At 46.9% G+C, this 239,501-nt stretch overlaps 3 protein-coding genes and 1 non-coding gene across 8 annotated transcripts; 2 read left to right on the top strand and 2 right to left on the bottom strand.

Moving 5' to 3' along the window:
• Positions 1 to 15,074: 15,074 nt before the first annotated feature.
• Positions 15,075 to 54,810, bottom strand: ING1 (inhibitor of growth family member 1). Of its 2 annotated transcripts, none has more exons than XM_075336666.1 (2): positions 54,305 to 54,810; positions 15,075 to 16,691 (listed from the first exon to the last, which is right to left on the bottom strand). In XM_075336666.1, exons 1-2 carry the CDS (start codon positions 54,438 to 54,440, stop codon positions 15,988 to 15,990), a joined length of 840 nt encoding a protein of 279 aa, XP_075192781.1. In that variant the 5' UTR covers positions 54,441 to 54,810; the 3' UTR covers positions 15,075 to 15,987. The 2 variants fall into 2 exon arrangements, with proteins under 2 accessions (XP_075192781.1, XP_075192782.1); XM_075336667.1 differs by lacking the exon at positions 54,305 to 54,810 and adding an exon at positions 53,392 to 53,426.
• Positions 54,811 to 78,027: 23,217 nt separating this feature from the next.
• On the top strand, positions 78,028 to 180,982 carry CARS2 (cysteinyl-tRNA synthetase 2, mitochondrial). The gene is made up of 15 exons (XM_075334337.1): positions 78,028 to 78,354; positions 83,806 to 83,856; positions 96,008 to 96,125; positions 120,818 to 120,889; positions 130,318 to 130,423; positions 137,567 to 137,650; positions 140,270 to 140,399; positions 143,559 to 143,692; positions 148,646 to 148,713; positions 155,688 to 155,754; positions 155,857 to 155,995; positions 156,117 to 156,240; positions 158,111 to 158,209; positions 180,379 to 180,624; positions 180,751 to 180,982. The coding sequence occupies exons 1-15, from the start codon at positions 78,161 to 78,163 to the stop codon at positions 180,808 to 180,810; spliced, it is 1,692 nt and encodes a 563-aa protein (XP_075190452.1). The 5' UTR covers positions 78,028 to 78,160; the 3' UTR covers positions 180,811 to 180,982.
• On the top strand, positions 121,198 to 121,325 carry LOC142292841 (small nucleolar RNA SNORA17). Its single transcript, XR_012750859.1, has one exon. It is a non-coding gene; the product is annotated as a small nucleolar RNA SNORA17 (small nucleolar RNA).
• A 10,568-nt stretch (positions 180,983 to 191,550) lies between the features above and the next one.
• Positions 191,551 to 238,048, bottom strand: NAXD (NAD(P)HX dehydratase). Of its 4 annotated transcripts, XM_075336668.1 has the most exons (11): positions 218,603 to 219,403; positions 213,291 to 213,659; positions 207,826 to 207,976; positions 199,890 to 199,935; positions 198,084 to 198,172; positions 197,892 to 198,000; positions 197,768 to 197,818; positions 197,589 to 197,693; positions 196,306 to 196,426; positions 194,377 to 194,497; positions 191,551 to 192,285 (listed from the first exon to the last, which is right to left on the bottom strand). In XM_075336668.1, the coding sequence occupies exons 1-11, from the start codon at positions 219,171 to 219,173 to the stop codon at positions 192,135 to 192,137; spliced, it is 1,884 nt and encodes a 627-aa protein (XP_075192783.1). In that variant the 5' UTR covers positions 219,174 to 219,403; the 3' UTR covers positions 191,551 to 192,134. The 4 variants fall into 4 exon arrangements, with proteins under 4 accessions (XP_075192783.1, XP_075192786.1, XP_075192785.1 ...); XM_075336671.1 differs by lacking the exons at positions 213,291 to 213,659; positions 218,603 to 219,403 and adding an exon at positions 237,968 to 238,048; XM_075336670.1 differs by lacking the exons at positions 213,291 to 213,659; positions 218,603 to 219,403 and adding an exon at positions 237,973 to 238,047.
• Positions 238,049 to 239,501: the final 1,453 nt, after the last annotated feature.

The raw sequence follows: 239,501 nt of genomic DNA on the forward strand, positions 1-239,501 counted from the left end.
TAAAAGCGCAATAGGTTGATACCTGGTAAACAGAGTTGAGGGGACTGAGATATGTACCTACCTGGGAAAGTTGTATGAGACACAATCACTAGTAGGCATAAAGGCTGCTGTAAATTCACGGGTATAGAAACACCACACTGGGATATGATGACGTAGAAAGTAGTTCCTCTGCGCTGCCTTGTAGCCAAAGCGATGAGTAGGATAAAAATAACATTCTACATGTTTCGAAGCAATCTGGCCTCTTCCTCAGGAGCAATCATAATGTACAACAAGCAATGACAGCTGTATAGATCTGCAGTTAAAAAAAACTAGTCGATACACACGCCAAACACATCACATGAGATGTCAAGATTTAAATAAAAGATACATAGTAAAACTGAGGTAAAAATAATAAACAATATTAGTAGAGGTATACGGATATAGTGTATAGTGATTTGGAATGATACAAAAAACATGTTTGATGAATGTATTGCTTATCTGTTTGCAGGCGATAAATAAAAATGATCAAAATCACTACATACACTATATAGTGGGACGGAAGTGGCAGCTGAAGCTTAGCAATGCCACCAGCAACTGGAGCCTTTGGTGATTCCCCAGAAAAGGCAGCCAGTCCTGAGGGATGATGACCAAATACGGTGGCTTGCATGAGACATAAAGGTGGCCAGATCCTTCACCATTGATAGCCTGCAGCAACTGGTTGTGACGCTCCCTTTGTGAACGCACTTTTTCATACAGGACTTCCACATAAGACTTAGAATCATTTTACTCAGTGTCTCTGGGTCCTGATTTGTCAATGGGGTCCATGTCCTGATTATACTTTAACGGCTAGTGGGAGTGGGTGTGGACCCACTGCACCTTGGGTTGGGATTACCCTGGAGGGGCATAACTAAGTGACTACTGGGTGTTCACTAGTACCTCTGATGTGAGGATAGGCTTTGACGCTCGTAGTCACCAGGTACCACTCCATGACAGTCCCTGGGACTGCAGCAGCTGACCAGAGGGTTAGAGACACAGGTGCAAGGTACAGGGTGATGATTACAAAGACTTGGTCACACAATCCGAGGCCAGGGCAGGCAACACAGGTTCAGAAAACTTAATTGCTGAATGACTTTTTTTCTATACAAGAAAATGCCATGGCAGATGACATGACCAGTGATACCATAAATTCACCCTTGAATATTACCTGCTTAACCCAGCAGGAAGTACGCCGCCGCCTCGAAATCACAAAGGTTGACAAATCTCCGGGCCCGGATGGCATACACCCCAGAGTACTACAGGAATTGAGTTCTGTGATAGATAGACCATTATTTTTAATCTTCTCAGATTCCTTAATAACAGGGTCGGTACCGCAGGACTGGCGCATAGCAAATGTGGTGCCAATATTCAAAAAGGGGACAAAAACTGAGCCGGGAAATTATAAGCCGGTAAGTTTAACCTCTACGGTTGGTAAAATCCTTGAGGGTTTCTTGAGAGATGCTATACTGGAGTATCTCAAGAAAAATACCCTTATGACAGAGTATCAACATGGGTTTATGAGGGATCGATCCTGTCAAACTAATTTGATCAGCTTCTATGAAGAGGTAAGTTCAAGCCTGGACCAGGGAAATGCAGTGGATGTTGTGTATATGGACTTTTCAAAAGCTTTTGATACGGTGCCACACAAAAGGTTGGTACATAAAATGTGGATAGGGGAAAATATGTGTAACTGGGTTAAAAACTGGCTCAGTGATAGGAAACAAAGGGTGGTTATTAATGGTACGTACTCGGACTGGGGCTCAGTTCATAGTGGGGTACCACAGGGGTCAGTATTGGGCCCGCTTCTTTTCAACATATTTATAAATGACCTTATTGGGGGTTTGCGGAGTAGAATTTCAATATTTGCAGATGATACTAAACTCTGCAGGGTAATCAATACAGAGGAGGATAATTTTATATTACAGGGAGATTTATGTAAATTGGAGGATTGGGCTGAGAAGTGGCAATTGAAGTTTAATGTAGATAAATGTAAGGTCATGCACTTGGGTAGAGGAAATAACATTTATGATTATGTACTTAATTGTAGAACACTGGGTAAAACAGACACAGAAAAAGACTTGGGTGTGTGGGTGGATGGTAAACTTCACTTTAGTGGACAGTGTCAGGCAACTGCTGCCAGGGCTAATAAAATAATGGGATGTATTAAAAGAGGTATAAGTGTTCATCAAAAAAATATAGTTCTACCTCTGTACAAGTCACTAGTGCGACCGCACTTAGAATACTGTGTACAATTCTGGTCACCGATATATAAGAAGGACATAGCTGAACTGGAGAGGGTGCAGAGAAGATCGACCAAGATTATTGGAGGAATGGGTGGGCTGCAATACCAAGACAGGTTATTAAACTTGGGGTTATTTAGTTTGGAAAAACGAAGGCTTAGGGGGGATCTAATCACAATGTATAAATATGGTCCGCTGTGAGGTTCAGGCAGCGACTGAGCCGCGATCAGCTGTGATGACACTCAGGTTAGTCGCGGCCATAGCTGGAGTCCGCAACCTGAGACCGTAAATCACCCAAGTGACTGAAGTGAGCCGCGCAATCAGCGGTGAAGTCACTTAGGTTAGTTGCGGCCACAGCTGGAGTCCTCCACCTGAGACTGCAAATCACCCAAGTGACTGAAGTGAGCCGTAGAATCAGCGGAGACGTCACTCAGGTTAGTTGCGGTCACTGCTGGAGTCCTCCACCTGAGACTGCAAATCTCCCAAGTGACTGAAGTGAGCCGCTTGATCAGCGGTAACGTCACTCAGGCTAGTCATGGCCACAACTGGAGTCCTCCACCTGAGACTGCAAATCACCGCTGGAGTGATGTCACCGCTGATCGTGCAGCTCACTTCAGTTGCTGCCTGGAGCTCACAGCGGGCAATCATGTTTTATGGCGCTCACTGTGAGCTTCAGGCCTCCGACACACATCCGTTAAAAACGTGCGTGTTTTGTCCATTTCCGTATATACTGGAGACCCTGACAAACGTGCACCAATGTTAATCTGTGTTTGTGGTCAAACTTGCGTTTTTCATCATGTCCGCGTGTCCGTGATCCATATTTGTTTCCGTTTTGCACGGCAGCATGTCCGTTTCCTGCACGGAACACGCACACACGGACACTATGAAAGTCAATAATTTGGTGCGCACAAGTACGTGACACGGATGCATCTCTGTATGCTCTGTGTACGTTTTGTGCTTTTTTGTAGTGATGTCGGCTATTCTTTCTTTTTCTGTCTATATCGGTACCGGCCGCCGCATGCGGTTTTTGCCACTGCGCATGCTCAGTAGCATGCCGCAAGCGGCAAAAACCGGACCGGCCGCATGTAAAAAACTTATGCAAAGGATGCGGTGTTTATACCGCATCCGTTGCATAGGCTTCACAGCCGAATTGAGCCGCACGGCTCAAACCGGATGTGTGAAAGTAGCCTTAGTCGGTTACGACAACGAACTGCAGTCAGGTGGAGACCCCGATGAGGATGACTAGAATGCAGAGGAGCTTCTCTGAGACGGTTTCTGACAGTTTGTGCAGAAATTTGTTTGTTATGCAAACCTACTGTTGCAGCAACTGTCCAAGTGGCTGATCTTAGATAATCTTGGAGGTGAAGATGCTATATGTTGAGGTCCTGGGCTGGTGTGGTTACACACGGTTTGCGATTGTGAGGCCCTTTGGATGTACTGCCAAATTCTCTGAAATGCCTTTGGAGACTACCATGCTTGGGTACTCGGTACTCATAACGAGCAGTTTCATGTTTGAATAGGCGTGACTCGAGTACCTGAGTATAATGGAAGTCAAAGGGAAAATTTCTCAAAAAAATGCTTGAGTTCTTCATTGCCTTCCATTATACTCAGTACACAAATTAACACCATCCGAGCATCAAACTGCTCATTACGAGTACAGAGAATCCAAGCATGGTAGTGCTTGCTCATCACTAGTAATCAGACATTAGGACGCAGCGTGCATGTGTACACCAGTGGCCATTTTGTTGACGTAAAAGGGGAAATCCATACTGCATATGATGGATAGTGTTCTAGAGAAAAAGCAAGCATTTGGATAAAGAGTGACATCTAGTGGACTTAAAGCTAAAGTGCATGGGAACAATGGGTGATAAACTGCAACGCGCGAAGTGAATAACCACATACAAAACAAAAAGTCTGTAAGGCATTGGAATGACATATAGTGTAAACATAACAATATCACGTGAAAGGAGCCTCCTCTATCAAAGTGTCTTCATTATTATGCACAAAGCAACTCCGACAGATTAGCTGTGAAGCTCTTCGACATGGATAGTAAAAGCTTGAAATGCAGACAGCAAATAAAGATATAAATCTGTTTGGATAAAAACTTCACCAATTTGTATAGCTTAAAAGATTTCAGGTACATTAAAAATATTGTATCAAGACAAAAAACGATGATCTTTAAGCTGTCCTTAAAGAAGCCATCCAATGAAGATTTTTCTTCTCCGGGATCTATCGCTGTCCTGTTTCTCTTTTCAGTGACGTGACTCCACAGATTTGTGTTGAATTTGGATAAACTACTTATATTAGTTGTGTTGACCTATTGAAATTGTTCTTGTTTAAATGGTTTATTGCAAACAGTAGTTGTGTAAATTTTATTGCTAATAGACTTAAATTACAATTGACTCATTTTACTTGTACCTGTAATTACCCCTTTTGGATGGCACATTGGCCCAGATTCATAATTTCTAGGGATGATCGAATACCTGAAATATTTGGCTTCGCGATATTTTCCAAATAGGTCGCCGCTATTCGATTATTTGCGAATATTCGATGTGCAATGTAAGTCTATGGGAAACCCGAATAACAACTATTCGGAACTATTCGGGCTTCTCATAGACTTACATTGTGCATCGAATATTCGCATAGCGGCGAGTTATTCGTTGGATATTCGCGAAGCCAAATATTTGAGGTATTCTATCATCCCTAATAATTTCCTCTGCGCTTGTTATTTTGTCTAGCTTTGTGCATCTTGCGCTTTTTTTTTTTGCATCCAACTCATCCTATTTGTGCCTTTTTAAAGTCTAATCTATATGTACTCACCTATTTTTTTCCCCCACACTTCGTGGGCGGAATTTAGCCATTCCAGATGTTTTACTGAACTCATCAATTGCGAAATTTAAACAGTTGCAAAACTTGATGCAACCCCATTCTAGTCTTCCCCAGGTGTATTTTTGAGTACACCAGTAATTTGTTGCAATTTTTACAAAATATGCGACTTTTGGCACCAGAGTTGCAAAAATAGTTTGACAGAAAAAAAGACCATTGTTGATTTTGTGCCAAGTTTATTAATCATGTGTGTTATTTTGAAGAATTTGGTGCCAAAACACAAGTGATACCACAAAACAAAAAAGGAAGAGATGAATGAGCGCCTATGTGATTTGTGTACAGTTGGGAAAATTGGTGAACGTGAGGAGAATGCTGAAAAGCAGTAAGGTCAAAGAAGTCTGTGGGTCGCATTCTGCAGAGACTAGTTGTGGATGGAAGAGATGGTCATTGTGGTCTGAGCTATATGGACAAGCAAACGGAAAATTACTGACTAGGGTCACAGGCAGGGTTGTAACAACTGTACCCATGCGAGAAGGGGGCCCGCCCACATGGCGTCTATTTCAGCTGGATGTGCGTCTAGGCCCGGCAGCTGACATCAGCTAATCAGCCAAAAGCGGTGTATGGCAATGACATCATGCATTGCCAGTGGTTGGGACGCTGAAGTCGGCTACCGGCTTCTGATTGCAGGTCAGTATGGCATATGCCACAAGTCATGGGAGCAGGGAAAGTTGAGAATATATTTTTTTTTTAAAAGTGTTGAAAAAATAAACAGCAAAACAGGGGACATTATAGTAGGAAGGGGCTCAGGATAGAGGGCATTTCCTACAGGCTGCAGCCCTGGATAGGGACATTATTATAGGAAGGTGTCCAGGAAGGAGGACATTATTACAGGATGGTACCAGGAAGAGGACATTATTCTAGGAAGGATTCCCAGGATCGGGGATGCAGCCCAGGATGGGACATTATTATAAGATGAGGCCCAGGATGGGGGATTTCCTGCAGTATGCAGCCAGAATGGGGATATTATTAAAGTAAGTTGCCCAGGATGGAGACATTATTACAGGAAAGAGCCCAAGTTAAGAGACATATGGTAATTACAGGAAGGAACCCAGGATGGAAGATATGATTACAGGAAAGGGCCCATGATAGGGGACACATACAGGAAAGGTCCAAGACCAGATGACTTGTTTAGATGGGGGGGGCGCAAAGAGATTTGTCTTCCTAGGATCTAGAACGATGCAAGGGCCCATACATCTGACCAACATGCAGGTGGTTGCCCAGGTCCAAATCGAACTCTAGGTACACCACCGATCAGAGAGAATATCACGCATGAATTAATGGATTTACCTATAAATTATACATATACACTGATGAGCAAAAGGGTAACAATATTTTGAACTTTTGACTTTCAGGCTCCATATATCACCATCCACTATAGCTTTGAACATGAGACTACCTACATTTTATAGATAATCATCTTGGGTATTTCATACATCAATTTGTCTTGCAACTCTTTAGCATTAGTTATGGAGATTCTGGTCATCTCAATGCATTGTTACTGTTTTGCTGCTAAAAATCAATTTTTTTTCATTAGTATTTTGTAAATGGACGTTTGGCTTTCAACGCTGCCTAAACCCTCCTGGACATGAGTTTCAAGTATATCTCCACTGAAATCTGATCTTAGGTCTCTTCTACATATTCCCAATGTTAGTGCATATTTGTCGAATCACTTGGGTATTGTATACAGCTTTTTCTTCAACTCCACACACAAGTGTTTGAGTGGGTTGTGGTCTGGGGACTGTGGGGGGGCCAATTTAGCATCTCTACCTCATTGTCATTGAACCAATCTCGACGTATGCTTCTGGTCATTGTCCTGCTGGAACACTATGCCATCCTTTTCATAACCATAGTACTTGAGTGTACAAAGTAACTAGTCTTATAGAATACGCACATATAGCTTAGCATTGAGACTACCAATCAATACTAATGAAGTATCCAATCCTTTAGCTGTGAAACAACCCCATTCCATTAGGCTTCCTCCACCAAACTTGACAGTTCCTTCAATGTCACAGTTAGCCCCTTTTTCCTTGTTTGCTTCCAGATCAATTTCTACCCCTAAGAACCTAGTCTATTGACTTTCATCTCATCCGTTTCCAATCTACAGTGTGGGCCATAAGTATGGATACACCCTGATAAAAAAAAAGAGTAAAGTTGAATTGAAAATGGAGACTTTGCAATGGCCGCCATGGGTGTCACCTGGCCTCAAATATTTTGCCCCTCCCATGTACTAATATGCCACAAGGTGATATCAGCAACTACTTACATTTTATCAGGGTGTATCCATACTTATGGCCCACCCTGTACTGTCCTCTCTTACTCATACTCTTTTGCAAATTCGAGCCATCATTCTTGTGACTATATTGAAGTCAAGGCTTCTTCACCTTTTTCCAGGCCACCATTCAAGACTTGTGTGACATGCATCACACGGTGCTGGCATGGACATTTGAGATCTCACTATTACAAACCATATGACCCAACTCCACTGCCATGTTTGTCATAGCAGAATTGATAGAGCTTATGATGCGCTGACTTGTTGACTCTGATATTTGGCTTGGACGTCCACCTCTTGCCTTTCATATAGTTGGACGGTCTCCATTTCATATTCTTTTAACTGTCATGGCACTCACATGAAGCAGTTTGCAAATTTTCTTTGCTGATAGTGGTCTATCGATGACCTGGATGATGCGGTTTCTCTTTTCTTGGGAAATCTTCATCACTACTCCTCGATCGAACCGGTGACCTTTCGCTGGGAAATCAATCTAATAACACACTGAGGTATTAAGGAAGGTGAGAATAGGTAGTAATTTGTAGTATACAGGAAGAAAAAGATTTCTCCCACCAGTAGGAGAAAAACAGTAGCAATGCTGTGACATAATTATCTGCATTACTAATCATATGCTAAATAGTTGGAAATTAAATTTGTGTGTGAGATAGGTAAGATGATTTGTCTTTAAAATGAAGGTAGTCTCACATTCAAAGCTGAAGTGAATGGTGAGATATGGAGTTTAAAAGTCAAAAGCTGTAAACATTGTTACCATATTGCACATCTGTGTATGGTATGTAGAGCGCAGATGTATAAATAGTATCTAGCACTGTTTCGGGGTAATATAAACTTTAGTAAGGTGCCTTTTGTTTATTATCAGTATGGTTGTAATCGTAGCAGTCATGATTTTAAACTGGTTTTATTTTTCAGCAAGGAAGTAAATAAAATAAAATAAAACTGTTGTACAATATAAGGCTACCAGCCTAAAAATATAAAATAAAAGCGCTGTATACAATAAGGGGGAACGAACAATACAGCTAGGTCTATTTGGCCGAAGGTTATATACTATAAAGGGGGAAAGGGAAAGGAAACAGAACAGTTTTTCATTATCATCAAATTAGAATAAAAAGTAATTTGTACCCTATTTGGGCTTATCTGTCTGATTGTAGTCCAAGAATCTAATTTTATTTATTGATCTTTCATTAGTTGACCATAACTTCCAATTATACTTGTCCCAATTGAAAATTTTCCTGTGATGTATGTATTCTAGTTCATGGTGTCTATCCAATGTAGCAATTAGTGTATATGTTACCGGCAATGTGTAAAAACTGGCTTTCTATAGAATACCTAGGCAATGTATACAATGCCGGAAATGGGTCGACAAAGTATGAAATACATCAGATGTTCATACATTTCCTAGTCATTCTATAGAATACCTAAATGACAAACAGGCGGAGTGTAGAATACTACAGGGGTGGTCCGTCCAAAAGTAGGTGGACAGAGCAGGCAGCCGCAGATCTGTGAAACTGGCTCAGTTGCATTTAGCATTAAAATGCCATTCTAGCCTCCCGTGCTGCAACAAAGTCAGGAATGACACTTCTGATTCCGTTTTTTTTTCCCAGCAAAGATATCCTGTTGTTCACTTTGCATTTCTTCTTTCATGTTTTTGACTATTTGTTACTAAAGACTAAGAGTCAGGAAAGACACTTCTGTTTCTTTGTGTTTTTCTCAGTAAATATATCCTGTTGTTCATTTAGGATTTCTTCTTTCATTAGTTTTTTGACTGTTTGTTACAAAAAACTTTTCCAATCTGGGCATTATATCAGACTTTGCCCTGAGCAGTTCCTGTCATTCTTTATAATACCTAGACATCTTATGCAATGCCTAGGGAAAGTATAGAACGCAGATATTTCATACCTTGCTTGAAAACGACAGGGACTGTGTATACATTGCCTAGGTATTCTATAGAATGCCGGGTTTTCATACATTGCCTGTAATATAGATATGTCGTGATTTGATATTAAAAAGAAGCAAAAAACCAACTCACCTGTTTTAAGTGTTCAGGATCAAAAACTATTATGAATCCAACCCAAGAAGAAGAAAAAAAAAACCAAAACGATACAGCACTATAGAAGGCTCATTTTATTAATCCAGTTAAAAACTGAATCATGGAGAGTGACAGACAAGAGCTAGTTTAGTTTACGCATTGAGGTGTTTACCTCTTAATCACAGGTTAAGATTAAGAGGTGAACACCTCAAAAAGCGTAAACCAGAAATGATTCAGTTTTTAATGGATTAATAAAATGAGCCTTCTATAGTGCCGGATCGTTTCTTCCATGATTTGATCTTAGTGGTCTTTTATATTGTGGTATTATACAGTGTGTCCACCACCCATATCCTATCCACCGCCATTAACTTGAGAACGGCAGCAGCTATAGGCATAGAAGTGGTGTCTAGGTATAGTAAAGTAGCCATGCGCTACTCAATGAAACCACCTATAGCGCCATCTGGTGAAAAACAACGGAGTTCGCATTTTTATCTCAAAAACAGAACGAGATAAAGAAAAAAAATGAATTAAAAAATTGTAGGGCATCATCAATTCAATACGAATCGACACCTTGAATACAGAAATGCTATGATTAGAACATGTAAAACTCACAAGGCTGCGGACATGAAGCGATACCTCATGGAGACCTTCCTACAAGTCATTGGGTATGGTGGCTGCGTGGAGTGGCCTCCACACTCACCTGACCTGACCCCATTGGACTTCTTTCTGTGAGGTCACATCAAACAGCAGGTGTACGAGACCCCCTCCACCAACATTGCAGGACCTATGACGACGTATCACAGATGCTTGTGCAAACGTGTCACCTACCATATTGCACAACGTGCAGCAAGATATAGTATGCTGTGCAGAGTCCAAATGTGCATTGCAGCTGACGGTGGCCACTTTGAGCATCAAATTAAAACAAGCGCCAGATACGTGACCAGCATTCATTGTTTTTTGTTTTTTTGGAAGGGGGGGGGGGTCATGGGTTTCATATCATAGCATTTCTGTATGCAAGGTGTCGATTTGTATTGAATTGATGATGCCCTACAATTTTTAAATTCACTTTTTTTCTCTCTCTCGTTCCATTTTTGAGATAAAAATGCTAACTCCGTTTTCCACCAGGTGGCGCTATAGGTGGTTTCATTGCGTAGCGCATGGCTACTTTACTATACCTAGACCCCATTTCTATTCCTATAGCTGCCGCCGTTTTCAAGTTAATGGCGGTAGAAAGGATATGGGTGGACACACTGTATATACGGTGTGAGGAAAAGAGTAATAATGTTCTGAACTTTTGACTTTAAGGCTCCTTAGCTCGCCATCCACTACATTTTTGAGCATAAGACTACTTTCATTTTAGACACAATAATCTTGGACATCTCTTACATAAATTTGACTTGCAACTATTTAGCATATGACTTGTTCAGGTTCTTATGTTACTGCATTATCATCGTTTTGTTCCTGGTGTTTGAAAAATGTATTTCTTCCTGTATACTACAAATTACAAGCTGTTCTCACATTCCCTAATAGCCCAGTGTTTTATTAGGTTGATTCCCAAGTTAAAGGTCACTGGTTTTAATTGAGGAGAAAGTATTAAGATTTCCCAAGAAAAAAAGAGAAACCGCATCATCCAGCTCATCGATAGAGGTCTCACTACATCATGTGAGTGCCATGACATATGGAAGAATAAGAAATGAAATCCATCCATTCATTCAAGAGCCAACAGGTAGATGCCCAGGCGAAATATTGAGTGTCAAAAAGTTGGCTCATCACAAGGCCTATCAGATCTGGTGCAACAAAAGTGACAGTGAAGGTGGCTCTTATGGTTTGTAATAGTGAGATCACAGACATCCACAGAAGCACTGAGAGGTGGACATTACACAAGTCTGGAATGGTGGCCCAAAAAAAAAAAAAAAAAAAAAGGGTGAAGAAGCCTTGACTTCAATGTCATCATAAGAAGTGTCGGCTCGAGTTTCCAAAGGAGTACGAAATGCAGACAGTATAAGACTGGAAATTGGTGATTTGGAGAAATGAGACAAAATTCAATAGACAAGGTTCTGATGGGTGTAAAAGGGTCTGGAAGAAACAAGGGAAAAGTGGCTAAAGGATCAAGAAATTGAAGAAGTAACTGTCAAGTTCGGTGGAGGATGCCTGATGATACGGGTTTGTTTCTCAGGCAAATCGCATTTTATACTTGACCAGGAACGATGGTGTTCTCAATGCTGAGATATATGCGAGTATTTTACAAGACAAGTTACTACATACACTCAAGTACTATGGGTATGAAAAGGATGACATTGTTCCAGCAGGAAAATGATCCAAAGCCTTCGTCGATATTGGCGAAGAAATAGTTCAATGTCAATGAATTAGCTGGATTGCCCCTACAGTCCCCAGACCTCAACCCAATAGAACACTTGTGGGTAGAGTTGAAGAAAAAGCTGTATACAATACCCAAATGAGTTGACTAGTACAAACCCAGAAAGGTTCAGGCAGTGTTGAAAGACAAAAATGTGGTATTACAAAATACTACAAATTTAAATTTAGACTTTTAGAAGCTAAAGAGTAGCAATGAAGTAACATGACAAGAATCTACATAACTAATCATATGCTAGATGAAAGTCAAATTTATATATGAAGGTAGTCTCACGCTCAAAGATGTAGTGGATGGTGAGATATGGAGATCTTGAAGTTCAAAACATTGTTACCCTTTTGCTTGTCAATATATGTGCAGTGGTGTTGTTACCGTTTCTATTTCTGCTCATGATTACATCCTCTTTCAAAAAAGCTATGGTGGCTGAGATAGAAGTGGAGTGCTAGCACTGCACTCGCATCTCCATAAAGCATGTATCACCATGGATCCAGTACGTTGACAGAAAGCGGAGATGCAAAGACCTGTAGTAGGAGCAGTGCTTCCCTCTTATGAGGTCAAGTTTCAGGAGGGGTGACAGACGCTACAGGGAAGTGCTTTCTTATATAGCACCATTCATTTCCATAGCATTACTGTTTTCTTTGGGGCTCACAATTCCCCATCATTAAGTCTTTGGAGTTTGTGTTCCTGAGCACTTGGGGCTTCCGGGATACTAAGAAAAGGAGCCCTTGGGAAACAAACCTGTGTCTGCACCCTTACACCTTGACAATCCATAGAGTTTGTATGTTTTTGTGTGATTTCACTTGTGTTTTCTCCTACGCTCCAAAAACAATTAATTTTAAATTCAGTTTTAGCAACTATATGGACAGGGACTGTAATATTCCACTTGGGAATATGTTGAAGTTAGATATAATTTAACTTTGTATCACACTTCAATATAAAAGGGTTATTCCCATCATCATGGATGTATACTGTCAAATCATGCTTGTAAAAACACGCATTTTAGAAATTTACCGTCGTGAAATTTGCTTTCATTCTTGAAAAATTACCACTTTTGTTTACAGCTCGCTGTCTAGGATACTGACCACAGCTGCTATCCACTTTGTAAACAGCGCACTCCAGCAATTCTGACCAGTTTTAACCCCTTAAAGCCACCGGGCATTTTGCGTTTTTCCGATTTGTTTTTTTCCTTTCTTCTGAGAGCCTTAACTTTTTATTTTTCCGTCAATCTTGCCATATGAGAGGGCTTGTTTTTTGCAGGACGAGTTGTAGTTTTAAATGAAACCATACGTTTTACCATATAGTGTACTGGAAAACAGCAACAAAAATTTCAAGTGTGGAAAAACTGCAAAAAAATGTGAGCGCACAATAGTTTTTAGGATATTTTATTCACCATGTTCACTATATGGTAAAACTGATGTATCGCTGTGATGCCTGAGGTTGGTGTGAGTTTGTAGACCCCAAACATGAATAGGTTTACTTGTATCTAAGGGGTTAAAAAAATTTCACAAGTTTGTCCAAAAAAAGTGGCGCACGTTTTGCGCCATTTTCCAAAGCACTTAGCGTTCTTTTTTGGGATCTATGGCTCAGTGATTGCTTTTTTTTTTTTTTTGAGATGACATTTTTGATGGTACCATTTTTGCACAGATGCTATGTTTTGATCGCCTGTTATTGCATTTTGCGCAAAATTTGCAGTGACCAAAAAAAAAACCAAATTTTGGCGTTTGGAATTTTTTTGCAGCTACGTCATTTACCCATCAGATTAATTGATTTTATATTTTGATAGATCGGGCATTTCTGAACGCGACAATACCAAATATGTGTATATTATTTTAACCCTTTAATTTTCAATGGGGCGAAAGGGGGTTGATTTCAACTTAGATTTTTTAAAACTTTTTTTTTATTTTACTTGGTCCCTTAGGGGACTATATGGATCAGCAATCTGATCGCTCTTCAATATCTCGAGATCACAGCTACAGTGCTGAGATCTGCAGATATGGTGCTTTACTTTCAATGCCGGCACTATTCCAGCATTGAGAGCAAGTGACTCATGTTACCTACAGGTGTCATCACATGGCAACCACGTGACTTCCAATGGGGGCGGGGTAAGTCATCATAGCTTGTAGACTGTGAGCCCTCGCGGGCAGGGACCTCCGTCCTCCTGTACCTGTCTGTGCCTTGTATTGTTTATGATTATTGTACTAGTCCCCATTTTGCATACCCCTTTCACATGTAAAGCGTCATGGAATATGTGGCGCTATAATAAATAATAATAATGGCTGTGCGCATATATATCTTGCTGCCAGATTTTGGCAGTAAGATGTAAGGGGTTAATAGTCGCGGGTAGAAGCGATTCCACTCACGACTAGCAGGCACACATGTCAGCTGTTGAAATCAGCTGATGTGTGCGTGGATCGCCACAGCAGGCCGCGGGGATTAACCTCACGCGATCCATGACGTACCCAGTACGTCATGGGTCGCTAAGGGATTAAAGCAATGTTAAAGAATTTGTAAGAACTGTGAATGTTCTGATGTCTGGCAGCGGTGGTCGGTCTCCGATGCAACAGAGCGGTAAACAAAAGTGTTCACATTTTCAACTACTTTTGAGATATTAAGCTGTAAAGGGCAAACTTGCTTGCATTAATAGCACTCTGTCCATACCCATTTATGAAGATGGGAATAACTCTTAAGCTATGTGCGCACGTTGCGTACTAGCCCTGCAGAAATTTCTGCAGCGATCTGAAGAGCACATGTGCGCTTTAGATCGCTGCAGAAATGTCCGTAGTGAGCGCCGATTCCATGCGCTCTGCCTGCAGCTCCTGCCATAGACAGAGCAGGAGCTGCCGGCAAAGCGCAGGAAAGAAGTGACATGTAACTTCTTTTTGCGCAGCGCTTCGGCAGTAGCCGAAGCGCTGCGCTCTGAGACGCCACGTGCGCACGGCCCCTGCACAATCTCCATAGACTGTGCAGGGGACGCAGGACGCATGCAGTTACGCTGCGCTGCAAAGCGCAGCGTAACTGCATGAATTTACGCAACGTGCGCACATAGCCTTAATGTCCTCTATGAGAACACTCGGATATAGAAGATACAATAATTAGCTTCCAGAGCTCAACCCATGTATTTTCATAACTCAGTTTCTTTAGTTACTATATTACATGTCTCACACAATGGGATGTGCGATGCTGCCTTCTTTGGATTGATTTTCATTTTATTTCCATGTTCTTCTTGCATAAAAAAAGAAAGTCACAAAAATAAACTTTCCATAGACCTGTGTTTATTTTAAGGATCACAGCTGTACAATCTTCATACATACAGAAGGAAATGCACATTGGCTATACAACGGCATTCAGCTGCATTTCCAATTATAATACATCAAATGCAATGCCACTTAAAATGTACATTTATACAAATTAGGATTGCTTCACTAATACCTTTGACTGTATAAAGCTTGATCTGTGAGAATCATTAATAAACCACTGTTTGGTTGAATAAAAAAAAAAGTTAATTAAAATGGCCTCTTCTGGATTCCAGGCCAGAATTCAGTATAAAATATTTGTCATGTAAAATGTTTGTTTTTTTTTCTTTTTAATTTGCATCTCTAAAAATAAGCAAGTTGTCTTAAATTCAGGCTGTTGGAATAATAATGCAGTCATAGAACATGGGTCACTTTTACACTTCTGCCAACACAAGGGGCATACGGCAATAAGTTACAAAGCAGTGGCTTCAGACAAAAGTCAAGATTTATAGGGATAAACGCTATTACAAAATAATTGAGCATAACTATATGCCATAAAGTAGTGGTGAAAACGTAAAGGAAAACGAGACAATTGGCTGTGAGAAAACTAGTGGATGGACACAGTGCTTTTAAGGGTTTTAGAAGTGTATTAGACATCCACCATAACTGATATGCACTCAGAGTCCCACCTCCTTCAGAAAGGGCCCGACACGAACAGAAGACATGCATGGCATGAACAATAAACCAGCTCACTAGGTTTTTGGACATAAAACATGGGCATGAAGTGCTGTTATTGCTGTCACTATAGCAGAAATATCCCTAAACTTGGGTACAAGAAAAACAAAAAAAGAATGCCATCCTCATCACCTTTACAAGGTGTGTCTGGGCAATAAATACAATGCTTTATTCTTCCCTTGGGAATTGCAAGTCAACTACCTGTTGTATGCCCTCTCTTTTTTCGATTTCTCAAGTGCTTTCCCCATGGTTTTTTCATTTTCTCCTCTACATTCAGGACAGTACCATTTTCCTTTGGGTTTGTGGTTAAGTCCAACACAAGAAAAGTGAAACCATTCTATTGGGCATTCTTCATTATCACAACCAATCATTTCACCATATGAAACTTGGTTACACAGGCAATAGGTCGGCTCATTGGGGTCAATCGGAAGATCGGCAGGAGATGCTTCTCTTTCAGCTTTAGCTTTTGATCTCTTTTTCTTCTTTGATGTTTTTGGCTTCTTTTCTTTGGGTGTTCCTGATGTAAGGTCATCATGGTCATGATTAATGGTAGCATTTTCCCGATTTTCATTGTTCCTCTGCCTCCTTGATCTTTTATTGCTGGTTTTATCAGTCTGTGAGAGTGCCTCATTTTTAGACTTCTCTTGAGTGTTCTTGCTGCTGTTGCTTGTACTGTCATTTAGATCCTGGCATGTTTCAAACAGTTCCACATGACTGTCCACTTGTCTTGTCCTGTTTTCCACAAGTTCTACCATCTGGCTAACTATTTGAATTTTGTCATCACCCAATTCTTGGCTCCGAATAAGTGCTCTCTGAATAAACTGCAGAAGGCGTCTCTTCTGTATTGCATCAGATTCGCGTCTGAATTTTTCATAGTAGTCGTCCAGCTCTTTCAGGATCTCTACAATGACAAAAGTAAAAAGTTAAAAGAAAGTCAATTGTTTGAGATGCCCCACTCCCCTGTATTATTTTGAAAGCCACTGCAAAAGGGAAGCTCTTGACTAGAAGGACCCAGAATGACCATCAACATGTAACGTTTAATAATAAGAAACCACTTTCCCTGGCAGTTCCACTTAAAAGTAAATCACTTTTGGCCAGACTCTCGAACTCAAGATCCTACATTGAAATATGCCTCGTAGCCATTTATTGTGCTTGATAATGTGTGTCAAAATTGCAAGAGCTGTCCTGGCCTTCATTTTCTAACAGATCACTCCTGATTTGTGTTGCATGTTTTCTCTAGGTGTAGTAACCTCCTTTATATGGTGCACAGAGTGCCCATGAGCAGTATTTAAAGGGTTGGCTGGGATTCAGAGTTATTTCTCCATACAGTCCCTGACAGAAGTTCTGTCGCTTATCCATGTTATGTAAATTAAAGCTTATAACCTGACTTTAAATTTATCCATTGGTTTTATAAATTATTTTTTTGAAAGCTGAAACCCTCCCAAATTTGGTTTAGGTTATGAAAATAAAAGTTGCTGCAAAGCTGAAATATTGATCATTTTTTGAACACAGAAAGGTCAGATTTTGGCAATACAAAAGGTTTTGACGCCCACAAAAAGTAATGTGAAATTCAAACAAAACTTTTAATACAAAACATATGTTGCATAACATTGGTGGAGTGAAGTTGTGGTGCTATTAGAGCCATATTTAATATTTTGTGTGACTTCCATGAGCTTGAAGGACTGCATCCATGCGGTTTAACAATGATTCATATAATTTATTGATTAAGTCTTCAGGAATAGCAAAGAATGCAGTCTTACATGCCTCCAAGAGTTCATCTAGATTCTTTGGTTTTGTCTTCCAAGCTTTCTCTTTCATCCTACCCCAAACATGCTCAATGATGTTCATGTCTGGTGACTGGGCTGGCCAGTCCTTGAGCACCTTGATCTTCTTTGCCAGGAGGAACTTTGTTGTAGAGTTGGATGTATGTGATGGAACACCATCCTGTTGCATAATTTAACCCCTTTTATGATTGAGAATGTAAGAGGTAGCTAATACTTCTTGATATTTTAGGCTATTGATATTGCCTTCCACCTTGCAAATGTTTCGCACACCCCCCATACTGAATGTAACCCCAGACCATGATCTTTTCACCACTAAACTGTGTTTTCTGGATCCATACGGGCTCCAGTAGATCTCCTGCAGTATTTGCAGTGGCTGTGGTGTAATTCAACTGAAGATTCATCAAAGAAATCCACCTTTTGCCACTTTCCAGCGTCCATCTGTTTAGCAGGCTGTGGGACTTGGCTAATGCCACACGTTTTTTTAATTGCCTTTTGTTTAGTGCTGGCTTCTGGGCATTGATTCGATCATGGAGGCAATTTCGAGACAGAATCCTACAAACTGTTCTAGTTGACACAGGGACTTGAGGTGACCAGGCCTTTTGGAGCTCTGCTGCAGTGGAAGAGGGGCTGGCGTTGGATTTTTTTTTCTAACCAACAAACGTTCCTCCTGAGCAGTTGTCTTGCGGGGTCTGCCGGACCTGGGCTTGTCAAAAACATCTCCACTCTTCTTTTTAATTCTTTATACTTGACGCTGAGACACATTAAAAAGGTGCCAGCCACCTCTGCAGTGGATCTGGTCTTTAGCCTCTTGGTAATCAAGGCTTTGATCGCAGGGTGGATTTTTGGCATGTTGTCAGAGGTCAAATTGTAGTTCAAGTGAAGGTCTGGGGTGCTGGGTTTCTTTTTTATACACACCCACTAATTAACCGATCCTTTAGTGAGCACAGTTGAGGATGTAAACTAGGATTGGGTGCATTATATGACAAGGCAACAAAACTCTTGTCTTGCCAAATCTGACCTTTGTGTTCATTAAATGATCAATATTTCAGCTTTGCAGCAACTTTATTTTCATAACCTAAACCAAATTTGCGATGGTTTCAGCTTTCAAAAGTGTAATTTATGAAACCAATGGATGAATTTAAAGTCAGGTTATAAGCTTTTATTTACATAACATGGATAAGCGACAGAATGTCTGTCAGGGATTGTAGACTAAGCTTGGTCATTTCTACATCTCCAAAATTATGGGTAAAAACATTTTTTTAAAAAAAAAAAAAAACAAAAAAACACAACAACAGGGAAAAAGAACCCTTTAAAAAGGCATGGTCTCATGTTATTTCTTTAGAAGTAAACCACTCCACTGCCTCCTGGTAGCAAGGCAGTGAGCTTTTGTAAATGAACAGTTTGGTACTGTGACTTGGTCGCTCTAATGGTCTGCTGTGCAGCTAGCAGGGGCAGTTTTGCCTACGTAGCATGGTAGAAGCACAGGGATACTGATGCTGGTTGGATACTGCCAGCTTAAAGTGGCACATGCAGGCTCTAAAGCAGAGGTTCCCAACCTGTGGCTCAGGAGCCATATGTTGCTTGCAGGCAGGAGATGTGTGGCTCACGGCTGTCTGCTATCTTGATGCATTAGCCCCAGGTCTAAAACATGTGAAAAGCAGATGTCCTGAGGATTACTTTTTCTTTTTTGAGTAGACCCACACAAAGTAGATCTAGACACACATATACTGGCTTAAAGCATAACCATTGTTTTAACGCCTTCACTCCCAGCATCCCTCTGAACAGCACAAATGCTGATGATCTGTGAATCCCGGCACTCTGCCGGGATTCACAGGAACTTCATCATGACAGTGACAGGGGTCATCAGCTGACCCCCAGCTGTCATGACAACCCATCGGCACCCTGTGATTGTGTCACAAGGCCGCTGATGACTGGGAATGGTGAGCTTCCCGTCGGCTATCTGATCCACCCCGCCTGTTAGTTGCACATGTTGGGTGATCAGATCAGCCGACATGTGGAGGGAAAAATGTGGGCTTGCTGCTTGAGCCCGCATTAAAAGGGACAGACATTGTCTTGGATGTACAGGTACGTCCAAGGTCGTGAAGGAATAAACACGGGAAAGAGCACAATATTGTAGTTCAGATTTTGCTGCAATGGTTTGCGGGTGCCATGTCACTTTGGCAGAGACCCTGAGGTGCCAGAACAGCCAAAATCACCCACTAGTGACCCCACTTTACAAACTGCACCCCGTAATGAATTCATCCATGGGTGCAGTGAGCATATTGATACCACAGGTATATCACAACATTTTATTCTATTGGGCGATGAACAAAAAAAAAAAAATACACATTTACCACTAATGTTGTTTTAGTCCCAGATTTGTAAATTTCACAAGGATAATAGGTTAAAAAAAAAAAAAAAAGGAACCATAATCTGTTACACAATTTCTTCTGAACGTGGCAATATCCCACATGTGACCGTACGGTACTGTTTTGCGACACCCCAAGGGATCAGGCGGGATGGAGCCCCATTTGATTTTTCGAGTACAGGATTTTCCTAGAATACCTTGTGGAGTATATTTGCAGAGCCCCTAAATGCCATAAAAGCTGAAATCTTCTGAAGGGACTACATTTTGAAAATGACGCCCACCCGGTAATTCATCTACAAGTATAGTGACGATGCAGTCTTTGGAAAACAGTTATGGCGTCAAATGCAGTGAATGTTGCAGAATTAAATTCCAAATAAGCCCTTGTCATGTCCGTACATTGTGACAAGTTCATGCGTCTGGAAACCTGCACCCTGTACATTAAGAGGGTCTCCACACTACAACAATGCCAAACATGTGGACATTAACTGTGGTTTATGCACATTGTGGGGCTCTGAAGGGTGGTGAGCATTTGGAAGTGAAGATTTTGCTGGATTTCTTTTTGGGAGAGAGCCATAGTGCTTTTCTAGAGCCTTTGTGGTACCAATCATGTGGAAGCCCTTTATATTTCCGTTAACAGAACATTTTGGATTAGTTCACATTTATCCTTTAATGTAAGTGCTCAGCATTAAGCAAAGTTTCCATCTACATCTCCAAAATACACGATTCAGCTTAAACCAATGATAGAGCCATTCATTATAATGGAGCAGCAGAGTTTTTCCAGACTCAGTTTGGCCTTTGTTCAGCAATGTCCATCATTTCAAAAGGTGAAGAAAACTGTTGTTGACTGTACTTTTGTGCATGCCTAAAAAGATCATCACCGGACCGCCGGCCAGACAGGACTTCAAAGTGACTCCCTCTGCCTCACTAAAGGTAATTTTCTATTTGGGATTTTGTCAAAAATCACATTTTTCAGAGATTTACAGATAATCCTGGTGTAAGCGCTCAGCGTAGAGGGCAGGATAAATATGAGCAGCGCCATACTATAATCTTTAGGAGAAAGAATGAACAATCAACTGTTGAATAATTGGCTTTATTTATTACTATTTTTTACGCTGTTCACCTTGTGGTATAAGTGAAAAGGTGCCTTTATTCCTCAGGTCTCTATTACAGTGATACCAGATTTTAAGAGGTTTTTTCATGTTTGGCTACCGTCAGGTTGAAAATGCTTTGGGGTTCTTTTTTTTTTTTTTTGCATCACTGTATTTTGAAGGCTATAGTTTGTTTTTTTACTTTTTCTGCAAAAAGTCATATGAGGACTCGTTTTTTGCGAGATGAGTGTTTATTGGTACCATTGCTGGCCACATATTTTGTTAATTGCTTTCTATTCTTTTTGTAAGGCAGGATCAAGAAGAAACAGCTATTCAGGATTTAAGTTTTTATACTGTTCACTGTGCCGTAACAGTAATAAGACAGCTTTATTTACAATGATACCACGTTTAGATTTTTTTTTATGTTCTGCAGTTTTTACACAGTAAAAACCATTTTCTAGAAAAAAAAATAATAGTTTTTACATTGCTGTATTCTGAGAGGTATACATTTATTTTCTTGGTAACTGAGCGGTATTGTGGCTTGTGTTTATTGCAGGCCAAGATGACTTTCAATTATACCACTGTATTTACAGGTGCCTATTTAATCATGTTTTATTCAACTTTATGATGAAAAGAGAGACTTTGGTTATACAACTTTTATTTTATTTATTTATTTTTTTAATTAACGGTGCTCACCAGTGAAGGGAGTAAAGTAGTTAGTTAAAGTAGTGTGACAGTTTTAAAGATCAGGCTGTTCCGCACACAATACCAAATATGCGTTTCGTTTACGTAAAACATTTATTGGTATAATTTCTCTCTTAATTTCCAAAATTAAAAATTTATATATATATATATAAAATATACATTTATATATATATATATATATAATATACATATATATATTATATACATTATATACACACACACACACTGTAGTATCCGGGCGTTGCCCAGGATAGTAACTGTCTCACTCCCAGTCTCTGTCTGTGTCTCTTTTCCCGGTCGGTCCCTTTCCCCATCTATCTTTGTCTGTCTCTCAGTCTCTTTCCTTGTCTGTCTCTTTCCCTGTCTGCCTGGCTTTTTTTTCCTGTCTCTGTGTGTTTGTTTGTCTCTGTCTCCTTCCCTGTGTACCTCTTTTTCTGTCTGTGCCTGTCTGTCCGCCTCTCAGTCTGTGTGTCTGTTTGTCTCTCCACCAACATCATATTACCTCACACATAAGCTTCTTATACTATGAATGTCCTTTGTTACAATAGCAACCAATCATAGCTCCTATTAATAGCCTGTAGCTCGCAGCTCCATTCACTTTAATGGAGGCATGTTTGTTGGAGAGTAACTAAAGCGTGGGGTTAAATTTTCTTGTCAGAACAGTATGACGTTCATTGAGTCACATGGGGTATCTGTGCAAAATTTTGTGATTGTAAATGAGACGGTGCGGATTCCTTTAGCGGACACACACACACACACACACACACACACACACACACACAGCTTTATATATTAGAGAATATATATTTATATTATTTTTCCACTTTTTTTTCTTAGTCCCTATATGGGGCATTACTTTCTATTGTCCTGATCGCTGATATAAATGTATTCAATTAACTAGTGTTATTACACTGTGCGCAGAATTATTAGGCAAATGACTTTTGCTCACATTATAATTTTTATACATGTTGTCCTACTCCAAGCTGTATAGGCTTGAAAGCCAACTACCAATTAAGTAAATCAGGTGATGTGCATCTCTGTAATGAGGAGGGGTGTGGTGTAATGACATCAACACCCTATATAAGGTGTGCTTAATTATTAGGAAACTTCCTTTCCTTTGGCAAAATGGGTCAAAAGAGAGTTGACGGGCTCTTGAAAGTCCAAAATTGTGAGATGTCTTGCAGAGGGATGCAGCAGTCTTGAAATTGCAAAACTTTTGAGGAGTGATCACCGAACAATCAAGCGTTTCATGGCAAATAGCCAACAGGGTTGCAAGAAGCATGTTGGGCAAAAAAAAGCGCAAAATACCGGCCCATGAATTGAGGAAAACCAAGCGTGGAGCTGCCAAGATGCCATTTGCCACCAGTTTAGCCATATTTCAGAGGTGCAACGTTACTGGAGTATCAAAAAGCACGAGGTGTACCATACTCAGGGACATGGCCAAGGTAAGGAAGGCTGAAAAATGACCAACTTTGAACAAGAAACATAAGATAAAATGTCAAGACTGTGTGAAGAAATATCTTAAGACTGATTTTTCAAAGGTTTTATGGAGTGATGAAATAAGAGTGACTCTTGATGGATGGGCCAGAGGCTGATTGGTAAAGGGCAGAGAGCTCCACTCCGACTCAGACGCCAGCAAGGTGGAAGTGAGGTACTGGTATGAGCTAGTATCATCAAAGATGAAATTGTGGGACCTTTTCGGGTTGAGGATGGAGTGAAGCTCACTCCAAGACCTACTGCCAGGTTCTGGAAGACAACTTCTTCAAGCAGTGGTACAGGAAGAAGTCGGTATCGTTCAAGAAAAACATGATTTTCATGCAGGACCATGCTCCATCACATGCATCCAACTACTCCACAGCGTGCCTGACCAGTAAAGGTTTAAAAGATGAAAAATAATGACATGGCCCCCTTGTTCACCTGATCTGAACCCCATAGAGAACCTGTGGTCCCTCATAAAATGGGAGATCTACAGGGAGGGAAAACAGTACACCTCTCGGTACAGTGTCTGGGAGGCTGTGGTGGCTGCTGCACGCAATGTTGATCGTAAACAGATCAAGCAACTGACAGAATCTATGGATAGTAGGCAGTTGAGTGTCATCATAAAGAAAGGTGGCTATATTGGTCACTAATTTTTGGGGGTTTTGTTTTTGCATGTCAGAAATGTTTATTTCTAAATTTTGTGCAGTTATATTGGTTTACCTGTTGAAAATAAACAAGTGAGATGTGAATATATTTGGTTTTTATTAAGTTGCCTAATAATTCTGCACAATAATATTTACCTGCACAAACAGATATCCTCCTAAGATAGCCAAATCTAAAAAAAAAAAAAAAAACCCACTCCAACTTCCAAAAATATTAAGCTTTGATATTTATGAGTCTTTTAGGTTGATTGAAAACAAAGTTGTTGATCAATAATAAAAAAAAAATCCTCTAAATACAACTTGCCTAATAATTATGCACCCAGTTCTGCACTGACAGAAGCCTCTGAGATCATGCGCCTGGCTGATTCCAGAGGACTTCTGTAGCTGGGTGAACCAGAGGACATCATCAGACCTTGGGTCATCATGGCAATGATTGAGCCCAAGCAATGTTGTCGTGAGGGCACAGATTGGACGGGATAGGGAGCACACTCCCTCTCCCAGCCCCCTAAATGCTGGTGATTTGAAATCAATTGTGGCATTTAGAGGGTTAAACAACCAAGGAACTATGTGGGGATTGTCCCTGGTTGTAAGAGCCAGAGTTCAGGTGTGAAGTAAGGAGAGCGTCCTGCAGCAAACGCACAGGCACAGCTCCTGTGCCCGCAAGATCGACACGACATGTGCCAGTTGCGAAGGGGTACATTTTTATTTCAATAAATAATACTTATTTTCATGTGCACTATTGATTTATGAAATAAAACGGTTATGTTTTAAGAAATAAATTAAGTATGGTAAATTGTAGATCAGATGATACTGCCAGTTAAAGGGCTGCTTGAAGCAGGATGCAGCAGGATGGTGGGATTGCCCGATACGAGAATACTAAACGGGGGTAAGGTGGGAACCCCAGGATGTAAGTATACGGTTCGGTGTGATTTGTCAGCTTTGGCTGTTATTATGCCAGTAATGAGGCCTTTGGGTGTGGGAAGGGAGGGTGCGGAATCCACGTGTCATTACTGGGGAGGGGGGGGGGGGGGGCGCCGGCTCTGGATATGGCTTGCGATGGCTTGTGACCGCTTTGAGAGCTGAATATTTCTCTCAATGTAAGAAAAGTTGGGGACCCCTTCTCTATAGAGGTGGCTTGCAGTAGAAGCTCTTTACCTCGGTAATCGGCCACTCAGCGTGCCGGGTGGCCAGTAGCCTAAGCTGGACATTTTCTCGTTAAAGTTCATTCCATTTTTGAGAGCGGATAAGATTTTTATTGGAAAACGTTGACTTTTTGCATGTACTTTGGGGTTTTAACCATGTCAGGCTATGTGCGCACGTTGCGTATTTCATGCAGTTACGCTGCGATCTGCACCGCAGAATAACTGCATGCGTCCTGCGTCCCCAGCACAATCTATGAAGATTGTGCATAATCCATGCCCATGTTCCGTATTAGAACGCAGCGTTTCGGCCGCTGCCAAATCGCTGCGTTCTAAAAAGCAACATGTCACTTCTTTTGTGCGTAATGTCGGTCTCTCTCTCTGTCTATCGGTCTCTGTGTCTCCCTGTCGGTTTATCCCTCTCCCCCCTCTCTCATGCTCACCGATCACTGACCGATCACGGGCGCGGCGCTGCACATCTGTCAGACTGCTCCGGCGGCTTCTCCTGCTTTTGAAAATGCCGGCCGCCCATTATTCAATCTCGTATTCCCTGCGTCCCCCGCCCACCGGCGCCTATGATTGGTTGGAGTCAGACACGCCCCCATGCTGAGTGAGAGCTGTCTCACTGCAACCAATCACAGCCGCGGGTGGGCGGATCTATGTAGTGCAGTAAAATAAATTAAAAAAAAAAAAAAAAACTGCTTGCGGTCCCCCCCAATTTTGATACCAGCCAGGGTAAAGCCACACGGCTGAAGGCTGGTATTCTCAGGATGGGGAGCCCCACGTTATGGGGAGCCCCCCAGCCTAACAATATCAGCCAACAGCCGCCCAGAATTGCCGCATACATTAGATGCGACAGTTCTGGGACTGTACCCGGCTCTTCCCGATTTGCCCTGGTGCGTTGGCAATCTGGGTAATAAAGGAGTTAATAGCAGCCCATAGCTGCCACTAAGTCCTAGCTTAATCATTTCAGGCATCTGAGACACCCCCAATGATTAACCTGTAAGTGAAAGTAAATAAATACATACACCCGAAAAATCCTTTATTTGAAATAAAAGACAAAAAACACCCTCTTTCATTTTATTAAAATCCCCAAAACACCCCTCCAGGTCCGGCGTAATCCACGAGGTCCCGCTACGCATCCAGATCTGCTACATGAAGCAGACAGGAGCAGCTGTACAACACCGCCGCTCCTGTCCGCTCCACGCAGAAACTGAAGTGAGCCGCACTGTCAGCGGAGATGTCTCTCAGGTTACCCGCGGCCACAGGTCTCGGGTGGAGGACTCGAGCTGGCTGCGGGTAACCTGAGTGACGGCACCGGTTATCGCGCGGCTCACTTCAGTCACTCAGATTTGCGGTCATAGGTGAGTCCTTCACCTGTGACCGCAAATCATGCCGCGGCACACGCACAGAGCCGCGCAATCACAATGATGTCGGGTGAAGTTTATTCTGATCGCGCGGCTGTCTCCCGCAGCCAGCCATGTGGTGTTTTTGACATTCCGGTCCCAGTTGGCTCTGCTGCAAGTCTATGGGGATGCAGCAGAGCCGAGTGAGACCGCACTGTCAAAAATGTGCGCTCTGGATGCTTTTCCCATGGCAGAGCAAGCATCCAGAACGCATGAATTCTGCAGGAATGGGCGCACATTGCGTTCTGCCGAATGCGTCTCAGAACGCAGCTTTTCGGCTGCGTTCTGAGACGCACATGCAGTGACTATTTATGCTGCGTAATAGAACGAAACGTGCGCACATAGCCTTAGACTCCAGTTACGGAGTGCACTTGTGTAGGTCGGTTCATTTATAGTAATTTAATAAAAGTGAACTTTTATATATCCTTCCTCGGCAATCTACTATTTTTTTCAGTGATATTACTGAAAAATCTGCAGTTTTAGCTGCAGTGGGTTAGCATGTAGATCTGATCCGTTCAATGGGGCTAATCCTTGTGTGGCTACGTGCCATAGTATTAAAAAAAAAAAAAAAATCTGCAGATTCTGCATAGAAACTGGACAAAAAAAAAGTGACATTTGCATTCCTTCAAGGGGTTTACAAGCCGAGAACCTTATGAATTGCAATGCATCTCAGTTCACAATAAATGCAAGTTTGCAGACCAATTTTCAGAATATGAATATATTATATATATTTTTTTTATAAAAAAGCAGGAGTACATTTATGTTTTTGACTAGAAATGTAAGCAGCTGTATTGGTATTTGACTAACACTTCATAGGTACGATAATGGCACTAAATGGATTATGAGCCGCAGAGATTGTCGTCCTGCAGCCAATACATAGAGCATCAGACATCTGATCATCTGATTACAGACCTGCCGACAATGCCAGAGGACGTGAAAAACAAAAGCCACTTGTCCGGGGAGCGTACATTTAAGCCTTGAGAAGTTAAAGCTACTTATAACCAAGCAAGCGATAATGCAGATAAATGTAAGAAATTGCTTATTGATGTAACCCCTTTTCAGATTCACAGGAGGTCACATTATGGCCATGGTCACGGGTTTGTTGTGAATTTTCCAAGCAATACAAGTGAAAGGGATCTAGAAAATCCCACCCACACATTGCTGAGAAAATCTGTATGGAATTTAGGCCATGTTCAAATCCACTATCCATCTCAATTTCATTATTTATCCCCATTGGCAATAATGTTTGAAAAGCTAAGTATGGCAGTAAGTTTTAGAAAGCATTTTCTAGTGAGCTGACATTCCCCTTTAACCACTTAACAACAGCAGCTACACCGGTATTAATGGAGATCATTAAGGGGCCTTAAGCCTGCTTTACACGTTGCAATTAGTTGTACAATCGCATTTGCGATGTGACACGCCCAGGTTGCATACGGGATCTTATGAGATCGCACGTACGTCGTTCATTTGCTGTCACACGTGCGTTAGTAGTCTATGTTAAATTGATCAATTTTGTGTGCGATCCTTTAGATCATGTGTTCTGTGACGTATGCATTGGGCACCCTTTTTTTTTATTTATTGACTTGCCAAGCGTGTGTAATGTGTAGGGATGCGTTTTAACTATGTCATCTGCCATTCAGCTCTGCTACATGGCCGCTGACAGCAGACACAGACAGCCATGTAGCAGAGCTGAATGGCAGATGACAGCAGACACAGACAGAGCCGCACTGTCAGAATGAACTCGGGTGAACTTCATCCGACTTCATGGTCATGCTGCGGCTCTGTCTGTGTCGCGTCCTGATTAGCGGTCACCTGTGAAGGACTCACCGGTGACCGCTAAACTCCTGAGTAACTGAATTGAGCAGCCCTCTCTCATATACTCACCGATCCCCGGCGCGGCGCTGCACGGCGTTCACACTGCTCCGGCGGCTTTTACTATTTTGAAAAAGCCGGCCGCCCATTAAACAATCTCGTATTGCCTGCTTTCCCCGCCCACCGGCGCCTATGATTGGTTACAGTGAGACACGCCCGCATGCTGAGTGACAGGTGTCACACTGCACCCAATCACAGCAGCCGGTGGGCGTGTCTATACTGTGTAGTGAAATAATTAAAAAAAAAAACGGCGTGCGGTCCCCCCAATTTTAAAACCAGCCAGATAAAGCCATACGGCTGAAGGCTGGTATTCTCAGGATGGGGAGCCCCACGTTATGGGGAGCCCCCCAGCCTAACAATATCAGCCAACAGCCGCCCAGAATTGCCGCATACATTAGATGCGACAGTTCTGGGACTTTACCCGGCTCTTCCCGATTTGCCCTGGTGCGTTGGCAAATCAGGGTAATAAGGAGTTATTGGCAGCCCATAGCTGCCAATAAGTCCTAGATTAATCATGTCAGGCGTCTATGAGACACCTTCCATGATTAATCTGTAAATTACAGTAAATAACACACACACCCGAAAAAATCCTTTATTAGAAATAAAAAACACAAACATATACCCTGGTTAACCACTTTAATCAGCCCAAAAAAGCCCTCCATGTCCGGCGTAATCCAGGATGCTCCAGCGTCGCTTCCAGCGCTGCTGCATGGAGGTGACCGGAGCTGCAGAATACACCGCCGCTCCTGTCACTTCCACACAGCAACTGAAGACAGCCGCGCGATTGGCTGAGCTGTCACTGAGGTTACCCGCTGTCACTGGATCCAGCGGTGGCCGCGGGTAACCTCAGTGACAGCTCAGCTGATCGCGCTACTCACCGCCGCTCCTCTCACCTCCACGCAGCAACTGAGGTGAGTAGCGCGATCAGCTGAGCTGTCACTGAGGTTACTCGCGGCCACCGCTGGATCCAGTGACAGCGGGTAACCTCAGTGACAGCTCAGCTGATCGCGCAGCTGTCTGCACTTGCTGCGTGGAGGTGACAGGAGCGGCGGTGTATTCTGCAGCTCCGGTCACCTCCATGCAGCAGCGCTGGAAGCGACGCTGGAGCATCCTGGATTACGCCGGACATGGAGGGCTTTTTGGGGCTGATTAAAGTGGTTAACCAGGGTATATGTTTGTGTTTTTTATTTCTAATAAAGGATTTTTTCGGGTGTGTGTGTTTATTTACTGTAATTTACAGATTAATCATGGAAGGTGTCTCATAGACGCCTGACATGATTAATCTAGGACTTATTGGCAGCTATGGGCTGCCAATAACTCCTTATTACCCCGATTTGCCAACGCACCAGGGCAAATCGGGAAGAGCCGGGTAAAGTCCCAGAACTGTCGCATCTAATGTATGCGGCAATTCTGGGCGGCTGTTGGCTGATATTGTTAGGCTGGGGGGCTCCCCATAACGTGGAGCTCCCCATCCTGAGAATACCAGCCTTCAGCCGTATGGCTTTATCTGGCTGGTTTTAAAATTGGGGGGGGACCGCACGCCTTTTTTTTAATTAATTATTTATTTCACTACACAGTATAGACACGCCCACCGGCTGCTGTGATTGGGTGCAGTGTGACACCTGTCACTCAGCGTGGGGGCGTGTCTCACTGTAACCAATCATAGGCGCCGGTGGGCGGGGATAGCAGGGAATACGAGATTGTTTAATGGGCGCCGGCTTTTTCAAAATAGTAAAAGCCGCAGGAGCAGTGTGAACGCCGTGCAGCACCGGGGATCGGTGAGTATATGAGAGAGGGGGATAGACTGACATGGACAGAGAGTGAGGGACAGAGATAGTGACCGACTGACAGAGATTAGTGAATGACAGACATTGTGAGGCGCTTCAGAACGCAGCTTTTCAGCTGCGCTCTGAAGCGGACCTTTTTTAAGCTGCGGTGCAGAGCGCACACCTGCGCACATAGCATCAGACACCAAAATCGTATGAGGGATGTCACACGTTACAATTGACTAGGTTCGTGCAACAAAATGCTCAATTCTAGACAAAGATACAATGTGTTTGCGATCAACGGTTTTGCGTTCAATCCTGATCGCACGTAGCTGTCACACGCAGATACCTCACAAACGATGCCGGATGTGCGTCACTTACAACTTGACCCCAACGACGGATTGTGAGATATATTGAAGCGTGTGTAGCGGGCTTTAATCTTAAGGCCACTTCACACATAAAGAGATCGCTAACGACATCGTTGCTACGTCACAGTTTCTGTGACGAAACAAGGACTTCACTAGCGATCTCGTTATGTTTGACACATACCAACGATCTTCCCCCTGCTGTGAGATCGTTGGTCGTTGCTGAATGTCCTGGGCCATTTTTTGCTCGGAGTCCTGCTAGGCAGGATGGATCTGTATGTTTGACACCTACCAACGATCTCGTTAACGACCTAGATGAGATCTTAAAAGTGTGACACGTAGGTGTGTAGTTGTGTCATCTTTTCCGCGCCCCCTCTGCACCGATTGGTTGGCGCTGAGAACAGTAAGCAAACACTCGGGAAGGGAGGAGGGATGAATCCGGGTGCAGATGCAGCTTTGATCCGAAAAGCAAGCAAGCAACCAGGAACAAAGTACGAACTTATCCTGGTGGAGTCGCAGGTTCTATCCTCAAAGCAAGGCTCAAAAAGGGACAAAGGATGAAGCAATACAAAGTTGCCTTCTAGGCCGGCCACCTAATCAGAAAGCAGTATTGGCCACCAAATCGGAGTGGAGGGGTGTGGAAAAGGCGACGCATATGCACGCCTATGTGGCTTACAGGGTCAAACACTACGCCCCTATTCGAGGTCGGAATCGTTACATAGCTGCTGTGTGACAGGGTCCCAATGACCAACGAGATCATTATACAGGTCGCTGCATCGTTACGAAAGTCGTTGGGAAATGACTGTGTGACATCTCACCAACGATTTAACATCGATCCGGAAACTGTCGTAGTAACGATCTCGTTATGTGTGACTGGACCTTTAAACACCATAAAAAGCAGTGCAGAAGATTAAGTAAATAGCGCCCCTTGACGGGTAAAAATGCCACAGGAGTCGACTACTCATGACAGCTGACAACCTGTGGAAATGGTCTTGTTTGGTTTTCGAACCGAACAGGGTCAATTAACCCCTTAGACACCACTGTCAATCACAACAGCAACATCTAAATGGCTAAAAACAGACCAAGGTCTCCTTTAATTCTACTGGAATTATAGGTGGGGGGTTCCACATTAATGTTTGGGCAAACTATGGGTGGGGGGAATCTGCACTTCTAAATCTAAATAGCCCTCTTCCCTTCTGAGGCCCAGTGTGCCTACACAGTGTGAAAATAAAAAAAAAAAAAAAATAAAAATGACACTTTCGCAACCAAAATGTTAGGAAATTCTGTGAAGCATCTGTGGGGTCAAAAAGCTTAATACAACCCCGAGTGAAGTCTTTTTTTTCGGGGGGGGGGGGGGGAGGGGGGTCTAGTTTCTGTTGTGGGAGTTGATAGTTCTGCTATTTTGGCACCTCAGGGGCTTCTGCAAATGCAACATGGTGTCGGCAATCTATTCCAGGGAAGTTTATGATCCAAACACTCCAGCGGCCATCTTAGCCAATCAAAATAGCAATCTCCATGGAAGGGGCATGTGAAGTGTATGGTCACTTCAGTCACAGGGAGGAGGGTCACTAAAAGTACTCAAACTGTCTGTTATGCTCTCGTTACTTGTCATTTAAATTATGATGCAGTGGACCATCCACATGACCGCTAAAGGCCATCAACGGCCTCAGTGCTTCCACTACTGACAACTGGAGAGGCCAGTAAATGGCTGCAGTGCTCATGTGGCTTCAGATGGTGTTATCATTGCAGGACAGGTAAAGATGCTTGGATGGTGTGGTGTATATATATTATATTATATTATATAATACATATATACAAGTGTAAAATTTCTATTAGGTTACTTTTTCAACCACCAAAAAATATATAAAATTTAAAGTGAATGTGTTATGAGAAAATAAACTATTGCTTAAAATCAAGTCTGTGTTAAATGCATTTTTTGGGGCATTTTTTTTTCCTGTGCCACAACCTGGCCACTGAGGGTTGTTTAGACTATTTCTTGATGTTTCCGGAAATACACGAGTAAATTAGCCACAATTAACAGACGATGATGCTATCTTTTATATTAAGGCTGCTTTCACACATCTGATTTTTGCAATGCGGCTCCTTGCGGCCCGTACGTTTGACGGATGCGGCTTGATACTGAGCATGCGCAGTGCAAAAAACCCGCATCCGGCGTCCATAGGCTTGCATTGTAAATTGCGCCGATGCGTTTTTTCACCGCACAAAAACCGTGCCAGGCAACGTTCCATCCGGCGGCCGCATGGGCTAAACATGCCGCATCCGGCAAAAAACGGACGCAACGCAAGGCCATGCGGCACAATACGGCGCTAATGCAAGTCTATGCGGAAAAAACGCATCCGGCGGCAAAAAAAAACAAAAAACCCACGGTTGCGTTTTTTCTGCAAAGCGCCGTATTGTGCCCGCTCAGCAAAAACTGGATGTGTGAAAGCAGCCTAAAGCATATACCAGGTGAGGGCAATTAATTTTCACAAGGAGTCACATGAGACAGTGACCGTTGTGGAGGGCCAAACCAATAAGCTGAATTTAATTCTGCTTAATATTAATATTTGCATGAACTCTCCCACAATTCCCCTAAATACAGTATGAGCCCCCACATAGCTTTCTTATACACAGTATGAACCCCAGACAAATCACTTTATACATTTTGAGCCCCCAAATAGTCTCATTATGCACAGTATGACTGCCACATAGCCCCCATTAAACAATATGAGCCCCCACAGTCGTCCTATATACAGTAAGAGCTCCTACATAGCCTCCTATATACACTATGAGCACACACATAACCCTTCTAAGTACAGCCACATAACGCACATAGAAAAAAAGCAAAGAAAAAACACCACATACTTTCGTCCCTCCCACTCCCTCAGTGTTGCACTCTGCTCCGGTCTCCAATACACCGACGCAGCAGACAATATGATAAGATGTCATTGCTTCTGCCATGTCAGTCGCACACGGTGATTGATGGAAGATGGAGCTGACTGCTCCATCCTCCACCAATGTATACACCACTATCTGCGTTTTCAGGATGAGTGCAGCAGATGGTACGATGAAGCCCGCGGGCCACATGTTTCAGCCCTTTAACAATTTGTCTGTGGACCGACTGGACCAGCCATAGGGCTGGATGTGCCCCACAGGCAGCACTGTGCCCTTCCTTGGCATATACAAAGGTCATTGCGAAAGGAGGGAAGCAGGGTACTGTTACCCATTTTAAATTGGTGGATCCCGTTTTATCAGCTGTGTATAGAGGCTCCTGCCCTGACACTAATGATAAGGAGCCCCTGAAAACTGTTCCTGAAAGGATGGCAAGGATGACCCTAAAGTCCTAGTTGCCAGTGTGAGAGAAATTTTAGATTAGATTTTATTATTTAGCTACTACTAAAATCCACAGCACTTAACAGACATCATTTATCACTGTCCTCATTGCAGCTCACAATATCTTTGTCATGTGGGGAAAAAAAAAAAAAATCTAAGTATCTGGAGAAACCCACACAAACACAGGGAGAACATATACAAACTCCTTGAAGATGTTGTCTTTGGTGGGATTTGAACCCAGTGCTACAAAATTGCAGTGCTAACCACTGAGCTATCCTATGTTATAAAATCCATACACAAAAAATGACAACAAATTTTAAAAATTCACGCAACACAAAACTTAAAAAATTTCCACAAAATGTCTTAGTCATTAACCCTGTATATGTAGTATAGCCGTGTTCCCCAGTTTCCAGCACTTCCCCGGCCTTGTCTGCCTCACTTGATGGAAATTTCGGCTCAGTGGATCACACCGGAGTTTATAATACTATGGAGCCCCAGAACAAGGCTCCTTGGGCCTCATGCACACGTTGCGTTTTTTTAGGTGCAGTTTTGGTCTATGAGATTTCATTTTTGCTGTGCCCATGCAGTTTTTTTTTGGCTGCATGTTTGTGGTGACTACAAAAATGCAGCATGTCCATGCGTTGTGTTTTTGAGCCCTACTAGGCATAGATTTCACTTAAAAAATGCATTGGCCATAAATGCATTAAGAAATGCGTTTGAGCCCCAGGCTTCGTTTGTGACCACACGATGAAATTCTGTGGTCACCAAAGATCCAGCGTGCGGACAGCCTTAGGTTTACATAGTAAAAGCGACTTCCAACTCACATAGACCCCAGCATTATTCAGCAAGGAGGAATTTCAGTAACGCGAGAAGAGGATTGGAGCGACGCTGGAAACTGGAGAAGACGGCGATTGGAAAGTATATTACGGCACTTACATTTGCACAGTTCTAGGGAACACAGTGCAAGATTAGGTGGGGCTGCTTATTTAAAAATGTCATTTTCTGACGACACATTCCCTTTAAAATGGGGGTTTCTGAGCAGAGTATAAAATTAGGAAGAACTAACATGGGAATTCTTGGAATGGGTCATGTAAGGCTGGGGGAATGGTAGACAAAGCGTTCATCATCAGCCCACGGGCTGGTCACGTGACAAGGCATCCTCATAGTAGACACCAGATTCAACGTCTTGCCCAATTTTATCTTTGGCCCAGAAACCCCCTTAGGGCACATTCCCACAAACTGTTACCTATATTTTGACACTACGTAATTTCGCTGCATGCAAAACGCTGCGTTTTCAGTACAAGAAAAGTGGATGGGATTACTAGAAATCTCCTGCCCACTGGGCTTCTTTGTTAGTTACTCAACCTGATCTGTGATGCGTTTTTCATATCCACAACATGCCAAATTCTTTTGCAGAAACGCTCAGCTTGCTGTGTGAATTTTCATCATAGACTTTCACTACATATGAAGAATCCACAGGGAAGAGACACACACAGGCGTATTTTGGTGGGTTTATGAAGTTTCAAAAACAAAACCGCTTTAACCCCTTCTCAATCTTGAGCATCCAAGGTCATGTCTCTGCCTTCGATGCAGGCTCACACGCTGAGCCCGCATGGTTCCCTGCATGTAGGCTGACCTGATCATCCGACATGTGCCTCTAACAGCCGCAGGTAGATTGGTTTCTTTTAACAGCGGTGGGTGGATCTCCAATCACCAGGATTTTCGTATATAACCTAAAGCCAGTGCTATACTGGCACTATCAGGCTGATTCTATACATACCTGTAGTGGTCAGCTCGGATGTTTAGGTTTTCAAAGCCATGAAAGTGAAGTTTAATAAATGGTCTGCTTCTTGAGTGAAATCTGCAACGGAGCAGATGATATATGGGTGGGTATTCATATGGATTCCCGCTCCCCTGCCTATTGTTCCTCCCTCTCTGTTCTCTATGCTTAATTTTACTATTCACTAAATTACTTCACAAAGATGGCGTCGGCGCCTGTGCATAGCCCTCTTCTCCGGCACCATCTTTGTGAAGATCGGGTTACCCCTACTATTCTATTTTTGCGGCTGAGAGGGCGGCGCATGCACCCTTGCTGCTTCTGCTCTCGTTGTGACCGCGGTCACAACAAGAGCCGAAGATGCGAGGGTGCATGTGTCCGTCTCAGCCACAAGAATAGAATAGTAGGGGTAACACTGTCTTCACAAAGATGGTGCCGGAGAAGAGGGCTATGCGCAGGCGCCAACTCCAATGCCATCTTAGTGAATAGAAGGATTTTTGTGTACTCACCGTAAAATCTCTTTCTCTGAGTCTTCATTGGGGGACACAGGACCATGGGTTATGCTGCTGTCACTAGGAGGCTGACACTAAGTAAACAGAAAAAGTTAGCTCCTCCCCAGCAGTATAACCCCTGAGCCGGAGGCGGGCTCAATCAGTTTAGTGCACAAGCAGTAGGAGGAGAACCAAACAATCCTGAATAAAACAAGGTAAGAAACTATGACGATCATTCGTGTGACCAGTGACCTGGGAAAACAGGCACTGGGGCAACAGGCATGTCCTATATAACAAAAAACACAAGCAGGGTGGGTGCTGTGTCCCCCAATGAAGACTCAGAGAAAGAGATTTTACGGTGAGTACACAAAAATCCTTCTTTCTCTATCGTTTCATTGGGGGACACAGGACCATGGGACGTCCAAAAGCAGTCCCTGGGTGGGAAGAAAAACCATCACCGGAGTGGGCTTGACCCAGACATACAAGCGCCTAATGTTGCAACAGGTGTGCCAATGCCACCCGCAAACCCTACCCCAAGACTGGCCTCTGCCAAGCTCGGGTGTGAACCTGGTAGAAAATAGTCAAGGTATGCCAGCTAGAGCGGGTGGCGGACCAGGGGACCTTGTCGATCTACGACTGGAGTCCAATCTTTCAAGGGTGCCCCCTTGCCCGGTAGACCGCGGCGGAAGTCCGTCCTTCATGCGATAGTCTACACCTATGGAGGAAAGGATCCATGTGAAATTCTGGCCCTTGGCGCCGGCACACGCTTCTTGGGCAAGGGTGAAAGAATGTATTGACGATCGGCGTAACCGAAAGATGGTGTCCTGCAGACACGAAAAACTGAGGGCTCGCACTAGCCCTGGAACGAACTATGCCCCTTTGTGGCTGAGAGAGGAGCCTAGAGCCGAAAGACCGAAACCCAAAGTCCTCTGCTGGAAGGAACAGCGAGGTGTCTTGGACAGAAACGAAAGGTTCTGGCTGGAGCCCCCCCTTGTCCCGTTGGCGGAGCCGGAAAATGGGGAAAAAACGACGAGAGGGCTGACCGCCCTGATGCCGTCTGTAACAACCCGATGGCCATGAGGAGCCCACCTATCAAAACAGGTGGTAGCAGGGAAAAAAGGGGAACCTTGAGCGAACCCATCACTGGATTCAGGTCCCACATTTCTAGTGAACGATGAAATAAAATCTTCAAGGAAACTTGATTCCCGGCCCTCTTCAATATCTGCCATCATCTTGCCCACCGTCCTGACGAGCCAGCATCCGGGATCCCCTGATGAGGCTATGTAACTTGGGACTTCTGAGCCCTGGTAGAATAGAGGGGCCCCGACACGGAAGAATTTTGCGGTCTGGAAGGGGCCACGGGGCATTTGCGAGGAGATGAGTAAAATATGTGAAACTATGCTCGCCTGGGTCACTCCCGATCTATCGCTTGCCTTGGTCCATCTTGAGAACCCTTGAGATCATAGGAAGCCGCGGGCAGATGCACGAGAGCCTGAACAGGCTACACGACCGGACTAGGGCGTCGACATCTAGTCCGGAGCAGGCGCATACTCTAAGCACCCTTGACTGAGACTTGGATCGGAAGGCCAAAAATGGTCCACGACCAGAGGTCTTCCTTCGCCAGCGATCTGGCTGGTGATTTCCGCGTTGGAGCCCTTTACCTACGGGAGGTCCATCCTACCGCGGACATCGGCCGTCCAAACGTCCCCGCTAGGGATGTGCTGCCGAGATTAGCGAGTGAAGGGACCCGTCCCAGAGCAAGATCTTCTTGGCCTCTTCCCTTGCCATGACACTCACTGCATCTTCCTGGTGGATGATGTAATCACCGCTGTGGCATGGTCCGACTGGAACCTGGCTGGGTCACCGCGAACTAGAGAAGAAATTGTAACTGGGCTAACCAGCTGCCTCTGAAGTCCGGAATGTTGAAGGAGAGACGACGCTCTAGGAGTGTCCCTCGGGACCCTGCCGAGGAATGGTGGGATAGCATACCCTAGCACGGGAGGCTGGTGACGGTTGATAATAAGCTCCAGGGGAGGAAAGGAAGCTTTCCAGGGATGGTTGCGAAGACTGGTCCGCTAGGAGGGAATTGACGGGTCACCCGCGAAGACGGAACCTTCCTGTCTCCGTTCCTCAGCGTGCTCCATTGGAGAGTCCGGGATGAAATCTGGTATGTGCACCGTCGCTACCACCGCCACAGGCTGTGAAGGAGCCAAAAAACCGAAGGGAAGAAACGGGCACGGGAGGCAAAAAGCACGTGGGGCTCTGTGTCAGGAGACCGCAGCCATGCCAGGCGGAGATGGCTGTTGTAGGGATAAAGGCTTTCAGACGGGTTTGCGTGAGGGAACGAAACCTGGTGCATCAGGGCCGATGCCGGGAAGGGGATATACCCTTCTCTTACGTAGCCTAGGGGGGAGAGTAGCCTACCCTGACGTAGCCTAGGGATAAACTAGACTCGACCTATCTCCGAAAGGGCGTTCCCGAAAGTCGGAAAAAAAGTCAGGGACTTCCTAGATGTCGAATCTGCGTTCCTGATCCCGAGACAGAGGTCTCGATGGTGGGAACACTGATGCTAGAGGTTCAGGCCGGGTAGTGGGCAGACATCAGCTTTGTGAAAAGAGGGTACTCACTCAAGAGGAGACCCAGCCCTGGGTCGGCATAGGTGAGACGTGGACCGCTGCGTATGGTGTCCGGGAAATCCCTGCGGAGCGGCACGATAGTGACGAGAAGCCCGGAGGAACCCAGGCGGGTCGCATAAAGGGTAGCGTGCCGCTTCCTTTCTGAGCCCCCTTCGAGAAGGGGCAAGACAAATAAACGGACTTACCACTGGGAAAAATCACGTCCGGGGATTATCCATGATCACGTAGTCACCGTGCCAACTGGCTGTCCACTGAAAACAACCGTAGTGGCCCCCACCTTGCTTCCTGCAAAGAGGCATGCCCCCTTTCTCCAGAGCCCTTTGGGGGGATGAAATGACAATAACACGACTTACCACTGGTAAACGCCGTGTCTGGTTGCCGTCTGTGATCATTAGCGACTCCAGTATAGTGTGCCCCTTCTCTTCCGAAATCGCCTTGGAGAAGGGAAAAAAGACAATGACAAGACTTACTGCTGGTCAACTCCGTGTCCGGTAGCTGTCTGTGAGCCCGTGGTAACTCAGCGAGCTCTGGATGCCGTCTGATCACATCAGGGACTGCTTCAAATGTCTTAAGGGAGACCTGCATGCACGGAGAGAAGAGGGCTGTCCGCAGCCTTACGGCTTGACTCACCATTTTTAGCAGGCTATTCGTCATGCGCCAAGACATCTAGGTCCTGCTCGGAATCCAGCAGAGGTGGAAGCCTGGGCCAGCACCCGAGATGTCGGAAGACTGCCAGAGGAAGGTCAGTCTGGACCTGGGGGATACGTGGAAACTGGGGAGCCACAAGGACGAGACCTGGTCCACTTCCAGCCTAGAAGAAAAAAGACCCTGGTACGGGACTCCCCTCCCCGAGGGGATTGCGCCAGTCCTATGGATGTTATGACCGAGCATCGGCCGTAGACGCTGCGCATGCGCACGAACCCGAGTGACGTAGCGAGGGGAGTTGTGGCCTGAGACAGGGCGAAACAAGCCGGCAGGGGTCAAAGCAATCTGACATCTTCTTGAAACTAACTCACAAAAGGGGGGACCGAGTCTTGGGCTTACCAGCCCAAAATCACTAAAAAGTCGAGCTGGAAAAAACGCCATGTACTAAAAACGTGAAAGAAAAAAACAAGTGCCCGCATAAGCAATGTAGGAGTCAATGTATGCAAGATCATGCACGTATCTATAATAAAAATCGATCCAATATAAAAAATATACACTACCAAAAAAGTGTGTTCTGTTTTCCCATAATTTTTTTTTTTTTTTTTTTTTTTTAAATAAAATGAACACTGAGGGAGCGGGAAAAAAATATCCCACACCCCCCTGATGATGCCTGGGGCAGCGCAGGAGGCGGGACCTGGGACGCCGAGGACCAGGCCGAAGCCGGGGGCTAAATTTTTACGCTGCCTCGCGGCCGAGGCAGCGCCGGCGTCCCCGGCCGCGAGGCGGCGGCGTCGCGGCCTAGGACGCCGAGAACCCGGCCGAAGCCGGGGGCTAAATTATGACGCCGCCTCGCGGCCGAGGCAGCGCCGGCGGCCCCGGCCGCGAGGCGGCGGCGTCGCGGCCTAGGACGCAGAGGACCAGGCCGAAGCCGGGGACTAAATTTTGACGCTGCCTCGCGGCCGAGGCAGCGCCGGCGGCCCCGGCCGCGAGGCGGCGGCGTCGCGGCCTAGGACGCCGAGGACCCGGCCGAAGCCGGGGGCTAAATTATGACGCCGCCTCGCGGCCGAGGCAGCGCCGGCGGCCCCGGCCGCGAGGCGGCGGCGTCGCGGCCTAGGACGCCGAGGACCCGGCCGACGCCGGGGGCTAAAGTATGACGCTGCCGCGCGGGCAGAGGCAGCGCCGGCGGATCCGGCAGCAAAGCGGCGGCGGCGCAGCCTGGGACGCCCAGTACCAAGCAGAAGCCGGGGAGCGGGGGTGCCCGGCGACTAGGCCCAGACCGGGGCCTAACATTTGTACAGCCGCCCGAGGGGGAGAAGGTAGGAGATGGTGTCCTACCTGATCCTCGGCGCGCTCCAGAGTGCAGGCTGAGACTCTGCACATACTCCTGTGTGCTCCGCTCGCAGAAGGGATGGCTGCGGGCACCAGGGAAAACGGCTGAAGAAGGCAGGGAGGTGGACCTGGTGGGGGATAGAAACCCCTAAAAACGTAGCAGCGCTGCGGGCCCCATCCAGATCGAGACGCGCTGTGGTCCAGTCCCTATTTGCCTAGCCCCTTGCGCCCTTTGGGGTGATACCGCAGAGCGGATAGGGGTGCCCAGGAAGATTCTGCCCCGCACGAACACACCAGGGATTGGTACCGCGGGAATGGACGGGGGCGAGGGCCCGAAGACTCAAACCTCTGCGACCCTAGGGAGTGGTACCCACCGGGCTGCGAGAGCTGAGGAAGATAAGTACGATACCTGCAGAAACAGAAAAGTACCACAGATGAGAGCGACGAGCGTCGCCGAGAAAAAATGAAAAAAATACGCAAAAAATCAAGTGGCTGAAGGGGCCCAGTCGGCCCACATCAGCCTCCTACGACACTAAGCAAAAAACTGATTGAGCCCGCCTCCGGCTCAGGGGTTATACTGCTGGGGAGGAGCTAACTTTTTCTGTTTACTTAGTGTCAGCCTCCTAGTGACAGCAGCATAACCCATGGTCCTGTGTCCCCCAATGAAACGATAGAGAAAGTAAAATTAGGATAGAGCCAGAGAAGGAGGAACAGGTAGGGGGGCGGAAATCCATACAAATACCCACCCATATATTATCTGCTCCGTTGCAGATGCCACTCAAGCAGCTGCCGATTTTTTAAACTTCACTTTCTTGAATTTGAAAACCTAAACATTGGAGCTGACCCCTAATGGTATATAGAGAATCAGCCTGATAGAAGCTAAAGCCAGTACTATACTGGCACTATATGAAAATCCTGATTGGTTCCCTTTAATTGGTTAAATCCTGTTAATCTCTGACAGTGGGATTTACTACGCGCCGGCGAGGAGTGCGCAATTGCCGCTCCCATCAGTGCCTCTGTGACTTTATCGAGGGAAGCCAATGAGTTCTGATGACAGCCGGGGGTCAGCTGATGACCGCTGTTACGGCGTAGTTCCTGTGAATGCCGACACTTATAGGAAATCAGCATTAATCCTGTACAGAGGGTGCTGAACCACCGCCGAGCTCAGAAATGTCCAATATGTCAAAATCTAAAATAAATTAAACTAGGCAGATCGGTAAACGGTGTAACAAAAACAAAACAAAAAAAAACAAAATAGAATTAAGTTTTTTGGATGCTGCAACATTACAATAAAAAGTGATCAAAACATCGCATCTACCCAAGAATGGTATTTGTAAAAACTTCTGCTCAAGTAAGAGAACTAAAATAATCAGTTAGGCTATGTTCACACAGGATTAGCAACCAAAATTCCAAAAACACCATTATGTATAATCCAAAATGGCGCACAACTAAATGAGCCAAAAGGATATAGGCATGAACGCCATCATTATTAGCAATAACAGGAGGATGAAGAGTGTGAACATGCTAATATTTTTTAAGATTAAGATTGATTTCAATATGTCAAAATATAAAATGCAAATGAGACAAGAGGACAGTGAATATGTAGAGTTCTAAATTACAACATGACATGGGTATTTAAGGGTAAAAAGGTGAACCAAAATACATGTACAGAGCAAATTCATGTGCAAAATCCCAATATAGCAGCAAGAATTGATTGAAAAAATTCAGGACAATGCTAATTCCATATTGTCATAATATAGATGTCGTCATTGGCCTGTGGCCAGCCTCCTACCGTAAGGCAAGGAAAGTTTAAAGCTGCACAGTGGGTTAATAAGTGATCCACCCCCTCACAAAAAGAAACCCCAACATACGTTTCGCTTTCTTTTGGGCTATGTGCGCACAGTGCGTTTTTCGCGGCGTTTTTGGCCTCAAAACTGCATGACTTTGCTTCCCCAGCAAAGTCTATGAGTTTTCATTTTTGCTGTCCGCACACAAAACTGTTTTTTAAGCTGCGTTTGAGCTTGAAAAAAAAAAAATGGACATGTCAATTCTTTCGTGCGTTTTTCTGTTTTCCGCCTATGCAATGCATTGGAAAAACGCAGCAAAACGCAGAGATCAAAAACGCAGCAAAACGCAGCCAAAAAAACGCACCAAATCGTGGTAAAAACGCATGCTTTTTTTATGCGTCTTTTCGACGCAGGTGCGTTTTTAGCGGCCAAAAATGCACAAAAACGCAGCGTCAAAAAAACACAGCGTGCGCACATAGCCTTACTGTGATGCCATGTGGAATGACCAGCTTCCTTGGGTGGGGGGGGGGGGGGGGGGGGGTTAACACAGGGCATCTTTTACTGCATTTTTTGAGGTCACAGATGCACCTAAATGAATGTACTTCCTTCTTCCAAAGTCTATGAGATTTCTATTTTGCTGTCCACACTGAGCATCTTTTGTTGGCTGAATCTTGGCTGCATTTTTGAAGATGCAGCATGTCAATTCTTTTTCCTTTTTTTTCAGTGTTTTTGAGCCCTTCTAGTCAATCGATTTGACTTAAAAAAAAAAAAAAAACGTGGTAAAAACGCGTCAAAAATGCATTGCGTTTTTTGGGACAAAAACGCTGCATCTTTGTGGTGTAAAAAAAAAAAAAAAAGTAAAGAGCTGCTGCATGTGAACATACCCCAGATCCCGAAAAATAAAGAAAACATTATGAGTCTCGGAAAATGACGACATTTTTTATTTTTTTTTTTTTTTTTAAACACAAAATATCTCGTTTTTGATTTTTTACCAAACAAAAATAAAAATCAACAACATACATATCTACAAGCTCATATGGACCTGGAAATTCATGATTCCAGGACAGACAGACAGACAGACAGCTTTGCAAAAGTATTCGGCCCCTTTGAATTGTATAACCTTTTCCCACATTTTAGGCTTCAAACAAAAGATAAAAAATTTAAATTTTCTGGTGAAGAATCAACAATTGGGACACAATTATTAAGTTGAACAAAATGTATTGCTTATTCTAAACTTGTATAAAATAAGAATTATTCTTACCGTTAATTCGGTTTCTAGGACCTTCCACGACAGCATAGGAGGTTGTCTCTCCACGCCCTAATTGGGACAGGAAGCACAAGAGAGGTTAAAAGGACCCTCCCACCTCCCATAGCCAGTGTCTTACAAAGAACCCATAGCATATGAGAAGTACAAACACATCCAGGAATATCGAGGATAAGGGAGGGAATTACGTGCTGTCGTGGAAGGTCCTAGAAACTGAATTAACGGTAAGAATAATTCTTATTTCTCTAGTCCCTTCCACGACAGCATAGGAGGAATACCAACGAATTGATACCTAGGGGGAGGGGGGGGGGGGGGACCACAGCCTGCAGGACCTTCCTGCCAAAAACCAAATCCCTGTTGGAATCCAGATCCAAACGATAATGCTTCGTCAAAGTATGGAGGGAAGACCATGTAGCCGCCTTGCAGATCTGCTCAGGAGAAGCCCCTGCCCGTTCAGCCCAGGAGACAGAGGTAGCCCTGGTGGAGTGCGCCGTAAATCCGGTAGGTGGAGACAGATGCTGAGCGAGGTAGGCGTCTCTAATGGCACGCACAATCCAGTTGGCGACGGTACTCTTAGCCACCTTCCTGCCCTTATTTCGACCAAAGGGCTGGATAAACAGGTTATGATCAAGACGCCAAGGTGCAGTAACATCCAGGTAGTGCAACACTGTCCGACGAACGTCCAAAGAATGGAACACTTCCTCCCCCGGAGTCCTAGGATGCTGACAGAAGGAAGGCAGGACGATGGACTGAGAACGGTGAAAATCCGAAACCACTTTGGGAAGGAAGGAAGGGTCCAGCTGAAAGACAATGCTGTCATCTCTGACAGTCAGGTAAGGCTCCCGAATAGACAATGCTTGAAGTTCCCCGACTCTACGAGCAGACGTAATAGCCACGAGAAAGGCAGTCTTGTGAGAAAGAGAACGGATGTTACAGGAGGACAGCGGCTCAAAGGGCGACTGAGATAGTCCGGTAAGGACCACATTGAGATCCCAGCAAGGTGTCAGGACCCTCTGTCGTGGACAGAGCCTACTAGCGGACACAAAGAAACGGCGGATCCAGTGATGATCTGCCAGAGCCGTGTCAAAGACTGCACTGAGTGCCGAGACCTGTACCTTCAGGGTGCTGGGCCGAAGGCCTAGGTCCAATCCACTCTGGAGGAAGTCTAGAATCTGCGCAACGTTAGGCCGGAGCAGGTCAGGAGGCCGAGAACCACACCAGGAGGAAAATCTCATCCAGATTTTATTGTAAATACTATTAGTCACCGGTTTACAGTTCTTCTGTAGAGTAGCCACGACCTTGTCAGAAAGTCCCTGGGCCTTCAGTGCCCGGGCCTCAGAAGCCAGGCAGCCAATTTGAGTTTCTGGGGGTCCGGATGGAAAGAAAAAAAAAAAAAAAAATCGGACCCCGAGACAGTAAACTGGGGTCTGAACCCAGGAGGACCGGTCCGTCGAACCCGAGAGTCAGGATCAGGCTGTACCAACTCCGCCGAGGCCACAGAGGAGCTACCAGGATAGTTGCGGCTCCGTCGTCTCTGATCTTCGTGCGAGAAGAGGAATTGGGGGGGGGAAGGCGTAGGCGAGGCAAAAGGACCAATTGTGGCAGAAAGCGTCCACCCCCAACGCATTGTCCCGAGGGTTCAGGGAGAAAAAAAAAAAAAATGTTGCGACCTTGCGATTTCCTGCCGAAGCAAAGTGGTCCAGCTCTGGAGTACCCCACCTTGCCACCAGAGAGCAGAACACCGCTTGATCCAGACTCCATTCCCCTGGGTGAACATCCCGACGACTCAGGAAATCTGCCTGAAGGTTTAGGGAACCCTTTAGATGGACTGCAGAAAGGGATAGCAGGGACCGTTCTGCCCAGTGGAAGATCCGGGAGGACACAGACTTCAGGGCGCCCGATCGTGTACTGCCCTGATGGCGGAGATGTGCCACTGTGGTGACAATGTCTGAGTACACCAGGACGTGAGTGTCCCGGACGAGATCCTGAGTCGCAAGGAGGGCTTCCCTGACTGCCCTGAGCTCCCGGTAGTTGGAGGATTGGAAGCTGACATAAGGACTCCAGACCCCCTGAAATGGGGAGTTTGCCACCATAGCACCCCATCCCCGCAGGCTGGCATCGGTTGTTAATGTAACCAGGGGCGTCTGAGTCCAGGCAACCCCCACCTTCAGGTTGTTGGGACGCAGCCACCAGAGAAGGGATGAGGAGACTGTCCCCGAGAGGCGAAACCGTCTGTTCAGGGAGGACGGGAGTCTGTCCCAATGCGCCAGGATATGATCCTGTAGACACCGAGAGTGGGCCTGAGCCCACCTGACTGAGGGAATGCAGGACGTCATAGAACCTAGAGCCGACATAACCGCTCGAAGGGTCGGGCGAGCCTGACGGCGAAGCTTTGAGATTTTGGCTAGCAGGGCCAACCTGTGGCTCCCCGGGAGAAAGGATGCCTGTCTGTCGGAGTCCAGCAGCACTCCGAGAAACTGCAGAGTGGAGGAGGGGTGCAACTGTGATTTCTTGAGATTGGGGATCCATCCCAAGGAACGAAGAGTGCCTAAAGACTTCTCCACATGGCTCCGGAGGGTCTAAGCGGAGGGAGCCACGAGAAGAAAGTCGTCCAAATATGGAACCAGACAGATACCCTGCAATCGTATGAAGGCGACCACCTCTGCCATGATCTTTGAAAAGATCCTTGGAGCCGAGGAGATCCCGAAGGGAAGTACATTGAATTGGAAATGAAGCACTTCCTCCCCGTGCAGAACCGCAAACTTGAGGTATTGCCTGTGACACGGATGGATGGGCACATGGAAGTAGGCGTCCTTCAGGACTATTGAGGTGGTGCAGACCTATCAGTGGGATAGCCGATTTCACAGACTCCATCTTGAAACGCCGGTACCTGACCTGCCGGATGAGACGCCTTAGATTGATGATAATCCGGACGTCGCCAGACGGCTTTTTGACAAGGAAGAGACGGGAGTAGTGGCCTATCCCTCCTACCTGACTCGGGACTGGGGAAACGACCCCCGAGTGCATTATCTCCTGAATCTTCGCGTACAGTAGGGCCTGGGAACCCTGCGACGCCAGAGCCGTGACTCGGAGGCCCGGAAGAGGGGGGGGGGGGATGAATTCTATTAAGAGACCCTCAGACGATCTTCAGGACCCATTGGCAGGAGGTGATGGACCGCCACTGGGGAAGAAACGCCGAGAGTCGTCCCCCCACCCGAGCCGAGTCACGGTTTGTCGTGCTGAGGACGTTGTTGATGGGGAGGGATGAGGATGTTTCTCCCTCTACCCTTAGGATAGCTCCACCGGCCCGACTTCCCTTTCCCTTTGGGCTGGGAGGCCTGAGGCATCGAGGGACGTAAGGACCGCTTCCTGGGGGGGGGGTCTAGGATCTGGTAAGGCCTTACGATCATTCGCCTTGTCCAGAATATCATCCAGGGCAGGCCCAAACACCAAATCCCCTTTAAACGGAAGGGAGCAAAGTCTCATTTTGGAGGTGGAGTCTCCACTCCAGGCCTTAAGCCAGAGGGCACGTCTGGCAGAGTTAGATAAGACCGAGTCCTGGCAGCCAGGCGGACTGATTCCACCGAGGTATCCGCCAAAAAACTGGTAGCCTTCCTAAGTAAGGGAAGGGATTCCACTAACTCATCCCGAGGGGTACCCTGGGAAATATGAGCCTCCAACTGGTCTAGCCACCTAAGTAGGGACCGGGAGACACAAGTGGAGGCAATGTTGGCCTGAATGGTAGAAGACGATGCCTCCCAGGATCACTTCATGAGGCCTTCGACCTTCCTATCCATCTGATCTCTAAGCTGGGAAGTATCTTCAAAGGGGAGCGCCGTTTGTTTAGCTACCCTGGCCACCTGTACATCCACTTTGGGGACCTCCCAATGCAACCCAGAAGTCTCCAGAGGAAATCGGCGCCTGGGGACACCCCGGAAACGCTTCTCAGGAAATTCCCATTCCTGAGAGACAATATCCAGAATATTGGCATGAACCGGAAACCCTAATTGTTTGACAGTTTTCAGGCCAGCAAACATTTCATCCTGGACCGAGGGAACAACCTGCACCTCCTCTAACCCCATAGTGCTCCTAACCGCCCCAATAAGATCCCCCAAATCTTCTGAGGGAAAAAGGAAGGACTGGTCAGACCTCCCGGAGGAAGAACCTTCGTCGGGACCCTCCGAGGCGGAATCAGCATCCTCATGATCAGACGGGGCCGACTGGAGTTTCCTTTTCTTTGGAGGAGAAGGGCCAGGAGCAGGGAGGGAGGCTAGTGAGGCCTGAATCTCCTGCTTCATCATGGACCGTAGCTAGTCTACCAGGGACGGTTGTTCAGCCCTAATAATCTGGTCCGTACACTGTTGGCAAAGCTTCTTATCCCAGACTGCAGGAAGCTTTTTTACACAGACTGGACACTTTTTAAATCTTTTCAGTCCGTTCATAGCGGTCAGGCTTATCAGACTTCTCAGACCTCTCTGACTTGTCACATTTGTCAGATTTCTTAGTGGCCTTGTCCTCCTGGAAAACACAGACCAGAAGAAGCCATAAACATCAGCCAGAGACCATTCATGAGGGACCACCCCCCTCCGTACTTACTGTGGCCGGGGGAACACTGGGCTCTGCAGATGCAGGGGAAGACATATCAGGGAGCACAGTAGAAATCCTTACCATGAGTCTGAAGTCTTCAGAGCAGCCTTTATGCAGAAGGGCCTGCACGTTCCCCGCCTCCCACATAGGTCCTTGACAGGCCGTGGAAGCGTCGGCGTGTCCTCCACGCTGCCTCCGCGACCGGAAGTGCCCAAACCGGAAGGTCGCGAGAACGGAAGTCCCGCCCGCGGCAGCACTTCTGGGTCGCCCAGCAGCGTGCATGCAGGAAGCGGCCGGCGGCTCAGGGAGGACGCCGGCCGGGGAGCTACACAGCCTGCATCACCCCAGAGGAGTTCCAGAAGGCTGGAGCAGCGGTCCCACACAGCGTGAGGGAACAGTAGGGGAGGAGCGGCGAAGGCCCGACCGATACTGCCCGGCTAAGGTAGGGAAAAAAAGAAAGGGAAAAAAATAAATAAATAAAATAAATATACTGTAGTTCGCCAGCCACCACAGCATAGGAGAAAAAATAAAACCACTCCATGCCCCATGGGGACAGGAAAGACACTGGCTATGGGAGGGTCCTTTTAACCTCTTGTGCTTCCTGTCCCAATTAGGGCGTGGAGAGACAACCTCCTATGCTGTCGTGGAAGGGACTAGAGAAAAATAAATAACTGGAAAGTGAGGCGTGCAATATTATTCAGCCCCTTTAAGTTAATTCTTTGTAGCGCCACCTTTTGCTGCGATTACAGCTGCAAGTTGCTTGGGGTATGCCTCTATCAGTTTTTGCACATTGAGACTGAAATTCTTGCCCATTCTTCCTTTGAAAACAGCTCGAGCTGAGTGAGGTTGGATGGAGAGTGTTTGTGAACAGCAGTTTTCAGCTCTTTCTACAGATTCTCGATTGGATTCAGGTCTGGACTGTGACTTGGCCATTCTAACACCTGGACATTTATTTGTGAACCATTCCATTGTAGATTTTGCTTTATGTTTGGGATCATTGTCTTGTTGAAAGAAATCTCCGTCCCAGTCTCAGGTCTTTTGCAGATTCCAACAGGTTTTCTTCAAGAATGGTCCTGTATTTGGCTCCATCCATCTTCCCATCAATTTTAACCATCTTTCCTGTCCTTGCTGAAGAAAAGCAGGTCCAAACCATGATGCTGCCACCACCATGTTTGACAGTGGGGATGGTGTGTCCAGGGTGATGAGCTGTGTTGCTTTTACGCCAAGCATATCGTTTGGCATTGTGCCCAAAAAGTTTGATTTTGGTTTCATCTGACCAGAGCACCTATTTCCACGTTTGGTGTGTCTCTCAGGTGGCTTGTGGCAAACTAAACAACACTTTTTATGGATATCTTTGAGAAATGGCTTTTTGTCACTCTTCCATAAAGGCCAGATTTGTGCAGTATACGACTGATTGTTGGCATATGTCCTAGGGACAGACTCTCCCACCTCAGCTGTAGATCTCTGCAGTTCATCCAGAGTGATCATGGGCCTCTTGGCTGCATCTCTGATCAGTCTTCTCCTTGTTTGAGATAAGATTTGAGGGACGGCGGGGTCTTGGTAGATTTGCAGTGGTATGATACTCCTTCCATTTCAATATAATCGCTTGCACAGTGCTTCTTGGGATATTTAAAGTTGTGGAAATCTTTTTGTAACCAAATTCGGCTTTAAACTTCTCCACAACAGTATCATGGACCTGCCTGTTATGTTCCTTGGTCTTCATGATGCTAGCTGCGCTTGAAACACAACACTGAGACTATCACAGAGCTGGTGCATTTATACAGAGACTTGATTACACACAGGTGGCTTATATTTATCAGCATCAGTCATTTAGGACAACATTGGATCATTCAGAGATCCTCAATGAACTTCTGGAGTGAGTTTGCTGCACTGAAAGTAAAAGGGACGAAAAATATTGCACGCCCCACTTGTCAGTTTATTCATTTTTACAAAAGTTTAAAATAAGCAATACATTTCTTTCAATTTCACAATTGTGTCCCACCTGTTGATTCTTCACAATAACATTAAAATTTTTATCTTTACGTTTGAAGCCTGAAATGTGGAAAAGGTTGAAATATTCAGGGGGGCCGAATACTTTCACAAGGTACTAATATGTGTGTGTAAATATATATATAATATATATATATATATATATATATATATATATATATATATATATATATATATATATATATATATATATATATATATATATATATATATATATATATATATATACACACACACACACACATACATACACACACACACACACACACACACACACAGTACAGACCAAAAGTTTGGACACACCTCATCTCCAGAACAACTGTTAACAGGAGACTTTGCGCAGCAAGCCTTCATGGTGAAATAGCTGCTAGGAAACCACTGCTAAGGACAGGCAACAAGCAGAAGAGACTTGATTGGGCTAAAGAAAACAAGGAATGGACATTAGACCAGTGGAAATCTGTGCTTTGGTCTTATGAGTCCAAATTTGCGATCTTTGGATCCAACCACCGTATCTTTGTAGAAAAGGTGAACGGATGGACTCTACATGCCTGGTTCCCACCGTGAAGCATGGAGGAGGAGGTGTGATTGTGCTTTGCTGGTGACACTGTTGGGGATTTATTCAAAATTGAAGGCATACTGAACCAGCATGGCTTCCACAGCATCTTGCAGCGGTGTGCTATTCCATCCAGTTTGCGTTTAGTTGGACCATCATTTATTTTTCAACAGGACAATGACCCCAAACACACCTCCAGGCTGTGTAAGGGCTATTTGACAAAGAAGGAGTGTGATGGGGTGCTACGTCATATGACCTGGCCTCCACAGTCACCAGACCTGAACCCAATCGAGATGGTTTGGGGTGAGCTGAACCAGAGTGAAGGCAAAAGGGCCAACAAGTGCTAAGCATCTCTGGGAACTCCTTCAAGACTGTTGAAAAAAACATTTCCGGTGACTACCTCTTGAAGCTCATCAAGAGAATGCCAAGAGTGTGCAAAGCAGTAATCAAAGCAAAAAGTGGCTACTTTGAAGAACCTAGAATATAACACATACTATCAGTTGTTTCACACTTTAAGTATTTCATTCCACATGTTTTAAAGCCTTCAATGTAAATCTACAATTTTCAGAGTCCTGAAAATAAAGAAAACTCTTTGAATGAGAGGGTGTGTCCAAACTTTTGGTCTGTACTGATATATATAAAATTAAAAAAAAAAAAAAAAACCAAAACAAACAGTGGAACCTTGGTGAACGAGAACAATCCGTTCTGGGAGTGTACTTGTTAACCAAGTTACTTGTTCAGCAAAGCAAGATTTCCCATAGGAAATCATTGCAATGCAGACAATTCATTCCACAACTTGTTAAATGTCCCATCCTGGTCCCCTATTGTACCATTCCAGACACGTACAAACACACATATTATGCTCACCTTACCTTGCGTTCCATCGCCGGCCTCATGGATCTTGCAGTTCGCCGGTACAGTATGTGCATCGGGTAACCATTGCGACGAGGGATGAACTTCCGCTGCCAGAGTGCTGACGTCAAAGGCAGGAGCTGCTTGCCTTTAACTGGCCAGCATCCTACCTTTGAGTAACGGCTGAAAGCGGAAGTTCCTCCCTTGTCGTGATGGTTAGGCTGCTTTCACACATCCGTTTTTTTTTGCTGAGCGGCACAACACGGTGCTTTGCAGAAAAAATGCAACAGGTTTTTTTTTGCCGCCGGTTGCGTTTTTTCTGCATAGACTTGCATTAGCGCCGTATTGTGCCGCATGGCCTTGTGTTGCATCCGTTTTTTGCCGGATGCGGCATATTTAGCCCATGCAATGGCCGGATGGAACGTTGCCTGGCACGGATTTTTGTGCGGCGAAAAAAATGCATCGCGCTGGATCCGGCGTGGTTTACATTGCAAGCCTATGGACGCCGGATGTGTTTTTTTGCACTGCGCATGCTCAGTATCAAGCCGCATCCATCAAAAAACGGACGTGCTGCATGGGAAAACTTTTGCAACGGATCAGTTTTTTTTCGCTGCATCCGTAGGTTTTTGAGCCGGATTGAGCCGCACTGCAAAAAACGGATGTGTGAAAGCAGCCTTACCCGATACACATCCTGTATTGGCGGACGACAAGAGCCATGAGGCCGGCGATGGAATGGAAGGTAAGGAGAGCAGTGTGTGTGTGTGTGTGTGTGTGTGTGTGTGTGTGTGTGTGTGTGTGTGTGTACGTACTGCAAGAGCAGGTTAGAGCACGGTGGATGTACGGAACTGGAAGTGTTGGGTGTGTGGTGAGTATTTTGCTCGTACGGCAAAGCTTGCTCGTAAACAGAGTTACAAATTTACAGCTTGTTAAATGGAATACTCTTTAACTGGGTCACTCATTAAGCGAGGTTCCACCGATAGAGATATATATATATATATATATATATATATATATATATATATATATATATATATATATACACACACACACACACACACACACACACATATACTGTACACGCACTTTTTTTTTTGCAATTTCACTGCATTTGGATCTTTTCCCCCAATTTTCCACTACAATATGTGGCAGAATGAATGATGTCATTCAAAAGTACTACTCGTGTCGCAAAAAGCAAGTCTTCATCAGTCTATATTGATGGATAAATAAAAGTTATGGCTCTTGAAAGAAGAGGAGCAAAATAAATAAATAAGACATGGAAAAAAAAAAACAAAAAAAAAAACGCTGGATGGTGAATGGGTTAAAAGGATGACACCAAAATAAAAAAAAAAAAACAAACTGCAGCCCCGAAAATGCAATAGAAAAAAACCGCACAAACTGGTGCAGAAATTCTTTGGCGTAAAAACCACAAGTGATGGTGGAAGGTTGCCTTTATGTGCAGCCACATAGGACGGAGATCTGGAACAAGCCCCAGCCTCTCTGGAAGGAGCACACAGGTCTTGTCGGTGGTCACCCAGTAACAGCTGGAGCAGCGCCTGCCACTCACTGCCTGCACGGGCTGCCTCCGGCGACAGCAGCACGGCTTCTACCTCCGTACAGACAGCAAGCGGACTCCTGCACATAACAATAGCCATTGTGGCAGGAAACCCCTCATCATGCCCACAGAAAACATGGCCGCCACATACGTCTATACTTTCCTGGATTTTCTGCCCATATCTGTACTGTAGGAAAGCAGGATTTAGTGACCGCCCCTTTAAAAAGCATCAGCCAATGAGAACAGCTGGGTGGGCAGAAACATCCAAATGAATGTAAAAGCACTACTAAATTGCGAAAACGAAGGCGGGGCATCCAGAACAAGGCGGGGCAAGTTGTTAACAAATGAAAAAGCAGCCAGCACCCGGGACGTTCTAAAGTAGAAAGAAACAACCAATGAGCACAAAGAGGCGGTGCCAATAGGGTGACGTAGCCAAGTCCCCACTATAAAAGGAGCCGTGTGAGCTGTAGTCAGGTTAAAGCGCGGCTGGCGTCAGTAGAACAAACGTTGGTTATTTGTTTCCGAAGCAGTAAACACATAGCTATGTCCTCTACACAGAGTGTTACTGCAAGACACACACAGTCACACCGGCAGCGCAGACACATTGCCCCCGCCAGCGGACGTGCCTGCATCCCTGCCGTGCATTGTACCACAAGTTACCGTGGGGAGCCTGTGTACAGACCCAGCCCGAGGGACGGGAAACACAAGGCAGGGCGGCGGGAGACACCCCGAATGTGACGCAGCTCCACACCGGGGCTGTCCCTGGGGAGCGGGTGACCCGGTGTACGGGGAGGAGGGGGCTGCGGGCGGCGCAGTGCGGGTCCGGGCACCGTCCGCGCAGCGCCGGGAGGAGGCAGCCGTCTGCGGAGCACAATGAGAAGCCCTCCCACCACTTCCACCGTCTGAGCCGCTCACCCGCACGCCGCAGTTCAGGTGACTTTAGCAGCTGATGGGCTTTTGTTCCGCCCTCCGTGGCCAGCACAATGCAGGCTGTATGTGGGGAGCAGGCACCGGCGCCAGACACAACAGCAGCAAAAGTTGCCCGCACTCCCGGCACAGCTTACCCTGGTATTTGGCGTCTATCTCTCGCATCAAGGAGACGTTTCTCTGCAGGTCGAACGGCAGCGACTCGATGGAGTCCAGGTAGTCCTCCACGTAGGTCACCATGTGAGCCTGCTCGCCGGTGCTCGGGTTCAGCATCGTGTGCCCCTCCGGGCTCCTGCCAGCTCCAGCCTCGGCAGAGGAAGGCAGCCTCCAACTAGTGCTGAGCGCAGAGCTGGGGGCAGCAGGACACAAAAACAAAGGAGAAGCCCTCCAAGAGCGGCTGGCCGGGCAGGAGAGCCTCGGGGCCGGGCATCCAGCCGCCAGCACGGGCTGTCCGAGCGGAAAACTCCAGCGGGCTCAGCAGCTGATTGAATGGCTGTCTATCTGGACAACTCGGGAACAAGACAGTGGAGGAGGCTGTGGGGTGTGTGTGTGTAAGGGGGCGGGCAGCGGGGCGGCGCCGGAGAATGCAGCAGGCAGGAAGATGAAGTGTTATGGCGAGAAGCAGCAGAGTGCAGCGGGCGGAGAGGACCGGGGAAGTGGCAGGAGGCGCCGCCCGCAGCCGTGACACGCCGCCTCCGCTCACTACAGAGGCAGCACTTACGTTACAAACACTTGGAAACATTCCTGCCTCCTGAGCATGCGCACTGCCAGCTCGGAGCTGCCGCCGGTTCCCCAGCCCCTGGTTTATTTACAGCGCTCAGTGCCAGGCTCCTCCCACCAGAGGCAGCAGCGCTGTACCCGAGCAGACACTCTGTGCATACACATAAAGTTACGCCGGCAGTGAGCGCTCCTCGTGCACTTCTGCGCATGAACGCGGACATGACATATTGACAGCACGGCTCTTGTCACTAAAACACTATAAATCCCAGAAGCCACCTGTCACTGAGCGGCGGCCAATAGCAGCTGCCTCTTGCCACATGAAGGCGGGGCATGATGCGCGCCGCCCCACAAATCCTTCATCCTAGTAGTCACTAAGTAACGCGCAACGCGCGCCCGCAAGAGGCGGAGTCAAGGCGGAAAGCGGAAGTGGCTATAGTAAGGTGGGCAGGGAGTTGGTGAGCTGGGAGGGGATTGGCAGCTCTAAGTGTCACCATGACAACAACGCCAACAGCCCGACCCTCGGCCCGCCCACCTACTGCTGGAGAGATAAATAAATGCAGCCTGCAACTGCATCAGCCGCCGCCGCTAATGATGGCGGCGCAGACCCCGCTGTATGGCTGAGGCACACAAAAGGAGAGGAGCCGCAGCGCCAGCCAGCACAAGGCTCGGCAGCCTCCAGCAGGCAGTCCACACACAGCGGTTATTCCAGGGGCTGTGTGTGAAGGGGGAAAGCGCTGCCTGCCATTGTGTACCCAGGGCAGATAAGGGCACAGCAAGTGCTACAGGACTGCAATTCCTACAGGGAAGCTCACCAGGTTCTGCTACCATGTCTGAGCTCTACAGAGTGCAGCTGTCTTTTTTATTTTTGTTATGTTTCATGCTCCGTACACATGAGAAAGTGCCATCCGTCTTTTTCTTGTGTAATTTGAGCGTGGCATAATGTATGGGCAGAGAGCCTGATTCCAGCCACTTGTCACTTACTAAAGTTTTATCAGCAGATTGTCACTGCCAGGGGCTGCATTGTACATGGGGGTCTTTGGGGCTGCATTGTACATGGGGGCCTATGGGGCTGCATTGTACATGGGGGCCTATGGGGCTGCATTGTACATGGAGGCCTATGGGGCTGCATTGTACATGGAGTAACAGAGAAAAAGCCAGCAACGCGTTTCAGACCGTTCTTGTCGTTTATCGGAGCTGTATGACTTCTAGAGTCCGGAGTCCTTTATATGTGATCCATTGATGATAACAGGTGGAGACGGAATCCAATTCCAAAATTTGAACCTCCCATGGATTCACAATTAAACAAATAACTGTACCGCCCAAATATAGGCACAACATATGATCATCAGAAAACATACAATACACATTGTTGTATACAGACATTTATAATCAATTAACATTTCTTTGTCGCTCCATTGGGAGACCCAGACAATTGGGTGTATAGCTTCTGCCTCCGGAGGCCACACAAAGTATTACACTTAAAAGTGTAAAGCCCCTCCCCTTCTGCCTATACACCCCCCGTGCATCACGGGCTCCTCAGTTTTTATGCTTTGTGCGAAGGAGGCTGACATCCACGCATAGCTCCACATCTTAGTCAGCAGCAGCTGCTGACTATGTCGGATGGAAGAAAAGAGGGCCCATATAGGGCCCCCAGCATGCTCCCTTCTCACCCCACTCTGGTCGGCGGTGCTGTTAAGATTGAGGTACCCATTGCGGGTACATAGGCAGGAGCCACATGCTGTTTTCCTTCCCCATCCCTTAATGGGCTCTGGGTGAAGTGGGATCCTAATCGGTCTCCAGGCACAGAGGCCGTGCTCCCTCCGCAGCCCCTGGGGAATCTGCTGGACAGGAGCCGAGTATCGTCAGGGACAAGGCCCTGCTACTGTGAGGTACTCTGTGTCCCCGTAGGGACCGCGCATGGAGCGCTGGTGCCATATACACTGCAGCACTGCTGGGTGTGTTAGTGCGCCGGGGACTACCGCGCAGGCCGCGCTGTGAGGTACTCTGTGTCCCCGTGGGGACCGCGCATGGAGCGCTGGTACCATATACACTGCAGCACTGCTGGGTGTGTTAGTGCGCCGGGGACTACCCCTCCTCCCCACAGAACGCCGGCAGCCATTCCTGTCAGCTCTTCTGACGCTGGAGAGGAGAGAAAGCTCTGGGAGGCCCAGGCAGGGAAGCTGGTGATCACACAACCGCTTTGAGCGGTCGGTAAGCAGCACCTGAGGTGCTGGCCCCACTGAGTGCCGGAGTGTACATATATATATATATGCTTATATGCTATACATCTACACTGTACGGTCGCACTGTTGATTTTTGGCTATATACCCTCCTGGATTGTACTCAGAGGAGACAACAGCATGTCGTCCGCAAATAGCAAGGGTGCCAAAGCACAGGCTTACTTTGCAACCTGTACCTCATGTGCGGCTATACTACCGGCAGGTTCCACTGACCCTCATTGTGTGCAATGCTCGGCCCCTGTGGCACTTACTCAGCTGGAGCCTCTGCTACTGGTGGCCCAGGTGGAACCACCTGCTACCACTGTCCAGGTGACAGGGACGGAGTTTGCAGTATTTGCTGACAAACTGTCTGAGACTATGGATAAATGGTCTGCTAGGATACTAGAAGCCTTACAGTCCAGACCGGTAACTCAGGCCCCGGGCACTGTTCAATCATTGACCCCAGGCCCCCCTCATTTGGAGCTGCAGAGTGCTCCTGGGGTGAACCATGGGTCCCAGGGTGAGGTCTCTGACATGGACCGCAGTCCCAGGCCGCCTAAGCGGGCTCGCTGGGAAATTCCCTCGACTTCATCACATTGTTCAGGGTCTCAGCAAGAGGACTCTCTGGATGATGATGCGGAGGTAGCAGATCAGGATTCAGACCCTGAGACCGTGCTCAACCTGGATACACCTGATGGTGACGCCATAGTGAATGACCTTATAGCAACCATCAATCAGGTGTTGGATATTTCTCCACCAGCTCCTACAATAGAGGAGTCAGCTTCTCAGCAGGAGAAATTCCGTTTCAGGTCTCCCAAGCGTCCATTGAGTATGTTTCTGGATCACTCTGACTTCAGAGAGGCAGTCCAGAAACACCGAGCTTGTCCAGATAAGCGTTTTTCCAAGCGCCTTAAGGATACACGTTATCCCTTCCCCCCTGACGTTGTCAAGGGCTGGGCTCAGTGTCCTAAGGTGGATCCTCCTGTCTCCAGACTGGCGGCTAGATCCATAGTTGCAGTGGAAGATGGGGCTTCACTCAAAGATGCCACTGACAGACAGATGGAACTATGGTTGAAATCCATCTATGAAGCTATCGGCGCGTCTTTTGCTCCAGCATTCGCAGCCGTATGGGCACTCCAAGCTATCTCAGCTTGTCATGCGCAGATTAATGCAGTCACACGTACATCTGCTCCGCAAGTGGTGTCCTTAACCTCTCAGGCGTCGGCGTTTGCGTCCTACGCCATTAATGCTGTCCTGGACTCTACGAGCCGTACGGCGGTAGCATCCGCCAATTCGGTGGCAGTCCGCAGGGCCATGTGGTTAGGTGAATGGAAGGCAGACTCCGCTTCCAAAAAGTTCTTAACCGGTTTGCCATTTTCTGGCGACCGCCTGTTTGGTGAACGATTGGACGAAATCATTAAACAATCCAAGGGAAAGGACTCATCCTTACCCCAGTCCAAACCAAACAGACCTCAACCACGGAAGGTACAATCAAGGTTTCGGTCCTTTCGGCCCGCCGGAAGGTCTCAGTTCTCCATGTCCAAAAGGCCTCAAAAGGATCAGAGGAACTCCGATTCATGGCGGTCTAAGTCACGTCCTAAAAAGACCGCCGGAGGAACCGCTCCCAAGGCGGCCTCCTCATGACTTTCGGCCTCCTCACACCGCATCCTCGGTCGGTGGCAGGCTTTCCCGCTTTTGCGACACCTGGCTGCCACAGGTAAAAGACCGATGGGTGAGAGACATTCTATCCCACGGTTACAGGATAGAGTTCAGCTCTCGTCCTCCGACTCAATTTTTCAGGACATCTCCGCCCCCCGAGAGAGCCGATGCTCTTCTTCAGGCAGTGTGCACTCTGAAGGCGGAAGGAGTGGTGATCCCTGTTCCTCTTCAGCAACAGGGTCACGGTTTTTACTCCAACTTGTTTGTGGTAACGAAAAAGGACGGATCCTTCCGTCCTGTTCTGGACCTAAAACTGCTCAACAAACACGTAAAAACCAGGCGATTCCGGATGGAATCGCTCCGCTCCGTCATCGCCTCAATGTCCCAAGGAGACTTCCTGGCATCAATCGACATCAAAGATGCTTATCTCCACGTACCGATTGCACCAGAGCATCAGCGCTTCCTGCGTTTCGCCATAAGGGACGAACACCTTCAGTTCGTGGCACTGCCTTTCGGCCTGGCGACAGCACCACGGGTCTTCACCAAGGTCATGGCAGCAGTGGTAGCAATCCTACACTCTCAGGGACACTCGGTGATCCCTTACTTAGACGATCTGCTGGTCAAGGCACCCTCTCAAGTGGCATGCCAACGCAGCCTGGACGTTGCTCTGGAGACTCTCCAGAGTTTCGGGTGGATCATCAATTTTCCAAAGTCAAATCTGACACCGGCCCAATCACTGACATATCTTGGCATGGAGTTTCATACTCTCTCAGCGATAGTGAAGCTTCCGCTGGACAAACAGCGTTCACTACAGACAGGGGTGCAATCTCTCCTTCAAGGCCAGTCACACCCCCTGAGGCGCCTCATGCACTTCCTAGGGAAGATGGTAGCAGCAATGGAGGCAGTTCCTTTTGCGCAGTTTCATCTGCGTCCACTTCAATGGGACATTCTCCGCAAGTGGGACAGGAAGTCGACGTCCCTCGACAGGAACGTCTCCCTTTCACGGGCAGCCAAGGCTTCCCTTCAGTGGTGGCATCTCCCCACTTCTCTGTCGAAGGGGAAATCCTTCCTTCCCCCATCATGGGCTGTGGTCACGACGGACGCGAGCCTGTCAGGGTGGGGGGCGGTCTTTCTCCACCACAGGGCTCAGGGAACCTGGACTCCGACAGAGTCCTCCCTTCAGATCAATGTTCTGGAGATAAGGGCAGTGTATCTTGCCCTGAAGGCGTTCCAGCCGTGGCTGGAAGGCAAGCAGATCCGAATTCAGTCGGACAACTCCACAGCGGTGGCATACATCAACCACCAAGGGGGAACACGCAGTCGGCAAGCCTTCCAGGAAGTCAGGCGGATTCTGCAGTGGGTGGAAGCCACGGCCTCCACCATATCCGCAGTTCACATCCCGGGCGTAGAAAACTGGGAAGCAGACTTTCTCAGTCGCCAGGGCATGGACGCAGGGGAATGGTCCCTTCACCCGGACGTGTTTCAGGAGATCTGTTGCCACTGGGGGATGCCGGACGTCGACCTAATGGCGTCCCGGCACAACAACAAGGTCCCAACATTCATGGCACGGTCTCAAGATCACAGAGCTCTGGCGGCAGACGCCTTAGTTCAGGATTGGTCGCAGTTTCAACTCCCTTATGTGTTTCCCCCTCTGGCACTGTTGCCCAGAGTGTTACGCAAGATCAGGTCCGACTGCCGCCGCGCCATCCTCGTCGCGCCAGACTGGCCGAGGAGGTCATGGTACCCGGATCTGTGGAATCTCACGGTGGGCCAACCGTGGGCACTACCAGACCGACCAGACTTGCTGTCTCAAGGGCCGTTTTTCCATCTGAATTCTGCGGCCCTCAACCTGACTGTGTGGCCATTGAGTCCTGGATCCTAGCGTCTTCAGGGTTATCTCAAGAGGTCATTGCCACTATGAGACAGGCTAGGAAACCAACGTCCGCCAAGATCTACCACAGGACGTGGAGGATATTCCTATCTTGGTGCTCTGATCAGGGTTTTTCTCCCTGGCCATTTGCCTTGCCCACTTTTCTTTCCTTCCTTCAATCTGGATTGGAAAAAGGGTTGTCGCTCGGCTCTCTTAAGGGACAAGTCTCAGCGCTCTCTGTGTTTTTTCAGAAGCGCCTAGCCAGACTTCCACAGGTACGCACGTTCCTGCAGGGGGTTTGTCACATAGTCCCTCCTTACAAGCGGCCGTTAGAACCCTGGGATCTGAACAGGGTGCTGATGGCTCTTCAGAAGCCACCTTTCGAGCCAATGAGGGATATTTCTCTCTCACGCCTTTCGCAGAAAGTGGTCTTCCTAGTAGCAGTCACATCACTTTGGAGAGTGTCAGAGCTAGCGGCGCTGTCATGCAAATCCCCTTTCCTGGTGTTTCACCAGGACAAGGTGGTTCTGCGCCCGGTACCGGAATTTCTCCCTAAGGTGGTATCACCCTTTCATCTCAATCAGGATATCTCCTTACCCTCTTTTTGTCCTCATCCAGTTCATCAGTGTGAAAAGGATTTGCACTCGTTAGATCTGGTGAGAGCACTCAGACTCTACATTTCTCGTACGGCGCCCCTGCGCCGCTCGGATGCACTCTTTGTCCTTGTCGCTGGCCAGCGTAAAGGGTCACAAGCTTCCAAATCAACCCTGGCTCGGTGGATCAAGGAACCAATTCTTGAAGCTTACCGATCTTCTGGGCTTCCGGTTCCCTCAGGGCTGAAAGCCCATTCTACCAGAGCCGTGGGTGCGTCCTGGGCTTTGTGGCACCAGGCTACGGCTCAGCAGGTGTGTCAGGCGGCTACCTGGTCGAGCCTGCACACTTTCACGAAACACTATCAGGTGCATACCTATGCTTCGGCGGATGCCAGCCTAGGTAGGCAAGTCCTTCAGGCGGCGGTTGCCCACCTGTAGGAAAGGGCCGTTTACGGCTCTATTACGAGGTATTATTTTACCCACCCAGGGACTGCTTTTGGACGTCCCAATTGTCTGGGTCTCCCAATGGAGCGACAAAGAAGAAGGGAATTTTGTTTACTTACCGTAAATTCCTTTTCTTCTAGCTCCAATTGGGAGACCCAGCACCCGCCCCTGTTCCCTTCGGGCTGTTGTTCTTTGTGTACACATGTTGTTCATGTTGAATGGTTTCAGTTCTCCGAAATTCCTTCGGATTGAATTTACTTTAAACCAATTTATAACTTTTCCTCCTTCTTGCTTTTGCACCAAAACTGAGGAGCCCGTGATGCACGGGGGGTGTATAGGCAGAAGGGGAGGGGCTTTACACTTTTAAGTGTAATACTTTGTGTGGCCTCCAAAGGCAGAAGCTATACACCCAATTGTCTGGGTCTCCCAATTGGAGCTAGAAGAAAAGGAATTTACGGTAAGTAAACAAAATTCCCTTCATTACACCAACAATATGTATATAAAAATATTCCAAATTCAATTACAGAATATTAAAATAATGAAACCAATAACTTACATAAATATTAGAACAAAGATACAATTCACGCAGGAAACATATCAAAGAATCAAAAGATATTCATGTAAACTTATCACCCCAGTTCCGTGTCACCTAGGAGGCAAAATAACAGAACATTAATCTCAGGTCTATGTCGCAGAGAAAAAAATAAATTTTGACACATTGCTGGTTTTTATGATCATTTGCCCGCCTTGAGGTTTTTTATATTACCTTTGTAAGTTTGCCTTTTTGGATTTTATTGATTTTTGTAATAAAGCCTTGGAAATTTTACTGAGCACATGGAGCTGGATCCTTTCTGCTTTTTATATTGTACATGGAGGAGTATGGGGCTGCATAATACAACATGAAGGACACCTTATACATTGACTATATACATGGAGGAGTATGGGGCTGCATAATACAACATGAAGGACACCTTATACATTGACTATATACATGGAAAAAAAGGAGCCAGCACGATCTGAAATTGGCATGCATCATATAAAAAGTGAAAATTCACAGATTTATTCCAACTGTACTATAATAAAAAAAATGAGATTTTTAGCAAATAATTGATCAATTTTTTGAGCCACCCCTGCCAACGTCACGGCAAATCTCAATAGGGGGGTCCTACTCTATATTCTGTATTTCATGTGCCATGCGGCCTCCTAGATAAAGTTAAAAGCAGAACCATAATGGAGCACACATACCTGTAACCTGTATATATAACCGCTTCTATGTTGCAAAAAAGGCAATTGTGGATAGAGACCAGCCCAGGTCCCAGCATGTGGAGCAAGCTCTACACATACCAGGACTATATCACAACTGATCCTCCCAGTGCCAAACAGCAACCATTGATAAAGGCGGACCAGATCCAAGAATGGTGCTTAATTAGCATTGCCTGTGGAAAGGGGTGAGGTAACTGAATCTGAACAGCTACCAACAGGAGGAATACATTGCAAACCAAAATCAGGCGTGCATGGTATAGTGATGGTCAGTCACCAGAAATTGTAGCATAACTACGGTCAAAACAGAGAAAAAAAGGAGCCAGCACGATCTGAAATTGGCATGCATCATATAAAAAGTGAAAATTCACAGATTTATTCCAACTGTACTATAATAAAAAAAATGAGATTTTTAGCAAATAATTGATCAATTTTTTGAGCCACCCCTGCCAACGTCACTTACTAAAGTTTTAGCAGCAGATTGTCACTGCCAGGGGCTGCATTGTACATGGGGGTCTTTGGGGCTGCATTGTACATGGGGGCCTATGGGGCTGCATTGTACATGGGGGCCTATGGGGCTGCATTGTACATGGAGGCCTATGGGGCTGCATTGTACATGGAGTAACAGAGAAAAAGCCAGCAACGCGTTTCAGACCGTTCTTGTCGTTTATCGGAGCTGTATGACTTCTAGAGTCCGGAGTCCTTTATATGTGATCCATTGATGATAACAGGTGGAGACGGAATCCAATTCCAAAATTTGAACCTCCCATGGATTCACAATTAAACAAATAACTGTACCGCCCAAATATAGGCACAACATATGATCATCAGAAAACATACAATACACATTGTTGTATACAGACATTTATAATCAATTAACATATTACACCAACAATATGTATATAAAAATATTCCAAATTCAATTACAGAATATTAAAATAATGAAACCAATAACTTACATAAATATTAGAACAAAGATACAATTCACGCAGGAAACATATCAAAGAATCAAAAGATATTCATGTAAACTTATCACCCCAGTTCCGTGTCACCTAGGAGGCAAAATAACAGAACATTAATCTCAGGTCTATGTCGCAGAGAAAAAAATAAATTTTGACACATTGCTGGTTTTTATGATCATTTGCCCGCCTTGAGGTTTTTTATATTACCTTTGTAAGTTTGCCTTTTTGGATTTTATTGATTTTTGTAATAAAGCCTTGGAAATTTTACTGAGCACATGGAGCTGGATCCTTTCTGCTTTTTATATTGTACATGGAGGAGTTTGGGGCTGCATAATACAACATGAAGGACACCTTATACATTGACTATATACATGGAGGAGTATGGGGCTGCATAATACAAAATTAAGTTCTATGGGGGCTGCATTGTAATATATAGAGGACTATGGGGGCTACCTTATACATGGACTATGGGGTAAATTATAATACATGGAGGACTATGGGAAATGCATTATAATACATGGAGGACTATGGGGGTGCATTCTAATATATAAACGGTTATGTGGGGCCATTTATACTATATGGAAGGGTATGTGGGGGCCATTGTATGTGGAGAACTATGTACAAGGGGGGAAAAAGATACAAGAATGGGATGGGAAAGTATTGTGCTGAGGAAAAAAAAGGCTCTTTCCCTCAGCACTCAGTTGTCCCATGCTCTGATATGGGAAGGCTGGGTGCTGAGGGAAAGATGTATAGCAGCGCATGGGGAAGCTGGGTGCTGAGGGCAAGATGGATATCAGAACATAGGAAAGCTGGGTGCTGATAGAGGGATTTCAGATCATACGGAAACGGGTGCTAAGGGAAAGAAAGAAAAATTCTTCAGCTCACCTGTTGCCCGGACTGCTGGACCTTGTGGGTGCCTAGGATCCATCGGTGAGTCCCAACCAGTTAGTGGATGAAGGAAATAGGAAAAATGATCCGGCACTGATTCTCCTTTTAAGATAAAATCTCCAAAGTCTTTATTAGAAATATTAAAAACATCGTGAAGGCCGAGTATGAATCTTTACATGGAAACTTTACGCGTTTCGGACTACACCATAAAAAGAACTAGAGTCCTGAATCATGTTATGATTATACTTATGATTAAGGACTCTAGTTGTTTTTATGGTGTAGTCCGAAACGCGTAAAGTTTCCATGTAAAGATTCATATTCGGCCTTCACGATGTTTTTAATATTTCTAATAAAGACTTTGGAGATTTTATCTTAAAAGGAGAATCAGTGCCAGATCATTTTTCCTATTTTCTTCATCCGCTAAGGGAAAGAGCCAAGTGTCATTATCTGGTACCCTGAGTGTCGGACGTGGAGGGGGGGCAAATCCAAACTTTGCATTGGGGACCAACAAACTCTAGTCACGCCACTGAGTCTCACCGTAGGCTAGTATGCCGTCTGTTTCCGCACCCTGTCCTTCTAACTGGGCTGTAATAATGAAGCACTGATGGCTGCATTCTGCGAAGGATTGAACGGAAGGATAAAGGATGAGCAAGCTGGTCGAGATGTGCGTTCCACTCTGGACGACCTGGTATCGCTAGCCATCCGCATCGACATCAGGTTTCAAGAACGATCCAGAGAGGCAAATGGAGAAAGGAGGTTGTTGCGCCTGGCTCCTTCATTCCATATGCCCATCATGCCACAACCTGCAGTCTCCAAGACTTTTCCTGGCCCCATGAAGGTGGATCAGGTGCATCCGGCTAAGCTTCATCAAAAGGTCTGTCACACCAGAGAAGTGTAATTATACTGCAAAAGTCCTACTTGCCTGATTTGTTTGTGTTTCAGAAAGCCAGGACATTTCCAAGCCTAGGATCTGTAGGTGAGCAATACCCTAGGTGAGAGAAAGTTTTCTTCAGTTATCCATATCCGTGTCCGTATCACGTGGTGGCAACACCCTGTTCGAGTTGGCCGTTCTGGACTCAGGTTCCACCAGGAACGTCGTACAATTATCTGTAGTGGATCAGTACCAGATTCCCATCCATCAACTTCATGTTCCGATATTGATGTCATCTGTGGATGGAAAGCCTTTATCCAAGGCTATACAGTTCATCACTGAGCAAGTTGAGCTACTTGTGAGAATGCTGTACAAGGAAAAGTTCATGTTCCACGTGCTACCAGGGATGTCACATCCTCTGCTTTTGGGTCTGCCATAGCATCAAATGCACGAGCCTGTCTTGGACTGGAGATGTGCTCAGGTGGGGTTAGTAATAATATAGTTTATTTACAGTTGAAACCAGAAATTACATACACTATCTAAAAAAGACACATCTGCATGTTTTTCTCACTATCTGATGTGAAATCAGAATAAACCTTTCCCATTTTAGGTCAATTAGGAACCAAAATTATTTATAGTTGCCAAATGCCTGAATGAGAGAGTGAAGGAATGTTTTATGGCATTTTAATTACGTTCTGCAAAGACAAAAGTTTACATACACTAAGAGTTCTATGCCTGTAAACTAGATGGGACAGCCCATATGATTATGTCTTTGGAAGCTAAATAGAATTGCCGAGACTTCCTAAACTGAAGGTCTGAACTGGTGCAGACTGAACATAGCATACATTATCCTAGATAAATGTTGCACTCAAGTAAAGGGGAGGGAAAAATAACTGAAGGATGTAAATAGTGGATATTGAAATGAAATATGCATTGCTGCCTAGAAAACTTTGCAAAATAACTTTTTTTTCAAACTTTTTTTCAAATAAAATTAGCCAAATTTACTTGAGCCCAGTTACCACGGCAAGGTATAACTCTCAACTGGGTCCTAATCTAAATTGCTGCCTCTTTTCGTGAAGAACCTGCAAAAGATAAATGAATACCTCAGGTGGTTTAATTATTTTTTTTGCAGGTTCTATTCTAGCCCATATAAGAGGTTAGAATTCACAGCAGCAATGCATATCCTCATTTCAATATTTACTATTTACATCCTTAAGTTGTTTGTTTCCCTCCTCTTTACTTGAGTACAACTGTTATTTTGGATAATGTCTTTGGAAGTTTCTGATAGGTTTATTGAAAACATCTGAGTTAATTAGAGACACACATGATCTCAGGAAGAGAATTGTGCACTTGCACAATTATGCAAGTGCAAACAAAATGGAAATGTCCAGCCATCATACCGTTCAGGAAGGAGTCAGATTCTGTATACCAGAGATGAACGTGCTTTGGTCAGACATGTGCATGTCAACCCAAGAACAAAAGGAAAAGACCTTGTGAAGATGCTTGCGGAAGCTGGTAAGATTGTTTCATTATCCACAGTGAAATGATTACTGTATCAACATTGGCTGAAAGGCTACTCTGCCAGGAAGAAGCCATTACTCCAAAAGAAACATAAAAAAAGCAAGATTAATGTTTGCAAATTCACACAGCAACAAAGACCTTAATTTTTGGAGACCTATCCTGTGGTCTGACTAAACTAAAATTTAACTATTGGGCCATAATGGCCTTCGTTATGTTTGGAGGAAAAAGGCAGATGCGTTGAAGCCTAAGAACACCATCCCAACTGTGAAACGGAGGGGTGGTAGCATCATGTCGTGGGGTTGTTTTTCTGCAGGAGGGACTGGTGCACTTCACAAAATAGATGGCATCATGAGGAAAGACGATTATGTGGCAAAACTGTAGCAACATCTCAAGATATCAGACATGAAATTAAAGCTTGGGCGGAAATGGGTCTTCCAAATGGACAATGATACGAAGCATATAGTCAAACTGGTTACAAGGTGGCTTATGGGATAACAAAGTCAATGTTATGGAGTGGCCCATCACAAAGCCCTGATCTCAATCCAATTGAAAATATACGAGCAAAGCTGAAAAGACAGATGCAAGCAAGGCCACTTACAAAGATGGCTCAGTTACACAAGTTCTGTCAGGAGAAACAGGTCCAAATTCCTACCAACTATTGTAAGAAGATTGTGGAAGCATATCTAAAACATTTGACCCAAGTCATACAGTTTAAGGGCAATGGTACCAAATACTAATGAAATGTATGTAAACTTTTGACTTTGCAGAAAGTAATAAAAATGAATTAAAACATTCCCTCATTATTCTGGCATTTGGCAAATATAAATAATTTGGTAATCCTTGTTCTCCTAAACCAGGAAAGGTTTATTCTAATTTCATGTCAGATAGTGAGAAAAACATGCATATGTGTCTTTTTAGATAGTGTATGTAAACGCTGGTTTCAACTGTATATATCAGCAACATATTCTGCAGCACTTTACAATTAAGCGGGGGCATGTACAGACAAAGACAAAAGTACCACATAGTTCAGTTACAGGTAGAGTGAGGGTCCTGGTTGCAAGTTTACAGTGTCTACGGTGAAATAGAGGAGCACAATAGGTGGAACATGCTTGCTGTGTCTGGTCCGGCCATCATTATGATAAATAATGGATTTCATATAAAGTTGAATGATGCAGTCATCAGACTGTAACCTTTAAATACACTTACATACTATTGGTTGGATGGAGGATGTTGGGACAGAAATAGGAGAGCTATTAGTACATTTAGAAAGCAGGAACAGGGGAGGGAGAGTTAAGACAGTGAGTTGAGAAGATTAGCTTCTTTAAAAAGATGTGTTTTTAATGCATATAGCAAAGTGAGTAGGACAGGGCACTACTCAATACGTGGAAGTACATCTTGCCTCAGCCATCAATCACATTTAGCGTTTTACCGCTGTGTGCAGCGAACTATTGGCAACAGGAACACAGACAGTGAAAATAAATTACTCACAGCTACGAGGTGCTCTTTCAAAAAAGGAGCAGCATAATCCAAGTTATTTTGCGGTAGAAAAAATGAAAAGCACTCATTGATAGTTGCTGTGCAATAGACGGGTGTTTATTCACATGTACAGATTAACATACTGTGGCAAGTGGGGAGGGGGTTTCGCACTCTATAGTAGTGCTACTAACAGACCCGTCGTAGCACTACTATAGAGTGCGAAACGGCCGTCGTCTAACGTGCTGCTCCGTCCTACCCCCTCCCCGCTTGCCACAGCATGTTAATCTGCACATGTGAATAAACACCCGTTTATTGCACAGCAACTATCGGTGAGTGCTTTTCATTTTGTTCTACCACAAAATAATGTGTTTTTAATGTGCACTAGAAAACTTAGGGTCTAGATATTAATTGCATCATTTGGGGTAGTGCATTCCAGAAAACTGGCGCAGCATGAGAAAAGTTTTGGAGACAGAGGTGTGAGGTTCAGATAATGGAAGATGTTAGTCTAAGATCACTTGCGGAATGGAGGGGGCAGGTAGGATGATAGGCAGAGATAAGGGATGAGATACAGGGTGGAGCAGAACTGTGGAGAACTTTGTGGGTGAGAGATATATTTGTATTGTATTCTGTAGCTGATGGGCAGCCAGTATAATGATTGGCAAAAGGTGGAGGCATTGGTGAAGTGGCTGGAGAGAAATACGACCCTAGCTGACGGATTGGAGAAGAAAAAGTTTGGTTAGAGGGAGACCAAGTAAAGTGTTGCAGTAGTGTAAACAAGAATGAAAAAGAGCGACAGTAAGGCTATGTGCGCACGCTGCATCTTTTGTCGCGTTTTTGTGCGTTTTTTGGGTGCAGTTTTGGTCTCAAAACTGCATGAATTTCCTTCCCCAGCTAAGTCTATGAGATTTCATTTTTGCTGTCCGCACATTGCAGTTTTTTTTGGCTGCGTTTTTGTGGTGACCACAAAGATGCAGCATGTCATTCTTTTGGCGTTTTTCACTGCGTTTGTCACCCATTGAATTCAATGAGGTGTGGAAAACTGCAATGAAAAACACAAGTTGTTATTTTACATGTGTTTTATATGCGACTAGATTCCGGGTCCGCGGGGATTATACGCTGGTATTTGGCCAGATACTGCTCCCCATATAAAGTCTATGGGGACCAGAATCGGGCGCAAAGGGGTATGAGCATGCGCTTCATACTCACTGATCACCAGTCGGCTGTCACACTGCTGCCATGGCAGCTTTATCATCTTCCAGAGCCGGCCGCTCATTAGGCTCATAACATATTCACTCCTTCCCTGCTCACCAGTGGCTGTGATTGGTTGCAGGCAGACCCGCCCCAACGCTGAGTGACAGCTGTCTGACTACAGCCAATCACAGATGCAGGTGGGCGGGTCTATATTGTACAGTAAATTAAATAAATAATTAAAAAAAAACGACTTGCAGTCCCCCCCAATTTTGATAACCAGCCAAGATAAAGTCTCATAGCTGGGGGCTGGTATTCTTTGGCTGGGGAGACCCATGTTATTGGGAGCCCCACCAGCCTACAAATATCAGCCAGCAGCCATCCATTAGATGCGATAGTCCCAAAACTTTTCCCGGCTCATCCTGATTGCCCTGGTGAGGTGGCAATTGGGGTAATAAGGAGTTAATGGCAGCAGCCCATAGTTGCCACTAAGTCCCAGCTTAGTGATGGCAGATGTCTATGAGACACCCCCCTCATCACTAAGCTGTAAGTGAAAGTAAATAAACACAATAAACCAACAAATCCTTTATTTGAAATAAAACACAAAAAACACGAACAGGATCAATAGAGAAGAGGGATTATTCTTGCTTAGGGTAGCCCCGCCTACTGACTCAAGAGAGTCCCAGTCTCACAAAACAAGCATGGATAACGTGTTATGCTCCTTCATAGATAGGAAAGTGTCAGTCTTTGATGATAGCAAAGTATGTAGGATATTAAAAACTGACCTTGATAGTACAATATTACAAAACAATCTGAATAAGATGTCAGAATGGGCAGATACTTGTCAAATGAGATTTAATGTTCATAAATGTAAAGTAATGCACCTAGGACGAAGTAATCCTATAACTGCGTATACATTAAATAGAAGTAAACGCGGGACTACAGAACAGGAGAAGGACTTGGGTATTCTGAATTCAAATAAGCTGAGCAGTACTCAATATCAAGCAGCAGCTGCTAAAGCAAACAAGATTTTAGGGTGTATAAAAAGAGAGATTAGATTCCGTGATCCCAATGTATTATTACCCCTCTATAAATCACTTGTAAGGCCACATCTAGAATATTGGATCCAGTTTTGGGCTCCACATTTTAAAAAGGACATTCAGAAGTTAGAGTCAGTTCAAAGGCGGCTAACTAGATACTACAAGGAATGGAAGGCCTCTCATATGATGAGAGGTTGAAAAAGTTGGATTTGTTTAGCTTAGAAAAAAGATGTCTCAGAGGAGATCTCATTTATATGTATAAATACATGTGTGGTCAATATAAAGGACTGGCACATGACTTATTTCTTCCAAAGACAATACTAAGGACCAGGGGGCACTCACTGCGAGTGGAAGAAAAGCGATTCCGAAAGCTAAATAGGAAAGGGTTCTTTACAGTTAGAGCAGTCAGATTGTGGAATGCCCTACCACAAGAGGTAGTAATGGCAGATACTATAACAGCTTTTAAAAAAAAGGCTGGATGATTTCCCCAGTACACACAACATTGTTGGTTATAAATGATTTAGTGACAAAATGTAGAATTGGTGGACGAAGGTTGAACTAGGTGGACCTAGGTCTTTTTTCAACCTATGTAACTATGCAGCAGAAACACAGACCCTTGGCAGGACGATATTCTCGTCATTGCTCGGACATCCAGCAGGAACTGGGAAATCAGTGACCTCAGGAAGGATGGAGCCAGGTGCATAGGTTTACGTTAACGTGTCACCTCCATGGAACGTACCTGGAACCTGCGATTGACCCAAGTAGCCAAGGAAATTAGATCAGCCAGCGTAGCAGGAATGTCACAGCCTGCCAATTCATCCTTAACCTCCTGGACAGACCTTCCCAAAAGGCTGGCAAAAGAGCTTGATTATTCCATCCCAGTTCTGAGGAGAAGGTGCGAAATTAAACCGCATACTGGCCCAAAGTCTTAACACCTAGACACAGCTGCAAAAGAGAGGACGTAGCTGAAATGATACTTCCTGGCTCATCAAAAACTTTCCGTAAAGCCTCAAAGAAGTCCAGGACGTTAGAGGTAACTGGGTTTCTTCTCTCCCACAGGGGGTTGACACAGGCGAGGGCCTCTCCACCTAGGTGCGACATCAAAAATGCCACTTTGGCCCAGTCTGAAGAAATCTGGTAGACCAATAGTTCAAATTGCAGAGTGCACTGGTTGATGAAACCTTGTCACTTTTTTGGGTCGCTGTTGAAACGTGGTGGAGCAGACAGACAAAGCCAGGATTCTGTTGTTGTTGTAGCTATAGGTAGGGCAACATGAGACAACCATACCCAAGTCGTTCATTCGGTTGTTCACGGTCCGCAGATGAGACAGAATCTGATCCTGCAGGGCTAGCATGTAAGACATCTCCTGCTACAGTGATGGAAGTGTTTTGGAGTCAGTGGAGTCAATGGCCTGAACAAACTAACACTCGCAGGGAGGGTGAGCGGGAGTGGACTCACTGGACCACAGGAGGAACCCTGGTTTAACTAAGCACCTATCAGGTATTTGCCTGAGCCTCTGATGGTGTGGATGAGCTTGGCTGCTGGTAGACACTAGTTGTCACTGCTAGGGCAGTGTCCGGGGCTGTTGCAGTTGACAGCCAGGAGTAGGGATGCAGCGACAGGCTCTGGTACGGAGAGATACAGTCTTTGGTACAGACAGGTGCAGCCAGGATGGCTGATGTAGACAGTCATATTTTTTTAACTTTTACTTTTTTTTTTTTACTGTATTTAGAGCTCTTCTTTGGGGACTTGAACTGCAGGAGCTATAGACAGCAATACCACAATATTGCTGTACTGTATAGCAAAAAACTGATCTGGAAAAGCAGTGTTAGAGAAGCCATGTAGTAACTACCAGGGCTAGAAAACCAGTGTAGAATTAGCCCAGGTCAGAGAAGCCGTGTAGTAATTGCCCAGGCTTAAGACCCGCAACACACATCCGTTTTTTTTGTACGTGTGCGGTACGTATTTGCACGTACCGGAGACACGTACACACGGAGACCCATGTTATTCAATAGTAGATGGCACACACACGTAAAATCACACGGAACGTGTGTCCGTGTGATAAGTACGTGTGTGCGCTTTTCTGCACGGACGACATGTCTGTTTTTGGCCGGCAGCACGCAGGCACGGACCCGCTAAAGTCTATGGGTCCATGCCTGCACGGACGCGCACACGGAGTATGTCTGTGTTTAGCACATTACGTGCGTGTGCGTTTTTACACTAGCGATCTTATTTTTATTTTTTTTTAAATTAAATTCAGTATACTTACCTTTTTTTCTGCTGTTCTCAGTCGTACTTACATTGGCGCTCAGTTTTTTTCTTCCCCCGGCTCATACCGCTCCCCGATCACCAGCGCGGCGAGGAACAGCTGTGCAGAGAATACGTGGCAACAATTACTTTGAATATGCCGGCCGCTCATTAATCAATCTCGTATTCCCTGCTTTCCCCACCCACAGACTCCTGTGATTGGTTGCAGTCAGACACCCCCCCCACGCTGAGTGACAGGTGTCTCACTGCACCCAATCACAGCAGCCGGTGGGCGTGTCTATACTGTGCAGTAAAATAAATAAATAAATAATTAAAAAAAAACGGCGTGCGGTCCCCCCCAATTTTAATACCAGCCAGATGAAGCCATACGGCTGAAAGCTGGTATTCTCAGGATGGGGAGCCCCACGTTATGGGGAGCCCCCCAGCCTAACAATATCAGTCAGCAGCCGCCCAGAATTGCCGCATACATTATATGCGACAGTTCTGGGAGTGTACCCGGCTCTTCCCGATTTGCCCTGGTGCATTGGCATTCGGGGTAATAAGGAGTTTTTGGCAGCCCATAGCTGCCAATAAGTCCTAGATTAATCATGTCAGGCATCTCCCCGAGATATGATAGGGAATTCCCTAATGAAGGGAATAGCGCGATCAGCTGTATTCAGCGTTGGCCGCGGGTAATCTCAGTGACAGCTCCGCTGATCGCGCTATTCCCTTCATTAGCTGCGTGGAGCTGACAGGAGCAGCGGTGTCTGCTGCAGCTCCAGTCACCTTCATGCAGCAGAGCTGGAAGCGACGCTGGACCATCCTGGAGTACGCCGGACATGGAGGGCTTTTTCGGACCTATAAAATTGGTGAACAAGGCAATATGTTAGTGTTTTTTTTTCTAATAAAGGATTGTTCGTGTGTGTGTGTTTATTTACTGTAATTTACAGATTAATCATGGAAGGTATCTCGGGGAGACGCCTGACATGATTAATCTAGGATTTAGTGGCAGCTATGGGCTGCCAAAAACTCCTTATTACCCCGAATGCCAATGCACCAGGGCAAATCGGGAAGAGCCGGGTACAGTCCCAGAACTGTCGCATATAATGTATGCGGCAATTCTGGGCGGCTGCTGACTGATATTGTTAGGCTGGGGGGCTCCCCATAACGTGGGGCTCCCCATCCTGAGAATACCAGCCTTCAGCCGTATGGCTTTTTCTGGCTGGTATTAAAATTGCGGGGGACCGCACGCCGTTTTTTTCAATTATTTATTTATTTTACTGCACAGTATAGACACGCCCACCGGCTGCTGTGATTGGGTGCAGTGAGACACCTGTCACTCAGCGTGGGGGGCGTGTCTGACTGCAACCAATCACAGGCGTCTGTGGGTGGGGAAAGCAGGGAATAAGAGATTGATTAATGAGCGGCTGGCATATTCAAAGTACTTGTTGCCGCGTATTCTCTGCACAGCTGTTCCTCGCCGCGCTGGTGATCGGGGAGCGGTAAGTATGAGATAGGGCTGCTCACTTTAGTCACTCGGGGGATTAGCGGTCACTGGTGAATCCTTCACAGGTGACCGCTAATCAGTACGCGGCACACAGACAGAGCCGCGGCATGACAATGAAGTCGGGTGAAGTTCACCCGAGTTCATTCTCATCGCGCAACTCTGTCTGCTGTCAGCCAACATGTATCAACGACATTGTGCAACACACAAACGGACATTCCACACGGACATTCCACGTACACATACACGGGCATTTTACACACAAACACGGACATTTTACACGTACACACGGCTCGCATACGCCATCACACGGATGCCATACGTACCGGAGAAACGCCCCAAAAAAACGGAACACGGACCCGAAAAACGGACCGTGTCACACGGACGTTTTTTATGCGGAAGTGTGTTTTAGGCCTAAGAAACAGTACAGTACTAGCCCAGGCTAATAAAACTACATAAATGATTATGTAGATATGGCTCAGGCTAGAGAGGCTGTATAGTAATGGCCCAGGCTATGTGCACACGGACAAAAGATGGTGTGGATTTTTCTGCAGCAAAATCCGCAGTATCTCCCAGAAAATCGCACCAAATCTTTGGTGCGCAATTTGGTGCAGATTTGTTGCGATTTTTGACCTCCCATTCACTTGCATGGACAAAATCCGCAGGTAAATCCGCAGGAATAACTGACATGCTGCAGATTTTTCCGCAGGGAAATCCACACTATATCCGCAGTGGAAAAAAACGCAGCATGGGCACAAGACTTCAAAAATGCCATGAAAACGGCTGGGGACTCATTGTACTGCGGATTTTGAAGAAATCCGCGAAAAAATTGCGGCAAATTCCGTGATAAATCCGGAGCGTGGGCACAGGGCCTTATTCGCTCAGACTTAAGCACCTGTGTCGTAATAGCTTGGGCTAGTGAAGTCGTGTAGTAATGGCCCGAGCTGGAGAAGCTGTATAGTGTTGTGCCAGGTATTAGAGGCCATGCAGTAATGGCCCAGGCTGCAAAAGTCGTGTAGTAATGGCGTGGGCTAGAAAAGCCGTATAGTAATGACCAGGGCTATTGAAGCCGGGTAGTAATGGTACATGCTATAAAAGCCATGTAGTAATGGCCTGGGGTATAGAAGACATGTGGTAATGGCCCAGGCTATAGAAGCCATGTATTACTGGCCTGGGCTATAGAACCTTTATGTTAATAACCCTGGCTACAGAAGCCGAGTAGTAATGGTCCAGGCTACAGAAGCCGTGTAGGAATGGCCTGGGCTGTAGTAGCCAGGTAGCAATGGCCCGGGCTGTAGTAGCCGGGTAGCAATGGCCCGGGCCATAGTAGCCGTGTAGCAATGGCCCGGGCTGCAGAAGCCGTGTAGCAATGGCCCGGGCTGCAGAAACCGTGTACCAATGGCCCGGGCTGCAGAAGCCGTGTACCAATGGCCTGGCCTGTAGTAGCTGTGTAGTAATAGCCTGGGCTGCAGAAGCCGTGTACCAATGGCCTGGCCTGTAGTAGCTGTGTAGTAATGGCCCGGGCTGCAGAAGCCGTGTAGCAATGGCCCGGGCTGCAGAAACCGTGTACCAATGGCTCGGGCTGCAGAAGCCATGTACCAATGGCCTGGCCTGTAGTAGCTGTGTAGTAATGGCCTGGGCTGCAGAAGCCGTGTACCAATGGCCTGGCCTGTAGTAGCTGTGTAGTAATGGCCCGGGCTGCAGAAGCCGTGTACCAATGGCCTGGCCTGTAGTAGCTGTGTAGTAATGGCCCGGGCTGCAGAAGCCGTGTAGCAATGGCCTGGCCTGTAGTAGCTGTGTAGTAATGGCCCGGGCTGCAGAAGCCGTGTAGTAATGGCCCGGGCTGCAGAAGCCGTGTAGTAATGGCCCGGGCTGCAGAAGCCGTGTAGTAATGGCCCGGGCTGCAGAAGCCGTGTAGTAATGGCCCGGGCTGCAGAAGCCGTGTAGTAATGGCCCGGGCTGCAAAAGCCGTGTAATAATGGCAGGGGCTATAGAAACCTTGTAGTAATAGCCATGTAGTAATGGCCCGGGCTGTAGTAGCCATGTAGCAATAGCCCGGGCTGTAGTAGCCGTGTAGTAATGGCCCAGGCTGTAGTAGCCGTGTAGTAATGGCCCGGGCTATAGAGGCCGTGTAGTAATGGCCCGGGCTGTAGTAGCCGTGTAGTAATGACCCGGGCTATAGAAGCCGTGTAGTAATGGCCCGGGCTGTAGTAGCCGTGTATTAATGGCCCGGGCTGTAGAAGCCGTGTAGTAATGGCCCGGGCTGTAGAAGCCGTGTAGTAAGGGCCCGGGCTGTAGAAGCCGTGTAGTAACGGCCCGGGCTGTAGAAGCCGTGTAGTAATGGCCCGGGCTGTGGAAGCCGTGTAGTAATGGCCCGGGCTGTAGAAGCCGTGTAGTAATGGCCCGGGCTGTAGAAGCCGTGTAGTAATGGCCCGGGCTGTAGTAGCCATGTAGTAACGGCCCGGGCTATAGAAGCCATGTAGTAATGGCCCGGGCTATAGAAGCCGTGTAGTAACGGCCCGGGCTGTAGAAGCCGTGTAGTAAGGGCCCGGGCTGTAGAAGCCGTGTAGTAACTGCCCGGGCTGTAGAAGCCGTGTAGTAACGGCCCGGGCTGTAGAAGCCGTGTAGTAATGGCCCGGGCTGTAGAAGCCGTGTAGTAATGGCCCGGGCTGTAGTAGCCGTGTAGCAATGGCCCGGGCTGTAGAAGCCGTGTAGTAATGGCCCGGGCTGTATTAGCCATGTAGTAATGGCCCGGGCTGTAGAAGCCGTGTAGTAATGGCCCGGGCTGTAGTAGCCGTGTAGCAATGGCCCGGGCTGTAGAAGCCGTGTAGTAATGGCCCGGGCTGTATTAGCCATGTAGTAATGGCCCGGGCTGTAGAAGCCGTGTAGTAATGGCCCGGGCTGTAGTAGCCGTGTAGCAATGGCCCGGGCTGTAGAAGCCGTGTAGTAATGGCCCGGGCTGTAGTAGCCGTGTAGTAATGGCCCGGGCTGTAGTAGCCGTGTAGTAATGGCCCGGGCTGTAGAAGCCGTGTAGTAATGGCCCGGGCTGTAGTAGCCGTGTAGAAATGGCCCGGGCTGTAGTAGCCGTGTAGTAATGGCCCGGGCTGTATTAGCCATGTAGTAATGGCCCGGGCTGTAGAAGCCGTGTAGTAATGGCCCGGGCTGTAGTAGCCGTGTAGCAATGGCCCGGGCTGTATTAGCCATGTAGTAATGGCCCGGGCTGTAGTAGCCGTGTAGTAATGGCCCGGGCTGTAGTAGCCGTGTATTATTGACCTGGTCTACCACTATACCCTCCTGTCACAGACAGCTATACTACGCTTTACAATAGAGCTCTGGTTTCATTCCTGCTCTACGGAAAATACAGGGTAAGAGGTGGGAGGGGCAGAGGAAGAGGCTTGGTTTCATGGAGGGAGGCCGGCTTCTGTCAGTGAGTGCATGTGGAGTCACAGACGGTGCTCCTATTAGCGCAGTGTACGGCTGACAACACGGACTCTGCTGCTCCGGGGCCAGTCACCGGGTGACAGCGGGAGAATGCAGAGTGTTGCGCGCCTCTGCTGCAGGCGGCTCCCTGGACTGAACGGCAACATGCGGGCCGGAGGCCTGTGCGCCCGTGCTGCTGGGCACTGCGCGCCCCCTAGTGGATATGACACGGGACTACAAGTATACAACAGCCTGACCAAAAGGAAGGAAGCGCTCACCCTGCACCGGCCGGCGCTGGCTACATGGTCAGACTCTGCCTGTATTGTATGGCGAATGTTGTGTGGGCTGCAGGGCTGTGTGCACACCAGATACTGCTGTCTGTGTGTAATGCTGCGAGGATGCTTCTCACCCACACAGAAAATCTCTTTATTTGTATGTAAATAAAATGTCTTCCTTTTATAGTGCAAAGTCCTGCAGCTTCCTGCTGTGGTGCTTCTATTATTCTAAGGCTCTGTTTGCTGTGGGTGAATGGAAACTTTTAGACTCAGAGGCTGAATAGCTGTCCTGCTGCCTATGCAGAGCTCTCAGTATAAGAGCGAACACCGAGACGTGGAAATTGTCCATCCCGTGGTATAGGTGACATTATTACATAATGTGGGTAATGTGACGGGCATTAGTCCCTCCGCAGGCTGCTATCTCTCAGGTTGTGCCCTCTGGAGGATTCTTCCCAGTACACACATGCTTTGTAGAGGGCAATAGTGTATTGCAGTGGCATCTCGGGCTACTTTCACACATCAGTTTTTTGCCGTCAGACACAATCCGGTGCCAATACAAGGCTATGATGAAAAAACGGATTCGACAGCAACAGACGCCAGATCCGTTTTTTCTGCAAATAGCCGGATTGTGCCTGACTGCAAAACCGGATGTGTGAGAGAGGCCTTACCGGGTGGTGCCCACCATACTGGGAGCAAGCATGGAGCAGTCCCGGGAGCAGAATAATAATAATAAAGTTTAAATAAAGCCTATATTCCTACAGAGAATAATGAGCATTTACAGAAAAGTCCATGTGTAAGGTAATGGCAAGGATCCGCATTAGAAATACAGGCTTTATCAAGTGCATTCCTAATAAAACCCCTGAAAAAGTGCTAAAAAAAATCCCGAAAGTATGGCCATATTTTATTCAGACCGACTTACAGTGTCCGTGTTCCCTCTATGGTCACCTCTTATAACCGCTTCAGGCTTTCAAGGCCATGACGAGGAAAAAAGAAGTGACCGGCCCATTCTTCTGGCGGCCTCCAAGCAGGTTATATGTGGAGGTTAGAATAGCATTATCCTTCAGTATCAATACCGGTCTATTCAATGCAGTTGCGTCAGGGAGGCAGAGACCGGAGAGGGCCCCTGTGCCAGAGCAGTATGTGGGCCCTTTATGTTCCGATAGTTCATAATGTACACATTGCTGTTTCCATGACAGAAGCTGCTTTGGAGGCAGAAGTGGCCCCATTACTACTTAGGCCCACAATGGTACAGACGCATGAAAATGTTTGGGCACCCTTGGTCAAAATTACTGTTATTGTGAACAGTTAAGCAAGTTGAAGATGAATTGCTCTCTAAAAGGCATAACATTAAAGATGACACATTTCCTTTGTATTTTAGAAACCAAATCCCCCCCCCCATCTTTTACAGTAACAAAAAAGGAAAATGGGCCAATGAAAAGGTTTTGGCACCCTACATGGTTAGTACCTAGCAGCAACCACTTTTGGCAAGTATTAAAAATTGTAAACATTTTTTGTAGACAGCTAAGAGTCTCTCAGTTCTTGTAGAGGGATTTTCATCCATTCTTGGAAAAGTCTTCCAGTTCGGTGAGATTCCTGGGTCATCTTGCATGCTCTGCTCTTCTGAGGTCTAGCCACAGATTTTCAATGATGGTCAGATCAGGGGACTGTGAGGGCCATTGTAAAACCTTCAGCTTGTGCCTTTTGAGGAAGTCTATTGTGGATTTTGATGTGTGTTTAGGATCATTATCCATTTGTAGAAGTCATCCTCTTTTCAAGTGCAGCTTTTTTTTTACAGTTGGTGTTCTGTTTGCATCAAGAATTTGTTGAAATTTCATTGAATCCATTCTTCCATCTACTCGTGAAATGTTCTTTGTACCATTGGCTGCAACACAACCACAAAGCATGATTTATTCACCTCCATGCTTAATGGTTGGCGATATGTTCTTTTCCTGAAATTCAGTTCCATTTTTTCACTATACATGCATTTGATTATGGTCAGTTCTATTTTACCTCATCGGTCCAAAGGATTTGCTTCCAAAAAGTATCAGGCTAGGTTTGGATGTTCTTTTGCATACTTCTGATGCTCATTTAAGGTTGAGGATGCAGGAAAGGTTTTCTTCTGATGACTTTTCCATGAAGGCCTTATTTGTGCAGGTGTCTCTGAACAATGTACCACAACTCCAGTGTCTGCTAAATCTTCCAGAAGGTTGTTTTGCAGTCAAGCAGGGTGTTGATTTGCCTCTCTAGCAATCTTACGAGCAGCTCTCACAGAAATTTTGCTTGGTCTTCCAGACCTTATCTTGACCTCTACTATTCCTGTTGATTGCCGTTTCTTAATTACCTTTCACAGTGAAGATAGGGCAACTTTGAAAACGCTTTCTTCTCCTACTTTTTGGGCCTCCACCATTTTCATTTTCAGAGTGCTAGCCAGCTGCTTAGAAGAAATCATGACTGCTGTGTTTTGGCACAACGTTAGAGGAGGCTGGGTTTTGTAAAGCTGTGAAATTTGCATCACCTGCCCTTTCCTAATGAGGATAGTGCACAAGCAATAACTCTACAGGCTAATTAAAGGGAACCTGTCATCAGTTTTTTTTCCCTATTAGGCCAGAGTCACACTTGTGAGAGACTCGTGCAAGTCTTGCATCACATCACCCGACATGGCCTGCAGCTCACCGGACAGGAGCGTTTCAGCTGCAAAGAAATACATGCAGCTGACCCGCTCCAGTCAGGAGAGTGTGTGGCCACGCCGGGTGATGCGATATGAGACTCGCATGAGTCTCTCGCAAGTGTGACTCCAGCCTTAAATCAAAAATATCCCCTTCTGCAGCTCCTGGGCTGCATTCTAGGAAGGTTCACCTTGTTGCTGGCCCCCCTTGCAGACCCCTAAAAGAACTTTATAAAATCTTACCGTTTCCTATGCAAATGAGTTTGGTTGGCCAAATGGGCGTGCTCTAATTCATCTCCTGTTTCCCCCTCCTGCCACTGTTCGCGTCCCCAGGCATGATTTAAATGGATGACGCTGCCCCCGTCTTCGTCAACGCTGCTGGAGTGTCACGCAGGCGCATTTTGCTGTGCCCCTATTGCGGGACTAAGCATAAACATGTAGTTGCGCAGGTGCGAGATTATGGGCGCCGCTGTGTATAACCTCACCAGCGTCATCCTCATACCCGCCCATAATCTCACGCCTGCACAACTACATCACAAGCGATCACGCGAGGGAATCTTTATGCTCAGCCCCGCGATAGGGGCACAGCGAAATGCGCCTAAACGAGACTCCAGCAGCGGGCACGAAGATGGAGGCGGTGTCATCCATGTAAATCATGCCTGGGGACCCAAACAACGGCAGGAGGGGAGACAGGAGACGAATTAGAGCCCGCCCATCTGGCCAACCAAACTCATTTGCATAGGAAACGGTAAAATTTTATAAAGTTCTTTTAGGGGTCTGCAAAGGGGGGCCAGCAACAAGGTGCATCTTCATAGAATGCTGCCCAGGGGCTGCAGAAGGGGATATTTTTGGTTTAATAGGGAAAAAACTGGTGACAGGTTCCCTTTAAGGTTTAAAACCTTGGTCAAAGTTATCTGAGCTCACAATTCTCCAAGGATACCCAAACTTTTGCATTGGCCTATTTTTCTTTTTCTAATTTTTTAAAATATAAACTTTTTTTGCCTAAAATACAAAGGAAATGTGTTATTGTTAACTTTATGCTTTTTAGAGATCATTTTATCTTCAGCTTGCTTAGCCGTTCACAATAACAGTAATTTAGACCAGGGGTGAAAAAAGTTTTACATGCACTGTATGTCCACCTCTATGTTTTGTTGCAAATCTTACACAATTAAATTGCTAAATAGCCAACTGGAAGGAGAAAAAAAAAAAGGAAAGATAATGGAAAACGCACAAAAGCCACAAATTCATACTGTGATGGCTCTAATCACCCATAATGATGCAAAAAAACACAATACAGAACCCTTTTAATACTTTATTCCAAAATGTTTTAACATATTGTTTTGTATAATTTTTGTTTTACCCTAATAAACTATAAGGCTGCTTTCACACATCTGGTTTTTCCTGTGCGGCACAAATCCGGCGCTTTGCAGAAAAAACGCAACCGTTTTTTTTTTGCCGCTGGTTGCGTTTTTTTTTGCATAGACTTACATTAGTGCCGTATTGTGCCGCATGGGCTTGCGTTCCGTCCGTTTTTTGCCGCATGCGGCAGATTTAGCTGATGTGGCGGCTGGATGGAACGTTGCCTGGCACGTTTTTTTGTCCGGCAAAAAAAAACGCATCGCGCCGCATCCGGCCGGTGCAGCGCGATTTGCAATGCATGCCTATGGACGCCGCATGCGTTTTTTTTCCACTGCGCATGCTCAGTAGCCTGCCGCAAGCGGCAAAAAACGGACTGGCCGCATATTAAAAACTTAAAGGGAACCTGTCATCAGAAATTTAGCTATAAACCTAAAAGTTCCCCCTTCTGCAGCTCTTGGGCTGCATTCTAGCAAGGTTCCTCTAGTTTTTCTGGCCCCTTTTATACCAAAATAAACACTTTATAAAGTTGTACCTTTTCATATGTAAATTTCGTAAATCATCCATGGGGGCGGGCTGCCTGGTGTCCGTTACTGTCTTCCTGCTGATTTACGCCGCCCCTGAACGCTGAATTTCAAATATCAGGACGCCGCCCCTGGGCGCCCGGGGTCCCGCGCATGCGCTGTGCGACTGTAGCAGGACTGTGCACTGCGTGCACATGTGACCGCTGGTGACGTTTTGCGCAGGCATGAGGTTATGGGCGGTGCTGTGAGTGTCATCAGCAAGTGCCGCCCATAACCTCGTGACCGCACTTTCCCCTCTTCCTCCAGAGTTCTGCGCAAGCGCTAATGGACAGTAATGGACACCAGGCAGCCCTCCCCCATGGATGATTTACGAAATTTACATACGAAAAGGTACAACTTTATAAAGTGTTTATTTTGGTATAAAAGGGGCCAGAAAAACTAGAGGAACCTTGCTAGAATGCAGCCCAGGAGCTGCAGAAGGGGGAACTTTTAGGTTTATAGCTAAATTTCTGATGACAGGTTCCCTTTAAGCAAAGGATGCGGTTTTGTCACCGCATCCGTTGCATAGGTTTTAGAGCCAGATTGGCCGGCTCTGCTAAAACCGGATGTGTGAAAGTAGCCTAACCTACCATAAAGATAACTTGTGTCACACTAGCGAAGAGGACGAGCTCCCAGCCTCTGGGTGTAGATGAGTCTCACGTCACTGACGGTAAGCAGACATCATAAATGGTGAGAAATTCAAATTATTTAAGAAAGCTGCAAAGGAGATGTACATGAAGAAAACAAAAAAAAATAACATTTAGGATGAAGAACAGTAATGTTTCAATGACATAAATTGCAGTTTATTGATTTTCTTATTTTTTTTGTACATTTGACGTCCTAAATCAAAAGCCTTCAGTATACGGTGACTTACGTTATCTCTTCTGCATATTCTAGGTATAGCTGTGGGCCAACGGTCTATGATCACGCACATCTTGGACACGCATGGTAAGTCTCCATGTGTTGTTTACCATTGTGGGCAGCAAAATAAGTTTATCTGCCAATATATTTATTTGTCCAAAGATTTTCTGGAAACTGTACCGACTTATGTGAAACTGGTAATTAGTGTTCCCGTAAGTGAAGTTGGCATTTCTTACAATTTAATATTGTATGTATTGCTTTTATGATGATTATTTTTTTGTTCTTGGGTTACAGAATATTAATTGGTAAATGTTTTCATATACTTAATTGATTACTTGGGATGACTATTGTTACTGAGTGTTTTACAGTAAATAGGTTTTAGATATGTTGTCCACTACTTGGACAGCCCCTTTCCATACCCCATGTTTGACTGCTTAAAAAAAAACAACTTGTACCCTCCTCCCGTTCTGGCGCTGTTCCAGCGGTATTGGCACTCGCGGGCCTGGAGTTGAGTTTGTTACATCACGCGAGCTTTGCACCCAGTCACTGCCGGCTTCACTGTCCCCACCTTCAGACCATAAAGTAATCAAGAGGAAGTGAGAGCTGCGGCTGCCTATCGCTTCCTGTCAATTACTTATCTGTCCGAAGGCGAGGAGAGAGAAGCAGTCGGTAATTGGGCACTGGACTCGCGTGACGTAATCTCATATGAGCCCCAGGAACACTGTCCCTATACAAGCAAAAACACTAGTTTCTGTAGTAAAATATCCTGACAAAACTGCTTTAAATATGTTCAAACAGAGCCAGATTTATCCGTCGCGTTTTCTTTGTCACTTTTCTTTTTTGTCTTGTGGTATTTGTTTCAGTTCTTAGCTCCAAATTCTTCAAACTACCATATTTTTCGGACTATAAGATACACTGGACCATAAGACGCACCCTGGTTTTAGAGGAGGAAAATAAAATTTTAAGCAAAAAATGTGGTCATGACACACTGTTATGGTGCAAGAATCTGCTGCTGACACTGTTATGGGGGTAATGTCCCCAAATTCTCTACTAAGGTACCCCATCGTGGTAATGATCCTCCTGCCTTGTATATGATCTCCATCCTTGTATATATGTCCCTCATCCTGGTATGTGCCCACATCCTCATAAATACTCCCATCTTGGTATGTGCTCCCATCCTGGTACATGGCCTTATCCTAGTATATGGCCCGCATACTATGGCACACATAAAAACAAACATTTATACTCACCTTTCCTCACTCAGCGCAGGATTGCTCGTCTTCTTGTCTGTACCAGCAGCAGCGCCGCTGACCTGTGTGGAGCCGTGCGCACAGTGATGAAGTCATCGCTGTGCGCACCGCTCTCTACACACATCAGCTGGCTGGCAGACAGGAGGACATCGTGAAGCTGCAGGGATCGTTATTCACTGTCCCCCGCGTTGATGATGATGATGATGATACGCGGGGGGCAGTGAATATAGCCACACATGTTCACTCCAGGCTGTAGGAGCCAGGGATGATCACGCGGGTCGGCTGTTTAGTATGCGCGCATCCCCCCACCCATCATCCTGCCCACCTGTCAGTGCCGGCTTCAGGGCTGAGAAATGATGGGCGTCGGAGGCATGCATATGAAATGAGGCTAATGAGCGGGCCCACATGGTCACGGTAGGTGCTGCTACAGCCTGCTCCTGCCTCTGATGACCCGCTCCACCACCACCGCACCCCCCTTCCCTGCAGCCATCGGACTATAAGGCGCACCCCCCTTCCCTGTAGCCATCGGACTATAAGGCGCACCCCATACTTTCCCCAAACATTTTTGGGGGAAAAAAGTGCATCTTATAGTCCGAAAAATACGGTAGTTCACTCTGGTTAATGTGTTGTGTGTAAACTAAAAACATGCCTTTCCTCATTTTTTGCACCTATTGAGAGCAAAAAGTCACAGGATCTGTTAAAATATTGCAACACACAACAGCACATTTGCACAAATATTGTGCAGATAATTGCAAATAATGACTCGACTGCGAAAAACTTAGATTGCAAAAACCAAGCCCACTGTGGCAAATAGAAAAGAACAGTTCGAAAATAGACTTCAAAATAGGCGCAACGTAAAGGGGTATTCCCATCTCCAAGATCCTATCCTAATATGTAGTAGGTGTAATAATAAGAATATTAGCAAATACCTCCAATTAGAAATGTAGTATAGTTCTCCTGATATAGCCATGTCTCTCACCTCATGTGCAGGGCATTGCAGCTCAGGTGTCCATAGCTACATCCACTCATATAGTGACCGTTAGTTAGTTGCTCGTGGTTGTAACCATGGATACCCAAGCTACTGCAATGCCCTGCACATGAGGTAACAGACATGGCCATATCAGGAGAACTATACTACAGTTCTTAGTGGAGGTATTTGATATTATTATTACACCTATTAGATATCGGGATAGGATGTTGGAGATGGGAATACCCTTTTTAAAATAATAATTTGACTCAATACAATAAAACTGCCCTGAAATAGGAAAATTTGGACAAAAAATTGGTGCAATTGCAATAATGAATCGGGTCCTTATGATTTATTCTTAGAAGCTGAAAACCTGTCTTGTGAGTCTACTACTCGTCCATAGCTCTGTAAGGGGGTATATTCCCACTGGACAATGCAACAGGTTTGTGGCCCTCACTTTACAAATTGAAAAACAACAGTGTGTAAGAGTTGAACACACAGAGAATAACCATGGCCCCGAATCAGCAGATTACAGATTTACAGTATGTCAGGTTACATTGTGGAGGTTACACGCTCTTTATACATTGTATGTCAGATTTACCAGCCACTAAGGGGTACTTTGCACGCTGCGACATCGCTAGCCGATTGTAGCGATGCCGAGCGCGATAGTCCCCGCCACCGTCGCAGATGCGATATGTTGTGATAGCTGCCGTAGCGAACATTAGCGCTACGGCAGCTTCACACACACTTACCTGCCCTGCGACGTCGCTCTGGCCGGCGACCCGCCTCCTTCCTAAGGGGGCGGGTCATGCGGCGTCACAGTGACGTCACACGGCAGGCGGCCAATAGAAGCGGAGGGGCGGAGATGAGCGGGACGTAAACATCCCACCCACCTACTTCCTTCCGCATAGCCAGTGGAGGCAGGTAAGGAGATATTCCTCGCTCCTGCGGCTTCACACACAGCGATGTGTGCTGCCGCAGGAACGAGGAACAACATTGTACCTGTCGCTGTAGCGAAATTATGGAAATGACCGACACTACACAGATCACCGATTTACGACGCTTTTGCGATCGTTTATTGGTGCATCTAGGCTTTACACGTTGCGACGTTGTTACTGGCGCTGGATGGGCGTCACTTTCGATTTGACCCCGATGATATTGCAGTAGCGATGTCGCAACGTGCAAAGCCCTCCTTAGTTTCAGGCAATCTCCGTTTCCTAATCAAAAACCAAGAAACATATCACGTACGATAAGTAGGCACTCCACAATTCCAGGATCAAATATTCAGTGATTCATAGACAATGGAAAAACAAATGCATCTTGTTCCATAGGTATTCAATGGTTCTGCTGTGTGATACTAATAAGACATCAAGAAAAATAGTCACAGAACAATATACCTGGAGAAACCGGCTTCACACACATTAGCAAAAGTAAAAAATAAGTATGCTTAAAAAAGTCTGATTATGAATTACCAGTTTAACCCCTTCACGACCGCGGGCAGTAAAATTACGTCCTATTTTAACATGACTAAGGCTAAGTTCACATTTCCGTTGATTTGTATCAGTCACATGCGTCGCTTGACGCATGTGACTGATGCGCTGTTCAACGCTGTACAACGGATGACAAAGAACAGAATTCTTTGTCGGATTCCGTTGTGTGCGGGGGGCGGAGTTCTGGGGCAGAGCCGAGCGGGGGGCGGGGCCAGGCGCTGAGGATGTCAGTGGAAGTGCTGCGGTCTGCATGGCTGGGGACAGGTGAGTGTATCTGTGAGTGAGTGAGTGTGTGTATGTGCATGTATGTATGTATGTGTGTGCACATGCAAAGTGCGGGAGGGGGCGGAGCCGAGCGGGGGGCGGGGCCAGGCGCTGAGGATGTCAGTAGAAGTGCTGCGGTCTGCATGGCTGGGGACAGGTGAGTGTATGTGTGAGTGAGTGAGTGAGTGTGTGTATGTGCATGTATGTATGTATGTGTGTGCACATGCAAAGTGCGGGAGGGGGCGGAGCCGAGCGGGGGGCGGGGCCAGGCGCTGAGGATGTCAGTGGAAGTGCTGCGGTCTGCATGGCTGGGGACAGGTGAGTGTATCTGTGAGTGAGTGAGTGTGTGTATGTGCATGTATGTATGTATGTGTGTATGTATGTGTGTGCACATGCAAAGTGCGGGAGGGGGCGGAGCCGAGCGGGGGGCGGGGCCAGGCGCTGAGGATGTCAGTAGAAGGGCTGCGGTCTGCATGGCTGGGGACAGGTGAGTGTATGTGTGAGTGAGTGTGTGTATGTGCATGTATGTATGTATGTATGTATGTGTGTGTGTGCACATGCAAAGTGCGGGAGGGGGCGGAGCCGAGCAGGGGGCGGGGCCAGACGAGGGTGTCAGTGCTTGTCTGCATGGCTGGGGACAGGTGTGTGTGTGTGTGTGTGTACATACATGTGCGGAGTGCGGGAGGGGGCGGGGCCGAGCGGGGAGGTGTCGGCCTCCCTGCACATGTAACCAGCCTAAATATCGGGTAACAGCAAAGCACCCGATGTTTACCTTGGTTACCCGATATTTACCTTGGTTACGGGCCTACACCGCTTAGCGCTGGCTCCTTGCACCGTAACCAGGGTAAATATCGGGTAACCAACCAAAGCTGGTGACGTGTGCAGGGAGCCAGAGAGCATGCGCAGCGAAATCCGACGGATCTCGCTGCTCAAAAAACGTTACATGCTGCGTTCCTCCCGCCCGGCGGTCAGTCGTTCCACGACTGATCAGTCGGGCGGAGGGTGCAACGCAGCATCATCAGTCACAATCCGCTGCTCATACAAGTCTATGGGAGCAGCGGAATCCGCTAAACGGATTCCGCTGTTTACAAGAGCAGCGGATTGTGACTGATAGATTTTAGCGGAAATGTGAACTTAGCCTTAACGACCAGGGACGTAATTTTACTGCCTAAACTTCATTTGATTGCCGTGGCCATAGCAACGGCTTTCAAATGATGTCCCCTGCTGTTTCTTACAGCAGGGGACCTTTGCTTGACCCCAGGGGGGGTGGTATCGCCACCCCCCATAGGCGATCGATGTGATTGGCTGTTCAAATCGGAACCGCCAGTTACATTGATCACGCTGTTTTCGGCAAAAAAAAATGCCAAAAATAGTGTGATCTTGTAAAATCCAGCTAGGACCGGGGCTGCAGCAGCTCCGATCATTGGCTGGAAGCAAGCAGACACCGTGGCCCCCCCTGCAGCACTGATTGGAGCAATCGTGCTATGACGCGCAATCGCTCCAATCAGTGTGCAGTGGGGCGGTCTGATCTGCCGGTGGCCGCCCTCCCCAGGCCTGTGCTGGTCTGGGGACCCTCCCCCAACATGTCTGCAGCGTGCAGCACTGGCTGGTACTAGTGGTACCACGCCACCGCTGCTGCTGCCGCTGCTGTCACGTCGCAGGAGTGGTGAGTATTGTGCTCACCTTGCAGCCCCTGCGCGCTTCCGTAATGGCCCCTGCTCGTGCCCCCTGCGATCTGCCCCCCCCCCCCGACATTCCGATCTGCCCCCCCGACATCCCGATCTGCCCCCCGCCATCTCTATTCTGCAGCTCCTCCGGTATCCCTCCTCCCCTGCTCTCTTGCAGCCCCTGCGCGCTCTTGTGATTTGCTCCTGCGCGCTCCCGTAATGGCCCCTGGCTGTGCCCCCTGCGATCTGCCCCCCGCCATCCCGATCTGCCCCCCCGCCATCCCGATCTGCCCTCCGATATCCCGATCTGCCCCCCCCCCGACATCCCGATCTGCCCCCCCCCCGACATCCCGATCTGCCCCCAAACATCCCGATCTGCCCCCCCCCGACATCCCGATCTGCCCCCAAACATCCCGGTCTGCCCCCAAACATCCCGGTCTGCCCCCAAACATCCCGGTCTGCCCCCAGACATCCCGGTCTGCCCCCAGACATCCCGGTCTGCCCCCAGACATCCCGATCTGCCCCCCCCGGACATCCCGATCTGCCCCCCCCGGACATCCCGATCTGCCCCCCCCGGACATCCCGATCTGCCCCCCCCGGACATCCCGATCTGCCCCCCCCGGACATCCCGATCTGCCCCCCCCGGACATCCCGATCTGCCCCCCCCGGACATCCCGATCTGCCCCCCCCGGACATCCCGATCTGCCCCCCCCGGACATCCCGATCTGCCCCCCCCGGACATCCCGGTCTGCCCCCCCCGGACATCCCGGTCTGCCCCCCCCGGACATCCCGGTCTGCCCCCCCCGGACATCCCGGTCTGCCCCCCCCGGACATCCCGGTCTGCCCCCAGACATCCCGATCTGCCCCCCCCGGACATCCCGGTCTGCCCCCCCCGGACATCCCGATCTGCCCCCCCCGGACATCCCGGTCTGCCCCCAGACATCCCGATCTGCCCCCCCCGGACATCCCGGTCTGCCCCCGGACATCCCGATCTGCCCCCCCCGGACATCCCGATCTGCCCCCCCCGGACATCCCGGTCTGCCCCCCGACATCCCGGTCTGCCCCCCGACATCCCGGTCTGCCCCCCGACATCCCGGTCTGCCCCCCGACATCCCGGTCTGCCCCCCGACATCCCGGTCTGCCCCCCGACATCCCGGTCTGCCCCCCGACATCCCGGTCTGCCCCCCGACATCCCGGTCTGCCCCCCGACACCCCGGTCTGCCCCCCGACACCCCGGTCTGCCCCCCGACATCCCGGTCTGCCGGCCTCCCCCGTGATCTCCCCCTCTGCTCTCCCCCGTCCCCCTCTGCTGTCCCCCCGACGTCCTCTTACCTGTCTTCACCGGCCGATCACATCTGCCTCCATCGCTGGGTCCTTCTTCCTGGGTCTTCTGCTGAGCTGTCCAACTTCCTGCCTGCTGGCTACTGCTGTAAAGCTGTTCCTTGCCTTCTGTTCCTCCTGCTAAACCTCTGGGTACTGTGAGTATAACTTTTTTTTTTTTTCTTTTTTTTTCCTCTATCCCCTTTCCATTTTTACACCTCATGCGTCCGTGCGTCCCGCCGAGCGCTGATCAGGGATGCAGATAACGTATCTGTATCCGTGGTCAGTTTTCGGCGGGACTTTTTTTCCTGTGTTCCCGACGCTTTTTGTATCGCATCTGTCCGTGCGTCCCGCCGAGCGCTGATCAGGGATGCACATAACGGATCGGCATCCCTGCTCAATTTTTGGCGTGACAAAAAGCATCGGGGATACGGAAAAAAAAGTCACGCCAAAAATTGAGCAGTGATGCTGATCCGTTATGTGCATCCCTGATCAGTGCTCGGCGGGACGCACCGACAGATGCGATACTTTTTTTTCCGTATCCCCGACGCTTTTTGTATCGCATCTGTCGGTGCGTCCCGCCGAGCACTGATCAGGGATGCACATAACGGATCAGCATCACTGCTCAATTTTTGGCGTGACTTTTTTTTCCGTATCCCCGATGCTTTTTGTCACGCCAAAAATTGAGCAGGGATGCCGATCCGTTATGTGCATCCCTGATCAGTGCTCGGCGGGACGCACCGACAGATGCGATACAAAAAGCGTCGGGGATACGGAAAAAAAAGTATCGCATCTGTCCGTGCGTCCCGCTGAGCGCGGATCAACATCCCTGCTCAATTTTTGGCGTGACTTTTTTTTTTTTTCCGTATCCCCAGCGCTTTTTGTATCTCATCCGACCGTGCCTCCTGCAGCGGCCGATCAGTGCACCGCGTCTGTGCGTTTGAAAAGTCAAATGGCGTTCCTTGTCTTCTGAGCCCCGCCATGCGCCCAAACAATTGATTCCCACCACATGTGAGGTATCTGCGTACTCGGGAAAAATTGCACAATACGTTTTATGGTGCATTTTTTCCTGATACCGTTGTAAAAAGAGGAAAAAAAAAAAAACTACCTTGTTGTTGCAAAAATTTAAAAAAAAAAATTTAAAAAAAAATAAATAATTTTCACGGTTCAACGTTATCAACTTTCAGTGGAGCCCCTGGGGGTACAAGGGGCTCACTAAACTTCTAGATAAATTCCTTGAGGGGTCTAGTTCCAAAATGGGGTAATTTGTGGGGGAGCTCCACTGTTTAGGCACCATGGGGGGGGGTCTAAAAACATGACATGGCGTCCGCTAATGATTCCAATCAATTTTGCTGTCAAATGGTGCCCTTCTCTTCTGAGCCCCGCCAATGCGCCCAACAATTACTTTCCACCACATATGAGGTATCTGCGTACTCAGGAGTAAATGGACAATACGTTTTATGGTGCATTTTTTCCTGATACCCTTGTGAAAAAAAAAGCTACCTAGTTGAAGCAACAGTTTTGTGGTAAAAAAATTTTTTTTTCTTTTCACGGCTCAACGTTATAAACTTCTGTGAAGCCGCCAGGTGTTCAAAATGCTCATCAAACATCTAGAAAAATTATTTGAGGGCTCTAGTTTCCAAAATGGGGTCACTTGTGGGGGAGCTCCATTGTTTAGGCACCTCAGGGGGTCTTCAAACCTGACATGGCGTCCGCTAATGAGTGCAGCTAATTTTGCATTCAAATGGCGCTCCTTGCCTTCCGAGCACTGCCGTGTGTCCAAACATTTGATTTCCACCACATATGAGGTATCTGCGTACTCAGGAGAAAATGGACAATACATTTTATGTTGCATTTTTTCCCGATACCCTTGTGAAAAAAAAAGCTACCTAGTTGAAGCAACAGTTTTGTGGTAAAAAAAAAAATTTTTCTTTTCACGGCTCAACGTTATAAACTTCTGTGAAGCCCCCAGGTGTTCAAAGTGCTCATCAAACATCTAGAAAAAATATTCGAGGGCTCTAGTTTCCAAAATGGGGTCACTTGTGGGGGAGCTCCATTGTTTAGGCACCTCAGGGGGTCTTCAAACCCGACATGGTGTCCGCTAATGAGTGCAGCTAATTTTGTGTTCAAAAATTCAAATGGCGCTCCTTGCCTTTCGACCTCTGCCGTGCACCCAAACAATTGATTTTTACCCCATATGGGGTATCAGCGTACTCAGGAGAAAATGCGCAATAAATTGTAGGGTGCACTTTCTCTTTTCTCCCTTGTAAAAATGAAAATTTTATGGCTAAAGTAACATTTTTGTATTTAAAAAGTAAAATTTTCATTTTTTCCTTCCACATTGCTTTGGTTCCTGTGACGCACCTAAAGGGTTAATAAACTTCTTCGATGTGGTTTTGAGCAGTGTGAGGGGTGCAGTTTTTAGAATGGGGTCACTTTTGGGTATTTTCTGTCACCTCGGCCTCTCAAAGTCACTTCAAATGTGATGTGGTCCCTAAAAAAAATATTTTGTAAATTTTGTTGGAAAAATTAGAAATTGCTGATGAACTTTGACCCCTTCTAACTTCCTAACGAAAAAAAAATTTCTTTCGAAAATTGCGCTGATGTAAAGTTGACAAGTGGGAAATGTTATTTAGTAACTATTTTGTGTGACATATCTCTCAGATTTATGGGCATAAATTTTCAAAGTTTGAAAATTGCGAAATTTTCCAAATTTTCGCACAATTTCCTAAATTTTCACAAATAAACGCAAAAAGTATCGGCCTAAATTTACCACTGACATGAAGTACAATATGTCACGAAAAAACAGTGTCAGAATCTCCAGGATCCGTTGAAGCGTTCCTGAGTTATAACCTGTCAAAGTGACACTGGTCAGAATTGCAAAAAATGGCCCGGTCATTAGGGTGTTTTAGTGGCCGGGGGTGAAGGGGTTAATTAGAATGGGATGTATTCAGCTTGGATATAGGGTATCCAAAAATGTGCAAGGAAAATATATTAATGGCATAAAGAACAAAAGTTAAGGAATAAATGGGGTGAGCAAAAACAATACAATGATTCCTTCAGTCCAGGAAGCAGCTGCCTTCCCTCGCTCTCATGTATCGGCACATGTTCATTCCTACACAGCTCCCCATGTCTACAGCTCATGAGGAGTCTCCTCTGTCCTGGCAAAAACAGATGCTGAGGGGAGTGTGATTCCCCCTTTGTATATTCTGTTCTGGGTGGTTTCTCGCTACATTGATACGCAGCCTGTATATATCCCGCCCCTTCCTTCACAATCTGTACTCTAATACCTTTCAGCTTGTATGATCTGCCCTCCCTGAAGACTTATGTGCTTTCCTTCCACTCCACACACCCCTTCTATTTACCGTATTTTTCACTTTATAAGACGCAATTTTGTTCCCCCAAATTTTGGGGGAAAGTAGGGGGTGCGTCTTATAATCCGAATATACGGGGTATATATATATATATATATGTACATACATACATGTACATACATACATGTACATATAAGTACATATAATATACACGCTACAGAGTCCAGGGGAGGTGGGGGCAGTTCTGGAGCTCTGCTGGGGGGCTTGTGAAAGCTGGGAGCGGCAGCGTTTGATCTCCTGCACCCGCTCATATAATATGCACAGCCGCTGTCCACCACCATGGTGCTGAAAGCGCACCGCGGCGATGGGCTGGGGCAGCAGTGCATATTATATCTGCCTGCGCCCTCCTTTGATCGCACATGCCCCCTTTGTGTTAGATATGGCCCCCATGCTGCTGCCCATAGTAAAATAATAAACTCTTTACTCACCTCCTCCAGCGTGTCTGCCCGGTCTCCCTCCTGCTGCTGTGATCATGCACGCAGAGATGTCACTCTGCCGTGCCGATCACATGACCGGCCGAGAACCAGGAAATGCAGGAGGCCGGAGCTCAACCCCAAGGAGGGGGACACGAGACAGGACAGTGCTGGAGAAGGTAAGGAAAGACTTTATTTTACTAAAAGCATTAGCCTGGGACGATATCTAACAGAGGGTGCTGTGTGCCAGCAATAGTGGGCTGTGTGCCAGCAATAGTGGGCCATGTGCAGCCACAGGGGGCCGTGTGCAGCCACAGGGGGCCGTGTGCAGCCACAGGGGGCCGTGTGCATCCACAGGGGGCCGTGTGCATCCACAGGGGGCCGTGTGCATCCACAGGGGGCCGTGTGCATCCACAGGGGGCCGTGTGCATCCACAGGGGGCCGTGTGCATCCACAGGGGGCCGTGTGCATCCACAGGGGGCCGTGTGCAGCCATAGGGGCCGTGTGCCAGCCATAGAGGATGTGTGCCAGCCATAGGGGACGTGTGCCAGCACAAAGGGGCTATATTCAATATAAGGTGGCCATATCCAGATTAAGAGGGCTAATTTTAGGATGGGGGGCTATGAGGGACATATACCCTATATGATTTGTTAGACGGACACTGGCATTATAAGACGGACCCCATTTATTAAAAAATTCTCTATTCCTTCACCAAATTTGGGGGTGCGTCTTATAATCAGGTGCGTCTTATAAAGCGAAAAATACGGTATATTTGTTTTCTTTTGGTATCTCTAACATTGGAAGTAGCTGCTCAGTTAGCTATGTAAGAGAGACTAAAACAATGAACTTTTCAATGAAGACTATATATATTGCTTCATTTTGCTTTTAGGAAGAAAATGCTTTAAAAAATCAATATAAATGTGTCCAAAGGCTTTAAGACTGGGAAAGACATTCAATTTGTGACACTGGCCTTCATTGACCAATAGCTATTGTACACAGTGCCACTGTCTAGTAACTAATTGTAGGGTACTTTTCTGTTAACCTTCGTGAAAGGTTAAATTTAGGGCTAATATAACATTGGGAACAAAAATATTTTCTAATTTTTAGGAGGAAAAAGGTGCAGTACCAGTCACAGCCATTACATAATGTACGGCACTGTACCACCGATATGTCACCACGCCTTCAATCAGCTGATCCATGGGGCTGCCAGGAGTTGAAACCCTATTGATCTGATATTGATGACCTGTCCTAAGAACAAGTTATCAATTTTGAAGTCTGAGAAAACCCCCTTAATAAACCATAATATGGAATAAGATCTAAAGGGGACCCCTTGGTGTTGTAAATGTGTGGAAACAGGAACTTTGCTGTAGGAATTAAACCTCTGTTTTTTATCATAGTAGAAAAAAGCTAAAGATAGTGAGGGTTTTTTTTAGCTTTTGTTTTTGAAAACTATAGTGTTTTCTTTAGTAAAAACTGGCAAATTTCTCTTCCAGTTCCTATGTTCGATTTGACATCATTCGTAGAATTCTGATTCAGTATTTTGGAATTGACGTTGTGATGGTGATGGTTATAACCGATATTGATGACAAGATAATCAAGAGAGCCAATGAGGTAAATGTTATAACAAATGCATTTTTTTTGCTTGTTTATGTGCAATTTTCTATCATGGCTTAAAGGGATTGTCCACTACCTGGACAACAACTTCTAAATTACTATGTTTTCCTCTTGTGAAATAACAACACCTTTCCAGTGGTGTCAGCACTGGCTCTCCTAGGGATTGTGTGACATTGGCTGCAGGGATCACTTGACAATCAGTGCTGCCTTCCATCTTCCTTCATTCCTTCGGAGAAATTGCATATATCTGGAGAACGCAATGGCTGCTGCTCTCACTTTCTCCGGATGCATGTGATACGTCTGAAGGCGAGAAGAGAAATACAGCCCCTGATTGGTTGTAGGGATCACATGACATAACAATGTCACACAATCCCCGGGAGAGTTAATGTCGACACCACTGGAACGGCGCTAGCACTGGAGGCGAGTATAAATGTTATTACTCTATAAGGGCAAACGTAGGGATTCAGAAGGGGTAGTCCTAGAAATCGGGAACAATTCTCTCTTTTATGACCATTGTTTATTGATGGATAGGGGTGCATGTACAACACAAATGACAGCAATCTAGGGCATAAAATAACTAATTTATGTTTGTATGACAGTGGTGTATATATTATTATTTAACTGTTCAGCATCAGATCTATAAACACTCTGTCATTTTACCATCCTTCATCTTCATTCCTTCAATCCTGCTGACATCTGGGTACTGCAGTCTGTGACACTTATTTTTTATTTCATGTGTTTTCTGCAGTGTAAATTGGACATTGCAAGGCTTTTTAGTTTTTTTATTATTATTATTATTATTATTATTATTATTATGATATTATAATATATATGAGATTGCTTGTTGCAAAAAAAAAAAAGTGGTGTGAAAAAGGATATTACAGGGTACTGTTTTTCTATGCTTTTAAAAATAGTATCCAAACATTTATCATGGAAGTCAATGACAACAGGATCTGAAGTGCATGCTGGTGCTGTAAAAATGCTTCTTGTGAAAAACAGTCCTGGTTTCTTTTTTTCCAGTGAACTGTAGACATTTTTGGTCGGTATGTCATTTTTTACAATGCTTGCTGAATTAGTTTTTCTTACACATGAAGAAAAAATATTTATTAGCTTCCCTTACCCATTAAACAATAAAATACAGACAACTCGCAAATGATATCCAGTGCTTTTTTGGGGCTATTGCCTTGCATTGTCTATTTTGATCCACAACACACATCACAGTTGGACGTGTCATTTTTTTTTTTTGTAGTCTGTTGTCCACAAAAAAAATAAAAATACACATAAAAAAAGCACATTGATTGTAATAGAACTGTGAACTATCCGTAAAAATAAAGGATAGCACCCATGCCAAGAAATCTGATTTGTGAAAGAGCCTTAAAAAGGAACCACTTAAGGCTGCTTTACACACAACGATATCGTTAGCGATGTGACACGCCCAGATCGTTGTTACGATTTGCCGAGCTCGTTCATAGGTTGTTTTGTAGCGGTCACACGTACACATCGTTCAGCGATATATTGTTTGACCAAGGTGGTCGTGTGGATGTTGTTCGTCACTGGCAGGGTGTCAAACGTAGCAATATGTCTACTGCGTTCCAAACAACGAACAATATTTTGAAACTGAACAACGTGTCAATGATCAACGATTTTCACCCTATTTGCGATTGTTCGGAGTCGCATGTAGGTGTCATACGCAACGATGTCGCTAATGATGACGGAAGTGCGTTACGAAAACCGTAACACCGACAACATATTGTCAGATAAATCATAATGTGTAAAGCGGCCTTTAGTGACTACAATGAAAACCTTGACAAAAGCCTAAAGCCTGCTTTACACGTTGCAATTTCGCATACGATAGCGTATGCGATTTGCAACGTCCCCATCGTATGTGCAGCATGTTCAATTTGTTGAACGTGCCGCACATACGAGTAACCCCCGTCACACGTACTTACCCGTCCATACGACCTCGATGTGGGCGGCGAACATCCACTTCCTGGAGTGGGAGGGACGTTCGGTGTCACATTGACGTCACGCGGCAGCCGGCCAATAGAAGCGGAGGGGCGGAGATGAGCGGGACGTAAACATCTTGCCCACCTCCTTCCTTCCGCATTGTGGGCCGGGAGCCGCAGGACGCAGGTAAGATCTGTTCATTGTTCCCGGGGTAAACTGGAGAGGCAAAAGAGCGGAGCGCACCACTACAATAAAAAATGAATGAATCAAGAGGAGGTGCACCCTGGTGCAGGGAGGGAGACAAGTGCAAAAAAGAGGACAGATCCTGCACACAAAATCAGGGGCACACTGGGTGGATACAATGAACAAAGAACACCTTTATTGGGTACATGACAATGACATGTTAAAAACATTAAAAACAAACATGAAGACAAGAAACATCCATTTGGCGGAGCCAAGCCCAAAAATATCACACCAAAGTACCAATATGTGTATGAGGAAAAAATCAAACAGCATGAATAGTATAAAATACACTAAATTGTGCAGTATCAAATATCATATATCATGAGAATCCTCTGGTGATATCATTGCATAACCAACCTGCGTGAATAAAGTGCATAAAGCCTGTATTATGAAGCCAGCAAGGAGCCAAGTATATTGGTGGCTATAAATGGTTGATGTACATGCGGTCACAGCGGAGACAGATGCCCTGGAAAACCAGTAAGTAAACGTAATATCACAATAGTGAAATGGCACCAAAGCATATGTACAACAAGATGGTGAATAAACAATCACTGTGGCGCAAAAGTATATATAAGCCCAAAATAAGAGGGCATAAACAATCAGCCAAGGGATGCAAACCTATATGAGCCGGAGATGGAACACAGAAAGCTCCAAGGGCTGCATGATGGTGCGGTCAATACCAAAATATGGCATGAGAAGCAGGGCAGATAGATGGTGGCAGGAGGGTCACCAGAGGGAGATGAGAGAAGTCAAATACACATGGCCTGAGGTGGGGCAAGGCAAGAGTAACCGCTCAAAGTGGACGGCCCGACGCGTATCGCCGCAAGGGCGGCTTCATCAGGGAAAGTAAAACAGATACCCAACGGAGGAGTATATATATACATAAATAAACTAGGTAAACACACGCACCTGTGTAGCAGCAAAGCAGGGTGCAATCAGCGCTGTGCAATCATCATATGGGCGTGTGCGCCATACAGAGCAATATGGGGGCATGATGATCAGCCGGCCGGGAGTGAGGCCACAATGCTGGCGCGATAATGTAGTATACGCGCCTGCGCAGTACATGGGGACGGAGCGGCAAGAGGATCAAAAGAGAACTGCTGAGCACAGAGCAGGAGGAGCGCGCATGAGCAGAGTGTGTAAACAAAGCGCACATGGTGGAGTCAGCGCGGTGCAGAGGTACAAAACCACCGCGTCAGATCGCCCACCATTAGCAATGATAGAACACGGGTTCACAAAGATTAACCCTGATTGTAAGGGCAACTCCCACCTGAGGGCAGAACAATAGAGAGATACAACAAGAAAAGGAAGAAATAATAAATAAATGTGTAGTGACTTAATAATGAAAAAACAGTGTGGGCCCACACAAACAGACAATGTTAATATGAAAAGATGCATACAAAGATCGATGTATATAATTGATATGACCCCATATATGCAGCAATTGCATGGGGAAAATAAAGCAATATAGACAGTTATTAATGAACATTTTAAACCTAAGCCATTTTTTATTATTATTGCATAGCAAGGCAGATGTACCAGTCAAAGAAGATGGCCAGACATAAAATAAATCATGACACATGCGATGGTGCATAAGTATGCTGAAAACTTATGTGCAAGATGATACAAATGAGCTGCAGATAATGCAGGCAAACACGCGCGTGCCCATATACCCATGCACACATGTGCGTGCCCGGCATTGCGCAAAAGTAACAGCAGGGTAGCCACAATTGGGACACAAAACCCATTATAACAATAGTAATATATTTATAGCTGTACAGAAAGAACATATAAAGATGGTCACAGTTGGGACAAACTGCCCATAGTGACGATGATATATTTGATACTGCACAGAAATATCAAATGGGTCGCCACAGTTGCGGTATAGTACCCATAGAAATAATGGCAATACACTGAGTACTGCGCCGAAATATCATAAAGATAAGTGTGTCATAACAGCTAAGGACAATTGCAGGTAAACAACCAGATGGCATGATAACAAAAGAACGGAATACAGGATGTACAAGAAGAGGCCAGCCCATGGGATGCCGTATTAATGATGTTTTCCAAACTCGTGGACATGGGTTGGATGAACCAGGTCCAGTGTTCCACTTAAGCAGAAATCCAAGGGTAAGCAAAACCTGTAGATCCACAGAAAAATTTGAGCAGGAATGTGCCTAAGGAAGAGAAAAGGGAAACAAAGGAATAATTTAGAGAATTTAGATAAAAAGAACGTGGCATGGAGATGACATGTTATGGTAAAGTTCAGAAACAAGGACGGTAGATCAACCAAGAAAACCGGTGAAGAGGAGTTCCTCATTCAACCCAAATGGGGTCATGGAATTCAATCTGAAGATCCATCGTGATTCGTTTTGGAGGAGCCATCTAGTACAGGTGCCCCCTCTGGCATTGGTGCTGCATTTTTGTAGCCCATACACACGGATACCACGTGGGCTACCCCGATGTTGTTGCAAGAAGTGTGCGGCCAATAGAAGCGGAGGGGCAGAGATGAGCGGGACGTAAACATCCCGCCCACCTCCTTCCTTCCGCATTGTGGGCCGGGAGCCGCAGGACGCAGGTAAGATCTGTTCATTGTTCCCGGGGTGTCACACACTGCGATGTGTGCTGCCCCGGGTACGATGAACAATCTGACGTGCAATTCTAGAGACAGGTACGATGTGTATGCGATGAACGTTTTAACGTTCAATCGCACGTACCTGTCACACACTGCAATGTAACTTACGATGCCGGATGTGCGTCACTTACGACGTGACCCCGCCGACACATTGTAAGATACATTGCAGCGTGTAAAGCGGGCTTTACAAGTCGAAACGTTGTGTTGCTTTTTATTATGGCTAAAGTTATGTTTTAATTTGGACGCTGTCTGCTGTGAGTGCATTTTATTGATAATAAGTGGGTTCCTTGGTGTTTTGGACCCTGTGTCCTCCTGGATAGTGCTGCTAGCTGCCTGTTTTTCTATGATAGAATAGAAACCTCTGTCTGGCATCTATGATCTATGAAGAGTAGTTTCATAGTAAAATGTAAAACCTCTGAGTAAGAAATTGGAAGGTGTGGAGATAAAAAAATTTCAAAAAGGAAAATATATTTATATTATTTAAAGTTTAAATAAAAGAAAAATGGGTAATTAGGACATTTTTAATGATTTCAGTACTACTTTTTCTGTTCCGAAGATGTTGCAAAATTGACCGAGTTACATCTCAAAATATCACTTTCGTTCTGTATGTTCACAACTTTTATGTAATCGTGTCCTGCAGCCAGTTCATTGATACACAGTGTGAGACAGTAGAATTACAAAGAAAAAAACTCATTTCTATTTTCTTCTTGCTGTACTGTTAAGTTTCATTTACTGACAAGCCAGTTTCAGGGCTAAATCAATGATGCGGATTTTCTCCAAGAGGCTTCCATTGAAGCTACAGAAGTCTCCTGTTCCAGTGATCCTGTTGCGTAGCTGCCAGATATCAATGAGCAGCATTTAGTAAAGGTCTCCAGAGTGAGCTGCCCCATCTGACTCCGTGCCATTATTTAGGGCTTGTTCACCAGCAGCTAGCTGCTGGTGACATTTCTATTTCCCCTCAGGCTGCTGCGACCAGTTATCTACACATTAAGGAGAAAGGGGAGAACATGGCCAAGGACAGCAGTGCAACTTTTGTGCTTAATCAGAATATAAAAGGCAACTCTTTTGATCTTATATATTAATCACTATTACATAACTATTCCATTTCAATTTAAGGCATAAATCTTCTGCGTGTCATTTTAGCATTTTTTCTTTTTTTTTTCTTTTTATTGATAAATATTTTTTTAACTGCATCTGGTGACCACATTGGTAGGTGGATGTGTGTGTGTGTGTGTGTGTGTGTGTGTGTGTGTGTGTATACATTGCGCATAATTATTAGACAATTTGTATTTTTTATGATTAGTTACAGTTCAAAGAAGTGGACTGTTTTCCTTCACTGTAAATATCCCATTTAAGAAGGGCTCACAAGTTCTCAATAGGGTTTAGGTTAGATGAGAAAGAGGGCCATGTCATCATTCTTTCATATTTAAAGGGGTATTCCTATCTCCAAGTTCCTATCCCATTATGTAGCAGGTGTAAGGTCCTGAACGCAGCGGGAGACCGCAGCTGCTTGTACCCACGATCAGGGTTCAGTGTACTGTGGTCCTCGCTTGTTTTCTCCCTACGGAGGATGCATGCGAATCCGCAGCAAACAATTGACATGCTGCGGTCTGGAAAGACGCAACACAGATCAGTGTTTGCTGCAGAAAAAACAAGCACAGTTGGCACGGGATTTCTAAAAAATCCCATCCACTATACTTGTACTGTACAATGCAGCATTATGGACGCAGCTGAAGCATGCTACATCCACAACGCTGCAAACACTGATCGTGGGTACGCACCCTAAGAGTAACAATATTATCAAATGCCTCCAATTAGAAATGTAGTATAGTTCTCCTAATTCACTATCTTGTTTACCTCCTGCTCAGAGCATTGCAGGAGCTGTAATAGCAACTGACTATATGCGTGGGCGTACCCATGGATGGCTAAAGTCCTTCAATGCTCTGAACATGAGGTAGTGGGTTTGGGAGTTGATTTTAAGTCCATCTTCAACTCCAAAAAGGCCCGACTAGATAGTCTTTAATAATACCAGCTCATAGCAGTACCTCACCTCCACCTTGATAGCGTCTGAGTCGAAGTGGAGGTCTGTGCTCAATACTGCTACTGTCATGAACCCATCCATCTGGTTTGTCAAGAGTCATTCTCATCTTATCAGTCCATAAAACCTTTGAAAAATCTATCTTCAGATATTTCTTGGCTCAGTCTTAACGTTTCATCTTATGTGTCTTGTTAAGTGATAGTCGGGTTTCAACTTTTCCCTACCTCGGCTGAACACCTTGTAATTCTGGGCTCTGTAGGGAGGTGACCGCTCTGGAATATGACAGCACTGGAGGAACTGGAGGATAATGGGCTCGTGGTTGATTCACGTTTGATTCCTCTCAAATTTTTGGCAGTTAATGTGCGTCTTTTTTTCTTAACACATTTTTTGCGACTGCTATTTGCAACAAAACTTTTGATGGTATTGATGATCACACACCATCTTAGCAATTTCAAGAGTGCTGCATCCATCTGTAAGACTTTTAACAATTTTTAGTTTTCAGAGTCAGTTAAATCTTTTTTTCTTTTTTTTGTCCCATTTTGCCTGAGGAAAACAAGCTGCCTAATAATTCTGCACACTTTAATAAAGGATGTTGTTGATATCCTTAGGCCACACCGTCCCTCATTACACAAATACACATCACCTGACATACTTTATCCAATAAGCTTTCCAGTTTATACAGCCTAAAACAATGATGTGGTCAAAGTACTCACTAGCCTAAAAAATATGCACACAGTGTACAGTCTTTATGAAGTGGACACCAGCGATGCTATGGACCAGTCTTCCAAAGTACTACAATGTGTGCTTTACTGAAACAGCTGTATTAGGTTTTGGTTAGAGAACTGTGGAGACCAGGTGACCTGGCACAGCACAATCTGGAGTTCACCCCTTTACGACCTTGGATGTACCTATACATGCAAGGCCGCATCTGTCCCTTTAATGCGGGCTTGCCACTCGGGCCCGCATTGTTCCCCTCACATGTCTGCTGATCTAATCGATCAGCAGACATGCAGCTAACAGGTGTGGATGGATCGGAGTTCCACCTGCGCCTATTTACTAATTAGGTCACACTGTCCACCTCTGACAGGGCAACTAACATGCTCCGGCTGGGATCACGCCTTTCCCTGCAGCCATCAGTGGCCCCATGATGTGATCATGGGGCGCTGATGGTTTGTCATGACAGCAGAAGTAAGCTGATGACCCCTGTCACTTTCATGACATGTTTCCTTTGAATGCTGGCAGAGCACTGGCATTCACAGGAGAACAGCATTATTGCTGCTCAGAGTGCAGGCTTCAAGTCCCCTAAGAAGACTAGCAAAATGAATCAAAAAGTTGTGGGATTTTTTTTTTTTTTTAAAGTTTGAAAAATAAAACCCCTGAAAGTTCAAATCACCCCACTTTTGCCCTATTGAAAATAAAACAATAATAATAAAAAAGTACACATTTGGTATGGTTTCATTCATAAATGTTAAATCTATCAAAATATAAAACAATTAATCTGATTAGTAGAGGGTATAGCAAGAAAAAAATCAAAGCGCCAGAATTAAGTTTTTTTGCTCGCCACAACATTGCATTAAAATTTAATAACATGTGATCAAAACATCACATCTACCCAAAAATGGTATAATTAAAAACATCAGCTCAAATGCAAAAAAACATTTATTTTTTTTTACAAATTTCTGAATTTTTTTCATCACGGAGATAAAGGTAAAACTCCGTTTATGATCTACTAACTCGTACTGACCAGGGAAATCATATTACACGGTAAATAAAAAACTTAAAAAACAATCATACAAATGCCCTTTTTTTTGCAATTTCACCAATTTTTCTCCTGTTTTCCAATACAACTTGTGGCAAAAGGAATGGTGTCATTGAAAAGTACAACTCGTCTGGCAAAAAACAAGCCCTCATGTGGCTATATTGATGGAAAAATAAAAAAAGATATTTCTCTTGAAAGAAGAGGAAGAAAAAATGAAAACGAGAAATGGAAAATTGCCGGGTGGCGAAGGGGTTAATATCCAAGATACCCAATCCGTCCCCCCCACTCTCCAACAAATAATGTCAGGAAGAGGAGGATTCCACAGGTGGAATTCAAATGCCCCATTTTTTTATGGGGAAGTTGGAAGAGAAAGCTCTTGGACAAATAAGTCTAAATAACAGCTGTCTAAGGTGTATGGCCGCCATGTGGACAGATTTTGTTTTGTTCCTAGGAAGTTTCTGTCTCTATTTGTCTCATTTAGTAGTGATTTTCTTGCAGTAGTTGTTCCCTAGAGTCCAGATTTACGTAATCTCCTTCAAATTACTAAAGTGTAGATTTTGTCTGGACCCAGAACTAATTGAAATGAATTTTAGGAGCTCTTATCACATAATTTTGAGGCTGGTGAGTTTTGAGGCTGTGAAGGAAACTCTTGGTCTTCCATTCCTGTGGTAATCGGTGTTAGAATCCACCTATTCATAGAACTTAAAGGGTTATTCCCATTTTCATGATGCTATCCCAGTAGTAGGGTTAATAATATTAATATTTGCAGATACCTCCAATTAAAAAAGTGATATAGTTCTTCTGGTATAGCCATGTCTATTACTTCATGTGCAGGGCATTGCAGCTTAGGTATACATGGTTACGTCCACTGAAATAGTGACAGTTAGTTGCTCGTGACTATACAGTAGATAGCTAAGCTGCAGTGCCCTGCACATGAGGTAAGAGACATGGCTATATCAGTACAACTACTCTAGATTTCTAATTGGAGGTATTTGCTAATATTAATATTATTACACCTATTACATATTGGGATAGGATCTTGGAGATGGGAATATCCAATAGTAGTTGAAGAAAATGTTAAGTTATCTGTATTGACTTACTTGCATCTCTTCAGTACTATCCTATGTCTTGTGTATAAATATGTGACTTTTCAGATTTTGTGTTATACTGAGCCTGATGAAGAGACCTGAGTACAGTAGTCTTGAAAGCTTGCTATTATTACCATCTTTTCAGTTAGCCATTAAAGGGAACCTGTCAGGTCCAATATGCACCCAGTACCACGAGCAGTTCTGGGAGTATATTGCTAATCCCTGCCTAACCGTCCCTGTATACACTAGTATAGATAAAGGGATCTTTAGAAAAAGTATTTCTAAAGATCTTTTATCTTATCCTAATGAGCGCGGGGACTAGTCCCAAGGGCGTTATATCTGCCGACAAGTTTGCCCTCTTAGCATGTTAGCATGCCCACAGGGGTGTACTAACATGCTATTCATATATATCAGGATGAGGGACATGTATACCAGAATGGGCATAGGAGGTGCAACATATTTCCCAGGATGGGGATCATACTGTATATAACAAGATTGGCCCAGGATGAGGGCAATATATGCCAGGGTGGGGAACACATATGCCTGGAAGGGGCCCAGGATGGGGGACATTAGTGCAGAATTAGACTATGTGCGCACTTTGCATATTGTCATGCTGAAAATTCTGCAGCGATTTGGCAGCGCATGTGCGATTCAAAACGCAGCCGATATGGATGTACTGTATTGTGACTGCCGAATTGATGCAGATTTCATGCGCTCTGCATGCTTTTTCTTCCATAGACAGAGTGGGAGCAGCATCCAAAGCGCACAAAATAAGTGACATGTTGCTTTTTTGAATGCAGCGATTCGGCCACAAATTTCAGCATGAAAATCGCTGCGCTCTAAAACGCAACGTGCGCATGGAATTTGCACAATTTACATAGACATTGCTGGGGACGCAGAACGCATGCGTTTATGCTACAGTGCAAAGCGCTGCGTAAACTCATGGAAATAGCAAGGTATGAACATACCCTTAAGGGACATTACCCCCATAACAGTGTTATCAGCAGAACCACCCCCTTACCCATAACAGTGCGTCGTGGCCAAATTTGTTTTTCCTATTTTCCTCTTCTAAAACCTAGGTTCGTTTCATGGTCTGGTGTGTCTTCTATTCCGAAAAATACAGTATATGTTAAAATTTGTTTAAAAAGCTTTTTCTTATTTTAGTCACTCAACCCATAAGTTAAATCAGATTTCCCAACATATTTTTATGTATGGCCAGCTCCGAGATTCACAAAAGCTATGCTATTGCTTAGGTCTTTCTAAAGAGAACATGCCTTTTTGTCCACTTATGGCTTTTTAGAGTAAAGATGACTACTGAAGTCTTGAAAGGATACAAAGACTCCCAGAAAGTATAAGAATAGCTGTGAAGACATTGTGGCACGTTTTATTCACAGCTTGCAGCTAAAAAAACATGTTTGCATGAAAGTGTACAAAGGCTTTACCAGTCGTCCAATCGTGATTCTCAGCAGTAATAGCGCTGTTGCTAAGATGAAACCAAAACGTCTCCATTTTATAAATACTTATCCTTTCATCTTTTAAAGTTCTTGAACTAGGTAGTTATGGAAAACTCTCAGATGAACAGACTCAACAGACCTACATACCAATTTATCTTAGGTACTTTGACAACAAGGTTTGAGGTTAGGAAAAGAGATGGTAAATTTAAAGAGGAGAACACAATAAAAAAGAAGCACATTATATATCAATAGTATAATGCTTCACAAAGATGGGATAAAGATAGCCATGATGAAGCACACCTAATCCTTGATTCCACACATCACTCAAAATGAATGCTTTATTCAACATCTTATAGTTTAAACACTGTTAAAGTATCAAAGATAACAACAAGGTGGATGTTCATAAATAGGTGAGCAAACAGGTAGGTACCCAGGCACTAAGGTGAACATTTATCATTCCGCCTAATCCAATTTTTTTTGGTGTGGAAAAATCTAAAATTATGACAATTGTGATATTTGCAAAAAAAAATTTTACCGACACTTTCAGGATATTTCTTAAAAATGGATGTGACTTGGTGAAAAAGCATGGAGTGGGAAACCCTAAACCCTTACCATAACCTATGCCAGAAATTAAAGTCAAATATATTGTCATGGCTGCCATTGGTTAGGTTTTATAGTCCATGGACGGCAAGAGATTTATTTTAAGATGTGACACTGCCTAATAAATTGATTACACCTCATTCCAACAAGCTCTTCTTTAGGCCTCCTTCACACATTCGAGTATCTAGTGCATCTGTGGCGCCCCTACGGCTTCAGGCGCCACAGGATACCGCACCTCACCCGACCACACATATGGGATTTTTATACTTGCGGTCATTTGCTAGTTATATTCTCATCAAACAGCCATGTCCGTAATCTGTGGCCACTGGACGAGAGCTCTGTGATCCGCTACCTACCTGCCAGCATCCCTGAAGCACCTTCTGATAAGTAGGCCTAGCACAACGTCATGGGTACGTCACGCCGCTACAATGTCCTCATGTTGAGCCTATAATTCAGAAGATACGCCAGTGATTTCAGGAAGCAGTTTGCAATGCTCACCTCTGGTGACCACAGACTACTGATGTGGCATCTGGACTGCAGTTCTGCGAATCATTTTGTTCATTTCTAAAAGGAACATTTATTGTAGGTTACAATTTTTTAACTATGGCACTGAAGAGACAGATTTTGGTTTATTGGAAGATCATATGTAGATTTTTACTTGTAAGAGTAATAAATCTAGTTATAAATCTATCAATATTATCCCCACCATAGACATTTATGGCACAGCAATACAGAGTGGCTCTGGCGTCCTGGTGAAAATAGTAGAGGTGGCCCTCTCTATTCAAGTCTTTAGGAGTTACAGTAACAATGCTGCTACCTTTTTGTGTCACATGGAGGTTTTTTACTAACTATGCCGACTGTCATGGTGGCGTTGGAATCTGTTCAGACTACTGATTCTGACACTCAGCCTGATAATTTCTCCGACTTCTCTAATCAGTACAGGCTGAATGTGATGTCAACCAACAGATTGGTATTTCATAGACAAGCAAGCAAGAGTTAATCTTCTGGTCTGCTTGAGAGTCATCTTTGATCACATGTTATGGGGGAACCAAGCACATGCTCCCCTCCTATATATGCTTATATATGCTAGCTGGACACTTCCATTAATGCCAGGTATAATTTATCTTAGCTGGTCTGGTGAGGTATTTGCAGTGTTTAGAGTATTGGATTTCCCCTGTCTAAAACTGTGTTTCCATTTTTCCTGCCACTTCCTTCCTGGTAGGAAGGGGAATAAGATCAGTTCTCGTTAGAAGCTTAGCAAGGCACTGGAATCGGGCATCTCCAACTTTTGGGGTAACCTTGATGTTAGGGTGAGCCCAGGGACCCCCTAGCGTGAGGGACAGCATAGGAGCTCCTGCCCCTCACTTTCCTACAGCCTCATTGTGACATTTTGTAGGACCATCGTTTCCCCAATAAGGGATGCCAGGGATAAAACCCTGATAACATTTTTGGCATATCCTGTCTACTCCAAGGTTGAGGAATTAAATTTCTGGTTCTCCTTTGAATAAAAAAAAATCACCTTGAGACAGCCTTAAGGGTGCTTTACACACTGCGACATCGCTAACGATATATCGTCGGGGTCACGTAGTTAGTGACGCACATCCGGCGCCGTTAGCGACATTGCAGCGTGTGACACCAAGGAGCAACGATCAACTATCGGAAAAACGTCAAAAATCGTTGATCGTTGACACGTCGCTCCTTTTCATAATATCGTTGGTGGTGCATGCCGCTGGTTGTTCGTCGTTCCTGTGGCGTCACACATCGCTATGTGTGATGCCGCAGGAACGACGAACAACTCCTTACCTGCATCCACCGGCAATGAGGAATGCTCCTCCTCTGCTATTGGGCGGCCGCTTAGTGACGTCGCTATGACGCCGAACGCACCTCCCCCTTGAAGGAGGGATTGTTCGGCGGTCACAGTGACGTCGCTGAAAAGGTATGTGCGTGTGACGCTGCCGTAGCGATAATGTTCGCTACGGCAGCGATAAACAAATGTCGCACGAACGACGGGGGCAGGTGCTATCACGCATGACATCGCTAGCTATCGCTAGTGATGTCGCATCGTGTAAAACACCCTCTAGTGTCATCATAATTCATTTTTACCAATCTCCTGTAGCTCACGTTTTGATGCTTACCCGGCCACTACTGATCTCCTATTCACTTGTCCCATCTTGTAAAAACTGAAAATGCTGAAAAATGCCTGATCAGCCAATCTTTGGCTGAAATGAGTCCCTGCTGTGGCCATTGATTGACTGAGAAGGCATTTTTGGCTATTTCTATTCTGATAATTCGGATAATTAAACACAACAGAATAAGGCCTGTTTCACACATCAGTAATTCTGGTACGTTTGTGCTTTTTTTTTTTTCTACGTACCAGAATCACGACCTACGCAGACCCATTATATCACTGACATACGCAGACCCATTATAATGAATGGGTCTGCTCACACGTCAGTGATTTTTCACTGCACGTGTCTCCGTGCGGCGTACCCGCGTGTCCGTGATTGCCGCACGGAGACATGTCCATTTTTTTCTGGCATCACTGATGACCCACGGACCACGCAGGGGTGTGGTCCGTGAAACCCGTGCCAGAAAAAAACGTGCTTTTAAAATAAAAATCATTTTTACTCACCCGGCTCCAGCAATGTCCTCTGCAGCCCGTGCAGCTTGCTGCTTCTGAGCCGGCTCATTACTGTCGCGCATATTCATGATGCACGACACAGCCGACCCGGAAGCAGCTCCTGCGGGGGTCAGCGCCGGCCGGATGCTGCACTGCGGGAGCGATCAGCACCATGGAGAGCGGGAGCGCGCACAGGTGAGTTAATCTCTAAGTGCAATCACGGGCCACGGAGAACGGAGCCCGGATTGCACTTAGACAACCCACGTGTGCCGTGATTCACGGGACACGGAGGGACATGTGCGTGTTTTACATGCTAGGGAAAAACGTCACTGTTTTTCACTGACGTGTGAAACGGGCCTAAATGTTCAAAAAAACAGCAGAAAAAAACTGCATCATTTACACTACATGTGAACACGGACTAAATGTCCAAGCAAAGTGGATGAGACGTCATGAAATCTCCGCCCCTTTTGCGTCTAAAGACGCTGCTGAACTGTGCGGATTTGGTGGTTTTTTTTTCTTTATAAGCTTCAGGATTCACATCTGCACCAAACATGTATCAAGTAAGGGGACAATGCATAAAAAATACCGCAGACACGCAAGAATCAGAGAAGAATTTTATTGCACTCGTGGTGCGGACACTTGCAGATAAAACACAGCATTTATGCTAGGCGTGAACACTGCCTCAGTGATACGTTTTTATTAAATTTTTTATGGGTTTTAATAAAGAAAAATAATAAATTGCGCCATTTTTTTCTGCCATTTACCAATACCCATAAATAATCTGATCGCTGTCTTGTTCGGGTCGTTACGATTACAGGGATACCAAATATGTCCATGTTATTTGCTGATTTGTGATGTTTATTATTTTATAAAAAAAGTGTAATAAAATTACATTCTATTTTTTTATTATGTTTAGTAATTTTATTAGAAGAAAAAAAACCCTCTTTCTTTGTCGCTCCATTGGGAGACCCAGACAATTGGGTGTATAGCTTCTGCCTCTGGAGGCCACACAAAGTAATTACACTTTAAAAAGTGTAACCCCTCCCCTCTGCTATACACCCTCCCGTGCATCACGGGCCCCTCAGTTTTTTGCTTTGTGTTGAAGGAGGCACACATTCACGCAAGCTCCACGTTTTTAGTCAGCGGCAGCTGCTGACTTTATCGGATGGAAGAAAAGAGGGCCCCTATGGGGCCCCCGGCATGCTCCCTTCTCACCCCACTCAGGTCGGCGGTGTTGTTAAGGTTGAGGTACCCATTGCGGGTACACAGGCTGGAGCCACATGCCGCTTTCCTTCCCCATCCCTTAGGGGCTCTGGGGAAGTGGGATCCTATCCGGTCATCCAGACTACTGGGACCGGTCTCCCTCCGCACCCCCTGGGGGAATCTGCCGGACAGGAGACGGAGTATCGTCAGGGACATGGCCCTGCATCCACAGGTACTCTGTGTCCCCGTTGGGATGGCGCATAAAGCACCTTGGGCCCAGACGCTGCAGCGACTGCGGCGTGGGTATGGGTCCGGGACTACCGCGCCGACCGTGCACTGCCGGCCGGCCGCGGTTTTAACTTTAGTCCCCGGCTTTTGCGGCCTAGTACAGTATTCTCCCGCCCCCAGGCCTGCCAGTCAGGGAAAAGGGCGGGACGGTCGGTATGACGCCGACAGTGAGGGCTGGAGTACACTGAGCTGTCCTCCGCCCCCCTCACTACTCACGCTGGGGCACAAGATTCCCGCACTTTTGTGACTACGCCCACGCCTCCCTCCTCCTCTGAGAACGCCGTCAGCCATTTTTTCAGCACATTCTGCGGTGGAGAACTTCTGGCTGCAGCTGAGGGAGACCCGGGGCAGGGAATCTGGTGGCCACACAGAGCGGTTGGTAAGCCACACCGGTCTGCCGGTGCTGGACCCCCCAGAGTGCCGAACTGTATATATATATCTTTTGTGTATACAGGTTCGGCTGTACTGTTAACTTGAGGCTATTTATATATCCCTCAGTGATCACGATGATCCCTTACTTATCTCTTGGAGGACAACAACATGTCGTCCGCAAAGAGCAAGGGTACCAAGGCACAGGCTTATTTTGCAACCTGTACCTCATGTGCGGCAATGCTACCTGCAGGTTCCACCTACCCTCATTGTGTGCAATGCTCGGCCCCTGTGACACTCACTCAGCTGGAGCCTCAGGCACTGGTGGGACCCCCGGCTCAGGTAGAGACACCGGTTCCCACTGTCCAGGTGACAGGGACAGAGTTTGCAGTTTTGGCTGACAAACTGTCTGAGTCGCTTTCACAGTCCATGGCTCAGTCTATGGACAAATGGTCTGCTAAGATACTAGAAGCCTTGCAGTCCAGACCAACAACACAGATGCAGGGCACTGTGCGTTCTTCGTCCCCAGGTCCCCATCAGTTGGCGCAGCAATCTGCTCCTGAGGTGACACATAGGTCCCACGGTGAGGACTCCGACTCGGACCGCAGTCCCAGACCGGTGAAGCGGGCTCGCTGGGGACCTTCCTCCACTTCATCACGCTGCTCAGGGTCTCAGCATGAGGACTCTCTAGAGGATGAAGAGGAAGGCGCAGCTCAGGGCTCAGACCCTGACGGTGCTCTCAATCTAGATACACCTGAAGGGGACGCCATAGTAAATGACCTTATAGCGTCCATCAACCAGGTGCTAGAAATTTGTCCTCCAACTCCAACTGTAGAGGAGGCGGCTTCACAGCAGGAGAAACACCAGTTTCGGTTTCCCAAACGTACACGGAGTGCCTTTGTCGATCACTCTAATTTCAGGGATGCTGTACAGAAGCACAGAGCATACCCGGACAAGCGCTTTACTAAGCGCCTTAATGACACACGTTATCCCTTCCCCCCGGAAGTAGTGAAGGGTTGGGCTCAGTGTCCAAAAGTGGATCCTCCAGTCTCTAGGCTGGCGGCCAGATCTGTGGTTTCAGTGGCAGATGGCTCATCGCTCAAGGATGCCACTGACAGGCAGATAGAGCTCATGATGAAATCCATCTATGAAGCCATAGGAGCATTTTTTGCTCCGGCATTCGCGGCAGTGTGGGCGCTCCAAGCTATCTCAGCTTGTCTGTCTGAGATTACTGCGGTCACACGCACCGCTACTCCGCAGGTTGTGTCTCTGACTTCTCAGGCGTCGGCTTTTTCGTCCTACGCCATGAACGCCGTCCTGGACTCGGTGAGCCGTTCAGCGGTAGCATCCGCCAATTCGGTGGCAGTCCGCAGAGCCATGTGGCTACGTGAATGGAAGGCAGACTCTGCCTCCAAGAACTTCTTAACCGGTTTGCCATTTTCTGGCGACCGTTTGTTTGGCGAGCAATTGGACGAAATTATTAAACAATCCAAGGGAAAGGACTCGTCCTTACCCCAGTCTAAACAAAACAAACCTCAACAGCGAAAGTTTCAATCGAGGTTTCAGTCCTTTCGGCCTTCGGCCAAGTCACATTCCTCCACGTCAAACAGGTCGGAGAAGAGCCAGAGGAACCCTTCTGCATGGCGGTCTAAGTCACGGCCTAAAAAGACCGCCGGAGGCACCGCCACCAAGGCGGCCTCTTCATGACTCTCGGCCTCCCCAAACCGCATCCTCGGTCGGTGGCAGGCCCTCCCGCTTTTGCGACGCCTGGTGGCCATATGTCCAAGACCGATGGGTGAGAGACATTCTGTCTCACGGTTACAGGATAGAGTTCAGCTCTCGTCCTCCAACTCGTTTCTTCACAACATCTCCGCCCCCAGAGCGAGCCGCTGCACTTTTTCAGGCGGTGAATGCTCTGAAGGCAGAAGGAGTGGTGATTCCCGTTCCCCCTCAGGAACATGGTCACGGCTTCTACTCCAACTTGTTCGTGGTGCCAAAAAAGGACGGTTCTTTCCATCCCGTTCTAGACCTCAAACTGCTCAACAAGCATGTCAGCACCAGAAGGTTTCGGATGGAATCTCTCCGCTCGGTCATCGCCTCAATGTCACAAGGAGACTTCCTAGCATCAATAGACATCAAGGATGCTTATCTCCATGTGCCGATCGCACCCGAACATCAACGCTTCTTGCGTTTCGCCATTGGGGACGAACACCTTCAGTTCGTGGCACTGCCTTTCGGCTTGGCGACAGCCCCACGGGTCTTCACCAAGATCATGGCAACAGTGGTGGCGGTCCTACACTCTCAGGGCCACTCGGTGATCCCTTACTTAGACGATCTCCTAGTCAAGGCACCCTCCTGGGTGGCTTGCCAGCACAGCCTGACCATTGCCCTGGAGACTCTCCAGAGGTTCGGGTGGATCATCAATTTCCCAAAGTCAAAATTGACACCGACCCAATCCCTGACTTACCTCGGGATGGAGTTTCATACTCTGTCAGCGATAGTGAAGCTTCCGCTGGACAAACAGCGTTCACTACAGACAGGGGTCCAATCTCTTCTTCGGGGTCAGTCACACTCTTTGAGGCGCCTTATGCACTTCCTAGGGAAGATGGTGGCAGCAATGGAAGCAGTTCCCTTTGCGCAGTTTCATCTGCGTCCCCTTCAGTGGGACATTCTCCGCAAATGGGACAAGAGGTCGACGTCACTAGACAGGAACGTTTCCCTGTCAAGAGCAGCCAAAACCTCCCTTCAGTGGTGGCTTCTTCCCACGTCTTTGTCGAAGGGAAAATCCTTCCTGCCCCCATCCTGGGCTGTGGTCACGACAGACGCGAGCCTGTCAGGGTGGGGAGCGGTCTTCCTCCACCACAGGGCTCAGGGAACCTGGACTCCGACGGAGTCCGCCCTGCAGATCAATGTTCTGGAGATAAGGGCAGTGTATCTAGCCCTACAGGCGTTCCAGCGGTGGCTGGAGGGCAGACAGATCCGAATACAATCAGACAACGCCACGGCGGTCGCATACATCAACCACCAAGGCGGCACACGCAGTCGTCAAGCATTCCAAGAAGTTCGGAGGATTCTGCTGTGGGCAGAAGCCACAGCCTCCACCATCTCCGCAGTTCACATCCCGGGCGTAGAAAACTGGGAAGCACACTTTCTCAGTCGCCAGGGCATGGACGCAGGGGAATGGTCTCTTCACCCGGACGTGTTTCAAGAGATCTGTTGCCGCTGGGGAACGCCGGACGTCGATCTAATGGCGTCTCGGCACAACAACAAAGTCCCGGAATTCACGGCACGGTCTCAGGATCACAGGGCGCTGGCGGCAGATGCGTTAGTTCAGGACTGGTCGCAGTTTCGACTACCCTATGTATTTCCCCCTCTGGCACTTCTGCCCAGAGTGTTACGCAAGATCAGGTCCGACTGCAGGCGCGCCATCCTCGTCGCTCCAGACTGGCCGAGGAGGTCGTGGTACCCGGATCTGTGGCATCTCACGGTGGGGCAACCGTGGGCACTCCCAGACCGACCAGACTTGCTGTCTCAAGGGCCATTTTTCCATCTGAATTCTGCGGCCCTCAACCTGACTGTGTGGCCATTGAGTCTTGGCTCCTAGCGTCATCAGGGTTATCTCAAGATGTCATTGCCACCATGAGACAGGCCAGGAAAGCAACGTCCGCCAAGATCTACCACAGGACTTGGAAGATCTTCTTAGCCTGGTGCTCAGATAGGGGTTTTGCTCCCTGGCCGTTGCATTGCCCACTTTTCTTTCCTTTCTTCAATCAGGATTGGACAAGGGTTTGTCTCTTGCCTCTCTCAAGGGACAAGTGTCGGCGCTTTCAGTGTTTTTCAAAAGCATCTAGCCAGACTCTCGCAGGTCCGCACGTTCCTGCAGGGAGTTTGCCACATAGTCCCACCTTACAAGCGTCCGCTAGAACCCTGGGATCTTAACAAGGTGCTGACGGCTCTCCAGAAGCCACCTTTCGAGCCGATGCGGGAGATCTCTCTATCTCGCCTTTCACAGAAAGTGGCCTTCCTAGTGGCAGTCACTTCACTTAGGAGAGTGTCTGAGTTAGCAGCGCTGTCATGCAAAGTCCCCTTCCTGGTCTTTCACCAGGATAAGGTGGTCCTGCGTCCGGTCCCGGAATTTCTCCCCAAGGTGGTATCCCCTTTTCATCTCAATCAGGATATCTCCTTGCCTTCTTTTTGCCCTCATCCAGTTCACCAATGTGAAAAGGATTTGCACTTGTTAGACCTCGTGAGAGCACTCAGAATCTACATTTCTCGCACGGCGCCCCTGCGCCGTTCGGATGCGCTCTTTGTCCTTGTCGCTGGCCAGCGTAAGGGGTCTCAGGCTTCCAAGTCAACCTTGGCTAGGTGGATCAAGGAACCGATTCTTGAAGCCTACCGTTCATCGGGGCTTCAGATTCCTTCAGGGCTTAAAGCCCATTCTACCAGGGCCGTAGGCGCGTCCTGGGCTTTGCGGCACCAGGCTACGGCTCAGCAGGTGTGTCAGGCGGCTACCTGGTCGAGTCTGCACACCTTCACAAAACACTATCAGGTGCATGCCTATGCTTCGGCAGAGGCTAGCCTAGGTAGGCGAGTCCTTCAGGCGGCAATTGCCCACCTGTAAGAGGGGGCCGGTTCCGGCTCTTTTTATCGAGGTATTCTGTTACCCACCCAGGGATTGCTTTTGGACATCCCAATTGTCTGGGTCTCCCAATGGAGCGACAAAGAAGAAGGGAATTTTGTTTACTTACCGTAAATTCCTTTTCTTCTAGCTCCTATTGGGAGACCCAGCACCCGCCCCTGTTCCCTTCGGGCTGTTGTTCTTTTGTGTACACATGTTGTTCATGTTCAATTGTTCTTTTGGTTAATGGTTCAGTTCTCCGAACATCCTTCGGATTGAGTTTACCTTAGACCAATTTATAAGTTCCTCCTTCCTGCTTTGGCACCAAAACTGAGGGGCCCGTGATGCACGGGAGGGTGTATAGCAGAGGGGAGGGGTTACACTTTTTAAAGTGTAATTACTTTGTGTGGCCTCCAGAGGCAGAAGCTATACACCCAATTGTCTGGGTCTCCCAATAGGAGCTAGAAGAAAAGGAATTTACGGTAAGTAAACAAAATTCCCTTCTTTCCTCTCCCTCTAGAATACAGGACATAGAGATGCTGCTCTGTATAATGGAGCTCTATGCCCTGTGTAATCTGCTGTGTAATCAATTCCTAGTGCAGTCATGGCGAACCTTTTACAGGCAGAGTGCCCAAACTGTAGCCCTAAACCCAATTTTTTTTTTCCGAAGTGCCAACCAATCCTATTATGTAAATAATTGATTTTAATCTTACCTTTGCCGTCTTCTCTTCAGCAGGGGGCATCACGCTCATGCATGCTTACCACACATTGAAGCTAAGCCCCTGCCCTTTCCAGACACAGCAGTTGGATTGATCTTTCTGGAAAAAAATTGCAGCATATTAGACAGATTTTAGCCTGGAATGCAATCAGATTTCACCCTGTAATCCACATCTACATTTCAAAGTCTGAACATCTTGAAATCCCATAAAGACGTACGAGTTGCTCCCCTCCCCTTTCATTGTGTAGTTCTGTCCCCTTCCTCGGCCACTTCCTGGTAAACATGTCCCCCATCCTGATATAGATTTCCTACATTCTGGTATATTTGTCCCCATCTTGGCCCCATCCTGGTAAATGTCCTCCATCCTGCCATGCATGTTTCCCCCATACTGCCATGCATGTTTCCCCCATCCTGACATGCATGTTTCCTCCATCCTGCCATGCATGTTTCCTCCATCCTGCCATGCATGTTTCCTCCATCCTGCCATGCATGTTTCCTCCATCCTGCCATGCATGTTTCCTCCATCCTGCCATGCATGTTTCCTCCATCCTGCCATGCATGTTTTCTCCATCCTGGCATGCATGTTTTCCCATCCTGGCATGCATGTTTCCTCCATCCTGCCATGCATGTTTCCTCCATCCTGCCATGCATGTTTCCTCCATCCTGCCATGCATGTTTCCTCCATCCTGGCATGCATGTTTCCTCCATCCTGGCATGCATGTTTCCTCCATCCTGGCATGCATGTTTCCCCCCCATCCTGGCATGCATGTCATCCCCCCCATGCTGGCATGCATGTCCCCCTCCCATGCTGGCATGCATGTCCCCCTCCCATGCTGGCAAGCATATCCCCCCCCCCATGCTGGCATGCGTGTTCTCCCCCCCCCCCATGCTGGCATGTGTGTTCTCCCACCCCATGCTGGCATGTGCGTTCCCCCACCCCCACCCCACGCTGCCATGTGCGTTCCCCCACCCCCACCCCACGCTGCCATGTGCGTTCCCCCTCTCCCACCCCACGCTGCCATGTGCGTTCCCCCTCTCCCACCCCACGCTGCCATGTGCGTTCCCCCTCTCCCACCCCCCGCTGCCATGTGCGTTCCCCCTCTCCCACCCCCCGCTGCCATGTGCGTTCCCCCACCCCCCGCTGCCATGTGCGTTCCCCCTCTCCCACCCCCCGCTGCCATGTGCGTTCCCCCTCTCCCACCCCATGCTGGCGCTGCCGCACACGAGTTATAAAAAGAAAAAAGAAAAAAAGCAACACACAACTTACCTGCACACGCTCCCCTGCTGCGCGCTGCTGGGTTCTCAGTTCCCACGCGGCCAGCAGACAATGCCGGCGCCGCTCCTTCGTCTCCTAGGCAACACACCTGCAGCCTGGGAGAGGAGGAGTGTCAGAGCGGAGGAGAAATGTCTCCTCCGCTCCAACACAGATTTGATCTGCCGGCGCGACTGCACTAGCAGACCAAAGCTGCAGCATCGGGCGACAGCACGCGTGCCACCAGAATGGGCTCAGCGTGCCCCTGGTGGCACGCGTGCCATAGGTTCGCCATCACTGTCCTAGTGGCTCATCAGCTAGAGCAGCTAGGAAAGCTAGGAGGCTGCTGGACACATGTTTGAAAGTTGCTGGTTCAAATCCAAGTTGGTGAACATACAAAATTCAATTTTTATTTTTTTTTTTCCTCATTTCTTTATAGTAGTTTTATGGTTTTATGGGTACAAATGAATTTAACTCTTTCCTTCACCTACAAAGAGATGCATTGTCTGTCTGTCTATGTATGTAAATATCTATCTATCCATGTATCTATCAATCTATCTATCTATTATCTATCCCTCTGTCTATTATATATCTATCATGTATCTATCCACATGTCCGCCTATGTATCTATCATGTATGTATCCATTATCTGTCGTGTGTGTATGTGTGTATATATATATATATATATAATCTATATAATATTATATAGCTATATATATATTATATATATATATATATATATATATATATCTCCCTCTATCATCCATCCATCCTTCTATCATCCATCCCTCTACTCTCTATCTTCCATCCCTCTATCATCCATCTTTGCAGCTGAATAATCTGCTTCTGGTTGCTCTGCTGCAATATAGAGGTCAAGATTACCAAATTTTCCTATGGTTTTCAATATGTGCAGTGGCTCAGTGGTAGAGCTGCTGCCTTTGGAACAATGAGCTCTCACAGTTCACTGGTTCGAGACCCAGCTGCCCCAATAATCCTGAGCCGATGATCATTTAATTTAATTTATTCACTGCACTGAGGGGAGGAGTTGGGACATCAGCTGTGAGCCGCGGGACTGCGGGACACACCTCTAAAATTAGGGCAGTCCCGCAGAATCCGGGACGGTTGTGAGGTGTGTGTGCGTGCAGTGAGGACCCGGAAGGCGGAGCATCTGCAACTGCGGCTGCACAACCGACAATGCCGCAGTGCATCACGGAATAGGGGATCAGACAGAACTGGTGATTATATATAATGTGTGTGTGTGTGTGTATATATATATATATATATATATATATATATATATACACACACACGTATATGTATGTATATGGGTTTTTTTTTAAAAAAAAAATTTAAGCCTATCTGAGCTGTTGGTGACATTTTCTATTCGATGGACAGCCACTTTAAGCACAGAATATGTTTCATAAGGGAATTTTAACAAAGCAGATTAATTTCATGAATTCTGCAACCAAAAAACCATACTGTAAATCTAGATGGGGATGTTCCTCCAGAATGCCTTCAGATGACAGGGGTATCTGCAGAAACATCTCACATCAGATCTGCTATCTGTGTAGTAAAGGTACACGTATGACTAATGTCTATGGGGACATCTCACCTGATTTTTTGTTTCCAGAGATGATTAATTGCCACCAGACGTGTGTGTGTGTGTGTGTGTGCGTGTGTGTGCATGGGTTTATAAAGTGGATTCAGTTTGGACAAAGACGTTCCTCTACTTTTTAGTCATTTCTTCCCTTTATGATGGCTTTGTGTGATTCTGAGTTATTAGTTTAGTCAGATATCTTTTACTTTGGCCATGTATAAAATGTACAAATTTATTCCTGTCTGTTGTTTTGCCAACAGCTCAACCTATCTCCAGTTTCCCTGGCTCGTACATATGAACAAGAGTTTAAACAGGATATGATGGCTATGAAGGTAAGGATGATTGAGTGGACGCGAGGAACACTAAACACAGTAAACATAAAAAAATATCCTATCACGTTTACACTTAAAGGGTTGGTTCCCCCCTATTTTTTATTGTCTAGTTCGATATTATATTGAGAAACAATGTTTCTCTCAAATACCTTGTGTTGGCAATAGTGCCTGTGAGAGGCGCTATTGCAGACCGCTGTTCCCGCTCCAGTGACGTCACTATCAAGTGCCGCACACGTTACATCCGTGCAGCTGGCTGCATTCTTCCAGACTCACTGAGCTGTGGGCGGTGTTTCACCGCCCATCTGCTCCCTGCTCCCCCCTCCCTCACAGCGCAGAGTGTCGCGTCTCTTGCTTGCAGCGTTCTGCTGTGAGGGAGGGGGGAGCAGGGAGCAGATGGGCTGTGACAGCGGTGAAACACCGCCCACAGCTCAGTGAGTCTGGAAGAATGCAGCCAGCTGCACGGATGTGACGTGTGCGGCACTTGACAGTGACGTCACTGGAGCGGTAACAGCAGTCTGCAATAGCGCCTCTCACAGACACTATTGCCAACACAAGGTATTTGAGAGAAACATTGTCTAGTTCGATATTATATTGAGAAACAATAAAAAATATGGGTGAACCACCCTTTTAATCTTTTTTTTTTTTATTCTATTTTCGCTTGTGCAGCATAAAAATGGAATTACAAGGGGCTGCTGATAAGTCTTTGGCTTTGTGATCTTTTTTTGTTTCTATGGTAACGAATATTACAATGAAACTCTTATGTATCTCATATATGTTTTTAAAATTTTGCGTTTATTGCTTATGGCAATAGTGTTCTACGCACGCGGTAAAACAAAATGGTGGAGTCTTATGCAATATTCACAGCAACTGAGAGCAGAAGAGTGATAAAATTCTTGTTTCTGCAAGGAAAGTCTGCAAAGGATATTCATGATGATATGTCGCAGACATTGGTGGGGGATCAATGCCCCTCATATTCCACAGTTAAGAACTGGGTTGCCAAATGTAAAACTGGCCACTTCAGCTACAATGATGAGGAACGTCCTGGACGACCGAGAGTGGTAGTCGTTCCAGAGATTGTCGATTCTATGCTCAACCTCATACTGGAGAATCAACGAATTTCAGCTAAAGCAATAGCAGACATCATGGGGATTTCCCGTGAACGTATTTGTGTCATTATCCATGAATATTTGGACATGAGGAAGCTATCTGCAAAGTGGGTCCCCAAATGTTTGACAACAGATCAGAGAAGAATGTGAGTGAAAACTTCCCGGTCCATTTGTCAGTATTTCCGGACTGATAAGAACTTCCTGGATCGACTGGTCACTATGGATGAAACTTGGATTTATTTGTATGACCCTGAAAACAAGGAGCAGTCAAAAGAGTGGAGGCACAGTGGTTCTCCTCGTGCAAAAATCAGCCACTAAGGTGATGGCGTCTGTGTTTTGGGATAAGGAGTGTGTGCAGCAAGTGGACTACCTTCAAAAGGGTTCCACCATCAATGCAAAGTATTACATTGAACTTTTGGACCAATTGAAGGCAGCTCTGAAGGCCAAAAGGCGCGGCAAGCTGTCCAAAGGAATCTTGTTCCTGCAAGACAATGCCTCCACTCACACTGCACAAGCGACTATGGCAAAACTGTCAGAGCTGAGCTTCCTTCTGGTTGACCACCCACCTTATTCACCAGATTAGACACACATATTCCATGTGCATGAAAAGGAAGACATAGCCAGTTGGATCATGTGATAGATCAGCACCTAGCTACAGAGCTACTCAGATAGCATATTGAACAGAGAAAAAAAGAGTAGAAATGCTTCAAAAATTATTTTTATTGATCATAAATATAATAAATAGGATCTGCAGGGACCAAGACAAATATATGGCACAGAGCGGGGACCAGATGTAAAAAGGGGTGGGCAAGGGGACCTGCCAGATATACTTTACAAGAAATACATGAAAATCAAATCTGTTGCTGGGACACAGTTATATATGACAAAGGGTAATGGTAATTGATATAGTAGTTTTGGCTATATATCTCCAAACATAACACCACATAGGCTGATAACCATGCCTCAGGCAGAAAGAGGCCAGCAGTGATAGTACAACTAGTAAAGGGATATCACTTCAAGGGAACAAATGTGTAAAGCTGGGGACAACCAATCAAGATCCTACATAGAGTGGATATCCCTCTGCTTTAATAAAAAATACATTGTTCACATTGAAGTTTCAAAGGACAACTGCTGATATATCATGCACGGGAGCAAGGACGCGTCTCCATAGCTCCCGGACATGCGCAGACGCCAACCAGAGACAGCCGGGGAGAACTTTTCATTTTTCCTCCCCTATTCTTGTCTTTTCTGCACAGCTTTGATCCTTGCTGATACCCCTATTCCCTGGTCTAATTTGGAAAATCAATGTTAAACTCTTACTATGAAACTACAACAAGGAAACTGGATCCAAATCTGATTGCTATAATGGATTTGAGCTATACTGTTCTTATGAGTACAGTTATTACATGACTATGTATATTATTTCTCTGTATCATATGTATGCCAGCACTTACATTGTCCTAGCATCTGATCTGCATTTCCTGGACTGTGCGTTCACTGATGTGCCCGCGCTCGTGCCGCGCCGCCGGCCCTGTTCTCCCCGGCTGTCTCTGGTCGGCGTCTGTGTATGTTCGGGAGCTATGGAGACGTGTCCCTGCTCCCGCGCATGCGCCAAGGCCAGCTAGTGGTAGTTTCCGGGTTTGAGAGGCGCTGCACGCGCATGCGCCGTTACTGATCAGTGACAGGACACAGTTGTACGATGCTATTTAAACCAGCCCTGCTGTGCACTTACTCCCTGATGAAGCAAGACATCACTTAATTGTGAAACATACGTCGGAGTCTCGTACTGGGGGTAACGCTCCTTGCCACCAACGGACCTGCCTGTACTTTACTGGACACTTTCCTCTCACTGCTTTGGTATGTGATCGATTTATGATATGTCAGCAGTCCGAGGTTGCCAATGGCAGAGATGTGAGTGGCGGTTTGTTACAGTGAAGATCCAGTTCTTTGGCTACAATGCTTTCCTGCTCTTGGTGCCTGTTTTTCATACTTACAATTCCATTGAACAGATGATTTCATACAGATTTCTACATATATTTTGTGCCAAAAGCAACTTGAAATCTACCCACAAACCATTTTAATAGAAGTTGTTATTTAGTGCATATTTTTTACAGGCCAGATTTTAAATAATTGAAAATACAACTGTGATATGTCACTTAAGCGGGCTTTACACGCTACGATTTCGCTACAGCGCTCTCTTTGGGGTCACGGATTTTGTTACGCACATCCGGCTGCTGTAGCGATGTCGTAGCGTGTGACTCCTAGGTGCGATTTTGGATCGTTGCAAAAAATCGCTCCTCGTTGACATGGGGGTCCGCTGCCAGTTATCGCTGCTGTCGCTGGGGTGAAGTTGATCCTCGTCCCTGCGGCAGCACACATCGCTACGTGTGACGCCGCAGGAACGAGGATCATCTCCTTATCTGCCTCCGGCCACAATGCGGAAGGAAGGAGATGGGCGAGATGTTACGTCCCGCTCATCTCCGCCCCTCCGCTTACATTGGGCGGCCGCTTAGGAACGTCACTGTGACGCCAAATGGACCGCCCCCTTAGAAAGACGTCACAGAGACGTCGAAGGACAGGTAAGTATGTGTGACGGGGGTGCGCGATTTTGTGCGCGACAGGCAGCGATATGCCCGTTGCGCACAAACGATGGGGGCGGGTGTCGTGCTAGCGATATCGGGCCGGATATCACAGCATGTAAAGCCACCCTTACTGAAACCATTTGTAGATTAGTCATGTTGAATTGATCCACACAATATCACATGCAAATATGCAAAAGAAATCTGAGCATCACACTGGATGCCACAATAGACCTCATCATAAACGAAAATAATGCTACACAAAAAAATTAATGCAAAGTTCACCAGACACATGGCATTTATGACCGGATCATGTCCATGGCTTCTGAAGAACAGAAGTATTGCACAGTTTGAACTGTAATCACAGTTGTAGCCTCTGTAGCCAAGGCATATTATCTATGTCTCTGGTTACATACTGTAGCTTTCTGACCATGAACTATGGTAGAGAGTAAAATAATTATAACTTATAACATTGATGATCTCAGCATTAGGGATGCGACTCCCATCTCATATATTCTACTCACGAAAAGCTAGGAATATTTGGATTTCTGGTGAAATTTATGTAAAATGTTCTCTCTACAGTGATATTTTATCATGAAAAGAAGGGCATTTAGGTGGATGCATGTGTGGCGCCCCTGAGGCTTCAGTCGCCACAGAGGTATTACACCTCAGACAGAGGTGTGGTATTCCATCCGGGGTACGGAGGAGGTTACCCACTGGTATGCACACAAAACACACACAAAACCTCAGCTAGCAGCTCTCCACTGGGTCAGGGTTAGGGCTTGATTCCATTAATGCTATGTATAGCCACCACTGGTAATGGTTCCTCCTTCCCCCTCAACCGACAGGGCCTGAGGGTGGAGTCTAGTTAGTTGGCTACCCTGAGTGTCAGTTAAAGAGTTGCAAGGAGAAGTGGAGGAGTGAAGACCTGTGGCCTGGAGCTGTTGCAGCTTGGCCCGTGCACAAGACAGAAGGAGTCCTAGAGGCCACGGGAAGAGCGCTATACTCCCGTGGACTTGTTCCACATACAGCAATGGAGTGAAAGGACTTGGCTGCAGATTAGTGACTGGTCCCTAGGCTAGAGGGGAAGAACCAACATGCTCCACTAGTAAAACCAGAGGCTGAGGACCATTTAGTGCCAAAGCCAACTCCGCAATCGAATCCGCTGGAAGGTGACCACATAGGGCCACGGGATAGCACTTCAAGCCACCCTGACAGGGCCCGCGGATACCGGCTCAGGGCACTGTGTGCGTAGGCGCAGGACAGGCGGGAGAGAAGTCAGCGCAGGAAGATGACCAGGGAAGGAACACTAGAAGGGTGCAACTTTCTTGACCTTTGAACTACCCAGGATTGTCTGGAGCCCATCACAGTGAAACCCCAGCACTCCAAAGGCGGTCACTGACATTGTGTTGCTTTGGAACGTGCTACAGTGAGTAAAAACCTTGAGACTGCATCCCTGTGTCGCTCCATTATTCTCCTGCGCCTCCGGCCTGCACCCCCGCCATCACCTACTACTACCCCCATCCACCCTGGGGCCCAGCTCTGCTTGTGAAAAGCTGCACCACCTCAACTGCATCACCATCTGCCCCAGAGGTCCCCATCCCGCAGCGGCGGCACCTAACTTGCCACCTACCACAGGTGGCATCACAAATAAACTGTCATCATTCCCTTCATATTTAAACGACACCGCCGGGGTCACGGAGCCGGGCCTCGCCATTGCAGCGTCCCAGAAACAGAACCACGGCCCGGTAACCAGTCACTCCAGGCTCCGCTGCGGGCATATCACATGCAATTGTGAATTCTTCTACTCAAACAATTTATTGAACAAAAGCCAAGAGTGGTGGGTATACCCACCAAAATGCCATTGTCTCAATAACTTATGTGGCCTTGAGCATCAATTACAGCTTGACAAGTCGAGGTATTGCCTGCTGAGGAATAGCATCCCACTCTTCTTGAAGGGCTGCCTTCAGGTCATTGAGATTCTAAGGTACAGAGTTACGAGCCTCTACACAGTGACTCAGCTGATCTCATAGGTTTTCTATGGGATTTAGGTCTGGTGAAAGTGCAGCCCGCTGTATTGGAGGTACCCCAGGTTCCAGCAGCCATTCCTTAATGATGCAACCTTGATGAGCTGGAGCATTGTAGTCCGTGAAGATGAAATTAGGCCTGTGTTGTTCATGCAGAGGCATAATGACTAAATTGTTATTCATGTAGTAGGGGCTTATCACCTAGCGTTCCCAAAGTATAGGGCAGTTTTGTATTGACTAGGCACCCCTGGCCACACTGAAACCACCACCATCAAAGGCTCATCTGACAGCAGTCGCTGATGCATAGTGCTCTCCATTATTTCTGGTTAGTGTGAATCGACTTTCATCAATTAACATCCCGCTGGTCTCTCATCCAGCAAGACGATGATACTTGGCCTGGTGGTGTGGTCAAATACCATTGCAGGTCGTCTAGCACGCAGACCATACTGATGTAAATGGTCTTACGTGGTCTAACGTGACACTTGGGTGCCGTAAATTTGCCTGGAGTTGTGTGGCATTCATCATCTGATTCCGAAGGGCATTGATCAAAATGAAGAGGTCAACAGATGTGACCAAATGACATCCACTTCTATGCCTTTCTATGACTCTTTCAGTCTCTCTGTATCTCTCTTGCAACCTGCTGATGAAACTCTGTTACACGCTAAACTCAGTGGCCACTTTCGTCTGAGAACATCCTGTTGAAGCCTTGCAATAGCGAGATACTATGTATGAATCAATTGTTAGGTGTCGCCTTGGTCTTATGATGTCAAAATGTGAACAGCATGATGAGGAGGACTGTTTAAATACCAATTTTAATTGAACACTGGAATTTATTGGGCGATTCATTGATCAAACACCTGTTGTGAATTTTGCCATTAAGCTCCTTGGTAGAGAACAGAAAATTGTGCAGCAGCAAACTTTGTGAAAGCCGAAAATTGTGTCAGTCTCAAAACATTTGGCCATGAGTACACAGGGCGATGTACTGCTGATAGCAATGATTTTTGCACCAGTATAAATGTTCTTCTTCCCCAAAAAACTACCATTTTGCTGATTCGTTGAGTGGTTGTTGACCGTTTTACGCAGGTTTAAAATTGGGAATGAGCTCTTTTATAAACTTATATATCGACTGGACTACAATATTTTACTTTTTTGTGTGTTGAATGAAATAGGATGTTTCTTATGGCAATTTGCCCTCTGATTCCAACTCTGCTTTCAGAATTTTTCTATCAGGCAGGGATTTTGAGTACCATGTGTTTACATTTTTTTACATTTTTTATTTGTAACAGAAATTACTTAAAGGAAACCTGTCAGGTGCAATATGCACCCAGAACCAGTGGCAGTTCTGGATACATAATGTTAATTCCTGCCTAACCGTCCATGTATCTAGTAGCATAGATAAAGGGATCTTTAGAAAAAGTATTTCTGTAGATCTTTTATCTTAAGCTAATGAGCTCGGGGACTAGTCCCAAGGGCATTATATTAGGGGCAAGCACGTCTATTTTTAATACCCAACACTCGTCTGTGAGCATTTTTGAACTCTATTTCCCTTTATAACTAACTTCAAGTAGCTCAGTGTCATGATGAAACCGCTCCCCGTACTCGTCACTGACTTCTCCAAGGTTATCAGGGAAGTAATCTAAATGGGTTCCAGGAAATGTATATTGAGATCCTTATTGCGCCCCAATTCTTTGTAGTGTTGTAATAACTCAGTCACAAGGTCTCTATAGTTTGGAGCTTTTTATGGTTGCCAAGGAAGTTCATCACTACATTTTTCAACAAGTCCCATGCCGATGCCTATCTTGCTTAGTTTTGGGTCAAAATCAGTGTCTTTTATAATTTCCCTTATTTGTAGCCCCACAAAAATCCTTCCGTGATTTTGGTCTCGCTGCTTTGTGGGATTTTGTTTCTGTGGTATGCAAAACGCTCACCATCATGAGCCATCACCTTGACAAAGTTCTTCATCACTCTTAAGTTTATGTAGAGTGGCAGAAGGAAAACATTTTCTAGTGCTACCAGAGGCTAATGCAGAATATTCTTTCTTCCAGGAGTCACTGTTTCTAGGTGGCCACTGTTTTTTTTTTTTGTCAATTTTTTTGCGTTTTTTGCGGTCTCATTTGCATAGAAAATAACAAAACTATGTATAGCCAAGCTGCAACCCAAGCACAAAGGCTATTACCTTCAGATCACCTCAGATATTACACTCATGGTTTTCGTAACCGATATTTGACAACAGCAGGTGCATATTTTCACGTTTATTTTAGAGTTGCTGCATAAGCAAGAGGAACAGATGAATTTCCTTAGCCATTATGCATACGTACAGCTTTTAAACTGCTTTTTGAAGAGTCCATAAAAAGTCTCCATTCTTGAGGTGTGTGCTCTTGGATAATTAGATTGAACAAAAAGTTTTCATCGTTGTACTAAACGGAAACTAGGTCCCCTTCCATTAAAAATAAGTGTTCAAGCTTTTGCGGTCTATGGCATAAAGAAATATTTTGGTCCCCTGCTCCAGCAAGTGCCAGCCTTTGAGCCTTGAAGCCAAAAGCTCTTCCTGACTTTTTGATAGGTTCAGATAAATCATTTAGAGCAACCTGGTTTAGTTTGTGAGGCTAACTCGACTCAAGGCCTAGAAAATCAGGATCTTCTCAATCACCTGCTTCTTCAACCAAATCAGAGTCTGAATCTTCTTCTGAACCTAAGGTTCAAGAAGTTGGTGGAGTTGGGGACTGGCAGCTCTGAGCTATGTGAGCCCGGCCTAACTGCTGAAGAAATGTTTGGATATTTCACTAAATTTCTTGTTTTACTGATTATTCCAGCAATCTTTGTCATACAGAAATAACAATCTGTAGAATGGTTTCTTGGCTCCTTCCATACCATTGGAACAACAAATGCCTTGTGCCATGGTTTACTATTGAGCTAACTTTTCAGAAGTGTAACACAAGATGAGCAACAACTATGGGGCCCAAAGTTTATCTTGATCTCTAATTTTGCACTGAAAATGCAGGAAATAACTTTTTTCACCCACGCCACAAATATAGCAAAGGTTGTTGGGGTGGTTTACATAACTGCATGACATGTTTAACAGAAAGTTCTGTGGCACAAGAACAGCAGAAATAAAATTAAATTATTATAATAACATTAAGGTAAAAGAAAATTTAGCAATAAAAATACAACTGATATTCACAACGAACAGTGTGATTATCAAGCTTTTTAGTATGTAACCTGTGAAACCCCAAGGCGCAAAAATCCCCAAGCTTAGTCAACCTTTGAAAAACCACAGAGCTCTGTTTGTTACCAAAGTATGAAAACAAATAGACTTTATAAGAACAGTGCAAAGTTACAACAATCCCAGCACCTAAAAAGCAAAAGTAATTTATGAAGGGGCAATGAAAGCTAAATTTATTGGAAAAACTAAATTATGGAAAATTGGAGCCTGGTAGCAAAATTCTGATTGCAGATTTGGAATCCGCACACAAAAATGCTTTAAAAACAACCAACAGTATTGCTTTATCAAAATCTTTGTTGAGCAATGATCTACTCGTCTACATGTACCAGTAGATGGGGACGGAAAGGCCAAGGCAATAGTCTTTTTTTATCTTTTATTTTCATGGCAGCATTCTTGGATATCCTCTATATATGTGTTACAATTGTACAGTTACTGATATTTGTAGAAATATTCTCTTTTTTTCATTTAGACCTATGTTCTTGTGTTTCTCTAGGTTCTCCCTCCCACAATATATATGAGAGTAACTGAACACATTCCAAGGATCATATCTTTCATAGAGCAGATAATTTCTAATGGACATGCTTACTCTACCTCACAAGGTAAGATTTACACCTGACAAAATCATCAGCAGTAAAATAGAAAAGTGGATTATTTTCAAAGCATCAAATAGTATTGTCATCTGGTGACTGTTTCCCAAAATGTTTTAGGGTTTTATCTACAATCGGTGAAATAAGTATTGATCACATCACCAATTTTCTAAGTAAATATATTTCTAAAGGTGTTATTGACATGAATTTCCAACCAGATGTTTGTAAGAACCCAATTGATTCACAAACCAGTGAGCTGTCTCAAGACCTTCACAACCATCTTGTTGCAAAGCATACTGATAGCATTGGTTATAGACAAATTTCTAAGCTACTGACAGTTCCAGTGAGCACTATTGGGGCCATAATCTGAAAAGCATATCATTTCACCATAAACCAGCCACAACAAGGTGCTCCCATCAATATTTCAGACAGAGGAGTGAAAAGTATCATCCGAAGTTGTCCAAAAGCCAAGGACCACCTATGGAAAGCTACAGAAAAACCTGGAATCAGCAAGTGTAATTGTTTCAAAGAAAACAATAAATACACTCAACCTCCATGTCACTATGCACGCTTATTATGCAAGATTTCATTGTTGAATAAAAAGGATGTTGAAACGCGTTTAAAGTTTGCTCAACGTTTCAATAAGCCTGTGAAATACGGGAGAATATAGTCTGGTCAGATGAGACCAAAATTGAACTCTTTTGATGCCATAATGCACACCATATTTGGAGGCCAAAAGGTATGGGATATCACCCCAAAACACAATACTAACAGTGAAGTTTTGAGGTGGAAACCTTATGATGTGGGGCTGTTTTTCAAGTGCTGGCAAACTTCATTTAACAGAAGTAAAGCTGAATAGACAAATGTACTGAGATTTCTTGATTAAAATTTTCTGCCATCTACCAGGATGATGAAGATGAAAACGAGCGTGGACATTTCAACAAAACAATGATACCAAACACACAGCCAAAGAAACTCTCAATTGATTTCAGAGAAAGAAAATAAAACTGCTAGAAAGGCCCAGCCAATAACCTGACCAGAATTCAATAGAAAATCCATGGAAGGAACTAAAGTCCAGCGTTCACAGAAGAAGCTCATGGAAAATTGAGGTTCTGAGAAGGTTTATATGTTAGAATGGGCCAAAATCACAGCTGTACAATATAGGCAGCTAGTTTCTCCATACAGGAGGCATCTTGAAGCTGTCATCACCAATAAAGGTTTTTGTATTGTACATTGTATGCCATTTTGCTTCATTAATAGGATTTTGTGCATAAGATACAACTATAATACATTGATATTTGGTGGCATTTGGCCGTCGTTGCAATTTACCTTTGGTAAGATAAGAAGAAATAAAAAACCAAACACCTAAAAGGTATTTTCTAGCTATCGTTACCCCCTAACCACTTTTGTATTTATAGTTATTATACAACTAGCTGTAGTACCCGGTGTTGCTACCTGACTGTCTCTCAGTTTCTCATTCTTATTATACAATTCTATACATTTCTTCCCTATCTAGCTAATACTTAAAAGTTTTTATTACTGCACTTATGTTTCATTTGACAGGTGTGACGTGATGTCCCAAGAGGCTGGAGCTGCAGTCATGCACCACAACGTCTAGCACCGCCCTCAAACGAAGCGTCATCAGCGCTGGTGTCACTTACTGCTTCTAATACTGCCCTTACACAAGCCGTCATAAGGGGGCGGTGCTAGAAGTAGTGAGGGACACAAGCACCACCCCCTGATGATGCTGTGTTTGAGGGCGGTGCTAGAGGCATTAAGTGACACCAACGCTGATGATTCTTCATTTGACGGCAGTACCAGAGGTTGTGGGGCAATGCTAGTGTCATTCACTGTATCTAGCCCTGCCTCCAGCCGACATCTGTTACACAAGCAATGGAAGTGGCCGCTGAGGGAGGACTAACATGCCGACATTCCACTAACCCCGGCTACAGTGTCCATTACTCATCATCCAGGATCCATGACATCCTCAGGAAGTGGCAATACAAGAAACTAGTACGTATATGCAGCGCCGCCCCCTGGTGATGTCCTGTTCCAGGAGGGGTGTTGGACACTGTTTGGAGTGACTGCAGCTCCAGCCTCCTGTAACGTCACAATTGAGACTCCTCTCAAACGAAACATAACAGGAGTTGTAGTAAAAAAAATGAAACTTTTAGTGATTAAATAGGGTAGAAGTGTAGGGAATTGTATAATAAATATAATCACATAAGTGGTTAGGGGGTAAAGATAGATAGCTAGAAAGTACATTTTAGATGTCGGACCACCTCTTTAAAAGGAATGTGTCAGTAGGATCAACCCTCCTAAGTTGTCTATATGGGCATGTAGGTCATAGGAAGCTGAAAAAAATGATACCTTAATAACTGGGATCCAATGTCTTATTGCAGGGAAATCGATGTTTTGGTTAGTAAGTAAATAAGATGTTAAGAACTATGGCAGGACACCGATCTGCATGAGAATCTGCCTCCAGAACATATTTTAAATGAAAAGGAGGCTTTACCAGCATGAGACATGTATATCAGAAGAGCAGACTGTCAGTCATTAAAGCTTTCACAATGGTAATGCCCCCTTTTGATTAAAAAATAAGCTCTGAAGGCAGATTCTCAGAGAGTTCAGTGCCTGACTCATAGGCGGGCTTTGCACGTTGCAACATCGCTAGTAGATGCTGCGATGTCGCACGCGATAGTCCCCGCCCCCGTCGCAGGTACGATATCTTATGATAGCTGGCGTAGCGAAAATTACCACTATGCCAGCTTCACATGCACTCACCTGCCCTGCGACCGTCGCTCTGGCCGGCGACCCTCCTCCTTCCTAAGGGGGCGGGTCGTGCGGCATCATAGCGACGTCACACGGCAGGCGGCAAATAGCGGCGGAGGGGCGGAGATGAGCAGGATGTAAACATCCCGCCCACCTCCTTCCTTCCATAGAGCCTCCGGCGGCAGGTATGGTGAAGTTCCTCGCTCCTGCGGCGTAACACACAGCGATGTGTGCTGCCGCAGGAACGAGGAACAGCATCGTACCATCACTGCAGCAAAATTATGGAAAAGTCTGAGCTTGCAACGATGATACGATAACGACGCTTTTGCGCTAGTTTATCGTATCATCTAGAATTTACACACAACGATGTCGAAAGTGACGCCGGATGTGCGTCACTTTCGATTTGACCCCACCGACATCGCACGTGCGATGGTGCAACGTGCAAAGCCGCCCATAGAGCTTAGCAGCTCATTTACATATAAACAAAATGTGGATTTCTCTAGAGTAAGACATCAGATCGCAGATATCAAGGTTTAATTTTCATTTCCTATCACCTGCATTGCCCATACATCTTAGTAGGGTTGAGCCTACTGACCAATTCCCTATAAGCCCAAACATCCTTTTCTCAAAATGATAGCTGTCCCATGTGTATTGGCCTAAGGCGGGCTTTGCACGTTGCGACATCGCAAGCCGATGCTGCGATGTCGCACGCGATAGTCCCCGTCCCCGTCGCAGGTACGATATCTTGTGATAGCTGGCGTAGCGAAAATTATCGCTATGCCAGCTTCACATGCACTCACCTGCCCTGCGACCGTCGCTCTGGCCAGCGACCCGCCTCCTTCCTAAGGGAGCGGGTCGTGCGGCGTCATAGCGACGTCACACGGCAGGCGGCCAATAGCGGAGGAGGGGTGGAGATGAGCAGGATGTAAACATCCCACCCACCTCCTTCCTTCCGTAGAGCCGCCGGCGGCAGGTAAGGTGATGTGCCTCGCTCCTGCGGCGTAACACACAGCGATGTGTGCTGCCGCAGAAACGAGGAACAGCATCGTACCTGTCGCGGCCGCGTAATTATGGAAAAGTCGGAACCTGCACCGATGGTACGATAATGACTCTTTTGCGCTCGTTAATCGTATCATCTAGAATTTACACACAACGATGTCGAAAGTGACGCCGGATGCGCGTCACTTTCGATTTGACCCCACCGACATCGCACCTGCGATGTTGCAACGTGCAAAGCCGCCCTAAGACTTCCATTTTGCCCCTAATTAATGTGTATACACCTTTGGTTGCTTAATAGTTGGGACAGCAACTGAGTGAGAGACAAGTGAGTCAAGCCTTTTTTTGCTTTCCGACATTGCTTAATATGACCACAGGCAGCCCAAATCGTGTATTGAAAATACTAGCAAATATATTTATTACATTTCCTTTCCTTAATTGTATATCAGGTTTTAGCATAATTAAATGAAGTATTTAATTACTTGTCATTAATAGCGGTTTTAACACCATCTGCATGTGAGATGTTGTTTTTTATTTCCCAGCAGCCTGCTTGTCACTCCGTTGACAAGACAGGAAAGTAGACAGATGTAGTCTGTATATGGAAGTAAAATATACCCTTACTTTAATCTAGAATAGACATTTTACTACTGTAGCTATATTACCAGTTCTTCCTTTGACATACCTTCATACACACTAAAAGGGGTTGTCCAAACTTGGGCCAAAATTCTGCAGTCACTTTATGTGACTGCAGACTGCTAAATTGTGACAGCATGCGCTGCGCATGCTATCACAATTCTCCGGTATTCTTAGTGCAAGTGGACGGCCATGTCTACACCTCCTGGGAAAAAAAACACATCAAAACCGCATGAGGTATGATGTGGTAGTGATGCAATTTTTTTGCCAGGATGTGTAGAGTGGGTACAGGAATATGATGTAAAAATTTCAGCACGAAATCTGCATTTCTTGGCAAAAAAATATGGTTTTCTGCCAGGAGATGCAGGTCTGTGAACCTGAGTATACTGAGGTCAGGTTATCTGCGGTCACAGGTGGAGGACCGTGGGAATCTCCTGCTGTGACAGCAAATAACCTGAGTGACATCACCGTTGATCACGCGGCTCATTCATTCTCTGCCTGAACCTCACAGTGTTCACTCATGTACTATGATTGTGCACTGTGACTTCACATATGTAGCAGAGCTAGAATCGTCGTGGGCCTTGTGTGGATTTCATCAGACCTGCTAGCGTGTTTTAGGGGTTAATAAATTGGTGAAAGAAGGTGTTTTTTGTATTTTATTTGAAATAAAGGATTATTTCAGTGTTGGTGTTTACTTTCTTTCACTTACAGATTAGTAATGATGGGGGGGTCTCATAGATACCTGCCATTACTAATCTAGAGGTTGGTGGCTGCTGTAGGCTTCCATTAACCTATTATATTACAACAATTGCCAGTGCTCCAGGGCAATCGGGAAGAGCGCCGGGCTTGTTGCATCTAATGGATTTTCAATCCTGGGTGGCTGCAGGCTGCTGTTTTTAGGCTGGGTAGTGGCCCCAATAAGCATGGGTCTCCCCAGTCTGAGAATACCAGCCCCCAGCTGTCTGGGCTATAGAAAAAAAAGCGCCCCATGCGGGTCCTCTTATTTTGATACATAGCCAGGATAAGCGCATGGCTGGGGCCTGCAGCCTGTAACCATTGGCTTTATCTGTGCTGGGTATTACAATACGGGGGCCCTTCGCAAAGTACGCCAGGCCGGCCGGTGGACTGGGACAGCAGTGCATATGGATGAACAATAATTAGAGGCCCAGGAAGTGTAGGAGAGGCCGTGGGAGCAGTTTAAAGCTGTGGTGGATCCTTGGTGAGTATGAAGCGCTTGATTCATTCTTATTTTCTTTATTTTTCCTTTATTTCTTTTTTTTACTTTTCCCAGTGCTGGATCCGGATCAACAACCGGAATCCCGGGCCCAAGGCTGGCACCCGGGTACCCTTGAAACCACGTGGATCCGGACTTTTATAGTCTGGGTCTGCCCATCCATATCTATGTCGCTTAATTCATGGGCGGGGCATTGCAGCTTAAGGATCCATGGTTACGACCAGGAGCAACGAACTGTCACTATATGAGTGGATGTAACCATGCATACCTAAGTTGCAATGCCCTGCACTAAAGGTAAACAACAGCTAATCAGAACTAAACTACATTTCTAATTGGAGTTAATTGCTAGTATTAGTATTATTACACTTAATACATATTGAAATAGGATCTTGGCGAATGGAATATTCCTTTAAAGGGACTCTGTCAGCACAGGATGACTGTTCAAATCAAGTACAGGTGCTTGGTGCATCATGACCAATCATTTAAATATACCTTCCCACCTGCTTGTTTTCCTACTATCTCCGCCCTTCTCTGGCTCTATAAAGTCAGAGCTGTCAATCCAAAAAGAGTTGGGGTGGAGATTTGAGGAAAAACAAGCAGATGAAAGGTGTTTTTAAATTATCACCGCCATGATGTGTATTTGGTTTGAACAGTCACTCTGTGCTGACAGAATTTGTTTAATAACTTCTACATTAAAGAGAGCCTATCAGCATGATTTTGCATATTAAAGTAAATTCATAACCAAAATGGCGCTGTTATACAGATTAAATAGATGCCTTTAGTGAAGAAATCCACATGATGGTTGTCCTCTAATCAGCAGTTGAAGTTTTGGTGTAATAAGCTTTAGGTGCATAAGGGTAAGACATGGAGGTAGGGTGTTCCGCACCTGCTCTGGCCCCTATGCCTCCCTCTGGTGTCTGTCCTCACCATGGGCACTGCTTGCACAGATTGATGTCCCGATGGTCTTCAATAAAATAGTCCTGATGGTGTCATTGAGATAAGATCTCAATTTGCACATGAAGACTGCTGGGAGGTCAATCTGTGCAAGCGCTGGCTGCAGCAAGGACTGTGCTGGCACAAACTTTCAAACACGAGGTGGATACAGATACCAGAGATTGGCGAAGAGGCCAAGGCAGAGGCTGAAGTCCCTTATACACAGTCCCACCCCTAGGCATCTAAAGCTTATTACACGAAAGTTCATGCTGATTAAGGAACAACCACTGTGCAGATTTCTTCACTAAAGGTATTTATTTTATTTGTATAACAGCACCATTATAACCATGCCTTAACATTAACATGCTAAGGGTAGCATACTGTGGGCCACCATTTCCAGCAATGGCTGTTTTCCCTGTTGGTGCTACTGGTCTACATGTCATGTGAGATACTGTTCTCTTTCTTCTTACACTGACAATGTGTTTAGGGTAAGATCATTCCAGGGAAACCTTCAGCTATAAGGCTTTGCACTGGTCTATGTTGGTGATTTATTCAGTATTTAAACATTTTTTCTCTTCTTTTTTAAGGAAATGTGTATTTCGATGTCCAGTCAATTGGCGAAAGATATGGAAAGTTCACTGGTTCTTTTTCAGATGCACCCTCAGAGCCAGGTATAAACTCATCATAGATGACAAATCTGCTACCAATACATACAATAAGATCATGTACATATGCTGCCATAGAAGGAGCATTTTAGTGCTCGCCCATCTGAAACAATAATCCCTCAGTCTACTTTATTAATTATTATAATAATAATAATGTGCCAGTGACAACTTACAAAATTAACTTGTACCTCCTTGTAATAATAAAAACACCCCTCTATGTGTTGTAACGAAGATAATGCCTCTTGGGCTTACTCTATAATGATCTCAACTGTGCCTCCTTATAATGACTCCCACTTCCTCTTTATTGTAATAATATCACTGAGCAGACAGTTACATAGGACTTTTGTCATGAGGCCCTATAATTTTATTATGGCACATAAGTGCTGTCACAGAAGGACATACCTCCCAACTGTGAAGATCGGGAGAAGGACCTGAGACACTTGGAGTTATTTTGTCCCTTTTTCACACTACACCTAAAACGTAAATGTATTTTATTGGGAGTTTATGTGATATACCAAGACTAAGTATTTGTGAAGTGTAAAGGAAATAATGCATAGTTTTCTAAATATTTTAAAAGTATAAATCTGAAAATTTGTGATGTGTATATGAAATCAGCCCTCCTTGGTCAATACTTTGTAGGACCACATTTCATTGCAATTACGGCTACAAGTCTTTTGGGGTATGTCTCTATCAGCTTTGCACATCTAAAGGATAAAATCTTTGCCCCTTCTTCTTTGTAAAATAGCTCTAGCTCAATGAGATTGGATGATGTGAACAGCAATTTTCAGTCTTGTCACACATTCTGTTTGGACTGTGACTGGGCCATTCACACACATGAATATGATTTAATCTGAACCATTTTATTGTAGCTCTGGCAGTATATTTAGGGTTGTCCTGCTGGAAGGTGAACCTATGGCCAAGTCTCATGTCTTTTTTTAGCCTCTAACAGATTTTCCTCCAGGATTTCCCAAAATTTAGCTCCATCCCTATTCCCATAAACTCTGACCAACTTCCTTGTCTCTGCTGAAGAAAAACATCCCCACAGAATGATGTTGCCTCCACCATGTTTGAAAGTGGGGATGGTGTTTTCAGGGTAATGTGCAGTGTTTGTTTTCTGCCACACAAAGCGTTTTGCATTTAGCCCAAAAAGTTCTACTTTGGTCTCATCAGACTAGAATACCTTCTCTTCATGCCATGTAGGGGACACAACTAGCATTTAAGAGCAATCCACAATGCCTCACTGTCACCTACTGACACTCATTATTGTACTATTTTTGATGCTGCTGTTTTTGTCTTTTTTGGTATGTCATATTATAAAAGCTATTTTGTTCTTGATACTTGCAGGTATTTGTTTTTAACAAAACTTTATTGATACAGTCATTTGTGGATTACATGTGTATTTAGAGCGTTTTTGCAGCAGATTTTCCTCATCTAATGCAATTAAACTGGGGAAAATTTGCACACAAAATTCAGAGTACCTGCAAGAAAAATAAACATGTTGCGGATTGTAGTCATGCACCGCAGGTGAATTTATGCAAATTTTATGGTCAAAATGTAAAACACAGCGTTTTTGCTGAAGCCAAATTACGCATTGGCAAAAACTCACCAAAATTTTGTCATGGGAGCTTAACCTTAAAGGCAAACTGTCAGGTCCCTTATGCCCTCCAACTCACCAGAATTTGTATATTTATTGCTACATACTCTGTCTAACCAGTCCTTTATTTTTTTTTACGCCTAAACATTTTTTTTTTTTATATAAAGTATTTATAAACTCCGGTTTTCATATGTTAATTAGACTTTTGACTAGTTGGGGCGTTTGTTTCTCAAAACTAGTCTGCCCTCTCTCCTCATGTTATCACGCCCCTGATGGCTTTTTCTCTTCCAGACATGCGCAGTGCGCTTCTCTGAAGTCGGGGCATGTACACCCCGGTTCAGGCGCAGTGATGTTAGTGCAGAAAGCTGTGCGCATGTGCAAGATTTGTAGGGAGCTGGCGATGATGTTCGCTCTTGCAATTCATGTTATCACGCCCACATGGCTGAATGGGTCAATTTAACCTGAGGAAACAAACGTCACATCGACTAGTCAATAGATTAACTAGCATATGAAAATCGGAGTTTATAAAGATTTTTTTTTAAACGTGTTTAGGTTGTAAAGGCCTGGTTAGTTGGGATATTTAGCAATAAATATACAAATGCTGGTGGGCTGGAAGGCATGGGGGACCTGTCAGACTTCCTTTAACACTTCTATTTTTGAAAGCATTCTTACTGTGTAATATTTTTTCCACAGCTGCTTAACACTTTTGCACAGCATTGTACATCATTATAATTTTTGTTCTTTAAAATATCTATTTCTGCTTTCTTATTCCATTGGGCAGCTTCCTGCAAAACATGCATATATCATGCATGATAATGTTAATTCTTTTTACATGTGAACTTATGGGTGATTCATGGCACTGTATACGTACAACTGATGACTAGTAAAGTAGTGGATCCAGATTTAGCTTCATTGTAATAATTTGCAATAGGGTTCCTAAGGTTTTCATTGAAGGTCCTATGGGACCACTATGATGATGAATAAACAGTATTTTGTTGATTTTGATTCTTGCTGTTTTTTTTGTATTACAGTGGTAAGTGACAAGAGATCCCCCAGAGATTTCGCATTATGGAAGACGTCTAAACCTGAGGAGCCACATTGGGTCTCTCCATGGGGCAATGGACGGCCTGGCTGGCATATTGAGTGCTCCACTATTGCAAGGTGTTTAATTTATATATATAATATATATATATATCTATATATATATATATATAATTGCCTTATTCTGTCTGTCTGTCTGTCTGTCTGTCTTGCTCCAAAATTGTGTCCTTATGGTGACAAGCGTCTGATTGGCCGCTGCCTCGGCCTGGCCCCGCCCCCCACGGATTGGTAGCTCGCCTCGGCCTGGCCCCGCCCCCCCACACGGATTGGCCGCTCGCCCCGGCCCTGCGCACGCATCGCCAGATATAACCTTGCGCTGCTGGGATCGTGACGGAGCCGGTGAACGCTGGTAACCATTATACACATCGGGTAACTAAGGTCCCTTAGTTACTCGATGTGTATCATAGTTACCAGTGTACACCGGCTCCCCAGCGGCCTTGCCCCGCCCCCGCCACGGATTGGTCGCTTGCCTCGGCCTGGCCCCGCCCTCCGCATGGATTGGCCGCTTGCCCTGGCCCTCCGCACGCATCGCCAGACATAACCTTGCGCTGCTGGGATCGTGACGGAGCCGGTGAACGCTGGTAACCATTATACACATCAGGTAACTAAGGTCCCTTAGTTACCCGATGTGTATCATAGTTACCAGCATACACCGGCTCCGTCACGATCCCAGCAGCGCCAGACATAACCTTGCGATGCTGGGATCATGACGGAGCCGGTGAACGCTGGTAACCATTATACACATCGGGTAACTAAGGTCCCTTAGTTACCCGATGTGTATCATAGTTACCAGTGTATACCAGCTCCATCACGATCCCAGCAGCGCCACACATACCCTTGCGATGCTGGGATCGTGACGGAGCCGGTGAACGCTGGTAACCATTATACACATCGGGTAACTAAGGTCCCTTAGTTACCCGATGTGTATCATAGTTACCAGCGTACACCGGCTCCCGGTACACATGTGCAGGGAGCCGGCATTATACTCCTCTCCCCCCAGGACTACTCCTCCTATTATAGTCCTCCTATTATACTCCTCTCTGAGTATAATAGGAGAACTATTATAGCATGGGGGATGGAGCACGATGGGGAGTGCGCAGCATGGGGGATGGAGCACGATGGGGTGCGCAGCATGGGGGATGTAGCACGATGGGGGGTGCACAGCATGGGGGATGTAGCACGATGGGGGGTGCGCAGCATGGGGGATGGAGCACGATGGGGGGTGCACAGCATGGGAGATGGAGCACGATGGGGAGTGCGCAGCATGGGGGATGGAGCACGATGGGGAGTGTGCAGCATGCGGGATGGAGCACGATGGGGGGTGCGCAGCATGGGGGATGGAGCACGATGGGGAGTGCGCAGCATGGGGGATGGAGCACGATGGGGAGTGCGCAGCATGGGGGATGGAGCAGGATGGGGGTGCGCAGCATGGGGGATGTAGCACGATGGGGGTGCGCAGCATGGGGGATGTAGCACGATGGGGTGCGCAGCATGGGGGATGTAGCACGATGGGGGGTGCGGAGGATGGAGCACGATGGGGGGTGCACAGCATGGGGGATGGAGCACGATGGGGAGTGCGCAGCATGGGGGATGGAGCACGATGGGGAGTGTGCAGCATGGGGGATGGAGCACGATGAGGAGTGTGCAGCATGGGGGATGGAGCACGATGGGGGGTGCGCAGCATGGGGGATCGAGCATGATGGGGGGTGCGCAGCATGGGGGATGGAGCACGATGGGGGGGTGCGCAGCATGGGGGATGGAGCACGATGGGGGGTGCGCAGCATGGGGGATGGAGCACGATGGGGGGTGCGCAGCATGGGGGATGGAGCACGATGGGGGGTGCGCAGCATGGGGGATGGAGCACGATGGGGGGTGCGCAGCATGGGGGATGGAGCACGATGGGGGGTGCGCAGCATGGGGGATGTAGCACGATGGGGGGTGCGGAGCATGGGGGATGTAGCACGATGGGGAGTGCGCAGCATGGGGGATGTAGCATGATGGGGAGTGCGCAGCATGGGGGATGGAGCACGATGGGGAGTGTGCAGCAGCATGGAGGATGGAGCACGATGGGGAGTGCGCAGCATGGGGGATGGAGCATGATGGGGGGTGCGCAGCATGGGGGATGGAGCACGATGGGGGGTGCACAGCATTGGGGATGGAGCACGATGGGAAGTGCGCAGCATGGGGGATGGAGCACGATGGGGAGTGCGTAGCATGGGGGATGGAGCACGATGGGGGTGCGCAGCATGGGGGATGTAGCACGATGGGGAGTGCGCAGAATGGGGGATGTAGCACGATGGGGAGTGCGCAGCATGGGGGATGTAGCATGATGGGGAGTGTGCAGCATGGGGGATGGAGCACGATGGGGGGTGCGCAGCATGGGGGATGGAGCACGATGGGGGGTACGCAGCATGGGGTATGGAGCACGATGGGGGTGCGCAGCATGGGAGATGGAGCACGATGGGGGGTGAGCAGCATAGGGGATGGAGCACGATAGGGGGTGCGCAGCATGGGGGATGGAGCACGATGGGGAGTGCGCAGCATGGGGGATGGAGCACGATGGGGGGTGCACAGCATGGGGGATGGAGCACGATGGGGGGTGCACACCTCCCCCCACTGCAGAACACCACACACACACTGGGAACCACAAATACCGCCCTACACAGACACCCAACACACAAACAGCGTGGCACACACAAATATACGCACATGCCGCACAACACACACATTGCACAAAACATACCTCCCACCAAAACACACACCCCACACCCACACAAACCGCGCAAAACACACACACAGCGCTCCACAAACAACGCAACACACAAACAACACCGCTCTCACCCCCCGCCACAGCCAGACAACACCCAGAACATGTACAGCGCCCTACACAAACACTTGGTAACTACACACAACAACATCTATATATATAACAAAAATCATACATTAACTACACAATACGTAAATTCTAGAATACCCGATGCGTAGAATCGGGCCACCTTCTAATATATATATATATATATATATATATATATATATATATATATATATATATATATATATATATATATATATATATATATATATATATATATATATATATATATATATGCCACTATTCAGGCAGATATCCTTCTTTTTAATGCAAAAATAAAAGCATAAGTGTCATTTAATAAATGATTATGTGCCTGTAACGTCATTGTGTGACTTTTTCTTCTATAGTACGGTGTTTGGAGAACAGCTGGACATTCATACTGGTGGGATTGATCTGGCATTTCCTCATCATGAAAATGAAATTGCTCAATGCGAGGCCTATCATCAGTGTGATAAGTGGGGGAATTATTTTCTACATTCTGGTAGGTCTGGTTGATGCATGTACATATGTGACTGGAGCCTTAGTTATATTGGAATTAGGGAATTATTGTACTGCCTTCAGATCCATTTGTAAATTGGCTCTGATTCTAAAGCAAAGTGTCTTTTATATTATGTTACTTTCATAATATGCTAAAAACCAGTACAACAACTATGATATTGGGGGATATAGGAAGCAAAGCACACCTTGATAATTACCTCTACATATTAAGGTGTAGATACCTGGTATATACATAAAATGTTGCTTATGATGATGCTTGAGTTCCTCATTGACTTCCATTATTCACTGTACTTGAGTCGAGCCCATCTGAGCACTCAGCTGCTCGTTCTGAGTGCTGAGCACCCGAGCATGGTCGTGCTTGCTCATCACTATAACCAACCTTCTTCACACTTGCATTCTATACTTTTCGAGTATAGTTGATGACAAGACTAATTGAAAAAAAAAAAAAAGGATGTAGTAGAGTTACCAGTGCATATAGAAATTCTGGGCTTTATGTCTAAATACTGATAAAGAATACAAAGCAGTTGCCCATAGCATCCAGTCAAGACTGTCTTTTCCCTCTTTTGTTGACGTGATTGCGAAGGATGACTAAATGAAATTAGGTGATGAACACTGGCCGCCTCTAACTCCTGCCCAGACTTTGTTCTGCACCAGCACAGGAGTCCAAGATGTCCCCATCTTTGGTCACATGAAGCATGCAATTGACTGGAGCATTCAGTGATCAGGGGCACATCCAAATATAATGCCGCATCAGTCAGTGCCCTGCTGTTATTGGCTGAATCTGCAGGCCACTGACCGTACACCCTGCCAGCCCTGCTACCAGCTAGTGTATTACCAAGATTTTGAGACCAAATATTGGAGTTGCTACGCATTTTTTTTTCATTGTTTTTTACAGTAAAGCAATAGAAAACCGCTAGAGGGAGACAGTTTATTTTTTGTCAGCTGTTAGAATTGAAACACTATTGTTTATTCTCTTTAGTTAATAGGGTAGGTCAGGATACTAAATTTTTCTGAAGCACCAAAGATGTTTTAGTATTACTGAAACGTGGACTAGGTTTGAATCTATATCTCAAGAATTCCAGGCCTGGGCCCGGCACTCGGTACATTTGAACCCATGCAGGTCCGGACTTTTACAGTCTGGGTTCTTCCATCACTACTTCCAGGCCCTAAAAATAGCCTGAATAACCGATTGAGATAACATTGCGGCCCTCAAAATTGTGGTTTCAACAGCCACAACGGCAGACTGAGCGGTTGTAAATTTGAATGGAAGAACAGACCCTGGGACAAAAGGTCCTGGAGGTACAGAAGAGCCCATGAGACGTCTGCCAGGAGATTGACCACCTCCAAATACCAGGATCTCCAGAGCCAGTCTGGAACAATGAGAATAACTAGAACATAGAATACCCTTTACTCTGATCTTCTTGAGAAGTGTGGGTAGAAGCAGTAGATGTGGAAACAGGTAAGGCAGAAAAAAGCCACCAGAGTTCACTTAAAACTGATTAAAAAAACTGTTAGACTGCTTAATACCAGCCTTAGGCTTTAGACGCCAAAAGCCTACCATATCCACACTGCTGGAGTCAGTTCCCCCTGTGCGCCATGAGACGGAAGACGCTGAGGTGCTTCTGTGCCCCCTCACCACTTAAAAGGTGCTGCACCATAAAGAGAAAGAGGGGGAGCCAGAGGGCGGGAACCCAGCATGCTGAGACACTACCGCTGATGGGCTGAAAAAAAAAACGGCCTCAATGATTGGCCAAATGGATCACGGCCACTTGGCTGAAAACGTCCTGCCCAGTGATTGACTGAAACAGCCATCCACCCGATAGGCCGAGAGCTCCAAACAGCCACACATGAGTACAGACTGTCTGTAAGACCCTCAGAAACCGCATCTGGCCCTATACACCCAGACACAGAGGGAAAAAGGCCCACAGAAGAACAGGTAACTACCATCCTAAGGAAAGGAATAGAAGGGGGGAAATAGAAGGGAAAGGAGGACTCCTGACTGGGTCATAGTTACCTGAAAGCAACCCTTCAAAAAAGTGCAGCCTAAATAGGGGTTAAATATGAATTTATTAGCAAAAATAGCAATTATTAAAACAAAAGTGTGTAAAATGGGAGGAAACACTAGAGGGCGACATAGTCCAGCAGGAGGATAGAGTGGTGCAAGTAAAACAGCCAAAACTGTATTTGAAATGGCTAAGTAGACAGGACACAGGAAAAACATTGATCTAAAGTAGGTAGGATAGTGCAAATACTAAGCTTATGCAGCAGAGGTAAGTATATACAGTGGTAATACATGAAGCGGCAAAGTGCATAGATAAAGGAATCAAAGTGCATTCTTACCCATATGCCATCTCCTGCTGGAGTGGCGCCAGCCCCGACGTGTACCTGACGAAGGCCTGCACTGAAACGTGTGTCGGGATTGACTCATGCCAGATCTAATTTCTGGTGATTACAGTGCAGCGGTAAGAAGTGGTATTTTTCACTACAAACATCTTTCTGAATCCATCCCAGGTACTGAGGAATTATGTGCTACTACCTAGAATTGATGCTGGCACTATATAGTGAACAAAAAAACATTGTGCAGTCGCACTATTTTTGCAATTTTATCGCATTTGGAATTTGTTTTCCCGTTTTTCCAGTACACTATGTGGCAGAATGAATGTTGTCACTCAAAAGTACAACTCATCCCACAAAAAAACCTAAGCCCTCGTATGTCGATATTAACAAAAAAATACAAATGTTCTGGCTCTTGGAAGAAGGGGGGGGGGGGGGAAGGAAAATCGCCCGGGGGTGAAGCGGTTAATAGTCAAAGTCCTTTCCTCTTAAATATTCCACACACTGACTTGTTACAACACCGGCATCCTAGTACGGTACCCTGTGTAAATTTAGTGATCTATTTAATACGACCCATTTTGACTATGCTCATTATGTTCATATGTCCTGTAATCATACGTTAGAATGGATCCACCAGCAATCTGATGACAAAAAAGTTATGCAAACAACTTTTTTGTCCGTTTTTAAAAAAGAAATTTTCGCTGGATTCCATTTTTTTTAACATGGAAGTCTATGGAAAACGGGTCCGTTAACAGATTGCTATGTATCTTCCATTTGAAACTGATCCAGTAAGAAAAAAAATGGATGCTTTACAAATGCAAGAAAAACGGATGGCAAAATAACAATCAGCTAATGGTTCCATTTGCCATAGACTCCCATGTTAAAAGACCGAATTCTGCAAAAATCTATTTTTTCAAAACAATCTAAAAACTTGTATTTGCACAACTTTTTTACCAACGGATTGCTGCTGGATCCGTTCTAACGGATGATTACTGGACATGTGAACTCAGCCTTTCCCAAATGTTTGTACAGACAGACTGTAGATGCTTCGTTGTTCACGCTTGCTGAATGAAAAAAAAATTGAGTTAAGTGATTGCTGGAGACACAATCATGAAAAGAAAAATCATGACGACAGTATCCTTCTTAAGCCGGGGCCACACGGGGACTAATGCAATCCTCGCATGACACTCAGCTCACGCTGACAGCACAGCAGGAGCCGAGTGCCATGCGAGTGTCACTGCAACTGAGGTCCGATGATGCGATCGGACCTCAGCTGCGGGGGGTGGGCCGCCACTGAGGAGGAGAGGGAGGGATTTATCTCCCTCTCTCCTCCATGGCTGGCTATTGCCATTCTCGCCTTCACTCGCAGTACACCGATGTACCGCGAGTGCAGTGCGATCTTTCTCTCGCCCCATAGACTTGAATGGGTACGAGAGAAAGAGTCTCGCATTACAATCACAGCATGCTGCGATTGTTTTCTCGGTCCGATTGGGGCTGAGAAAATAATCGCTCATGGGTGCTGACACACAGGCTAATATTGGTCCGAGTGGAATGCGATGTTTCATCGCATTCCACTTGCTCCGATTTTCATGCCGTGTATCTTAGGCTTTATGGTTCATCTTCGTTATGGATGGAAAAGCGCACAGAATAACAGCAATGATGCAGCGCGTTACAATAGATTGGAGGCTTGTTTATTTAAAAAAAAAAACCACCTATTGTGTTCTTCTGTACACTATCTGGGCATAATGAAGATGGTTCTCTCCTTGGAGCAGTTACATCTTCTCTGCTTCTGCTGTTGATAAAGTGTCTGAGGCACATGAAGGTATGAATAGTCTAATTTACATCCAGGAAAAAAGGACGATTTTCAGTAGTGTCATCCGTAAGTCCGCTTTCTACATAAATACGACATCCCTTTTTATTCTTTAGCAGTGAATACATTTATGAAACCAAATAAAGTTTGCGATGTTACCAATTGCAGTGTATCTATAAAAATCAGATACTGTGTGGATGCTCCGTATGGGATCCAATTTTTCTTTTTTGCGCACCCATAGACTTGATATAAAAGAGACTGGTGCATGCTGTATTTTTTTTCCCACAGACACTCTTTTCATGTGCTCTGAACAGCGCTATTGAATAACATTAGTCAGTATGCTAGACATATGTGCTATCTGGTATCAACTCAGAGAGCACATACTTATAATACGCTCATCTGAAGAAGCCCCTAGTTGTTACTTCCAGGATCTCAATCAAGGCGACATCTGTTTTTTCCTATGTGTCGCCTCCGTTTTCACCAGTGGGGGTGCAGTTATATAAATTGATCTCCAGCGTAGGAGTGACAGACATCTGGTTACACATACGTAATGGAACTGTAAACTTCTTTACACTTTTATGTCTGTGATTTGTCAGTCATTTTGCTTACTGACACAGGACAGTCATTGTGATTGCTTTTAATGGTTTGGATCTAAATGATGATCACTTCTTGTAAATGGACCTTAAGTGATCCATCCCTCCCAGTCAGCACAACTTAGTGATCTCATTAAATAAAGCCACTTTATTCCCAAAGACTAAAACAAGACACTAACATAATGACTTTTCATCCTAGGGCATTTACATCTGAAAGGAAAAGAAGATAAAATGTCAAAGTCTTTGAAAAACTACATAACAGTGAAGGTAAATTATGTTGGCGTTTTGTCTTGGGAAAATATATGTAGACAGATGTTATTCTTGGTTATACACTGAATGCTAATGGAAGTGCTTTTAGAAAATGTGGGTAATTGAGGTTTTATTAAAAGCAGTTTATTGCTATTTTATTAAACTAGTTAAATGTCCATAGATTTAGTTTGTAAATAAATTGATATTTGACAATACAGAACACAGTAACTATTTGTCATATAGGCCTATATTTAGGAGATTCATCTAGACTCAGTAGACTCAAGGGAGTCACAGATTATAGGTAATGTGTCCTGATTAGTGATGGATGAACTCAAAATATAAAGTTCGGGGTCCATACTGGATACGTAGTGTCCGTACACGGACCCCAAACACTGGCCCCTTACGGAAGTCCGTGTTACTGTTCGGATTCGGCCGCCCAGATAGAGGGCTAGGCAGCTGCAAAAGGGAGCAAAACTGGGATTAAGGCCCTGTGCGCACACTGCGTTTTTACCTGCGGTTTTACCCTCGGTTTTGCTGCAGAAATTTCTTGAGAAATGTTTGTAACCTTTCTGCAGACATTTCCCAGCAAAACCTATGGGAAAAAAAATAGCTGTGCGCACACTGCGTTTTTTTCTCAAGAAAATTCTTTCTGCAGAATTTCTTGAGAAAATGTGCATGTCACTTCTTTTCCGCGGGTACCTGCGGTATTTCTCTCCATTCACTGTAATGTAATCGCGAAATACAGTGGGTATACCGCAGGTAGCAAATGATGTGCGGTATACCCTCGGTATAGCCGTGGTTTACCTGCGGTAATGTTCATCACTGCCTGCGTTTTACAGGGAAGTGATGTCATTATGACAGGAAGAGGAAGCAGAGCAGAGTAAACACCCAGATCACACTCCCAGGACGCTGCACGGAAGCACTTCCGTGTGACCTCTGTCGGGTGCCCGTGCCGTCTGTATCCCGCTCCAGCCCTGCGGCTGCCCGCACTGCGGTATCAGCAGCTTCTCACACTGCAGTGCTGACAGCCGCAGGGATGACGAGCGCTGCCATCAGGAGGTTAGATGAGATCATTACCTGCGGTGACAATCTCCTGTTCTCCTAACGTCCACGCTGTCACTGTCTTCTATGCCCGTCTTGCGGGCGGCCTGAGACTGTGACTAGCGCTGATGTCACGGGCTCTCGCGATACTGCTGAGAACGCGGCGGGCATAGAAGTCAGTGACAGCGCTGACGTCAGGAGAGCAGGAGATCGTTACTGCAGGTAATGATCTCATCTAACCTCCTGATGGCAGCGCTAGTCATCCCCTGCAGTGACCTGGGCTGACCTATTGCTGTTAGCTCAGGTCACTGCACTGCTCTCCCAGCCAATGGGGAACATTTTGTTCTTCATTGACTGGGACAGTGACTATGGTATGGATCGTCGTGGGACCCCCTTATTGGATTACGCCGGACCTGGAATTGATTGTTCTTTTCAATAAATTGGTGAAAGAGGGAGTGTTTTTTCAAATAAAACTTTTTTTGTTGTCTATTTTTTATTTTTTACTGACTGGGTTGGTGATGTCGGGTATCTGATAGACGCTTGACATCACTAACCCCAGGGCTTGATGCCAGATGACATTACACATCTGACATCAACCCATTATATTACCCCGTTTGCCACCGTACCAGGGCAACGGGATGAGTTGGGGCAAAGCACCAGGATTGGCACGTCTAATGGATGCGCCACTTCTGGGGTGGCTGTGGCCTTCTATTTTTAGGCTGGGGAGTGTCCAATAACAGTGGACCTCCCTAGTCTGAGAATACCAGACCACAGCTGTCCGCTTTACCTTGGCTGGTGATCCAATTTGGGGGGGACCCCACGTTTTTTTGTTTTAAATTATTTATTTAATGTAAAATAACAGCGTGGGGTGCCCTCTGTTTTGGATTACCAGCCAAAGTAAAGCTGCCAGCTGTGATCTGCAGGCTGCAGCCGTCTGCTTCACCCTAGCTGGCTACAAAAGATAGGGGGGACCCCACGTCGTTTTTTTTTTAAATTTATTTTTTGGCTAAATACAAGGCTAAGCACCCTTTAGTGCCACATGAAAGTCACTAAAGGGTGCCAGCTTAGAATATGCAGGGAGGTGCGACATTATATAGGTCTTTCTCATCTATTATCTATCTATTCATCTATCCATCTTTCCCTCTATCCATTATCTGTCTGTCTATCTATATTATTTATTGCAGTTAAAGCATAAAAAACCGCAGGGACCAACCTGCGGAAAAAACGCAGCAAAACCGCGGCAAAAATGCATGCGTTTTTCCCGCGGTTTTGGTGCGGTTTTTTACCGCAGGTGCGGTAATCTTCAACTCCCAGAAGTTTCTCAAGAAATTTTCTTGAGAAAAATCACTTTTCTAGTGCGCACATAGCCTAAAGCAGGACAATTGTACATACCAAGTTTCCATGTTGCTGTCACACTGTGTCCGGGTCCGCTCATTAAACCTTATAAATATTCACTTCTTCCACCGTCCACCCTCTGTGACAGCATCTGTGATTGTTTGCCCTCACGCTAGCTGTCTGGGTACCTAAAGTGGAGTGTAAAAATAAATTGGAAAAAATTACGTGGTTTCCCATATTTTGATGCCCAGCGCACATAAAGCAGACAGCTGAAGGCTGAAGCCCCCAGCTGTGTGCTTTATCTTGGCTGTGTATCACAATACGAGGAACCCAATATGTTCGTTTTAAATTTTTTAAATAAATAATGTAAAAAAACTCAGTGATGTCCCCCCATATTGATAACCGTCTCTCACGGCTGCGGCTCCGTTAGTGTGTTCCGCAGCCACAGTTATCGGTCACGTTTCCTAATGTGACCGCGCACTGCAACCTCAGGATGTAGCAGAGCCTGGATCGTCGTAGAACATTATTGTGTGGCCCTGCAGGGGTATTTTGGGGGTTAATAAAATGGAGAAAGAGGGTGGGGTTTTTTTTTATTGTTTTTGTAACAAATGGAGACCACACAGAATTTTTCAAATTTTTTTACACTCCACTTCTGGGACCCAGACAGCTAGTATGAGGGCAACCAATCATAGACACAGGCACAGAGTGTTGGGGTGCAGTCTGACTGCAACCAATCACAGACACTGTCACAGAGGGTGGGCAGGAAAACAGTGAATATTCATGAGATTTACTAAGCCCTCAATCAGGGTTCTGGGCGCTGCGGACTTTCATTGTTTTCCCCACAGACAAAACTCACGTCACTGCAAGCATAAGTTGTCATGCTGTGGCTCAGGAAACCGCGCCGCATGTTGGTTTACGCTGCAGAAAAAAGAAGCACAGTGGGCATGGTAATTCTATAAATCCCATCCACTGTGCCTCTACTGTACAATGTAGCATTTTGGACTCAGAGAAATTACGCTGCTTCCAAAACACTGCTAATCCTGATCTTGGGAACTCTGCCTAATACTGAATTAAGATGAGACATTGTAGATTTTGTTCACATGTACTTTCTGTAATTTTATAGTTTTGCTCCATCACATGAGTAGAATACCAAGGTTAACAAAAGTGTCTGATCTGTAACATACCTGACACCAGCAGATCACATTGACTATATCGGGGTTGGGTTTCATAGTAGTGTCTGCACGTCACCCGAAAAAATTAAAGCAGCATGCTGCACATTTTGTTGATTGCTCTTGCCTGGATCTAAGACGGTGGCTTTGAACAGAAATACAGATGTGAACATAGCCTTAAAAACACAAAAGAAGGGAATAAAATTATACCACAAGCCTTCAATGCAAACCCTTAAAACGGGAATCTGCCAGAAAAAGACATTATGTGTAGGGATGAGCGAACCTGAACAGTAAAGTTCAGGGTTCGTACCAGACATTTGGTGTGCAGGGATCGAACTCAAACATGGATTTTTATTTAAAAAGTCCAAATTTGGACTTCTGGTGCTGTCCATATGCTTGTAAAGTTTGTTGAAAGGCTACTGAGTAGCCAATCACCAAGATTTTTGTCATGGGGAAGATGCCTGTATGGCTGCTGTAAACAATAAATAAATTAAGAAGAAAAAAAAAATGAAGTGTGGTCCCACCTATGTTTGATAAGCAGCTCAAGTAAAGCAGACAGCTGGGGGCTGCAGCCCTTAGCTGCCTAGTTTACCTTGGCTGGTTATCAAACATAGAGGGGACCCAATGCAGTTTTTTAAACTTATTTATTTCAATAATTTTAAAAAAACGCTTGGGGGTTCCCCCTATTTTTGATCAGCAAAGGTAAAGCAGACAGCTGTGGGCTGGGATGATCAGGCTGGGAAGGGTCATGGTTATTTGGCCTTTTCCAGCCTAAAAATAGCAGCTCGCAGCCGACCCGTTAAATGCGCCAATTCTGGTGTTTTGCCTGCCTCTTCCCAATTGCCCTGGTGTGGTGGCAATTGAGGTAATACTTTTGGGGTTCATGTCAGCTGTGAATTAACAGCTGACATCAAACCCAGGGGTTTGTAATTGATAGGTGTCAGACACCTTCATTACTAACTCGACAAATGTGTTAAAACACACACACAGGAAAAAAATAGTTTATTTAAATTAACACTCTCCCTAGTTCACCAGATTATTAATTTTAAAAAATCCTCGAAGTTCCAACATAATCCAGTTGGTGATTAAACACTGACGTAATCCAATAGTGTAATATCCCATGAAGCCCATCTATTCCTATGGAGAATGTTCTTAGAAAGAAACTCCATAGGTCACTCGAGGTCAGCGGCAGGCACAGAATTTCTCATGCTCCCGGGTCTAACACTGATTCTCTGCCACTGCTGCCCGTGTCTGTTATTGTCTGCAACACTGACATCACATTGACAGCGCTGCAGCCAATAAGTGAGGGAAGCAGCTCTGTCCATGTTGGTGGCAAGAGCCACTGATTGGCTGCAGCACTGTCGACGTGATGTCACCACTACAGACAATAACAGACACCAGGAGCAGAGGTGAAGACTCACCGCTGGACCCTGAGAGGGTAAGTAAAGTACATTTTGAATTTGAAAAACAAACTGCAGCTGGGTAGAGAGTATTCAGAGACTGGAAAACCCTTTTACTGTACCTGAGGTTTCTTCCACATGTACGTGTGACGTCTGTTTTCTTTTTTTTTTAAATCAGATCTTTTTTATTAAACACTGGTACAAGGGTACAAAACAGAGAAATGATCATTGCATAACATAAATGTACATTATCATAGTAGGTTGAACGTCATCGTATTATGCAGAGCCATACAATTACTCCTCATACATATTTATGATAGTATTTTGATTTTCCATAAACTAACCAATTGAACTACTTAACTTCTTTAAAATAACAAAAAGTCATTAAGGATAAAAGTTGTTTTTCCTACTATGTTTGTCCTTCTCAACACTCATTCTCCGACCATGTCACTCCACAACATTTTCCGCTCAATCACATCTAACCCTCCCTCTCTTTTCGGTACAGTGACGTCTGTTTTCACATGTGCTGGAGATACAGACACATAGTATAAAGATGAGAACAGGAGTTTTTTAAGGTGCACATATAACAAAAATTTTATTTAGACAAGGTGAGGACACATGAACATCCACATGAGCGTTAAAAACATATTAAAAACATCATATGATAGATTACTCCCATGTTACAATCTCATCATGGGTTCAAGGCATAAGACTCCAAAGCATGATGGTGCAGCACTGTCAAAAAATTCATATATTAATAAATCAGCATTAATTTCTTTCAAAAACATGCAACAGACGCCTATAAAGGCAAAAACCTGAGCATAGAGTACATTGCTCAGGTAGTTATACCATCTATACCATCAGGCAGTAACTGTGCCCCAGAGTAGCCATCAGCCAAATGTAATAGAGGGGGAGAATCCGTCATAAAACAGCCCCAAAATCACCTACGTACGTTTCGATATTACAAAGTCTTTTTGACAGTGCTGCACCATCATGCTTTGGAGTCTTATGCCTTGAACCCATGATGAGATTGTAACATGGGAGTAATCTATCATATGATGTTTTTAATATGTTTTTAACGCTCATATGGATGTTCATGTGTCCTCACCTTGTCTAAATAAAATTTTTGTTATATGTGCACCTTAAAAAACTCCTGTTCTCATCTTTATACTATGCAATTGAGTTTGTGCTAAGTGTGTGGGTTCCAGTAGATTCTGGACCCACCTTTTCATTTCATGTCCTATGGCACTTTGGATTTCTCTAAAGATACAGACACATGTAGACCCATTAAAATCAATGGGTCTGTGCACACATCTGTGTTTTGACATGGACTGTGTGTACGTGTGGAGCACACGAGTGTCTGTGTGCGCCACACAGTGACATATTTGTTTTTCTCTGGCAGCACGGATGTCAAACAGACCGCACACTTTTGTGATCCGTGCAACATCAGTGTGACGTACCGGAGAAAACGTGTGACATAAAAATAGAGAGTTTTTATACTTGCCTGTCTCCAGTGCTGCTGTCTTTGACTCTGCTGTTGCTTCCGGGCCCTCTCATTATGCTCATTGTATATTCACTGCACTCACCACGGACCTTGAAGTAACAGTAGCGCCAGAGACAGGTAAGTATACAAGTTCATGCTGTCCTTGTGCTATCTGGATGTCACACAGATAGCACAGGAACAGCACAATAAGAATACACACATGGACACGCGCACACACATACGCACCTTCACCACGGGCCATTAAACACGTGTGTGTTTTATGCAGACGTGTGAAAGAGGCCTTACATTGTGCAGTCTTGCAGTGGGGCCAGTTCCAATGCCTCTCAATCACAGGAATATGTTGCCCTTTGAAGCAGACAGCATAGCACGCTTTCACCCTAGGGGGATGGTACTGGATTAGAAGTACGAGGATGCAGTCGTGTGTTGGTTGCAGCTCAGATCACAGTCCACCTGTGCCCACCTATGCTGCAGTTTCTGGAAGATGATGGCTGATTTCTAATTCTTTAGCTCCCATTGACCTCGCACTCGTATTCTTCTTTCTAGGAATTTCTACAGTCTTTCTCGTCTGATGAGTTTCGGATGTTTTGTTTGCGCACTAAATACAGATCAGGTATTGTAATGATGTACAATAACATACACCGCAGGGTAAGACAGACGATCAGATTGTCTCCTGCCTGCTTCTGCTCTGACCTATTTTAATCTCGGTTCCTAGCTGTTGAATACAGTTCGGATTCCATGAGTGAAGCCACGAACACCCTTAGAATAATCTCTTCTTTTCTGAACGATGCCAATGCCTATATGAAAGGTCAGCTCGTGTGTGCGCCTATACAGGAGGATATACTATGGCAGAGGTAATTCATTGTCAATTCTCTACCATCTGTCAGCCTTCCTAAGTGTGCACTGTACTGTGATACTACAATACCAGCCTTCACTTGCTTTTCTCACAAATGTTTTTCTTTCCTTGTCAAACAGCCTAAATGAAACAAAAGTCAATGTGAAAGCAGCGTTTGCAGATGACTTTGACACCCTACGAGCTGTCAATGCCGTTATGGACCTTATTCACCACGGCAACCAACAGCTTAAGGCCGTTTCCAAGGTAACCCATCAGGATGTAATCTAAAGATGGCAGCTGTCCACGCCAGCAGTCTCAGGGGTGCCCTATGGGTTGCATTACTTCTAAAGCCCTGTAAGCTGGGAGCTCAGGCTTGGGCTGGATATCTTCTTTTATCATCATAGATTTCAGCGTTTCTGTAGATCGCTTTTTTTTATTCACACAACATTCTCCTAGCTTAACTGAAAGAGTCACACTGTATTATCAGCAATCAGTACGTGTCTTTTGATTGTTGATTTTTAAAGGGAGCGTATCATCCCCAAACTGCAAATTCACATACTTAAACATTTATATATGGGACTTGGCCCCTTTAAAAATCATACCAATAGTATTCATCTTGCTGTTTTATTTGCAGATTGACTCACTTTAATCCATATGGAAATCAGAGCACTTTCTTGCACCTTTGGCTTGGGTAGTGCGTCTGGGCACCGTTACACCCTCCGGTGTGCATATCCAGCACTGTCCCTGATTGACAGCTCTAGTTTTCTCACAACGAACGCTCCCTGAACACAAGTCTCTGTTCTTACCCATGTACATTGACACAGCAGGAGCCCAGCAGTGTGCTCACAGTGTCAGGGTAAGCGTGTACTCGGTTTGCATGCACACATGCTCTGATCGCTATCTCCTGCTAGTCTTTAGTATAGCAAACGAGTGGCTTCACAGAGGAGCTGAAAATCAGAGCGTGCCCGGACTCACACGGAGTATGAGCCCACCATGACACTGTGAGCGTGTCACTGGATTCCTCTGGTGCCAGTGCACACATGCAGGGACAGAGATTTGAGTTTAGGGACTGTTTGCTGTGAGAAAGCCAGTATCAAGGCTCAAGATCAGCGACCGTACTGGTAAGCAAATTTGTGCATGGAGGCATTGGCCATGCCACCTTGATTTGCGTAAGAATTCAAAGTGATTTTTATCTGAAGCTACAGCATTAAATTGTACAATGTGTCCACCCATATCTTGTCCACCGCCATTAACGTGAGATAAAAATGCTAATTCCGTTGTTTTCCACCAGGTGGCGCAATAGGTGGTTTCATTGCGTAGCGCATGGCTACTTTACTATACCTAGACACTACTTCTATGCCTATAGCTGCCGCCGTTCTCAAGTTAATGGCGGTGGATACACTGTATAGTACTGGTATGATGTTTATAGGGATAAGTCCCTTATATACAGCTCTGGCAAAAATTAAGAAACCACTTTCAAATTTTCAGTTTTTCAGATTTTTCTCTTTATAGGTATATTTTTTAGTAAAATGTAAATTGTTCTTTTATTCTATAAACTACTGACAACGTCTCCGAATTTCCAAGCAATACATTATGTATTTATTTTATGAAAATGAGAAAGTGTCAAAATAACAAAAAAATGCATTGCTTTCAGACCTCTAATACTGTAATGCAAAGAAAATAAGTTCATTTTAGAAACAACAATACTAATAATATTTTAACTCCGGAAGAGTTCAGAAATCAATATATTGTGGAATAATCATGATTTTTAATCACAGCTTTCATGCGTCTTGGCATGCTTTCCACCAGTCTTCACATTGCTGTTGGGTGACCTTATGCCACTTGTGGTGCACAAATATAAGCAGTTCTTCTTTGTTTGATGGCTTGTGACTATTCATCTTCCTCTTGATTACATTCCAGAGGTTTTCAATGGGGTTCAGGTCGTCAGATTGGGCTGGCCATGACAGGGTTTTGATGTGGTGGTCCTTCATCCACACATTAATTGACCTAGCTGTGTGGCATGGCGCATTGTCCTGCTGGAAAAACCAGTCCTCACAGTTGGGGAACATTGCCTGAGCAGAAGGAATCAACCGTTTTTCCAAAACAAAACACTAACCATTTTTATTTGTTGCAGGGGACACCCGAGGCTCGTAGCCCTGTGGTGTACGGTGCCATTATTTCATACTTGGAGCAGTTTTTTGATCTTTTGGGAATTTCTCAGCAGGAGAACCAGGTACCATATTTTCTTTGATATGTAATCTTTCCCCCACTCCTCAGATGAAAATACCGTATTTTTCGCTTTATAAGAGGCAACTGATTATAAGACGCACCCCCAAATTTGGTGAAGGAATAGAGAATTTTTTAATAAATGGGGTGCGTCTTATAATGCCAGTGTCCGTCTAACAAATCATATAGGGTATATGTCCCTCATAGCCCCCCCATCCTAAAATTAGCCCGCTTAATCTGGATATGGCCACCTTATGTTGAATATAGCCCCCTTGTGCTGGCACACATCCCCCAGTGATGCCACATGTCCCCTATGGCTGGCATACGTCCTCTATGGCTGGCACACGGCCCCTATGACTAGTACACGGCCCCCTGTGGCTGGCGCACAGCCCCCAGTGATGCCACATGTCCCCTATGGCTGGCACACGTCCCCTATGGCTGGTACACGGCCCCCAGTTATGCCACACGTCCCCTATGGCTGGCACACGTCCCCTATGGCTGGCACACGTCCCCTATGGCTGGCACACGTCCCCTATGGCTGGCACATGTCTCCTATGGCTGGCACACGTCCCCTATGGCTGGCACACGGCCCCCAGTGATGCCACATGTCCCCTATGGCTGGCACACGGCCCCTGTGGCTGACACACGGCCCCTGTGGCTGACACACGGACCCTGTGGCTGACACACGGACCCCAGTGATGCCACACGTCCCCTATGGCTGGCACACGTCCCCTATGGCTGGCACACGTCCCCTATGGCTGGCACACGTCCCCTATGGCTGGCACACGGCCCCCAGTGATGCCACATGTCCCCTATGACTGGCACACGGCCCCCTGTGGCTGGCACACGGCCCCTATTGCTGTCACACGGCCCCTATGGCTATAATCAAAAAGGGAAAAAAGTGCACCACAATAGCTAATAATGATGGAAGGGGTGCTGATAATGCAATGGAGCAAGTCAATTAAGGGGGAGAAAGAAGGATTTTTGTGTACTCACCGTAAAATCTCTTTCTCTGAGTCTTCATTGGGGGACACAGGACCATGGGTTATGCTGCTGTCACTAGGAGGCTGACACTAAGTAGACAGAAAAAGTTAGCTCCTCCCCAGCAGTATACACCCCGAGCCGGAGGCGGGCTCAATTCAGTTTAATGCACAAGCAGTAGGAGGAGAACCAAAACAAAGACCCATAGATAAGTCACAGTAAAAATTATAACCGAGTCGCCGTGCGACAAGTGGCCTGGAAATATGGACCACTGAGGCGATAGGCAGGCAATATGTAACACAAGACAAAACAGGGTGGGTGCTGTGTCCCCCAATGAAGACTCAGAGAAAGAGATTTTACGGTGAGTACACAAAAATCCTTCTTTCTCTATCGTTTCATTGGGGGACACAGGACCATGGGACGTCCAAAAGCAGTCCCTGGGTGGGAAAAGAGCAAGCACCGGAGACAGGTAGGAAACCTCTTCCCCCTGTCGGGCTTGACCCAGACCTGCCAGTACCTATCTTGTTACAGGTGTGCTACCGCTGCCCGTAAAAACCTACACAAAGACCGGCCTCTGCCAATACCTGGGTGTGATCATGGTAGGACCTAGTACAGGTATGCAGACTAGACCAGGAGGCGACCTCGCGGACCTGGCCGGTCGACGTCCAAAGTCTAATCGACTAAGATGCTCCCGTTGCACGGGTATAGTGCACCTTCACTGCCCGCGGCGGGGATCCGTTCTTCCTGCGGTAGGCCTCAACGCTAGCGGAATTGGAACCATGTGGCAATCTTGGCCTTGGGCGCCGGCATGAACTGACTGTCTGTGTCACCGAAAGGTGCGGTCCTGAGGACATAACAAAAAACTGAGAGCTCGTACCAGGGCCAGAGTAAACAAGGCCCCTTTCAGGCTGAGAGAAGGACTAGGACAGAATGACCGAAACCCAATCTCCTATCTAGGTGGAATGGCGAGACAGCCCCAGACCGAAGGCGGGGTCTGGTCAGAGCACCCCCCCCCTGTGCAGGTGGAGGCCCAGAAAAAGGAGGAGAAAACGACCAGAGAGGACTGCCCGTCCTGATGCCCTTCGTAAAAAACGTGATGGCAATGAGGAACCCACCTTCCAAAACAGGTGAGAACCGAAGGAAACTAGGAAAGAAAAAACAGGATACCCTGAAGTGAACCCCTCGCCAGATCTAGGTCCCACGTCTCTAGTGGATGACGATACAGTAGAGTCAGATGGGTGACTTCTTGGGTGAAAGTCCTGATTTGGCAGACGAGAAGCGAGAGGCTTCTGAAACCGAATTGATAGAGCAGACACCTGGCCCTTAAAGGGACGCGCGAGAGACCCGCATCCAGATCTGACTGCAAAAATGCCAGCAATGACGGAAGGGAGAAGGAGCAAAGAGAAGAGCAGATGCGCTCCTTACACCACCGGAGGAACTCTCCCCGTGTGGAAACAGATTCTCGATGAAAACTGGCTGTCCGGCCTTAAACATTGTGTGTATCGCTCCTGTCGAAAAGCCTGTCTGAGCCAGTAGCCGGGATCCACTAGTAAGGTCGTCAAATTAAGGACCTTTGAGTCTTGGTGGAAGAGAGGGCCCCTACACGGAAGATCTGGAGGGTCTGGAAGGTGCCACGGGGCAACTGTGAGGAGCTGAGTGAGTTGTGTGAACTATGCTCGCCCGGGCCACTCTGGCGCCACCTTCTGCCTTGATTCTTTGGAGAAACCTTGAAATCCTGGGAAGCAGAGGGAAGATGCACGGGAGCCTGGGCCAAGTGGAGGTAGCACCACTCGATGAACCGTGGACCTGATAGTTGAATCAGGAGGCCATTGGGTCCCCGACCGGAGTTTTCCTTCGCCGAAAATCTGGCTGGGGACTTCTCTGTTGAGGAACCGTCTGCCTGACGCGGGGCCATCCCTGCCGAGAAAAGAGAGCCGTTCCATTGTCCACGCTAGGGATGTGCACTGCCGAGATTAGAGCGCGAAGAGATCCGGCCCAGTGCAAGGTCCTCTTGACTTCACCCATTGCCATGATACTCCTTGTGTCTTCCTGGTGGATGATGCACACCACCACTGCGGCATGGTCAGACTGGAATCTGACTGGACAACCCAGTACACGGTGCTGAAAACGTAGCCGGGCTAGCCGTATGGCTGAATTCCGGAATGTTGATAGGGAGACAATACTCAGGGGTGTCCAACAGCTTTGTGCTGCAGGAATGGAGAGGCACACCCCAGTCTTGGAGATCGGTGACGATGGACACTATCCTCCAGAGAAGAAGAAGAGAAGGGACTCTCCCCAGGGAGGTTGCGAAGAATGGTCCACTTAGGAAGGGAATGGCGGTCATTCGATATAGACGGAACCAGCGGTCCATAGCAAGGAGAGATTTGACCCCCTTCTTCGTCAGGGCCCGCTGAAAGGGCCGAGGATGCAACTGGGTACAGTGTACTGCCTATATCCCCGCCGGCAACTGACCGGGGACTCGCATACCAAGACCGATGGAAAAACGGGTGCGGATGGCAGAGAGTACGGAGGCCTCGGTGCAGGGAAGAGAACCACTCTTGTGCGAGGAGTACCTGACCTCGGACGGTATTGAATACCGTGTCTAAAGGGATGATCCGCCGGGGCGGGATCTGAGAAGACCTTTCCTGAAAGATCAGCTACTCTAGAAGCGAAAAGGCGACGATGGCTATCTACACACCCAGACGCCAGCCCTTGAGGGAAGAACTCTTGACCACCAGGTTGTCCCAGGGCGGAGTGACTATAATAGCTCTGGAGTGTAGAATGGCATGGCAGCCACTATGATCCCTGTAACGACCCTTAAGCAAGGAAGAGGTCCCTTGCCTCGCAAGGTGGATGAGCTATTGGTGGTATAGAGGCGCCTTGAAAGGTTGAGGCGCGACAGGACTGGAACCGAGCGGTGGAGCGACGCACCTGCATGCATCTGGGCTGATGTTGGGTAGGGGAAGAATCTCTTCCCTCAGGTGGCCTAGGGGACCAACTGGACTAGCCCATTCCCGAAGGGACGCTCCCCTAAGAGCGGAAGGGAGACCAGCCATAGAGGTCGCATCCGCATTCCAGATCTTGAGTTAGAGTGCTAAACGGGTGGTCACACTGCTGCTAGAGGCTTAGACCGTGCCGCTGGCAGACGCCAGGGCTGTGTTGAGAAGATACTCACCGAAGATGTCAACCAGTTCTGAAACGGCAGAGATGGAACGTAGACCGCTGCGTAGGGTGTCCGTGGAGTCCCTGAGAGACGTCACGTTAGGGATGATAAGCCAGGTGGAACCCTGGCGGGGTCGATCACAGGGGAGCATGCCCCTTCTCTCCGGAGCCCTTTGGGGAAGGGATAATGACAATAACAAGACTTACCGCTGGTAAACGTCGTGTCTGGGTGTTGTCTGCCATGACGCAGTAACCCGGCGAACTACTGGATGTCCACTGAATACATCATGGGTCCACCAGAAAAGTCTTAAAGGAGACCTGTGTGCTCAGAGAGGAGAAGAGGACTCACCGTGCTCTTATGGTCTGACTCACCGTTTCTACCAGGCTAATCGTCATGCGCCGAACCTCGGGCGCCTGCTCGGAATCCAGCAGAGGTGTTACGCCTGGGTCATCACCAGAGGGGTCGGAAGGCTTCCGGTGGAGCGGAAGTTTGGACCTGGGAATCAAGGAAAAACCAGGCGGGGCGCCGAAGAGACCAGGCGGGTCCGCTTCGAGCCGTGGATAAGGTCCCTGGCACGGGTCTCACCTCCCCCTGTGTGTGCACGGAGAGAAAAGGGCTGTCCGTACCTTTATGGCTTGACTCACCATTTCTACTAGGCTATTCGTCATGCGCCGAACATCAGGCGCCTGCTTGGAATCCAGCAGAGGCGGTACGCCTGGGCCATCACCCGTCTGGACCTGGGGATGAAGGTGAAAACTCCCCGAGGGGATTGCGCCAGTCCTGTGGAGGTATGACAGAGCGTCGGCCAGGGACGCAGCGTATGCGCACCGACCCGAGGACGTCAGCGAGGGAATTTATGGCTTGAGACAGGGGCGCTAACCAGCCGGCCGGGGGGGATACCGGGACCTGCAGTGTCAGGGGCTGCGGTGGCTGTAATCACTAAATCTGACATGATTTGGGTTAATTCAAAAGTTGAGGGTATAGCAATCTTGACCGTTACCGGTCCGGAAAAATTAACTTTTTTTTTTTTTTTTTTTTTTTAAGCTCTGAGGATCCTATGCATTAACTCTATTGAGATAATATTCTGGGAATATATGTGGACAGTAAAAACCACCGTTCCCTTCTATATGTATGTATCTGTCATGCCAACTAGTTGCCCGATAGCACCTGTACAATTCAATATATATATATATATATATATATATATATATATATATATATATATATATATATATATATATATATATATATATATATATATATATATATATATATATATATATATATATATATATATATATATATATATATATATATACAATAATAAACTCAACCTCTGATAAAAACCCAATCCCTGTATGATTGTGGCTCTTTTGAGGCTTGTTTTTACTGTTATAAACGGTTGCTGCAGCCTCAGCAATCCGCACACCGGGAGTCCTATTTCTTTTCTATTTTTTTTTTTTTTTGAGAAGATGGACGCTGAAGGAGTCTGGAGAGCGGGAAAAACACAGCCACCGCCCCCCCTGTGATGCCTGGGGCAGAGCGGAGGGCGGAGACGGACGGACGGCGACCAATAGCGCTGCAGTGAAGGGCGGGCCTGGGACACTGGAGACAAGGCCGGAGCCAGGGCCTAAATTTTGGGGCTGCCAGCGCGCAGGGAGGTAGAGACAGGCGGCCGTACCTGCAAGCAGTGGTGGCGCAGCAGCGATGACCGGAGCGCCGAGAGTGAGCTCTGCCTTTGTGCCAGCGCGCGCCGCCGACTGCTGAGACGTGGCTGGGGCGCAGAGCGTGTAGGCCGAGACCGGGGCCTCAATTTTGTAGCCGCCTGGAGAAGAAGGTAGGAGAAGGTCGGTCCTACCTGACCTCGGCGGCGCTGGCCCAGAGATGGATGCGGTGCAGGCAGGGCTCCCTGCCCCTGCCTGTGTGCAGTGCCCCCGTCCTGGAAGACTGGTGGCTCCGGGGGAGCAGCGTGCTGAGGCAGGGAAGTGGACATCATGATGGGGGTAAGGAGCCCCCCTGCAGGAGAAGGCAGCGATGCGGGCCCCATCGGATTTCAGACGTGCTGCTGAGGTCCCATCCCTGCTGTATGCCCCTGTACGCCCTTTAGGGTGATACCGCAGGGCGAATCAGGGGTGCCCATGACAACTTGCCCACACGCGCAACCCCGGGAGTGGTACCACGGGGATGGACGGGGGAGAGGGTACGAAATCTCAAGGCCCTGCGACCCTGGGGAGTGGTACCCACAGGGCTGCGGAGGATGAGTGAAGAAGAAAATACCTGCAGAAACGAGAAGACAGGTATGAGAGCGATGAGCGGCGCCGAAAAAAGGGAAAAAAGCGCAAAAAGCAAATGGCTGAGGGGGGCCGAGAACGGCCCACATCAGCCTCCTACGACACTAAGCTAAAACTGAATTGAGCCCGCCTCCGGCTCGGGGTGTATACTGCTGGGGAGGAGCTAACTTTTTCTGTCTACTTAGTGTCAGCCTCCTAGTGACAGCAGCATAACCCATGGTCCTGTGTCCCCCAATGAAACGATAGAGAAAAAGACATTGCATATGGACGCACAGCCCGTAATAGAAAAATGAAAAAACCTTTATTAAGCACACTAATACAATCTAAAAACAATTAAAACATAAACAAGAGACATGATCTTGTGCCCACATGCAATACAATAATTACAAGAAAACAGGTAAGAGAGATGCCGTGCCATAAAGAAGGAATAAATGCGGAGAATAATAAAACACCTGCAAAAACAGTGTTAATAAATAGGAGATTTGTCATACATATATAAGGACAACAATTCCCCTAAAGAAGGTTATATGCAAGGTATAATACAATTGCAACCACTGTCTTGGAAGTGGGAGCTAATGCACTCCAAGTAACCACAATACGGGCCCAATTATAACCATAACAACAACAGGGAATGCAAAAATTGCAAGTTCCACAAGGTTCAAAGCTGTACAGACAATAGTACCTTGTTCCTAAAAGGGGAAATATACTCCCAAGGCGCCAAAAACTCAGCTCAGAGCAATGAAATAGGCGATGACCGCCCTGTAGGGTAGCAGGGTGGGCAAAAGTAAGGAGGAAAAAACAGCTGAGTCCAGTGGAACATGCAACCGCACTGTGGCAGGCAAGAACGGTGGGTACACAGACCACCCCACGGCCCCTGTGGCTGGCATATGGCCCCCTGTGGCTGGCACATCGCCCCCTGTAGCTGGCACATCGCCCCCTGTGGCTGGGACATGGCCTCCTGTGGCTGGCACACGGCCCACTGTGGCTGGCACACATCACCCTGTGTTAGATATCGCCACCGTGCTGCTGCTTTTAGTAAAATAAACTCTTTCCTTACCTTCTCCAGCACTGTCTTCCCTCGTGTCTCCCTCCGTGGGGTTGAGCTCCTCCTGTCTCCTGCACTTCCTACTTCCTGGTTCTCGGTGCGGTCATGTGATCGGCACAGCAGAGAGATATCTCTGCGTGCATGATCACAGCGGCCGCAGGGAGACCGGGGAGACACGCAAGAGGAGGTAAGTAAAGAGTTTTTTATTTTACTATGGGCCGCAGCATGAGGGCCATAGCGAACACAGGGGTGCATGTGCGATCAAAGGGAGCACAGACAGATATAATATGCGCCGCTCCCCCAGCCCGTCACCGCGGTGCGGTTTCAGCACCATGGTGATGGACAACGGCTGTGCATATTATATGAGCGGGAGCAGGAGATCTCCCGCTGTAGCCTTCCCCAGCTCACCAGCCTCTACCAGCCTTCCTCAGCCTCCAGCACGTCTCCAGAGCGGCCCCCACCTCCCCTGGACCCTGCAGTATATAATCCGTATATTCGGATTATAAGACGCACCCCCTACTTTCCCCCAAAATTTGGGGGAACAAAAGTGCGTCTTATAAAGCGAAAAATACGGTAAGTTAGCACCTATCCATGGCTTATGTGATTATTGATTGGTATGGGTCCCGTACCAATTGGCAGAACGTTGTATTTGTATCCCTTAGGCTATGTGCACATGTTGCGTTTCTTTGTCGCTCCATTGGGAGACCCAGACAATTGGGTGTATAGCTTCTGCCTCCGGAGGCCACACAAAGTATTACACTTTAAAAAGTGTAACCCCTCCCCTCTGCCTATACACCCTCCCGTGCATCACGGGCCCATCAGTTTTTTGCTTTGTGTTGAAGGAGGCACACATTCACGCAAGCTCCACATTTTAGTCAGCAGCAGCTGCTGACTTTATCGGATGGAAGAAAAGAGGGCCCTAATAGGGCTCCCGGCATGCTCCCTTCTCACCCCACTATTGTCGGCGGTGCTGTTAAGGTTGAGGTACCCATTGCGGGTACAGAGGCTGGAGCCACATGCCGTTTTCCTTCCCCATCCCTTAGAGGCTCTGGGAGAAGTGGGATCCTAACCGGTCACCATGCACTGAGACCGGGCTCCCTCCGCAGACCCTGGGGGAATCTGACGGACAGGAGACCGGGTATCATCAGGGACAGGCCCTGCTTCTCAGAGGTACTCTGTGTCCCCTTGGGGACGGCGCATAGAGCACCTGTGTTACAGACGCTGCAGCGGCTGCTGTGTTTATTGTGTCGCCGGGACTACCGCGCCGACCGCGCCTGTTTGCCGGCCGCGTTACTAAATTTAGTCCCCGGCTTCTGCGGCCTAGTACCATATACTCCCGCCCCCGGGCCTGCCAGTCAGGGGTAAGGGCGGGACGCTAGACTGGACGTCAGCGGTGAGGGCTGGAGCATACTTAGGTATCCTCCTCCCCCCTCACTGAGCACTGTGGGGCACCAGATTCCCGCACTTTGAGTCACGCCCAAGGCTCCCTCCTCCTCTGAGAACGCCGGCAGCCATTGTTATAATCACTTCTGCCGGTGCAGAACTTCAGAACGAGCGCCACAGCTCTGGGAGGCCCAGGCAGGGAATCTGGTGGACACACAACCGCTTTGGGCGGTCGGTAAGCCGCACCGGTTACCAGGTGCTGGCCCCCCCCCGGGTGGCGAAGTGTATATATATATCTATATATTGTATACATTTGCTCTGTTCGGCCGCATTATTTGTTTTTGGCTATATACCCTCACTGATTGCTCTTAGAGGAGACAACAGCATGTCGTCCGCAAAAAGCAAGGGTGCCAAGGCACAGGCTTATTTTGCAACCTGTACCTTTTGTGCGGCTATGTTACCTGCAGGTTCCACCTACCCTCATTGTGTGCAATGCTCGGCCCCTGTGGCACTCACTCAGCCGGCGCCTCAGGCACTGGTGGGACCCTCGGCTCAGGTAGAACCACCGGCTCCCACTGTCCAGGTGGCAGGGACAGAGTTTGCAGTGTTGGCTGAGAAACTTTCTGAGTCACTTTCACAATCCATGGCTCAGTCTATGGATAGATGGTCTGCTAAGATACTAGAAGCCTTGCAGTCCAGACCGGTAACACAGGCCCCGGGCACTGTTGAATCATTGCCCCCAGGCCCCCCTCGGTCGGCGCAGCAAAGTGCTAGGTCCCACGGTGAGGACTCTGACACGGACCGCAGTCCCAGACCGGCTAAGCGGGCTCGCTGGGAACTTCCATCGACTTCATCACACTGCTCAGGGTCTCAGCATGAGGACTCTCTGGAGGATGAAGCGGAGGTCGCAGATCAGGGCTCTGATCCTGACGTTGCCCTCAATCTTGAGACACCTGAAGGAGACGCAATAGTAAATGACCTTATAGCGTCCATTAACCAGGTGCTAGAACTTTCTTCTCCAACTCCACCGATAGAGGAGTCCGCTTCACAGCAGGAGAAACACCAGTTTAGGTTTCCCAAACGTACACGGAGTGCGTTTTTCGATCACTCCAATTTCAGAGATGCGGTCCAGAAGCACCGAGCATTTCCGGACTAGCGCTTTACTAAGCGCCTTAATGACACACGTTACCCCTTCCCCCCTGACGTAGTTAAGGGTTGGGCTCAGTGTCCCAAGGTGGATCCTCCAGTCTCTAGACTGGCGGCTAGATCCATAGTAGCAGTGGCAGATGGTTCATCGCTCAAGGATGCCACTGACAGGCAAATAGAGCTCCTGATGAAATCCATCTATGAAGCCATAGGCGCGTCGTTTGCTCCGGCATTCGCAGCCGTGTGGGCACTCCAAGCTATCTCAGCTTGTCTGTCTGAGATTAATGCAGTCACACGTGCCTCTACTCCGCAGGTTGTGTCCTTGACTTCTCAGGCGTCGGCGTTTTCGTCCTACGCCATGAACGCCGTCCTGGACTCTGCGAGCCGGACAGCGGTAGCATCCGCCAATTCGGTGGCAGTCCGCAGGGCCATGTGGCTACGCGAATGGAAGGCAGACTCTGCTTCCAAGAAGTTCTTAACCGGTTTGCCATTTTCTGGCGACCGTTTGTTTGGCGAGCAATTGGATGAAATTATTAAACAATCCAAGGGAAAGGACTCGTCCTTACCCCAGTCCAAACCAAACAGACCTCAGCAACGAAAGATACAACAGAGGTTTCGGTCCTTTCGGCCCTCAGACAGGTCCCATTTCTCCACGTCCAACAGGCCACAGAAGGGCCAGAGGAACTCTGATTCATGGCGGTCTAAGTCACGTCCTAAAAAGACCGCCAGAGGAACCGCCCCCAAGGCGGCCTCCTCATGACTTTCGGCCTCCCCAAACCGCATCCTCGGTCGGTGGCAGGCTCTCCCGCTTTTGCGACGCCTGGTGGCCACATGTCCAAGACCGATGGGTGAGAGACATTCTGTCTCACGGTTACAGGATAGAGCTCAGCTCTCGTCCTCCGACTCGTTTCTTCAGAACATCTCCGCCCCCCGAGCGAGCCAATGCACTTTTTCAGGTGGTGGACACTCTGAAGGCAGAAGGAGTGGTGATCCCCGTTCCCCTTCAAGAATGTGGCCGCGGTTTTTACTCAAACTTGTTCGTGGTGCCAAAAAAGGACGGATCATTCCGTCCCGTTCTGGACCTCAAACTGCTCAACAGACACGTGAAAACCAGACGGTTCCGGATGGAATCTCTCCGCTCCGTCATCGCCTCGATGTCCCAAGGAGATTTCCTAGCATCAATCGACATCAGGGATGCTTATCTCCACGTGCCGATTGCACCAGAGCATCAGCGCTTCCTGCGTTTCGCCATCGGAGACGAACACCTTCAGTTCGTGGCACTGCCTTTCGGCCTGGCGACAGCCCCACGGGTCTTCACCAAGGTCATGGCAACAGTGGTGGCGGTCCTACACTCTCAGGGACACTCGGTGATCCCTTACTTAGACGATCTTCTTGTCAAGTCACCCTCCCGGGTGGCATGCCAACACAGCCTGAACACTGCTCTGGAGACTCTCCAGAGGTTCGGGTGGATCATCAATTTCCCAAAGTCAAAATTGACACCTACCCAATCGCTAACTTACCTCGGGATGGAGTTTCATACTCTCTCAGCGATAGTGAAGCTACCGCTGGACAAGCAGCGTTCACTACAGACAGGGGTGCAATCTCTCCTTCGAGCCCAGTCACACCCCCTGAGACGCCTCATGCACTTCCTAGGGAAGATGGTGGCAGCAATGGAGGCAGTTCCCTTTGCGCAGTTTCATCTGCGTCCACTTCAATGGGACATTCTCCGCAAATGGGACAGGAGGTCGACGTCCCTCGACAGGAACGTCCCCCTTTCTCGGGCAGCCAAAACTTCTCTTCAGTGGTGGCTTCTTCCCACTTCTTTGTCGAAGGGAAAATCCTTCCTGCCCCCATCCTGGGCTGTGGTCACGACGGACGCGAGTCTGTCAGGGTGGGGAGCGGTCTTCCTCCACCACAAGGCTCAGGGAACCTGGACTCCGACAGAGTCCTCCCTTCAGATCAATGTTCTGGAGATAAGGGCAGTGTATCTAGCCCTAAAGGCGTTCCAGCTGTGGCTGGAGGGCAGGCAGATCCGAATTCAGTCGGACAACGCCACAGCGGTTGCGTACATCAACCACCAAGGCGGCACACGCAGTCGTCAAGCCTTCCAAGAAGTTCGGCGGATTCTGCTGTGGGCGGAAGCCACAGCCTCAACCATCTCCTCAGTTCATATCCCGGGCGTGGAAAACTGGGAAGCAGACTTTCTCAGTCGCCAGGGCATGGACGCAGGGGAATGGTCTCTTCACCCGGACGTGTTTCAAGAGATCTGTTGCCGCTGGAGAACGCCAGACGTCGACCTAATGGCGTCTCGGCACAACAACAAAGTCCCGGCATTCATGGCACGGTCTCAAGATCACAGAGCTCTGGCGGCAGACGCATTAGTTCAGGATTGGTCGCAGTTTCGACTGCCTTATGTATTTCCTCCTCTGGCACTGCTGCCCAGAGTGTTGCGCAAGATCAGGTCCGACTGCCGCCGCGCCATCCTAATCGCCCCAGACTGGCCGAGGAGGTCGTGGTACCCGGATCTGTGGTATCTCACGGTGGGTCAACCGTGGGCACTACCAGACCGACCAGACTTGCTGTCTCAAGGGCCATTTTTCCATCTGAATTCTGCGGCCCTCAACCTGACTGTGTGGCCATTGAGTCCTGGCTCCTAGCGTCCTCAGGGCTATCTCAAGAGGTCATTGCCACTATGAGACAGGCCAGGAAACCAACGTCCGCCAAGATCTACCACAGGACGTGGAGGATCTTCTTATCCTGGTGCTCTGATCAGGGTTTTACTCCCTGGCCGTTTGCCTTGCCCACTTTTCTGTCTTTCCTTCAATCCGGAATGGACAAGGGTTTGTCTCTTGGCTCTCTCAAGGGACAAGTATCGGCGCTTTCTGTGTTTTTTCAAAAGCGTCTAGCCAGGCTTCCGCAGGTCCGCACGTTCCTGCAGGGGGTTTGCCACATAGTCCCACCTTACAAGCGGCCGCTAGAACCCTGGGATCTTAACAGGGTGCTAACGGCTCTTCAGAAACCACCTTTCGAGCCGATGCGGGATGTCTCTCTATCACGCCTCTCGCAGAAGGTGGTCTTCCTAGTGGCAATTACATCACTTCGGAGAGTGTCTGAGCTAGCAGCGCTGTCATGCAAAGCCCCCTTCCTGGTGTTTCACCAGGATAAGGTGGTTCTGCATCCGGTCCCGGAATTTCTCCCTAAGGTGGTATCCCCTTTTCATCTCAATCAGGATATCTCCTTACCTTCCTTTTGCCCTCATCCAGTTCACCAATGTGAAAAGGATTTGCACTTGTTAGATCTCGTGAGAGCACTCAGGCTCTACATTTCTCGCACGGCGCCCCTGCGCCGTTCTGATGCGCTCTTTGTCCTTGTCGCTGGCCAGCGTAAGGGGTCGCAGGCTTCCAAGTCAACCTTGGCTCGGTGGATCAAGGAACCGATTCTTGAAGCCTACCGTTCGTCTGGGCTTCCGATTTCCTTCAGGGCTGAAAGCCCATTCTACCAGAGCCGTAGGTGCGTCCTGGGCATTGCGGCACCAGGCTACGGCTCAGCAGGTGTGTCAGGCGGCTACCTGGTCGAGTCTGCACACTTTCACGAAACACTATCAGGTGCATGCCTATGCTTCGGCAGATGCCAGCCTAGGTAGGCGAGTCCTTCAGGCGGCGGTTGCCCACCTGTAAGAGGGGGCCGTTTTACGGCTCTTTTTATCGAGGTATTCTTTTACCCACCCAGGGACTGCTTTTGGACGTCCCAATTGTCTGGGTCTCCCAATGGAGCGACAAAGAAGAAGGGAATTTTGTTTACTTACCGTAAATTCCTTTTCTTCTAGCTCCTATTGGGAGACCCAGCACCCGCCCCTGTTCCCTTCGGGCTGTTGTTCTTTTGTGTACACATGTTGTTCATGTTGAATTGTTCTTTGGTTCATGGTTTCAGTTCTCCGAACATCCTTCGGATTGAGTTTACCTTAGACCAATTTATAAGTTTCCTCCTTCCTGCTTTGGCACCAAAACTGATGGGCCCGTGATGCACGGGAGGGTGTATAGGCAGAGGGGAGGGGTTACACTTTTTAAAGTGTAATACTTTGTGTGGCCTCCGGAGGCAGAAGCTATACACCCAATTGTCTGGGTCTCCCAATAGGAGCTAGAAGAAAAGGAATTTACGGTAAGTAAACAAAATTCCCTTCTTTTGTAGTGTTTTTTGAGTTAAATATGCAGCGTTTTACATTACCAGTAAAGAGAATGAGAAATCATGCTCATTTTGATTATTTTTCCTTTTAGATTTGCAGCAGAGTTTATCCATACTAATGAGTGGGGGAAAATACACAGCAAAACGTGCATATTTTATACAGTGTTTTTTTTCTGCCAACACATCATGATTTTAGCAGAATAGGGCACTTTTATCCCTGTTAGAATGGAAACACAATGCAAAAGCCCCAACTGACACTCCATTAATTCTTTATGGAGCCCCCAGAAAAAGCAGAGCACAGAGCTTGGGAGCCCCATAAGGAATGTGTTAAGAAAGAAGGGAATTTTGTTACTTACCGTAAATTCCTTTTCTTCTAGCTCTTATTGGGAGACCCAGACGATTGGGTGTATAGCACTGCCTCCGGAGGCCACACAAAGCAATTACACTAAAAAGTGTAAGGCCCCTCCCCTTCTGGCTATACACCCCCAGTGGGATCACTGGCTCACCAGTTTTAGTGCAAAAGCAAGAAGGAGGAAAGCCAATAACTGGTTTAAACAAATTCACTCCGAGTAACATCGGAGAACTGAAAACCGTTCAACATGAACAACATGTGTACCCGCAAACAAACCAAAAATCCCGAAGGACAACAGGGCGGGTGCTGGGTCTCCCAATAAGAGCTAGAAGAAAAGGAATTTACGGTAAGTAACAAAATTCCCTTCTTCTTCGGCGCTCTATTGGGAGACCCAGACGATTGGGACGTCCAAAAGCTGTCCCTGGGTGGGTAAAGAAATACCTCATGTTAGAGCTGCAAAGACAGCCCTCCCCTACGGGGAGGCAACTGCCGCCTGCAGGACTCTTCTACCTAGGCTGGCGTCCGCCGAAGCATAGGTATGCACCTGATAATGTTTGGTGAAAGTGTGCAGACTCGACCAGGTAGCTGCCTGGCACACCTGTTGAGCCGTAGCCTGGTGTCGCAATGCCCAGGACGCACCCACGGCTCTGGTAGAATGGGCCTTCAGCCCTGATGGAACCGGAAGCCCCGCAGAACGGTAGGCTTCAAGAATTGGTTCTTTGATCCATCGAGCCAGGGTGGCCTTAGAAGCCTGCGACCCTTTGCGCTTACCAGCGACAAGGACAAAGAGTGCATCCGAACGGCGCAGGGGCGCTGTGCGGGAAATGTAGATTCTGAGTGCTCTCACCAGATCTAACAAATGTAAATCCTTCTCATACCGATGAACTGCATGAGGACAAAACGAAGGCAAAGAGATATCCTGATTAAGATGAAAAGAGGATACCACCTTCGGGAGAAACTCCTGAATGGGGCGCAGCACTACCTTGTCCTGGTGGAAGACCAGGAAGGGAGCCTTGGAAGACAGCGCTGCTAGCTCAGACACTCTCCGAAGAGATGTGATCGCTACCAGAAAAGCCACTTTCTGTGATAGTCTAGAAAGTGAAACCTCCTTCAGAGGCTCGAAGGGCGGCTTCTGGAGGGCAACTAGTACCCTGTTCAGATCCCATGGATCTAACGGCCGCTTGTACGGGGGAACTATATGGCAAACCCCCTGTAGGAACGTGCGCACCTTAGAAAGTCGTGCTAGACGCTTCTGAAAAAAGACGGATAGCGCCGAGACTTGCCCTTTAAGGGAGCCGAGCGACAAACCTTTTTCTAACCCAGATTGGAGGAAAGAAAGAAGGGTAGGTAATGCAAATGGCCAGGGAGACACTCTCTGAGCAGAGCACCAGGATAAGAATATCCTCCACGTTCTGTGGTAGATCTTAGCAGACGTGGGCTTCCTAGCCTGTCTCATGGTGGCAACGACCCCTTGGGATAAGCCTGAAGACGCTAGGATCCAGGACTCAATGGCCACACAGTCAGGTTGAGGGCCGCAGAATTCCGATGGAAAAACGGCCCTTGGGACAGTAAGTCTGGTCGGTCTGGTAGTGCCCACGGTTGGCCGACCGTGAGATGCCACAGATCCGGATACCACGCCCTCCTCGGCCAGTCTGGAGCGACGAGTATGACGCGGCTGCAGTCGGATCTGATCTTGCGTAGCACTCTGGGCAAGAGTGCCAGAGGTGGAAACACATAAGGGAGCCGGAACTGCGACCAATCTTGCACTAGGGCGTCTGCTGCTAGAGCTCTTTGATCGCGAGACCGTGCCATGAAGGTTGGGACCTTGTTGTTGTGCCGGGACGCCATTAGGTCGACGTCCGGCCTTCCCCATCGGCGACAGATTTCCTGAAACACGTCCGGGTGAAGGGACCATTCCCCTGCGTTCAAGCCCTGGCGACTGAGGAAGTCTGCTTCCCAGTTTTCTACGCCGGGGATGTGAACTGCGGATATGGTGGAGGCCGTGGCTTCCACCCACATCATAATGCGCCGGACTTCCTGGAAGGCTTGCCGACTGCGAGTCCCTCCTTGGTGATTGATGTATGCCACCGCTGTGGAGTTGTCCGATTGAATTCGGATCTGCTTCCCTTCCAGCCACTGCTGGAAGGCCAGTAGGGCAAGAAACACTGCTCTGATTTCCAGAACATTGATCTGAAGGCTGGACTCCTGCTGAGTCCACGTACCCTGAGCCCTGTGGTGGAGAAACACTGCTCCCCACCCTGACAGACTCGCGTCTGTCGTGACCACCGCCCAGGACGGTGGTAGGAAGGATCTTCCCTGTGATAATGAGGTGGAAAGGAGCCACCACTGCAGAGAGTCCTTGGCCGTCTGGGAAAGGGAGACTTTCCTGTCCAGGGATGTCGACTTCCCGTCCCATTGGCGGAGAATGTCCCATTGAAGTGGACGCAGATGAAACTGCGCAAACGGAACCGCCTCTATTGCCGCCACCATCTTCCCGAGGAAGTGCATGAGGCGTCTTAAGGAGTGCGACTGACTTTGAAGGAGAGCCTGCACCCCTGTCTGTAGTGACCGCTGCTTGCTCAGCGGAAGCTTCACTATCGCTGAGAGAGTATGAAACTCCATGCCAAGATACGTTAGTGATTGGGTCGGTGACAGATTTGACTTTGGGGGGAGGTTCTGAAGAACCGAAGTGGAGGCCGAGAACTGAACTCGATTCTGTACCCGCGAGACAAAATGTCTGTTACCCACCGGTCTTTGACCTGTGACAGCCAAATGTCGCAAAAGCGGGAGAGCCTGCCACCGACCGAGGATGCGGAGGGAGGAGGCCGAAAGTCATGAGGTATCCGCCTTGGAAGCGGTTCCTCCATTTGCTTTCCTGGGGCGTGAGTGAGCCCGCCAGGAATCTGAGCTCCCTTGTCCTTTCTGAGTCCCTTTGGACGAGGAGAATTGGGGCTTGCCCGAGCCTCGAAAGGACCGAAACCTCGACTGCCACTTTTTCTGTTGAGGTTTACTTGCTCTGGGCTGTGGCAAGGAAGAGTCCTTACCCTTGGACTGTTTTATGATTTCAGCCAATGGCTCACCAAACAGTCTGTCTCTAGATAATGGCAAGCTGGTTAAGCATTTTTTGGAACCAGCATCTGCTTTCCAGTCCTTTAACCATAAGGCTCTGCGCAAAACCACAGAATTGGCGGCCGCCATAGAGGTACGGCTCGTAGATTCTAGAACAGCATTGATAGCATAGGTCGCAAACGCAGACATTTGCGAAGTTAGGGACGCCACCTGTGGCACTGCTGGATGCATGATAGCATCCACCTGTGCTAAACCAGCTGAAATAGCTTGTAGTGCCCACACGGCCGCGAATGCTGGAGCAAACGACGCGCCGATAGCTTCATAGACAGATTTCAACCAAAGGTCCATCTGTCTGTCGTTGGCATCTTTAAGTGAAGCGCCATCCTCTACTGCGACTATGGATCTAGCCGCAAGCTTGGAAATTGGAGGATCCACCTTTGGGCACTGGGTCCAGCGTTTGGCCACTTCAGAGGGAAAAGGATAACGGGTATCCTTAGAACGTTTAGAGAAACGCTTGTCTGGATGAGCGTCGTGCTTCTGGATTGATTCTCTGAAGTCAGAGTGGTCCAAAAAAGCACTTAATTTACGCTTGGGATACAGGAAATGGAACTTCTCCTGCTGTGCAGCTGCCTCCTCTGCTGAAGGAGCTGGGGGAGAAATATCCAACAGTCTATTAATCGCCGATATAAGGTCATTAACCATGGCGTCACCATCAGGGGCATCCAGATTGAGAGGGGCCTCAGGATTAGAATCCTGATCACCGTCCTCAGTCTCATCACAGAGAGACTCTTCTCGCTGAGACCCTGAGCAGTGTGATGACGTCGAGGGTCTTTCCCAGCGAGCTCGCTTAGGCTGCCTGGGACTGTCATCTGAGTCAGAGACTTCAGCTTGTGATGCTTGAGACCCCCTTGAAGTACGGATTAGTTCCAACTGAGGGGGACCAGAGAGCATAGCCACAGCAGTGTCCATGGTCTGAGGAACTGGCCTGGCCTGCAAGGTCTCCAGGATTTTTGTCATAGCCTCAGACATTTTATCAGCAAACACTGCAAAGTCTGTCCCCGTCACCGGGGCAGGGTTCACAGGCGTCTCTGCCTGGGCTACCACCACAATAGGCTCTGGCTGACGAAGTGCCACTGGGACTGAACATTGCACACAATGTGAATCATTGGAGCCTGCCGGTAGATCAGCCCCACATGCAGTACAAACAGTGCACACAGCCCGTGCCTTGGCAGCCTTGCGTTTTGCGGATGACATGTTGCTGCCTCCTCAGAGCAGTACAGGGTGTCCAGCCAAGAAGCGACCTTACAGTGCAACTATATATATATATGGTACCAAGAAAAAAGTACACTAATATATCACTGAGGCACTAGTGGGGCCAGCACTACTGTGCAGCTTACCGCCCGCTTAGGAGCGGTGTGTGGTCGCCAGAAATCCCTCTAGTCTGGGTCTCCCAGAGCCTGCTGCCTTTCCCCAGCCAGAACGCATGTGTAATGGCTGCCGGCGTCCTTGTGGAGAGGGGGGGCGGGCCCTGGGCGTACACCGACGAAGAGCGGGAAGTCTGCTTCCCCCTGTGCCTAGTGAGAGGGCTGGAGCATGTAAATAAAGCTCCAGCCCTCGGCGCTGCCATTGAGCAGCGTCTCTCCCCTACCCTGATTGACAGGGTGGGGGCGGGAACGAAGCGGCGCTAGGCCGCAGAAGCCGGGGGCTAAAGTTAGAAGCGCCGCCGCCGTAAAAGCGCGGTCGGCGCAGAGCCCCCGGCGCACCACAAGTCGCAGCTGCGCCGCCGCTCCAGGAGCGGTCGGCGCAGTAGTTCCCAACACACAACGTCACTCAGCAAAGCTGCAGTGACCTAACCCCCAGCGTACAGCGCCACTGTCCCCGGCGCACTACAACGCTCAGCAAGCCCTGAGAGTGTCCGTGCCTGCCGGGGACACAGAGTACCTGAAAGTTGCAGGGCCTTGTCCCTGAACGGCACTCCCGCTCCCAATCCAGCAGGTTCTATGGGTCTGTGGATGGAGCCCGGCCCCAGGGCTTGGGGGCCGGCAAGATCCCACTTCCACAGAGCCCTCCAGGGGATGTGGAAGGAAAACAGCATGTGGGCTCCAGCCTCTGTACCAGCAATAGGTACCTCAACCTTACAAGCACCACCGCGGGTGAGAAGGGAGCATGCTGGGGGCCCTATATGGGCCCTCTTTTCTTCCATCCGATAGAGCCAGCAGCTACTGCTGACTACAAACAGTGGAGCTATGCGTGGATGTCTGACCTCCTTCGCACAAAGCAGAAAACTGGTGAGCCAGTGATCCCACTGGGGGTGTATAGCCAGAAGGGGAGGGGCCTTACACTTTTTAGTGTAATTGCTTTGTGTGGCCTCCGGAGGCAGTGCTATACACCCAATCGTCTGGGTCTCCCAATAGAGCGCCGAAGAAACATTGTTTAAAGAAAGTGATTGCTTCCAGCACAGTATGTATCATATGAGTTCATGTTGTCTCAACGTCGAGTTTCTATGCAGTTCTTAAAAGTGCACTGGAGTAAAAAGTGAGAAATTTATTAGGACTTATTGGCCACTTAATATATTTGTTGAATCTTTGCATTTCCATGCACAAAAAAAGCAAGTCAATAGATTTATTCATTAATTTATACCAATTTCTGGTGTAAATTATATTAAATTTGTCAGAGATAAAGACCTGGCCTCCTACAAGTATGGCAGTCTTTTTTTTTTTTTGTTCTGTAAGGCTGCTTACACACTACGATTTTTTTAACTGTAGGTAAAATACCGCAAACCGCATTTGACAGGATCCTGTGTTATCAAACTGCAACGCATGCAACCGCAATTGTTATTTTTACCAGATCCTGGATGCAGTGGACACAGAATTTATTGGGCAGCACTGGAATCAGCTGATCGGGAATCAGCTGAACTCCTGAGCTCACAGCCCGCACACACTGTGATGTATGCAGGTTAACAGCAGTCACTGCCCGCTGCTGATCATGTGTGACCGTGTGCGGGCTGTGTGGTCAGGAGTTCAGCTGAGTTCAGATCAGCTGACTCCAGTGCCGGCTGATTACTTGTTCTGTGTCTCCTTGCATACATCGCAGGGTGTGCGGGCTGTGAGGTCAGCTAGTTCGGCCGGCACTGGAGTCAGCTAATCTGAACTCAGCTGAACTCCTGACCTCATAGCCAGCAGAACAAGTAATCGGATCAGCTGACTCCAGTGTCGGCCGATTACTTGTTTTGTGTCCCCCCATCCATCGCAGTGTGTGCTGTGTGGTCAGGATATCAGCTGACTCCAGTGGCGGCTGAACTCAGCTGACCTCACAGCCCGCACACGCTGCGATGGATGCAGCGGGACACAGAACAAGTAATCGTCCGACACTGGAGTCAGCTGGTCTGATTACTTGTTCTGCTGGCTGTGTGGTCAGGAGTAGGGATGAGTGAGCAGTAAAATATTTGGCAAAGCCCATGTCGATTTTTTTTTTTTTAAATTAATTAAAAAGTAAACAAAAACAAAACCCCCAAACATATAACCCTAACCCTAGTGTTAGGGGTAAAAAAAAATGAGTGGGCTCCCGCTGCATTTTCTATTGCTAAGGGTAACCCAAGTAGCTACTAGCTGCTACCCCACTGCTTGGTGTTATCTTCACTGGCAATGTAAAATCCAAAGAAGCCCTTTTTTAAAGTTTTTTTTGCCCAAAAACTAAAAAAAAATGACGTGGGCTTCGCCATATTTTTGTATGCTAGCCAGGTACAGCAGGCAGCTAAGGGCTGCCCCCAACCCCCAGCTGCCTATTTGTACCCAGCTGGGAACCAAAAATATAAGGAGTCCCCTTTTTATTTATTATTTCATGAATTTCATGAAATAATTAAAAAACAAACAAAAAAAAATGACGTGGGCTTCGCCCAATTTTTGTGTCCAGCCAGGTACAACTAGGCAGCCGGGGATAGGAATTCACAGCGCAGGGTGGCCCAAGCTTTCTGGGCCCCCCCCCCGCTGCGAATTTTAGTCCGCAGCCGCCCCAGAAAATGGCGCTTAGGGAGATATAGATAGATATTTCTGTACTGACTATGCCAGGCTGCTTTCTGGGCATGCTCAGTACAGACAACAGGATCATGTGTCTATCAAGATACGGCGACTTCCGGTGCAGACTGCAGAAGGATCCGGCGCCCATTGAAGGACATTGCAGGTATCGCTACAATCTAACGGATCCATTGACATGTAGTATTTTGCCCGAGGACAAAAACTCTGCAAGGAGCGTTTTTGAGAAAAGATAAAATACCGCAAAGCAACGGATCTAGTGTGTTCCGCACGCAACCGCATGTTGCCACGATTCTATTGCAAATGCATTGAAATGACAACGCATGTGTAATGGATCCAGCTTTGCGGCAAAAAATCCATTTGTGCCGCAGTTAAAAAACCGTAGTGTGAAAGGAGCCTAAGTAGCACAAATACAAAAAAAGTCATATGCGACATTTGCAACTTTTTTCCACCAGAAAACTGGCACAAGTTGCTTCTTCATGGGTGCATTAAATAGTAACGTGGTTTCTTTTGTCTTGCTCTTCTTTAAATAGGTTGGGTTAGAAGGGAAAAATACTGCACTTCTATTAAACGTGGTTGATGAGATTGTAGACTTCAGAAGCAAAGTTCGTAATTATGCTTTAGCAACTGACGAGACCGTGCAAGATTCACAGGATTCTAAAGAAGAAAGGGGACAGCAGAAGGAGAGGAGGAAGCAGATGATTAAAGACCGGGCGGCTCTGATGAGGGCCTGTGATGGAGCACGCCTGAATTTAGCCGGCCTTGGTATTAACATTAAGGTAAATTGCTATCACAGCTCATTTCCGTTGCCTCACTTTTATTAAGAGCTAATAAATCAATAAATTTTCACCAAACTCAATGCCACCTGGAGATGTCCAGTCATTGGATTATTTAATATTTTTCAGGACAGAGGGACGGTTTCTACATGGGAGCTGCAGAAGAAAACGGAAAACCTGGAAGAGTGAGACTAAGCCATACATGCTGCCATTTATTCCACATTAAATTAATATGTATTTTTTTTAACAATATGTGTTATATTTTCTTGTATTTTGTAAGTGTAGACCATAAATAACTTATTTCTTTTATAAATGAGTATAACTCTGGCATGGTATAGTGTATAGGCCTGTGTGTGTATATACAGTACAGACCAAAAGTTTGGACACACCTTCTCATTCAGTGTTTTCTTTAATTTCATGACTGAAAATTGTAGATTCACATTGAAGGCATCAAAATTATGAATTGACACATGTGGAATGAAATACTTAACAAAAAAGTGTGAAACAACTGAAAATATGTCTTATATTCTAGGTTCTTCAAAGTAGCCACCTTTTGCTTTGATTACTGCTTTGCACACTCTTGGCATTCTCTTAATGAGCTTCAAGAGGTAATCACCGGAAATGGTCTTCCAACAGTCTTGAAGGAGTTCCCAGAGATGCTTAGCACTTGTTGTCCCTTTTGCTTTCACTCTGTGGTCCAGCTCACCCCAAACCATCTTGATTGGGTTCAGGTCTGGTGACTGTGGAGACCAGGTCATCTGGCGTAGCACCCTATCACTTTCCTTCTTAATCAGATACACCTCCAGGCTATGTAAGGGCTGTTTGGGGTCATTGTCCTGTTGAAAAATAAATGATGGTCCAACTAAACGCAAACCGGATGGAATAGCATGCCGCTGCAAGATGCTGTGGTAGCCATGCTGGTTCAGTATGCCTTCAATTTTGAATAAATCCCCAACAGTGTCACCAGCAAAGCACAATCACACCATCACACCTCCTTTTTCAGGCTTCACGGTGGGAACCAGGCATGTAGAGTCCATCCGTTCACCTTTTCTGCGCCGCACAAAGACACGGTGGTTGGATCCAAAGATCTCAAATTTGGACTCATCAGACCAAAGCACAGATCTCCACTGGTCTAATGTCCATTCCTTGTGTTCTTTAGCCCAAACAAGTCTCTTCTGCTTGTTGCCTGTCCTTAGCAGTCGTTTCCTAGCAGCTATTTTACCATGAAGGCCTGCTGCACAAAGTCTCCTCTTAATAGTTGTTCTAGAGATGTGTCTGCTGCTAAAACTCTGTGTGGTATTGACCTGGCCTCTAATCTGAGCTGCTTGTTAACCTGCAATTTCTGAGACTGGTGACTTGGATAAACCTATCCTCCGCAGCAGAGGTAACTCTTGGTCTTCCTTTCCTGGGGCTGTGAGCCAGTTTCAAAGTTTTCCCAATTTTTCGAACTGACTGACCTTCAATTCGTAAAGTAATGATGACCACTCGTTTTTCTTTACTTAGAACTTGTATTATGGCAAGTAAAAAGCAGCTAACAGTCTATTCAGTAGGACTATCAGCTGTGTATCCACCAGACTTCTGCACAACACAACTGATGGTCCCAACCCCATTTATAAGGCAAGAAATCCCACTTATTAAACCTGACAGGGCACACCTGTGAAGTGAAAACCATTTTCGGTGACTACCTCTTGAAGCTCATCAAGAGAATGCCAAGAGTGTGCAAAGCAGTAATCAAAGCAAAAGGTGGCTACTTTAAAGAACCTAGAATATAAGGCATATTTTGAGTTGTTTCACACTTTTTTGTTAAGTATTTAATTCCACATGTGTTAATTCATAGTTTTGATGCCTTCAATGTGAATCTGTATATATTTATTTAGTTTTATCTGACAACTATATTGAAATTAGTGCTAAAGAAAAGCAGTTTTCCATATGAATTCAGGAAAGTTTGCAAAATAAGTTGCAGTTTGCTTTGCATGAACATTTATTCGACCTTTCATTTCGAAAGTTATAAATTGCTCCAATCGTTAAAGGAACGTTGTCATGAAGACCAGCACCACCGGGATTTCATGCACTAAACTTGCTTTGTGTCAACCTGTCATTAGGATATGCATCCTATGTGATCGTGCCAGGTAAAACACATGTCTCTGCAATGAAAAGATGTTCTATATTTACCTGTATCCAGCGATGTTGTATCCGGCTCTGCTGCCTCTCGCTCCTAACCCCTGCTCCTTATTTTCATTGATTATTCACTGCCCGAGGATTTGGAAGCCGGAGCATCGCGGGGACAGCGCCGGACAGCACAGCCGAGGACAGCACCGGTGACAGGTGAGTATACAGCAGTTTGTGAAGTGACATCCAGGGGGTCATCGGAGTTACCAATGAACTCTCATGAACCCCTGGAAGTTACTATCGTGACACTCGCTGTAGCGCAGTTGTCGCAGGGGTGTCATCAGGAGGTAATCAGAGTTCATTGGGAAATCCGATGACCTGGACATCCCTGCACACAATGCTGGCAGGATACTCACCTGTCACTAGCGATGCGGTCTCTGCAATGCTTCTGCTCCCAGCTGCTCACTGCAGTGAATAATCAATGAAAATAATGAGCAGGGGTCAGGAGCGGGAGGCAGCAGAGCCAGCATCGCTGGATACAGGTAAATATAGAAAATCTTTTTATTTAAAAACCCGTGTTTTCTCCGGTCCGTGTCACACAGATCACATCAGTGTCTGGTCCGTGTGACACCCGTGCTCCCGGAGGAAAAAAATGGACACGTCTCCGTGTGAAATAGCGGGGCCACACGATCCGTGTGAGTACACAATAGGGTAACATGGGGTACGTCTGACATCAGTGTTAAAAACAGATGTCACACGTACCTAAAACACGGACGTCTGACACCAGCCTATGGGTATAATTCCACTTGTGCATAGCTTCCAATGCGAGAGCATCTGAAGCGATATGCTAATGACCCTCTGCTGCGAGCATCATGTGACTGTGATCTGATCTTGTGATAGGGTCACAGCTGTGGAGAAGGGGGAAGTACCTTCTCCCTCTCCTCCCCGGCCTATATCTGCGTATATCGCACTGCAGTTTTGGTTTTTGGGGTTTTTTTTGTAACCAGATTTTGACCAGTTTGGTCCAAGTATCATCAGTTTTTCTCATGTGTGGAAACAAACAGGAAAAGAACAGAGATTTTTTTTTTTTAATCTCAATCTGTGAACATCCGACCATACTCAGATGAAATGGGAGTGTTCATTTTTTTTTTCCACGGACCCATAAACTTTCAATGCCAATTTTGATCCAAAACTCGGATCAATATCGGACGTGTCTGTTAATTTGCACAGAATGATGGGTTCATGAAAAATTACATGTACATGTGAACAGTCCCAGTCCCTATTACAGGTAAGAGTGCTATCTGTGAAACACTGACATCACCTATATGATTAAAACGGATTTCTGAATGAGTCCTAAGGCTATGTGCGCACGTGTGCGTATTACATGCAGTTACGCTGCGATCTGCAGCGCAGCGTAACTGCACAGTCTATGGAGATTGTGCAGGAGCCGTGCGCACGTGGCGTATTAGAACGCAGCGATTCGGCTGCTGCCCGAATCGCTGCGTTCTAAGTGACATGTCACTTCTTCCGTGCGGTTTGCATGCTGTCTATAAGGAGAGGCAGCATGCAGAGCGCACGTTCTCTGCCGGCACCATGCGCTCTGAAGCGCACCTTTAGGTGCGCTGCAGAGTGCACACGTGCGTACATAGCCTTAGTTTCCTCTGGTGATAATGGCTGTTGTTGGGTGGTTCATCAGCGGGAATCTTGTCTTATGGAAGTGCTTCTCAAATTGTGAGGCGCGCACTAGTTATTGATGAAGGCAGCTTGGAAGGTGATTTTCACTGAGGTGATATCTGCACATTCCTGTTTCTGATGGCAGCAAACTCATGTTAGGCCTCTTTTACATGTCCGTCCTACCCACACTGTTAATGTATATGCACAAACTGCAGTTTTGTGTCTTCAGCGTAAAACGCACCTCTGGACGAAAAAAAACAAATGGATTTTTGCCACGTTTTTTCACTATGTTAAAAGGAAAAACGCAAAAAAAGGGACATGCTGCTTCTTTTTTCCTGCACCCAAAACTGCAGTCAAAAAAGAAGCAACATGCGCACAGCCTTTCTGAATTTTTATAGAATTTGCTGGGAGAAGAGACATGCAGTTTACGGGAACAAACTGCACCAAAAACTGCACCGTGTGCGCACATGGCCTTATGGTCATACATGTGAGACTGGTACTGGTGAAAAAAACAAAACACATGATAGTGAAATGAATGTTTTTTGTTTTTTTTTATCTGTAAAAGATGTGCATAGACAGAAAGCTAGATAGAATAGCTCAGTAGATAGAGACCTGAAGTCTAGTGAGGCGAGAGCAAAAAGAAAGGGTTACATCATCTAAGGCAACTATTAACTTTATAATCTTATCATTCAAGGATTAGGCTAGGGTCAATTTTTTTTTTTTACTTTGCATTCTAAGGGGTACTTCACACACAGCGAGATCGCTACTGAGTCACGGTTTTTGTGACGCAGCAGTGACCTCATTAGCGATCTCGCTGTGTGTGACACTGAGCAGCGATCTGGCCCCTGCTGTGAGATCGCTGCTCGTTACACACAGCGCTGGTTCGTTTTTTTATTGTTGCTCTCCCGCTGATAAGCACACATCGCAGTGTGTGACAGCGAGAGCGCAACAATCCTGAAAGTGCAGGGATCAGGAGCCGGCGTCTGACAGCCTGCGGTAAGCTGTAACCAAGGTAAACATCGGGTAACCAAGGTGTAAAATATTATTTTACATGAATGATCAACCAGAACAAGAATGTCAAGTGATGATAGTCTACCAGTCCAAGATTTATAATAATAATTTTATTTATACTGTGCCAACATATTTTGCAGCACCTGAAATGATAAAAAAAACAACAACCTGCTAATTTTAGCCTTTGGATGCAATAACATCCAAAGACTACCCAGTTTTGAATGTTTTGGGGTTTTTTTTGGTGTGGTATAAATGGTATTTGTCTTTCTCTGGAAATATAAAAATGACTGTGACACAGACCAAAATCCTGGGAAAAAGGTAAGACTTTTCAATAATAAATTGTGAATTTGCATCTTTTGCCTCAAACTCAGAAAATCCCTGTATGAATCAAAATTGACAAACATAGCCAAGCGTTAATCATAACTTTTTAAAATAGTCGTGATCCTGAAGTGTCTTCAAGACCGTTGGGAGAAAGATCCTGCAGACCAAACCCTCTGTGGGGAGAGACTGGTGGGCCCCTGGAAGGTGCCAATTCTATTAGTGCAGATTAAGATCTAATGCAGATTAAGTGAAATATTTGATCACAGCTCTGAATAAGCATCCTATAGCCTTTTCCCCCCCCCCCCTTCAGCTGTCTGACGCAACTGTAGGAGCTTTTCAACAAACTATAGATACATATCTTGGAATGTGAAGAATGCCACAAGAAACCCACAGCTAAGGCTACTTTCACACTACGTTTTTTTAACATGCGTCCTGAACGTTTTCTTTGCAGCAAAAGCGGATCCAGTGCAAATAAGATTTAATTTCAATGAATTTGCAGTGGACGCGCATTGACATGCGTTTGCATGCAGTATAGTGAGGATCCAGCGAGTTGCAGTATTTTAACATTTTTCAAAAACGCTACTTGTAGCGTTTTTGAGCTGCGTCCAAATACTGTTTATCACTGGATCCTGACTATGCCGCACGCAAATGCTTGTAAACGCTGGCATGCTGATAGACAGGACCCTGTTGGGCACAAACCAGCCTGGTATGATCAGAGTCCCTCTCACCCCGTCACTCATACTCACCGATCACGGGCGCGGCGCTGCACAGCTGTCACACTGCTCTGGTGGCTTCTCTTTTAAAAATGCCGGCTGCTAATTATTCCATCTCGTATTCCTTTCTTCCCCCACCCACCGGCGCCTATGATTGGTTGCAGTGAGACAGCGGTCACTCAGCGTGGGGGCGTGTCTGACTGCAACCAATCACAGCTGCCGGTGGGTGGGTCTATATCGTGCAGTACAATAAATAATAGAGAAAAACAAAAGACGTGCAGTCCCCCCCCAATTTTGATTCAAACCAAAGTAAAGCCACACGGCTGAAGGCTGGTATTCTCAGGATGGGGAGCCACACAGCCTAAATATCAGCCAGCAGCCGCCCGGAATTGCCGCATCCATTAGATGCGACAGTGCAACTGACACTAGAGCAAGTTCCACACGTGAGAGCGATGCACAAATCTCGCATCTCATCATCCGGCACAGCCGCACACTCCTGTGGAAGAGGGCAACCATGCCGGATGATGTGATGTGAGACTCGTGCATCGCTCTCATGTGTGGCACTGGGCTGACCCTTACCATATTCAGTAAAAAATACTGTAGTTGACGATTACTACTACTAAGTTTATTTGTACTTCTTACTTAGTTTACATAAAAAAAAAAAAAATCAGGACGCACGCATGGATGTGCTGCAAAAAAGGGTGGGGGGGACTAGGTGGGATGGAAAAAAGCTGGATGGAGGATGGGAGAGGGCAGGCAGCAGATCAGGGTGAGAGGTGGTGGAGGGGGCAGCAGATTGGGGAGGGGGGCAGCAGCTGATGAGGGAGAGCGGGCAGCAGATTGGGGAGGGTGAGCTGGAGAGAGCGGGCAGCAGATCGGGGAGGGTGAGCTGGAGAGAGCAGGCAGCAGATCGGGGAGGGTGACCTGGAGAGAGCGACCTGGAGAGAGCGGGCAGCAGATCGCGCAGGGTGGCAGCAGCTCACGGAGGGGGGCAGCGGCTGATGGGGGAGAGTGGTGGCAGATGGAGGGGGCTGCAGCACAGAGGAGATCGGGGGCAGGGCAGCCGATTGGGGGGGGCAGGGGCTTAACAGGGAACTTGCAGTGATCGCTCTCCTCAGCTGCCTTCCATGGATGGAGGGATTGGCTGACGAACGCCACTCAGCCTATCACAGCCTCCGTAGATCCGGGAGGGAGACACCACCCCTCTTGAGGTCAGGCAGAGGTTCCCTCCTCCCCGAATCTAAGCTTTGTGTGAACCGATCGCACTCACCGGGGCTCCAGGGCCGCGATTTCGCCATGACGTACTGGATATGTAATGGCTCGTTAAGCACCATGTCACACCCAGTACGTCATGGGTCTTTAAGGGGTTAATACCCCGTTTACACAGACAGACTGCGCTTCGGCTACACTCTGAACCACTAATAGATAATCCAGTGCACACAGGCTGCCATTATTTTCAGTCCTGTTTACTCAGGACGATGTGCTGCGGAGAATGGCGATCATTTCACCCTGTGAATGAAGTCAGTTTAGGCTGCATGATTGTGACATGAGTATCCCTAGGAACACTTGCTCGTAATAATCTTGCAATGTAAATGCACCTTAGGGCTGCCTGAGAAACCACAAGACCCATACTCTGTTATTCGAGCAGTAGTCATGCATTCTTCGGACTACCGCTTTAGGCTATGTGCGCACTAGAAATGTGAAGTTTCTCAAGAAAATTTCTTGAGAAACTTCTGCCAGTGAAAGATTTCCGGACCTGCGGAAAAAATCCGCACCAAATCCGCATGCGTTTTTGCCGCGAATTTGCCGCGGATTTACCGCGGATTTACCGCAGGTTTGTCCCTGCAATAAATAATAAAGATAATCGATAGACAGATAATGGATAGAGGGAAAGATGGATAGATGAATAGATAGATAGATAGAGGGATAGATAGATGAATAGATAGATAGATAGAGGGATAGATAGATAGATGAATAGATAGATAGAGGGATAGATAGATAGATGAATAGATAGAGGGATAGATAGATAGATAGAGGGATAGATAGATAGATGAATAGATAGATAGAGGGATAGATAGATAGATAGAGGGATAGATAGATAGATAGATGGATGGATAGATAGAGGGATGGATGGATAGATAGAGGGATAGATGGATAGATAGAGGGATAGATAGATAGATAGATAGAGGGATAGATAGATAGAGGGATAGATAGATAGATAGATAGAGGGATAGATAGATAGAGGGATAGATAGATGAATAGATAGATAGATAGATAGATGAATAGATAGATAGAGGGATAGATAGATAGATAGATAGATAGAGGGATAGATAGATGGATAGATAGAGGGATAGATGGATAGATAGAGGGATAGATGGATAGATAGAGGGATAGATGGATAGATAGAGGGATAGATAGAGGGATAGATAGAGGGATAGATAGAGGGATAGATAGAGGGATAGATAGAGGGATAGATAGAGGGATAGATAGAGGGATAGATAGATAGAGGGATAGATAGAGGGATAGATAGAGGGATAGATAGAGGGATAGATAGAGGGATAGATAGAGGGATAGATAGAGGGATAGATAGAGGGATAGATAGAGGGATAGATAGAGGGATAGATAGAGGGATAGATAGAGGGATAGATAGATAGAGGGATAGATAGAGGGATAGATAGAGGGATAGATAGAGGGATAGATAGAGGGATAGATGGATAGATAGATAGAGGGATGGATAGATAGATAGAGGGATAGATGGATAGATAGAGGGATAGATGGATAGATAGATAGAGGGATAGATAGATGATAGATAGATGAGAAAAACCTATATAATGTTCCACCTCCCTGCATTTTCTAAGCTGGCACCCTTTAGTGACTTTCATGTGGCACTTAGGCTGCTTTCACACCTCCGCTTTCTGGAATGCGGCACAATCCGGCACTTTGCATGAAAATCGCAACCGTTTTTTTTTTGCTGCCGGTTGCGATTTTCCTGCATAGACTTTAATTAGTGCCGCATTGTGCCGCATGGCCTTGCGTTCCGTCCGTTTTTTGCCGCATGCGGCAGATGTAGCCGATGCGGCGGCCGGATGGAACGTTGCCTGGCACGTTTTTTCGTGCGGCAAAAAAAAACCGCATTCGGCCGATGCGGCACATTTTTCAATACATGCCTATGGCAGCCGGATGCGGCGCAATGCGGCAATAACCGCATCCGGCCGCCGCATGCGGTTTTTGCCACTGCGCATGCTCAGTAGCATGCCACAAGCGGCAAAAACCGGACTGGCCGCAAAGGAAAAACCTATGCAAAGGATGCGGTGTTTTCACCGCATCCGTTGCATAGCTTGCACAGCCGGATTGAGCCGCAGAGCTCAAGCCGGATGTGTGAAAGTAGCCTAAAGGGTGCTTAGCCTTGTATTTAGCCATAAAATAAATAAATAATTAAAAAAAAATGACGTGAGGTCCCCCCATTTTTTGTAGCCAGCTAGGGTAAAGCAGACGGCTGCAGCCTGCAGACCACCGCTGGCAGCTTCACCTTGGCTGATAATCCAAAACAGTGGGCACCCCACGCTGTTATTTTAAATTATATAAATAATTTAAAACAAAAAACGTGGGGTCCCCCCCATATTGGATCACCAGCCAAGGTAAAGCGGACAGCTGGGGTCTGATATTCTCAGACTAGGGAGGTCCACTGTTATTGGACACTCCCCAGCCTAAAAATAGCAGGCCGCAGCCGCCCCAGAAGTGGCGCATCCATTAGACGTGCCAATCCTGGCGCTTTGCCCCAGCTCATCCCGCGCCCTGGTGCGTTGGCAAACGGGGTAATATATGGGGTTGATGCCAGATGTGTAATGTCACCTGGCATCAAGCCCTGGGGTTGGTGAGGTCAGGCGTCTATCAGATACCCGACATCACCAACCCAGTCAGTAATAATTAAAAAATAGACAACAAAAAAAGTTTTATTTGAAAAAACACTCCCCAAAACATTCCCTCTTTAACCAATTTATTGAAAAGAGCACAATCAATTCCACGTCCGGCGTAATCCAATAAGGGGGGGGGGGGGGGGGGCACGGCGATCCATACCATAGTCACTGTCCCAGTCAATGAAGAACAGAATGTTCCCCATTGGCTGGGAGAGCAATGCAGTGACCTGAGCTAACATCAATAGGTCAGCTCAGGTCACTGCAGGGGATGACGACCGCTGCCATCAGGAGCATAGATGAGATCATTACCTTCTGTGATCATCTCCTGTACTGCTGACGTCAGCGCTGTCACTGACTTATCGCGAGAGCCCGTGACGTCACCGCTAGTGACAGTCTCGGGCCGCTCGCGAGACAGGCATAGACAGCAGTGACCGCGCTGACGTCAGGAGGCAGGAGATCGTCACAGCAGGTAATGATCTCACCTCCTGACAGCAGCGATCGTCATCCCCGCGGCTCCCAGCACTGCAGGATGTCCGTGTCTGCCTGCGCTGCCGCGTGACAGGCTGCTGACACTGCGGGCAGACACTGACACTGCAGGGCAGGCAGCCGCGAGGCCGGAGCAGGACACACACTGCACAGACACCTGGAGGTCGCACGGAAGTGCTTCTGTGCGGCGTCCAGGGAGTGTGACGTGTGTTTCCTCTGCTCCTCTTCCTGGCATAATGACATCGCTTCCTGCAAAACCGCAGGCAGCGATGAGCATTCCCGCAGGTAATTCGCGGCTATTCCGGTGGTATACCGCACATCATTGCTACCTGCGGAATACCCCCGGAATACCCCCGGTACCTGCGGAAATTAATGGACATGCACATTTTCTCAAGAAAGTTTCTCGAGAAAATTTTCTCAAGAAATTTTCTTGAGAAAAATCCGCACAGTGCGCACAACTATTTTTTTTTCTCATTGAATTTCATGGGAAATGTCTGCACAAAGATTGCAGACATTTCTCAAGAAATTTCCGGGGCAAATCCGCGGGTAAATCCGCGGGAAAAACGGTCTAGTGCGCACATAGCCTTATACAGATGACTCGAGAACCCTGTTCCTGATTTATCGCCAGTCCTCTTTACTGTGTAATAGCTGGTACTGCCTGTGGTATGCCACCAATAGATTCTATTTTTCCCCAAAAATGTAGTCCAAAATGACAGAATATTTATTTTACTTTCATTTGAAACAATTGTGACCTAGACCTGTAGGCCTCGCACATGAGTAAAAATCACCAAATGTAAGACAAGAGCTTTTCACTGGATAAATTATTTACTTTCCTGTGAACATTTTCTATAATTGCATACAAACTATGTATATTAAGAACAATGCATTAGAAGCTCTGACAACATTACAAAGTGGAGACAAATGAAACCTATTGCAGGCACTTCTCACCATGGGCAAGCGGGAGTCACTGGCTAGTGGTCATCTACAGTGCCTTTCCTTTCTATTAAGCCCATTGTCAGATCCCCAATATCGTAACTGATCTCCGTAGTGTTCAGCGGTGATGGGAAGAAAATCCAGTAGTCTTTATTGTGGACGTGCACATCAGCTTCTGCCTGCAATTCAGTGCTCTCTTTTTGGTAAGGGGTTAAACAAAAAGCTGGAGTCTTCAATAGGAGTCTATATCACTCCCTCCACACAGGAAAATACAGTGTTGCATGTTTTCCAGACTGCATAGGAACAAGTGGCTTTTGTGCATAAAGCAGTCACTTGTTCACAAGCTGGATCAAGTTTCAAAGAGCTTGTTAAAAGCTGTCCCAACTTCCGAGATCATGTCAGTCGTGGTCATAGAGCGGCCATATTTCTGAAATGCTTGATGATTGCACTGCCTTGTGAGAGAACAGGCTCCAAACGCTGCCACCACAAAAGGATTCTGACTGCAACAGAATAACAAAGGATTAAAATAGGTCTGGTCGACATACAGGTCTGGAAAGACATAAATGGCTAGATTTGTTTGCTAGCTCATCTGCAAGCAGCATAATGTAGAGACAGAGACCCTGATTCCAGTGATGTGTCACTTCAGTAGCTGTTTGCTGTCATTTTGATAAAATGATTGTTTTCTTTGCTGCAGATCTAACTGTTCTTGAGCTTTATAACTCTGCGCACAACAATGATTGGCAGCTTTCTATGTACACATCACATGGACAAAAAGCTGCCAATCAGTGGTGGAGGAGGGGTTATACAGAGCTCATGAATATGTTGGACTACCTGGCAGCACACTAAATAGTCCTCTAATGATAAAAATCACTGCTTAATCAGCAGTAGATTATCAAAACTAAGCAGCCCAGTAAGTGATATCGCTATAATCAGGGTCTCTGTCTCTACATTATGCTGCTCTTAGATTAGGTGGCAAAACACCTGGTGACATATTCCCTTTAACCCCTTCCCAACCAAGGATATACTAGTATGTCCTTGGGCATCTCTGTCCCGCTATCACGGCGAGCCCATGGTAATCCCTACACATGGGAGGCTAACAGGTGAGAGTGGATCTCCGATCCACCAGGGCCTTTTATTCCCTTAGATCATGCTGTCAAACTCGGACAGTGCAATATATTGCGCTTCTGGCACGGATCGCGCCATTCCCCACCACCATCATCATGCACTGTCATGGCAACACCATGATGACCCCTGTCGCTGTTATGACTTGCTTCCTGTGAATGCCGATGGCACTCACAGAACAGCATTTCTGCTGATCAGAGCGATGCTGTAGCTGCACTCTGATCAGCACAAGCGATCACACTGTGCAATGATAAAGTCCCCTGGGGGACAAGTAAAAAAAAATTTCATTCAAAATCACCCACCTTTTGTTCTATTAAAAATAAAACAAATTTGGCATCACCGGGTTCTGAAATGCAAAACTATCAAAATATAAAATTTATTAATCTAGTAGGTAAAGGGTGCAGCGATGAAAAAAAATCCAAAACGACAAAATTGTTTTATATAGTCGCCACAACACGGCACTTAAACAGCACATCTACACAAAAATGGTATGATTAAAAAAAGTCAGCTCAAGACACAAAATAAGCCATCACACTGCCCCAGATCCCAAAACATGAGAACAATACGGGTCTCGGAAAATTAACTATTTTTTCAACAAACTTCTGAATTTTCTTCACTACTTATGCATAATTTTAGTTTTAATCTGTTTAGTACCTACAAACTCTTACTGATCTGGGGAATCATATAGCCAGGTCAGTTTTTCAAAATAGTGAACACTGTAAATTTTAAAACCCAAAAAAACAGTTGTGCAATTGCACGCACTTTTTTTAGCACATAAAATCCTAATAAAATGCATTTACGTTTGTGGGAGTAACGTGGAAACGTTCACAGGTATACCGTATTTTTCGGATTATAAGAGGCACTTTATGAGGGGTACGTCTTAAAATCCAAATATAGCTTACGGGGGGGGTGGGGGAGAGGGGTCACTGGAGGCAGGACAATATTGTGCTCCTGTGTGCCGGCACGGCTCCCTGTGCGGCCGCTCGGTGCTGCCCAGAAAGGCTCTGTAACCCCCAACTCCACCACTGCTGCTGCCCACCACCGGATTATAAAACTGACACCAGATTTTTACTTTTTTAGCTCTAACTTTGGGGTGCGTCTTATGAAACGATAAATACGGTAAATACTTTCTCAAGGCACTGTATATCTTACGCGTATGGAAATTATGCTGTGGCCAGTTGCAGAAACCAAGGTGACTAAAGTATATGCCGCACTGTGAAATGTACATGCACCCCTTTACACTAGGAAATAATACATATGGTGGAGCCATTATCCATAACTCACAAAGTAGCTAGTACCAATCATACTGTAAACTTTCATTAAGTTGGTAATTGATGGATTCCAGCTTAAGAATGATTACTAAAACTTGAAAATGAAGGAGAAACCTAAATCAGTGCAAATATGGTAAAGCAACTTATTTGCCAGTAAATGATCAAATTTTGTAAGCAGGAAAATTACACATAACATACCCATTTATTTTTTCTGGTCCAGCAAGAAATGCCCAGTGTACCAAGACGCCAAGAGAACCGGCTAAAAGATCACCCTGTCCTCCGCAACGTCGGCTGCTTCCTTCATGATTGCACACTAAAACTTCAAACGCAAAGGAAGTGAATCAAAATATGTCGTTCCTGAGCACAGATATAGGATTTTTTTCATTTTCATGTGTGATCCATGTTTTTTTTCTACAGCTACAGTGTAATGCATACGCTATGTGGAAGGTTAGTTTTTCAGCCTGTGTGATTGTGCTTCATTGCGACCCTTGTTGCTGTGCCTGTAGGATGTTGTAGCCTGGAGCCATGGGGCATTGCCTAGCAGCAGGGGTGCTGGGGGTCGTCAGGTCACTCCCCCTGTTGGTGCACTATTTGCCTCAGCAGTGGTCAGTGGACGGCATCTCACCGATTAGGCTGGTGACCCATTGAGCGGTTCAGTGGCGTGTTAAAGAGCATCAGCCAGTTTGATCAGAATATTAAACTAAGAGCCTTATTTTCAGTTTTGTACATTTTGTCTAGCGGCATTAGATCAATGTGTGATTTTTGGTCTCTCTACAGCAACAGTGTTGGTGTATATAGTAAAAAATTAAACTCCCCTATGGAGCCCAGCATTTGGTTGCACATCATAGGAGAAATATCATGACATGCACAGGGACCATACAGTCCAGTAATCACAAGGAGCGGATAGTTTGCTATGACAGCCGGGGGAGCTATACTACCAACCCATTGGCTCACAGTGTTCACGTTGTGGTTGATGAATGTCAGTGACTGATAGTAGCATGTAAGAGGTTTATAGCAGTGATGGGCAATATCTGCACTATAGCCGGTATCTATCCTGTGTTGAGCCGGCTCCAAGAAGTAACAATACACCATAAAGTGTTAAGGAGTCTGCTTATGTTTCCATTGTTAGGCATTCCTACATCTATACCTTTTCCGTATTCTTAAAGGGAATCTGTCAGCAGGTTTTGCTACTTCATCTGACAGCAACATAATGCAGGGAAGAAGATTCTACATGTAACAGTGTATCAAATAGATTACTAGGTGCAACCGTTCTGTCACAATGACACAATTGAGTTTTAAGCATGTAGCTGAGCCCAGGAAGCTGTCCCGCATACACCAGGCTTTCACTAGAGATTGTGCATTAACTGTGAGATGTCAATCATAGCAGGGGAGGCGTGTCGAACCGCTCTGCAGGTCAATTTTAGTCCTGTAACGTTAACCACAGAGTAATAAAGCCATTAGATTACATAAACAATAGCTCACTCACAGATGAGAAGCACAGTTGCTTTTTGTTTCTTAACTCTCACAGCATGCTGTCTTCTGCTTACATAACATAAACCTGCTAACAGATTCCCTTTAATAACCACAATGCCAGTAAAGGAATTTTAGTATATTCTACACGAAAATTAAAGCTACATGTGCACGCTGCAGTTTTTCTCACTTTTTTTGGTGCAGTTTTGACGTCAGAAGTTCTCACTTCTTACTTCCCTGCAAAGTCTGAGAATTCAGATTTGCTGTGCGCACATTGTAGTTTTTTTTTTGTCTGCAATTTGTCACAAGCTTCTGACAAAAAACTGCAGCATGTTCTACCTTCTTGTGTTTTTAGCTTGCTTCTACTGAAAAAACGCATCAAAACCGCATTTTCAAAAAGCATCAAAAATGCACCATCCTTACAAGAGGGTTTTTTTTTTTTTACATTTCTCTGAAAAGGTGCAGTTTTGTTGTGACAGCAAAACTGCAGTATGCACATGTAGCCTTAGAATGGCTAGCTGGGAAAGTAAGACATATGCCACGGTTCTCTTTATCCATCACTAGCACTGATGCACGTGTCTAAGTGAATATTCCGTATGTTCCGACCATCCTCCCTTGTAGATTCTGGACATGCATTTTACCAATATGTGCACTAACCTTTATCACCGTCTGAGATTAGATCCCACTCTCCTTTCTGAACAATGGTTATGTTGCCCATTGCTTGGCTGAGCCTTAGTACACTTCCATGCTGATCACTACTATCCACCGGCTCCGTGAGCTGCAAACATAAAAAAGTTCCTCAGTGTTTCTGATTCTCATCCACTCTTTGTAGCAATTCAGTTAAAAGACACAAAATGTCAGTTCTTGCAGAACCGTTCACAAAACATCCGGATGTAGTAAGGGCTAAAACATTTTACGCCCTGTGCACACACTGCAGGTTTTTTGCTGTAGAATTGGTGGAGTTTTTGTTCATGAGCTTCATTCAGTCCCTCTCCAGCAAAGTCTGAGAAATCCATAATATGTATAATCTAACTGCAATAAAGATATTAAGGAAATGTTCAATCTGCACTGGATCTACATAATTTAAAAAGCTGAAGTCCTTAGTTATCTTAGCGGAGGCTCTAACAGGATAGAGGGGGAGGTGGTGAGCCATCATCCATAACATTGGACTGGAGGTGTCCTATGGTATCTGGCCCCAAGACGTTAGAGGTTGGCCTATGCCCTATGCTGCCATCAGTTACAGACACACAGGGCACCTGACAAATCCACTCCAAGGACTAGCCCATAGACTTTTCTTACAAGTAGCACCACTTGCATGTCTCTCACTCCTCACAACCAGGGGATGAATCCTACAAAACAAGTAAAATGTCTAATTCCTCTGTAAACATTTTGGTTCTACTCACATTCGGAGTGTGCTAAAAGGTTTTCTGTATTTTTTTTCCCTGAACAGATCACCAGATTAGTGCAGAATCTGCAGTGTATTCTGGAGCCAATTACCCAACATTTAAGGCCCAGTCACACAATGACTTACCAGCGATCCCGAAAACGATGCGACCTGATAGGGATCGCAGGTAAATCGCTGGGAGGTCGCAGGTGAGATGTCACACAGTCAGATCTTACCAACGATGCAGGAACAATACAGGTCGCAGTAGCGACCTGTATAACGATCTCAGCAGTCACTGTGACCCTGTCACACAGTGTCAAACACAGCGATGTGTCCTGCCCAGCAGGACATCGCCTTTGAAGAAAATGACCTGGACCATTCTGCAACGACTAGAGATCTCACAGCAGGGGCCTGATCACTGGTAGGTGTCACACATAAGATCGCTAACGGGATCGCTACTGCGTCACAGAAACCGTGACTCAGCTGCAATCTCGTTATGTGTGACGGTACCTTTACAGTTATAAAAAACCAGCAAGGTCACTCTGAATATATTTACCACCGCTTCATACAGACGACTGAACTCCATGAAGTTTGGGGTGAGGATGGCCCTCTGATAGCCTTGTATAACAGAAGGTTGCTGGGCAATAAGCCAAAGTCCATCCTGAAAGGCAGGAAACACCTATCTAGTGCCAAGTGATATACAGAAATGACGAAGAATAAAAGCCGCATACTCACTGCATCTATGACCAGAGGAATGCCTTTTGCCTTGGCTTTTTCAATAATACCCTGGGAATGAAACCTGGGCATTAATACTTCAGAAGAATTATACATGGAGCTTTATTTCTCTGTGTGATCTTACCTTTGCGGTGTCCAGTATAGAATCACTTCTTCCCAATCCTGGTCCTATCACTACAGTGTGAAGTCTCGGAAGCCATTTTTCTATCTCATGCAACGCATTGGGGTGATCACTGTGTGAATATCATATACACACAATAATATGTGCTGTGAACATGAGGAGGAGTCATTAGTAACCATACTGGTGAATACTTACAGAACCGGATGTACAATCAGCTCCGGACTGTACGACTTTATCACAGTCGCTGCATCTTTGGTACAAAATACCTGGGACAAATCTGCACCCTGAGAAGTAATACAGGAGAGCACACAATGTAATGCGCAATATAAGAGAAACCCAGGTTATGTAACATCAGCCATTATTATGTTATATATGTTATCCCATCACATAATGGCTTATCAGCTCCAAAGAGAATAAAATGTGTAGTTATAAGCTTTATATCTATAATAATAATAATAATAATTTTATTCATTTATATAGCGCCATTAATTCCATAGCACTTTACATACATTGGCAAGTTGCCATTCATATTACCGTATTTTTCGGACCATAAGACGCACTTTTTTTCCCCCAAGTGTTGGGGGTGCGTCTTATGGTCTGACTGTGGCTGCGGGGAATGAGGTGCTGCGGTGGAGCGGGTCATCAGGGGCACGAGCAGGCTGTAGCAGCCTGCTGTGACCACGTAGGCCCGCTCATTACATATGCACGCCCATCCTCCCGCCCATCTCTCAGCGCAGAAGCCGGCGCTGACAGGTGGGCGGGAGGACGAGCGGGGACGCGCGCATAGTAAAGAGCCGGTCCACATGATCACCCCTGGCAATTACAGCCTGGAGTGATCATGTGCGGCTGTATTCACTGCCCCCCGCATGTCATCATCAGCGCGGGGTGCAGTGAATCAGTACACTCACCCATCCCAGTGTGTGGAGCCGTCCCCCTGCAGCACGCGATGTCTTCCTGTCTGTGCCGGTCAGCTGATCTGTGCTGGTCAGCTGATCGGCACAGACAGGAAGACATCGCGTGCTGCAGGGGTACGGCTCCACACACACACAGGTCAGTGGTGCAGAGAGGAAGATGATCGGTGCTGCAGGGAGTGAGGAAAAGGTGAGTATAAACATTTATTTTTTCTCTGTGCTATAGGATACAGGCCATATACCAGGATGGTATATGAGCACGATGGGGGCATATAGCAGGATGGGAGTATATGAGCAGGATGGATGGGGAGTATATGAACAGGATGGGAGTATATGAGCAGGATGGATGGGGGGTATATGAACAGGATGGGAGTATATGAGCAGGATGGGGGTATATGAGCAGGATGGATGGGGGATATATGAACAGGATGGGGGTATATGAACAGGATGGGAGTATATGAACAGGATCATATACAAGGCAGGAGGATCATTGCCAGGATGGGGTACCTTAGTAGAGAATTTGGGGACATTACCCCCCCATAACAGTGTCAGCAGCAGATCCTCGCCCCATAAGTGTGTCATGACCACATTTTTTTGCTTAAAGTTTTATTTTCCTATTTTCCTCCTCTAAAACCAGGGTGTGTCTTATAGTCCGGTGCGTCTTATAGTCCGAAAAATACGGTATATAGAGTCATAGGGCCAAGAAGACCAGTATGGAAGACTGAACTTGTGGCACAGGGTCATCATTAAATCAATATACTGCATCTATACAGGGAAATGTATCATTCCTGGTGTAAGGGACAAGTGGAGCAACCAGATTCCAGCAATATAATGCAAATATTGAACTTAATTGATTTGTATAAGCAATTTCTCTTATTTTCTTTTATACTGGGTTTGACAAATCTCTTCCATAAATTCAATCGATGTTCGAAACATGGTCGATAACCTTTTAAGACCACCATCGGTGTCAGGGTAAGCAATTTAAGTGACCAGTTTGGAATCATTTTCTCCCATGGGTATGGACGGTGTAGGACACCGCCTTGTCACACCAAGTGACGTGATATTCCATGTGTAAAAATAATTTACTTACCACTTTAAGTGCTGAAATTGCTGCAAAGTACGGAGCACCAGTATATCTGTAAAGAGACAAAGCATTTAATATAGCGGAATTATAAATGTGTGCATGATACTGAGACATTCGGCAGAGGAAACTAGTTCCTTACCTGCCTCTGCGCCAAATACATGCATGAAACCTATTCTGATTAAAGGTTATATGACACCAGGTTTTTGCCACCTAATCGGAGAGCAGCATAGTGTAGGGGCAGAGACCCGGATTCCAGCGATGTGTCACTTACTGGGCTGCTTAATGTAGTTTTGATAAAAATCAGTTTAATCAGCAGTGATCATCATTACAGGACTACTTGGCCTGCTGACAGGTAGACCAGCATATTCATGAGCTCTGTATAACCGCGAGATCTGCAGCAGAGAAAACACTGATTTTATCAAACAGCTCAGTAAATGACATTGCTGGAATCAGGGGCCCTGTCTCTATATTATGCTGCTCTCAGATGAGGGAGGAAAAACCTGGTGACAAGGGCTTTTTTTTTTTTTTAAGCAAAAAAAAAAAAAAAAATAGCAACTACGAGTTGGTATTTTTTTTTTTCTTCAGCCTGTGGCCCTTATTCAGCCAAACAGTTATCAAGATGTAATCACATGGCAATTACAGCAGTTTATTAAAATACTAGGTTAAAAAAAAAATAAAGGCACATGCAAACGACAATCATTATGAAATGGATATTCATAGAAATGATTTGTCCCAACTAGAGAAGAGCGGACCTGTGGAAGTTGGGTTCGGCAGGTGCAGTAGGACTTTCGATAGTTTGGTTTGGGAGCTGGACTTGATCTGAACCTCAATTGAAGTCACTGACTGGGCAGTTGGGGTCTCCGCTCACATGCAGCTGGCCATAGGCAGATCACTTTCGGGGGGAGGATGGGTTTTTATGGTGCACACAACATCTGATCACGCTGTTGTTACCCCCAGTGTGAGCCGGTGAAACACTGCAAGTGGCTCACACTGGGCTGCGCACCGAGTGTACCAGAGCACAGCGATGCTCACACGAGTGGTGTTCATACGTAAAGCACCCAAACTCTGGGATTTTGGGGTTTTTTTGTAACGTGTGTTTGGTATGAACACTAAACCTCAGGTTTGCTCATCTCTATTCTCGACTATTGGCCCATCTAAACAATGTGGCAAATGCCTAAGCAAAACATTTGTTCAAATGCCACCAAGATTTTTAAAGGATTACTCCAACTAAAAACAAGTAATCCCCTATCCACGGGAGATAAATTGCTGATTGCTGGGGATCCGTCAGCTGGGACCTTCAGGGATCCCGAGAATGGGTCTCTGCAGTCCCATCTTCAATGAAACGAAGGAGTGCATGCTTGCCCTTTGCGCAATTTATTTCTAATCGCTGTTAATAGGGTGGTCAGAAGAAACAGCGGAGTCAGACAGTCCCATTGACAATGAATGGAGCAGAGGTAGAGTAGGAATATGTTCACTCCATTCAAGGCTGGGCTGCAGAACCTCACTCTCAGGTTCCCAAAGCCGTGATCTTGGATAACTAAAAGGCTATATATACCCACTGGGAAATGGTTAGCTTACGTTTTTTGTTCTTCTGGGGTTTTTTTTTTTTGGGGGGGGGGGGGGGACAATAACCATTTAAGTCAGCTTAAAAATAATCGTCAGTAGCACAACGTCTTGTATAAACAAAGCATGGCCAGTAAATAGCTGCAAGTTTGCTTGTCTGTAGCTAATTGGCAGTCGTTTAACGACCTTACGTATGCTGTCTAAATCCAGCATAAGATTTTCTTCACAAGGGCTTTATCATTTATTAGACTTTTTAGCAGACTTGGAAAAATTAACAGTATTATCATTCTGTAAGGTTATTTTCCCCATACAAATGTCTATGTAAAACTGCATGAAATGAAGGGAATTTTGTTTAATTACCGTAAATTCCTTTTCTTCTAGCTCCTATTGGGAGACCCAGACAATTGGTGTATAGCTTCTGCCTCCGGAGGCCACACAAAGTATTACACTTTAAAAAGTGTAACCCCTCCCCTCTGCCTATACACCCCCCCCCGTGCATCACGGGCTCCTCAGTTTTGGTGCAAAAGCAGGAAGGAGGAAACTTATAAATTGGTCTAAGGTAAATTCAATCCGAAGGATGTTCGGAGAACTTAAAACCATGAACCAAAAGAACAATTCAACATTAACAACATGTGTACACAAAAGAACAACAGCCCGAAGGGAACAGGGGCGGGTGCTGGGTCTCCCAATAGGAGCTAGAAGAAAAGGAATTTACGGTAAGTAAACAAAATTCCCTTCTTCTTTGTCGCTCCATTGGGAGACCCAGACAATTGGGACGTCCAAAAGCAGTCCCTGGGTGGGTAAAAGAATACCCTGATAAAAAGAGCCAACAACGGCCCTCCTCTTACAGGTGGGCAACCGCCGCCTGAAGGACTAGCCTACCTAGACTGGCATCCGCCGAAGCATAGGTATGCACCTGATAGTGTTTCGTGAAAGTGTGCAGACTAGACCAGGTAGCTGCCTGACACACCTGCTGAGCCGTCGCCCGGTGCCGCAATGCCCAGGACGCACCCACGGCTCTGGTAGAATGGGCTTTCAGCCCTGAAGGAATCGGAAGCCCAGAAGAACGGTAGGCTTCAAAAATCGGTTCCTTGATCCACCGAGCCAAGGTTGACCTGGAAGCCTGCGACCCCTTACGCTGGCCAGCGACAAGGACAAAGAGCGCATCAGAACGGCGCAGTGGCGCCGTGCGAGACACGTAGATCCGGAGTGTTCTCACTAGATCTAACAAATGCAAATCCTTTTCACATTGGTGAATTGGATGAGGGCAAAATGAAGGTAAGGAGATATCCTGATTGAGATGAAAAGGGGACACCACTTTGGGGAGAAAGTCCGGGACCGGACGCAAAACCACCTTATCCTGGTGAAATACCAGGAAGGGGGCTTTGCATGACAGCGCTGCAAGCTCTGACACTCTTCGGAGTGATGTGACTGCCACTAGAAATGCCACCTTCTGCGAAAGACGTGATATAGAGACATCCCGCAGCGGCTCAAAAGGCGGTTTCTGAAGAGCCCGTAGAACCCTGTTGAGATCCCAGGGTTCCAGCGGACGCTTGTAAGGTGGAACTATGTGGCAAGCTCCCTGCAGGAACGTGCGGACCTGCGGAAGCCTGGCTAGACGCTTTTGAAAAAACACGGAAGGCGCCGAGACTTGTCCCTTGAGAGAGCCGAGAGACAAACCCTTGTCCATTCCGGATTGAAGGAAGGAAAGAAACGTGGGTAAGGCAAACGGCCAGGGGGTAAACCCCTTATCAGAGCACCAGGCTAAGAAGATCCTCCAAGCCCTGTGATAGATCTTGGCTGACGTTGGTTTCCTGGCCTGTCTCATAGTGGCAATGACCTCTTGAGATAACCCTGAGGACGCTAGGAGCCAGGACTCAATGGCCACACAGTCAGGTTGAGGGCCGCAGAATTCAGATGGAAAAATGGCCCTTGAGACAGCAAGTCTGGTCGGTCTGGGAGCTCCCACGGTTGACCCACCGTGAGGTGCCACAGGTCCGGGTACCACGACCTCCTCGGCCAATCTGGAGCGACGAGGATGGCGCGGCGGCAGTCGGACCTGATCTTGCGTAACACTCTGGGCAGCATTGCCAGAGGAGGGAATACATAAGGCAGTCGAAACTGCGACCAATCCTGAACTAAGGCGTCCGCCGCCAGAGCTCTGTGATCCTGAGACCGTGCCATGAATGCCGGGACTTTGTTGTTGTGCCGAGACGCCATGAGATCGACGTCCGGCGTTCCCCAGCGGCAACAGATCTCTTGAAACACGTCCGGGTGAAGAGACCATTCCCCTGCGTCCATGCCCTGGCGACTGAGAAAGTCTGCTTCCCAGTTTTCTACACCTGGGATGTGAACCGCGGAGATGGTGGAGGCTGTTGCCTCCGCCCACAGCAGAATCCGCCGAACTTCTTGGAAGGCTTGACGACTGCGAGTGCCGCCCTGGTGGTTGATGTACGCGACCGCCGTGGCGTTGTCCGACTGTATGCGGATCTGCCTGCCCTCCAGCCACCGATGGAACGCTTTTAGGGCTAGATACACTGTCCTTATCTCCAGAACATTGATCTGAAGGGAGGACTCTGTCGGAGACCAGGTTCCCTGAGCCTTGTGGTGGAGAAAAACCGCTCCCCACCCTGACAGACTCGCGTCCGTCGTGACCACAGCCCAGGATGGGGGCAGGAAAGATTTTCCCTTCGACAGGGAAGTGGGAAGAAGCCACCACTGAAGAGAGGTCTTGGCTGCCAGAGAAAGAGAGACGTTCCTGTCTAAGGACGTCGACCTCTTGTCCCATTTGCGGAGAATGTCCCATTGGAGTGGACGCAGATGAAACTGCGCAAAGGGAACTGCCTCCATTGCTGCCACCATCTTCCCCAGGAAGTGCATGAGGCGCCTCAAGGGGTGTGACTGGGCCCGAAGGAGAGATTGCACCCCTGTTTGCAGCTGTTTGTCCAGCGGTAGCTTGAACTCTATCCTGTAACCGTGAGACAGAATGTCCCTCACCCATCGGTCTTGGACATGTGGCCACCAGGCGTCGCAAAAGCGGGAGAGCCTGCCACCGACCGAGGATGCGGTTTGGGGAGGCCGAAAGTCATGAGGAGGCCGCCTTGGAGACGGTGCCTCCGGCGGTCTTTGGAGGACGTGACTTAGACCACCATGCAGAAGAGTTTCTCTGGCTCTTCTGTGGCCTGTTGGACGATGAGGATTGGGACCTGGCTGAGGGCCGAAAGGACCGAAACCTCGCTTGAATTTTTCGTTGCTGAGGTCTCTTTGGTTTGGGCTGGGGTAAGGACGAGTCCTTTCCCTTGGATTGCTTAATAATTTCATCCAATTGTTCGCCAAACAATCGGTCGCCAGAAAAGGGCAAACCGGTCAAGAACTTCTTGGAAGCAGAGTCTGCCTTCCATTCGCGTAGCCACATGGCCCTGCGGACTGCCACCGAATTGGCGGATGCTACCGCTGTACGGCTAGCCGAGTCCAGGACAGCATTCATGGTGCCCTAGAGTGATTAGTGAGGGGGGCGGAGGACAGCCAAGTGTGCTCCAGCCCTCACTGTCGGCGTCAGACCGACCGTCCCGCCCTTCCCCCTGACTGGCAGGCCCGGGGGCGGGAGTTTAAGGCACTAGGCCGCAAAAGCCGGGGACTAAAGTTAAAACCGCGGCCGGCAAGCAGGCGCGGTCGGCGCGGTAGTCCCGGTCTCATACCAACACCGCAGTCGCTGCAGCGTCTGAGGTCAAGGTGCTCCATGCACCGTCCCCAAGGGGACACAGAGTACCTGTAGATGCAGGGCCCTGTCCCTGATGATACTCAGTCTCCTGTCCGTCAGAATCCCACAGGGGCTGCGGAGGGAGCCCGGTCCCAGTGCCTGGATGACCGGATAGGATCCCACTTCTCCCAGAGCCCCTAAGGGATGGGGAAGGAAAACGGCATGTGGCTCCGGCCTGTGTACCCGCAATGGGTACCTCAACCTTAACAACACCGCCGACTTAGTGGGGTGAGAAGGGAGCATGCCGGGAGCCCTATTAGGGCCCTCTTTTCTTCCATCCGATATAATCAGCAGCTGCTGCTGACTAAAATGGGAGCATGAGTGCATGTGTGCCTCCTTCAACACAAAGCATAAAACTGAGGAGCCCGTGATGCACGGGGGGGGTGTATAGGCAGAGGGGAGGGGTTACACTTTTTAAAGTGTAATACTTTGTGTGGCCTCCGGAGGCAGAAGCTATACACCAATTGTCTGGGTCTCCCAATGGAGCGACAAAGAAAAAACTATTCACAAAAAACAAAAAAGTTCAGCTCACCTGTTAAAAAAAATATCTTTAACCTGAACGGACCCGGAATCCCAGTTGGAAGATAATGGTGAGTGTGACAATATAGTAATCTTGTCCAGCACTCAATCACAACATCTCCAAGTGGAAAAAAGCTTTGAGACATTAACCCCTTCACCGCCCAGCCTGGTTTCCCCTTCCTGAAAGGGCCAATTTTTTTTTAATTCTGACCAGTGTCACTTTATAAATAACTTTGGAACGCTTCCACGGATCTCAGTGATTCTGGGACTGATTTGTGGGACATATCGTACTTTATAGTAGTTGTGAACTTAAGACAATAATTTTAGCTTTTGTGAAAAGATTGGAATTTTGGTAGAAATTTAGAAAATCAGCAACTTTTAAACTTTAACTTTTTATGTCCTTAAACAAGAGAGAGTTATGTCACAAAATAGATACTAAACATCTACTTTACATCAGCATCACTTTTGAAACCATTTTTTTTGTCAGAAAGTTAGGGCAGTGTCACACGGTACGATCTATCGTGCGATCGTACCCGCCCCTGTCGTTTGTGCGTCACGCGCAATTAGTTGCCCATGGCGCACAAAGTCGTTAACCCCCTGTCACACATACTTATCTCCCAGACGACGCCGCTGTGGGCGGCGAACATCCTCTTCCTGAAGGGGGAGGGACTGTGTGTCACAGTGACGTCACACAGCGGCCGCCCAATAGAAGCGGAGGGGTGGAGATGAGTGGGACGTAACATCCCGCCCACCTCCTTCCTTCCGCATTGGCGGCGGGATGCAGGTAAGCTGTGTTCATCGTTCCCGGGGTGTCACACGGAGCGATGTATGCTGCCTCGGGAACGATGAACAACCGGAGCACAGAAGGAGGACCGACATTTTGAAAATGAACGACGTGTCAACGAGCAACGATAAGGTATTTTTGCTCGTTCACAGTCGTTCGTAGCTGTCACACACGACGATATGTCTAACGATGCCGGATGTGCGTCACAAAATCTGTGACCCTGACGATATATCGCCCGATATATCGTAGCGTGTGACGCCGCCCTTAGAAGGGTTTAGTTTATCAGCAATTCCTCAAAAAGTTACAAAACGAATTATCTTAAATACCACATCACATTTGAAGTGATGAGAAAATACCCAAGGGTGATGCCATTCTAAAAACTGCACCCCTCAAAGTGCTCAAAACCACATTCAATAAGTTCATTAACCCTGTAGGTGCTTCGCAGGAATTAAAGAAATGTGGAAGGGGGGGGGGGGCAAGTTTACTTTTTCCCAGAAAGATGTCACTTTAGCTCTGTCGGATTTTTATGTTTTGCAGCGGATTAGAACAGTACCTCGCACACAGGCAGGCGCCTGTCAAGTCTTATCTTTTTAATGGATCAAAGGCTATGTGCGCACGTGTGCGCTCTGCACCGCACCTAAAAGGTGCACTTCAGAGCGCAGCTGAAAAGCTCCATTCTGAAGCGCATGGTGCCGGCGAGAACGTGCGCTCTGCCTGCAGCTCCTGCCATAGACAGAGCAGGGGCTGCCGGGAAAGTGCACGGAAGAAGTGACATGTCACTTCTTAGAACGCGCGCTTCGGGCAGCAGTTGAAGCGCTGCGCTCTAAGACGCCACGTGCGCACGGCCCCTGCACAATCTCCATAGATTATGCAGGGGACGCATGCAGTTACGCTGCGCTACAAAGCGCAGCGTAACTGCATGTAATACGCACACGTGCGCACATAGCCATAAAGCTCTTTTTTTACTTACAAATTTGGAGCTTGAGTGCTGGATAGGATTACCATTTTTTACATGAAATAAAACTTCATTTCTAGAGCATACATAGGGCAAATATGGCCATTTGTGGTGGCATTGGCAGGGCAACGTTGTACAGCCGCTGTTTGGGTCCGGGAACACAGAGAAGGCCCTTATATTGTGGCAAGTTGACCACCATTGCTCTCAACAAAAATTCTGCAGGTATACAGATATACTGTTATTGCTACTGGATATTGTTGCCATCAGTGTGAGTCTCGTCATCAACTGAGTTTACGGAACTTTCCATAAGATGTTCACTAAACAAAGAACCACACACACCCAGTACATAGGATGGACTTACTCCTGACAGCCGCCAACAATTCCAATCTTCCCATCTTGACCTTTGTGCTTTTTAGACGTAAGTGGGGGGATGACATTTCTGACCAGCTGGAAGATATTCTCCATGTCCTTGGCTGGCCGTGTGGGACGCAGAGAGAACGACCTCTCTAAAACTAAAGTATGAAAATGACAAAATTAGCTTTCCAGAATCCCAGATATTGATATGCAAAGATTCATGATCAATACGGCTCTTCCTCACAATATATAAGCGAACTGCGTCCCTCCACGTACAAGACTTTACTCAGATGCCCTCAGAAAGTGTAAAGCCCCCAAAACAGACTAAATTCAGACAAAACTGCCAATATGGATGGGTTTTGCTGACAGTAATGTGTTTAGGGGCTCCAGAGAGATTATTATGGGGTGAGTTAAGGATCTGGCATGTCCAATGTCAGGGTGCCGGAGAGAAGACTCTAGTGTATGGGAGACAGGTGAGATAGTAGGCGGCCGAACCAACGCCTGTCCAACAGCCATCTCCGTAATTTAGATATAAAATAAGGCGTGGGGGCAGATAAGGCAACATATTCCTATTCACAGGTCCCTATATAAAACACTAAGTTTGCATCCCTTGTAATGTACTAATGCCCATACACTGTAGTGTAAAGGGTAGTTAAGCTGGGGTCCGCTCACTGCACTCCGCTTCTGTTACATAAAAATTACGTACAAAGGTTTGCAATATATTGCTTTGTATGGAAATAATTGCTTCGTTGGTTTTTGTTTTTTTTTTCCTAGAAATAATTCATATTTGCTTAAGCATTAGACAGACAATTCTAAGGCTAGTTTCACATTTGCGTTGTGTGACTGATGCGTTGTAAATAGTGTGATGAAACAGGCAACGGATTCCTGTGAAATAACACGTTGCGTTCTTTTAGTTTTTTTTAGCCGAGAGAGACCCCATCATCACCGCACACACGCACCGCCATTACCGCCCCCATCATCACCGCACACACGCAGGCACTACCGCCCCCATCATCACCGCACACACGCAGGCACTACCGCCCCCATCATCACCGCACACACGCAGGCACTACCGCCCCCATCATCACCGCACACACGCAGGCACTACCGCCCCCATCATCACCGCACACACGCAGGCACTACCGCCCCCATCATCACCGCACACACGCTGGCACTACCGCCCCCATCATCACCGCACACACGCAGGCACTACCGCCCCCATCATCACCGCACACACGCAGGCACTACCGCCCCCATCATTACTGCACACGCAGGCACTACCGCCCCCATCATCACCGCACACACGCTGGCACTACCGCCCCCATCATCACCGCACACACGCAGGCACTACCGCCCCCATCATCACCGCACACACGCAGGCACTACCGCCCCCATCATTACTGCACATGCAGGCACTACCGCCACCATCATCACCGCACACACGCAGGCACTACCACCCCCATCATCACAGCACACATGCAGGCACTACCGCCCCCATCATTACCGCACACGCAGGCACTACTGCCATCATCACCGCGCACACGCAGGCACTACCACCCCCATCATCACAGCACACACGCAGGCACTACCGCCCCCATCATCACAGCACACACACAGGCACTACCGCCCCCATCATCACAGCACACACGCAGGCACTACCGCCCCCATCATCACCGCACACACGCAGGCACTACCGCCCCCATCATCACCGCACACATGCAGGCACTACCGCCCCCATCACCGCACACACGCAGGCACTACCGCCCCCATCATCACCGCACACACGCAGGCACTACCGCCCCCATCATCACAGCACACACGCAGGCACTACCGCCCCCATCATCACAGCAAACACGCAGGCACTACCGCCCCCATCATCACAGCATACACGCAGGCACTACCGCCCCCATCATCACAGCACACACGCAGGCACTACCGCCCCATCATCACCGCACACACGCAGGCACTACCGCCCCCATCATCACCGCACACATGCAGGCACTACCGCCCCCATCACCGCACACACGCAGGCACTACCGCCCCCATCATCACCGCACACACGCAGGCACTACCGCCCCCATCATTACTGCACATGCAGGCACTACCGCCACCATCATCACCGCACACACGCAGGCACTACCACCCCCATCATCACAGCACACACGCAGGCACTACCGCCCCCATCATTACCGCACACGCAGGCACTACTGCCCCATCATTACCGCACACGCAGGAACTACTGCCCCCATCATTACCGCACACGCAGGCACTACTGCCCCCATCATCACCGCACACACACAGGCACTACCGCCCCCATCATCACCGCACACACGCAGGCACTACCGCCCCCATCATCACAGCACACACGCAGGCACTACCGCCCCCATCATCACCGCACACACGCAGGCACTACCGCCCCCATCATCACAGCACACACGCAGGCACTACCGCTCCCATCATCACCACACACATACCATCACTACCTCAGTGACGTCACCGCTGACAGTGCGATTCACTTCAATTTCTGCGTGGAGCTCACAGCAAGCGGCGGTGTTCTACTGCCGCTCCTGTCAGCTTCCGATGTAGCAGAACTGAAAGCGTTGTGGGACCTCGTGTGGATTACGTCGAACCTGGGGGGTATTTGGGGATTAATAAAGTGGTGAAAGAGGGTGTTTTTTTTGTCTTTTATTTCAAATAAAGGATTTTTTCGGGTGTGTTTATTTACGTTTACTACAGGTTAATCATGGAGGCTGTCTCATAGACGCCAGCCATAATTAACCTAGATCTTAGTGGCAGCTATGGGCTACCATTAATTCCTTATTACCCCGATTTGCCCTGGTGCGGTGGCATTCGGGTTGGGCCGGGTAGAGTTCCGTGACTGTCGCATCTAATGAATGCGGCAATTCCGGGCGGCTGCTGGCTGATATTGTTAGGCAGAGGGGCTCCCCATAACGTGGGGCTCCCCATCCTGAGAATACCAGCCTTCAGCCGTGTGGCTTTATCTTTGCTGGTATCAAAATAGGGGGGGACTGCACGCCGTTTTTTTTTCCAATTATTTATACATTTATTGTACTGCACGATATAGACCCACCCACCGACGGCTGTGATTTGTTGCAGTGAGACAGCGGTCATTCAGCGTGGGAGTGCGTCTGACTGCAACCAATCATAGGCAACGGTGGGTGGGGAAGCAGTCAATACAAGATGGAATAATGAGCGGTAGGCATTTTCAAAAGCTGGAGAAGCCGCCAGAGCAGTGTGACAGCTGTGCAGCACTGCGCCGGTGATCGGTGAGGATGAGAGAGGGGGTGAGAGGGAGAGATAGAGACCGACAGATAGAGACCAAGAGAGAGAGAGAGAGAGAGAGACACACAGAGACCAAGAGACAGACAGACCAGGAGTGCTTTTAAACGATTTAGAAAGTTCTGCTGGACATGCTGAGCATGCTCAGTAGAATGTGACGGAATCCTGCACTGGAATCAGTCGCCAAACGCATGGCGACGGAATCCAGCACCATAGACATTCATTATGCCTCTTAACGGATCCCAACAGAATCCTGCAGAGTGCATTTTTTTACAGCAACAAAAACGCTACATGCTGCGTTCCATTCGCCCGACGTTCAGTCAAAATAATGACTCGGCATCGGCCGGCGGATGTAACGCAGATACTTTCGTCGCAGTGCGTCGTCAATACAAGTCTATGGGACACAGCGCAAGCCTTTAACGGATTGTGATATTTTCCATAGCAGCGGATTGCGACAAACTCAAGTGTGAAACTAGTCTAAGATAATCATCACATCTGTGATCAGCTTAACTGCAAAGAATCCAGACCAAAAAGGAGCATGGCTAATACACGAATAATTCAGGCTATATAGCCACCATCAACCTAACGCCTGCAGTGTAATCTGATCTCTTTCCACTGCTATCAATGCGTTACGGTTATCTTTCCCATTAGGAACACAATGTGAATAGCGATGTGTAAACAACCGGGCACCACATAACGCTCTATTGTTAAATAGCTTATTCCCTTCACTCCCGGGCAATTTTCAGGGGGTTTTTTTGTTTTGTTTTTTGCTCCCCTTCTTCCAAGAGCCGTAACTTTTTTATTTTTCCGTCAATCTTGGCATATAAGGGATTATTTTTTGAGGGACAAGTTGTACTTTTAAATGAAATCATGAGTTTTACCATATAGTGTACTGGAAAATGGCAAAAAAAATTCCAAGTATAGAAAAATTGATATGCAGAAAAGTTGCTCTCCTCTCACACACGGCCCTCTGCCGACTTTAAGGGGTACTTACTCATGATAGCTACAGGAGTCATCACATGACCTTGTGCTACCATGGCAACCATCGGCTCTACGTGACTTCTAATGGTGCCGGGTAAGTGAATGTTTACCGTGGTGTGCCGTTACATGGTAACCCCCGTCACACGTGCTTACCTTCCAAACGACCTCGCTGTGGGCGGCGAACGTCCACATCCTGAAGGGGGAGGGACATTCGGCGTCACAGCGACGTCACACAGCGGCCGACCAATAGAAGCGGAGGGGCGGAGATGAGCGGGACGTAAACATCCCTCCTTCCTTCAGCATTGCCGGCGAGACGCAGGTAAGCTGTGTTCATTGTTCCTGCGGTGTCACACGGAGCGATGTGTGCTGCCCCGGGTACGATGAACAACAGGAAGTGCGATTTTTAGAAAATGAGCGACGTGTCAGCGATGAACGAGGTGAGTATTTCTGCTCGTTCATAGCTGTCACACGCTACGATATCACTAACGATACCGGATGTGCGTCACTTACAACGTGACCCCGCCGACATCTCGTTAGATATATCGTAGCGAGTAAAGCCCGCTTAAGTCCGCCACGACACTATGCCGGACAGTTCATGCTGCACAGCGAGCTGTCAAGGTCCCTGGCCATTCCTTATCCCTAAATGCTGGCTTCTTAATTCCACCTCAATGGACAAGATTGCGTCCACAGATGCCCGTTAAAACGTGTGTATAATTGATTAGTATCCTAATAAATAAGATAGGTTTACCCCTGCCAGGCATCTGTCGGCTCCCCCTCATCGGTGCTACTCCCCTCCTGCTGCAGAAGTGGTGCCGGAGAAGCCATTTACGTTTCTAGCTGCCATGTCCTAGCCGCACTCTGTGATTGATTCTTAAGGAAGCTGTAGCTGTAACATTGGAAATCCATTACTTAAACCGCAAATGCAATGCCGCCCGACCTAACAATATGAGAACCGTGCTCAGTGGTACGTCAACCCGGTTTTTGCCCTCTTGGTGGTGGTGTCTTGATTTCTGTGACCCTTTACTCACATACCAAGAACCTTCTCTGAGAAGCTAAGATTTCAGAACCGCTGGAGGAAAATGCAACCTATAACCAGCCTCACACGCTGCCACAATTCAGTGCTTCATAGAGTGTTGTGTTACATACACGACTAGACCCTGCGGCCCACCATAGCGATAACCATAGCTGTACCTATTGGAGGAGGAGAAAATGGTGAAGCAGTAGTAAAGTGCATTGTGTCCCCATACGTCCGGACATTGCCTCGTACGGGGCTGCTGACATGGCCATGCCCTCCCATCTGAGTAGTGGAGGAGATGCCATTTAGTAACTGTCCCAGCATCTGCAACATTTGGATTTCCCGATTGTGCTCAGATTCTCGCCGCTTGTCTTCAATCTGCAGCCGCTGTTCCTCGTATTTGTAAAACCTTTCCTCTGCATTCACGCTCTGCTGAAGGAAACGCTCCATCATCTTGTCCAAACTAAAGCCCAAGTGGCGCTTCTTGGACTTTTTAAGCTGAGGTATCTGAGATGGATTTGTCTTAGCATGAACAGATTTATAACCTGAGGTGGGAAGAAGTTAGAAATGGTTTATTTATGCTACAAGATGTGCATTTAACAAAGCGTAGTACAGAAGAGCGGCTTGTCTGCTAATACGTGCCAGTAATATGGGGCATCACAGTCACCACCATCGGACAGCAGCTCAGTCTGCGATGCCCAATTTTCCCTCTTTTTGAAATATTGCTTCTCTAGTACAAAGCCTCCAATATTGTATAACCGATCATAATGTACAGGGCCTTGCGAAAGTATTAGGCTCCCTTGAATTTTTAAACCTTTTCCCACATTTCAGGCTTTAAACATAAAGATAAGAATGTTAATGTTATGGTGAAGAATAAACAAGTGGGACACAATTGTGAAGTTGAACAAAATTTATTGCTTAAACTTTTTAAAAAAAAATAAAAACTGAAAATTGGGGCGTGGAATATTATTCGTCCCCTTTACTTTCAGTGCAGCAAACTCACTCCAGAAGTTCATTGAGGATCTCTGAATGATCCAATGTTGTCCTAAATGACTGATGATGATGATGATGATGATGATGATGATGATCAGTATAATCCACCTGTGTGTAATCTAATCTCCATATAGACGCACCTGCTCTGTGATAGTCTCAGTGTTCTGTTTAAAGCGCAGTTAGCATCATGAAGACCAAGGAACACAACAGGCAGGTCCGTGATACTGTTGTGGAGAAGTTTAAAGCCGGATTTGATTACAAAAAAGATTTCCAAAACTTTAAACACCCCAAGAAGCACTGTGCAAGCGATCATATTGAAATGGAAGGAGTATCATACCCCTGCAAATCTAACAAGAGCCAGCCGTCCCTCAAAAATGTCATGTCAAACGAGAAGACTGATCAGAGATGCAGCCAAGAGGCCCCTGATCACTCTGGATCAACTGCAGAGATCTAAAGCTGAGGTGGGAGAGTCTGTCCATAGTGACAACAATCAGTCTGCACTGCACAAATCTGGCCTTTATGGAGGAGTGGCAAGAAGAAAGCCATTTCTCAAACATATCCATAAAAAGTGTTGTTTAAACTTTAAAGTTTGCCACAAGCCACCTGGGAGACGCACCAAATATGTGGAAGAAGGTGCTCTGGTCAGATGAAACCAAAATCGAACTATTTGGGCACAATGCCAAAAAAGCAACACAGCTCATCAACCTGAACACACCATCCCCACTGTCAAACATGTTGGCGACAGCATCATGGTTTCGGCCTGCTTTTCTTCAGCAGGGACAGGGAAGGTGGTTAAAATTGATGGGAAGATGGGTGAAGCCAAATACAGGACCATTCTTGAAGAAAACCTGTTGGAGTCTGCAAAAGACCTGAGACTGGGATGGAGATTTGTCTTCCAACAAGACAATGATCTCAATCATAAAGCAAAATCTACAATGGAATGGTTCACAAATAAACGTACCCAGGTGTTAGAATGGCCAAGTCACAGTCCAGACCTGAATCCAATCGAGAATCTGTGGAAAGAGCTGAAAACTGTTGTTCACAAACGCTCTCCATCCAACCTCACTCAGCTCGAGCTGTTTGCAAAGGAAGAATGGGCAAGAATTTCAGTCTCTCGATGTGCAAAACTGATAGACACATACCCCAAGCAACTGCAGCTGTAATCGCAGCAAAAGGTGGCGCTACAAAGTATTAACTTAAAGGGGACGAATAATAGTGCATGCCGCAATTTTGTTTTTTTTTGTTAAAAAAAGTTTAAAACCAAGCAATAAATTTTGTTCAACTTCAAAATTGTGTCCCACTTGTTGTTGATTCTTCACTATAACATTAACATCTTTATGTTTGAAGCCTGAAATGTGGGAAAAGGTTGAAAAATTCAAGGGAACTGAATACTTTTGCAAGGCACTGTAGGTAATGGCCTCATCTACATTAATATACTCCTTTCATTAGCCAAGCAATAGCCAATAAGCGCCTGCAATCCCAGAAGCGTGCTTACCAGATCTCCCATGGGGGATTGTTAGCTGTGCTAAGCAAAACAAGCACGCCGGCCTTCAGGGGGACGCAAAGTCATGGCACTGGTAGGGGGGACACTGTGGGGTGAGGGGCGTGTTCCAGTGCAGTAGCACCTGCTGGGTTTTTTTTTTACCAACTTGTGTCCCAGGGTGAAGGGTTAAGTCCTGGCGACAGATCACCTGCCGGACAACTCTTTATTAAAGGGAACCTGTCATCAGAAATTTTGCACTAAACATAAAAGATTCCCCTCTGCAGCTCCTGGGCTGCATTCCAGCAAGGTTCCTGTTGTTCTTGTGCCCCCTTTCTGACCAAAATAAAGACTTTGTAAAGTGGTACCTTTTTGTATTCAGATCTTGATAATGGTACACGGGGGCGGGCTCTCTGGTGTCCGTTAGCCCGTCCCCCATCGCGCAATTTCAAAGAGGTGACGTGAGGTAAGCTGGCCAGCGCTTGCGCAGAACGGTGGAGGCGGTGGTGAAAGCGCGAGCATGAGATTATGGGCGAGTACTTGCTGATGAAAATCACAGCGCTGTCCATAATCTCGCGCATGCGCAACACGTCACCAGCGGTCACACTGTGCACATTGCACAGTCCCGCGAGAGTGGCACGGCGCATGCGCGAGATTATCGGCGGCGCTGTGATTTTCATCAGCAAGTACCCGCCCATAATCTCGTGCTCGCGGTTTTACCGCCGCCTCCACCGTTCTGCGCAAGCGCTGGCCAGCTTACCTCACGTCACCTCTTTCAAATTGCGCGATGGGGGACGGCCTAAAGCGGCAGGATGCAGAATAACGGACACCAGACAGCCCGCCCCCGTGTACCATTATCAAGATCTGAATACAAAAAGGTACTACTTTATAAAGTCTTTATTTTGGTCAGAAAGGGGGCACAAGAACAACCGGAACATTGCTAGAATGCAGCCCAGGAGCTGCAGAGGGGGAATCTTTTAGGTTTAGTGCAAAATTTCTGCTGACAGGTTCCCTTTAACCCTTTTAATGGGCCCAAGGAGGTGAAGAAAACACCCCACAAACTCTTCACCAGCACTTTGTCCATTTACATCAACATCCAGCAAGGTCATGCAAGCGCTGCAACTAGTTAGACACTGATCGACTGCAGCATTTGCATCTTGTCCAAGAGAATCCCTGGGAAGATTTAGAAAATAAAAATGTTGTTGCCCAGAACAGCCAGCCAATCAGAATGCAGTCTTCATTTTACCATCGTGGTTGATGGAAAAAAAAAAAAAAAAAAAAAAGTGCTCTGGTTACAACAAAACATTCTGATACAAGACGCTCAGTTTTGTTCTGTGCTTAGATAAAATGTGAACACTGCAGCTGATCAGCAGTCACCAATTGGCTGCAGCGCTATATTGATGACCCCATCAGATATTGGTGACAGTAGACTGGAGAGGGGCGCAGCGCTGGGTATGTAGGAGCGGGAGTATTGTTTTGTTTACTTTACTAGGCCCCATGATAAGGGGCCGTCCCCTACTACGACCCATCCCCTACTACGGCCCCATTGATGAGGGGCCGTCCCCGACTACGGCCCCATTGATGAGGGGCCGTCCCCGACTACGGCCCCATTGATGAGGGGCCGTCCCCTACTACGGCCCCATTGATGAGGGGCCGTCCCCTACTACGGCCCCATTGATGAGGGGCCGTCCCCTACTACGGCCCCATTGATGAGGGGCCGTCCCCTACTACGGCCCCATTGATAAGGGGGCCGTCCCGTACTACGGCCCATTGATAAGGGGGCCGTCCCGTACTACGGCCCATTGATAAGGGGGCCGTCCCGTACTACGGCCCATTGATAAGGGGGCCATCCCCTACTACGGCCCATTGATAAGGGGCCATCCCCTACTACAACCCCATTAATAAGGGGCCGTCCCCTACTACAACCCATTGATAAGGGGCCGTCCCCTACTACGGCCCATTGATAAGGGGCCATCCCCTACTACGGCCCATTGATAAGGGGCCATCCCCTACTACGGCCCATTGATAAGGGGCCATCCCCTACTACGGCCCATTGATAAGGGGCCATCCCCTACTACGGCCCATTGATAAGGGGCCATCCCCTACTACGGCCCATTGATAAGGGGGCCATCCCCTACTACGGCCCATTGATAAGGGGCCGTCCCCTACTACAACCCCATTAATAAGGGGCCATCCCCTACTACAACCCCATTGATAAGGGGGCCGTCCCCTACCACGGCCCATTGATAAGGGGGCCATCCCCTACTACGGCCCATTGATAAGGGGGCCATCCCCTACTACGGCCCATTGATAAGGGGGCCATCCCCTACTACAACCCCATTAATAAGGGGCCATCCCCTACTACAACCCCATTAATAAGGGGCCATCCCCTACTACAACCCCATTAATAAGGGGCCGTCCCCTACTACAACCCCATTGATAAGGGGGCCATCCCCTACTACGGCCCATTGATAAGGGGCCATCCCCTACTACGGCCCATTGATAAGGGGCCATCCCCTACTACGGCCCATTGATAAGGGGCCATCCCCTACTACGGCCCATTGATAAGGGGCCATCCCCTACTACGGCCCATTGATAAGGGGCCATCCCCTACTACGGCCCATTGATAAGGGGGCCATCCCCTACTACGGCCCATTGATAAGGGGCCGTCCCCTACTACAACCCCATTGATAAGGGGCCGTCCCCTACTACAACCCCATTGATAAGGGGGCCGTCCCCTACCACGGCCCATTGATAAGGGGGCCATCCCCTACTACGGCCCATTGATAAGGGGCCATCCCCTACTACGGCCCATTGATAAGGGGCCGTCCCCTACTACAACCCATTGATAAGGGGGCCGTCCCCTACCACGGCCCATTGATAAGGGGGCCGTCCCCTACTACGGGCCACTGATCTAGGGTTTGCCCACAGGGCACATCACCTGACCTGAAGCAGAGAGGCCCCTCTATGCTGTGGTTGCTATGGAGACAGTACCCACTAGTGATGGGCACTCACCCTCAGGGGGCAGTGGGATGGCAAAGCTCGGGCCATCTTCTATCTTGATGGGGAGCTCCGTGTAGCAGGACGACCCTTCCCCAGAGTCCTCGGTGAAGTTGTCTTGGGAGGACTCGGGGCCCCCCTCCCCGGGGGGCTCTTCCTCTAGCTCCTCCTCCTCGGGGTCTGCGGGCAGCTCCTCCCTGCTGGGGGGCTCCGGGCGGAGGAGCAGGATCCCGGGGGGCTCGGCGGTGGTGGCCGGGGCCGGCCGTGTGCTCAGGATGCGGTCCATCTCGTCGTAGTAGCGGCAGATCTTGCGGGCGTGCCCGTTCTTCTGGAAGCCCTCCCGGGCCTGGTAATACTGGCGCTTCAGGCCCTTGATGCGGATGCGGCATTGCTCCGGTGTCCGCTCGAAGCCCAGCTCGCTGAGCCGCCCGGCCACATCCCGGTACACATGGCTGTTCCGAAAATTCCCGTCCAGGGCCGACTGCACGTCCGCCTCCCCCCAGATGTCCAGCAGCGCGCGGGTCTCCATGTCCGACCACAGGAAGCCCCGGGTGCTTGTGATGAGCCGCCGCATACACACCGACATCCCGGCTGCACAGGTTACACGGAGCGGAGTCCACAGCCGGCACCCCCGGGAGGCTACCGGCTCCGATCAGCAGACGTGCCCGGCGCACACATCACTGCAGAGTGACCCGGTCACACAGCGCAGCGCGGCGGCCGCGAGCAGCAACTCCCGGACTCATGCATGGCTGCGCTGTACAGACCTGCGGGGAGGCCACATTCCATGCTGTCAGTTTTCAATAAAGCTTTGGACACTCAAAATCCTGACACATTATTATAAACAAAAACACCACGCGGGTGTGCGGTGACGTCACTGCCCGCCTGTCAGCATATCAGTGTGCACAGCACTTATAAAGCAGCCAATCAGATTTAGGTTTTTATTTTGTACCCAATCCTCAATCCTGTAACAGTAATAGCAGGCATTTGATTGGTTGCCAAGGGCAGCAACTGCTTACATTAGTGATTACACATAAGGGCCAGGATGTGTTGTGTCTGTCAGTGCTTGCCTCACATTGGTTTTATAAATAAAACTGAAAAGTCCTTGCTATAAAAAATCCTTTCTACTGTCAAGAAACAAGGGATCTAAGTTGTTGTTTTTTTTAATTTACTCCTTGTTGCCTAGAGAACTGGCGACGTGCATATGCAGTGGTGGCCACATGTGCAGTGCAGTGCAGTGCAGTGCTAAACAGCCATTTACAATAGAGCCTGTAATCGCTACTCTGAAGTAGCCAGATAGCTGGAGCGCACGTAGGCTCCAGATCCAAGCCAAGCATAAACAAGCTGGCCCTCATATACAGCATCTCAGAGGAAGGAGTGTAGGCCAGCAGCGCAATAATGTCCCTGGCCCAAACTATCAATCAATGAAGAGTGCTCCTTTCACACTAGTTTTGCCTAAGGCTACTTTCACACTTGCGTTCAGCGCAGTCCGTCACTATGGAGACTAGCGCAGTCCATTAACGCACTGCGCTATTCTCCATAGACTTGTATAGACGACGCACTGTAACGCAAGTGTCAGCGTTGCATCCGCTGAACGACGCAGCGGCGTGCGGAAAGAGCGCAGCATGTAACTTTTTTTGAGCGGCGGAAACCTTTATTTTTCAATGCGCATGCTCGTTTCTTTTTTTTTTTCTTTTAAATCAGAAACTTTATTTTGTTTCTCGGTGGTCGAACGTTCAGCCAAGCGCCCAGCCGCCGGCATGTGAGAGCTCTCAGCCGAGCGCCCGGCAGCCGGGTGATCAGCTGACCGTTCACAATAGTCTGCTGCTGGTAAAACTGTAAAGAAAGAAAAAAATTAAAAAAAAAAAGTGATCCATTTTTGCACATATAAGTTTTCTGCAGACGGACACCCGAACATAGTCAAATAAGGAATAACGTTTGGAACACCATTCGAAGTCTGAACTGGGTGCAAAAACCTAAAAAAACATCACTATGGGGAGATAAGGTATGCACACCAGTGACTATGGAAGGGGAATACATGAAATAGCAGAAACTGCTGTGTGAATACTGACTTGAAAAATCCAATAGCTATATGTAAGAGTGAATATGTGAAAAATGGAATCTGCATTACTGCCATGAACATATGAATCAAGAGAAATTTAGCTACTGAATTGATCAATGCAACTATACCCGACCATAGTCGACTACTAGCCCTGTGAAGCAGAAAGCCAGGTGGCTAGAGAGCAGGTGAACTCTTGCAGAAGATGAGACAAGGACAACCCCATTAACAGGGGTAGACGGCCCCCGGGAATAGAAAGCCAGGTGGCTACAGAGCAGTGCACTCCTGCAGAAGATGAGACAAGAATAAACAAAGTATTCGGACACCAGGTTCTTGCTACTCCAACTGAGATCACAGAACAGACACAGCTTTCTGTGTACACTGTACATGGGTAGAAAGCTGCCAATCAGTGGTGTGGGTGGGGTTATACAGAGCTCAGCATTCAGAGAAGTGCATGATCTGCAGCATGTATCAAAATGACAGTAAACAGCCCAGTAGGCGACATTACCGGAATCAGGGTCTGTGCTACTACATCCCGCTGCTCTCAGATACCGTAAAAACCTGCTGACAGATTCCCTTTAAACGTTTAGAGTATGTGGATATGTTGCGTTTTTCTCAAGTTTTTTTTCTGCTCAGTTTTTTCACAAAACCTCAAGGAATTTTTAGTCCCAGCAAAGTGAATGAGATTCTTGAAACCTCATGCACACATTGCTTATTTTTTGCTTGCAGATTTCCAGCAGAGGTAAATCTACAGCATGTCCATTCTTTAAAAAAAATGTCGCAGATTTCAAGCATACTAATAAGGGGGGAAAAATCTGAAACAATAACGCATGTAAGGTGCATATCTTATATAGAAATAATCCTGCACACTCTTTACAGGCATACAATAGTGAGGAGACAGAAATTTATCAATGCAAAAATAAGGTGACATTTATTTCAGGATAGAATAGCGACAATTGCAATATCTGACGTTTCGTTCCTCCTGGAGGACCTCACTATTGTATGCCTGTAAAGAGTGTGCAGTATTATTTCTAGAAGTTTTACAGGGCCTACGCCCCCTATACCAGCACCTCTGAGCTACTCTATGAAGAGTGAGTGCACACTATATATTTTCACAGCTGCATATCTTATGCAGCGTTTTCCCTGCCGACATATCAGGGTTTGCTCTAGAATTTTCCTTTTTGGGCTTCTGTGTATATTTTTCCAAAATTCTCTAAAACGGCAGCATTTCTTTTTTTTTTTTTTTTTAAATACGGTGTTTTGCGTTTTTTTGAGCTATGGGAACTGCAAAACAATTGATAGCAAATGGTCTGCTTTGAAGCAGAAGGCCGAGAAATGTTAAATTCTAACTGCTGGAAATGTATTGCCAAAAAAATAAATAAAGTTTGACTACTCTGTCTCAATACAGCCCGCTTTGGTGATGTCATGTCTATCATTCACTCATCCGCTGAAGCCAACCACTGACTGTCATATTTTGTATATGAAGGCGTTACCGCTGAGGTCAGTAATTGGCTACAGCAGTCATGTGAATGATGGACACGGCCACATCACTGCATGGACCACCAGAAAAGTGGGAAATCACGATCTTCAGTCTGGCCATCGGTCTCCTGACCTGAGCTAAACATCTTCATAGGAATCTACGGGGTTCCCTATATGACTAATGCTGACTGTTAGATAGCTGTCGACTAGCTTTGCCAATTTTACCAAACACAGACTGAACAAAAGGATCAATGTTACCCAACAGTCTGCTGCCAGAGAGCGGAGAATCCTCCATATGCATTAAGTGGCCAGCTGATCCCTCCGAAATCACTGGGTGTGGTGACGAATAGGGATGATCGAATACCTCAAATATTCGGCTTCGCGAATATTTTCCCGAATAGGTCGCCACTATTCGATGCGCAATGCAAGTCTATGAGAAACCCGAACAACAACTATTCAGAACTAGTCGGGCTTCCCATAGACTTACATTGCGCATCGAATATTCGAATAGCGGCGACCTATTCGTCGGATATTCGCGAAGTCGAATATTTGAGGTATTCGATCATCCCTAGTGACGAACATTTAAAAAAAAAAATAAAAAATTGTTAAGACTTTATTAAAAACAATGGAAAATCCTCTAAAAAACATCTTTTGAGCTTTCCCATTGACTTCTAAAGCACAAAGTATCTTCTGAGCAAAGGAACGGACATGTTTTTAGAAATGGGAAACAGTAAAAAGATGCTCTATAGCCAGAACATATGGACAGAAAGTCGTTTTAATATAGACCTGCTTATGTTCAGTTTTTGGCACGTTTTAAGATAGGTTTTACGGTAGTTCTCATGGTGTAATCCAACGATATAAAAAAATAACCAAAAAAACCCCGAACTGAGCATATAGCCTCCAAGAACAGAGAAAAAGGAAACGTCACTAGTTGGCTCATGACTACCAGTATGTGAGAAGCACAACTGGCCACGTGACCACTGCTCAAGCTGGCTACTGAACAGAGCTCTCAGACAATACAGGGATACTTGGATTTAGATATCCGAAAAAAAAAAAAAAGCACTGCAGGAATTGACGTTTAGCTCCAGAAAATACTTTAACCCTTTTATGAAAAGTAAATAAAGCAAAAGTAGGATGCAATAATACAAATAAACTAAGATTGAGAAAAGAAGCCATAAAACAAACTGCAGATAAAAAATCCTTTTAAAATATTTAGTCTCTATGGATTTCCAAAAATCTGTATAATCACAAACAAAAATTATATAGTCATGGACAAAAATGTTGGCACCCTTGAAATTGCTCCAGGAAATGAAGTATTTCTCCCAGAAAATTATTAATTCACACGTTATGTTATAAGTTTATTTCCTTTGTGTGTATTAGAACAACACAAAAAAAGCAAAGGGCAGAAAAGGCGAATTAGACAAAATTTCACACAAAACTGTAAAATAGGTAGAACATAATTGTTGGCACCCTCAACTTAATATTTGGTTGCACAACGCTTTGGAATAAATAACTACAATCAATCGCTTCTTATACAGTTGTGCTAAAAAGTTTACCTACCCCAGCAGATTTTTTGCATTCTTGGCCTTTTCTCAGCGAATATGAATCATAACACAAAAAAAAAAAAAAAAAAAAAAATCCACTCATGGTTCGTGGTTGGGTGAAGCCATTTATTGTCACTGTGCTTTCTTTTTGTCAATCATAATGACAACCAAAAACATCCAAATGACCCTGATCATAAGTGCACATACCCTGGTGATTTTGGCCTGATAACATGCACAGAAGTTGACACAAGTGGGTTTGAATGGCTAATAAAGGTAACATCCTCACCTGTGACCTGCTTGCTTGTAATCAGTGTGTCTGCATAAAAACTGAATGAGTTTCTGGGATCCAGACAGACTCTTGCATCTTTCATCCAGCCACTGACGTTTCTGGATTGTGAGTCATGGGGAAAGCAAAACTAATGTCAACGGATTAACGGGAAAAGATAGTTGAACTGTATAAAACAGGAAAGGGATACAAAAAGATATCCAAGGAATTGATAATGGCAGTCAGCAGTGTTCAAACTGATGGACAAATGGAAAATCAGGGGCTCTGTAAAAACCAAATCACGATCAGGTAGACCAACAAAAATTTCTGCCTCAGCTACCAGGAAAATTGTTCAGGATGCAAAGAAAAACCCACAAATAACATCAGCTGAAATCCAGGACTCACTGAAAACTAGCACTGTGGCTGTTTCAAGATGCACAATAAGGAGGTACTTGAACAAAAATGGGCTGCATGTTTGAGGCGCCAGAAGAAAGCCATTACTGCACAAATGCCACAAAGTATGTCGCCTACAATATGCCAAACAGCACAGAGACAAGCCTCCAAACTTCTGGAACAAGGTAATTTGGAGTGATGAGACCAAAATTTAACTTTTTGGTCACAACCATAAACGTTACATTTGGAGAGGTGTCAACAAGGCCTATGATGAAAGGAACACCATTCCTACTGTAAAGCACGGAGGTGGATCGCTTATGATGTGGGGATGTGTGAGCTACACAGACACAGGAAACTTGGTCAAAGTTGAAGGAAAGATGAATGCAGCATATTATCAGCAAATACTGGAGGCAAATTTGCACTGATCAGCCTGGAAGCTGCGCATGGGACATACTTGGACATTCCAACATAACAACGATCCAAAACACAAGGCCAAGTTGACCTGTCAATGCCTACAGCAGAACAAAGTGAAGGATCTGGAGTGGCCATCTCAGTCTCCTGATCTCAATATCATTGAGCCACTCTGGGGAGAACTCAAGCGCGCAGTTCATGCAAGAAAGCCCAGGAATTTACAGGAACTGGAGGCTTTTTGCCAAGAAGAATGGACAGCTTTACCATCTGAGAAAATAAAGACCCTCAGCCACAACTACCACAAAAGACTTCAAGCTGTCATTGATGTTATCGGGGGCAATACACGGTATTACAAACTGTGGTATGTGAACTTTTGATCAGGATCATTTGGTTGTCATTATGATTTAAAAAGAAAATAACAGTAGTTTAACAATAAATGGCTTCTCCCAACCACTAACCATGAGTGGAAAAAAAGATTGTGTTATTCATATTCTCTGAAAAAGGCCAAGAAAGCAAAAAATCTGCTGGGTTTTGTAAACTTTTGAGCACAACTGTAAATATCAACAAGCTTCTTACACCTTTCAATTGGAATCTTGGGCCACTTTTGAAAACTGCTCCAGTCTCTCATATTTGAAGGGTGCTTTCTTCCTCCCAACAGCAATTTTAAAGGAAACCTGTCATCAGAAATTTAGCTTGAAACCTAAAAGTGTCCCCCTCTGCAGCTCGTGGGCTGCATTCTAGCAAGGTTCCTGTACTTTTTGTGGCCCCTTTTAAACCAAATTAAATACTTTATAAACTTGTACCTTTTGCTATGTAAATTTTGTAAATCGTCCATGGGGGCGGGCTCTCTGGAGACCGTTGCTGTTCCTCCAGCACATTGACGCCGTCCCCCCACGCTCCATTTCATCCATCAGGACGCCGCCCACTGCGCCCGAGGTGCCGCCCACGCCAGGATCGCTGGTGGCGTGTGTCACAAGCACGAGATTATGGGCGGCGCTGTGATTGCATCGCAAGTGCCCGCCCATAATCTCGTGGGCGCGCTTTCCCCCACTGCCTCCAGCGTTCTGCGCAAGCGCTCGCCGGCCAAATAACCCGACATCACCTCCTTCCCATCTTACCCTGCAGCAGGGCAAGATGGGAAAGAGGTGACGTCGGGTCATCTGGCCAGCAAGCGCTTGCGCAGAACGCTGGAGGAAGAGGGAAAGTGCGGTCACGAGGTTATGGGCGGCATTTGATGATGACACTCACAGCGCCGCCCATAACCTCGTGCCTGCGCAAAACGTCACCAGCGGTCACACGTGCACACAGTGCACAGTACCGCTACAGTCGCACAGCGCATGCGCGGGACCTCGGGCGCCCAGGGGCGGCGTCCTGAGATATGAAATTCAGCGTTGGGGGGCGGAGTAAATCTGCTGGAGGAACAGCAACGGTCACCAGAGAGCCCGCCCCCATGGACGATTTACAAAATTTACATAGCAAAAAGGTACAAGTTTATAAAGTATTTAATTTGGTTTAAAAGGGGCCACAAAAAGTACAGGAACCTTGCTAGAATGCAGCCCACGAGCTGCAGAGGGGGAAACTTTTAGGTTTAAAGCAAATTTTCTGATGACAGGTTCCCTTTAAGATCTCTCCTCAGGTGTTCAATGGGATTTAGATCTGAACTCATTGCTGCCACTTCACAACTCTCCTTTGTTCCCATCCTTTTCTAAGTGCTACTTGAAATATGTTTAGGGTCATTGTCCTGTTGGAAGACCCATCACATATGACACAAACCCAGCTTTCTGACACTGGGCACTACTTTGCGACCCAAAAATCCTTTGGTACTCTTTTGATTTCATGATGCTTTGCACATAGCCAAGGCACCCAGTGCCAGAGCAGGAAAACAACCCAGCATGTGAGACCTATGAGCGACCTCAAACGATCGCAAAAGAGACAAAAATAGTTTGTCTGTGAGAGGTTGTTCACTTACCATTTATCGTTGCCTGTTATTTGTCGTTCCTGCGGCAGCACACATCGCTGTGTGACACCGCAGGAATGAGCAACAACACTGCACCTACGGCCGCCGGTAATGAGGAAGGAATTAGGTGGGCGGGATGTTAGTTCCGCTCATCTCCGCCCCTCCGCTTCTATTGTGCGGCTGCGTAGTGACGTCGCTGTGACGCCGAACGAACCTCCCCCTTAGAAAGGAGGCGGTTCGCCGGCAATAGCGTCGTCGCTAGGCAGGGAAGTCCGTGTGATGGTTGTTAGCGACGTTGTGCACCACGGGCAGCGATTTGCCTGTGACGCACAACCGACGGGGGCGGATACGCTCGCTAACGATATCGATACCGCAGCGTGTAAAGTGCCCTTTAGAAGCCACCCATGTGCGAGTGCCCGAAACGACATTCACATCAACAAGTTAGGCATAAAGATTATTTCTGCTTATTTCTTGTAGATATTGTAGCCAGACCTTCCAGTGATGTACACACGAGGATCTAGTCTGTAGAGGACAGTGTGACAGGTTATCAGTGTATGCACAATGTTTATTTTTATTTCCTACATACGCTTTAAGGCCCTGTGCGCACTAGCCGGATTTCCTGTGGATTTGCTGCATGTTTTGCTGCAGAAAAAAAGAGAATTTTGTTTACTTACCGTAAATTCTTTTTCTTATAGTTCCGTATTGGGAGACTCAGACATTGGGTGTATAGCTTCTGCCTCCGGAGGACACACAAAGTACTACACTCAAAAGTGTAGCTCCTCCCTCTTAGCTTATACACTCCCCTGGAGAAAAAGAAAAAAGAACAAACGATCGAAGCCCAATAAATTTTATACAAAAATAATTTTTAATTTTGCAAGTGATAATATAAGTGTTACAGTGGGCACAATTTATGCATCATATATATCATAGAATATACATTTAATTCACACAGCGGAACTATAAAGTTGTGACCGCAAAATGTATCCCCTTATAGTATATATCCACCAGTCATACATATAGTGTCCATATTAATCAATTAGGAATTATGGTACTCAAAAGTATCCAGCATATAAACAGTATATATACCATTAATTTGTATACAAATAATTTGAGCAAATAACCAGCCGGGATCACTATATATCAGATTTTACCCGATATTGATGTCAAAAAATTAATTAATGAAAGCCTCTATATTATATGCTGGATATTAAGATTTTAATCAGTGATACTGTACCAAATCTCAAAGTAAGTGGATGATCCCATAAATTATAGCATGTCTATATGCTAGGATTCACCTAAAAAGAGGTTTTATCAAGCAGGCAGCGGGGATCACTCTCTCATAATTCAGTAATATAAACCATGCCTGATCAAAAAAGGGGGGCCTTGGTAACATATGTTATATATTAGATCAGATATTTAGATCCTGCAAGCCTCCAATCAACATACCATACTGGGTGTACGGCTTCCAAACAGGCACATTTTAGGTGAATCCTAGCATATAGACATGCTATAATTTATGGGATCATCCACCTACTTTGAGATTTGGTACAGTATCACTGATTAAAATCTTAATATCCAGCATATAATATAGAGGCTTTCATTAATTAATTTTTTGACATCAATATCGGGTAAAATCTGATAGATAGTGATCCCGGCTGGTTATTTGCTCAAATTATTTGTATACAAATTAATGGTATATATACTGTTTATATGCTGGATACTTTTGAGTACCATAATTCCTAATTGATTAATATGGACACTATATGTATGACTGGTGGATATATACTATAAGGGGATACATTTTGCGGTCACAACTTTATAGTTCCGCTGTGTGAATTAAATGTATATTCTATGATATATATGATGCATAAATTGTGCCCACTGTAACACTTATATTATCACTTGCAAAATAAAAAATTATTTTTGTATAAAATTTATTGGGCTTCGATCGTTTGTTCTTTTTTCTTTTTCATATTGTATGATACGATTTATGCCCTACTTTGATATAGTCCTAGTGTGTAATAGAATTATATCATATATGGAATATCAGAAATTATGAGAGATTAAGCATGTACACTTTATTGCTGGTTTGTGGTCTTAATACTCCCCTGGAGAACCAGATCTAGCCAGTTTAGTGCAAAAGCTGAAGGAGAATAGCCACCCACAAGTAAAAACAGAGCAAGAACCGGAACAACCGGAGACTCTGTCCATGACAACAGCCGGTTATAACACGCGGAACAAGAAACTGCCAACAGGCAACAGGGAGGGTGCTGGGTCTCCCAATACGGAACTATAAGAAAAAGAATTTACGGTAAGTAAACAAAATTCTCTTTTTCTTTATCGTTCCTATGGGAGACCCAGACATTGGGACGTCTCAAAGCAGTCCATGGGTGGGAATAAACAGAAAAACTGAGAAGTAGGTGGAGCCTAACTTCACAAATGGGCGACAGCCGCCTGAAGGATGCGTCTGCCCAAGCTCGCATCTGCCGAAGCATGAGCATGCACTTGGTAGTGCTTTGAAAAGGTATGCAGGCTAGTCCAAGTGGCAGCCTGACAGACTTGCTGAGCCGTAGCCTGGTGCCTGAAAGCCCAAGAGGCACCGACAGCTCTGGTCGAGTGTGCCTTGATCCCCGGCGGGAGAGGCACCTGAGAACACTGGTAGGCATCAGAAATGGTCGACCTAATCCAACGGGCTAAGATCGGCTTAGAAGCAGAGAGGCCCTTACGCCGACCTGTGGTTAGCACAAAAAGAGAGGTGCACCGCCTAAGAGCAGCGGTGCGAGACACATAGATCCAGAGCGTCCGCACCAGATCCAGAGTATGCAACGCTTTCTCAAAGCGATGAACAGGAGCCGGACAAAAGGAAGGTAGGGTAATGTCCTGGTTAAGGTGGAAAGGAGAAACCACCTTAGGGAGAAAGTCCGGAGTCTGACAGAGAACCACCTTGTCTTGATGAAAAACCAAAAAAGGTGACTCCGAAGAGAGCGCAGCCAAATCAGAGACTCTCCTAAGGGAAGTTATGGCCACTAGAAAGACCACTTTCTGTGAAAGACGAAACAAAGAAACCTCCCTAAGAGGCTCAAAGGGGGGTTTCTGCAAAACCGTGAGAACCAAATTGAGGTCCCAGGGATCCAAGGGCCGCTGGTAAGGCGGAATGATGTGAGACGCGCCCTGCAAGAAGGTGCGCACCTGAGCCAGCTGGGCGATACGCCACTGGATCAACACTGACAGAGCCGAGACTTGTCCCTTGAGAGAGTTGAGGGACAGTCCCAGCTGCAAACCGGACTATAGAAAGGACAGAAGGGTCGGCAAGGAAAAAGGCCAAGGAGGATGGCCGGAAGAGCGACACCAAGACAGGAAAATTTTCCAAGTCCTGTGATAGATCTTGGCAGAGGAAGACTTCCGGGCCCGAGTCATAGTGGAGATGACCTCAGGGGGACACCAGAAGCCGTCAAGATCCAGGACTCAAGAGCCACGCCGTCAATCTGAGAGCCGCAGAATTCTGGCGGAAAAACGGACCTTGTGAGAGAAGGTCTGGACGGTCCGGAAGATGCCACGGCACCTCTATGGACAGATGGAGCAGGTCTAGGTACCAAGCTCGCCTGGGCCAGTCCGGAGCAATGAGGATGACTCGACGGCCCTCCATTCTGATCTTGCGCAGAACTCTGGGCAAGAGAGCTAGAGGGGGAAACACGTAGGACAGACGAAACTGGGACCAGTCTTGAACCAGGGCGTCCGCGGCGAAGGCCTGAGGATCGTGGGAGCGAGCCACGTAAATTGGAACCTTGTTGTTGTGCCGGGATGCCATTAGATCCACTTCCGGAGTGCCCCACTTGCGGCAGATTGACTGAAACACTGCCGGATGCAGGGACCACTCGCCACTGTCCACGGTTTGACGGCTGAGATAATCTGCTTCCCAGTTTTCCACGCCTGGGATGTGGACTGCGGATATGGTGGACTTGGAGTCCTCCGTCCATTGAAGGATGCGTTGAACCTCCAACATTGCCAGGCGGCTGCGTGTCCCGCCTTGGTGATTGATGTAGGCAACCGCTGTCGCGTTGTCTGACTGGACTCGGATGTGCTTGCCCGCCAATAGGTGGTGAAAAGCTAGGAGAGCCAGAAGCACGGCTCTGGTTTCCAGCAAATTGATCGAGAGGGCTGACTCGGACGGAGTCCAAGTGCCCTGTGCTCGGCGGTGGAGACATACCGCTCCCCAGCCGGAAAGACTGGCATCCGTGGTGAGGATCACCCAGGACGGGGCCAGGAAGGAGCGTCCCTGAGACAGAGAGAGGGGCCGAAGCCATCACTGAAGAGAGCTCCTGGTCTGTGGCGACAGAGCCACTAACCTGAGCAAGGAGGAAGGCCGCTTGTCCCAACAGCGGAGAATGTCCAGCTGCAGTGGACGCAGATAGAACTGCGCAAAGTGAACAGCCTCCATTGACGCCACCATCTGACCCAGCACCTGCATCAGGTGCCTGATGGAATAACGGCGGGGCCTCAGCAGAGAGCGCACCGCCAGTTGGAGGGACTGCTGTTTGATTAAGGGCAACTTCACAAGTGCCGGCAGAGTCTCGAACTGCATCCCTAGGTACGTGAGCCTCTGGGTCGGAGTCAGAGTGGATTTGGGCAGATTGACAAGCCACCCGAATTGGGCTAGAGTGGCGAGAGTGAGCGAGACACTCCGCTGACAGTCTGCGCTGGATGAAGCCTTGACTAGAAGGTCGTCCAGGTAAGGAATCACTGCCAACCCCTGGAGGTGCAGAACCGCAACCACTGCTGCCATGACCTTGGTGAAAACACGAGGGGCCGCGGCTAACCCGAAGGGGAGAGCCACGAATTGGAAATGTTCCTCTCCGATTGCAAAACGTAGCCAACGCTGGTGTGAAATTGCAATTGGCACATGCAGATAGGCATCTCTGATGTCGATGGATGCCAGGAAATCCCCTTGGGTCATTGAGGCAATGACTGACCGCAGAGACTCCATGCGAAAATGCCGCACCTGAACATGCTTGTTGAGAAGCTTGAGATCCAGGATGGGCCGGAAGGAACCGTCCCTTTTGGGGACTAGGAAGAGATTTGAGTAGAAACCTCTGAACCGTTCCCGGGCGGGAACCGGTACAATTACCCCGTTGACCTGCAAGGATGCCACGGCCTGAGAGAAGGCGGCGGCCTTGGAGCAGGGGGGAGTTGACAGAAAAAATCTGTTTGGCGGGCTGGAAGAGAATTCTATCTTGTAGCCGTGGGAGATGATATCCCGCACCCACTGATCGGAGACGTGTTGAAACCACACGTCGCCAAAGTGGGAGAGCCTGCCACCGACTAAGGACGTTGCTGGTGCGGACAGATAGTCAAGAGGAGGCTGCCTTAGTGGCAGCAGCTCCTGCGGTCTTCTGTGGACGCGCTTTTGTGGGCCAGTTGGATTTTTGGTCCTTGGCTGAGTTAGTGGACGAGGCCGAGGGCTTAGAGGGCGACCAGTTGGAGGAACGAAAGGAACGAAACCTCGACTGATTCCTACCCTGGACAGGTTTCCTGGTTTTGGTTTGTGGCATGGAAGTACTCTTCCCGCCAGTAGCCTCCTTAATAATTTCATCCAGCTGTTCACCGAACAGCCTGGACCCAGCAAAAGGGAGTCCAGCAAGGAACTTCTTTGAGGAAGCATCTGCCTTCCACTCTCGAAGCCACAAGATCCTGCGGATAGAGAGGGAATTAGCCAAAGCCACCGCAGTGCGGTGAGAAGCCTCTAGCATGGCAGACATGGCATAGGATGAAAAAGCTGAAGCTTGGGAAGTTAAGGTAACCAGTTCGGGCATAGATTCCCTGGTGAGGGAATGCATCTCCTCTAGAGAAGCAGAGATGGCTTTGAGAGCCCACACTGTTGCAAAAGTTGGGGAGAACGAGGCCCCTGCCGCCTCATATACAGATTTGGCCAGAAGGTCAACCTGGCGGTCAGTGGAATCCTTAAGAGAGGTGCCATCAGCCACTGATACAACGGTCCGGGCTGAGAGTCTAGACACCGGGGGGTCTACCTTTGGTGAATGAGCCCACTCCTTAACCACCTCAGGTGGAAAGGGAAAACGGTCATCAGAACTACGCTTTGGGAAGCGTTTGTCAGGACAGGCCCTAGGTTTGGTCACAGCGGCCTGAAAACTGGAGTGGTTAATGAACACACTCTTTGACCTCTTAGGCGAGGTAAACTGGTGCTTTGCTGCCAGAGAGGGTTGCTCCTCTGATACTGGCGGATTGAGATCCAGTACAGAATTAATGGACGCAATCAAATCACTATGGGGAGATAAGGTATGCACACCAGTGACTATGTAAGGGGAATACATGAAATAGCAGAAACTGCTGTGTGAATACTGACTTGAAAAATCCAATAGCTATATGTAAGAGAGAAAATGTGAAAAATGGAATCTGCATTACTGCCATGAACATATGAATCAAGAGAAATTTAGCTACTGAATTGATCAATGCAATAGAGCCCCAACACTACGCCAAAGTATTTCTCTACGTTTGGGGTCCCTAGCTTGTGTGTGTCCTCTCATGCAGTTAAAAAACTTACCGTGTATGGGAAGCTGAGACCCAGGCTATTTATGCGTATGATATGGATTGGCAATAGGTGTGGTTGGGGAGGGTTCACAAACGAAAAAAATACTAACAAATAAGGAATAACGTTTGGAACACCATTCTAAGTCTGAACTGGGTGCAAAAACCTAAAAAAAACATCACTATGGGGAGAGAAGGTATGCACACCAGTGACTATGTAAGGGGAATACATGAAATAGCAGAAACTGCTGTGTGAATACTGACTTGAAAAATCCAATAGCTATATGTAAGAGTGAACATGTGAAAAATGGAATCTGCATTACTGCCATGAACATATGAACATATGAATCAAGAGAAATTTAGCTACTGAATTGATCAATGCAATTCAGTAGCTAAATTTCTCTTGATTCATATGTTCATGGCAGTAATGCAGATTCCATTTTTCACATTTTCACTCTTACATATAGCTATTGGATTTTTCAAGTCAGTATTCACACAGCAGTTTCGGCTATTTCATGTATTCCCCTTACATAGTCACTGGTGTGCATACCTTATCTCCCCATAGTGATGCAATCAAATCACTAACATCTGAGTCACTTTCAGACAGATCAATGGGGCACATGGAGTTAGCCTCCGAGCCCCCTGTAAAGGCATCCTCCTCGTCCTGCGAGTCAGGTTCTGAAACTGAGCCGCGGGACGAGGAAGGAGAGGGAGCCCTGCGTCTCTTCTTAGGAGGACGGGGTCTGGGACCAGATGAGGAATCCTCTGTGAGCTCCGCTGAGAGAGCCCTAGCAGCAGAGGCACCCTGTGAAGGGGGCTGATGCATATTCAGCAAAGTCCTGGACAGCTGTCCCATGGAGTCGGCAAAAGACTGGGAGATAGACCTAGATAAGGATTCTACCCAAGCCGGGGGTTCAGCCACAGGGACCGGAGCAGCCGGAGAGACCACTGGGGGGGCGATTCCAGGCTGAGGCATCGTCAGGTTAGAGCAGGCATCACAATGTGGATAGGTGCTCGGTTCAGGCAGTAGGAGCTTACATGCAGTGCACACTGAATACAGCTTTGGAGCCTTGCTCCTCGTGTGAGACATGCTGCTGGAGTGGGGGCTCTGCCAGAATGACCCCCAGAGAGTATATACAGAGGTCCACAACCAGAGGTTGTGGCTTACCAGACCGCTGGAGCGGTGTTGTGTGCCCTCCAGATCCCGAAGCCCGGACCCCCAAGCACCTCAGCAGGGATGCTGCAGCCAGTGCTGATCGCAGAGAAAACGCTGAGAAAATGGCGCCGGAGCGAAGAGAGGGGGCGGGACCTACTCTGAGAGCGGGAACTGGAGGGCCATAGAGACTTACAGGGGAGGAGACATGTACCCAGAGAGGAGTGTCCCTCCCCTGTGCAGAACGGCCGCTGGGCGGAGCCGTGCTGTCCCTCTGCATGAATGACATGCGAGGGCAGTGAAACCGAAAGTAGGTCTCCGGCGAAGCCGGGGCCTAAATTTGAGCGGTGCGGCCGGCGCGCAGGCACCATCGGCGCGGTTCTCAGGCGACAGCCAGAGAACCCGCCGGAAATGTCATAAAAATCACTCAGCACACTCTCCCACCACAATAAAGTACAGGGACCCCCAATATATAAACGTCTCAGGTACTTAGCTTGCTGAGACGCAGGGTTCCAAGTCCCTGGGGATGAGCGCTCCGGTCCAGCAGGATCCTGAAGGGCTGCGGATGGAGACCGGTCTCCTGCCAAGCATGGAGAACCGTGCTGGCTCCCACTTCAAGCCAGAGCCCAGGAGGGATGGTGAAGGAGCACGGCATGTAAGGCTCCAGCCTTGGAATCAACCTTAACAGCACCGCCGACACAGTGGGGGTGAGAAGGGACATGCAGGGGGTCCAGGCTTGGACCCGCTTTTCTTCAAACTCTTTCCAAAAATGAAAAATCAGATGAGAATGCATGTGTGGATGTATGCCTCCTGAACACAAAGCGATAAACTGGCTAGATCTGGTTCTCCAGGGGGTGTATAAGCTCAGAGGGAGGAGCTACACTTTTGAGTGTAGTACTTTGTGTGTCCTCCGGAGGCAGAAGCTATACACCCAATGTCTGGGTCTCCCATAGGAACGATAAAGAAATGTTCTTAACCTTTCTGCAGTAATTCACCAGCAAAACCAATGGGGAAAAAAATGCTGTGCGCACTAGGCTGATTTTGACAGCTGAAGGTTTTGCTGCGGAATTCCCGCAGCAAAAACAATTGCATGTCACTTCTTTTCCGCAGGTAGCTGCGGGACTTCACTAATGCAATGGTGAAATCCCGCAGGGAACAACAGCACCAAATCCGCACCAAAATGCAATAAACCGCATGCGGATTTCGGTGCGGATTTGGTGCGGGTTTTTTTTTGCAGGTGCGGAAATCTTTGAGAGGAAGCGGAATTTTCTTAAAATTCCATTTTCTAGTGCGCACAGGGCCTAAGGCATCACTCCAGCATTTGTTTGTTTTTATTGCCCTCTGGAGTAGAACTTCAAAATCTTAAGGCCCCGTCACACTAAGCAACATCGCTAGCAACATCGCTGCTAACGAACAACTTTTCTGACGTAACAGCGATGTTGCTAGCGATGTCGCTGTGTGTGACATCCAGCAACAACCTGGCCCCTGCTGTGAGGTCGTTGGTTGTTGCTGAATGTCCTGGGCCATTTTTTAGTTGTTGCTGTCCTGCTGTGAAGCACAGATCGCTGTGTGTGACAGCGAGACAGCAACAACTAAATGTGCAGGCAGCAGGAGCCGGCTTCTGCGGAAGCTGGTAACCAATGTAAACATTGGGTAACCAAGAAGCCCTGTCCTTGGTTACCCGATATTTACCTTCGTTACCAGCCTCCGCCGCTCTCACTGTCAGTGCCGGCTCCTGCTCTGTGCACATGTAGCTGCAGGACACATTGGGTTAATTAACCCGATGTGTGCTGTACTAGGAGAGCAGGGAGCCAGCGCTCAGTGTGCGCTGCTCCCTGCTCTCTGCACGTGTAGCTGCGTGCGCTGGTATCCAAGGTAAATATCGGATTGGTTACCCGATATTTACCTTAGTTACCAAGCGCAGCATCTTCCACGCGGCGCTGGGGGCTGGTCACTGGTTGCTGGTGAGCTCACCAGCAACTCGTGTAGCGACGCTCCAGCGATCCCTGCCAGGTCAGGATGCTGGTGGGATCGCTGGAGCGTCGCAGTGTGACATCTCACCAGCAACCTCCTAGCAACTTACCAGCGATCCCTATCGTTGTTGGGATCGCTGGTAAGTTGTTTAGTGTGACTGGACCTTAAGTCCCCTGCCCTTTGTCTTCTACTCGCCTTCCGGTGGCTTCATCTTCTATCACCGCTGCTCCAGTTGCTCTCGATGATTTGTGACCTGCCGGCAGCTCCAGTGTTTCATGGAGCCGGAGGTCACAACGCCACAAAACTCTATGACCGCCTTGTTCTGACTCTCAGAGATGCATCGGGAGATTGTGACATAACTTCTGACAGTAGGAAGTTACAGTCACAAGATGACGCCTCAGGAGCGAAGTGGAAAAACTATTAAGCTGCTGGAGGGCGAGTATAAAACAGGGGGCTTAGATTTTGAAACACCACTCCAGCTTTTTTTTTTTTTTTCCTTTTATTGCCCTGCTGGTGGATTGGTGCTTTAAATCTCCTACCCCCTGTATTATACTCACCTTCTGGGGGCTTCATCTTCCTATCACCAGCGCTCTGGTCTGTTTCCTGTGATTTGTGACCTGTTGTCAGCTCCAGTGTTTTATGGAATACGCCAGAGGTCACAACTCAATACATCTCTATGAGAACCTTGTTCTTGCCTTGTTCTGGCTCTCATAGAGGTGCATTGAGAGCTTGTAACCTCAGCCAGTCAGACGTCACAGTCACAAGATGGTACTGCGGGACCGGAGCAACGTCTTTAAAAGGAGAGTATATGATGGGTCAGATGTAAAGCGCTACCGCAGCACTGAAAAACAGAAAACGCTGGAGCGGTGCTGGAAAGTTAGAGAAGCGTCTAAAGAGGCTCCAAATGCAGCATCCAGTAGGAGAGGGACAGACGGGGCGCGCAGAAAGGGGGCACGGCAGACGGGGCGCGCAGAAAGGGGGCACGGCAGACGGGGCGCGCAGAAAGGGGGCACGGCAGACGGGGCGCGCAGAAAGGGGGCACGGCAGACGGGGCGCGCAGAAAGGGGGCACGGCAGACGGGGCGCGCAGAAAGGGGGCACAGCAGACGGGGCGCGCAGAAAGGGGGCACGGCAGACGGGGCGCGCAGAAAGGGGGCACGGCAGACGGGGCGCGCAGAAAGGGGGCACGGCAGACGGGGCGTGCGGAAAGGGGTACGGCAGACGGGGCGCGCAGAAAGGGGTACGGCAGACAGGGCGCGCAGAAAGGGGTACGGCAGACGGGGCGCGCAGAAAGGGGTACGGCAGACAGGGCGCGCAGCAGGGGTATCTGGGCATATACAGCCGGCTACTGACAGGATTAGTGCTTGTCCTCACGGTGCGGGCTGGGTGCAGGTGAGCCGCACCACATAGCAATCTGCAGGGATCAGAGTGTACGGATCAGCTGATAGAAGTACACGTGTGAGAGGCGTCCTAATAGGCAGCCCGGCAGAGGAGCTCGCACTGCCGCCTGTCAGAAGTACCTGCTTCCCGTAGACTATACAGCAGACCTGCAGCCAGGACCCCCGCAGCGATAGCGCCCCAGGCAGCCATGAGGGGAGCTCCTTACCTTACCTATCGCCGTGCACCGAGCAAACAGCATCGGGCCACTTCCGGGATCTCCGTCCTGCAGCTGTCAGGCACAGGTGAGTGACAGAAGAACTAACCAATCACAGAGGCGATCCGAGTGTGGGCGGTCTTATCTTGGCAGCTGTCAAGACATTCACGGACTAGACGGTCGGTCTAGCATGGAGTTGGTCCTGTGATGTCACCGGAATGGGGCGGAGCTCCCTCTATAACGCACATGCCAGAGCGCACAGCACAGCAGTGTGCCGGGGATGCCGGAGCTGCGGCTGTGGAGAGAGCACACTGACAGGACTGAGGGGCTTTATACATAGGGTTCAGTGTGAGTGATCTGAGGCGGTGACCTGGGGGCACAAATAAGTGGATGTTCCTACATGGGGGCTGCATGTTCAAGGTGGCACAGGGAAGGGGCTGCTACTACTTGTATAGGCTGCATATTGGGGGTGATGAAAGGGGGTGATGTTACATGTGTGCGGCTGCATGCTGGGGAAGGGGGTGATATGATGGGGCTGCGTGGGAAGGGGGTGATGATGTTGGGGAGGGAGGGCATGCCTGGGGAAAGGGGGTGATGATGTTGGGGAGGGAGGGCATGCCTGGGGATGGGGGGTGATGATGTTGGGGAGGGAGGGCGGGCATGCCTGGGGATGGGGGGGTGATGATGTTGGGGAGGGAGGGCGGGCATGCCTGGGGATGGGGGGGGTGATGATGTTGGGGAGGGAGGGCGGGCATGCCTGGGGATGGGGGGGGTGATGATGTTGGGGAGGGAGGGCGGGCATGCCTGGGGATGGGGGGGGTGATGATGTTGGGGAGGGAGGGCGGGCATGCCTGGGGATGGGGGGGGTGATGATGTTGGGGAGGGAGGGCGGGCATGCCTGGGGATGGGGGGGGTGATGATGTTGGGGAGGGAGGGCGGGCATGCCTGGGGATGGGGGGGGTGATGATGTTGGGGAGGGAGGGCGGGCATGCCTGGGGATGGGGGGGGTGATGATGTTGGGGAGGGAGGGCGGGCATGCCTGGGGATGGGGGGGGTGATGATGTTGGGGAGGGAGGGCGGGCATGCCTGGGGATGGGGGGGTGATGATGTTGGGGAGGGAGGGCGGGCATGCCTGGGGATGGGGGGGTGATGATGTTGGGGAGGGAGGGCGGGCATGCCTGGGGATGGGGGGGGTGATGATGTTGGGGAGGGAGGGCGGGCATGCCTGGGGATGGGGGGGTGATGATGTTGGGGAGGGAGGGCGGGCATGCCTGGGGATGGGGGGGGTGATGATGTTGGGGAGGGAGGGCGGGCATGCCTGGGGATGGGGGGGGTGATGATGTTGGGGAGGGAGGGAGGGCGGGCATGCCTGGGGATGGGGGGTGGGCGTCTTGATCCAAAAGGTGCTTCACAGAATTTTAAAGCATTGTGCCGTGAAAATAAAAAAAATGTTTTTTTCCCCTAAACATTTTTTATTTTCACACAAGTAAAAGTAAAAAAGGGCCATCCAGTTTGTTGAGCAATTTCTCTTAAGTACTTGGATGCC

The sequence above is a fragment of the Anomaloglossus baeobatrachus genome, chromosome 2 (assembly GCF_048569485.1).
Source record: "Anomaloglossus baeobatrachus isolate aAnoBae1 chromosome 2, aAnoBae1.hap1, whole genome shotgun sequence".
Taxonomy (NCBI): Eukaryota; Metazoa; Chordata; class Amphibia; order Anura; family Aromobatidae; genus Anomaloglossus; species Anomaloglossus baeobatrachus.

What these genes read in the sequence shown, in the direction of transcription:
- NAXD (XM_075336668.1), bottom strand. Translation starts at nt 219,173, where the DNA reads ATGTCGGTGTGTATGCGGCGGCTCATCACAAGCACCCGGGGCTTCCTG. An exon ending in ATTGTTGGCGGCTGTCAGGA is followed by an intron (nt 199,936 to 207,825) that starts GTAAGTCCATCC and finishes GTCTCTTTACAG; the next exon opens with ATATACTGGTGCTCCGTACT. An exon ending in TTCCTCTGGTCATAGATGCA is followed by an intron (nt 197,694 to 197,767) that starts GTGAGTATGCGG and finishes CCTGCCTTTCAG; the next exon opens with GATGGACTTTGGCTTATTGC.
- ING1 (XM_075336666.1), bottom strand. Translation starts at nt 54,440, where the DNA reads ATGCTGAACCCGAGCACCGGCGAGCAGGCTCACATGGTGACCTACGTG. An exon ending in GATAGACGCCAAATACCAGG is followed by an intron (nt 16,692 to 54,304) that starts GTAAGCTGTGCC and finishes TTGTCATTGTAG; the next exon opens with AGATCCTGAAAGAGCTGGAC.
- CARS2 (XM_075334337.1), top strand. Translation starts at nt 78,161, where the DNA reads ATGCAGAGTGTTGCGCGCCTCTGCTGCAGGCGGCTCCCTGGACTGAAC. An exon ending in GAATTATTTTCTACATTCTG is followed by an intron (nt 143,693 to 148,645) that starts GTAGGTCTGGTT and finishes TTTTCATCCTAG; the next exon opens with GGCATTTACATCTGAAAGGA. An exon ending in TTTCTCAGCAGGAGAACCAG is followed by an intron (nt 158,210 to 180,378) that starts GTACCATATTTT and finishes TTCTTTAAATAG; the next exon opens with GTTGGGTTAGAAGGGAAAAA.